The 283396-nt window shown below is 48.3% G+C and overlaps 7 protein-coding genes, 1 long non-coding RNA gene, 1 other non-coding gene and 1 pseudogene across 38 annotated transcripts in view; 7 read left to right on the top strand and 3 right to left on the bottom strand.

Moving 5' to 3' along the window:
* The first annotated feature begins 2219 nt into the window (after positions 1-2219).
* Positions 2220-12935, top strand: NFATC2IP (nuclear factor of activated T cells 2 interacting protein). Its single transcript, XM_060123598.1, has 8 exons — positions 2220-2625; positions 3893-3965; positions 6278-6392; positions 7097-7177; positions 7268-7454; positions 8698-8842; positions 8968-9077; positions 10681-12935. Exons 1-8 carry the CDS (start codon positions 2239-2241, stop codon positions 10837-10839), a joined length of 1257 nt encoding a protein of 418 aa, XP_059979581.1. The 5' UTR covers positions 2220-2238; the 3' UTR covers positions 10840-12935.
* Positions 12936-13422: 487 nt separating this feature from the next.
* On the top strand, positions 13423-13494 carry TRNAK-UUU (transfer RNA lysine (anticodon UUU)). The gene has a single exon. It is a non-coding gene; the product is annotated as a tRNA-Lys (tRNA).
* Positions 13495-18893: 5399 nt separating this feature from the next.
* On the top strand, positions 18894-26819 carry SPNS1 (SPNS lysolipid transporter 1, lysophospholipid). 8 transcript variants are annotated; one of them, XM_060122227.1, is made up of 13 exons: positions 18894-18982; positions 19248-19538; positions 19637-19702; positions 21488-21624; positions 22775-22926; positions 23023-23089; positions 23878-24023; positions 24330-24485; positions 24772-24961; positions 25321-25386; positions 25645-25743; positions 26037-26208; positions 26482-26819. In XM_060122227.1, the coding sequence occupies exons 2-13, from the start codon at positions 19298-19300 to the stop codon at positions 26574-26576; spliced, it is 1587 nt and encodes a 528-aa protein (XP_059978210.1). In that variant the 5' UTR covers positions 18894-18982; positions 19248-19297; the 3' UTR covers positions 26577-26819. The 8 variants fall into 8 exon arrangements, with proteins under 8 accessions (XP_059978210.1, XP_059978208.1, XP_059978211.1 ...); XM_060122225.1 differs by having other exon boundaries at positions 18914-18999; XM_060122226.1 differs by having other exon boundaries at positions 18925-18999; positions 19232-19538.
* Positions 26820-26965: 146 nt separating this feature from the next.
* On the top strand, positions 26966-33179 carry LAT (linker for activation of T cells). 14 transcript variants are annotated; one of them, XM_060122246.1, is made up of 11 exons: positions 26966-27805; positions 27980-28007; positions 28133-28167; positions 28435-28519; positions 28653-28717; positions 28810-28839; positions 28927-28987; positions 29059-29153; positions 30782-30844; positions 31047-31109; positions 31207-33179. In XM_060122246.1, exons 1-11 carry the CDS (start codon positions 27703-27705, stop codon positions 31272-31274), a joined length of 696 nt encoding a protein of 231 aa, XP_059978229.1. In that variant the 5' UTR covers positions 26966-27702; the 3' UTR covers positions 31275-33179. The 14 variants fall into 14 exon arrangements, with proteins under 14 accessions (XP_059978229.1, XP_059978228.1, XP_059978227.1 ...); XM_060122245.1 differs by having other exon boundaries at positions 28441-28519; positions 28810-28987; XM_060122244.1 differs by having other exon boundaries at positions 28810-28987.
* A 28954-nt stretch (positions 33180-62133) lies between these two features.
* Positions 62134-112417, bottom strand: SBK1 (SH3 domain binding kinase 1). Of its 4 annotated transcripts, XM_060122934.1 has the most exons (5): positions 85520-86283; positions 80143-80333; positions 68013-68245; positions 66442-66644; positions 62134-65696 (listed from the first exon to the last, which is right to left on the bottom strand). In XM_060122934.1, the coding sequence occupies exons 3-5, from the start codon at positions 68236-68238 to the stop codon at positions 64863-64865; spliced, it is 1263 nt and encodes a 420-aa protein (XP_059978917.1). In that variant the 5' UTR covers positions 68239-68245; positions 80143-80333; positions 85520-86283; the 3' UTR covers positions 62134-64862. The 4 variants fall into 4 exon arrangements, with proteins under 4 accessions (XP_059978917.1, XP_059978918.1, XP_059978919.1 ...); XM_060122935.1 differs by lacking the exons at positions 80143-80333; positions 85520-86283 and adding an exon at positions 111595-112417; XM_060122936.1 differs by lacking the exon at positions 80143-80333.
* LOC132505060 (uncharacterized) lies at positions 70084-73311 on the top strand. The gene is made up of 4 exons (XR_009535225.1): positions 70084-70307; positions 70415-71271; positions 71399-71563; positions 71701-73311. It is a non-coding gene; the product is annotated as an uncharacterized LOC132505060 (long non-coding RNA).
* LOC132506276 (solute carrier family 35 member E1-like) lies at positions 90066-93763 on the bottom strand (annotated as a pseudogene).
* On the bottom strand, positions 99299-99879 carry LOC132505768 (protein transport protein Sec61 subunit gamma-like). Its single transcript, XM_060123975.1, has 2 exons — positions 99815-99879; positions 99299-99586 (listed from the first exon to the last, which is right to left on the bottom strand). Exons 1-2 carry the CDS (start codon positions 99877-99879, stop codon positions 99445-99447), a joined length of 207 nt encoding a protein of 68 aa, XP_059979958.1. The 3' UTR covers positions 99299-99444.
* A 23934-nt stretch (positions 112418-136351) lies between the features above and the next one.
* Positions 136352-258459, top strand: XPO6 (exportin 6). 7 transcript variants are annotated; one of them, XM_060124310.1, is made up of 24 exons: positions 136352-136980; positions 171321-171411; positions 174412-174524; positions 175322-175519; positions 180546-180705; positions 182675-182752; positions 191555-192008; positions 195290-195416; positions 201201-201310; positions 209953-210061; positions 211504-211596; positions 212989-213058; positions 219544-219703; positions 223042-223134; positions 226768-226912; positions 228561-228707; positions 229612-229801; positions 235343-235498; positions 236458-236572; positions 236748-236919; positions 238328-238489; positions 239779-239877; positions 240033-240263; positions 242798-243489. In XM_060124310.1, the coding sequence occupies exons 1-24, from the start codon at positions 136978-136980 to the stop codon at positions 242897-242899; spliced, it is 3378 nt and encodes a 1125-aa protein (XP_059980293.1). In that variant the 5' UTR covers positions 136352-136977; the 3' UTR covers positions 242900-243489. The 7 variants fall into 7 exon arrangements, with proteins under 7 accessions (XP_059980293.1, XP_059980295.1, XP_059980294.1 ...); XM_060124312.1 differs by lacking the exons at positions 136352-136980; positions 242798-243489 and adding exons at positions 137196-137256; positions 256683-257360; XM_060124311.1 differs by lacking the exons at positions 136352-136980; positions 242798-243489 and adding exons at positions 137197-137256; positions 258166-258459.
* Positions 258460-265284: 6825 nt separating this feature from the next.
* Positions 265285-283396, top strand: part of GSG1L (GSG1 like) — a 213847-nt gene continuing 195735 nt past the window's right edge. The window contains exon 1 of the mRNA XM_060123259.1: positions 265285-265664. Within this exon, the coding sequence (XP_059979242.1) occupies positions 265316-265664 (349 nt within the window). The 5' untranslated portion in view covers positions 265285-265315. The remainder of the gene's footprint in view (positions 265665-283396) is intronic.

Here is a 283396-nt window from a genome sequence, read left to right as displayed (position 1 = left end):
CACATCTGTAAAACAACTTAGGAAGTGTGCATCAAATATTGTTATCTAGGTATCAATACTTCAGAGAGGAGCTAAAGCAGAAGATATGGGGGGGAGGGCCTGTCCCAGGAAGGCCTCATGGGGTCCTGATCGGTTACATCTGTGCTGCGTTGGGGTGCATGTTGTACAGGAGTTGTGGATACAGTAGATGTGTGGAGGATATGTAGCCTCTGAGGTATGCAATGTCGTTGGTGGGTGTGTTGGGGAAATGAAATGAAAAAAACAAAACCTTCTTCCCACCCAGAAAACCTCTACACAGAGGTAGTAGAGACAGAAAACAGTTTTATTATTATTTTTTTGAATATTTGAATTTTATTTATCTTTTATACCGCACGTTCTTATTAGTTATCTATTTTATACATATTAATGTATATGTGTCAATCCCAATCTCCCACTTCATCCCACCGCCACCCCACCCCACCACCACCCTCCACCGCCACTTTCCCCCCTTGGTGTCCATACGTTTGAGAAAACAGTTTTATTATTGAATAAGCATTAAACAGAATGCCAGGCACGTTACAGGCAATCCCCTGAGAGATGGATTGCAAAAGCAGAAAGAAATCCCACCATTTTATATAGCCAAGCAGGTACCACCCATTATCCTGTTTTCAAGATATGTTTTCAAAACCCATATCTTGTTTTCAAGATAAACAATGACTAGGCCTCAAGTAAGAAGACTTGACACTACCTTTAGGCACACATAGATCATCCTAACTTTATCATGGTGATTGGCTTTTATCCAAGGGCAAGACAAACTTATGACATCTTTTTTTTTTTTTTCTAGAGTCTGATTTATCTAGTTTCGTTTCTTTTCTTTTTTAAAAAATTTTTATTGGAGTGTAGTTGCTTTACAGTATTTTTGATGGGAGGTGGTTTTGTATATTGCAGCAGAGCCTCCATGAAGTTAGGCTGTTATTCTCCCGCTGGAGCTGGGAGATGGGGAGATTGGGAGCTATTTCCCCTGATGCTTGCATTTCAAAAAGATGGCTCCAGAACTTATTTACAAAAGAGGAACAGACTCACAGACATAGAAAACAAACTTATGGTTACCAAAGGGGAAAGGGAGTGGGGTGAGGGGTGGAATAAATTAGGAGTTTGGGATTAGCAGATACAAACTACTAAATATAAAATAGATAAACAACAAGGTCCTATTGCATAGCACAGGGAACTATATTCAATATCTTGTAATAAACTATAATGGAAAAGAATCTGAGAAAGAAAATATATAGAAAACTGAATCACTTTGCTGTACACCAGAAACACAACATTGTAAATCAACTAAACTTAAATTAAAAAGAAAATGTCTCCCAGGTCCTGGAGTTCTGAGTTATGAGACTGGCAAGAGGCTTAGTTAGCCATTACAAAGATTTACATACATTTTGAAAAGTTCCAAGAAAGAAATTCTGAAAGAAAAGGGAGAAGGGGGAGAAGTCACGTCCCTTATTTTCAACAGGGAGAATTAAGCCTCTTACTTTTCACTTGTATTTGCCCTTCCAGGTGTTTGTGAGGCGGGTTGTGCTTAGGTGTACGTTGTGGGAGGGTGTTGCAAGAGTGTATGTTGGGTTGACTTTGCCCGTGAAAAGTGTCTGTCGGGACCTCCAGTGTGGGGGAAGGTATGTATGCTGTCGAAGGTTATGCGGAGAGTTGCGCGGTATTGAAGTGTTGGTCCAGGGTCGTATTGTGCGGATTCTGTACGTGAAGGAGGGGTCGTGTGCGAGGGGTCGGCGTCGAGCGGAATTACTCAGCCCACCAAGCGGTTGGGGGAAAGAATAAACGGGATACCCGTGAGGTCTGCGGTTTCTAAAAGCAATTCCCAGCCGGACTCCTTCCACTCTAGCCTGAGGGCTTGCAGACTACAATTCCCAGGATGCCCCGCTCCTCCACCTACCAGGAAAAAGACTCTCTTCAGTGGGCGGGGCTTTGTAGAAGGATGGTCAGGCCAATGGGTGAGCCGGGACGAGTCGAAACCTACGCCGATTGCGCCGAGGCTGATTGGAATCTTTGGCGCCTTGGTTTCAGTGGTGAATGTGTGATGGGCGGGTGCAGCGACCAGTGAAAAGGCGGAGAGGTGGATCCAGAGGGTGTGGGCGGGGAGAGGTGCTGACTAGCAGGCAGTTCACCCAATGAAGGGCGGAAGCCGCTGGAGGGGGCCAGGCGAGTTGGCTAGAGGCGGGCGACTGTGGCAGCCGGGTGTGTGCCATGGCGGAGCCGGTGAGGAAAAAGGGCCGGCGGCCCAGAGGCGGCGGTGTCGGCCGAGGGGCTCGGGGATCCCGGGACGGCCGTGGCCGGCGTCCTGGCGCTCAACGATCGCCAGCCCGGCGCACCCTGGACTCGGTGCTTGTGGACTTGGTCAGCGACAGCGATGAGGATGTCTTGGAGGTCGCAACGGCGCGGGGCGCTGCGGACCCGGCCGAGGTCCCGCTCCCGGAACCCCCCGTGCCGGCCGCGCCCCGGGACGACAGCGACAGTGACAGCGAAGGGGCGGACGCACGGCCGGCTGAAACCCCTCGGGTCTTGGTCAGGCGGCGGCGGCAGTTGCTGCTGGATCCCGAGGAGGCACCGGCGGTTCCAGTGTACTCCGAGAAGGTGCACGCGGGTCCCCGAGAGGGCTAGCGCGGAAGGGCTGGGTTTAGAAATGTTGAGGGTAGGGTTCTAGGATTGGTCTTGGGAGACTAAACGGAAGCAGGGGCTAGGAGCCTTGGGGGCAGGGTTCCTGGGGTTTCTGTAAATTGGGGAGGTGAAGGGGTTTGGAGTGTGCTGGGAGTTTGGGATTCCCAGGAGCTGGAGTGTCGGGGGTATAGAGAGCCTAAGGGTTTGGGATCCCTGATGGTTCAGAGAAGAGTTGAGGCTCCTAGGGCTGGGATTTGGGGCATACTGGGTTTTAAGGTTGGGGCCCATTGCTAAAGATCCAGGAAGATGGGGACTGGGGTCCATGGAAGTTCAGAGAGAACTGGGGGCTCCAGGAGGCTGGAGTCCCCACGTGGTAGGGTGAGCTAGGGGGCTGAGATTCCCAAGGATTCTAAGATAGCAGGATGTCTAGCAGCTTCGTAAAAAAGGGGAACTAACCTTGCATCCTTACAGTGCATTAGGGAAAGGGGTGTCGGAGTCAGAGTACTTATTTTTTTAAATTGAAGTGTAGTTGATTTACAATGTTGTGTTAATTTCTGCTGTATAGCAAAGTGATTCAGTTATACATGTATGTATACACATTCTTTTTTTTTTTTTTTTTTGCGGTGCGCGGGCCTCTCACTGCCGCGACCTCTCCCGTTGCGGAGCACAGGCTCCGGACGCGCAGGCTCAGCGGCCATGGCTCACGGGCCCAGCCGCTCCGCGGCATGTGGGATCTTCCCGGACTGAGGCATGAACCCGTGTCCCCTGCATTGGCAGGCGGACTCTCAACCACTGCGCCACCAGGGAAGCCCTACACATTCTTTTTTATATTCTTTTCCATTGAATATAGTTCCCTGTGCTATCCAGTAGGACCTTGTTGTCCATCCATTCTATATGTAATGGTTTGCATCTACTAACCCCAAACTCCCAGTCCATCCCTCGCCCCTTCCCCTTGGCAACCACAAGTGTGTTCTCTATGTCTGTGAGTCTGTTTCTGCTTTGTAGATATGTTCGTTTGTGTCATATTTTAGATTCCACATATAAGTGATACCGTATGGTAGGGTACTCCAATTTTGGATCCTGGGGAAGCTGAGCTCCTGAGTCCCTGTGGGAGGGCTGTAATGTCTACATCCTTAGGGAGGACTTGGGAGCTGGAGGAGGCCTGGGTGTGAGGGAAGAATCGACCCCAGTTTTCTCTTTAAGTGGAGGGAGGATTTGGGACTGATCTACTTTTTCTTTGCAGGTGAAAAGCAGCCTCCACCTCATCCCAGACCACAAGTCCCTCCTGAAATTCTGCCCCCCAGAGACTGAGGAAGGTAAGGGAGGGCTTCTAGGGAGAGGTGCCCAGCGCTGGCCTCTTTGAGGAGACTTTCTGGAGTTTACATCCCTGCAGTTAGTTGTTTCCTGAGGCCCAGGGGAAGGACATGGGAGAGGTGACTCCTGCATCCTAGCCAGAAAAAGCTCCAATCCTGAAAGGAGCTGGATTGTTAACCAGAAGGCACAGAAAATGCTGTCAAAACACCCTTCCGCCAACTCTAATAGGCATAAGAGTGAGCTAATATACAGATTTCCAGGTGCCAGCCCCAGAGATTCTGATTCTGTAATCCTGGGAACAGGGGAGGGGGAAGTGTTAAGAATCTGTAACATCTTGTTACATCTTCAACAAGTGTCTTGGGAACACTCTGGAGCCAGCAGGGTGTTATTTGAATCTTTTCAGGGCTGCCCAGCCTTTATTCTCCCTCAGTGATGTGATTTTTGCAAACCACTCAAGGGCAGTGAGTAGGAATCAAGTCTAATAGGGAAGCGATCCAGTGGGCAAATGCAGACCTTGGACTAAGACTTTTGCACCATGAGGGAGTATGGCAGGGTGATTAAGAGCTGATTTGGGAACCAGCAGGCCTGGTTTGAATGCCAGTTCTACCCCTTAGTAGCTGTGTGACCTTGGGCGAGTTAATCTCTCAATGCTTCAATTTCCTCATCAGCAAAATGGGGATAAAAAATGGACCTATGTCAAAGGATTCTGGTGAGACTTAATTAAAGAGAATATATAGAAAGCCCCCTCTTGGGCTACATATATGGTTTGCATATATGGTACCTGGAACAGAGAAGTACAAAGGCACCTCTGTCCTTGCCACTCAAAATGTGGACCCAGGAATGTTGGGTATCTTCCAGGCGTTTGTCAGAAACGCAGAATCTCAGGCCTCTGGCAGCTACTAGGACAGGATTTCACAACCTCGGTGCTACTGACATTTGGACTGGATCATTCTTTGTTTGGGGCTGTCCTGTGCCCTGTGGGATGTTTAGCAACATCCTGACCTCTACCCACCAGATCCCAGTATCATACCCCAACCCCTTCCTCCCCTCATTGTGACAACCAAAATTGTCTACAGACATTGCCACATGTCCCCCAGGAGGCAAAATTGCCTCTGAGAACCACTGATCTAGGATTCATTATCACTGTTTTGTATTCAGAGTAATTATCTTATGGTTAATGATGATCGTGTGGCAAGCAAATGGAAAAGAGCTTCTGTAGTTTAGAATATTATACCTGATCTCCTTTTATAAGATATTCAAGTTAAAATGAGTGATTTAAAGAAAGATATTAGGACTTCCCTGGTGGCACAGTGGTTAAGAATCCGCCTGCCAATGCAGGGGACACGGGTTCGAGCCCTGGTCCAGGAAGATCCCACATGCCGCGGAGCAACTAAGCCCGTGCGCCGCAGCTACTGAGCCTGCACTCTAGAGGCTGCGAGCCACAACTGCTGAGCCCACATGCCACAGCTACTGAAGCCTGCGCGCCTAGAGCCTGAGCTCCGCAGCAAGAGAAGCCACCACAATGAGAAGCCCGCGCACGCAACGAAGAGTACCCCCGCTCGCCGCAACTAGAGAAAGCCCACACGCAGCAACGAAGACCCAACGCAGCTAAAAATAAATAAATTAACTTAAGAAAGAAAGAAAGATATTAAATAATACAGAGATATGGCAAAATATGGCAAAGACACACGGATGAAATTTGAGAAACGTAGGCTCAGAAGGCCTATACTTACCTCTTTACCTCATTCCCTCCCTGCCCCACACCCCCTCCTCCACCCCAGAGTCACAGTCTCTCTGTGCCCACCAAACTGAGTATGGGAAGAAAATAAGAGAAATATCAGAAAAAAAACCCATCCTTTGACATTTGATTTAGTGTATGTTTCATAACATATATAATAGTATGTCCCTGTATAGTAAGTAGTATATGTGTATTAAGTAAATACCTATCTTCCGGGTTGTGTGCTCAGTGTTCTTCATTTGTGGGGTGCATGTGATCAAAAGTGAGAAGAGCATGCTTCAGTTGGGGTGAGCCACTTTCCGACTGTCCACACTCACCACTGTCTCATGCCTTAGCACGAAGTTCTGACACTCTCTTGCTCTAATCTGTCAGGCTCCAGTTCATTCTTCTCTCTGAGGTAGGCTTTTCCCTTTTGACTCACACCCCTTGAGCCCTTCCCCAGTGATTGTGTGTGTCTGGGGCTCCCTTAGTCTCCTCCTTTCTCAGAACCTTCTGAAGCCCCTGACTTGTCTCTCCTTGGCCTCCCGCTGCCCTCTCTTGGCTAACCCTTTCCACTTCCTCCTGCTCTGTCCCCAGAGGCAGACATGGCAGATTCCAGCAGTCTCCACGCTGAGGATTCCCCACGTCCCAATTCTCCCTGGAAGAAGAAGCTGAGGAGTAGGGATGGAGAAGAGAAGAAAGAGATGTTACTGTGAGTGAGGCGAGGGCCCTGGGGCCGCTGGAGCAGCAAGGGAGTTGGGGGGGCTAGGCTGAGGCAGGCAGAACCTTGGCTGGCTCCTCAAAGAGTAAGGAGAAGGACGGAAGGAGTCTTGGGGCTCAGGTGAGGAATGAAGCTCTTCTTGGGGCAAAGAAGAGGTGAGCCCCATCAGAGGATGACAGCGGGCCCTCAGGACCCGCCAGGAAGTGGAGATTTCAGCTTTGTGTCTAAGAAAGTAGTGATGCAGGGGTGAAGGGTGTGGCTCTGCACACTGCCCTGTGGTTCAAATCCGGCAGCTGTCTCTTAGCCAGCCTCTCTGTGCTTCAATTTTCTCTTCTGTAAAATGGGGATAATAGTGGTACCTGGGTCAGAATTTTGGGGTAAATTAAGAGTTAACCCTTGGCCGATAGTAAGTGCTTGGTGTCATTTGGATGTTATCAGACATTTACCTGGGAAGTAACTTATCTTAAAAGTTAGGCATTCTCCTCCCTCATATTTGGGTCATATAAATATAAAAATTATGACTCAGGTTTTCCCTGTCCTTACCTCCCCCTGTCTTCCCATAAGATGGATGTCACCGGAAGATGCTCTCTCTTGATTCTCCAGGTACCCCTCTGGTCCCCAGGGGTCCCATGAGGAGAGGTGTGGGGCTGGGGTCTCACCTCTTTCTCCATCCTGTCCCTCTTTTATCTCTACAGGGTTCAGGACACCTCACCTTTGCCTCCACGTCTGCCCCGGACCAACAGCAGGAAGCATGCTCGGGCGCTCCAGAAGTTAAGGTGCCAGGGGCAGGGGGCTCTGGGCGGGGTGGAGAGGGGCAGGGTGGAGGGGCCCACCCTGACTGACCCACAGTTCCTTCTGCACCCCAGAGAGGTGAACAAGCGCCTCCAAGATCTCCGTTCCTGCCTGAGTCCCAAGCAGCCCCAGGGCCAGGACCACCTGAGCCAAGAGGATGAGGTGGTCCTACTGGAGGGGCCCACTCTCCCAGAGAACCCTCGGCTCTTGCCGCTCAAAATCCAGTGCCGGGCTGACCTGATCAGATTGCCCGTCAGAATGGTAAGTGCCTGAAGAGCCTGGGAGAAGGGTCCCAGGAACTGTCTGTGGAGAGACTGTGGTGTCTGGGCAGAAGGGACCGTGGCTTCCTTTGCCCATCCTGCTGTCTGGAGCTGCCCAGCGCTTGTTCAGCCCTGTGCGCCTTTGTGCTCACTCTTCCCCTTGGGAGATTTTTTTCCTCCCTCTCCCCTCTCTTTCTGGCAAACTTCCCACCCGTTTTCAAGGCTCCACTAAAACATCCTAAGCAGCTTTGCTTGGTAGCCCCTCCCCAGGGTGCATCCCTCCCTCTTTCCTTCCCTCGGACCCTGTGCTTCCCTCTTGTGCTTGCTCTTACTGCCTTGGACACCCAGATGTCACTTGGTCATTCCGATCCCCGCTAGCTTCCTGATGAAGGCTACTCTTTTTGTAGGGATGACTCCAATTCCAAAACAAGAATGATAACAGAAGTGACCATTTATCGAGCAGTAACCATGCATCAGGCAAGCAACTAAGCTAGGGCTTGTGAACTGGCAGCCCATGGCCTTATCAACTGTGCTTCTTCTTCTTCTTCTTCTTTTTTTTTTTTTGCCCCTGCTGTGTGGCATGCGAGATCTTAGTTCCCTGACCAGGGATCGAACCCCCTGCATTGGGAACGCAGAATCTTAGCCACTGGACCATTAGGGAAGTCCCATGCTTCTTCTTCTTTTGTGCTGTACGGTGCTTTTATTTATTTATTTTTTTGGCTGCACTTCACGGCATGCAGAACTTCCCCAACCAGGGATCGATCCCGCGCCCCCTGCAGTGGAAGCGTGGAGTCTTAACCACTGGACCCCCAGGGAAGTCCCATGTATGACTCACATGAACATATGAGTTCATCGCCAACCTTTGCAATGGGTGATTTTGTACCAGGGTCCAGATTTCTGGTTTCTCTTAAATAGGAAGATACAGTACCTGGCCCATATTCCTACATGGTACCAATCAGCTGGAACTGCAGAACAGCTGGCCTGTTTAGATGGGGCGTATCTGGTTCTGGTTGGCCGCAATCCCCACCACTCCCTTTTCTCTCCTAACTCATGGCTGCTTCGTGTCTTTGTGTCACTTGCCTGAACCCCTTATTAACATGATTTTATTTTATGCCTTGCCAGGTAAATATGGTGGAACTCACAGATGAGGAATTCAGCAAGTAGTTAAGGCCAGAAACTGGGGGTGGGTGGGGGGAAGCACATCAAGGCAGGAAGGCCTCCTTCACTTCTTGTCCCCCTCCCAGTCGGAGCCCCTCCAGAGCGTGGTGGACCACATGGCCGGCCGTCTTGGGGTGTCCCCAAGCAGGATCCTCTTGCTCTTCGGAGAGACAGAGCTGTCCCCTACCGCCACCCCCAGGACCCTAAAGCTTGGAGTGGCTGACATCATTGGTGAGAGGAAGGCAGGGAGGCTTGAGGAGGCTTTCACCACAGGGAGGGGATATGGGAAGAGGCCCAGAGGGGACCCTGCTTCCAACCCCCGCTTAGGCCTGGCTTCCCGATCCTGCCCCCCACAGACTGCGTGGTGCTAGCAAGTTCTCCGGATGTCACAGAGAAGTCCCACCTGCTCCAGCTGCGGGTGCAGGGGAAGGAGAAGCACCAGCTGCTGGAAGTCTCGCTGCCTCGAGTGAGTGGGGGAGTTGGCTCTCTGTGCCCCTTGCCCCGTGCTCTGTGGTCTCTCGTGTCAGTGGGTGGAGGATGGAGTCACTGCCCTCTGTGGTCTTGGGTCCCCACCCATCCTAGATAGTGGAAAAAGCCCAGTGTTCAGTTTCCCTCCCCCTTCTGCTGGGAGCCTGGCTCTGGTCTCCTAACTCTTGGTTGAAGTCAAAATCACCCTTGGACAGTAACCAATAAAACCCATCGTAATTACAAAAGAAGTGACAGTCCCTGTGCTAAGGATATTTACTTCACATTCAGGATATTATTGAATTTCACAACAATCTTATATGGGAAAGCACTGTTGTTACCCTCATCTAACAAATACGGAAGCCAACCTCTATAGAGGTGGAGTAACTTGGCCATATTAGTTTCTGAGAGCTGCTATAACAAAATACAACAAACTGGGTGGCTTAAAACAATAGAAATGTATTCTTTCACAGTTCTGGAGGCTACAGGTTCGAAATCAAGTTGTCAGCAGGTGGGACGAAGTGAGAGAGTGGCAATGACATATATACACTACCAAATATAAAATAGATAGCTAGTGGGAAGCAGCTGCATAGCATGGGGAGATCAGCTCGGTGCTTTGTGTCCACCTAGAGGGGTGGGATAGGGAGGGTGGGAGGGAGACGCAAGAAGGAGGAGATATGGGGATATATGTTTATGTATAGCTGATTCACTTTGTTATAAAGCAGAAACTAACACACCATTGTAAAGCAATTATACTCCAATAAAGATGTTAAAAAAAAAGATATATTGGACAGAAGAGGGGTATATAGCCATTATTTTATAATAATTTTAAATAGAGTATAATCTATAAAAATATTGAATCATGATGTTGTAAACCGGTAACTAATAAAATATTGTAAATCAACTATAAAAAAAGAAAAGTTGTCAGCAGGGTCATGCTCCCTCAGAGACTTTAGGTAGAATCCTTCCTTGCTTCCTCCTAGCTTCTGGTGGTGGCTGGCAGTCCTTGGCTCACAGCTGCATCACTCCAGTCTCTGCCTCTTTCCTCACATGACGTTCTCCCTGTTTGTCTCTCTGTGTGTCTGTTTTCTCTTATAAGCACACCAGTCCTGTTGCCTTAGTGCCCACTGTAATCGAGTATGGCCTCATCTTATCTTGATAACATCTTCCAAATGAGGTCACATGCACATTTACCAGGGGTTAAGACCACAAGGTATCTTTTTGGGGGGACACAATCAACCCATAGCACTTGGCTAGGGTTATACATCCATTTCAGTGGGAGCGCCTGGCCCCCAGCTTGGGTCAGAAGCCAGAGCTCGGCTGGCTTCCTCCTTGTGATTCATGCCTCCATCGTAGGTGAGGAGACTGGCTTTGGAGAACCTGCCTGACCCACAGCCGACATCCCAGTCCTGGGCTCTGTGGCCCAGCTCCCTAGAGAGGAACCAGCTTGCTGCTGGCCTCTTCGGCCAGTTGCCTTTCCCTCCGTGGGCTCTGACTTGACTTGTCCCCTTGTCCTCCCTGTTGCAAGTCCTCTGTCTGTCCCTACAAGTTCTCCTCAGCCCCTCTTTTCAAATTCTTACATCCAGTTTTTCCTCTCCATCCAGGATTCTCCTCTCAAGACCCTCATGTCCCGCTACGAGGAGGCCATGGGACTCTCGGGCCACAAGCTCTCCTTCTTCTTTGATGGGACAAAGCTTTCAGGCAAGGAGCTGCCGGCTGATCTGGGCATGGAATCCGGGGACCTCATCGAGGTCTGGAGCTGAAACCCCACTCCCTGTTTAGAGGCCCAGCTTGGACTTGGGGAGAGCGGCTGCCCCCTTTTGGCCCCATAAGGGCTAGCTGAAACTGAGGTAGAACTTATCCTCAAGCGGAAGCAAAATCAAGGAGTGATCTTGGACCACCCCCGCCCCGCCCCGTCGACCCTGGTTTCAGGCCGTTAGCTACCTGATTAGTTGTGTGGTGGTCCTTGCTGCCCTGGGAGGACTGTGGCTCCATCCACAGGGTGTGCTGAGTTTTGCAGTCCCCTGGGACATGGAGAAGGTATCCTTACCCTCACCCTTTCCCCTCCACCATCACCCTTTCCTTTATCGAAATGTCTATGAGACTGCTCCTATTGAAAGAGTGAGTTGAAATCAACATGAAATCCCTGGTATGGGATTCCAGGCCTGGCATTTATGCCACGTCCAGGACCAGCAGTGGCCTCAGTGTCACTGGGGGGTGGGGGTGAAGTTTGCTTGAGGCACATACAGGGGTGTGGCTCCTCAGCCTGCAGGAAACTAGAGGATCGAGCTCACACATGTATTAGCTTCAGCAGAGGCAGACGATGGGTTATTCTTTTGAAGAATATAGTAAATTCTCAGGCTTGGGTGTCTTCCTCACCCCGGGACCCTTTCAAGCCACGTTCCTGATGCACACACATTATTTAAGGCATAATTGAGCACCTTGAGCCTTTTGGTTTTGGATCTCAGGATTCCAGTCCACGCAAGGCTTCTCTGGTTTTATGGCTTTTCCCCTTCACTCCATCCTCTCCCGTAAGCGTCCATTTTAATGTGTTGATTACATGTTTTTGAATGTGAATGTATCCTCGAAAAATGCCATGTTGTACGTGTGAATATACTTTTTCCACATGTAGTATCATGCTGTAGATCTTGTGCTGTAGCTTTTTTCACTCAACCTGTGTTGCTTATGCTACATCAGCTTTATTTCTTTGAACTGCTCTGAGGTATTCCATGGTGGGTGTCAACTGCATTTTGTTTACACGTTTGCTAAGTGGTGGACACCTGGGTGCCTCCAACTCCTCAGCATGAACATCTTTTTATGTGTCCCCTTCCATATTTTGTGAAAAGTTCTCTGGCAGAGGTACCCAGGACGGGAATATGGGTCGGACAGGTTAATTTCTCTATTTGTTTTCAGAATGGTCATTGACTCTCCCACTTAAAGCTTCCTATTTCTCCTCATCCTCACCAGCACTTGCTACTGCCCAACTTTCTAATTTTTGCTGGTCTGCTGGGTGTAAAGTGGTGCTGTATTTTAATGTACATTCATCTGATCACCAGTAATTTGGGGAATTTCTTTATATACCTGTCAGCTTTTCTGGTTTCCCTTTGTGTGAATTGCTCATTTTCTCATGGGGGCTTCCTATCTTTTTTTTGTTTGTTTACTCTCAAAAGTTCTTCGTATATTCCTGGGCAGTTGCAAAAAACTCTCAAAACGGCACTTGTGTTTGTATATTGAGGGGTGTCCTTGACTGAACAGAAATTCTTAATTTTAATGTAGATGAATTAACTATTTTGTTGCTTTTTGATTTCTTATTTAAAAGTAGTTAAGATATTTTACATTTTTCTTCTGTTAGTTTATTAGCTTTTCTTTCACATTTAGGCCACTAATATCGGGCTGAAGTCCAGCCAGTACACACTGGTATGTGCTGGCATCTGCTTTGCATGGTCAAATATTTGTTCTCATTGGTTAATGCCAGGCTGTACTGGCTGCTGAAATGTTGAATACTACTTTTAAACTATTTGAAATTCACCTTTGTCTATGAGATCCAAGTTTTAGTTTCACCATATAATGAGCCAGTTTTCTCAGCACCGTCTACTAATAAAGCCATGAATTTTCCACTGATAGGTGGTATAATTTTGGCAAAAACATATCACTCTCTTTAAAGAGTTTTTTGTTGGAATGTGGTATTCCTTTGAACTTACAATGTGGGAAATATAGAAAGAAAATTTTTTAACATTTAAATAATCCGTGATATGGTATAACTCATTTTTTTTCAGATATTTTATGTCCATTAATAAGTCTGAACACATTAAAATTAAAATATGTTCAATCTCAACAGAATAAACGGGAATACATTCAACTTGTGTATATTTGAGGATTTCTGTCTCTGTCCTTCCCGTGACCACGCCCTCCCCATGACCCCTGTGGCAGAGACCATTTGTTGTCCCCTCACACCTATTCTTCCTCCTCCCAGGGTAACAGAACCCCCGGTTTTTAGCAAAGCACAGAGAATTCAGAATGAAGACAGTGCTTGCCAGCCTCCACTGTAGCCAAGTGTGGCCAAATGCCAATTCAGAGGAAGGTGTGCGACTTCCAGGACACGTCCCTAAGCGGGCAGTGTGTGCCCCTCTCTTTGGCTTTCTTCCTGCTGCTCACTGGAAGTGGAGCATCCCTACTGACACAAGGTGACCTTGGGGAAGGAAGCCATGCAGGGCAGGACAAGGAGAGAAGGCGCCCGGGTCTGAGCTTCCATGCAGCGTCTTACCAGCCCTGCACTACTGACCTCTGGGCTTTGGTGAGAAGGGGAACTTCCTGTCTTGTTTAAATCACTGCTATCGGGTGGTAATTCCCTGGTGGTCCAGTGGTTAGGACTTGGCACTTTTACTGCTGGGGCCCGGGTTCAAAACCTAGCCAGGGAACTAAGATCCTGCAAGCTGTGTGGCCAAAAAAAAAAAAAAAAAAAAATCACTGCTATTGGAGGATTTCTGTCACTTGTAACCAAACCCCGTTCTAGGCCCCCAGTATGTTGCTATCACAGGCAATATTGTGGTGACCCCGAGTGGGATTTTTCTCAGGTTTATATCCAGGAATGGAATCACAGATCACTGGATGTGCACCTACCCATTTTCTCTTGAGTACAAGTAACTGGACCTCTTTATAAATCCATTAGCAAGTGCTAGAAGGTTCCAGTTTCCTCTTTTCTTCCCCAGTGCTTAATCTGGGGAAGATACGGGAAAGACTACTCATTGTAAAAGGATTTGCATTTCTTCGATGATGAGACTGATTATTCATCCTTTTGATCAAAGAGATTGATCACTCGTCAGGGAATCTTTCTAAAACTCCCCTGATTAGAAACATTCAAAACTTTAAGGAGGGCTTCCCTGGTGGCACAGTGGTTGACAGTCCACCTGCCGATGCAGGGGACACTGGTTTGTACCCCGGTCTGGGAAGATCCCACAATGCCGCGGAGCGGCTGGGCCCGTGAGCCATGGCCTCTGAGCCTGCGCGTCCGGAGCCTGTGCTCCGCAACGGGAGAGGCCACAGCAGTGAGAGGCCCGCGTACCGCAAAAAAAAAAAAAAAAAAACTTTAAGGAGCCCTGATCTGGTGCCACAGCTTGGCACTTTTCCTAATCTCATTCATCCTCAGAGCAATCCTGGGAGGCAGGTGTTATTATTCCCATTTTACAGAAGAGAAACAAGCTAAGATGAATTAACCTGTCCCAGACCACACAGCCACGGAATGCAGAGCCAGATGGAAAACCAGGTGGGCCTGTTGAAGACTGCTCCCTGCCCGCTCCCCGCCCGCTCCCCAGCCAGCCTCCCTCTCTCACTGCTCTCCACACTGCACTGCTTTCAGACCCTGGTGTTCATTAGGCTGCCTTCTGTGGCAGGACCTTTGCACATGCTTTCTGCTGCTTGGACTGCTCTTCTTTCCCTCCTGGAAAGTCAATGACCACCCCTCCCCCACATCTGAGGTTTTATTCAGGGACTTACTGGGGACTATAGCCTGGGAGACAGCCTCTCAGATAGCTCTGAAAAACTGCTCCAAAGAGGTAGGGGGTGAGACCAGTTTACATGTAAATATTTTGGTCAGGGAGTACAAGCAATCGATATACATTTTGGTAAAAGATTACTGCCGGTCACAAAGAGCAGTTTTCTCAAGTTAATGATTATAGTGCTTTTCTATGTATGGGAAGATGCAAGAAGCTGGGTTCGTTAAAATTCTTCCTGAAATGCATATTAGCTACCTAAAAGCCTGTTTATCCAGAGCACAAGCATCCTGTTCTCCTTAATTTCCTCCGTCTGGAGCAGAGTGCTTCATCCCGTTATCTGCTTAATCTCTGCATCTGAAGCACCGAGTGCGCTGTTGGTCAGCTGCTGCAGCAGGTTAATCTTTGTAGACTTGGATGTTGAGCAAAATGCTCTTTGCTTTTCTTTTGTTTGCAGAGCTCAGGGACCATTTCTTCAGAGAGGCTCTCAAACCTCCCTGACCAGGTCAAATGCCCCTGCTATCAGGTCCTTATAATACCCATATGCCAGACTTTTTTGTGGCACTTGTCATGGATGAACTTTTTTTTCCAAGAAATTCTACACGTACTTATATTTCACAAACCACAATTTCCAAAGCTAATAGAGCAAAAGTTGGGCTCCAGTTGAAACCAAGAGAACTGTACAGACATATTTATTTATCTGAACTTAAAGGAATTTTAATCGAGAAATCCATAAAATTAAAAGGCACCTTGGGCAGGGGGTGGGGTGGGGGGGACTTCCCTGGTGGTCCAGTGGTAAAGAATCCGCCTTTCAATGCAGGGGAACGCTGGTACGATCCCTGGTCAGGGAACTAAGATCCCATATGCCGTGGTGCAACTAGGTCCTCGCACCACAACTATTGAGCTTGCGTGCCTCAACGGGGAGAGCCCACATGCCACAAACTACAGAGCCCATGTGCCCTGGAACCTACGCGCATGGGTGAAAGAGAGAAAACCCGCACGCCACAACTAGAGAGAAGCCCGAGCGCCACAACTAGAGAGAAACCCAGACTGCGTGCCATAACGAAAAGATCCTGCATGCCTCAATAAAGATCCCGTGGACCACAACTAAGACCTGACTCAGCCAAAAAAAAAAAAAAAAAGCCACCTGGGGGAATTCCCTGGTGGTCCAGTGGTTAGGACTCAGCACTTTCACTGCAGGGGGCACAGGTTCGATCCCTGGTGGGGGAACTAAGATCCTGCATGACATGCAGGTGTGGCCATAAATAAATAAATAAATAAATAAATAAATAAATAAATGTCACCTATACTTGGGGAAGGACCAAATATTTTTCCCATTTGCCAAAACCAATTAGCATCAAAATATTTGTCTTTATAACCAGAAAGTTTTATTTTCATTAATGTCCAGAGGTACTGTGTTTGGACTACAGATTTTTAATTTTTTTTTAGCTTAATGGAATTTAATTTACATGCCTCAGCATTCACTCATTTTAAGTCTACAGTTCAATGAGTTTTAGTAAATGTCCACAGTCCTGCAGACGTTTCCTGGTGCCTCTTTGTACCTCCTCCTCCCCCTGGCCCCAGGCAACCACTAATCTGCTTTCTGTCACATTAGTTTTGCCTTTTCTGTATTTTATATGAATGGAATAATACAGTATGCAGTCTTTTGTGTCTGGGGTCTCTCACTTAGCACAGTGTTTATGAGATTTACCCATACTGTATGTATCATTGAGCAGTGTTCCACTGTATGAATATACTATTCACCTGTCGATGGATACATGGGTTTTTTTCAAATTTTTTGGCTATGATGAATAATGCTTCTATGGACATTCACATACAGGCTTTTGTTTGGATATGTTTTCATTTTTTGTTGATAGATACCTAGTAGTGGAGTTGCTGGGTCATATGGGAAGTGTATGTTTAATTTTTTTTTAAATTTATTAAATTTATTTATTTTTGGCTGCGTTGGGTCTTCGTTGCTGTGTGCGGGCTTTCTCTAGTTGTGGCGAGCGGGGGCTACTCTTCGTTGCTGTGCACAGGCTTCTCATTGCAGTGGCTTCTCTTGTTGTGGAGCATGGGCTCTAGGCACACAGGCTTCAGTAGTTGTGGCACGCAGGCTCAGTAGTTGTGGTGCACGGGCTTAGTTGCTCCGCAGCATGTGGGATCTTCCCGGACCAGGGCTCAAACTCATGTTCCCTGCATTGGCAGGCGGATTCTTAATCATTGTGCCACCAGGGAAGCCCTGTATGTTTAATTTTTAAAGAAACTGCCTAATTGTTTCTCAAAGTAGCTGTACTCTTTGCATTCCCACAAACATTCATATCATTTCCAGTACTTTATCAGGGTATTTATTTCTTTATTTAGGCCACGCCTTGCGGCATGCAGGATCTTATTTCCCACCCAGGGATCGAACACATGCCCGCTGCAGTGGAAGTGCAGGGTCTTAACCACCGGACTGCCAGGGAAGTCCCAGTGCGTTTATTTTTTTAAGCTATTCTAGTATAGTTGTATCTTAATGTGTTTTTAATTCTATCTTCCATAATGACCAATGGTGTCAATATACTTGTTGGCCATTCATATATCTTTTTTTTAACATCTTTATTGGAGTATAATTCCTTTACAGTGTCGTGTTAGTTTCTGCTGTATAACAAACTGAATCAGCTATATGCATACGTATATCCCCATATCCCCTCCCTCTTGCATCTTCCTCCCACCCTCCTCATCCCCCCTCTAGGTGGTCGCAAAGCACCGAGCTGATCTCCCTGTGCTATGCGTATATCTTCTTTTGTGAGATGTCTGTTCAAATCTTTTGCCCACTTAAAAAATTGTGTTTTTGTCTTACTGAGTTTTAAGAGTTCTTTATACATCTGGATAGAAGTCGTTTGTCAGATACATGCTTTGCAAATGCTTCCTTCCAATCAGTGGCTTGCCTTTTCATTTCACAGGTGCACCTTTTGCATGCAAAAGCTCCTTCAGATAAGCTCTATGAGGATAGGTAAATCTGCAGTTGCCTGACACTCAGCACAATGTCAGGCATATAGTAGCTGCTCAATAGTACTGAGGAAATTCAGTGACTACAATCTGAAATTCCTCTCCATCTCTTTCCTTTAGACCCTAAAGGGAGACCAGGCTTAAGGTTCTGAAACGTGAAGTACTCCTGGGGCAACGCCAAGCAGGACAGTGACTCAAGAGTTTCTGATAAGGCCTCTTGCGGGGGTCCCAAGAACATGAGACTCTAGAATTTCGGCAGGGGGACTTAAGAGGTCTGGTTGGAAGAGGGGTCTTGAAGCTGCCTTTGCATAGAACTACACTAACTTTACTTAGAGTGTATGTTTATTAGCTGTAGCTTGGCGATTGGGGCGGCGAGGCACTCAGGAACAAAGCTGTTTTGGTGCCAGGGCTCTGTGGTCGAGCCCCGTCCATGGCTAGGAGTCTCCTTAGCCCCTGGCTGTTCCAAGTGAGACCATCAGAGGGCGCAAGTTGGAGGTGAGGAAAAACTGGCTCCAGACGCGGCCGGTGGGGTCTGGGGACACTTTCTTAAACGTCTGCAGGGAAAGCTCAGCTGGATTGGGGAATCCGAAGGGTAGGGACGGGGGCCACTATTCACCATTCATTCATTCATCCAACACTTACTGAGCACGTATGAAGCCCCAACCGCACACCGTGGGGAAGAGAGTAAGAACTGTCTGTTGGGACTTCCCTGATGGCGCAGTGGTTAAGAATCTGCCTGCCAATGCAGGGCACACAGGTTTGATCCCTGGTCTGGGAGGATCCCACATGCCATGGAGCAACTAAGCCCGTGCGCCACAGCTACTGAGCCTGCGTTCTAGAGCCTGCGAGCCACAGCTACTGAGCCAGTGCTCCTGAACAAGAGAAGCCACTGCAATGAGAAGCTCGCGCACCGCAATGAACAGGGGCCCCCGCTCGCTGCAACTAGAGAAAGCCTGCGCGCAGCAACGAAGACCCAACACAGCCAAAAAATACATATAAATAAAATTTTAAAAACACAAATGTCTGTTGGCACGTTTAGAGATATTTACAGTACTACTGTATTTCCAGAATCTTTTAAGATTCCATTATCTCGTTTGATCTCGTTCAGTAAGAAGTCTGCCAAGCAGCGTCGCAGATAAGGAAGGCGAGATTCAGAGTGGGAGAGACTGTAACAGCTCACCCAGACACCTTTAGGTCGGCTGTCAAGGCGGGAACGCAGCCGAGGACCGTGGCGACCTGCCACAGTCACGTGACGCGGGAACGTCGGCAAAACCGCGGGGGCGCGCGCGGCCTCCGTAGTCGCGTCAGGGGCCGGCCCGCAGTGGCGTCCACCGCCCCCGCCCCTGCTCCAGTGTCACATGACCGGCTCTTAGACAACATGGCGGTGGCGGTGGTTCGGCGCTGGGGCTGACCAACCGCGAATGCGGTGGGCTCCTACCCGGGGTGAGGGGTGACCTCAACCGGGAGGGGGCGGGGGATCGGACTCTCCTCGACCCGTTCCTGTCTCTGATCTCACCGGAGTTCCACTCGTCCCTCCGCGCGGTGTGTCTACCGCGGCGGGGACGCATGATAGAGCCCGGGTTCCATCCCCCGTGATCTGTGCTTCGGGGCAAGCTCCTCTCGGTGTCCGAGCGCACTTCCCTCGCCTGGGTTCCCTCCATCCTCCTTTCTCCAGCCTCCTCCCCTCGCAGGTGGGATCGTCGGTGGGACCGTAGCGCGGGCGGGCGCGGCCCCCGGGACCATGTCCGGGTCCGACACCGCGCCCTTCCTCAGCCAGGCGGATGACACGGACGACGGGCCTGCGCCCGGCACCCCGGGGTTGCCTGGGTCCACGGGGAACCCGAAGTCCGAGGATCCCGAAGTCCCAGACCGGGAGGGACTGCAGCGCATCACGGGCTTGTCTTCGGGCCGTTCGGCTCTCATAGTGGCCGTGCTGTGCTACATCAACCTCCTGAACTACATGGACCGCTTCACCGTGGCTGGTACTGACTTCTGGGAGCAAGTTAGAAAGGGGGATGGGAGCGGGGTCCCGAAGGTGGGGCTGCCTCGGCCAGCCCATCCTGAGTCTTCTCCTTCCCAGGCGTCCTTCCGGACATTGAGCAGTTTTTCGACATCGGAGACAGTAGCTCTGGCCTTATCCAGACGGGTGAGTGGAGGCCCCTCCTGGGCACACCGCACCTCTTCTTTCTGTTTCTACCCCAGTTGGGACCACACGCTGGCGTGCCTGGGGCCTTATTTTTGGGAGGTCTGGTGGCTGAGCTAGGGGAGGAGATGGCCATGGCTCTGCCCTGAGGCTGTCCTGTTCGATTAGGACACCACATTTAAAGAGATTTAAAGAGGGAGTCAGTTTTGTATAACAGTTAAGACAGACCTGGGTTTATATACCAGCTTTTCACTTAATGTGATGGTAGGCAAGGCCCTCAACCTCTCTAAGCCTCACTTTCCTTGTATGTGAGCTGGAAATAGTAATAACCCCGGCTCACCTCATAGGGCTGATGTGAGGATTAAATGAGATAATGTCTGTGAAGTGCATAGTACAGTATTGGAAAATGGTAGGCACCCAGTAAATAATGGCAGAAGAGGGTGTCTAGAAGGGGAGGAGGTGAGTTTTACTTGTTCAGAACTTTGGGATTTATGGGAAAGGCAAAGCCAAGGCCAAGTCCTATTGTCCTTCCTTCCCTCCTTCCTTCCCTCCTTCCTTCATTTCTGAGCACCTACCATGTGCCAGGCCCTGGAGGAAGTACTGATAACATCCAAAGAATTTCGCAAGACGTTTTACCCCCATTGTCTTCTAATCCTTTATCAGCCAAGGAGTTATTATTCTTGTTTTATAGAGAAAGTAGGTAGTATCATCTACATTTTTATAAAGAAACTGAGGCTTGGAGAGGAGTTAAGACTTGCCTAGGGTCACACAACAAGTTCGAGGCAGAAGAGGAGTTTGAAACCAGGTCTTGCAGTGTTCTTTGCTCCACTCCAGGCCACCAAGGAACTGGAGTTATTTAAGCCAAAGTTTAATGGAATGAGAATGGGATCATAGGTCCAGGTCTGCAAATCTCTAAAGAGTTGTTGAGTTAGAGAAGAAATAGGTCTGGGACTTCCCTGGCAGTCCAGTGATTAAGACTCTGTGCTCCCAATGCAGGGGGCGGGGGTTCAATCCCTGGTCCTGTAACTAAGATCCCACATGCCCCGTGGCTCAGCAAAAAAAAAAAAGAACAAAAAAAAACCCAGGTCTTTCTCGGCAACTTCTTCACGTTTTCATTCAACACATGTTTGTTGAGCACCTGTTTTGTGCTCGGCAGTGTGTTAAGTGATGGAGACACAGTCATGGCCAATACAGTCCTGTCTTCCTGGAGCCAACATTTTGCTGTGCATGAGGGGGGCAACAGTCCCTGAAAACCTAAACTAATAATGAGATAATTTTCTATAGAAATAACTGTTATGTAAAAGAAGACAGAGTAGCTGTGATAGAGAGAGACTGGATATGTGGTGGTTGGGAAGGTTTCTGAGCTGAGGGTGAAGGAGCCAAGGTTGTGGAGCTCAGGGGAGAGGAGAGACAATTCCAGAGAGGACAGCAGGTGCCCAAAGCCTTAAGGTGGTATTGAACTTGGCAGTTGGGCCATTGGGGTACAGAGAGGGAAAGTGGATAAGCATGAAGTTGGAGGGGTAGGGAGAGGCTAGATCAGATAAGTGCATTGCAGACCAGGGTAGGAGGAAGGCATGAGTCAGCTGGGCCATCCATTCTACGATGGAAGATTTGAAGAGCATTGGAGGTGGAGCTGGACAACTACTACCTCCCCCCACTCCCGCTTGCAGGAAGCTCTGATAGTTTCAGGGTTGGGAGTTATTCCTGCCCCCCTTCACCCTCCCTGAGCTGGTTTGGGGGTGGGCTAGGGGTCCTGGGGCTGGGCTGTGACTCTCTGCTTCCCCCCAGTGTTCATCTCCAGTTACATGGTGTTGGCACCTGTGTTTGGCTACCTGGGTGACAGGTACAATCGGAAGTACCTCATGTGCGGGGGCATTGCCTTCTGGTCCCTGGTGACACTGGGGTCGTCCTTCATCCCCAGAGAGGTGAGGTCCCACACTGGCTCCTGCTTCTGCCCTCCCCCCCGCCCTCTCCTCCCCCCAACCCTGACTCCCCCATCAGTCTTTGCTGCTGCTCTTTGGAGTCATTGCAGACTGGGCCCGGGGAACTTGTGCCGTTCCCTTGGTCCATGCCGTCTTCTGTTCCCTGTTTGCCTGAGTTATCTGCCCACCCCATCCTCTCCCCTTTTCTTCCAGAACCTTCTTCTGTCCATCATCCCCTCCTTCCACTGCACACCTAAACACACACATTTCTCTATCACAGGAAAGACCTTACCAGGACTGCCCTCTGTCCGTCTTCCTCTTCCTAGTCAGACTTCCACAGAGGGGAGCTCCAGTCTGGGTGAAGGAGCAGCTGGGGCGAGGCTCTCATTTTGCCTGCACTTCCTCTCCTCCCACTCCCCGCTTGAGCACTGCTGGCTAACCTGCCCCCGTCCCTCCGTTGCCAAAGTCAGCAGTGCCCTGTCAGTTGCTAGCTGTAGCTCCTACTTCCTAGTCCTGTTCTCGCTGGATCTCCTGGGAGCCTCTGGCTCTGTTGACCTACTTCTTCCTTCCGAAAACTCTCTTCTAACTTCTGTGACCCCCTCTTCTGGTTTCCGTCCTGCCTCCCTGGCTGTTGCTTCTTTGCTCCTTTGAAATCACCTCTGTCTGTTCTCACTTTCTGACCTGGGACTCTGTCTCCTCAGCCCTGGACACTACACACTCTCCTTGGGTGATTGTGCCTTGTTACTAGCTTTGGTGTCTCTGGTAGACAAATAAATCCCCGCCTAAGATCACTATTCACTGTTGGGGTGTCTTGGGTGGTTTGGACAAGATAGAAATAAAGATTTATTTCGTACCTACTGGGTGCAAGGTAACGAACAGACCTTTTGTTGTCCAGTTCTCACAATAGGTATGGGAACAAGTTGTTATTATCCCCCTTTTGCAGATAAGGAAACTGAGGCTCAGAGAGGTTAAGTTGTTTTCTCAGAGTCACAGCTAGTAAGTAGTGGAGCCACGATTCAAGCTCAGTTTGGTTTGATTCTAAAACTCAGGCCTCTCCTGCCATCCCTGCCACCTCTCCAGAGCTGGCTGGTGAGGGAGGCTGGGAGGCTGGCTGCAGAGCGGGGTGCCACCTGCCCCATATCTCGTTCCCCAGCGATTCTGGCTGCTCCTCCTGACCCGGGGCCTGGTGGGGGTCGGGGAGGCCAGTTACTCCACCATCGCGCCCACCCTCATCGCTGACCTCTTCGTGGCAGACCAGCGGAGTCGGATGCTCAGCGTGTTCTACTTTGCCATCCCTGTGGGCAGGTGAGTGGACCTCGGGCCTGGTGGGGAGGCAGAAGGGCCTTGCCTGGAACGGGACTGACCGGCCGTCTCTTCTCCTCCCCCACCCCCTTCCCACAGTGGTCTGGGTTACATTGCAGGCTCCAAAGTGAAGGATGTGGCCGGGGACTGGCACTGGGCTCTGCGGGTGAGTCGTGTCACGGCCTGGGGAAACGTTAGCAGTGCACTCACTGACTGCCCCTTTTGAAGGCAGTGCTCACTCTGCCAAGCCTACAGGCAGCCTAGCTGCCCTCACGGTGAGGCCACGTGCTAGGTAAAACTCGTGATTGCAGGTGATAGAAGCCCATTGTACGACTGTAAACTCCCAAATGGGACTGTATTGGCTCTCATAATGGAAAGTCCCAGGGTGAGCTTCAGGTAAAGCTGGATGCAGGACTCCCGCAGTGTCACAGGAATTTGATCATCCTTTTCTCAGCTCTACTCTCCTCTGTTATCTTCCTTCTCAAGCAAGTGAAAGCTCCACGTGTTTATCTTCCTGTTTAGAAGCTTCAGCGCCCTGGGCCCTTGAGCAGTAGTCCTGGGCGGCGTCCGATTAGATGAACGCGGGTCACATGCTGGCACTGACTCAATCACTGAGGCCTGGGAGGCTTAACCTTACGCTTGGCAAAGTCTGGGTTACAAGCCCCACCCTATTTGAACCACATGGGTTGAGAGAAATGGGGGGAGTGGTTTCCCAAAAGAAAATTAGGGTGCTGTTGCTAAAGAGGGAGCAGTTAGGCTTGCAGAAACAGAAACACTTCCTAGCGGCAGTCACCCCCTCCCCTCAACCACAGGTTCAGCTTCCTTGAGCAGGCACTCGCTGGGTGTTTGAGGTCTTGGGGCCTGAGTTGCTTTTATACACCCTCACTTTCTCTCAGCCCCCAGGGTTGAGTGTCTCCCCGTCTGTGCCTTTCTTGAAGCCCACTCTTTCCCCAGGTGACACCAGGTCTAGGAGTGCTGGCTGTTGTGCTGCTGTTCCTGGTAGTACGGGAGCCACCAAGGGGAGCTGTGGAGCGCCACTCACACTCACCACCCCTGAACCCCACCTCGTGGTGGGAAGATCTGAGGGCTCTGGCAAGAAAGTGAGTTCAGTTCCATCCTAACCCAACATCTGAGGCCCCCAGGGAGGCCCTGAGGTCTAGTTTGAGATTTACATGGGTGTGGTCTTTGTTCTGCTTTCTGTCAGCTGGCCCTACCCTAAGGCCAGGAATTCTGTCGCCACTGCCCCCTTATGGCAACTGCTTGAATTACAGGCCCAGATCCTGGAGGCCAGTACAGCCTCCAGACTCAGTGCCCTGTCTATTAAAATAAGCCAGAGAGGGAGAAGAGAGGTCTCTGACACCGATACCTCAGTGGAGTCTAACTTTCTCCCTCCTAATTGTCTGCAGTCCTAGTTTCATCCTGTCTTCCCTTGGTTTCACTGCTGTGGCCTTTGTCACGGGCTCCCTGGCACTTTGGGCTCCTGCTTTCTTGCTGCGTTCCCGTGTGGTCTTGGGGGAGACCCCCCCCTGCCTTCCTGGAGACTCCTGCTCTTCCTCTGACAGGTACCCAGATGGGGTCTGGTCTGGGTAGCCCTACAGGTGGCAGGGGATGAAGTGGAGAAAGTCTGTGATTCAGACTCAGGCAAGGAGAGTGTGAATCCTGACTCCACAAGCTACTTCCTCTCCCAGAGTCTCAGTTTCCTAGTCTGGGAATAGGTGCCTTCCTCTTGTGAACCATGGGGTGCTGTGCCTGGATAGACCTGGGTTGTGAGGGTGGCCGGGATGGACGATCGTTCTCTCTGGGCCATGGGGGTGAGGCTAGCCCCCTTGCCCCTCTCCTTCCCCCCAGCCTCATCTTTGGGCTCATCACCTGCCTCACTGGGGTCCTGGGTGTGGGCCTGGGCGTGGAGATCAGCCGCCGACTCCGCCGCTCCAACCCCCGGGCTGACCCGCTGGTTTGTGCTGCTGGCCTCCTGGGCTCTTCACCCTTCCTCTTCCTGTCCCTCGCCTGTGCCCGTGGTAGCATCGTGGCCACCTATGTGAGTAGCCAGCAGGTGTCTAAGGGGGTGTTCTGGGTCCAGGTTGGAGGAATGGTGCACTGGGGCAGGACTAGGGTCAGAGCCAACTCTGGAGTGGGAATGCCTGGGTTTGAATCTCAGCTCTGGCCGTTCTTAGCTGTGTGACATTGGGCAAGTGACTTAACCTCTCTGTGCTCAGTTTCATCTTCTGTAAAGTGGGAATAAAAGTAGCAACTGTCTCCTAGGGGTGTTGTGAGGGTTAAATGAGTTAATAGGTGGGCCTGGTACCTAGTGAACCCTCCATGTGTTTGCTCTTCTTGTGATGAGACCAACGCCCCACCCTGTTCCCCCTCCTTCACTGCCTACCTCCCATCCCCCAGATTTTCATTTTTATTGGAGAGACACTGCTGTCCATGAACTGGGCCATTGTGGCTGACATTCTGCTGGTGAGTAGGTGGCCCAGGGTTACCCCAGAGGGTGATGGGAGCAGGGAGTTGGGGCAGGGGACCTCACTTGCCTTGAACTGTGACCTTCACCCCTTCTTCAAAACCCAGCCCTGGACTGACTTCAGAGTCCAACCCCAGGTGGGCCTGTAGCCCGGGCCCGCCCTGCCCTTCACCCCAGCCACACCTCTGAGCTGGGGTTCACCTGACCTCAGCCTAGGCTGAGCCTTGGCCCTGTCTCCTGCCCCTCTTTCCTCCCAGTATGTGGTGATCCCCACACGCCGCTCCACTGCTGAAGCCTTTCAGATCGTGCTGTCCCACCTGTTGGGTGACGCTGGGAGCCCCTACCTGATTGGCTTGGTGAGCACGGTCCCTTGGCTGGGCCTGGGATGGGGCTCGGGGGACCCCACATTCCCAGTACCGGCTGGCGGCCAGTGGCCTGAGCACAGGCCAGATTAGAGGGTCTCACCCTAGTGAGGCATCCGAGTCCCCTGTGCCAGGCACCCTTCACCTCGGAGGCTCAGCTGGGTGGGCACGATTTTGTCTTGTCAGATTTCTACCGGTACGGTCCAGGCCTAAGTCTTCTTCATTCTCCTGGAGTTCAGGGGCTTCCTCTCCGTTCTCCTGACTTTTCTTTCCCTGTCTACCTGCAGATCTCCGACCGCCTCCGCCAGGGCTGGCCCCCCTCCTTCTTGTCTGAGTTCCGGGCCCTGCAGTTCTCACTCATGCTCTGCGCCTTCATGGGGGCGCTGGGCGGCGCGGCCTTCCTGGGCGCTGCCATCTTCATTGAGGGCGACCGCCGGCGGGCCCAGCTGCACGTGCAGGGTCGGTCGGGCCTCCCCACTGTCCGTCCACAGCTCCTTGCCTAACTTCATGATGCTGCCTGCTTGTCCATCCATCCACCCACCCAGCCCCATGTCCCTGGCAGCCCTCAGTCCACAGCCCTCCCCTCCCTCGGCCTCGGGTCTCCCTGTCCCACGAGCTGATGCCCCACTGTGTGGCTCTGCTGCCCCATCCGTTTGCTAGTGCCTGTTTGTCCCCTCCCTGGCCCTGTGTCTGTCTGTCCATCCAGCCCTGGCTCTGATCCCTCTCCGACAGGTCTGTTGCGTGAGGCCGGGCCGGCTGATGACCGCATCGTGGTGCCCCAGAGAGGACGCTCCACCCGGGTCCCCGTGTCCAGTGTGCTCATCTGAGGGGTCGCCGCTTGCTACCTGCACATCTACCACAGCTGGCCCTGGGCCCACCCCAGGAGGTGCCCGGGCCCAAATCCTCGGCTGGCCCATTTTCTAGGAGGGGCCTTGGGCCGTGTTCCAGCTCCTACACACTACACAGGTGGCCAAGAGGGGATTCTGGGGGTCCGGGAGGGGGATCCCCCGCCACTGGAGCAGCCCCAGGGGCTCGGTGCTATTTGTAACTGAATAAAGTTTGTAGCCAGACCCCAAGTGCCTGCTGGAGTCTCTCTGGGTGCTAGTGACCCCTGGATTGCAGGGGACGCCCCCTCTCTAGTCCCAGGTTCCCAGGGGCTGTTGGGTCACTCCTGCGGGCCCTTGGGCAAATCCCTGCCCTTCTGGGCCAGTGAATGAGGGGGCGGAGTGAGCTGGCTCGGTGTGACCGGGAGTCGCTTACGCCCGTGTCTCCCCGAGAGCCCGCCCTTCTTGGCAGGCCGGCCAGGGTGAGGTGGGGTGGGCACGCCCTGGGCCCCTCAGAATTCCTGGTGTCAGGGCCTCCCTCCCTGCCGCCTCCTTGAGCCGCGCTGTGGAGGGCACAGCAGCTGGCTGGCCTGCAAGTATCTTTTCCTCCTCCCACTGGTCTGAGTTGCCCCTTGTCCCGGGGACCAGCAGACCCTTCCTGAGGGCCCAGGCCGGCTCCTGAGGCCGCCTCCTCCCCCTCCCCACTGGCTGGGTGGGGGTGGGAAGGGGGAGGGTGCAGCCAGCTGAGCCCTGATGATTTCCTGCCCTCACCCGGCGCTCACCACAGCTTCCTGCCACAGGCAGGCAGGCACTGAGGAGAGGCAGGCGCAGAGTCCAGGGGCAGGTAGGGCTGGGGCACAGGGTCTGTGTAGGGGTGGCTGGCGCCAGACTCCAGGTCAGGGCCTCACCGCCCTGGGTTCAAGGGTCTTCCAGAGCCTGCGCTGACGCCCGCTGAGGGGAGGAGACCCAGGGAGCCCCCGAGGAGGGCGCAGCTGCCCCCCACCAGGCTCCCAGCCTCGTGCCCGCTCAGCCCCTGTACCCTTTGTGGCCTGGCCCTTGCCCTGCTGCTGCTCTGTCCCCAAGGGGTGTGCGGCGAGCAGCTAGGCCCGGTCCACGCTCTCCCCTGCAGATGGAGGCAGGCAGCCTGGTCCTCTTTGTGCTGGGCCTCCTGCTGCTGCCTCTCTTGGCTGTGCTGCTGATGGCATTGTGTGTGCGTTGCCGAGAGCTGCCAGGTGAGTGGGTACTGGTGGGGTGTCTGGGTGCTCAGACACACCGACAGGGATCCTCACCCCACGCCCCAACTCCTTTGTCCCTCTTTAACTTTCGAGTCGCTGAGAGCCCCGTACTCCATCACCCTCTGCCCTCGTCACCCCCTTTTCCTGCCTCACGGGCCCTCTCTTCCCCAGGCTCATATGACACTGCTGCCTCCGATGGGTGAGTCTGCCCCGTCCGCCCTGGGTGTCTCCCTCAATACCCCGTGCAGGGCTGGGCCCCAGGGGACTGAGATGGGGTCTGGGGCCTCTCCCAGCTGTTTACCCAAACTGTGTCTCTCCTGCTAGTTTGACCCCAAGTAGCATCGTGATCAAACCGCCTCGTGAGTACATGGAGGGTCACCTTCCTTGGACGCGGGGGGAGCATCTCCTGGCGTGGGTGGGAGAGTGTGTGCCTTTGTTCAGTTTCCCCCTGTGGCTGCCCACATGGCCTTGACCTGAGCTGGGGGTGGGGAGGGAGATGGGTGCCCCCCCCACCAGGCCTGTCCAGGGCACAGGGGTGTCGTGGGTTAGTCTGCCCTTCGAGGCCTTGTCCAGGGTAGGGGCGTGAGCTTTGGAGTCATTCCTTCAGCTTGGTCCTGTGTTCTCAGCCACAGCCGCCTCCTGGCCACCAGCCACTTCCTACCCGCCTGTGACCTACCTGCTCCAGAGCCAGCCAGACCTGCTCCGTATCCCGTAAGTGGCCGCTTCCCCTCCAAATCCCCCTTTTTACCCCCTCACCTGCTTGGATTGGGGGCCTCTTTCCCTGTTGCAATCCCTCTTGCCCCAGAGCCCCACCCCAGCCTGCCCTCTGACCTTTGATTCCCAGGAGATCCCCACAGGCCCCCGGAGGCTCCCCCCGCATGCCGTCTTCCCAGCAGGACTCAGATGGTGGTAAGCGTGGAGCCGGGCCCGTGGGGCTGGGGCCAGGCAGAGGACAGGCCCCTGTGAGCTAGCTCAGTCTCCCTCTCCTGCTCTCTCTGCAGCCAACAGTGTGGCCAGCTATGAGAACGAGGGTGCGTCAGGGGCCCCGGCGGCCCTGGTTGGGAGGAGGCTGGGGCCTGTCCTGGGCTCCGCTGACCCTGTGTCGTTACCCACCCCAGAGGCAGTCTGTGAGGATGCGGACGAAGATGAGGATGAGGAAGACTATCCCGAGGGCTACTTGTGAGTGGCCAGGCGGGAGGTGGGAGCTGAGGCCGGGGCTCCTTGCTCACCCGCTCCTTGGCTCCCCTCAGGGTCGTGCTTCCTGACAACGTCCCGGCCACTGGCGCCGCCGTCCCACCAGCTCCTGCGTCCAGCAACCCTGGCCTCCGAGATAGCGCCTTCTCCAGTGAGTCGGCCTTCTGACCACTCCCCGCCCCTCTGTGCTGCGGCCCCTCGGCTCTTCCCTCTCCTCCTGGATGTTTGCTCCCCCTCCATTTTCTCTCTTCTCTCTTTCTAGCACTTCTGTCCTTCAGATAGGGGCACTTCCGGCTCCGATCGTCTGATTTCCTTACCTTTTCTCTTCTCTTCCCTCCTTGTCTTTTGCTTTTATTGTCTGCAAGATTTCCTTGACTTTATTCTTCTTTTGAGTCTATGCTTTCATCTTTCTTGTCCAAAAGCCCTTTCTTCATCTCTGAATGTTCCTTTTTCATAGCCTCCTATCTTGTCTCACAAAGGCAGTATCATCTCGTAAATCTCTAAGGAGAAGTAGGTTATAGGTCGTGTTTTTGGGAGTTTCTTTGGGAAGTTTTCTTCTGCTTTCTGTGTTGTTTCAGTTTCCTTTGGGCTGCCTTTCTCTCTTCGTTTTGGTTCCATCCTGCCTGTTCGAGGCTTTTCTAAGTGTCTTGTGATCTTCAGTGTTCCATTCCTCTCCTTCCTCTCTATACTTGCTCTGGGTCTTGACTTCCACACCCTGGCTTCATGTGCCATCCTGATTCTCAACTCACGGCCTCTCTCTTGAGCCCCAGACCATCTGTCCAAGTGCTTATTTTCATTCATTCATTCACTCATTCAGTCATCCATCATATTTACTGGGTGCCCCTGATATAATCACATCTAATGAGGCAGAGTTGTGATTAAAACAACTAACATTATTGAAGGCCTACTACATGCCCTACTAAGAGTTTTATGTGTATTAACTTATTAATATTAAACGTCACAATTCCCAGGGGCTTTTGAGCCTGTCCCTTCCCCTCCTGCCCCACACTTGTCCCATCTGTACAACGATTTGTTTATTTAACAGAAACTTGGCGGCACTGACGGTATGACAGGCCTTATTTTAATTCACCGTTTTCACAACACCCCTGTGTGGTGGGTACCGTTCCTCACCCTATTTTACAGATGAGAAAACTGAGGCCCAGAGCGGTTAGGTAGCTTGCCTGAGGTTGCACAGTTAGTTAATGCTGGAGCTGGACTTGAACCTGGGCAGTCTGACTCCGAAGCCTGCCTTGTCCACATCCTCAGGGAGAAATAAGTCAACACATGAAAGAATAAGATGTCGTCAATGGCGCTAAGCGCTAGGAAGGGACAAGGACAGGAGAGGGGGGTCAGGGCAGGCCTGGCTGAGGAGGAGGGGCCAACGGGGCTGATGGCGCCTCTGACTCGGCCCAGCCCCGCGTGTTGTTTCCTTCCGCACACGTGTCGCCCAGCCCCACCACCCTGAGCCGCTCCCCGTCCCTGCTCCCTGGCCTGGGGGACACGCTGGGGCCTGCTGTCCCTCCTCCCACAATTCCGTTTCCCCTAATCAATTCTGGTCAAGTCGTCCTACTTCTCTCCATCGCCACCCGCGTGGCAGGTCTGGACCGCCCTCCCTGCCTCCCTCTGGGGCTGACAGTGGGGATGGTCTCTGGGGGTCTGTGTGTAGGAGTCTCGGGCTGGTTATGTCAAAAGTCTTTGGGGGCTGCGGTTGGGAGCCTCTGGGTGTCTGCCTCGGGGGGTCTGGGTAACAGTGCGTGGGCGCCAATGCTTTTCCTGCAGTGGAGTCGGGGGAAGATTACGTGAATGTCCCTGAGAGTGAGGAGAGCGCGGATGCGTCTCTGGGTGAGTGGCTGGGGTCTGCCTTCCCTCCTCACTCTTGCACCCCCCCCACCCCATCCTCACTCTCATTCCGGCCTTGAGGGTGCCCACCGCCCCCTCTCTGGCTTCCTCACCCTCTGCCTGGGTGTCCTCCTCCTCTCTCACCCTCAGTGTGGCCTGCCTCCCTTTCGGTATGGCCGTCCCTCCTTCTGACCTGTCCCCACAGATGGGAGCCGGGAGTACGTGAACGTGTCCCAGGAGCTGCCGCCCGTGGCGAGGACCGAGCCTGGTGTGTGTCGGGGGAGGTAGGGCAGACGCTGGGGGAGCTGCCTTGGAGGAGAGCGGGATGGCCTGTCAGCTGAAGACCAACCCCCCTTCCCTCGCAGCCGGCCGGAGTTCCCAGGAGGTGGAGGGTGAGGAAGCTCCAGATTACGAGAATCTGCAGATCCACTGAAGGCCCGGTGAGAGGCCCGCCCGGCCCGGCCCTGCCCCGGGCCTGCGGGCCCTCCCCGCCCTCTCCTCTCTGAGTCTGGGGCCCCTGTGGCCGCCACCGACCTCCTGACCCTGTACCCCTCCCTCTGTCCCTGGCCCGCTGTGTTTCAGTGGGAGGCCACGTGGGGTCTGGAGCCAGCCTTGCCTGGGAGTGCTGAGCTGAGCAGCCGGCAGCGGCTCTGTGGCCCCCACTCGGCATCCCGCCCCGCCTCCAACCTGACGACAGCCTGAGAACTCTCCCCCTAACTTATTGTCACTCCGGGGTCCCGTCCGTGTGGCCCCAGTACTCTGCACCTTCTGATGCAGCCTGAGAACAAGCCACCCTGGCCCCAGCCCTGCTCTGTAACAGAATAAAGGCTGCTGTGGTCCGTAGTGCTCTTAGCTTTGGGGGGCCCAGTGGGTCGGAGTCAGGGTGAGGGTGGGCTGTGTCTGAGGTCCTGAGTGTGTGTGTGTGTGCGCGCACGTGTGTGTGTGTGTGTGTGTGTGTGTGTGGGTCTCCATCCTTGCAGACCCTCTGTGCTCCCGAGGGTCCTGACCAGGTATGTGTGAGTGACTGGACGAAGCCTGGGACACGTCACCTTCTGAGTGAGGCAGTTCTGAGCCCAGCTGGCACTCCTGGGGCTCAGGTGCATCTCCTCATGAGTTAGTCCTTGGAAGTGGCAGACGACGGCCGAGGTGATGGGAGAACAGGGCATGGGGAAGCGCTGGGTGGGCGTCTAGAGCAAGACCCTTCCCCACCGGCCCCTGGTTTCTCCATCTTTAAAACAAGGGGGTGGACTTGATGACCTCAAAGGGCTTGCTTTTTTAAAAAAAATTAATTAGTTTTTGGCTGCATTGAGTCTTTGTTGCTGCGCACGGGCTTTCTCTAGTTGCAGAGAGCACGGGTTACTCACTGCGGTGGCTTCTCATTGCGGAGCATGGGCTCTAGAGCGCAGGCTCAGTAGTTGTGGCGCACAGGCCCGGTTGCTCCGTGGCATGTGGGATCCTCCCAGACCAGGGCTTGAACTTGTGTCCCCTGCATTGGCAGGCAGATTTTTAACCACAGTGCCACCAGGGAAGTCCCTCAAATGGCTTTCTTAATTCTTACTTTTTGTGGTCCTTAATAAAACAGAACTTTCAAAATTGTCTAAGCAACTGAAAAAGTTAACGGGCAGCACAGTCCTCTTCAGACTTGACTTAGAGATGACTTACCTGGGGGTTTTGCGAAAATGCAGATTCTGATTCAGTCCATCTGGGATGTAGCCTGAGACTCTGCATTCCTAACGAGCTCCCAAGTGGTTCTACTGCTGCTGCTCCAAGACCCCCCACTCTGAGTACGAGGGTCTGGTGGATACCCTGGTCGTTGGGACTGGCCCCCGTGCGGGCGTGTGACAACCTGGCCAGAGTGAGGCCCAGCGCTGGACATGAGCAGGAAGTGTCAGGAAGGAGAAGCTTTTTTTTTTTTTTTGTGGTACGCGGGCCTCTCACTGTTGTGGCCTCTCCCGTTGCGGAGCACAGGCTCCGGACGCGCAGGCTCAGCGGCCATGGCTCACGGGCCCAGCCGCTCCACAGCATGTGGGATCTTCCCGGACCGGGGCATGAACCCGTGTCCCCTGCATCGGCAGGCAGACTCTCAACCACTGCGCCACCAGGGAAGCCCAGGAGAAGCTTTTTGTTCATGGCAGTTGTGAAGCTGGGAGAATGTGGTCCTGGAGCCCCCACCTGGAGAGCATCCCAAGAATGAAGCCAGTATGGAAGAGAGAAGGCCTGGAGGTGGGCAGGGCTGGCTTCCTGGTGGTGTCAGAATGCCTGGATCTAGTCACACCTGAAGCGAGATATCCCCTCAGACTCTGGTTACTTGGGCCAATAAATGACCAGTTTTCTTCAACCAGCTTGATTTGGGGTTTCTGTCACATACAACTAGAGTAGTCCTGAGCGGGATGCAAAGTTGTTGGTGTCCTCTGGCCTCCAAAGGTAATAGCAACAGCTCCTCTATATAGCGCCTGCCACATTTCCGTGCTTATTTCATCATTGTCACGCCCCTGTTGTCAGTTACTGTGCGTATCTCCATTTTGCAGGTGAGGAAACACAGGCTCAGAGAGGAAAAGTGATTTTCAGTGGCAAATCTGGGCTGAGATCTGGGCCTGTTGGCGTCCAGAGTCATTGCTGCCAGCACCCTTGCTCTGGGTGTTGTATTAGGAGCCGCTGCACCAGGCGGGGAGGTTGTGAGAGGCCTGTTGGAGAAGTGGGGGAGGGAGGTCTGGGGAAGTGTTTGGACAAGCTGGACATCAACAGGTGGCATGGTCTTTTTTTTTGGTTTTTTTTGGCCGATGTGTGGCATGTGGGATCTTAGTTCCCCAACCAGGGATCGAACCCACGCCCCCTGCAGTGGAAGCGCGGAGTCCTAACCACTGGACCACCAGGGAAGTCCAAGTCATTTTATTGGGAGGAAATAGAAAAGGGCAGAGGCACCTTTATGCCTGGGCTGAGGGACAGAAACAGTTTACCAACAAGGTCATGTTGGTGCCACCACCCTGAGAATAACCTAGCGACATCAGTCAAGCTGAAGATGGTGTGTCCCTTTGCCTAGCATATCCCTGGGTGTAAACCTGGACAAAGCAGCACGTGGGCTAAGGGGTAGGTCCAGGGGGCTCAGGGCAAACTGTAATGGCTGACAGCGGGACACAGCCGACACCGTCACTGGGAGAGTGGACGGAGGGCCTGCAGTCCAGTGACACCGTGGAGACCCACCAGCAGAGAAAGATCAGTGGACTGGAGCAACATGTCACCTCCGATAAATATCACCAGCAGAAGGTGAAGTGAGAAAAGGAAAGCAAGTGTTTTATTTATATAAACCTAAATACATGAAAAACCTGTACATGTTGTCCAGGGATACACATATATGCAAGGATAGTAAGATAGGCAAAGGACGGAATTCCCAGTCAGTCCAGTGGTTGCGACTCTGTGCTTTCACTGCCATGGGCCATGTGTTCCATCCCTGGTCAGGGAGCTAAGATCCCACAAGCCGTGAATCGCGGCCAAAAAAAAGAAAAAGAAAAGAAAAAAAAAGATAGGCAAAGGAATGAGGAATATCAAACTCTGGAGGGTGGCTACCATGGGCCAGAGGGGGAGGATACCTGGGAAGGAGTTCAGGAAGGGCCTCCGTGTTATGTGTAATGTCTTGTTCGTATTAAGCAGGGTTGGATACAGAGGTGTATGATACGTGTCTCTCAAGTGTTTGCAAATCTGAATGGTTTTGTAATAAGAAGGGAGGCCAAGACCTAAGGGGGCAGTGGATGGAGGCAGAAAAGTAGGGCAGCTTTAGGAGGCAGTAAACAGGAGGCTGAGAGGGGCCGGTCGGTCTGCGCCCAGTAGGTGAGTTGCACACGGCGCTCCAGGCTTTAGGAGCAACGTAGGCAAGGGCCCTGAGGTGGGATCCGTGAGGCGGCTCCCAGAGAGATCCACGGGAGACATGGTGGGCTAGCTGAAGACGTGGCGGTGGCCGTGGAGCGAGGTGGTAGAAGGGGATGTTGGAGGCAGAAGCAAAGGACGTGGTGATGGGTTGGCCGTGGGCCGCAAGGCTTGGGGAAGTCCAAGGTGACTCTGGGTCCTTGCCTTGGTGGGTTGGGGGCGGGGTGTGCCCTGAGGCACGAAGCAGCTTCCCACTGGTGTTTCTTGGATCAGCAAGAGAATGTGGCTTTGCTTCCACCAGTGGATGAGCCAGGAGGGACAGAGAGTCAAGGCAACGAGGTCTACGGGGCTGGGCTGGGGTTCTTAGCATAGTGGGGCGGTCAGTAGGTGGAATCCCTGCAGCTGGGGAGCAGAAACAGATTTTTTCTTGAAGTCCGTTGCTGGAGGAAAGGTAGATTTAGTGATAAGTGAGAGACAATGTTTACTGGAATTGCTGGGGAGAAAATTGGGTGCTTGTAAAGGCCATCGGAAGGTAACAGCCCTATTGATTTGGGGTCTCTCAGAAGCGGTCCTTGAGATAAGGGTCCCAGTGCAAATAGTTTATTTGGGAGGTGGTCCCAAAAACACTGACAGGGGAGTGAGACAGGAAAGAGAAGGCAGCCAACAAAGGATGCATTATAGAGCCAGTTACACATGTGGGCAACTGGGGCACAGCCCTGCCAGGGCAGTCTGGGGGCCTTGTGGAGTGGGTGGGTATGAGCCATCCTGCCTGGGGAGGGAGCTGGGGTATTTGTACAACCTCGCCCATTACTCACCAACTGAGGGTGGCTCCAGGGAAAGGGGGGCTGTTAATTCTCCAGAACTTCTGGCCTGCCACTCACGTGGGCACAGTGGGCACCAGTGGCCCCAGCAAGCCTGGAGCAGAGGAAGGCAGGTGCCGGCAGATGCGTGGGCCAGTGAGCCCTGAAATGGTGAGGAGGGCCACGGACAAGGCATCGACAGTGCCTGTTGCAAGAGCTCGGGCCGTTTGTGGTATTCAGTGCCATTGTTTTCCAGAATGCACTGTGTGGCGCATGAGTCCCGAGAGAAGCTTCTCAAGGAAGCCTTCTGCTTTCAGGAGAGTTTGGGAAAAGTGCATTCTCTAAATCCTCCGGGCAGAGTCAAGTGCACTTTGCTGAGTTCATGGCTCTGAGGGATCCTGTGAGAAACCTTTGTTTCTCTTTGCCTAATCTAGTATTCCCCAAATGTATTTGACTTTAGGACTTTTTTTAAAAAAATAAATTTATTAATTTATTTATTTTTGGCTGCGTTGGGTCTTTGTTGCAGTGCGCGGGCTTCTCATCGCGGTGACTTCTCCCATTGCGGAGCACGGGCTCCAGGCGCACGGGCCTCAGTAGTTGTGGCTCATGGGCTCAGTAGTTGTGGCGCACGGACCTAGCCACTCCGTGGCATGTGGGATCTTCCAGGACCAGGGCTCGAACCCATGTCCCCTGCACTGGCAGGCGGACTCCCAACCACTGCACACCAGGGAAGCCCTGACTTTAGAACTTTAAAAGATGTTATTAGCATTTTGCCGGCCACCTTCTAACATCTATAGAGGACTTCTTTTGTTTTTCCTTGCCAGTATCCACCCCTTCTTCTTCCAATGACGCCACCTGTATTTGAAATGTCTATGTGGCTCAGGTGGGACTTAGGAAGTCTTAGATGTGCATGTGACCCAGGATTGACCAATCATTATATCCCATCCCCCTGGCTACAGTCATTGGTTGATAGAGGGGCACATGACCCGATTTAGGCCAATGAGACACATTCCTGAGACTTTCAGTGGAACTAATAGGAAAGAGAAGCTCTTTGTCCACTATGGTGTCAAGCCCATAAGACGTAGGCCTGGAGCTTTTGCAGACTTCCACGTAGAGGGAGGCTGCCTGAGAATGAAGGCTCCAGAGAGGAAAGCAGAGTCAACAGAAATGGAAATAGGAAAACTGAGTCCTGATAGCTGTATAAGCACCCAGATCCCATGATCCAACATGCCTGAAGACATTGCTCCCTGATGAGTCAATCTCATCAGGCCAATTGGTTAGGTCCATTCGAGCCAGGCTTTCTTCTACTTGCCACAAAAAATTCCTAGTGGATAACCACGGCGCCTATCGTTTCCACCAAATCCCAACCACAATCAGGCCAACCCAGGCTGGTGATGAGCCCCTGGTGACCAATGTGTGAAACTCACCTTTTTCCTCACCCTCCACCTCTTCTAACTGCTCCTCAGAGATACCTGGGTGCACACTTTATGGCTGGTAACCCATCTGTCCTGGACACATGGGTCTGCCCTCCTACCTAATCCCCTCCCAGTGTCCCACTTTCCTCCTCAACACCCACCTGCCCAGGGAAATCTTTCTGGTTTTTCCTTACTTTTGCTTTATTTACTTGGTATTATTAGTCTTGGAGCTGATGAGCAATAATTCTAGAGAGGGGACTGAGTTTGGTGGCAAGAGCACTGGGATACAGGTGAGGAGGCTTAAGTTTCAGTCCCAACTCTGCCACTAGATTTCTGGACTTTGGGAACCTTTGAGGATGTTGAACTTAAGTTTTAAAACCTTCTCATTGTGAGGTCCCTAGCCCCAAAAGCTGTCCCTGGAAGTATAAGAATGGGATCCCTTGTTGCTGAGAAAGTAGTTGGAACTCAGGTATGGCTGGGGCCAGAGGCTTAAATATCACTACCAACTTCTAATTTCTCCACTGATTCCATTTTCACAGCCTCTTCCTTGTGGTCAGGTGATGGTTCTGGCAGCTGCAGCGACCATGTCCTTCCAGTTCCTATCCTCGGGGGTGGGGGGAGCAAAATGTCCCAGCACCGCCAGCAAAAGCCCTAAACTTACTCTAATTGTCTTAGCTTGGGTCACAAGACTCCCCGAACCAATCACTGGCCAGGAGAATGCCATGTGCTGACTGACTTAGGCCTGGGTCATATACTCCACTCTGAGGGAGTGGAAATGGGGAAGGCACCGGAAATGGGGAAGACACCCAGAGAAAATTAGGGGCTATTGCTGGTAGAAGGGAGGATGGCTGTTGGGATACATTTATTCCACATTTATTGTGTGCCGCACTCATGATTTCACGGAGTCTCACAACACTCTGGTCTACAAGGTGTAAGGAACCCCTTTTGTAGAGAAGCGAACAGGCTCAGGGAGGTTAAGTGATTTGCTTAAAGTCACACAGCAAATGCCAGAGTTATTTATGGAAATGCAGCCTACTTTGGAGTGAAGGGAGGGAGACTATGTTAAAAGTTGGTGCAAAAGGAGAAAACAAGGAAGCGGACCCAAGGAGAAATTCCACAAAGAGCCAATTCTGCTTTGCATAGGCATTTTTGCTAAAACTTTTGGGAATAAGGCTCTCTCTCTCTGCTGGGACCCCTCAACAGGGAGGACACATGGGCCTGGAGCTGCCAGGGGCCACCATGTGAAGGGCACCTGTGAGGGGGAAGATAGCACAGAGGTGAGCAGTGCCAGGTAGGGGGAAATGGTTCCTGAGAACATGGGTTGAGGTCCTGGATCCACACATTCCTGAAGCTGGCACCACCCACGAACTGCTCAGTTACATGAGTTAATTAACACCCTTCACTTGGCTCTGCTCCATGGGTTTCTGTCGTTTGCAAATGAAAGGGCCCTGACTCATCTGGACAGGATGCTGTGGGTCTTCGACCTTCAACAAGGCCCACTTTCAGGCAGTGACATAGGCCACGCGAGATGTCACACGGTTCACATGTGTTTGGTCGCTACCGTGACCCTGAGTAAGTTCTTCTCATTATCACCCTTTTACAAATGAGGAAACTGAGGCTCAGAGAGGGCAGGTGGCCAGACCAAGCAGGGTACTGGCTTCCCCTCCCCAAGTGGTCTAAGCAACCCCTGTTCCCAAGTGCCTCCCTCTATCTGTACCCACCAAGTCCCCCCTCAGGCCTCTCTGTCCACCTCTGTCCCCCAGGGGGGCGGGTGGCCAAGGCCATTCAGGGCTCACTCCCCTGCCGGACTTCAAAGGGGCTGCAGGCTCTGGGCTGTGGGCAGCTGGCCCTGAGCCAAGTCCCTCTTCTTGGGGACACACGGGCTACGTGAGCCTGAGGGGTGGACGCTTGGAGCATCTGTGGCCCTGTGGGGGCTGGGAGCCCTCTGAGCTCCGAGAAAGATGGGGACCTGGGGCCCCTCCTGCCTCCACGCTCGGGGTCCCCGTCCCCGTCTGCCTCCTTGTATGCCTCGGCTGGGCCTCTGAGCTCTCTCTCCCTCTCCCACCTGGCTCTCAGGCTCGCCACTTGTCTTTCTGTTTCCGGGTACCCTGCGGCACCCCGCACACCAAGCTCCGACTCCGGGCCCCCTCTCTCCCCATCCCATTTGCCACTTTCACTTTTGCCTCCACCGTATTCTCTTGGCCTCTCCCTTCCCTCGCCCCTCGTCTCTGTGTGTCTCTGGATCACCCGTTCCCTTCCTGACTCTTTGTCTCCCTCTCTGTGGGCCTCAATCTGTTTCACAGTCTCTGTCTTGGAAGCCGTATCTCTCATCTGTCTCTCTGCCCTGTCTCTCTCTGTCTCTGTGGCCCTCTGTCCCTCTGTGATCTCTCTCTTGTTCTCTGTCTCCCTCCTCCTCTCCCTGCCCCACCCTCCCCACATCCTGAGTTGTCTTTGGGGAACCGGAAATTTGGGGGATCAGAGAGATACCAGGAGGCTCAGCTGCTGCCGCCTAAAGATAATTGGTGGGGGGGTGCCTGGGTTGGATGTGGGGGGAGCCCAGAATCCGCTGCATCTTCCTCCCAGCCCTGGTGCACGCAGAGACAGACAGGAATTATGTCACCCCTTTGGGGCTCAGGCCGACCCTCCGTGGACTGGGCCTGATGAGCCCGCCTCCCTCTCGGGGTTCCTGTGAGAATTAAATCAAGTAGCCCAGCCGGAGCGAGAGCCCAGGAAGATGGGGCGAGTGAGGAGCAGCAGGGAGGGGGCAGGGCGGGGTGCCCAAGGGCGAGGCTGGCTGGGGTTGGCAAGGGGCTGAGGGAAGGGAGGCTCCCAGGTGCTCTGAGCCCATCCCTCCCCCTCCCTGCACCTCAGGGCTTCCACCTGTACCACGGTGGGCTTATTTATTTAACACATGTTTGGCAGTCCTGTCTGCTATTCATTGCTTTAATCCTCACAATACCCTGAGGAAGTGGGTTCTGTTATTTATTCTATTTTAGAGATGGGGAAACCGAGGCACAGAGAAGTTGAGTGACCTGCCCAAGGTCACACAGCTGGAACCCTCGATGTGACAGGACTCTGGCTGAATTAGTCTGGTCATTGCCAATGTCTGGGTACATTGTATACGTGCTGGTTTTAAACAGTGGCAGCATTAACTCACCTTAAATCTTGGGGAGAGAAAGTAATTTTCTTCTCAATTCTGATTATGGTTATGGAGAAAGGCTCTTTGGGTGCTATTAACTGTCCTTAGACACTTGCTAATCTCCCTTTGTGCACAGAGAGGAAGCCTCAAGCTCGGTGCCCTGAGCAGGCAGTGGATGGAATTTAACCATTTTGATTTTGCTGGATTTGTTTTTTAGGGTTTCCTTTTATTTAAGGAAAGAAATACAGGATTTCCATTTAGGAATGTGGCATGTAGTTGCCTATTAAATGAATTTGAGGTTTTTTGTTTTGTTTGGTTTGTTTTTGTTTTGGTCTCACCGCATGGCTTGTGGGATCTTAGTTCCCTGGTGAGGGATTGAACCTGGGACCCCTGCCGTGAAAGCCCGTGTCCTAACCACTGGACCACCAGGGAAGTCCCTGAATTTGAGTTTTTAAAGGAAGTCATTTTAAAGAAAAATAATAAGATTGAGTACAGGCAGTTATGGATATGGTAAAAGTCCTGAATGTGGATTCAGAATTGAATGTTAGGAAACCCAGAGCCGGTCGGTGACCGAGAGCCCTTTACTTGCTCTGCCAATGTCCCTCCCAGCCTGGCCGAGCCCGCCATTGCTTCTCCCAGACCTCGTGGCCAGTCAGTAACAGAGGTGAGACCCTAGCAGCCATCGGAGGGGCTGGATGGGTGGTGGTGGAGGCACTGCAGCCTGGGAGACCCTCCAGATCCTGCAGAGCTCCTGGTAGCAAGCAACAGAAACCAGCTGAGACTGTTTGCTTCAAAGAGATTCACCAGAGGGGGAGCCAGGCCCAGAGGATCACGGGAGAGGGCTGAGGCGGGTTTGGAAAACCAGCAGGAAGTGAGGAGAAGGTCTGAGCACAGGTGGCGGTGCTCAGACATTCCCAGCCCTGCCATCAGGCCACTGGCTTGACCCTCAACTGTCCCTCCCAGGCCCCACACCCACGCCCAGGCTACCTGGGTGTTGGGGAGAGGGTTCTCCCTATACGGGAAGCAGGGCCAGGGCCCTCCAGTGTCCCGTCACTCATGGCTCCTCCCATGTAAGGGTCATGGGCTGTGGACTGCCCCCTCTCCCAGGCCTCCCCACCCCTGACCGGGCAGCCAGGCACCCCTCATCGCCAGGCCTAACTCCTGCTCTGCCCTGGCCTTACTTGGAGCTCCTTCTCTGCTCTGGGCCTCAGTCCACTCATCTGCTGAGTGGGGGTGATGGAGCCCAAGCAGATCAGTGGTTTTTAAATTACCCCAAGGAACTAATTCAGAGATTTGGCAGACAGTGGATGTGTTGAGGCAAATAGGAGATTTTGAGGGGCGTCTGTTGACCCAGGCTTTCTCTTGGACAAAATAATTGTTATAATTTATTTTTACCATAAAAGATAATGGTATATCTGAACTCACAAATCAAGTTTATGCTGATTGAAAAAAAATGTTTATGCTGATAAAAGGCTGCTTTTTATCTGTTTCATGTATGTGGGCCTGCTGGCAGAACTTCAACCATTTACCTCCCCCTTGCTCTCTGAGCCAGTCATGCTGACCTTCCTGCCCCGTCCTCCCCAAACAGGCCAGGCTCATTTCTGCCCATGGGTCTTTGCACTTGCCTTTCCATCTGCTTGGAGCCCTTCTCCCATGTCCTCACATGGCCCTCTCCTTTTGTCATTCAGCTCCTCAAGTAATCTTGTCCCGCTCCCAGTCACCCTGGATCCGGTCACCGGTCATCATAACACTGATTTTTATGCATTTGGTGTTTATCGTTTGTCTCTCCTCTAGATCGTGAGCTAGTTCCCCCTTCATCTCTCTCCCTCCAGGGCCTGGCATTGATCTTGGCACAGAGTAAGTGCTCGGTAAGTATTGTTGAATGAATGAATTAAAAGAGAGCTGACGACAAGCATGTGAGCCCCTAAGTGAAAAGTTCCCCGTGGCCCTTGCAGTCCTAACACGTGGTCACACATCCAGCCTGAGGGAAGCACTGTCTAAGAGAAGGGTTGCAATCTGGTGGCCCACTGCAGTGTTTAATTTTTTTTTAATTGTGGTTAAAAAAAAAAACAGGTAGCAGAAAGTTCACCATCTTAACCATTTCTAAGTGTACAGTTGAGTAGTATTAAGTATATTCACCTTGTTGTACAACAGATCTCCTGAACATTTTCACCTTACAAAACTGAAACAACTCCCCATTCCCTTTCCCCCAGCCCCTGACAACCACCAGTCTACTTTTTGTTTCTATGCGTTTGACTTTAGCTACCTCATACAAGTGGAGTCGTACAGTATTTGTCCTTCTGTGACTAGCTTATTTTACTCAGCATTATGTCCTCAAGGTTCATCCATGTTGTAGCATGTGACACGATTTCCTTCATTTTTAAGGCTGAATAATATTCCATTCCATGTATACATAACATTTTGTTTATCCCTTCCTCTGTTGAAATGTCTATCCAAGTCTTTTGTCCATTTCTTAATTCAGTTGTTTGGTTTTTTGTTGTTGAGTTGTAGGATTCTTTATATATTCTAGATATTAACTCCTTATCAGATATATGATTTGCAAATATTTTCTACCATTCTGTAGGTTGTCTTTTCACTCTGCTGATTGTGTCCTTTGAGGCACAGAAACTTTTAAGTTTGATGTAGTCCCTTTTATCTATTTTTGCTTTTGTTGCTGTGCTTTTGGGTGTGATATTCAAGAAATCATTGCCAAATCCAATGTCACGAAGATTTTCCCCTAATGTTTTTTTTCTGGGAGTTTTATAGTGTTAGGTGTTTAATCTATTTTGAATTAATTTTTGTATATGGTGTTAGGTAAGGGTCCAACTTCATTCTTTTGCAAGTGGATATTCAGTTTTACCAACACCATTTGTTGAAAAGACTATCCATTCTTCATTGAATGGTCTTAGCACCCTTGTTGAAAATCATTTGACCATATAAGTGAGGGCTTATTTATGGACTCTGTATTTTATTCCATTGGTCTATCTGTCTGTCTGTCTTTATGTCAGTATCACACTGTTTTGATGACTGTAGCTTTGTAGTAAGCTTTGAAATCAGAAAGTATGAGTCTTCTAAAATTTGTTCTTCTTTATCAAGATTGTTTTGGGGGACTTCCCTGGTGGCACAGTGGTTAAGAATCCTCCTGCCAATGCAGGGGACATGGGTTCGATCCCTGGTCCGGGAAGATCCCACATGCCTCGGAGCAACTAAGCCTGTGTGCCACAACTACTGAAGCCCACATGCCTAGAGCCCATGCTCTGCAACAAGAGAAGCCATTGCAATGAGAAACCCACACACTGCAACGGAGAGTAGCCCCCGCTCGCTGCAACTAGAGAAAGCCTGAATGCAGCAATGAAGACCCAATGCAGCCAAAACTAAATAAAATAAAAATAAATACATTATTTTGGCTATTCAGGGTCCCTTGAGATTCCACATGAATTTTAGGATGGATTTTTTTCTATTTAATTTTTAAAAATTAGTTGCTGTATTAGTTAGATTTGACTGAGACCTGACTATAATAGATCAGGCAAATAATAGTCTAATTCTTTGTGCAAATTAGAGAAAGATACCCTATTCTCCACAGACTTTATTTCCCCCTGTTGGAAAATTGTTTTGATATGCTGATTTTGTTCAAATAAGACATTCCATTATTGTATTCCAGAAAATGGTCACATGCACATATAAATCTGCCATGTCCACCACGTGAATATGTCCTGTGAGGCAAGCAGCCCCCGGTCCAGGGAGGTGTGCCAGCTCCACAGCATCACCAAGGACCCAGCTTCCTTCTACATTTCCTAGTCACCATCTTCAACTCTTACCTCCATCCTCAGAGTCACAAGATGGCTGCCAGTGCTCACATCTGTGTTCCAGCAGGAAAAAGTAGAGCTGGGAGGGGCAAACTGGGTGCCTCTCCCACCAACTCCAAGCCCCCATTCCAGATTTTATGCATCTCCACTCAGGGAGACCACAGCTTCTATTTCACTAGCCAATCCTAACTTCAGGGGAGGCCAGGAAATGCATTTTTTTTTACCTGATCACATCTTCAAATCAGAGTTCTGTAACTAAGGAAGAACCAAGTAACGAGAGGGCCACTATGGGTTCCCCACTGTTGCCAACATGAAGAACACAGGTAATTTCCATATGAAATTCAGTTCCAGCTTCTCCTGAAGACGTGACATGTCTGGCAAGGCTGGCTCTGCATTACCACGTGGCAACCACTGGCCAGAGCTGTGTAGGTCTTGCCCTGTTCTATTTTATTTTCAAAGTTTTAAAATGAAAATGTAATATGTTTTTAAAAATAGGTATTGCATTCCTGTGCTTCAAAATCCCAAAGGTACTAAAGGGTATACAGTGGAAAATTTCACCTCTTACCTCATCCCCTGCCACTAAGTTCCTGACCCGAGGCACGGTGGGTGTTATGTTACCCAGAGATTTTTCTCACACATATAAGCAAATACATGAATGTGCATATTCTCCACCCCTCCTTTTTTACGTAAACGGTATAATTCTACATGATCTTCGTATGTTGTTTTTTTCATGTAACAATGTATTGGAGATTATTCTGTGCATATCCCAAAACTTTGCTCGTTCTTTTTTTTTGTTTTTGCAGATTCGTAGTTTGACATTATATGGATGTACCTTACCTAGTTCTTTAGTGACAGACATTTAGATTGTTTCCAATAATTTACTTTGCACACATCGAGTTGCGGTAACGATTTTATACGTGGGAGTATCTCTGTATAACGAATCCCTAGAAGTCGAGTCATTTGATCAAAATGAACGAGCAAGTGTGATTTTAATAGATATTGCCAAATTCCCCTTCGGGGGAGGAGGGCAATTGACACTCCCACAAGCAATATCCCACAGCGCCTGTCTCCCCACATCCTTGCCAACTCAGTGCTATGTAACTCTTTAATCTCTTGCCAGACTGTCAGTTAAAAATTGACATCTAACTGTAGTTTTAATTTGCATTTCTCTTATTATAAGAAAAGATGAGCATCTTTACATGTGTTTAAGGGTCATCTGTATTCTCTTTTCTGTGACCTGTCTGTGTCCATCACCATTTTTCTGAGTAGTCTTTTTCTTATTATTTCTAGGAACATTTTATATATTAGGAAAAGGAACGCTTCATCTATGACATGAGGAGCAAACATATTTTCCCAGTTTGTCACTTCTCTTTAAAAACAAAAACTTTCTGAAGTACAACATACACGGCAAACTATTAGATCAGAAGCGTGCAGCTTGAGGAATCTTCACAAAGTGGACCCACCTGTGTCCCCTGTTGTTTATCACGTTTATCATCATTTATCCTAGGCTTTGCTGTGAGCAGTTTCATATTTTTACACAGTTGAGTTTATCAATCTCATATTTTATGACTTCTAGGTTCTGTTGCCGTAGTTAGGCCTTTCCCACACTGAGATAAAAACATTTTCCTGACTTTATTTTAGCATTGTTGCTGTTTTATTGTTTCCACTTAAATCTTTAGTGTAATTTATGCTGGTGTAAGGTATGATCTATGGAGAAGTCATTATTTTTATTCTAGGTTGGCTAAACCGTGTCCCAATGCCATTTATGAAACAGTCCGTGTTTTCTGTCTATGGCTTATGTATATAATCATATAATCTGAAATGCTGCCATATCTTGAACTAAATTCCCCGGGACTGTTTCTGGATTTTTGGTCCATTTGATAACATCCGTCTCTTCCTGGGCCATTTCAGTTGTTGATTCCTGATGTGGAGGGTTTTTGAGCACTTCTATGCCATGTGGTTTACACATAAGAGCCTTGAGCCCTCAGAATTACTGTGACCTCAGTGACCTTGAACGAGCGACTTCATCTCTCTGCCGCAGCTTGTTTCTTTTTTGGGGGGGTGCCGAGCTGCACGGCTTGCAGGATCTGAGCTCCCTGACCAAGGATTGAACCTGGGCCCTCGGCAGTGAGAGTGTGGAGTCCTAATCACTGGACCGCCAGGGAATTCCCTCTGCCTCAGTTTCTTCATCTACAAGGTCGGGATGATAATACGACTGACCTCATGGGTTGGTTGGGAGGATTAAATAACTTAATATATTATGTAAAGTGCCTAGAGCAGTCTAGGGCATATAATACTAAGTGTGAACCTTTTTTTTTTTTTTGATGGGGGGCTGTGCCGTGGGCATGTGGGACCTTAGTTCCCTGACCAGGGATCGAACCCGAGCCCCCTGCATTGGAAGCTCGGAGTCTTAACCACTGGACCGCCAGGGAAGTCCCTATTTTTATTATTTAAGGCCATGTTTAATCCTATTGGGGATGAGGAAACTGAGACTTGGAGCCACGAAATGACTTTCCCGGGACCTTGCTGAGTGGCGGCACTCGTTCTAGAAGGGGCCCTGCCCGCTCCTGAGCCCCACACGCAGGGGCCTGGCCGCCTCAAGCAGACAGATTTCTCTGAGTTCCCATGGGTGGATGGGGCCCCCTCTTCCTCCCTCTCCCCCAGCCCCGAGGCTGTGGCTGATCCTCAGAGAGGAAATGTCACACGCGGCCCCAGCTGGGGGGGGTGGGATGAGGCTTCACCCGGGCGGCTGCAGCACCAGCTCCTGTGTGAACAAACCTCGTGGGCTGAGGGGCCTGGAGCCTCCTCAGCAGCTCAGCCCCTCCCTACAGGGCCTGCTAGTCTCTGCGGGGGAACCCAGGTCTCCGTAGAGGCGGGAGTTTTCTCCGGGCAGCCCCAAGTCCTTGAAAGAGACTCCCAGCCCACCACTCACCAGCTGTGTGACCTGGGGCGAGGCCCTGACCTCTCTGAGCCTCAGTGTCCTCATCTATCAAATGGGCAGGTTGTAGGGAGACTCTAAGGGGAGGACGTGTGCAGAGCGGGATGGCATGGAGGGGCTGATCTGTGGCGGCCTGTTAATGTGAGACATCAAACAACGTGTTGTTTTCTACCACCTCCCCCAAAGGCAGCTGGAAATGGAGACAAAGAGCCCAAACTGCCAGTTCAAAAGCCTGTGCCAGGTGTGCCACAGAGGGGACCAGGGAGGGGAGGCCAAGTGGGAGAACAGGGTTTCTCCTGCCAGCAAGAGGGCAAACGTACCCCATCCGGAAAGGGGCTGCGGAGGGGGAGTTTGAGATGCTGAGGAGCCGGTGGAGTTTTTCTTCCCTCCCTCCCCTTAGGGCATCCAGGGGCAAGGATGGGGTGGGAAGAGGGCGGAGGGAAGGGAAGGAACCACAGAAAGAGTCCCTCAAGGAGTGTGGGGTCTTTGAGAGAGAGGGAGACCAACAACGCCTTCCTTGGCTGGGTTTGCTGGGCCAGGTCCCTACAAATCCAGCCCCATGAGCTGCGCTGCCAGGTTTGGCAAATAAAAATATAACATTTGGGCCAGACTTACACTAAAACATTACTTGTTGGTTTTCTGAACTTCGAATTTAACTGGGTGTCCTGTATTTTATCCGACAAGCCTACCCGTGGGTGTGAAACGGATGGGGCAGAGAGGGGAGGGGAGGGCATTTCTGGGGGAAGGGGCCGGGGTATCCCATGGCCTATGCCTAGGGGTGATGCGACCTTGTAGCTGAGGGCTGCTGCCAACCGGGCGGCGAGCAGAGACTCGAGAAGCCTCAGCAACAGTGAACACGGAGAAGACAGCCTTGAAGCTGCAGGGGAAACCACAATGCTCCCACTCATCCTCGCCCCAGGGCAGATGGGAGGGGGTGGGGCAGAAGCACGGCCCCAGCGCAGTCCGACCTGTCCTCTCCCCCGTGTCATCGGGCTCCTAGCCGCCCCTCAGTGGCCCTGTGGCCCGGGGTCCACGGCCCAGCCTAGAGGCAGGCGATGGGGGAAGAACCTCGTGACCACTGTCGTAAAACGGCTGGGACTCACCGTGACTAAAACTCACCAGCGTGGACTGGATTTCCCTGAACCCCTCTCAATTATATCATCAGAGCTGATGGGGTTCGGGGGCTCAGAGTCAAGAAAATTAGGTTCGGAAAACAAGTTTATACTGTTTTCCTCTGCTTCTGGATTCTGTGGTTTTCTCCTGCACGGAGTGCCTGGCATGGAGAGGGACACCCAGCCCCGGATCTGGGACGGAGGCTCAGCTGGGAGCGGGGCCTTGAGGGCGATGGGACAACCAGGGAGTGGCATGAAGGACGAGGTGGCCAGGGAAGTGCTCCCTGTGACCTAGACCTTGAGGTGGCCGGGGCAGGGAGTGGGAGCCGGCCAAGTGTGGACACTTGAAGGGGGTGCAGCCGCTTATTCTATTCCAACAACCCTCATACAGCATGGCCGTGGCCAGCTCTCCTTAAGTGCTATATAAATAGCCATTCGGTTAATCCTCCTAAGAGTCCTTAGAGGTAGGACGACTGTTATCCCCACTTGGCCTGGAGGCACTGAGTTGCAGAAAGGTTAATTTAAGTGACTTGCACGAGGTCAGGCAACCAGGAAGAGGCAGTCCCCCGCCCCCCGCAGGGTGAGCCCTGCCCTCCTGTTCAGCCAGTGCTGGGCCCCAGCCCCCCGCCAGGGAGCTGGACTGTGGTCGTTCATCCAATAAATCAGATATGTGTTGAGATGTCCTTCAGGGTGGGCTCCGTGCTGGGCTCTGGGATTTCTTCTCTTGTAGCGCACTCAGTCCAGTGGGAGAGACAGACACAAACAATTGCAACCCAGTGTCCACAACTCAGAGCCATAAAATGAGCCCATTTAATGAGCATTCACCTTGGGCTGGGCCCTGTCATAAGCACGTTGCCCAGTTTATTTCTTCATCTTTGAACAACCCCTTGAGATATCATTGGCCCCATTTTGTAGATCAGTAAACTAAGGCTTAGAGAGATTCAGTAATTTGCCTAAGGTCACAGCAAGCAAATGCCAAATTTGGGACTCATTAGGGGAAGTTTAGGGTTCCATGGGGGCATATCCCAGAGGGCTTCCCAGAGGAGGTGCACTGCGCTTGAGTTGTACCAGAGAGGGGATTGGTCCAGTGGAGAGAAGGAAGAGGGTGATCCAAACAAAGGAAACCACCTACAAAGGCCTGGAGGCTGAGCAGCCTGGCAACCTGGGGGAGCTGCATGCCATTCTCAGGGGCTCTGGCTGGCTGGTCTGGAAGGACAGGATGAGGCCCAGGCAGGGACCTAGCGGTGTTGGTTCTGATACTGATCATGGAGGGGAGGGCCAGGGGAAGCCAGCAGGGCAAAGAGGAAGGATTGTGTAGTGAGTTTGGGCGTGGACTCGGGCCACAGGCTCCCTGAGTTGGATTCCCTGCTGTGTCTCTGGCTGGCTCTGTGACTTTGGGCAAGTCACTTCCCCTCTCTGAGCCTCAGTTGCCTCATCTATCAAATAGGGACCATAGTACCTCATGGGTTTTTATGAGGATTAAATGTCTTAATTGATGCAAAGGGCTTTGAGCAGGGCCTGGCTGAAGTCAGCACTCCAGAAGTGTCAGCTGTTATTAGCGCTGAGGCTGCGTTTGCCTGATAGGTTCACTGCTTTCAATTAGGTTGAGGGAAGACAGTAGTGGTTATAGGGCCAGGTGCCCGCAGCCACCCTGCCCACATCTCGGGACCCTGCCTCACCAGCCCCACCACCGAGCCTCCACCACACTTGGGGCCAGAACCCACTGTGGGTAGCACTGGCAGCCCTGGCTGGGGACGCATGGGGACGCATAGGCTCCTGGCGCTCGGGGGAGGGGTGGAAACCAAGAGAAGTGGTGACTAAGACAGAACCCGAAATGCACTCACACAGAGAACGCCTCCAGGGGGTGGCTTCTTTCATTCTGGCTCCCTCAGTGACTCATGCGGGGGCCAGTACGAAAGATGTGGGGCACAAGGGGTTGATGCGTGTCCCTCCCAAGAAGCCGGTGGTACAGTGGGCTATGGAGGGCTTGTGGTTTCTCCCAGATTCTGGAGTTTGGGGGTGGGTAGATCCTGTGACTGAGAGGCCTGGAGTCCGAAAGACCTGGGTTTGAATTCCGGCTGTTACTTCGCAGCTGTGTGAACTTGTGCAAGGAACTTCCCCTCTCTGTGCTTCAGTTTCCTCACCTGTAACATCAGGCTAATTAAGTCCACCTTCCAGCACTAAACCCTTCCTATGGAGTCCTGTGGACTCCTCAAAGTCCACCTCAAAGACTAGCAGTGGCTCCCCCTTGCCCACACAACATAGTGCAGTCTTCTGTTAGGGGAGACTTTGGACAAGAGGACAAGGAAGAGGCACGTTGGTGGAATATCTGCAGACACTGCACAGCCTTTATCTTATTTAAACCTCACGCAAATCTATTTACAGCTGAGAAACCCACCCCCAAAAGTGCCCAGGCTGAACCCTGGTAACACAGATGAGTAATTTATAAATGTACCTTAGTTTGGCTCTCGGGCCTTTGGCATTCTCTGTCTTCAAAGTTACATTTATGTTACATTACCTTATTATTTTTTTTTTTTTAATTTTTTTGCGGTATGCGGGCCTCTCACTGTTGTGGCCTCTCCCGTTGCGGAGCACAGGCTCCGGACGCGCAGGCTCAGCGGCCATGGCTCACAGGCCCAGCCGCTCCGCGGCACGTGGGATCCTCCCGGACCGGGGCACGAACCCACATCCCCTGCATCGGCAGGCGGACTCTCAAGCACTGCGCCACCAGGGAAGCCCCATTACCTTTTTTGTACATATAAAATTGTAAAGGCACCAGGCCCTGACAGTTTCAAAGATGAATCGTCAGCTGAAATTGATAAAAAATAAAGGTAATTCCAATGTTACTTAAACTATTCTAGGTCATAGAAAAAGATGGGAAAATCTCCATTTTATTTTTTAAATTTTATTTATTTTTGGCCTTGCTGTGAAGCTTTTGGGGATCTTAGTTCCCTGACCTGCGATGGAACCCGGGCCCCCTACAGTGAAAGCGTGAAGTCCTAACCACTGGACCACCAGGGAATTCCCTCCCTTTTATTTTATGAAGGCAGCATGACCTTAATATGAAAATCTGATAAACATAGTAAACCAGCAAACAAATTAAAACCATAAAAAAAGACATAACACAAGCCTATAAATTGTAGACCAATCTCTCTATGACTTGGATGCAAACATTCTAAATAAAATGCTAAAAAGTAAAATAAAATTGTATGTCGAAAGAATAACATGCCTTGAGCAAATAGAGCTTCATTTCAGGAATCAAGACAGGTTCAATATCAAGTAATTGATCAACGTAATTCTTTACATCACATTAAAGGCTAGTAACAATGTGATCATATCAATTGATGTCGAAAAGTTAGTGGAAAAAATTCAACAGCTTTTTCAAAAAAATTACTAAAAGTAAATTTTAAAAAGGAATAAACTACTGAACTATGATTAAGGTTCTTTGCCGAATACTGACAGCAAACTTCATTGTAAATACTAAGGCTATTTCCCTTGAAATCAAAATAAAACAGTATTTTGGAGGGCCTATCGAACACACCAGGATTTAAAAAATGAAATCCTCACTATTGAAAAAGAAGGGATAAGATAATTTGATACTGTAAGAAATCATTGGTAGAAATAGAAAAAAGAAAAGATTTCATTTGCATTTATATTATCAGTGGATAAATTTAAGAGGGAAAATGCAGGTCTCTATGAAGAAAAAAATGTGCAGAAGGACAAAGATAAAGAGTTAACCTCAGAAAATAGTATGACTTAAAACGTCAGAAAAACATGAATGCCCCCACATGCAGCTCCCAATGCGGAGCTTTGAAAAATTAGATAACAGGGGGACTTCCCTGGTGGCGCGACGGTTAAGAATCTGCCTGCCAACGTGGGGGACGCGGGTTCAATCCCTGGTCCAGGAAGATCCTACATGCTGCAGAGCAACTAAGCCCGTGCACCACAACTACTGAGCCTGCACTCTAGAGCCCACGAGCCACAACTACTGAGCCCACGTGCCACAACTACTGAAGCCCACAAGCCTAGAGCCCGTGCTCCGCAACAAGAGAAGCCACTGCAGTGAGAAACCCGTGCACCGCAACGAAGAGTAGCCCCCGCTCACCGCAACTAGAGAAAGCCCACATGCAGCAACAAAGATCCAACTCAGCCAAAAATAAATAAATAAAAAAATAAATTTATTAAAAAAAAAAAGGAATCCTCCTGCCAACGCAGGCGGAGTCTTATCTATAATCATGACAAAAGTGGAACTTCAAATCAGTCAGAAGAGGGCTTTTTGTTTTTTGGCCATGCGGCCTGTGGGATCCTAGTTTCCCCAACCAGGGATCGAATCTGAGGCCCCTGCAGTGGAAGTGCAGAGCCCTAACCAGTGGACCGCCAGGGAAGTCCCAGAAGATAGCAGTTTATTTAGTAATAGGTGCCTGCACAACTGGCTATCCATTTGGAAGAAAGAAAGAAAACTGGATCGATATTCCATACCACAGAACCAGTTTGCAGGCCAGAAATAGAGACATAGATGTAGAGAACAAACATATGGATGCCAAGGGGGGAAAGTGGAGGGAGGGTGGTGGTGGGATGAACTGGGAGATTGGGATTCACGTATATACACTAATATGTATAAAATAGACAACTAATAAGAACCTGCTGTATAAAAAAATAAATAAAATTCAAAAAAAAATAAAATAGGTAAAAATATTGAAGAAAGAGAGGGTGTTACTTCAAAAAAAAATTCCATACCATAGGCAAAAGTAAATTAGAGATGAATTAAGGGCTTAATAAAAGTCTTAGAAGAAAACTTAGGAAACTAGACTTACAATCGAAGGTTTGGGGGAAATTTTTTAAACCAAGAAAAGAAGCCCAGAGGCCACCAAAAATCTTTTAGATGAGTCTGACTATGGTAAAATTAGAGGGAGAAGTATGGAAAGATACTGTCAGCATAGTTAAAGATGATTTGTCTTTGCAAATATGGCAGATGAACGGTCCAGGCTTGTTCTGCACAGACAGTCCTTACAGATTGGAGCAAAAAGACCAACAGCCCCACTAAAAATGTCAAAAGGTATGAAGAGTCAGTTCACAGAGGAGTAAATCCAAATGGCAAATACATCAATTAAAGATGCTCAGTCTCCTAGTAAGCAGGGAAAGGCAAATTAAAGTGCCAAATGAGCTGGCCGTTCCTACCCAGCAGGTAGGCAAAAATGAAAGAACTGGAGGGGTTTGGGGTTCGTATATCGCTGAGGGAAATGCAAACTGTTAAAAGCTCTTTCAGAAAGCAACTTGGCAATATGTGATAAGAATTTTTGCAAGATTTTTTGCAAGATTTCATGCATGCTTTATTGGGCAACTACAAAAGAACGTGCTCCACCAAAACAAGAGAGGCAATCGAGGAAGAGAAACATAATTTAATACAGAACTAGGAGCTCCAGCATAGAAAAGAGGGAAGGGACTCCTCTGGGATATAATGAGAGACAGACCCCAGGATGACAGGGACTTCCCTGCCGGTCCAGCGGTTAAGACTCCGCGGTCCCAATGCGGGAGGCCCGGGTTCGATTCCTGGTCAGGGAACTAGGTCCTGCATGCTGCAGCTAGAGATCCCGCACGCAGCAACAAAGATCTCGCATGCCGCAACAGGTCCAGAGAGCAGTCAGTTCACGTTGGAGCAGGGCAGGGGGCTCCAGCAGAGATTTTCTTCAAGATTAAATTTGTAAACCACTTAATCCAACTGAACATCTTGAGAAACAATTTAAACAACTAGTGGAGAGTCTGGGGTTGAACTAATAACAACACGTACATAGATTTGTCTAAGCAAATGGAAAAAAAAGAATTACAAACACCGGTAAAACAAAAAGCGCAGAAAGGAAAGGTAATCATAATTTACTTCATGGCTCAGTGCTGAGTAGAGTTTACATGTCTTAGTTATGTTTGCTAAGATTCTTGGATGGACAGAATAATCTCTTTCATCTAATTTAGGAAGTTTTCAGCCATTATCCTTCACATTTTTTTTCTGCCCCAATAAGTTTTTAAAGGATGGTTATTGCAGCAGGGTTCACGGCAGCAAAAACTGGAAAGTGAATGTCCACCCAAGAGGAGATGGTTGAACGAACCGGGGAACATCCACACCATTGAATACCACGGGGCCGGGAGACAGAATGAATTTGATAGATCCCTCCCAGCTTTCTTGGAGGGATTCCATCAAATGCTCTTAAATGGAGAAAGTAAAACAAACAGAGAGACGTGTGGATAATAGGATTCTAGTCTTGTGAAACAAAAGTAAATCCCCTTTCTATGCATATACATGCTTGGATGTGGTCGTATGAGACAGGAAAGGTACAAGAGGTGACACACCGCATTGTTAGCTTTACCTCGGAAGGGATGGAGTGGAGGAGAGACCTGGTGGGAGATAAGCCCAGAGAAAAGCAAAGACTGCCCGTGATAAGCAGTGCCTATGTGTTAGGACCCCGCCTACATACATCTCTATGCTTACACGCGTCTAGCCTCGTAAAGGAATACCTGAAGAGTGGTCACCAAGTGAGATGGTAGTTATTTCAGGGCGGTGGGATTCTAGGTGATTTCACTTTCTTTCTCATATTTTATATATTATTTTAATTCGTTACAGTGTATATGGATCATTATAATCAGAGAAGTTAAGTGAAAATGAAAAGAAGAGCTGAGAGGTCCTGAAACCCTGGGGGGAAGGAGCAGTTTTCCTTGACCTTGGCCCTCCAGAGCCAGGGTCTGTCTGTATTTGGGAGAGGTCCAGGGTGCACTACGTGTCTTTGCAGTTTAGTGTTTCTACCGGCACCGAGGGCCAGCCGTGTTCTCAGGGACTCTGGGAGCCGAGGCATCACAGGCTGGCACTTGTCACCCCAGGACTGCAGGCTCACATGGGTTTTTTTTTTAACAGATCCTGGTGCCAGGAATCTGATTTAATTGGTCTGGGTGGTGCCTCAGTATCTGTTATTATTTATTTATTTATTTGGCTGCGTGGCATGTGGGATCTTAGTTCCCCGAACGGGCATCGAACCTGCACCCCCTGCATTGGAAGCGTGGAGTTTTAACCGCTGGACCTCCAGGGAAGTCCCTGTGTTATTATTATTATCTGTAAGTGATTATGAGATTTTGTTTCACACAGCTTTGGGGAACCAGAGCATTTAGGTTTATTCAGAATGATCAACACATGAGGTGGCTTCCGGTTTATAATCTGATAATTACGCTTTCCTGGTGCAGACATTGGTGCTGGCCGTGAACCATTTTCTATGTCATCCATTTTGCCAAGCCTCAAAAGGAAAATATCTTTTTTAAAGCTATAAATTGAAAAAAAATCAGATCATGTCACACCCTGCTTAAAACCTTCCAGGGCTTCCTCACGCACTCAGGATAGAATCCAAGGTCCTTAAACGACCCAGAAGGGCTGATAAGAGCAGGCTCCACTCAATTAGGCGGCAGCCATACCTTCTCCCCAGCTTTTTATTTTTTAAAGGTTCAAACACAGAGGAGTTGAAAGGATGGTATAATGATTACATCATCTGATTCAATAATTAATAATAATTAATTGCTTGGGCCATGTGTGTGTACTTTGCTAAAATGTTTGAAAGTTAGTTGTAGACATCATGACACTTAACCCCTAAAGACTTCAGCATGAATCTGCTAAAAATAGGGATATCTTCCTCCATAGCCTCAAGCTCTCATCATACCCAAGAAAATTAACAGTAATTCTCTAATATCTTCTATTTTTAAAAATAAGTTTATTTATTTATTTATTTGGTTGGTTTTGGCTGCGTTGGGTCTTTGTTGCTGCGTGCAGGCTTTCTCTAGTTGCGGCGAGCGGGGGCTACTCTTCGTTGCGGTGCGCGGGCTTCTCATCGTGGTGGCTTCTCTTGTTGCGGAGCACGGGCTCTAGGCGTGTGGGCTTCGGTAGTTGTGGCTCACGGGCTTAGTTGCTCTGCGGCATGTGGGATCTTCCCGGACCAGGGATTGAACCTGCGTCCCTTTCATTGGCAGGTGGATTCTCAACCACTGCACCACCAGGGAAGCCCAGCAGCATGCGGGATCTTTTTTCTTTTTTAAATTTATTTAATTAATTTATTTTTGGCTGCGTTGGGTCTTCGTTGCAGTGCTCAGGCTTTCTCTAGTTGCGGTGAGTGGGGGCTACTCTTAATTGTGGTGTGCAGGCTTCTCATTGCGGTGGCTTCTTTTGTTGCAGGGCATGGGCTCTAGGCCCACGGGCTTCAGTAGTTGTGGTTCGTGGGCTCTAGAGCGCAGGCTCAGTAGTTGTGGCACATGGGCTTAGCTGCTCCGCGGCATGTGGGATATTCCCGGACCAGGGCTTGAACCCGTGTCCCCTGCATTGGCAGGCGGATTCTTAACCACTGCATCATCAGGGAAGCCCCACGGGGTCTTTTAGTTGTGGCTTGCCAACTCTTAGTTGAGGCATGTGGGATCTAGTTCCCTGGCCAGAGATTGAACCCTAGCCTCTTGCAATGGGAGCATGGAGTCTCAGCCACTGGACCACAAGGGAAGTTCCCCGTTTACTTTTTTTTTTTAACAGAACTCTATTTTATTATTTATTTTTATTTATTTTATTTTTATTTTTATTTTTTTTTGCAGTACACGGGCCTCTCACTGTTGTGGCCTGTCCCGTTGTGGAGCACAGGCTCTGGACGCGCAGGCTCAGCGGCCATGGCTTACAGGCCCAGCTGCTCCGCAGCATGTGGGATCTTCCCGGACCGGGGCACGAACCCGTGTCCCCTGCATCGGCAGGCGGACTCTCAACCACTGCGCCACCAGGGAAGCCCCCTCGTTTACTTTTTTTTTTCTTTTTTTTTTTTTTCGTTTACTTTTTGAAGAGACCAGTTGTCATGTAGAATACCCTACATCTGGATTTCCCAGATTCTTTCCTCATGGTATCACTTACCTTGTTCCTCTATCCTTAAATATTTTTTAAAAATCCTGACATTAGTGATGCTAGTGAACAGCCAGGTTCAGAGCTGCTCTGACACACTTCTGGCCTCAGCCAGCAGAGCTCTGAGACCCCTTGAAGTCCAGGATCCTCATGGAGCTCCGTGGCTGCATCCTCAGGTCAGGACCACAACAGACACCATGGATGAGCTGTTAAGAAAGAAACTCCTCTTTCCCCATTGCAAACCAGCACTGCACCTCCCAGGTCACTGAATGGAAGTTACTTCAGATTGTTTTTCCAGGGGTGGGAGGGGAAGCAGATGATGGCAGAAAAAGTTGGGGCATCTTCTGAGCCTGGGAGGAGTTGAGGGACCTGGGGACCCTAGTTAGAGAATGGCTGCAGGACCTCAGGTCTGCAGTTGAGGGAGAGGGCATCTCTGAATCCTTCCAGGACAGCAGGACCAAGATACAGACGATGGCCCTCACATTCCAGGAACCTACGCCTATCCTCAGTTCTCTGGTATCTCATAAGACTCAGGAGTTTTGCATGAATTATGCATTTTATTTTATTTTTAATATTTATTTTGGCTGCACTGGGTCTTAGTTGCAGCATGTGGGATCTTCATTGCAGCATGTGGGATCTTTAGTTGTGGCATGTGGACTTCTTAGTTGTCGCATGCACGTGGGATCTAGTTCACCAACCAGGGATTGAACCCGGGCCTCCTGCATTGGGAGTGCAGATTCTTACCCACTGGACCACCAGGGAAGTCCCAAATTATGCATTTTATAATTCAGTTGCCAGGGGGACTTGAGAGAGGGGAGGGCTTCCCTGGTGGCGCAATGGTTGGGAGTCCGCCTGCCGATGCAGGGGATGCGGGTTCATGCCCCGGTCTGGGAGGGTCCCACATGCCGCGGAGCGGCTGGGCCCGTGAGCCATGGCCGCTGGGCCTGCGCGTCCAGAGCCTGTGCTCCGCAACGGGAGAGACCACAACAGTGAGAGGCCCACGTACCGCAAAAAAAAAAAAAAGAAAGAACATGGAAGGGAAAACTTGGGGTGCTGTCACCCAAAGAGAGGGGAGTGGGTGCAGAACAGGAAATAGCAGATGTCCACTATGTCTTATGTTATTCTTAGCATGCTGTGGTCCTTATCACAGCTGTAATTAACTATAACCCCCAATCCTCCACCTTCTGCAGTCACCCTCCATTTTTCTTTAACATCAAAATAAAATGACACGAGCCCTTCACCACATGTTAAGGGTAATCAGGTACCTCCATGATCTCTCTGAGGATTCCCAAGTTGGGGCTCACTGTCTCTCAAGTCAGGCCATGCTCAGCCTACTCCTTTTTTTTCCTTAGCTTTATTGAGGTATAATTGACAAATAAAAATTATATATATTGGGAATTCCCTGGCAGTCCAGTGGTTAGGACTCTGCACTCTCCCTGCAGAGGGCTTGGGTTCAATCCCTGGTCGGGAAACTAAAATACCACAAGCTGCATGGCACAGGGTGGCCAAAAAAAATTGTATATATTCAGGGTGTATAACTTGATGTTTTGATATATGTGTGTGTATATTGTGAAATGATCACCACCATAATTAGCTAATTAATATATCCATCACATCACATAGTTAGAATTTTATGTGGTGAGAACACAAGATATACTTCCTTGGAAATTTTCAAGTATACAATACAGTAGGTTAATTATACAGCTTACTTCTTGGCTCTCCCCATGAGCTCTCGGCCTCTGAAGCCACCATCCACTTTCTGCCCTTCTTTGGCTCCAAATGGAAACCCCTGAATTCCTCCATTGTCCCAAAGCTCCATTAACCCAAGGGTAGGTGATGAATATTCTCCTCCCCTCAACTGCCAGTAAATACCTCAAATTTGCTTTTCTTACACCCACATTTCCACCCCCAGACTAGTCACTAGATGGCTGGGTAGGGCTTTACAGTTTTGAGACAGAGATGCTGTGAGGGGACTCTCTCCCTTAGTGATGCAAGTTGAGTAGGCATCCATTGCCCTGCATGAAGGGTATAATGGGAGGTTTGAGGTTGCCCCTTCCAATATTCCTTGTCTTGGCATACTTAGCTGTCACTGGCGAGGAGTTGGGAAATTTTGCATGGGGTTCAAGGAGCACCTTGGGGCAAAAGGAATCAAGGATACAATTTCTTCTCTTCTGAAGCTCAGTGTTATAGGAAACTTTTTGAGCGACTAAGTCTAGTCTGAAGACTGTGGACAGGAAAGGACACTAAGTGCTCTGGAGCAGGAACTCTCCATGATTAAGGGGAGGTGGCCCAGGCTAAACAGAAGGATCTAAGGGGTTCCAGGGGTCGGTTGGGTTCTGAAACTCGTGTGTGTGTGTGTGTGTGTGTGTGTGTGTGTGTGTGTGTGTGTGTAAACCTTTCTTGTCAAGCCCCTTTGTTCTGGCAGGATGATGGCTTTAGCACCCTGGAGGATGCATGAGTTCAGCCGTGATGCTGAGAGGCAGACAGAAGCAACAGCGCAGAAAACCAAGGCCCCCTAGTGGTAAGTCCTGGCATTCTCTGACACGTTGGGAGTTACAAAGGGGATATTTGTACATTCATAGATTTCCTCTCCGTCCCTTAACAATCCATTGAAATGTTCTGTTAAATAAAGTGATTATTGCCCCCAGGTATCCGCCCTTATGATTGCAGACAAGTGGCAGATATTTTGAAGTGACCGGGTTTTGATCAAATTCTTGGGTAGGAGTCCTTCCCCCTCTGATCTAGTCTGGGTGGATTTTGTTTTTTCTCATATTTTTTCCTCCCTCTCTCTCTCTCTTTTTTTTTTTTTTTGCGGTACGCGGGCCTCTCACTGCTGTGGCCTCTACCATTGCGGAGCACAGGCTCCGGACGCGCGGGCTCAGCGGCCATGGCTCACGGGCCCAGCCGCTCCGTGGCATGTGGGATCTTCCCGGACCAGGGCACGAACCCGCGTCCACTGCATCGGCAGGCGGACTCTCAACAACTGCGCCACCAGGGAAGCCCTTTTTGACAAATTCTTGAGTGTCATGTGCCAGGCCCTGTACTAGGATTGAGGTGGGGATGGGGAGGAGAGTAGCAGTTTGCCAAATACTGACTCTTCTCTTATGGAACTTACGTTCTAATGGGGAGAGATGGAGAACAAACAAATACTTGGTATTGCGAGCGGTGGTGAGTGAAGCAGGGCGAGGGTCATTTGCTGCAGGGAGTCGTCTCTGACCATTGAGATTTTTTTTTTTCACACACACACACTGTATTTTATTTTTACAAGAGATAAATAAACTGACACCAAGCATTGTAAATGGATGACCACAACAAAAGCAACAATGATTGCAATTACCGAACACGAAACACACTCACACTGTGTCATAATATTGACACTCAGTCCAGTAATCCTCCACTGTAACAGCTCCTTTACTTTGCAGTGAAAATTGATTTGTATATGTTTTCCCTCTGAGTCCTTGTCGGATTTTTTTTTTATTCAAACAGAAAGTCACAAAAATTATAATCATCCTCATCAGTTCGCTAAGTCCCATGTAATTAATTTTTTTTTCATCTTGATCTTTTGTTAGCACTTCTATGAATTCATCAGTTTTCCATTAGAGTTCTGAAAATGCTTATTCATTCAGTTCAGCAGTGTAGTCAGTTACCAGAAACCTGTACTTGTCGGAGTCTTTTCCATGAATTCCTTGAAGATGAAACCCTTTTACAGGAACATTTCTGCAAAAGCATCAGAGTACACCCAGAGCTGTCTGTAAATGACAAAAGACTTAAAAATGACCACGGTTAAAGATTTGATGAAAGTTCATAATGATGCAATTGACAAGGAAATTTAGTTATTTCTGAGATATGCATTTTAAAGTCATACCTAGAATTATGACTTATAACATTATACCAGAACATATAAGATTTTTAGAAATTTCATGTAATGTCTGAAACATTTATATTAACATATTTCCATACAAATAACCTAAAGAAAATTTAGTATTAGTTGTTTTTGTTTGTTTTTTTTATACTGCAGGTTCTTATTAGTCATCAATTTTATACACATCAGTGTATACGTGTCAATCCCAATCGCCCAATTCAGCACACCACCATTCTCCCCTGCCCCCCCCCCCCCCCCCCCCCCCCCCCCCCGGCGACCACTGACATTTGAGCAGGGACCTGAAGGAGGGGAGGGAGGGGCCTCCAGGGAGATTTGGGAGCGTTCCCAAGGCAAGGGTACAGTCCCTGAGGGGAGCGTGCGCTTGGCTGTCCTAGAGGCCAACATGGCTTGAAGACAGCACAGGGGTGGAGTAGGGGATGGGGCTGGGACCTTGGAGACCACTGTAAGGACTTCAGCTTTGATTTGGGGTGAAATAGGGAGCTTTCGTAATGTTTCCAACAGAGTGACAGGTGTTGTCTATGGGAGGACTCACTTTGGTTGCTGTTCTGAAAAAAGCCTGAAGAGGCTCAGGAGAGAAAGCTGGGAGACCATTGAGGGGCAACAGGCAGAGGAGGGCTGCCGGCTTCCGGTGGGAGCAATGCCGGCGGTGAGTGAGCTCAGGTTCTGGGTGGACCTGTGTCTGAAGGCAGAGCCAACAGAATTGTTCTGTTGACACAAGTAGGTAATTAATAAATATTTGCCGAATGAATGCTGAATCATGAAACTCTCCACAGCCGGCCCCAGCTGCCCTGCTTTAGAAGGGCCATTTGCCTGCTGCCTCTGAGTCCACTGCCAATCAGCTTCTTCACACCCTCTGTGCCCGATGCCCAGACAACTCTGCCGAGTCCTCTGGTCTCCGTCTTCAGGGAGCTCCTGCCGCCTCCAAACTTGAACAGCTTTTCAGTTATGTAATTTCCCAGCACCCAGCCTTCCATGTGGGTAATGTCTGCTCCATCATTAGATCGCTGGCTGCCTGAGGACAGGGGCCCCATCTGTCCTGTTTACTGGCGCATCCCCAGGCTCCGCTAGGAAGACAGGCGCACAGAATGCACTCCGTAAACATTTGCTGAGCAGCGGCTGGATGAATCGCCTACTCTGTTCCTCTGGGCTTTCTGTTTCTATTTCCTGCCCAGTCTGAAGGGCTCCACGCCAAAGCTGGACTCCAGTCCAGGGACAAGTCCCTGCCTCTTCCCCCAGAACGTGGGTCCTTGTTCCCTCCACACTCAGTCCCTGGGCTGGGCCTACTTTAGGTCACATGAGAGGTCGCAGGAGCCCTGGAGTAGCTGCCCTTGGACTCTGCAGACCCCACCTTAACCCATCTGTCAAGTTTTCAGTTTCCAGAGTAATTCTGTGTGCCTCCCTCTCTACCCCATATCTGAGACAAGACAGCCACCCAGTGGTAATTTTTCTAAACTTTTGTTTATTTTATAGCAATTGTCATGATTAGAGAAGTAAATAACACATTTAAAAACCTTCTCAGGGCCAAAGGATGCCAGAGTATTTACAAACATATGGTGGGGGACGGTGGCAACATAAGGGTCTGGGGCTCTGGGGATGGGATTCCACCCAGGCCCTGAGCCAGGCTTGGATGCCGACGCCAGCCATCGTGACTGTCCTGCCGGCCACAGAGTGGGCTCGGGGAGCAGTGGCAGCCTTAGGGCTCTGCTCAGCTGGCCTGGTGGGAGACCCTCTAGCTAACCTGTGGCCCTGCCTCCCCTGCAGGGGCTCCCCACACCCCACAGGCCAGCTCAGAGGGGCCTCTGGGAAGCACCGAAGGACAGGGGGCAGTGTGGGGGGCACAGGGCTGGGACAGAGGGCAGGGATGACCCGGCCTGCCCAGGGGAGGACAGAGATGCAGACACACACGCACACACACATACACCTTCACAGAAGAATCGCGAGGGTTTTTTTTTTGTTTGTTTTTTGTTCTTTTTTGTCTTCTAAGTCTTCATGTTTATGATGTTATTTTTTGCTGTTTATTTTTTCTTCGACAGTGACATAAACTGAGGTAAACATCTGTGACCAACACCTCTCCTAAGGGGCACAGGGTCCCAGCCCAACCAGCAGAGGTGGTGGCGGCAGCGGCAGCAAGGCCCCAACAGGGAGGGCGCAGACCCGGTTCCAGTCCTGCTTCCTTGTTGGCCGCTGCTGCCCCTTCTCTGTGCCTCCGGAAACAGGGGCTGGGCTACAGAACTATGATCCCTTCCCCACTCTAACATCCTAGATACTACGAGGGAGAGACTCTCAGACAGGATCTTAACAGAGAGAGAGAGAGAGAGAGAGAGAGAGAGAGAGAGAGTGAGAGGGCGCACGCAAGGGGCATCTACTTGGAATCTCGCTTCCTTGTTATTGCAGGAGAGACAGGATGTCAAGAGGCCTAAGGCAAAAGGAGAAGTTGCGGCTGGGAGAGGTGCCCAGATGGGCTCCAGGTGGGCCGGGGGCAGTGATGGGGGGGCCTTCTCTGAGACTTGGCCCTTGGTGGGAGGAGGGGTTTGCTACTTACCTGGCATGTGGAGGGCCCCAATGCCCGCTGGGGAGGTGGGTCTCAAGAGGGGTGGGCACACCAAGGAGGGGTGGGGGCCAGGCCCTGGGGCAACCGCACAGTTTGTAAACTGGACCCAGGCAGGGCAGGGGGACCTATAGCCCTTTTGCGCGGTGTGAATGAGGGTGAATGGAGAGGTGGGGACTTCAGGCCAGAGGGGCCCCTCTGGTCAGCCTGGCCTGTCAGGGAGCCCCCTCAAATGGCCGAGAACCCCAGGAGGAACCCTGGAAGGTGTGGCCCGGGACAGTGGATGGGGCACTGCCAGGCAGAGGGAGCAGCCTCACCCATGTTGAGGTTATTGCGGGGTCCCAGGCCTCCACGGAGGGGGCGGGGTCGTGGAGTCGTGCTGGGTGAGGTTGGGTCCCTCTGGTCTGTTTTGCTGCCTAGGGTCCTGAACCAACCTGCAGGTGCCTCCTTGCTGGGTTCCCTGAGGGGTGTGCTGAACCGCAGGCCTGGAAGCCCTCTGGCAGCTGCCCGCTGAGAATCCTGGGGTGGAGTTACTGAGGCGTCTGGATGCAGCCACTGAACACACGAGGCTACACGCACACATGTGCACTCCACATGCACTCACACTGCACACACACCTATTCACACACTCACCCCCTCCCACTTCCAGGGCCTCCCATTCTCACACCCACACCCCAGTACCAGAAACTTGGGAGACGTGGGGATGGGGTCAGCCCCGGGCTGACCCCAGCAGAAACCCAGGAGAGATTCCCGGCACAGATCACCTGGCCGCCTGCCAAAAGCCCAGGCCCCTGAGTCTGGGCTGGGGCAGCGAGGACTGAGAAGGATCTGAGGTTTCCCGGGCCCGGGGAAGGTGCGGTGGGCAGGCGGTCCCGGCCCTGCACTCACTCCCTTGGCCTAGGGATGTAGGGGTCCCGGAGCCCTTCAGTTGTCCTGAAATCCCTGTGGGGGAGGGGAGGGCCGCCAGAGCTCCACCTCTCTGGCTGTGTGGTCTCGGCTGGCTGCCCTCCTTTTGGGCTCAGTGTCCTCATCTGGGGACTGGGTGGTGGGGAGTCGGGCCCAGTGTCTGCACATACACACTTCTGCAGCCTCCAGACATTTGCTACATTTTGCAGGGGGCCTGGTCCCTCCCCTCCAGCCTCCCAGGAAAGGGGCAGGTGGCCGCTGAGCGACGCCCCCGCCCTCAGCTCATCTCCCTCCTCCCAGCCAGTGCCCAGGGGCCCTAAGGCCCTTCTCTGCCCCAGCACTTCAGCCCCTTTTCGTGCCCAGGGTGGGGGTGGGGGGCGGGGAGGCCGGGAGGGCAGGACCGGGGGCGGGCCTGCAGGATCTGCCAGGGAGTGCAAAGGGCCGGGAGCAACTAGTCAGGGTTCCAGGGTTCAGGGAGGTGTGGGAAGTCTGCCGGCAAGCTCCCTTGCTCCTGGTGTCAGGGGGCCTCTGAATCCTCGGGCCTGGGGGGCTTGGCTCCTTTTGGTGGCGATCTCACCAGCCCGCCGCGGGCCGGGCGTCTACCACTCTCCCTTCTGCCGCCGCGGGGGGCTGGCCGGTTCGGCCCAGGGCGTCTTCCCGCGCCCCGGCCTGGCTGCTGCACGGCGCCCCGGGCCCGAGGGCGGCGGGGGCGGCTCAGACGCAGATCTCGATGGCCGTGGCCAGCACCACCTGCCCTTTGCTCTTGTCTGGGCGGCCGTCGGTCCTGCCGGGGGGCCCCGGGGGAGCCAGACCGGGCTCGGGCACGGGGACCGGCACGGGGACGGGCGCGGGCCCGGGTCCGGGCCCAACGGCGGGGGCCGCGGGCCGGGAGCCGCTGCCGCTCTCGGTCAGCACCGTCCGCTTGAGCGGCCCGGGCGCCTCGAGGCGCAGCGGCCCCGCGGCCGGCGGGCGGTCCCCGGCGGGCTTGCGCGCGCGGTGCGAGGGCCGGCGCCGCAGCTCGGACGTGAGCTCGTGCTTGAGGAAGCGGAAGACCTCCTTGGCCGGCCCGCGGCGCTCGGGCTCCAGGGCCAGGAGCCGCTGGAACATGCGCAGCGCCGGCTCGGTGAAGCGGCGCCACTGCGACGGCAGCCCCGGCAGGCGGCCCCGCTGCCAGCGCACAAACTCCTCGAAGAAGGCGTCGGCGCCCGAGGCCGCCTCCCACGGGAAGTTGCCGGTGAGCACGCAGAAGATGAGCACGCCGAAGGCCCACACGTCCACACCCGTGTCCACCGCGAAGCCGTCGGCGCGGCCCGCCTGGCACACCTCGGGCGCCGTGTACGGGATGGTGCCGCTGACCCGCTTCACGCGGCAGCCCACGCGGCGCGTCATGCCGAAGTCGGCCAGCTTCACGCGGCGGCACTCGCGGTCGAACAGCAGCACGTTCTCGGGCTTGATGTCGCGGTGCACCAGCTGCCGGCCGTGCATGAAGTCCAGCGCCAGGCCCAGCTGCTGCACACAGCGCTTCACCGTGTCCTCGGGGAGCCCCACCTGCGGCCGGCCAGACGGGAGAGCCGATCAGGGGCGCCGGGCGGCCCCAACCCAGTCCTCTCCTTCCCGTCCCCACCACCGCTCGCCTGAACTCCCTCCGGGTCCCTTTCCTGGGCAGATCCGGTGCCAGCCACCCTCCCTCATCCCAGGCTCCCTCCCTGGCCCCGTGGTTTCCACCTTCCTCACCTTCCCCGCATTTCCTGCAACAACTGTCCAGAGCGCCTACACTGCGCCAGGTGCTTTGCTAAGCGACCTATCCCGCACGACTCAACTCTGCAGCACATGATACATGCCGGTTTCCCTTACACCGAGGCCTTGTCACTTACCCAGTGAGCGGCAGAGCAGTTTCACCCTGGCCGACTGCAAAACCAGGTGCCTGGAGTCCCCCCGGGCACTCTCCCCACTCCAGGGCACCTCCTCTGGTGGCCCTGCCACCTCCCCTCTTGGGTCCCCACCTGTTGCTATGCAACTGCGGAGGAGGGGGCTGCTGGACTTCATCCCATCACCCTGGCTGCTCCTCATCTCACTGCATCATCTGGCTGACTGTGGAGTGTCTGTTTCCCCCTCTAGGACCAGAGCAGGACCTCGTCTTGTTTGCTGTGTATCCCCAGCCCTCCAAACAGTGACTGACATACAGTAGGCGCCTAATAAACGATTAAGTCGGGAGGCGCCTGACTCCTCCTCGACTCTCATACTCCGGGGACCCAGAAGACAGTCTCCCCTTCCTCAGCCACCACCCACGTACCTGAGGAGGAATGATGTCAAACAGGTCCCCGGCAGGTGCATACTCCTGAGCAAAGACGTAGCAGTCCTCGGTCTCAAACACTACATCGAAGACCTTGATAATGAAGGGGCTGGAGGAGAGGCTGTTGGTGATGCTCACCTCCCGCAGGAAGTTCTTCAGCTTAGTTTTGCTCTTGTTCACAAACTTCAGTGCCATCTTTGTGCCTGGCCAGGTGACAGTGACAGTGGTGAAGACCCCTCTCCCTGTACCCCTGCACCTCACACACCCGTGCCTGTCTGCACAGCCTGCCCCAGCCACAGTGCACAATGATGGCCCCAGCAGGTGTGACTCTCCTCATCTCACAGGTAGGAGACTGAGGCCCAGAGAGGGGAAGGAACTTGTCAAAGGCCATGCAACAAGTCAGGGGTCAGCCTGGGTCCTCCATGCCCAGCCTGAAGCCCTTGATGAGCAGGGCCTGTTGCTTCCTCCACCCTCTCATTTTCTTCCTGGCATACTGTGTACCTATTTATCTGTCTGTCTCGCCCACCTAGAAGGCTGCTCCGTGAGCACAGGAACCTTTGTCTTGTTTGCTGCTGTATCTCCAGTGCCGACAACAGTCTGATGCATAGTAGGTACTCAACAGATGTTTCTTAAATGGATGAATAAATAAGAAGGCACTAGACACGGAGAGATGAGGACCTGCACACGTGTGTGTCCACAGAGCACTTACACATCACAGGTCTGCCTTCTGCACTTCATGTGCACAGCTCACTCTTCACTAGGACCCTATCAGCTGGGCATTAATGCTACCCTATTTTACAAAGGAGGAAACCTAGGCACAGAGAGGTTAAGTCACTTGCCCAAGGTCACACAGCAAGCAAGTAGCAAAGCTCAGGTGACCCCATGTCCAGTACTCCTCCTGTTGTCCCTGTCTCCTCTGTGTGCAGCTGTGGGCGCTCATGCAGCCCCTGTCCCTGACTGGCTGTGTGGGCACTGCTGTGAGCCTACACTGTGGGGAAGGCATCAAGTTCAGGGGGTAAGCAAGAAGGCCCTGGAGCTGATTACTGGGGTCTCATTCTAGCTCACACCCTCTGTAGCTGCACGACCTTGGCTGAGTGATTGAATCTCTCTGGGTCTCAGAGTCCTCAGTGACCTGAGAAATGGAGACGGCCACACTGACCTCACAAGGCCCTCTCCCACCCGTTGTAAGCATGGTGCCCTGTTCCCGAGGACCCCCTCAGCTCGGTCCACCTCCCAGGGGGCTGCTATCACCGATATGCTGGTGATTCCCCAGACACCACCGCCGGCCCTGACCTCTCCCCTGACTCCAGATGTCCCCAGGCGCATCCCCTTGGCTGTCCCAAAGGCACTCTGGATGGCCCCAAAGCAGCCCACCCTCCAGTCTGGGCACTCTGCCCAGAGATTGCTCCCTTGTCCCATCTGCCTGGTCCCCTCCTCCCTGGGCCACTTCAGGCCACATTCTCTCCACGTGGACCACTGACTCTGCCTCCTGCTGGCCTCCTGGCCCCTACGGAGAGCCCCAGCCAAGTCCCCACTCCTGTCTTAGAGCTGGCCACCCTGCAGACACTCACCTGTGCCTTTGTAGGCTACCAGGTCAACCTTCCCATAGGTGCCCTTGCCCAGCTCCCGGACGAGTTCGTAGTGCTTGGTGACATCGCTTGCGGCCAGCGTGCGGAGGGTCAGCGCTTGCATGTCTTCAGTGAGGAGGGGCACGCCTGCACCCAGCCCAGGGGCGGTCCCTGGCCCACAGCAGGGCAGGGAGTGGGGCGGCTCGGGCTCTGGGCAGCCCACGCTCATCTTCTCCCTGGTGTGTGGCATGGAGTGTGACATCAAGCCAGGGTCTACTCCTCCCTCCCCAGGGCCCAGGATCCCTAGGGCTGGGTCCGAAGCCAGGCCGAAGATGACCACGAGGGGGCAACAGGCATCTTTGCTGCGTCACCTTTCCCCCAAAGCTTCAGGGCCAGGCCTGAGCCAGCACTCCCCAGAGCCACAGCCACTGCCTCCCAGCCCCTACTTGGGTACCGCTGGCCTGTCTCGTGCTATCATCCAGACACTGTGTCAGGCAAGGCACACGCTTTTATGTCACACAAAGACACGCCACATACTGAGTTCACATGAGTGCTCCAGTGCACAAGTACTGATCAGCACCTGCTGCTCGCCAGGTGCTGTTTGGAGCCCTGGGGACAGAGCACTGAACACATAGACCAGACTCCCACCCTCACAGGACTTACGTCCTAGGGGGGAAATGGACAAAACACAGTGAACCCATGAATGATATATTATGATAAAAGGTGACATGCGCCATAGAGAAAATAAGGCAGAGGGAGGGGCAGACGAGGTCTGAGGGCAGGGGTCTCAGAAGAAAGTCTGGCAGGGCGCTGCAGGTGTGGCCACACCCCCATCACAGAGGACAACACACAGCCTGGCTCAGGTACACACTGCCACAGCTGTAGCCCCAGGGCCCCACCCAGGCTCCCCAGACACAAGGACAGAATGCCTGTCCTGCAAAGATCCGCCCTCCCTCGTCCCTACCCTCCAAATTCACCGACCGACCCCTTCAATGTTCACACGAGCTGGGTGGGGAGGCCTTCCTGGATACACCTACCCCGTCGGGGGTACTGAGTTTGCCTCCCGATGGTGCCGGGGAGGGGGGCAGAGAGCTGCAGTGGGGAGAGTTCAGGGCTGGGTGACAGTGAATGCCCATCTGGAGTCTGCATTCCTCGTCTGTCTAACGGGGGAGGCTTAGACCAGGGCGCTGAGGCCCCGGGAGCAGGTGTCCGCGTGTCCGCGTCTGCGTGCGCGCCAGCAGGGGAGGCCAGCGCTGAATCCGCTCTAGGCTGGACCCTCGGGAGCTGCCTCCTGCTGCAGCTCCTCTGCCCTCACTGCCTTCTCCCTCCAATCCCAGGTGGACCACCCATTGCTCTCAGCAGCCGTAGCCCACCCCTCAGCCGCCACCCTTGCAGAACAACCCCGCGGCTCTGAGGGAAGGCACAGACTTGGAGCCAGACTGCCGAGTTTGAAGCCTGGCTCTATGACTCGCTATTTGGATGCCCTCGTGCAAGCGACTTCACTTCTTTGTGCCTCGTTTCCCCGCCTTAGCAAAAGGATAATAGTATCTTTTCCCTAAGGGTCAAAGGACACGAAATGCCTGGTGCACAGTAAGCACTCCCAGTGTCAGGTGTGGACGCGTTCTCACTCGGATGACCTCCATGCTCGCCTGCTGAGCACGCCTGGAGGCTGGGGGCAGGGGCGAGCCTGGCATCTTCACCCTGGCCCGGCCGCTCCCCTCCCAGGCCCAAACCCTTTTCTCCTCCTCTGCCTCCCCTTCCCCCTCGGCACGACCCAGCCTCCCACTTCACGCGGAGAGGAGGAGCACGAGGAGGGAACCTCCTGCCTCCCACCCAGCCCCAAACGGAGCTCCATCTGCACGTCCTCCCGGCTGGCTGGCGGGGCAGGGAGCCGTCCCCGCCCCCTCTGCTCTGGCTCCCGCCCCCTTCCGCTTCCTCAGGATCCTGCTCCCCCGTGCGGGCCCCTCCCCTCCATTCATGAGCCCGCCAAAGTCCCACACGATGCCCTCAGCGTCTCCAGCGCATTTCAGAGACCTGAAGATGGAGGGATGGCGCCAGGCCCGCTGACACCCAGCCCTGCCTGGCACCGTCGTCAAGCCTCTGCAGTCCCTGCTCCGGGCTGGACAGCACTGGGGCCCTCCTGCTGCAGGGGTAGAGTGGGGTGACATCTCCCCACAAGGCTTCCTCTGGTTGCAGGGCTGGAAGGGGTCAGCTCTCTCTTCTTATCAAATGTCCACCCGCTAGCTGAGGGGAAAGGACGCCGAGTGAGAACGACCTGCTCTTAAGTAGCCGGGAGAGGTAAGGCTGTTCCTGTGAAGTGTGGGGCTACCCCACCCCACCCCACCCCGAGGGGTGCTGATGAGCGCACACCCTCTTCATCTGGAACTCTTCCCCCTGCCCACCAGGAAGAGTTCCCGGCGCTGGGCTGCTATGCTGACCTACTTCTCCTGATGTGTGTGGACTCCCCAAGGACTGCTGAGGCGGGCGGGCCGCGCGTGTGTGGGCACATGTGTGCACACGTGTGGCAGTGCGCCCACTTCGGGCTTCGGCCCCTGTCAGATCAGCTTGGGCCGTTTTCCACATCTCCTGGGAGCTGCACTGGCAGCCGCAAGTTGCTAGAAGCCCTTCTTCCCTCCCCACCTCCCTCCCCCAGGGACTGTCGGGTGCTTGGCTTATCTCTGCTGCTTTGGCCTCAGAGTTGCCCTGGGCAGGCACCGGGCTTGGTGGGGGGCACACCTGCTCCCTCACCCCAGGCTCAGCCCATGCTCTGACCACTGCCCAGCTCTGCCTCTCTACAGCTTGAACACGCCTCTCCAGTGCCCTCCGCCATTCCTGCTGCCTGCCTTCGCTGCCCCCTGCCCCACACCCCACCTCCTTATCTCATTATCCTCAGGTGCCACTCCTCCAGGAAGGCTTCCGTGCTGCCCCAGGTGCCAATTTCTGTCTCTGAGGGGCCCCAGGGTTCAGACAGGGTCTGTATGTCTCTCTCTCAGGGCCTCTGTTGAATATGGTGGTCTCAGCTGTGTGTCCCTCTCTGTCCCCATCAACAGGCCAAGAGCGCCCTGGGGGCTGGTACTACATCAAATTCAACTCTTCCTTGTCCCTTCCCTTGGTTCCTAGGGTCCAGGTTGGGGGATCCTGTATATTGCTCCCCCTCACTCCTTCAACCTCCCTCTCCCCTCAGGCCTGTTCTCTGCAAGGTGTCAGTAGGAGACAAGGAATTAACCCGCACCCTGTCCCTGCGGCTGTGTCATCCCCCCAGGTACACACTGCCTCCGTCCCAGTTACTACACACGTGACTTAAGAGGCACAGTGGGGAACGATGGAAATGGCACGGGCCTTGGGGCTCAGCAGGCTTGGCCTTGATCCTAACGTGCGCCACTTTTTAGCTGGGTGACCTTGAGTAAGTCACATCACCTCTCCGGGCCTCAGCTTCCACATCCATAAGATGAAGAAAATAGTAACAGTAATAGCAGCGGCTAACACTTAAATGTACTCACTACGTCGGGCCCTGTTTGGAGGATGAACTCATCTCACTTTCACAACTCCATGAGGTAGGTATTATTATTATCCCCATTTTAGGGGTGAAGAGAACGAGGCACAGAGACTGAATAACTTGCCCAAGGTCATCTAGCTACTGCTGGCATTGGCTCCAAAGCTGGTGCTTTTAACCACTATTTTTTCCCCCAAGTCAGAATGTGTGAACATCGCATCCATATCCCTCAGTATCTGAGTGGGGAAATGGAGACCCAGAGAGGACAGAGCCTCAGCCAGGGATGCGCATGCCGTCACGGAGCTCCTGCAGAAAGCCGACTGGGTGCCAGGCACCGGTCCAGGTGTGCCACGTGTATGAACTCAATCCTCACAACAGTCCCCGAGGCAGGTGGACCAGCTCCTTTTTCAGGTGGGGACTTGAGCCCAGAGAGTGAAGTGAGACACATCAGCCTCACTGGTGGTTGAAGGCATAGACGGCTGGCATCAGGGGGAACTTGACCTAAAAGTATTTTACCTTCGTCTCTCTCACTGCCTCCACCTGGAGAAGCAGCCGAGGACCTGACGGCCGTGAACTTCCTAGCACCAGGCAGCAGAGGTCCTGGCCAACCTCCATTCACCCGGTGTAGCTGGTGCTGCATCCGTGCACACTCGAGCTGGCTGTGCTGCCCCAGGGGACCCCACGTGACCTGCACTCAAGTGTGTGCCCTCACTGGCCCCGAGGGAGGCCCTTGATTCCCCATCTGGGGTGCGGAAGGCAGGAGGGCGTCACCCCGTCTTCATGGCAGTGGTTGTGGCCCTGACCACAAAGGCTCTGGCCCCATGGGCTGGGTCTTCCGCCACAAGCTTGGAGGGCCACGGTAGTGGGGGGAGAGTTTCCCAAGCAAGAAGCAAGACCGAACCATCTACCACTTCCTGTTGGCAGGTGGCTCAAGCTGGGTGCCACTTTCATGAAAACAACACCCAAAGCGTAACCCAACTCAGGCCTACTTTGGGACCCCCTTCCCCAGCACAGGCACACACGCACACACACACACACACGCAGTGCCAGTCTGGCAAAATTTCACTCACTGAGTCCTCGTAAGTACCCTGAGAAGGGGGCAAGATGCCTCCCATTTTAAAAATCAGCTTAATTGAGGTATAACTTGCATATCACAAAACTCCCCCGTAGCAAGTGTATAATTCAATGATTTCAGTAAATGCACAGAGCTGTGCAACCATTGCCGTGATCAAGTGATGCTTTCTACTTTGTGGATAAAGAGCAGAGGCCCAAGAAACCTCTGACTTACTATGGTTATGGCAAAGATGACTTCTGCCCTAAGTCATGCAAACCATGACTTACTATGGTTATGGCAAAGATAGCCAACTGCCCACCAAAGCTTTGTGTTCTCTCTTCTGTAATACAGAGCTGTTTTGGAGGGTGGCTGTCAGCAGGGAACTGCATTTCTCCTCTCCCCTGCTTCCAGGTGTGGTCACCTGGGGTGGCCACCTGAGACTGGTTTTCCCCAGTGGCATGGGAACAGAAGTGAGGTGTCACTTCTAGGCTGGAGCTTTTAAGAGTGGCTAAAGTTTCTTCCTCTTCTTCTGTGGCTTGATGCAGAGGACTCCAGGGCTCTAGAAGATGGTGGTGGAGCTACAGGATAGGAGGAGCCTGGGTCCCCCGGGTGTGCGAGGCCTCCTGCCGATGAGGACTACCTGCTCTGTATTTTGTGAGCCAGAAGTAGACTTGTTAGGCTGCTGAGATATATGGGGCTTATTTGTTACAGCAGCTAATACTGCCCTAATTCAAGAGTTATGTAGCAAGTAAACAAAAGAGCTAAGATTTGAACCTCAGTGTTTTTCGACTGCCTGGAATGTGGCCAGACAAGGTAACCTGGATGGTGGTAACACTGGCAACCAAGAATCCCGTTATAGGAGTAGGTGGAGGGTGATCAGCCTGTGAAGGGAAGGGAGACTGCTCTTCCCCTGTCTTGTGGGAGGATAATAATACTGGCAAATATTTACTGTTTACCATATACCAGGTGGTACGCTAACAGTGGATTAAATCGTTTAATCGCAAGATGTCTCAGAGGCAGGTGCTACTATTATTACCCCCACTTTACAGAAGGGGATACTGAGGCACAGATGGGCTGAGTAACTTGCCCAAGAGCTAATAACTAGCAGAGTGGGATTTGAACTCCGGCTATCAGGCTTTAGATCCCATGCTCTTATATGCTGTGTCCTGCGAGGCTCCTACAGGCAGACCCAGGCAGACAGCAACTCAAAAATGAGACAGTTCTCACAGTCTCACAGTCTCACACAGGGAGGAAGTGCGTTCTCTGCCGCTGGGAGCAGAGAAGCAGATACTGGAAGCCCATCTGTTGGGGGAAATCAATGCGGGGTGAGGCTGGACCGAGTCAGCCAGGCCTTTCTTACTCTCACTCTGGGAGTCTAAGGTTCTCTGTCCCCATGCCGGGGTCCCCTCTCTCAGGTCGCTGGACCCATGCTATGCCCTTAGCACAGGCAAACCCCAAGGGTATCCTCAACAAAGCCCTGGCCTGGAAGATGCCACTGAATAGTAATTGTGCCTGGGTGGGTCCCCTCTCTGGGTGACTCTATTATTAAAAATCCCTGTGAAAAAGCAGCCACGAGGTGGAATTTCAGGTACCGAGGGGGGACACGGAGCCCCTCTGGCTTCTCTCACCTGCTTCACTTTGCTTCTGTCAAGGGAGGGGCTGGAGCTTCATCCCCTCAGCCTGCGTGGCTGAGCCAGCTCCCCACACCCCGCATTCTCCGCGTGCCCGCCTCCCCGTTTCTCCCCTCTAGCCCTCCCCACCTGCAGGGTCAAATAAATTGTCTCAAGACCGGATTTGACCTGATCCTTGCCTTGTTCTGCATTTTCAGTGGTTCCCTGTATCAGCCTGTGGTGTTTTCTTTGCCCAGCATCACTTTCCCTTTCCCCAGGGAACGGTCCCTCTCTCAGTCCGGTGGTTCAGTAGGGCTGTCCCCACTCTGGCTTTAAGCGCAGGTCTGACCCAGGGCCGGCCAACCAGGGGATCCATCCCATCCGCCAGGTCACCGTTGACTGGTTCAGAGATGAACACGTGACCAAAGGTGACCCACTGAGATCTCGCCTTAGGACTTTTGCTGAACTTATCAGGAAAGAGATACGTTCTGACCCCTGGGCTGCAAAGCTGGAGGACACGGGCCTGGAGCTGCTGGGGGCTGGCTGAGCCACCATGAGGGGAGCACCTGGCCGAGAATGAAGCAACAGAGACAGGCAGAGCAGAAAGATGGAAAGACGTCTGATGGTCCAGAGCACCTGCCTCCAGACATGCTGAAAGCCAGTTACATTCCTGAATGTTTGTTTCATGAATCAATGCATTTCCTTTTTGGCTTAAGCCAGTTTGAGTTGAGTTTGTGTAGCTTACAGCCTAAGGCCTCCAGACAAGCATATCTATTTGAGCCCAGGCACTGTGCTGGGTGCTAGCACAGGGTGAGTAGGTTAGATAGAGGGTATGAGATAGAGGGTATGAGCCTACAAATCAAGGAGGCAAATGAAGGACTCAGATAATCATGAGGCCAGGTAGGCCATGATCAGTGCTCCAACATTTCCAAGAAGGGTCCTGGCAGTGGGGATCAGGGCACCTTCCCGGAGGAGGTGACACCTTAATGGGCCTTGGAGGGGATTAACAATCTAGCAAGAAACCCAAGAGCTCCTTGAAAGCAAGCCCCATGCCTTAACCATCTCGCTATTCCTAGCACTTAGCCAGCGTGTGACAAATGCCCGGTGAGTAATTCTTTACGTGTTTGGGAAGCTGTAACTGTTTATATCTTGGCTTTCCTGAATGTGACCCTGCAGGCACATAGCTATTTTCCCAGGGGCCTGCGTGAGAGATCATTAGCTCCATTTTACAAGTGCAGAGACTGATGGCCAGAAGAGACAGTGATTTGCTCAAAATCACATATAAAGTTAGTGGCAGGGCTGGGCTAGAAGCCAGGGCATCTGCAGGGCAAGGTGCGGTCTCGCTCTAACAGCCCCAGCCCCAAGCACAGCAGAGATGGGAGTGGCTGTGAGTGACACTGGCCACTGTGAACAGAGAGGCTGGAGTGCTGTGATGAGAATAATGAAGATAATGGAGAAGAAATTTACAGTAAGAGCTAACACTTAAGGAACCCCTGTCCTGTGCCAAGTCCCTCAGGTAAATTAACTCGTCAAATCCTCACAACATCCTGTGACATGCGGACTGCTATTCGCTCCAATTTACAGACAAGGAAACTGAGGCACAGAGCAGTCATGTCACTTGATCAAGACCGTCCATCAAGTGGTAGAGCCAGGATTCAAATCCAGGCATTATCACTGCCGTGTCCAAAAGCTTAACCACTGTGCTTTACTATCTCTAAAATGATACAGTTAAAATGATCATTTATTTTCTCAGTTGCCAATTCTTTACATTGCTGCTGCCATTCAATCTTCACAGCAACCCCATTTTACACATAAGGATGCTGAGGCTCTCGGGGGTTAAGCAATTTGCCCAAGGTCGCTCAGCTGGTAAGAGGCAGAGCCAGGAGTTGAACCCTGAATGACTCCTGCTCTATCTCCCTTTTCCTACTCTTGGTCTCTGGTTTGCAGCCAAGGCCTCCCTCCAGCCCCATGTCTTCAGCACCACAGGTGTGGACAGCACCCGGGCCAGCCCTGCACAAAGTGCAAGGCTAGGGGAGGCCGGAGGAGGCTGGGCAGAAGGATGGAGGAACGGCTGACAAACCAAACCCAGGCCCCCGGGGCTGAAAAGGTATGTGTGGATATATGTGCTGCCGTTTATCTAACCAACTGATAGATGTTGGGTGTGCTCAACCTTTTGCTGCCGCAAACAATGAGTAGCCTTGTACATCAGTCATGTTGTAGTGTGCAGGTGTGTCTGTATGATCAATTCTAGAAATGGGTTGCCAGGTTAAAGGATGAGTGCATTTGGAATTTCTGCAGAGAGCTCGATGTCCCCCAGAGGGCTGTTGCACTGGCCCTCCCCCAGCCATGCAGGGGGAGGGCTGCTTCTTGGTGGAACACAGCAGCTGCTGCCTGCTCCCTCACCCTCTCTGGGCCTCCATATCACTTTGTTTAGTACGTTACTCTGAAGTGGGGGAAAACAGGAATAAGTTCCTCATTTGCTTGCATGTGCATAAAGTAACTCTGGAATCAACCAGACACTAATGAACCCTCAGCACTCACTCCCACTGGCCTGAGTCGTCAGCAGCGACCTTCTAACTGCTCCCCCCCGCCCCCCCAACCCCAATCTCTTCTTGACACAGCAGCCAGGGAGCCCATCAAACCCCAATCAGATCACATTACCCCCCAGGTCAACACGCTCCACTGGCTCCCATCTCATTCCAAAGTCCTTACAACGGCCCTCAATTTACCCCTCTGACCCGCCTCCTCCCTCCCTCTGCTCCAGACACACTGGTCTCCCTGCTGTTCCCTGAACACGCCAGCTCCCCGCCTGGTGGCTGTTCCCTCTGCCCCCAGACATCCACATGGCTCATTTCCTCCAAGTTCTGCTCAAACAGCACCTTCTCAACTAGGGCTATCCTACTGCACTCCCTTTTCCTGCCTTTATTTTTTTTCCCCAGTAGAGTGTATCACTGTCTAATGTAATGTCTACTGTGAATGTCTCTTTTCCCACTAGAACTTAAGCATTGGGAGGGCAGGGACTTTGTTGGGCTGGTCTTGTTCACTGCTGTACCCCCAGCAGCTAGCACAGTTCCTGGCACATAGTAGGCACTTAACAAATATTTGGTGAATGAATGAATAATGAATGAATGAACAAATGAATGTCTGAAGAGAGAAGTGGGAACTGAGCAAATAGGGGCAGGGCGGGAATTAAACTTTTCACTAGGTACAATCCTGTTGGGTCTGGAGGGTGTAAGGAATCAGGCATGGCTGGGGGTCCAGACAATGCCAAGGGAGAGTGTGAGGAGAGGTCGTGCCCACCCGCCCAGGCTCAGCACCCCAGGGTGGTGTCCCCTGAGAGGGTCCTGGGGAGGAGTGGTCCAGCTTGATTGCCCTGAACTTCCACATGGAGCTGGCCTGTGCTCAGGAAGGTGGGGGCAGCTGGGAGCCCCCTTGACACCCACCCCTGATGGGAGCCCTCCCCCTACATCCCCAAGGCCAGTGCCCAGTCTGGTTCAATGCCACTTAACACCTTCTCGGAAGGGTATCCCTGACCCTCATGTTTTTTACCCCAGGGCAGAAATCAGTTCACGTGTGGGCTCTCCTATTTTCTGCCAGGGAGTGGGGGGTCCAGAGCTGGGCCCTGTCACCTCAGAAAGAGGCCTGTGAGTTGCTTGGGTAAGCTCTGGCCTCTGCTGCTGGTCCCCAGGGAGCCCTGTCCAGCTCCCCCGCCCATAGTTTTCCAATCTGTGAAATGAGCCATTTCATATCCCTTCATGGGTCACCGAAGTCTCAGTACGCTTTCCCCTGAAAAATGTCCCCAGCCACCACATTCACACTTCTACATACAACACCAGGGGGTCAGGGCCCCAGGGAGCCCATAAGAAAGTCCAGGTAAGTCCTCTCCCTCCCCTCGGTCCTTTGACACAAATACAGACTCTGCCAAACATTCTATTCAGGGTCAAAAGGAGGAGGAGAATATTCTCAAATCTTTTCGTCTTCCCTCATGGTGCAAATTCTGGCTACATCCCCTCTCGCTGTGTGGCCTAAGCTGTGGGGTCATACACCTGCCTAAGCCTCAGTTTGCCCATCAGTAAAATGGGGTGAGAATGCCTGTTTAACATAATGGGTTTCTGTAAGAATTAAAGGGGCACTTCCTACAGTGCTTGGCACAGAGCAGATGCTCAGGAAGAATCTGCTGGGAAGAGGGGCCTGAGACCTTGGTTCCGTCCTGGACCCTGACAACTCTGCGCCGTCTTGAGTGAGGCTGTACGCTCACTGAGTCTTGGTTTTCTATGCTGGACATGGGGGCCGTTTTGGCTTTGCTAAATCTTACCCCCAGAACCTGCTTGAGCCAGGAAGGACCTTGGAGATCACGTGGGCCAGCCCCGACATTTCCCAGGTGGGAGACTGAGAGGGGGAGCTGAGACTTTCCCAAGATCAAGCAGCAGAAGCTGGAAACAACATTCTTCCCACTGCCCTGCCCACCAGGGGCAGCCTGGGGTTCCCTGTGCTGCCGGGCTCCGCTTCTGGCTCCAGCCTCTGTCTCAGCCTCCCCTCCCAGCTGGTGCAGTCTGCCCCTTCCCCAGGGCACATCCTTGGTGGTTATTAATAGCTGATGCTGCCGCCTGCCTGCAGCTGGTGCCCAGAGTTGGGACAGACCCTCCAGCCAGGCCCTGTGGGGAGGTGGGAGCCCTGGGCCTCCTCGTTCCCAGCCTACCTGTGGCAGCCCCTGTGGGTGTGGGAGGAGGCATGAGCCTTGTTGCTGGGTGACGTGGGCAGCCCGGCACTCAGGGGCCTCACCTGGGTGTCCACCAGTGGACAGGGGCTGGCCAGTGGGGAGATGGCTGGGTGAGCAGAGGCTCCCTGAAGAGATGAGCCCTTCCTTAGCTAAGGCCTTCACCTGTCCCCTGTTCCCTGAGCCCCTACTGAGGGATGGAAGTGGGGATGTAGCCTAGCTTAGGAGCCTGGAGCCCAGATTCAGCCACCCCTGGGTGGAACCAGGTCACCAGCATGCAATTTTGGGTAAGTCACTTACTTTCTCTGTGCCTCCATTTCCTCATCAGTAAAATAGGGTTAATAATACCTTAAATAGGTTGAAGTATTATTAATAATAGCTGACATTTATGAGCCACCTGAAGTGTAAGTATTTTATACAGATTGACTCATTCAAACCTCATAACCATCTTAGGAGAAGCTGCCATCGCTATTCCCATTATATCCCTCACAGCTCAGGAACCCGAGACTCAGAGAAGGGACGATTAAGTAACGTGTCCAGTGGCACACAGCTAAGGCGTGGCTTAGGGAGATCTGCCTGGCTCCAGAACATTCAGTAAGTATTTGCCAAGCACCTACTGTGTGTTTGGGTCTGGAATACATTCACGAACCAGACAAACAGCCCTGTCCTCAAGGACCTTATATTCTAATTTGGAGACAATGATAAAGGTAAGTAAGAGACGTCAGTCAGACAGTGAGAAGTCCTAAAGGGAAAAACAAAGCAGGGAGAGGTGAGGAAACGCCGGAGGTGGGGAATAGGATTGTAGATGGTGGGGTGAGGGGGGTCAGGAAAGGCCCCTGAGAAGGCTACAAGCACGTGGAGACTAGATCTTGTAGGAGAAGAGCCCTGCTGGCAGAGGCAAGGGGGGGATGGCAAGGGCTGTGCTTGGTGCGCTCATGGAACAGTGAGGAGGCCGGCATGGCTGTGGAGTAGCAGGTAAGGTGCAAGGGGCCAGAGCGGAGTGTAGAGGTAAGGGATGGGGGGCAGTGGGCAGGGCCCTGGAGGCCATGGCGAGGACCTGCCTTTCACTTGGAGATGCATGCCAGACTCCGGACCTGGGCAAAGCCTTCCTGAAGCCAGCCCATGCGCCAGGCCCTGAGAGGCCAAGAGACAGCAGGAACCCGACTCCGCTGCACTCGGAGACCCCCAGTCCAGCCCCCAGCAGCATCCCACCACTGTCCTTGGAGGGGCTGAGTGAGGAAGGAATAGGGGAGCCTTACAGACTTCCTTCGAAGATTCCTCTGTGCTGCAGCTCTCGGCTGTCGTGGCCCCAGGTGAGAAGAGGTGTGCGGGCAGTATGTCCAGGAACGCAGCCAGGGCCCAGGTTAGGTTCTGCCGGGTCCTTCTGGCTGGCCGTGGCCTGTGGACTATGTGTGAATGATGGAAGAGTGGGCAGAATCTTCTCCGAATCCTAGATATGGAAGCTTGAGTAAAGACCTTCACTCCGAGCCTCCATTTTTTTTTAAAACTGTACAAGTGGGACTAGCATTTCTGCTCAGGGCTTCAGGGGACTGATGGTAACAGCAAACCTTAAAGGGTACTGGGTGCCACTCACAGCACTCTACAAACCTCCATCACTTAATCCACTATGAGCCTACAAGGCAAGTACTAGTATCGTCCCCTTTTTTGTAGGTGAGGGACCTGAGGCACAGAGGCTAGGCACCTGGCCCAAGATCACACAACGAGTTTAGAGGCTGTGCTTTTGGCCACTAACCCATGTTAACTGTTGGCCCCACTCCCTCCCAGACACACTTGGGGTCAGGGCTGGCAGGTACCCAAGCCCTCGGGATGGGATGATCTCCCTGCAGGACTGTGGGCTCCAGTTCGAGAGTAGGAAGCCTTCCTGCTATGTTGGGGGGCCCAACAGACCAGAAGCTACCCTGGGGCAGGGATTTGTGCAGCTTCAACAGGGCCTGACCAGGAGGAGGACGAGGCAGCTCTGTCCTGTCCAGTCCCCACCCCTGCCCCTCAGGGCCATCCCAACACCCAGAGGCAGGTGGAACATTCTCTGCCTCTCCCAGGACTGGCTAAAGCCACAGGGAAGGAGAGCAGGTGCAGTGGGGAGTCACAGTGGCTGGACCCACTCATTTGCATACCCCGCTGCGGGTGGCAGAAGTATTAAGCAAACACTTAAGGAGCAGGCAGAGCTAAAAGTGCTTTATCATTTAATCCTCCCCACAACTCTAGGAAGGAGCTAGTATTGATATTATTCCCATTCTACATGCGAAGAAACTGAGGCATGGAGGACACTGCCTCATCCAAGGTCACGTAGCTAGTGAGTGGTCAAGGCAGTCTGATGCCAGTTTCACCAAAACCTTTGGGGGTTCACAGAGCTGGGCTCAAATCCCCACTCTGGGTTAAGGAGGTGCTGCTCTCGGTGCTAAATGAGAAAGGATGTCCAGTGGCCGGTGTGGGGCACTTGACACTGAAGAATGCTTCCCTCCAACCCTGATATTACATGGTTCCCTGAATGGGGGCTTAGCGGGGAGTCTGGACTTGTCCCCTCTCCAGACTGTGGCCAAGCTATACGGTGGGTGGAGGGGAGGATGGGGAGAGGGTGGACAGGAGAGGAGAGGGGGCTCTAACGGGCCCCACCAGGCCTAACGCCACAGCTTCCTGAGACCTAGAAGGGGGACCAAGGGAATAGGGGAGGGAGGGGGCAGTCTGGAGAAGACTAGGTCTGTTGGAGATGCTGGTCCTGGCTCTGGCCAGAGGCCCATCTGCCTGGAGGAGGAAGCCTGGGGACAGAAGCCTGGCAGGCACCTCACCTAGAAAGCAGCTCTGGGCAGGAAGAGGACCTCGACTACAGCTGCCATATGTATGTCCCACCCCTCAGGCATGACTCTCACCCTACCCCACCCGTAGCAGGGGCAGGTAGGTCCTTAAGCACCACACAGAACTGCCTCTCAAATACCTGCTTCGCCTTTCCTGGGGACCAAAAGCCCTCTGGCTCCCCCAGAACAGCTATAGGAAGACCAAGAAGACATTACCACCAAGGGTTACTTACCCACTTGCCAATGTGCCCTTTCCAATAGGAGCCAATAGTTTCTGAGCACTTTTCACATGACAGACCCTGTCCTAGGCCCTTTTCATGCTTTAGCTCACTTAATCCCCCTGTTGACCCTGAGGTAGGTATTATCCTTGTTTTCCACATAAGTAAAATGAAGCTCAGAGAGGTTAAGTGACTTGCCTGAGATCACACAGCAGCTAAATGGAATTCAGACCCAGAAGTCCAGAGCCTGTGCTCTCAACTATAGTGCTCTGCTGTCTCCTTTGGCCTTGGGCTGCTGTAGACCTTCATCCAGGAAGATGGCACACTCCCTTCCAGGGCCATGCCCAGGGGCTGGGGCCCAGTGCTGACTCCTGACCCCTGGCTCAGCTACTTAGTGTCACCCACTGGTTTCCTTAATGTTTAGGGTATGTCAATATTTTTGCATGACTTCTGCATCTAGGCCCGCACGTCTCCTGCCCGACCAAAACTACAGCAGTTTGGATTCAGTCCTAGAAAGTTAGAACAAGGAGGAAGATTATGGCTGAGAGAACCTCTAGTCCAATTCCTCCCTGACACATGGGTAAACTGAGGCCCAGAGGGCAGACCTCCCCAAGAGTCCTCAGTAGGACCTGGGTCTAGAACCTTGGACTTTTGCTCCTGGGTAAGTAGGACAATTAAAACAGGTTTTTGCTGGCTGAATCCTTCTAATCTAGAGGAGGGGGCACAAGATGGGGCCCAGAGTGGAAAGTGGGACCAGGCTGGAGATGCTTCTGGCTGGAGGAATCCAGGCTCACTGCACCACTTAGCCCTAAAAGCTTCGGAGGGACACTGCTCTGTACAGGTTCTAACTTGGCCATGGGGGAGGCAGGAAAGACACATGTGTGCAAACACACACAGACAAAGGTCACCCTCTGAGCAAACATTTTCTGGCCTCTACCCTAGGCCTGCAAGACCAGATGCCTATAAGAGGGGCCAGCAGGTCATGGAAATGAGTGAACAGGCCAGGTGGGGCCTGGGTCAAGCTGCAGGGCGATAGCCAATCTAAAGAAGGTTGTCATTCTTTGGTTCTCGCCTGGGCTTATCACAGCATCTGATTTTCCAAGAGGATCCAAAAATCAATATTTGTGTGTGAAACTGTATGTTTGTTTAGCATTGGCAACAAATACAAACATGAGAAAAGCACTGTTTGGATCAACAAGGTGTGTCTAGCAGTTGTGTTTTACAACATGTGCTACACAATATGCTGGGCTCTGGGTTAGACAAAGCCGATGCAGCAGGGAGGGCGCAGACCTGGTCCCGCCTCCTGGAGATCGGAGATCGGAGTCCGGATGTGGAGACACACTCTCACAGCACATATAGACACGGGCCACCGTCTCCCAGCCACCAACCATCCATCAGTCTAACTCTACTCTCCACCCTGTACCAGCTCAGGTCAGATCAAAAGGGGAGGTGGAGAGCTGCCCTTGAGCCATCCTATATGGGGCTTTCCAGGTCAGGGGAACAGCACATGGTAGAGGGAAGGACAGACAGGAGGCAGAAGTAGAGGCTGGAGAGTGAGGAGCGGGAACTGGCACTCAGGAGGTGGTTTCGGGCCACACTGCAAAGGGCTTTGATGCCGCTTTATTCCAGACTCAACGGGGAGCCTCTGCAGGTTAGCGAGGAGGGAAGATCTTACTTCCTTGTCCCCCTCTGGTCTCTTGATGGTTTTCCCTAGTCACAGTGACTCAAGTCTCCACTCTTTAGCCTCTCACTCCACTCCCTCACTGGTGGGTCATCTGACAAGGCCCTGGGCTCTTGGGAACCCCCCGGGGGAAATGAACTCCTTTAGAGATGGAGAGGACACACCTGGATGCTTCTGCCGCCCAAGGGCGATCCACATCCACCCCACCGGCTGCAGAGTGAGTGGCCCACTGCCGTTATCTCTGGGAGATGCCACATGCTTGCCCAAGGTCACCCAGTCTTCAGGGCAGTTGGCTCCCCCCACAGCCTGGGCTGAGGGGCACTGTCTCAACTGTCCTTGAATTTGAAGGTGGGGCTGCCAGGGCTCTGGCCTGGAGCTCCCCAACCTCTTCTCCGGCTGACCACATCCTACCCCTTAGGTCCATGCCAGCAGCAGGTGGGGGTGGGGGCACTTGGTACTGGGAAGCGGGGAGAGGAGTAAGCTGCTGCCCAGGCTCAGCGCCCCCAAGTCTGCAGCACTATGTGGGCCCCAGGGTAGAGTGTGGGACCAGGCTGGGGATGCAGATCCTGCTGAGGATCAGATGCTTCAGGAGTGGGGTCAGAACCGGTCAGCTGGGCCTGACCAGACCCACCCCAACTGATCCAACCAAGCACAGCCTGGGCAAATTGAGAACAGCCCAGACATCTGATGAACAGGAAAGATCAGGAAAGAGGATGAAGTGGGAAAAAGGACCTTGACTCCAGGGCCTGGTACATCACAGACACTAGCTAAAGGTTTGTTGAATGAATAAGTGAACAAAGGAACTCCTGGTGGGGCTACCTGTACTCAGAGTCCTACCTCCTTCAGCATCACTGCTCGCCCGCAGAGGGCTCAGAGAGAGGAGGCTGGTGGAAACGCCAGCAGCCCAGAGTGTGTTCCCTCGGCATGGTCCAGTCCCTTCTTACGATCTCTGATCCAGAATTCCAGGATAAAACATCCCCTGGGCCTCTCATCTTCCCATGAGCTGCAAGGCCTGGGGTTCAGGACCTCACTGAAGGCCAGGCTGGGGTACTGCTTTGTACACCACCTATAAAGCTACAGTGAGAACCTAGAATGGTTCCTTGGTTGTCCAGGATACACTGACCCCACCTGAGGTTTGGCCCTGGGTGTTTTGGAGGTCAGGAGCAGAAGGGAGGGCCTTGGGTTTGCTGCCCCTGGGGTACATGGGGACAGAAAGGTGCCCTGACCTGAAATGGCTTCTTCTTCCAGACTTCCTCCCTTCCGCAGAAACCAGAGCCTCACTTTGGAAAGGGCTTGTCCCTTCCTGTCCTGAAGGGAGCACGAAGCATGGCCTGGGTAAAGATACCCCTTCCCAGCCTGGGTTGGGGGCAGTGGAATCACAGAGAAAAGAAGGGAATCCCACCCATTCTCTCAAACACACCCCTTCCCTGTCTCTCGCAGACAAAGACACACACACAAAGCCCCATCCATCACCCTAGGGCCACACACTGCAGGCCCCCTCACCTGTGGACACCCCAAATCTTCTCTTCCCAGGGGGGGACTTCACTTGAGAACTCAGCCTGGCCTTTGGGGGAGGGGTATATACACTCCAAGGACCAAGGATCCAACAGCTCCAGGCTCACAATTTTGGGGGGTGGACTCCTCACCCTCTTCCCCCTTCTCTGTGGCGCAAGGGTCTCTGCCACCACTCCCCCGCAGGGCCGGGAAGCTGTGCCCAAACCCCGGGGCCGGGGTGTGGGGTGGGGGAAGGGAGAGGAGGAGGGGGCGGCTCCTCCAAGCGAGACACAAAGAGACGTCCTTCAGCCTCGGCTCCATGGCGACGCTGGGGAGGGGGCGGTGCGCACCCAATACTTCCTTCCCCACCTGCAGGGCTAGGGACCTCGGCGGCCACTCACCTGCTGCCCCTCACCTGGGCCCGGCTTACCTGGGCTGGGGCCGCGGGGACGCCGCGGCAGGGGGCCTGGGCGCCGTCTCGGTTTTCGTCGTCAGCCCGGCCCGGGGGGCTCAGGGCGCCACAACCATGGGCTGGGATGAGAAGGGCGCCGCGAGGGGCTCAGTCGCCCCAGTCCTGGAGCTTCGAGGGGGGGGTCCCAGAGGCCTCTTGCTGGTGAGGGATAGCTCTTGCTGTCCTCGGGTCCCTAGATTTGGGGTTTCTGTGAGCCGGAATCGGGGAGGGGGGGAGGTCTAATACCCCTGATCTAGGGGCGTTCTGAGCTGGGTCTTCGTGTCTTGAGGTGTGGAGTTGTAATGGCCAGGATCTTGAGAAGGGGTCCCCACAATCCCGGACAGGGGGGTCACTGCGTTCTAGGTCTTGTGGGGGCCCAGACTGAAGAGGGGGTGTCTTCGCGGAACCGCAGGGAGGTCGCTGTCTTCTGAATACGGAGGTAGTCTCCGCCTTCCCCGGCTGGGGAACAGCTCTGTGTTGGATCTGGAGGGGCCACCCGCTTTCCTAAGGGTCTCTGGGTCCTGGATGTGCTGGGGGAATCCCCACGCTCCCCGGCTGCGGGGGCTTGCAGAGTCCCGGCCACCGCAGGAGCTGGGAGGAAGCCCCTCAGCCGCTGGGGGGCTCCGTCGCCGCCGCTACGAGCAGCCCGGCCCGGCGGTCCCGGACCCCGGCCTGGTCCGGGCTCTGGCTGCGGCTCCTGCTCGCGCTCCGCCTGGTGCTCGGGCCCCGGCCCCGGCGCCCGCCCGGGCTGCGCTCCATCGCGGCATCGCGGCTCCGCCCTCCGGCCTGCGCGCACCTGCCCGCCTGGCCCGCGGCTCCGCCCTCTGGCTCGCGCGCCGCCGCCCGCCCCTTTGTCCGCCCCGCTTGGCGCGCGCCCTCGCGCACGCGCACTAACTCCGGCGCGCTCTCGCCCTCCCGCCGCGCCCTCCAGCCGCGCGCCGCTGGGCGCAGATTCTCCCCTCACGGCGAGAGTAGCGCGCGGCGCCCCCACCCCGCCTTCCGGCCGCGCTGGGTCCTAGCGCCCGAGGGCTGCTTCTTTCTCCTCCCATCCCCGTCTTTTCTAGGTCAGAGCCCACAAGGGGGCGAGAACGAGGTTAGAGAGGAGTCGGGGGAGTGTGAGAGGGTCACCTGGTCCAGCCTCCTGGCTCCTGCGGGACCAGACTGCCCCAGACTGTCCCAGTCTGTTCTTGTGGGGCGGAGCCTGTCTTTTTCAAGGAGGGAAACATCTAAACCCTGCAATCCGCTGTAAATTCATCCATCCATCCATTCATCCATCCATCCAACCGTCCATCCGAGCAGAACGTCAGAGAACTAACTCAGGAAAGTCTACTTAGGAAAGAGGTTGGAAACTGGGGCCTTGAAGGTCATGTCCAGCCCAGGTTGCGTTTTTGACCCCGGTTGTAAACAGGTAGTGGCTAGTCATGGGATGCAGCTGGGATTCACAGTGCTCACCAGATACAAGGGAAGAAAGGGGATTCCAGGCAGCATCATGTGCGAAGGCACTACCCAGGTATGAAGGATATTGTCTGTTTGGTAACTGGAAATTGTGACCTGGAGGGAAGTGGGGTGGATGAGGATGGAGATGAGATGGGGGCAGCTCAGCCTCCCAGGCCCTATTTTCCTCTTTCTCAGCCTCACCCACACTGTTTCCCTGAAGAGAAAGCCCCTAACACCCCCTGCACCTTCCCTATTTGTCCACCCAGCACACTCTTCCCAACCACTGCCCGCCCCCCGCCGCCCCCCGACTGTTTCTAGAAGTTTTAGAGACAGGGATTGCAAACTCAAGTACTTATAGGTAATATAGTGACTGGGGTCAGGTGTAACGTGATAGGGAATGGTGGAGATGAAGCAAGCGAGCATCATGGGCCCTGGGTGGACAGATGATTTTTCAAGCAGGAAATCCATATTCTAACGTACAATTGTCCAACTTTTAAATGTTTGAAACTAATTCCCCAAATTCAAAAATACCGAATGGGCCAAATGAAACATTCTTTGGGGCCAAATCTGGCCCATGGGCCATCGGTTTGCAACCTCTGCTGGGGAGAATATTGCCTTACTTCCTAACTTGTCTCCCTCCAGCCTCTATCAAAACTTTAAAAAAAAAAAGAATCCAAGTCTATGTGATCATCAGCTCCGCAAAGTACAAAGTAGATTGGGTTGCTCCCCTACATAAAATTGTCAATAACTCCCTGTTACCACCAGGGTAAAATTCTAACCTTATCCGGGCATTCCAAGCCCTTAGCCTTTGGGGCCTCCTACCTTTCCCCTGCTGAGGCCCCCTATTCTCCATTCAGCCTTGACCTCAGCCGGTATTCCTAGAACATCTGCTCTCTTGTACCTCTGTGCCTTTATACATTTTGTTTTCTCTGCCTCGAACATCTTTCCCCTCTTCTTTGTACTCCAAACAGCTTTCCTCCAAGATACCTCCTGTATGTCTGTCTACCTTTCCTCTCTGCTCCCTGTCCTGGCAATGTTCCCGAGTTTCAAATTTCATTCGGTGTTCTGATCCTCTCCAAGTAAGGCCTTATTGTCCCAAACAAATGAATGGAGGGGTTTGAGTTATTGGGCAGGTAGTAGAGGGAGACTAGAGAAAGAAGGAAGGGAATATCTTCCTTCGTCTAACACATGAGTCCCAGAACATTAGCATTTAGAGAGTAGTTCCTCTTTTTACAGGTGGGGAAACTGAGGTCTAGAGAGGAGCAGAGGTAGAATCAGGCCTTGAAATTCTCCCAGCTATGGTTATCAAGGGTAGTGCTGTTCAAGGCCACTTTCCGAAGAAGCCTTCCCTGATTCTTCAACTGGGGATTTGGTTCCCACCCCTGTGATTAGTAAAGCTTTGCCAAAATGCATTGTGGGTAATCAACACCCCCGCTCCAGCTCTGCAGGGAGGGAAGTCTTGGTCCCCAAAGGGGGCACACTCTTACCAGGGGACACAGCAAAGGTCCTATTAAAATTTAAGCTATGGCTGCTTGCCAGGGTACTCTGGACTCCGTGTGTTCTGGGACCAGCAGGCAAGAAGAGGAGTCACTGTCCTGGCAGAAGTAACTGACCCTCATTAGTTATTAGAAGTTACTAGAAGTACCCTGATCAGTTACTAGAACAAGGCAGGGCTGCTTTTACAAAGTGGGAGCAGGGAGAAATACATGTGGAACCCAGTGATCCATTGAAGTGATCCATTGGTTATGATAACTAAGAGTTTAGACCCCTCAGGACTGAAGGGTTGGGTCACACCATCCGGTGACCCATCAAGACCTGCCAATGTAACAGTTGAGGGTGTGGATAATTGAGAATGGATGGTGGAAGGGGAATGGGATGAGTACCAGTTATGTCCCTGAGATCAAGTGCAGCAGAAGGGAGGGGAGCTGTAGTTGGTTCCACTGATCTCCCTCTTCAAATTTTCCCCTTAGAAAGAGAGGCTCATGACATCCACAGAAGAGCCATGTGGCACAAGGGGTGGGATGTGGCAGCCCTGAGAATGCACCACCCAGATCTCTGACTGCAGGGATGGTGGCTCTGAGGGCAGCAGCTGTGGAGTCTGCAGGGTTCACAGAGAAGGCTCCTTTGCTTCCCTCCAGCCCATCCCAGCCAAAGACTGAGCGCAGCAGAGACTCTAAAGCGCCCAGTTCCTGGGAGATACAGGGCTTCTCTGATGGGCAACTTGAGATCAAGGACTCTCCATTGGATTTGTCAGAACTTTCTTAACATTGCACTGCAATCTAAGACTCTTCCTATCCCACCTTCCTTCCTTTCTTTCCCTTTTCCAAATATTGGATCTATTTCAGTCTGACAGTTCTCCCAGCCTCCTCTGGCTCCTTCCCTATGTTCCTGCCCAAGCATTTTCCCCAATAAATCTCTTGCATATCTGACCCCATCTTGGCCCACTTCCTGGAGGACTGAACCAATACAATGTATGCGAAGAGAGGAACTAAAGCAGCTGTGTGTAATGCTGCAGCCCTTTTTCCTTGACACCCAGAGATAGTCCACTCTGGCCAGCTCAAATTTTGCACCCACAGCAAATGCTGCCTTTGCAAGAGAGGGTTTTGATGGGTGTCACTTGGATAGCAGGACACAAACGTAAAACTTAACTGTCACCTCCATAGCGACACAGGAGGAACACTGGAAAACAGAGACCTCCACTGAGATTTCCTCTGCCCACACCCCTCTCCAATGCTGACATGTCCTCATGGTCTTGGACAGTCAGTTGCTGCTCCCTGCACAGGGAAGCATGTGAGACCTGGAACCACAGGACTTTTGATGATTTTGCATTTTTCCCTTGGCTGCATTTTCTATTCATTGATGTGTCAGAAATTTCTGTTACTGTTGGGGGAAACAGGGAAGGAATTGAGAGTCCCTGTCCTCTAGAATCTACATAATGTTTCAAACTATATGGGTTTGGGTACCTCTACCAGCTGTACTGGAAGGGCTCTATTGAGACCTTGTCTTGGCCGTGTTGATCATCTCCATCAATGAACAATGATGGCCTTTGGGGGTTTTCCCCAGTGTACTCTATGTTCTATGATGGTCCTTATTGCATCTGGCCCCAGTCATGACTGGGAGAAGACGTTCCTGGCTTGTTGGTCTGCATTATGATGGTCTCGTACAGGAATAATTTCCTCCCCCGGAGGGCCACCATCATGCCCAGGACATTGCTGCTGGCGACTGGCTCATGCAGCATGATCAGGGGCCCTGGTGGCATTGGTGACTGAGTAGCTCAGAGAGCTGATCAGGCTTAGGATGCTGGAGACAATGCCATCTGGGGCAAAGGTACAGAAACTGCCCACAGCCAGGAGCGGGAGCATTCAGGGCCGCTGGGAGACACAGGTCAAGCTATAGATGGTAAGGAAGACCAAGAATCTACCTAAACCCACGATGGACCAGAAAGCAGACAGTGGGGCAGCCCCAGCTGTATGGCAGCTGGGGGCCATGGATCTTTGAATCTCTCAACACCTTTTTAGAGAAAATATTCTGAAGTGAGAAACACAGTGTTCTAGCAAGAGTCCTGATGGGCTCTCCACCTCCCGGGTCGAAATACAACTCTGTGTCCACGGCCAGCAGGATGCCACTGATGATGGGAAGTACAGAGTGATGGTAGTGCAGAGAGGAAAGAACCCTCTTCTTTGTGACACCTCAGAGCTGCTGAGTTGTACTTGGAGCTGCTTTGAAGGGAATTCTGTCCCTTTGCAGCTGAAAGCGTGCCAACTGATTTGAGAAGACTAACTGTGGTTGCCCTTGGGGATGGAGTCCAGGAAATGGGACTGGGGCGGGGACAGATCACGGGAATTCACCTTTACCTGTCATGTTTTATTATTTTTTTATTGAAAACATCTGACACAAATATGATAAAATGTTAACATTGATTCTAGTTGTGGATATGCACAGGGTTACAATTTTCTCTATTTTTTTAAACTTTTTTTTCAAAATAATTAAAAATTAGTGGGAGCGTTTTTAAATGGGATCTTGAAAAAAGAGAGGAAAAAATAATTTTTTCACTGTGTGACTCTGTTTTCTAAAGCCAGGTCTAAGAACTATCTGAAATGATCTCATCTCTCGCTCTCTGAGGAGCACGGGAATGAGTAGTACATTTGGCTCCCTGGCCCCCTGCCACCTGTACCTACTGCTCATGGCGGATCTGAACACCTGTGTTCCTTAGGGATGGATGTGGCTGTTTCTCTGGGACATAGTGGAGTGAGGATCTGATAGGTCTTTGCCCCTCCCCCACCATGCTTACTGCAGGGGACCTGGGAGCATCTTCAGAACAGAGGCTACTCAGAGCCTTGTCAGTCTCTGTTCCTTCCTCAGGGATGGGTCACCAAAGCCAGCCCAGGAATGTAATAGACATTTGAAAGGAAGAAAGTGCTGTTTTGTACACATCCCTGGAGGGCTGGCTTTAATGATGTCCTAGTTTGGGTTTCCCAGAAACAGACCCTGAGAGAGGGATTCGATATCCTGTGGGGTTTTTTTGGCAGGTGATCCCAGGTAGGGGGGTAGAGGAAAGAGACAGGAAGGCCGTGACAAATCACCACTGCAGGCAACTGGAGGTGAACACACTGGGGCACTCTCAGAGACAGTATAGAACATGCACGGCCATACACTGAACATGTATGATATCCCGGCTCCTGTCGGTCGCTGGTGAGAGCTGCTGGGCAGGGGCGCAGGCCCCTGTGGATGTAGGCAGAGCAGGCTGGAACAGGGAAGGCCCTCAGGAAGAGGGGCCAGGATACTGGCAAATAGAAGTTGGGAAGGGGCCCAGGGAGATCCGGGCGGGAAACGGACAGTGTCTGCCACAAATAACCAGCCCTTCGAACAGGGCCCTGGGGGTGGCTTGATGCCCATCTATTCCAAGTAGAGTGGAATTCTGTTACACAGCATCATCTGTCCCCCATTTTTAGCAACAGAACCCCAGTTTTCCTTTGGGCACTCACATTCCTTGACATACCCTTCCCTACTCATTAGGGCTTCTGAAAGTGGGGCTCACCTGTTCAGCTCTAGGGGTGGGCTTGTGACCCAGCTCCCGCCAATCAGCATATACCAGTCCCCTGGCCACACTGATTGTTTCTGAGACATGTCTGTGCCCCATGCCAGGCTGATACAATAGAACTCTCTTTCCATTGCCCCGGAAGAGGGTGGGATATAAGCCTGGAATTGCTCCCACGAGGGAGAACCTCCCAGAGGAAGAAGCTGACCTAGCAGAGAGCAGAGCCAAGAGATGGAGAGCATCAGAATCCCAGTGTCATCATTTGAGCCCCTGGATCTAGCCATACCTGAAGACCCTGGACTTTTCAGTCGTGTAACCCAAAAATCCCTTTTGTGGTTACATCAGTTTGAATTGGGTCTCTGTCACTTACAACCCCAAGCTCTTTGCACTATGTGTAAATGGGGGTTTCTAAAGTGTTTAAGAATGCAGGAGTAAATGAAAGGTTCTCCCCTCTGTCCCCCATAATCACTATTTCCTCCGCATCCCAGGTTGTCTGAAGAGATTCTCAGAGGGAGCTCAGTGTGTCCAGGGGCGGGAGTTTGGAAGCCTTGGAGCCCAGCTCCTGCCACCTTAGGCTGGTTGTTCTTGGGGCCACGTGAAGAGCTGGGGGGATCATAGCTGAGCAGCCAGGGTGGATGCCTGGGCTGCCACGTGGGGCCCCTTTCCCTCTAAGCATCAGGAACCTCTGTGTTCCTGGCCAAGGCACGCAGGCGTGCATTCACACATTCACATTTATTCACTGGCACCTGCTGTGTAAGGGCACCAGGATAAAAGCGTGGGCTAAACAGACAATCCTTGCCTTCAGGAGCCTCCAGTCTAGTGGGGGAGACCCTATACCAATCATACCAGTAAACGTCAAATCGTGAGCTAAGTAGTTCCAGGCCCCATCTCACTCCTTCCTGCTCCTTGCTGATCGGCCATCTCTCCCCCGGAGCCCGCTCAGCAGCTCAGACACAACTTTTCTCCTTCCCGCATTTGGGATCTTGTACTCCTCAGCCTGGAAGCCCCACCTCCTGTCTAACGTGCATCCTGCCTGCTGCTAGTGCAGCCCACTTTCTTTACTTTGGTCCCGGGGGAGGTGAAGGCCGTTGAACACCTTTTCAGGTCACCTCGCTTCTCAGGTATGAGGCTCTAGACATTTATGAGGCAACTAGGATGTGCCAGGTGCTTCCACAAGGCTAGACCTTCCCCCAGATGGGGAAACTAGGGCACAGAGCATGGGGGTCCTGCACGAGCAAGGCCAGCCTCTCCCACCCGTTGGAGTAGGAACAGGACGCTCTGTCCTGTGCCCTTCTTGCTACTTGTCCCTTTAACCTCTCCCAGGTCAAGGGTCCCTCCCAGTTGGCAGCCTCTGGTTGCAGTTCCCAGGCCCACTCTACTGCTGGCCTGGGTGGGGGTGGGGGTTGTCTCCCCGACACCTACGGGCAGCACCCTCCCCTCCCCTCCTCCAGCCCCTCCTCCGCAGGGAGCCTTTGCCCACACCACCCGCTTATTTGACGAACACAGATTGGCGCCAGAGTTTAAGCATTTGACACAGGTGAACTCGTTTAAATTTCACAACAACGTTACGGTGTGGGCGTGCTCTCATTTTGTACCTGAGACATGGAGGTGAGAAGCTGCAGAGATGGACACACTGGCTGGGCCTGAACCCAGGCAGGCTCCGGAGACCAGGCCCCGAACTGCTCCGGTGCCACATCCAGCCCAACAACCTCGCCTCCTCTCACCTGCTCCCGCTGTCTCAGTTCCATCCCTCTCCCAACCCACCTCCCTCTCTCGGTTTCCACTCCTTTGCCCATGAGCTTCTGCCCGGGAGGGGCTCTGCGCTGGGACCCCGGACTGGAGGGAGGGACACAGGGTGGAGGCCTGGGCGCTGGAGGGACCGAGCGCCACCCCCATCCGTTCGCAGCCCGGTGGAGGCCTGGCTGAACCAGGGGCCTGGAGGACGTGGGCAGGGTGCAGTCGGAGGGGGCCAGGTGGAACCGGGCCTGCAAGCCCTAATTAAGTTAGTTAATTAGGTGGGGAGGAGAAGCCTGTGGGAGTTAGTGAGCTCAGCTAATTAAGTGGATCCTGGAGAACGGCTCAAATCCTAGTGGCTGCGGAGGAGAGATGGAGGCTTAGGCAGGACGGAGGGGGGGGGATAAAGTGCCTGGCACCTCCCCACCGTCACCAGGTCTGCAGCCACCGTGGGGCTCTGAGGCCACTATTGAGACCATCGGGGTCAGCAGCCACCCCCAGGGTCTGGCCTGAAGTTACCATCAGGGTGCAGTGCCCTCACCAAGGCCGCATATGCTCTGGGATGCTTGGGTTGAGGTCACCATGGAGACCTGACTGCCTGTCACCCACCACTCAGGGCTTAAAGCTATATCACCCTTTGAACTTTTGGGGGATGGAGGCAGAAAATGAGCCCTGACCCAGGGACCCTGCAAAGCAGCCACGACAGTCCCTGTGACGGGCTGGGAACCGTGACCACCACCCTCGCATCCCCCCAGGTTTAAGTTGGCAAAGCACTCGCTGTCGTTGCCAGAGGGAAACCTGCAGGGCTCTCAGTCCCAGCTCACAGATGTGGCAACTGCGGCCAGGAGGGAGGGGTGTGCCCTGGCGCATCCTCAGCCCACCGCTCACAGAGCGGATGCGAGGCAGGTGGTGGGTGGCAGGGGAATGTTCTCTTCCAAGCCGGTCCCCTGGGAGGCCAGCAGCTGGCTCAGGAGCCTGGGGGCTTTCCCCTGCTGGGCTCTGTTTCCCTCTAATCATGGGGTCTTGAGGAACAACAACAGCACCCGTGGCTGGAGCAGGTACCACGTGTGAGGTGTGTGTCCTTGACACCAGGGCCAGCTACAGAATGTGGGGCTTCTTGTTCAGAAAGCAGAAGAGAAGCTCTTCCTTCCTACCCAAGCCTCTCTCTCCGCCTGCCATTAATGTCATGCTGCCTTGGGCACAGGGATACTCCTGGGGCCAGTGCAGGCCCTCATGGGTGCCTGGGGCCACCTTGATGCACACCTGACACGGAACCCTCCTGCACCCAGGCCGCTGCCAGACGAAGGATAGCAGCCTTGACTGGCTGGGGGCAAGGAGTGGGTGGCCAAGACACACCCAGGGGATGTGGGAAGGGAGGTGGGATTCACAGTGCATGCGCCGTTGTTAATCAGACTTCATTACACTTCAAAGATGAAATGATTAAGAATTGCAAGATGCTGGGAAGTCCCTGGCAGTCCAGTGGTTAGGACGCTGTGTTTTCACTGCTGAGGGCGAGGGTTTGATCCCTGGTTGAGGAACTAAGATCCCACAAGCCACGCAGTGCAGCCAATAAATGAAAAGAAATGCAAGATGCCAACCACAGAGCACTACAGCCCAAGTGTGGGGCCCTGAATGCTGCACACTGACTGAGTCCTCACAGACACTCTGCTTACTTGGTACCGTTACTGCCCTCACTTCATATATTTGTTCATGCATTCATTCACTTGCAAAATATCGGGTTGGCCAAAAAGTTTGTTTGGGTTCTTCCCTAAGATGTTATGAAAACCCGAACGACATTTTTGGCCAACCCAATATTATTGCATGCCTCCTTCATGCCAAGCACCATTTGCAATGAACAAAACCTAGAACAATCCCTGCCGTTGTCCATTGTAGTGAGGGGAGAAGACAAAAAACAGGGTACACGAGTAAACGATTATGCTTCAAGGGATTAGTGGGAGGGAAGAAGTAAAGCAGGGAGGGGACAGGGCATACAGGAAGGTCCTCACAGAGACGGTTACATTTGAGCAGAAACTTGAAGGAGGTGAAGGAGGGAGGGAGCCATGCAGATGTGGAGGCAGGCGGGCAGGTACAGTGGGCCGGGCAGAGGAAACAGCCAGTGCAAAGGCCCTGAGGCCAGAGTGTGTGCTTGGGATGCTCAGGAACAACGAGGAGGCTGATGGAGCAAGGGAGGAGACGAGAGGCGACGGGGAAAGTTTGTTCAGGACAACTGTAAGCCTTTGCCTTTGACTCTGGGCGGGGTGGGAGTCCTTGGAGGGTTTTGAGCAGAGGAGGCAGGAGGTGGGTTGTAGGTTTTAACAGGCTCCCTTTGGCTGCTGTGGGGAAGACAGACTGTGGGGGAATGGAAGTGAGGAGGCTCCTGTACCCAGCCAGGCAAGAGAAGATAGCAACAGACCAGGCAGTAGGAACAGAGGTGGTGAGAAGCGGCAGGATCTGCTGGCCGATTGGCCAATGGGACGGGCTGTGTGTGTGTGTGTGTGTGTGTGTGTGTGTAGAGTGCCCTTGGCCCCTGGACCATGAAATTCCACGAACACCTGAGGACACTAAGCAGCTCTCTGCCCCCCAAGATTCCTTGCCCCTGAGGGTCTGCTCTCATTTCCGGGGCCCCCACCCCTCTACCTCTGCATTTCTGCCTGCCTTGGGCCAGTGGCTACAACAATGACACGTTACATGAACCCTCTTAGGCACAGTTCCCCCTTCTTGGGGTCGCAGACTAAGATGCTCATGGGAGCCAGGGAGGGACTGTGAATGGGGTGCACGGCCTGGGTGGGGACCGTGGTGAGCCGGAGAGCCCTGGCCCACCTGAGTGGCGGCCCCCCCTCCCCTGTGGCCCCACTGCTGTCATGTGGGAACGTGAACTCAGGTTTGCAGAGCTTCCAATTATTCAGGAGAAGTTGGAAATCTGCATCCTAAGGTGTAATGCCCTGATTTTTAAAATATTGGCAAATCATTTTAAAAATGTCAGGCAGGCTATACCCCTCTGTGGGACCAAGGATAGGACAGAGGGACTGCTCCTGTGGGCCTTTTACCCACTGCAACCTCCACACCGGGGGTCTTGGCAAACCTGGAAATGCAGACATCCCCTGGGGTGTGGCCTCACAGGTCAGCTCTTGGTTGGTTTGGGCAGGAGCCAGTAAGGAGCGGGGGCAGTGACGAGAATGGCTGGGATGGAGCACCCATGCTGAGCCCTTGGGCACCAGGCATCCCATGGGTCCAGGGATGATGTGGTTGCCAGGCAAGGGCAGCTGCTGCTTCCCTGGGCACCTGGAGGAGCAGGGGAAGGTCTGGGGTAAGAAGGAGAGACCGTGGCCAGGAAGGAGCCACAGGGTGAGGTTTGCTGCAAAACAAAAGAATCAGCAAGACTGAGCAGGAAAGGGAGGAGCCCAGGCATGTCCCTGGCCTGGAGGCCACCCCCAACCCAGCCTCTGCTTCCTCCCACTTCGTTTCTCACCCTGGATCTGGGCTGGGCAGGGCTGAGGGGCTGCAGGAGAAGCAGAGAGATACAGAGGCGGGGGCAAACCTTCCTCCACTGTCAGGTCGTGTTAGCCGTTCCCCAGTGTGGCTCAGCGCTTCACCCGCGTGACCTCATTCATCCTTTGAACCATCTCAGCTTAGAACTAACGCTGTGCCCACTGTACCGCGGACGAAACTGGGTCACAGAGTGGTCGCGTAACTGGCCAAGATCACAGAGCCTGGAAGTAGTGGGACCTGGAGTGAAACCCAGGGGTACGTGGCTGCAGAATCTGAACGTTGAACACAGAAACTGCCCGAAAAAGAGGCCGAAGCCTCACCACTGGAACCTGCTGGGCCGTCCCGCAATGTGCGGGCGCGGCGCTCCCTCTAGCGGCCAGTCTGCAACAGTGCAGGACAGAAGACGGGCTAACGGGGCGCTGGCCTTGCTCGGTCCGATCTCTCGGTCTAAGTCTCACACACATGCACGCGCGCGCACACACATATTTACTATCTGGTTCTCCAGGAGAAGACCACGACATCTCCATCTCCTCATCTACAACCCAGGACATGCGGCCCCTACCCAACTGCCCCTTTCCCTGGTCAGGCTCCCCTTGCAATGCAAGCCCCAAGGAACTTTCTGGTTGCTCCTCTGTGTCTCTTTCTTTCTGTCAGAGCCTGGGTCTCCTTGACCACACCCGTGGTTCTCAAACTCTTCTGCACATTATAATCTACTGGGGGACTTTCAAAAGTCCTGATGTGCAGGCCACACCACCATCATTAGAGGGGAGGACAGAGGAGATGTCAGGCAGTCTGCAGCACGCGCCTCCATTCTCTGGCCTTTTCTGTCACCTTAACCCTCTCTGCTCCCTTCAGCCTCTGAGGCTCACACCCAAGCCTTGTAGTTATCCCAACCCCACCCACTCTGAGATCTGTTTTGATCATCTCCCTCTGTTTCCCCCTTCCATCGTCTTCATCTGGTACCCAGAAACAACAGCTCTTTGATCTCATCGAGGCCACCAGCCCACTGTCCCCATCACTTTCTCACTGCCCATCAGTCTCCTTCTGCCACGACTGTCCACGGTGCCCTGTTTGGGCTCCGCACACCCTCACCATGGCCGCTCCCTGGAAACCACTCCCCACTGCTGGGCCCAACTTTCCTGTTGAAGTACCTGCCTGGAAAAATGCCAGCTATCACCTGCTCTCTGCCTGCAACTGCATAAGCTAGCACTGGTCTGAGGGTCCCACACCTGGCTGGGAGTTTCCCTGCATGGTCTCAAAGGGGCACTCACTGCTGCCGCCCTACAGCCCAAGTATGCCTGTCAGTTGCTTTTCCCCACTCTCTCTGAGCAGTGATTCTCAAACTTTAATTTGCTTGTGCATCTCCTAGGGATCTTGGTGAGGCCTGAGATTCTGCACATCTAACCAGCCCCCAGGGGGTACTGTTGCTGCTGGTCCATGCACCCCACTCTGAATGGCAAGGTCTTCCCACCTTCTCCTCGCTCCTCAAACCGTGGCTGCCACTTCATTGAGAAAACAGATGGACCAGATGCAGTTGCATTGGCTCCCACCATCAAAGCACAAACCCACCAAGCTCCGAGCTCCTCACTTCTTCCAAAGGCTTCAGTGGGGGGTGGTCCTTCTCCTTCTGAGGCCAACCCCTCCCTTGGGCCCTGGATTCTTCAGGACATCCCCCCCTCCCTTCCCCCTCCTCCTTTCTCCAGGATTGTCCCCCCAGCTCGCGGGCTCTGGTGTCTCCTCCACCACACATCTCCATCCATTTCCTTTCTTGCTGTTGTTAATAAGTTTATTTATTTTATTTATTTATGTTTGGCTGTGTTGGGTCTTCGCTGCTGTGTGCGGGCTTTCTCTAGTTGCAGCCAGCAGGGACTACTCTGCGTTGCAATGCGCGGACTTCTCATTGCGGTGGCCTCTCTTGTTGTGGAGCACGGGCTCTAGGCGCACGGGCTCAGTAGTTGTGGCGCACGGGCTTAGTTGCTTCATGGCATGTGGGATCTTCCCGGCACAGGGATCGAACCCATGTCCCTGCATTGGCAGGCGGATTTTTTTTTTAAATTATTTTAATTTACAAATAGAAAACATCTTGGAAGAAAAAAAATGAAAGAAAAACACAAAACATATAGGGAAATTTTCACTCCATGAGCGTCTCAAATCCTCATTTGTTCACCAATCCCCAAGATGGAAAAACACTTTTCTAAAAAGGTACTCAGCCACCAACAATGATGTTATTAATAGGAATATGGATCAATTTCACAAAAAAGCCAATGAATCCCATTATAGCAAATCCTATTGCTGTTGCCATGGCGATCTTCTGGGATTCTTTTCTATCAGGTTTGGTGCATCTTTTTTTTTTTTTTCTTTTCTTTTTTGCGGTACGTGGGCCTCTCACTGCTGTGGCCTCTCCCGTTGCGGAGCACAGGCTCTGGACGCGCAGGCTCAGAGGTCATGGCTCACGGGCCTAGCCGCTCCGCGGCATGTGGGATCCTCCCGGACCGGGGCACAAACCCGTGTCCCCTGCATCGGCAGGCGGACTCCCAACCACTGCGCCACCAGGGAAGCCCTTGGTGCATCTTTTAACCAGCCGAATCGAGGCCTTCACAAACTGCCGACTTGGCTCAACGAACTGCATTACCTGATCCATGATGTCCGCCTTTCGCTCGCAAGCCAAAGACTGGCAGGCGGATTCTTTTGTTTGTTTGTTTTTGCGATACGCGGGCCTCTCACCGCTGTGGCCTCTCCCGTCGCAGAGCACAGGCTCCGGACGCGCAGGCTCAGCGGCCATGGCTCACGGGCCCAGCTGCTCCACGGCATGTGGGATCTTCCTGGACCGGGGCACGAACCCGTGTCCCCTGCATCGGCAGGCGGACTCTCAACCACTGCGCCACCAGGGAAGCCCCTCACTGTTGTTTTAGTTTGCTGTTTCCGGATGACATATGATGTGGAACATCTTCTATATGCTTATCTGCCATCTGCAGATCATCTTTGGTGAAGTGGCTGTTCAGATCTTTTGCCCATTCTTTAATTGGGTTGTTCATTTTCTTATTGTTGAGTTTCACCAGTTCTTTGTATACTTTGGATAACAGTCTTTTATCAGTTAAACATTTCTATATCAGATCAGATGTCTTTTGCAAATGTTTTTCTCCCATTCTATGGCTTATCTTCTCATTCTCTTAACAGTGTGTTAGAGCAGAAGTTTAAAATTTTTAATTTCCCTTTTCTGCACAAAAGTTGTTTTTCTTGGATTTAATAACTTTTTTTGGGGGGGTAGGGCCTATTTTTCTGTTTATGTCTAATTCAACCCACACTCTCTCTTTGTTGTGTAAATCTTTCAAAAGTTTAAGTATATTGGGCATCCTATCAGTTTCATCTCCTTGAAGAAACCTTTTCTAGAACCTTCTGACTTTTCCAATGTGAACTGCCTGCCCTCCAGGCCTGCTCCTCAGAGAAGCTGCCCTGGGATCTCCCTTCACCAACATCTGGCAGATGCCCTTCAACTCTCTCTTGTGTTGGCTCCCTTGTTTCCTGCATCCCAGGTTTACTCTTTCTTGGTTTACTTCCTTGTTTTAGGAACACATCCTCCAGTAGCTTTCTTAAGAAAGGGTGAATGGGAGGTAAATTTTTGAGCCTTAGTAAATCTGAAAATATCTTTTTTGTACTTTATTAATGGTTTGGCTAAGTATCAAATTCTAGACCGAATATAATTCTTTTATACTTTTGAAAATACCTTCCTTGTCTTCTGGTTTCCAGGATTGCTGTTGAGAAATCTGATGCCATTATGATTCTTGATCCTTAGTAGAATATGGTAGAATGTTCTTCTTGTCTCTGCGTTCTGAAATTTAATAGTGACTGGCTGTGGTGTGGGTCGAACTTTATCCATTTTTTGGACACTCAGTGGGCCCTCTTTTTTTTTTTTATAAATTTGTTTATTTATTTATTTATTTTTGGCTGCGTTGGGTCTTTGTTGCTGTGCACAGGCTTTCTCTAGTTGCAGCGAGCGGGGGCTACTCTTCGTTGTGGTGCGCGGGCTTCTCATTGTGGTGGCTTCTCTTGTTGCGGAGCACGGGCTCTAGGTGCATGGGCTTCAGTAGTTGTGGCTCGCAGGCTCTAGAGTACAGGCTCAGTAGTTGTGACACATGGGTTTTTTTTGCTCTGCTGCATGTGGGATCTTCCCAGACCAGGGCTCGAACCCGTGTCCCCTGCATTGGCAGGCGGATTCTTAACCACTGCACCACCAGGGAAGTCCTCAGTGAGCCCTTCTGATCTGAAAACTCAGGTCCTTCCATTCTGAGAAATATTTCATCGACTTATTTCCTCTTCTCTGTTTTCTCTCTTCTCTTTCTGGAACTCCTTTGTTAAGGTGTCAGATTCTTGCACTGGTCCTCTTTCTTACTCTTTCTTTCCTATTTTCCATGTGTGGCAGCCATGCAGGTGCCCCACTGGGTTCTCCCTTCAAGAAAGAACTTGTTACTCAGCTGTGAAGAGTGCAGTTGGTTGACAGCCTCCAACTACAGTGCCTTTGAGACCTACCACAGCCTTTGAGTCAAGACCAAGGTCTTCTTGGGCAGCCCAGCCAATGACTGAGCACAGCAGGGACACCAGGACCTGGCCCTTTCTGCCCAGCGTGGGGCTCCTCCAATGGACAGTCTTTGCTCTGCAGCCCCCACTGGGTTGGTCAAGACTTTGATCTACACCAAAGTCAGGCTCTCTCTTCCCAGATTTATTTCCTTTCCTCCTTCATTTCACAGATGTCCGATCTACGTCACAGTCTGAAGACTCTTCCTGCCCAATCCTGATTCCTCCTCCTTTATTTTTCACAGGCATTAGCCCCCCAGGACTTCTTACACTGCTAACTCAGCTCACCATCTGTTTACTGGAGGATCCAAACAGATACGTATCATTACCTTTCTGCTTTACTTTTTGGAAAATTTCCTCAACTTTATCTTTTAACTCCGGGGGTCAGGAAACTTTTCCTATAAAGGGCTCAATGGTAAATATTTGAGGCTTTATGGGCCTTAGGGTCTCTGTAACAACTACTTGACTCCACCAATATGAAAGCAGCCATAGGCAGTACATAAACAAATGGTGTAGCTGTGTTCAAATAAAACTTTATTTAAAAAACAGGTGACAGGAGACTTTCCTGGTGGTCCAGTGGTTAAGAATCTGCCTTCCAATGCAGGGGACATGGGTTCGATCCTTGGTCGGGGAACTAAGATCCCATATGCTGAGGGGCAGCTAAGCCCACGGGCCACAACTACTGAGCTTGCGTGCTCTGGAGCCCGTGCACCACAACTAGAGAGAAGTGCACAGGCTGCAATGAAGCGAAGAGCCCATACGCTGCAACAAAACATCCTGCGGGCTGCAACTAAGACCTGACACAGCCAAAAATAAATAAATAAATACATTTTTTTTTTTTTAAAGCAGGTGACAGGCTGGATTTGGCACGAAGGCTGTAGTTTGCTGACCCCTAACTTTATTAAATAAATTTTCCATTTCTGTATGATTTTTTTTTTAATTGAAGTATAGTTGATTTACAATGTTGTGTTAATTTCTGCTGTATAGCAAAATGATTCAGCATATATATACACACACACACACATTCTTTTTCATATTCTTTTCCATTATGGTTTATCACAGGATATTGAACATAGTTCCCTGTGTTATATAGTAGGACCTGTTTTTTATCCATTCTATATATACTAGTTTGCATCTGCTAACTCCAAACTCCCACTGCTATGATATTCTTAATTTTTAAGAACTTTTTTGTTTTGTTTTGTTCATCCTCAGAGGTTTTTTCCCTTTCAAAATAGCATCTAGTTTTTGTTTCATAGTTGCAATATATTTTCCTAAATCTCTGAATATAGTAATTATAGTTTCGCTTTTAAGTTTTCTTTTCCCTGCATATTCTGTTTCCTCTAAATTCTGTTTTTCTGTTTGTTTTTGCTCTGACTCTCATATTAGAGGTTTTTCGCAAATGTTGATGGTCCCTGGTTATCTGCTCATATTTAAGAGAGTTAAAGAGCTGATAGAATAGTAGTTGCCTCTGTGTGTGTTGGGTATTGACTGGGGCACGATGAAAGCCTGAATGTTACCTCACATGGTAATATCTTGCTTGAGGTGTGGGTTACACAGGTGTATACATTTGTCAAAACTCATTAAGCTGGCCACTTAAGACTTTTGCATTTCACAGTAATTATGCCTTGATTAAAGAATATAAAAATACAACTTATGCAAGCAAGCTGCTGAGTAGCTCTATGCTATGGGTAGGGGGTTTGGCTGACTCAGGGGGTCAATATAGAGAATTCGCATTGGGTTGTTTCATTGGGAAATCCCTGATGCCAACCTTTTTAGGTATCCTTTTCTTGGAGAGTCTGACACTGGTGGTCCAGTGGTTAAGAATCTGCCTTCCAGGGCTTCCCTGGCGGCACAGTGGTTGGGGGTCCGCCTGCCGATGCAGGGGACGCGGGTTCGTGCCCCCGTCCGGGAGGGTTCCGCATGCCGCGGAGCGGCTGGGCCCGTGGGCTGTGGCTGCTGGGCCTGTGCGTCCGGAGCCTGTGCTCCGCGGCGGGAGGGGCCGCGGCAGTGAGAGGCCCGTGTACCGCAAAAGAAAAAAAAGAATCTGCCTTCTAATGCAGGGGACACGGGTTCGATCCTTGGTCGGGGAACTAAGATCCCACATGATGCAAGGCAACTAAACCCACACGGACTCAGTAGTAGACAGAACTAATCTGAACAGAAAAAAAAATCTGGAGGAAACAGAAACTATGCACGGAGAGAAGAAAACTAAAACAGGAAACAAGAGAAGAGCAAGAAAAAGATACCAATCGTTAATATATTCAGAGATTGAAGGGAATAAATCTGCAGTGTCCTGCCTGGAGAGTTTAGGCTGGACTTCACTATTCTGGGAGCTGAGATGGGGAAGGAGGCCCCAGGTGATGGGGGCGGGGCAGAGCTCCCCACATTCAGGATGCAATACTCAAATAATCCCGCCAGTAGGGTGTAGAACTCTCCCCTCATCCTCACGGTGCCCTGTCCTCTGGTTCAGAGACTCTTGTGTTTTATCCTCTCTGGAGAATAAGCCTTCGGTCTTTGTCAGGGTCGGGGAGAGGCAGCTGCCCAGTGGTGCTGAGCAGAGAAAGAAATCTGAGAATTAAAGCCCTTCTTAGACCAATCCTCCTGTGTTTGGCCCCGGCTTTACGCTCACTTCCAGGCGGTACTTAGTCCATTAACACCAGGGCCTTTTGGGGTTTTGTGGGGGAACCGTGGTGCCCCTTGGCTTTCTCACCCCCAATTTAGGGTTCACTTGAGATGCAATGTCATCAGACTGCTACATCATTTACTATGTTCTTCTGCTTTCCAGATTCCAAAACTGTGTTGCTATTGTCTCCTTTTTCAATGTATTAGTTCTTGCTGATTCACGCTGTGGCAGGCAGAATAATGGACCACCTAATCCCACAACATGTCTGTGTCCTAATCTCCGGAACCTGGGAGTATGTTACCTTACGTGGCAGAAAGGGACTTTGCAGGTGTGATTAAGGTTAAGGACCCTGAGATGGGGAGATGAGCTTGGATTGCTCAGATGAGCCCAAGCTAATCGCATGCAGCATTAAAAGCAGAGAACCTTTCCCAGCTGTGGTCCAAGAAAGACGTGATGAGAGAAGCAGGGCCCGAGAGACGCTCCCTTGCCGGAGGGAGGGGGCCAACTGGAAAACGGCACCTTGGAAAAGACAAGGGAATGGATTCTCCCCTAGAGCTTCCAGAAAGTTCTTCCAGAAAGAGCTTCCAAGAGCAGCCCTGTCAACATCTTGATTTTAGCCCAGGGAGACCTGTGTTGGACTTTTGACATATAGTGAGTAAGATGATAAATTTGGTTTTAAACAACTAAGTTTGTGGTAGTTTGTTATGGCAGCAACAAAACAGCAATAAATATACCTTAAAAACCCACTCACATGTGGAGAAAAGGGAACCCTCCTACACTGTTGGTGGGAATGTAAATTGGTGCAGCCGCTATGGAGAACAGTATGGAGGTTCCTTAAAAAACTAAAAGAGTTACCATATGACGCTGCAATCTCACTCCTGGGCATATATCCAGAGAAAACTCGAATTCAAAAAGATACATGCACCCTAATGTTTACTGTAGCACTATTTACAATAGCCAAGACGTGGAAGCTACCTAAATGTCCACTGACAGATGAATGAATAAAGCAGATGTGGTATATATGCACCCCTATGTTCATAGCAGCACTATTCACAATAGCCAAAACAGAGAAACAACCTAAATGTCCATCAACAGATGAATGGATAAAGATGTGGTACATAGATACAGTGGAATACTACTCAGCCATAAAAAAGAAAAAATAATGCCATTTGCAGCAACATGGATGCAACTAGAGATTATCATACTAAATGAAGTAAGTCAGAAAGAGAAAGACAAATACCATATGATATCACTTATATGTGGAATCTAAAATAAGGCACAAATGAACCTATCTACAAAACGATTACATTTAGAATGGATAAACAACAAGGTCCTACTGTATAGCAAAGGGAACTATATCCAACCTCCTGGGATAAACCATAATGGAAAACAATATTAATAGAAGAATGTATGTATGTGTAAAGTTGAGTCACCTTGCTGTACAGCAGGGGCTGGCACAGCGTTGTAAATCAACTCTACCTCAATAAAAATAATAATAAAAAGATGTGATCTATATAATACAGTGTATATATACAATTTTATACACACACACACACATATACACAATGGAATATTACTCAGCCATAAAAAGGATGAAATAATGCCATTTGCAGCTACATGGATGGACCTAGAGATTATCACACTAAGTGAAGTAAGCCAGACAAAGACAAATATCAGATGATATCACTTACATGTGGAATCTAAAATACGGTACAAATGAACTTATTTGCAAAACAGAAACAGACAGACATAGAAGACAAACTTATGGTTACCAAAGGGGAAAGTGGGGGAGGGATAAATTTGGAGTTTGGGATTAACCGATACAAACTACTATATATAAAAGAGACAAACAACGAAGTCCTGGAACGTCCCTGCGGGTCCAGTGGTTAAGATTCTGTGCTTTGGGCTTCCCTGGTGGCGCAGTGGTTGAGAATCCGCCTGCTAATGCAGGGGACACGGGTTCGAGCCCTGGTCCGGGAAGATCCCACATGCCGCGGAGCAACTAGGCACGTGAGCCACAACTACTGAGCCTGCGCGTCTGGAGCCTGTGCTCCACAACGAGAGAGCCCGCGACAGTGAGAGGCCCGCGCACCGCGATGAAGAGTGGCCCCCGCTTGCCACAACTAGAGAAAGCCCTCGCACAGAAACGAAGATGCAACACAGCAAAAATTAATTAGTTAATTAATAAACTCCTACCCACAACATCTTAAAAAAAAAAAAAAATTCTGTGCTTCCACTGCAGGGGGTGCGGGTTAGATCCCTGGTCGGGGAACGGTGTGGCCAAAAAACACCAGTAAAAAACAAAACCAAAACAACAACAACAACAAGGTCCTGCTGTACAGCACAGGGAACTATCAATATATTCAATATCTTGTAATAAACCATAAAGGAAAAGAAAGAAAACCCCACTCACTTCTTTTTCATGGGGTTTCAGGACACAGAGAAATTGGATGTGTGTATTCGATCCACCGTCTTTAACCGGAAGTTTCTGCTCACACCTGCTCCTGTCTCCACCCCTCCATGAAATGTTCTTAGCCGGGTCACTTTCAGCTTCTGTGCTGCTGAATCTATCCTCCTTTTCCTTGGCCGTTTGGCATTTCTGAAGCCAGTTGTCCACCTCTCTCTCCTCCTTGAGACACTCATCTCTTGGTTTCCATGACTACTCATGCTCCTGGTTTCCCTCCTACTTTACTTCTCTTCCGCCCTTGTTAGCGTCTCCTCCACGTGACCCCAAAATTGTGGAGTTCCTCAGGGCTAAATCCTGGGGCCTCTCCTCTCCTCTCTCTCCTTGTGACCTCATGGTTTTCTTTTTTTTTTTAATTAATTAATTAAATTTTGGCTGCGTTGGGTCTTCGTTGCTGTGTGCGGGCTTTCTTTAGTTGCGGTGCACGGGCTTCTCATTGCAGTGGCTTCTCTTGTTGCGGAGCACGAGCTCTAGGCGTATGGGTTTCAGTAGTTGTGGCACGCGGGCTCTAGAGCGCAGGTTCAGTAGTTGTGGCGCAAGGGCTTAGTAGCTCCGCGGCATGTGGGATCTTCCCAGACCAGGGCTCGAACCCGTGTCCCCTGCATTGACAGGCAGATTCTTAACCACTGTGCCACCAGGGAAGTCCCAACCTCATGGCTTTCAATGCCATCTTCACACTGAAGTCTCTGATATCCTCTCGCCCGCCCAAAAACTACAGCTTTGAGCTCCGGACTCTTAGTATCAAGTCCTCACTTGACATCTTCACTTGGGCATCTCATGTGCCTCTAGGTTGAAAACATCCATGGCCAAATTCTTGAGTTTCCCACCACGTCTCTTCCCTCTCTTGAACCTTCCCATCATCTCCACACTTATCCAACCCAGAAACCTCAGATTCATCCTTGCTTCCCTTCTTCCTTTAACCCATCAGCAAATTCTGTCTCCCAAATACATCTAGAAGGCACCTATTTCCCCCGTCTCCAAGGGCCACCATGGTCCAGGCCAACGCCATGGCCCCCCTCCATCACCACCGTGACCTCCACCCCGGTTTCCTGTGTCTACTCTGGCCTGGCTGCCATGGATTCTCTCCAGAGCAGCCCAAGTGATCACTTAAGATGTCAATCAAACTATATAGCTTCCCCCACTTAAAAGCCTCCAAAGCTTTCCCAGTCTTACCCAGAATGAAATCCATCCTCCTCACCATGGCCCACAAGGCCTACGTGATCTAGCCATTCCTGTCTGTCCCCATTGCCCATGTCACTCTCCCCGTCGCCCGTGTCACTCTCCCCATCGCCCTTGGCACTCTCCCCGTCACCCTTGTCACTCTCCCCGTCGCCCGTATCACTCTTCCCATCACTCACCCTCCTCTAGCCACAATGACCTGACATTTTCTCACAGTCTCCAAACTCTAACCTGCCTCTGGGCCTTTGCACTCTCTGTTCTCCATGCCTGAAATGCTCCTCCTCCAACTCTGCTCAGCTCCTTCTCATTCTTGAGGTCTTAGAGGAATTGTCCCTACTTCCCCTCCCCCTTATGTCAAGTGGGTGTCTCCCCCAACCATCCCTCTGGTCATTTCCTTAACAGTGGGTTTTGAACACGGAAGATCATATTAGTTTGTTTGTGGACTTGTATTTTGTTTGACTCCCCCTTTGATAAAAGCCCCGTGAGAGCAGGACTGGTGTTTTCACTGTCCAGTCCACTGAGGGGGCTCAGTGAAATCTGCAGAATGAATGAATGCATTCTGCACGAACATGCTGGGTACCTCTTGTGTGCCAGGCGCTTTCACGTATACCAAATATATCATTTTCACAGCAGGACTACGTTTCCCAGTTTCTCTTGCAACTAGCTGCTTTGGCCATGGAGTGTGGGCAGAAGTGAAGTAGGCCACTTGCAGCTTTGGCTCGGAAAACCCTTCCACGTGATCTCCACCCTCTTTCTTTTTCATCTGCCAGTGGAAGCAGAGGATCCGGCGATGGATTCTGAGGCCCTGGGTGATGACAGTATCACAAGGTGGGAGGAGCCTGGGTCCCCGAAAGACTGAGTAGAGCAGTGTCCCCCACACCCCAGCCCCCTCTGGACTTGGCGTGAACAGCACAGTCTCTACCATGTGAAGCGCGTGTGGTTCCGGGGCTTGTTCATTAAGGCCGCGAGCCTCACCTTAATCACACGTCAAGCATCAAGTGGAGGTGGCTGATGGGTGATGCTTTTGTTGACAAATTTTCACCAAATGCAGATGAGTTCTCAGTATGGTCATTTCTTGCATCAGCCCACGGAGGGCACTGCGTTCACACCTCAATGACAGCACATTGCTGCTGCATGCAATTGTTCCAGTGTATCCTTGCTGGGCTTCTCCAGGGAAGTGCCTGGTTTGTGTTCATCTCTGTGGCCTCAGCATCTAGTCCCCAGGAGGCCTCGGGGAACATTTGCTGAATCCACACATGAGTGAACTGGTTGCCTGCATCCCTCCTTGCTTCTCTGTCCCTAAAAGCGCCCCAGCAATGCTTTAATTTTACAGAAGCCCAAAGAGAGGAAATGACTTCCCCAGAGTCACAGAGAAGCAGGATGCCTCAGAATTAGCACGCCCTGGGGCTACTAAATGTGGAAGCTATTGGGAGTGAAACCTGGCACCTTCCAGGGGCTGGAGAAAGTCTGAGAGTAGTGGGGGAGGGGAACAGGCTCCTCTATACCCACAAGGTGACCCTATCAGACCTCACTACCCACTGCCCCTCCTCCAGTAGGAAAGAAACACTCCAGAGCCTTCCCCCCCCCCTCCCCGCTAGCACTGCCGGCCCCTGCAGCCTGGGTGTCCACCATCACTCAGTATTTTTAGCTTTACCACCTGGCACCTGTGGTCACTGTCTCTGCCCAGTCTGGCGGTGTCCCCTCTCCAGATCTTAAAGGGACAGTGCCCACCAGCTCAGTGATTCTGATGTCCCATCTCCCCACATCATATTCATTCATTCATTCATTCATTCGTCCATTCGTCCAATCATTCAACAAGCATTTTGAGCTCTTACTGTGAAAATAGTGAGGCTCTCAGGAATCCATTGCTTTGGATTTCGAGAAACACTTCCACACCTGTGGCCTCGTTGAGTCGCCTAACTTGGCCCCGTTTTGCTTCAAGCCCTCCCCACTGCTCGCTCCATCACCTATAGATCAAGTCCTTGGCTCAGCAGTCAAGGCCCTTGGTGATCTGGCCCCCGCAGACCCTGTCAGCCCCATCTCCACCATGCCCACACAATTCCTTTCTCATATCACCAAGTCTTTGCTCTCGCCGTACCCCTTGCCTGGGATGTCCTTTCCTTAACTTCACTCACCACCTGGCAGAGGACAGACCCGCAGGGGCTCCTAGGGTTCCTGCGGGCAGAGGTGGTCAGTCCCTCCGCCTCACTCCCTGCGTGCAGGGCACCCACGCCCATCAAGGCGTCCATCGCTCTGCCAAACTGATCGGTTTGCTTTCGGGTCTCTCCTAGCAGGCTGGACCCCATGAGGGCTGGGGCCCTGGCGCACTGTGAGTTCTCAGTCGCTGCTGAATGATGAACTGACAACCATGCAAGGAGCAGCCCACCATTTCCCAGATGAGGAGACAGAGACCCGCGGAAGGGAAATGACCGACCCAGTGAGATTCAGGGAGGAACCTGTCCCAGGCTGCAGGAGCCCATACCCCGCCTTCCTACTAGGGGCCCGGAGGGCACACCTGGGCTGGCCCTGAGCCTGCCCTTCTCGCCACCCAGGGCAGTGCTGACTCAGGCAGTGATGGAGGCGTGGGCAGGCTGGGCTGGAGAGAGGTGACCCCTGTCTCCCCTACAGATGTTCCATCTATTCCCAGAGCTTGCGGTCACAGCTTGTGAAATGCACTTGGCTGGAGCCTGGGTTTTCCTGAAGGTGGGGGTAGGGAGAGCTGGCAAAAGAGACAATGATCTCTAGGGCATGAACCCCCCGACCCAGTCCCAGTGCACACCCCCTCCCCCAAATAAGTACGTAGAACTCACACTCACTGCCACAGACACACTACACATACTCACAATCCCACATACTCACACCCAGATACCCAATCACATACACACACAAACCTTCATTCCCCTTCATTCCCTCCCTTTCTTTTATACACAAACTCACATACACGCATGCATATGCACACACAGACATTTCCACTTTTTAATTCAAGGAAAACCTAACACTATTAGGTGTCAGTGTAGGGAGGAAAGGTGGCTTTCAGCTTGGGTTGGGGCAGGGGCTTCTTGGAGGGCTTCCTGGAGGAGGAGGTATTGCAGCCGGGCCTGGAAGGAGGGGAGCCAGGGAAAGGGAAGTCTGGGCAGGGTTTCACTGGGGGTGAATACAGGAGAGCAGAGCGAGATGAGGTGGGTGGGGCTTGCCTGATCTCGCAGGCCTTGAATGCCCAGCTGAGTGTTGACTTCATCGTGTGGGAGCTGGGAGCCATGGAGGGCTCTGAGCAGGGAGGACATGACCACAATGGGAAAGGACAGGAGGGTCACTGTGGGGGCAGGATGGGAGAGACAGGGAGGAGGCTGTGGGGATACCCAGGTGGGAGATCTGAGAGTCTGACACAGGGAGGTGGTGGTGGCTGGTAAGCAGTGGACAGACGAGGAACTCGGAAGCAGGACTTCCAGGCCCCCAGGGGCCCCATCTGAGCCCTGTGCCCTCACCCTGCCCACCCGCTGCCCACCGCAGGCACTGACCTCTGCAGCGGGACTTCCTCCAGCAGTTCCTCCTCCTCCTCCCTGTGGAAACAGACGAAGCAGAAGGCTGGCACATCCTCTGTTCCACAGCCCAGGGGCCAGGCCGGAGGCAGCTCCAGGACGGGGCAGGGGCGGCTGGTGGCGGCCTCGGCAGCATCGTCCCTTGCCTGGGCAGGGGTCCCCGAGCCAGCGTGCTCCAGGGTCAGTAGCCTGTTGGCTTCAGGACCCCGCGCCTGCACCTGCCCACCTGCCACCTGTGCCTTTTCACTCAGGTTACCCGTCGCCTCGGTGGGTGGGAGAGCCTGGGGCTCTGTCTGGTGGGATCTGCTGTCCTGACCCACAGACCTTCCAGCCACTGGGTTGGGCCCTGGGAAGCAGCTTCCAGCCGCCTGGACTCAGAGGCAGCTGGCTGGTGGACAAAGGTCCAGCAGGGCCCCTTGCCGCCCCTGGTGGCGCCCGAGGCCCCTCAGCTGCCCAGTCTGCTGCAGCCTGTCAGAGGCAGGACCAGGAGGACAGGTTTGCAGATGTCCTGTCCATCTGTTCATCTGTCTGTCCGGCCGTCTGCTCCCCGCCGTCCAGCCAGCACGGCAGTGGCAGTGGTTTCCCTAAGAAAGTTTGCTCTCCCCAGCTGGGGTGGGTGGCACGGCACGGGTGGCCTCCGGGAAGGACAGCCGGGACCTGAAGCTGGAAGGTGGGCAAGGACCAGGCGAGGCTGGCGCAGTGCCCTCGCTATCCCCGAGAAAAGTTCTGGGCCCTGGAGTCCAGGCTCCGGCGCTGGCTCCCACTGGAGCTCCCTCTGCCCCGGCTCTTCCGACTCCAGTGGCTGCTCTGCTCCGCAGACCAGCTTGGCTGTGGGTATTAATAGCTACACATTCACGCTGAGAAGCCGGGAGGTTAACTCCTTCCCTGCCGGAGCTGGGAGGCCGGTAGGCGGGTGGCCGCAGGGAGCAGAGGGAAGGCAGCGCCTGAGTTCCGCCCCCGCCTGAGCCTGGTCTGCCTCCCACGGGACCCTCAGATGCCACCTCTTGCCCAAGAATGACTGTGCAGCGCTCGGCATCTGGATCTTGGTCAGAGTGCCCGGGGCCACCTGAACCCACCACGCGCTTCTCCAGGGAGCCGGGTGAGACTGGGGTCTCAGGGCATCGTCCCTGTCATGAGCAGGGCACTGAGTTGCAGGGAGCATCCCCAGGACTCCTTCACTTACACATCCACTCCTGGATCCCCTCTGCATTCCCTTAACAAACAATCACCGTCACCAAGGCTGGGTCCAGTTCTGTCACTGGCTTCCTGTGGGACCCCCCCTGCCCCGCCACAATGAACCACACGCAGCCCCTGTGGGACCCAGAAATGGACCACATGCATGGTGTATTCTATTGAAGAGTGGGGAGAGGGTGGGAGTGGGGGAATCCCAGTAGAATTTGTTTGCTTGAAAAATGTTTGGGAATTCCGTGGCAGTCCAGTGGTTAGGACTCCACGCTTTCACTGCCGAGGCCCGGGTTCAATCCCTGGCCCGGGAACTAAGATCCCGCAAGCCGAGAGGTACAGCCCAAAAAAACTGAAAAATGTTTATTGAGCACCAGCTACGTGCCAGGCACTGTGCTGGACACTGGACTCACAGCAACGGAGAGGGCAGACACTTCCTGAGTTGGTGGGCTTGCCTGTCACAGCTGGAGGCTGTTGGGGCTGAAGCTTGTATAACTGGTGGCAGTGTGTGAATTAGGGGCAGCCCCTCCCCCCCACACACCCCCGCCCCTCTCCCCAGCACCAGCTTGTAGTGCATGGCAGGCTGGGTTGCAGCCCCACTCACCTCCTCTGCAACTTACAACATGCACAGCCATTCATAGTGGCTTTGGAAGCACCAGTAAACAAAGGAAAAATAAATTCATCTTGTGAAAAGTGTTATGAAAAAATAAGACGTGGAGCTGGAGGGAGGCTGATGGGAGGTGGTTTGACAGGGTGCTCAGGGAAGACCTCACAAGGAGGGGGCACCCGAGCTGTGACCGGCAGGAGGAGGACCCAGATGGAATAGCTGGAGGATATCTGGAGGCAGAACAGGTCCAAGAAGAGGCACCAGCAGGTGCAAAGCCTGAGAGGCAAGAACTAGCTGGCATGTTTAAGGAACAGAGTGAGGAGCAGAGAAGGTCTCGAAGCTGAGTTTTAGAGTGAGTAGATGTTTCCCAGGGGCTCTAGAGGTGGGCCATCACCAGCAGAGAGCAGTGTACCTGCAAAGGCTCAGACGCATGGAAAGATGCTGGGTGCCCTGCAGGACAGGAAGAAGATGCAGGTAACACGGGTCAGAGATGTAGGAGGTATTCACTCCAGCGCTGCCCCTCCCGGGGCTCTGAGGAGGAAGAATGGGTGGGAGGAGGATGGAAGTGGGGACCTGGGTCAGCTGAGGGGCTGAGGAAGTACGCGGGAGGTGGAGCGGCTTGGAAGGAAACATCAGTTCAGTGAACTGAATTCCACCGGCTGGAAGGACAGATCTGGGCCTCCTTGGCCAAGAAAAGGTGGGGGTGGGGACACAGCCCGCCACACACAGTTGTTTAGGCTGCACACACTGCACAGGGCAGCCCGGTGGGTGGTGAGTGGGGGCTGACATGCAGCCCTACCTCTGCTCTGCAGTCTTGCACCTTTAAAACTCTGACCGCATGCAGGGGTTGGGGAGCACCTTTTTCTAATTGGTCCACTCAAAAGAGTTCCTTGTTCTTATTGGTCAGCCTGAAGAGTGCCTTTTTAAAAATTAGTCCACTTAGAGGGGGGGTCGCTTTTGAATTGATCTGTTCAGAGGGCATGCTTTCATCTAATTGGTTCACCCAGAGGGGTGCCATTTTCCAGTGATCAATCCAAAGCGGGGGACTTTTTTCTGATTTGCATAAAGGTGCCCCATAGGCGGGACAGGGGGGGCATGACTAGGGGCCCCAGGTTCAAGTATGGTCGCTGCTTACAGACCTGTTGTGTGCTTTGGGCCAGTCACCGTCCCTCTCTGGAACCATAGATCTATAGACTTAGCCAGAGGAATGAGCCCAGAAAGGGGCAGACTCCCTGGAGGTCACACAGTGACACAGGGCAGGGCCAGGCATTCTTGATTCTCGTCTCAGTGCTCTGTCTTCCTAGGCTGCTTCCCTGGGAGACTTGATGTTTCTTTAAGGAGAGGACAAGAAATGAGAGGGGATAGGAGGACTAGTAGAGATTCATGGAGGAGGGGGAGGGGAGGGGAGGGCAGGCCAGGTTAGGACTCCCTGGGGTGGGAGTCATAAGGGGTCAGGTGCCCTAGGCCTCCAGGCGCCCCTTCCCCTCCCCTGGGCCCCCTGGGTTTGTCATTTGTGGATGTTAATTATTCATGACGCTGGTGCTTTGCCTGGTTTTAATGCACTCTGATGGTGTTCTCTAGCTAATGGGGAAAATCAATAGGTTTTAATTCTCAGTGGCTGTGAAGCTCGCTCTGTCTACTGTTTGGGTGGCTGGGTCTGCTCTTGGGCTGTGGGTGGGGGTGGAGGATCACACCCAGTTCGCAGGAGCCTGAGACTCTGCCTTTCCTTCTCTCGGCCCCACCCGCTTCTGACCCCCGCCTGGGGAGGGAAGATTAGAGTCACCAGGCGGCTCCAAGCATCTCGGGAGAGTCTGAGCACTACACCTCGGCCATTTGACCCCCCTCCAAGAGGGATGGCCCCCGCACCAGACTTATGGGCCAGAAACACGTCAGCAGGGGCAGCCCCACCAGCTCTGGGGGGCTGGAGTCAGGCCTGCAGCCCTTGGCACTCAGGGTCAGCCCCAGCCATCCTGGGCTCAGGCTCGGCTCACAGACCTGTCTCAGGCGTCGGGGGAATCTCACATTCCTGAAGAGACTTAAATGTAAGCTTCTGATACGATTTCTACGTGCAGTTATACATTCAGGCATGACAATTTCTCTGATGGGATTGAGAACCGAGAACATTTATGGGACATTAAGAACTTGTCCCATCTCAGACCATATCCTCCCCTGACCCCTCCATGGGGTATCCCTGAGTCACTGTCCTTTATGAATCCTGTCATTACCTCGTGAACGGAACAACTATCTTGCACTGTACTTGCATGTATGTTAATTAGGCAAGTATAAACATTTAAGATACACCCTGGCGTTCATAATGCTGTTTTTAGCACTTCTTAATGTTTCCAGAGCACAGTGAGCCTCTAAAAACGGAAGAGGCCTGAGATGTGTTGACCTTGGAGAGGCCCACCCACCTCCTTACCTGAGAGCCTAGGCCTTTCCTGGTGGACCCTGGACCCAGGCCTTTGCTGGGTGGAAACACTCAGGCCATCCGCAGGGGCTGTCTGCCGGGTTCCTAGCCTAGCACCCTGGCCTTCGTGAACCAGGAACCGGGATGTGAACAGTGACTGCCAGGCCTTACCTGTCCTGTCCACCCAGGCCCCAGCGAACACTCCCCCATGCCCCTTATTTTCCATTTTGGACTCAGGTGTGCAGAAGGCGAGGTTAATCTTTCCCTTCAGTTCATGGCACATTGTCATTCTCGGTCCACACAGGACCCTTTTTTTCCTTTTGATTCATTTCTCATTCCCTCTCACCTCCGTGGATGGTTGACAGGCAAAATCTCCTGAGGTTTACTCCAAATATCTACCTCGGGGGATGGTGGGGAGAATTACGTGAACCAGGGCACGTGAAATGCCAGGTACACAGTAACTGGACGGGCTCTCTCGCCCAGGGGCCTCGAAGCTTGGACAAAGCACCTTCCCCTTTGGCACACCTGAGCATGGCTGGGGCTTTTCGAAGTCCTTCATTGGAGACCTGAATGACAGAATCTAAATTGCTCATAATCCGAGGGGGAAGCGAATACAGACACAAATAGCTCCCATTTCAAGTTCAAATTCAATAGTCACCGGGTGCACACTCTAGGCCAGGCCCCCCATGCTGGGCAGTGCACGTGGGGGCCCAGACAGGTCCAGAGAGGAAACACTCCCACCACCTGCCCAGTAGGGGATGGGTGAGAGATGGCTGTCTCTCTCTATCACTCTCTATTAATTAGGGTGTAGCTAAACTGCTGTAACAAAGAGGCCTTCAATTACAGTGGCTCAAGCAAACCTTCTGACAAATTAAGAGCATATGCCAGGGACTTCCCTGGTGGTCCAGTGGCTAAGACTCCATGCTCCCAATGCAGGGGGTCCGGGTTCGATCCCTGGTCAGGGAACTAGATCCCACTTGCCACAACTAAGAGTTCGCATGCTGCAAGTAAGACCCAGTGCAGCCAGATAAATAAATAAATATTTTAAAACAAATAATAAGGAAATGCAGAATCTTGGAACCCACCTCAGACCTGCTGAATAAGAACCTGTATTTTAACAAAATCCCAGGTGATTCACGTGCTCCTTGAAGTTTGAGAAACCCTGACTTAGAAAGAGAATGAAAAAAAAAAGAAGAAAAGAAAGAGAATGGCAAACAGAAGGAACAGCTGGAAGAGTTGAATTCATTGCCTTTAGGAAGAGACCTGGAGTACAAGAGAGGTGGAGTAGGGGACTGCTAATGTTTGATATAAGCTCTGTAGGTTTTTTCTTTTTTTAATTTATTTTTAAAATTTTTGGCTGCATTGGGTCTTCGTTGCTGCATGCAGGCTTTCTCCAATTGTGGCGAGCGGGGGCTACTCTTCATTGCAGTGCATGGGCTTCTCATTGCAGTGACTTCTCTTGTTGTGGACCACAGGCTCTAGGCACGCAGGCTTCAGTAGTTGTGGTGCACGGGCTCAGTAGTTGTGGCTTGCGGGCTCTAGAGCGCAGGCTCAGTAGTTGTGGTACACGGGCTTAGCTGCTCTGCGGCATGTGCGATCTTCCCTGCCCAGGGCTCAAACCTGTGTCCCCTGTTTTGGCAGGTGGATTCTTAACCACCGTGCCACCAGGGAAGTCCCTAAGCCCTGTAGTTTTATTTGAGTTTTAAACCATGTGGAAGATTTACGTTGCTGAAAAAAATAAATCATGTGCATGATTTAAAATCCCCAAAGGGGGGCTTCCCTGGTGGTGCAGTGGTTAAGAGCCCACCTGCTGATGCAGGGAACACGGGTTCGAGCCTTGGTCCAGGAGGATCCCACATGCCACGGAGCAGCTGGTCCCGTGTGCCACAGCTGCTGAGCCTGCGCTCTAGAGCCTGCGAGCCACAACTACTGTGCCCACGTGCCACAACTACTGAAGCCCACACGCTAGAGCCCATGCTCTGCAACAAGAGAAGCCACCGTAGTGAGAAGCCCGCACACTGGAACGAAGAGTAGCCCCCGCTCACTGCAACTAGAGAAAGCCCACACGCAGCAATGAAGACCCAACACAGCCATAAATAAATAAATAAATTTTAAAATAAAATAAAATCCCCAAAATACTAAATGGAATGCAAAGTCTTTCTCCCGCTAGAGACCTTCACCTTGCCAACAGTTTCTAGAGTATCCACTCAGAACATTTCTCTGCACATCCAAGCTATTTGTGTCTGATTATCCTGTTTATGTTTTTTTTTTTTTTTTTTACAGATAAGAGCCCATGCTATGCACTGTTCTGCATCTTGCTATTTTCACTCAACAATAACTTGGAGGTCACTCCAGATAAGCACGTATAGATCTGCTTAATTTGTTTATAGGTTGCTTTTATAGGCTATAACACGATGCCTAGTATTGTAATTTATTTAACTGTGTTTGTAGCCTTCTGTTACAGACAGTGTTGGAATATAAGCATTTTGTAACTGCAATGCAGTGTGGAGTTAAGGGCACATGCCCTGGACATAGAATGCCTGGGATTGGAGACCCAGGGCTGCTGCTAAGTCTGGTTATTTCATCTTTATATGCCTCCGTTTCTGTAGCTGTGAAATGGGGATAAAAATAGTACTTACTGGGAATCCCCTGGAGGACCAGTGGTTAGGACTCCGAGCTTTCACTGCCAAGGACCCGGGTTGTATCCCTGGTCGGGGAACAAAGATCCCACAAGCTGCACAGCATAGCCAAAAAATAAAAATACTACTTACTTCTGAAGGTGGTTGGGAGGGATCTGGTCCACAGATATTTATTGAGCACTTACTATGTACACTGTTCTAGACACAAAAGATTCAGTAATGAACAAAACAGATAAAAACCCCTGCCTTTGTGGAGCTTATATTCTAGTGGTGGAGGACAGATACTAAACAAGATCAATTAAGAAAATATATGACGACATGCTCTAGGGAAGTGGAGCAAGGAAGAGGGATGGAGAGGGAGGTTTGCAATTTTAGATAAGGTGGTCGCAGATGGCCTCACTGGTAAAGTGACACCTGAGTGATACAGCTGAAGGAGGTGAGTGGTGATTAATGTTAATACTTGGGAGAAAACCACTCTAGACAAAGGATCACGGATGGGGAGCTCACTGCCTTCCAAGACGGCTACAAGCAATAGGAAGGGCCCCTGTGCCTTCCACCCACCAGCCTTACGTCTACCCTTGGGGACCCATGTGAAGGAAGTAGAATCCCGCCCCTCCCTTCCATCAGATGCCAGCTAGAGAGCGGCTGCCTCGTGACCCTGTGTTGTGATGGAGCTGCCCGAAGAACTACGGTGGCACCAGCCACAGCTGAAGAAGCCTGGTGGCCTCAGAGAGGCAACTGGGTTCCCAGCCCAGCAGGGTCAGTCCCTGGTACTGGGGGACTCCGCCTTCAGGTCTGCATCCCCCTTCCGGAGTGGTATGTGGTGGGAAGGAGGAACCAGAGGGTGGGACGCAGGGAATGCTGTCTTTGGGTCAATATACCTGGGTGGGCTCAGCTTTGCAAAGAGAAGTTTCGTGGGCTGGGTGACCTGTGTGCAGATCTCAGCAAGGCGGGTCTTGGACCTGGGAGACCAGCCCCCTTGGACCTTGATGATCTCTCCTTCTGAACCCAAGTAAGGTCAGTTCCAGAGTTTCTCCGTAGACATCTTTGGGAAGGCAATCTGATTGGAAGAGGAAGAGGAGCTTGTTTTGAGGCAGCAGTGGAGAGCCAGGGTGCTGTTGAATTTAGAATGCTTATTTGGGATGACTTTGTGGGGGGAACTGATGAAGTGGTGGGAGGGCTTGAGCGGCTCAGTCACCCCTAAGCATCACCATTGCCCCAGGGCCAATGTCCGTCCTCAGTCCTCCATCCTCGAAGTCTACCTCTAGCGTCCCCTATGGACAGAGACGACCGTAGAGCTCTGACCCAGCAGAGAGGTGGTTTGCATAGCCCCGGCCCCTGCATTACGAGGCCAAGTATAGAAGGAGTAGGTTTGCGCCTAATACCTGGCACCGGGGCATTTCAGATTAGTGAGAAAAAGATGGGCTACTTGATAGTCTTTGAAAAATATATATCTGGATACTCACTCACTAGATACCTCACTCGTTAAAGCATAGGAAACAACAGATGGATCAGAGATTTCAAAGTTAAAAATAAAACTATAAAAGAATTAGAAGGAAATATGAATAAATTTTAAAAATAGGGCTTCCCTGATGGCGCAGTGGTTGAGAGTCCGCCTGCCGATGCAGGGGACGCGGGTTCGTGCCCCGGTCCGGGAGGATCCCACATGCCGCGGAGCGGCTGGGCCCATGGGCCGTGGCTGCTGAGCCTGCACGTCTGGAGGCTGTGCTCCACAGCAGGAGAGGCCACGGTGGTGAGAGCCCCGCGTACCTCAAAACAAACAAGCAAACAAAAACCATACATAAAAATAATCTCAAAAAAAAAAAAATCTCAATGAGAAACTGTTCTCCTGGTGAGAAATCAAGTTCAGAAATTATAAATCTGACTATAAAAAATTTAAAAGTTTCTACACGGCAAAAACTACTACAAACCAAATAAACACAAATGGCCAACTATTTGTACACGGGCCTCTCACTGTTGTGGCCTCTCCCGTTGCGGAGCACAGCTCCGGACGCGCAGGCTCAGTGGTCATGGCTCACGGGCCCAGCCGCTCCGCGGCATGTGGGATCTTCCCAGACCGGGGCACAAACCTGTGTCCCCTGCATCGGCAGGCGGACTCTCAAACACTGTGCCACCAGGGAAGCCCGGTCAACTATTTTTAAAGTGTGTAGTACAAATGATAGATAAGAGCTAGTGTCCTTAATACAAAATTAGCTCTTTCAAATCAGAAAGAAAAGGACCATGAACCCAATAGGACAAATAGCAGAGACTGTGAACTGGCAGTTCCAAAACAAAGAAATAGAAACAGCCAATAAGTATATGGGGAAGATATTCAACTCCTCTCATCCCTGAAGGGTCTTTGCATTTCCTGTTCATTTGTTTGGAACACTCCTCCCCCAGGTAGCAACATCACTTGCCACAGGTTCCTTCAGGTCTGTGTCACTCAAGTGTCACTGTATAGTCTAAGGGCTATAAATGACCAGGGGCCTGAATTTCACAATATCTAAGGTGGGAAGGCCCCTGGAAGGTCATCTGTGTGAGATAAGGCCAGCAGGGACCAGGCCATGCCAGCAGGTTAAGGGTTTTGAGTTGATCCTAAGAGTAAACAGAGGCTAATCAGGAGGAAAAGACATGATCAAACTTGTGACTTGAAAAGTCCCCTCTGGCTGCTGAGGGCAGGGTCGGGGTGGGGAACCCATGCGGGAGATGGTGCAGTGGTCCAGGCTAAAAGTGACAGTGGCCTGGAGCAGACTGGAGGAAGTGGGAATGGAAGAAGCGGATGAACTAGAAAGATATGTAGAGGGTAAATCTCAGGCCTTGGTGAGGTTGTAGGAAGAGGGGGACTTCTAGGCTCCTGGCTCACATATCTAGACCGACAGTTTTGTCAGTCAATGAAATAAGGAACAATGAAAGAGAATTGGTACGGAGCATTGTGAGGGCAAGCTTAGCCTGATGGGTCCCACGGGCGTAGGAAACATCCGGGTGGAATTGAGGAGTAGCAAGTTAGACATGCAGAACTGAACCTCCAGGGTCGGTTTGGGCAGATGGTGATTAAACTCAAGGGAGTAAGTGACAACAAGGAGGGTTAGTGTGGAGTGAGAGGAAGAGGGGGGCTAGGACCCCGCCTTGAGGAACCCCCAAATTTAATTGCCACATAGACGGAGATGAGCCAGGAAAGGGGATGAAGAAAGGAAACCTGGGTCAGAGAAGTAGCTTTTTAAGAGGGAGGGAGGGTGAGCAGTGCTGAACGCTGCCGAGGGGCCAAGAGAGATGAAGACTTAGAAAAAGCCAGCTGGATGTAACGTTTATGGCAGAGGCAGCCTGGATGCCGGCTTTCTCAGCCTGGGCACTGTGGACATTTGGGCTGGATAATTCTGTGTTGTGGGCTGTCCTGTGCTTTGGAGGATTGTTTAGCAGCAGCCCAGGCCTTTACCCACTAGATGCTCGTAGCACCCCACTCCCCAGCTGTGGTAACCAAAATTGTTTCCAGATGTTGCCTAATGTCCCCTGGAAGGCAGAGTTGACCCTGGTTGAGAACCCCTGCCTCGGCAGCGTGTTTTGAGTAGGCATGCAAACGGCGGCAGTGACATTAGGTAGTTGTTTCTAGAAGATTGCTCGTAGAGAAGAGAAATAGTGCCGGAGAGGGCAACTTGGAAAATGTATAAATAACGATGAAGTGGCAAACTTTTGAATTTTCTTTTATTTTTTTAAATTAATTTTTATTGGAGTATAGTTGATTTACAATGCTGCATTAGTTTCTGTTATACATATACATATATCCACTCTTTTAGATTCTTTTCTCATGTAGGTCATTACAGAATATTGAGTAGAGTTCCCAGTTCTATACAGTAGGTTCTTATTAATTATCTATTTTATATATATTAGTGTGAAAACTTTTGAATTTTCTTTGCCACTTTTTTGTTTTTTTAAAGAAGATGTTGTGGGTAGGAGTTTATTAATGAATTAATTTATTTTTGCTGTGTTGCGTCTTGATTTCTGTGCGAGGGCTTTCTCTAGTTGTGGGAAGCGGGGGCCACTCTTCATCGCGGTGTGTGGGCCTCTCACTATCGCGGCCTCTCTCGTTGTGGAGCACAGGCTCCAGACGTGCAGGCTCAGTAGTTGTGGCTCACGGGCCTAGTTGCTCCGCGGCATGTGGGATCTTCCCGGACAAGGGCTCGAACCCGTGTCCCCTGCATTAGCAGGCGGATTCTCAACCACTGCGCCACCAGGGAAGCCCTCTTTGTCACTCTTTGATAGGTGAGAAATAGCCTCTCAGTATGGTTTCACCGTATATTTCTCTTATTGTGAGTGAACTTGGCATCTTTTCAAAGGTCTAGGGGACATTTTTCTTTAGAGACTATCTTTTTCATGTTTTTACCCATTTTTCCTATTGGTTCATTGGTCTTTTTCTTGTTGACTTTAAGAATTCTACATATTAGGCAAAAGAGTCCTTCATTTGTGATATGAGCTGCAAATATATTTCCCTAGCTTGTCATTTTTCTTTTCTTTTTAAATAAATTTTATTTATTTATGTATATATGTATGTATGTATGTATTGGCTGCGTCGGGTCTTCCTTGCTGTGCGCAGGCTTTCTCTAGTTGCAGCGAGTGGAAGCTACTCTTCGTTGTGGTGTGCAGGCTTCTCATTGCGGTGGCTTCTTTTGTTGCGGAGCACGTGCTCTAGGCACGCAGCCTTCAGTAGTTGTGGCGCGCGGGCTCAGTAGTTGTGGCTCGTGGGCTCTAGAGCACAGGCTCAGTAGTTGTGATGCAGTGGCTTTGTTGCTCCACAGCATATGGAATCTTCCCGGACCAGGGCTCGAACCCTTGTCTCTTGCATTGGCAAGCGGATTCTTAACCACTGCACCATCAGGGAAGCCCTGTCATTTTTCTTTTGACTCTTGTGAGGCAAAAGAGACATAGGCCCTTGTGTATATTTCTGATGCGTTGTGCAAATTTGTACAATTCTTGTGAATGGCAATTTGCCATTATCTATCAAAATTACAAATGCCTTGGGTGGGGAAGGGAAGGATTGGGAGTTTGGGATTAGCAGATTATTATATATAGGATGGATAAAAACAAGGACCTATTGTATAGCACAAGGAACTATATTCAATATCCTGTGGTAAACCGTAATGGAAAAGAATATGAAAGAGAATATATATATATGTATAACCAAATCACTTAGATGTACAGCAGAAATTAACACAACATTGTAAATCAACTATGGTTCAATACAATTTTTAAAAATTACAAATGCCTTTATCCTTTGACTCAGCAGTCTCACCTCCAGGAATTTATGCTATAGAGCAACTTGACATGGATGAAAATGTGTGTGTGTGTGTGTGTGTGTGTGTGTGTATGTATGTTGGTTATTGTTTCTGTTGACTTTTTTTCTTACAAGACTGGAAATAGCCCAAGAAGCCATCAATAGGGGACTAATTTGCTACATAAGAATTTTTGATAAGAAATAGAAAGAATTATCAAGATTTTAGAAACTAGAGCAGAGAAAGAATAAGATTATATGAAATTTGAAAAGGTAAATAGTGTCATAGTTTTAAGCAATTTAAAGATTGTTGGATTGAAATTATTAGTCATTCATTCAAGTAATAAACATTTAATGACTACTTGCTATAAATGAAAAAAAGACTGATTCACTGCCATAAAAAAATGAAAGCTTCTATGTGCTGTAGTGGAAAAATCACTAGGACAATGTTAAGCCCAAAAAAAGCAAGAAAAGGAAGAGTATATTTAGAATGCCATCTTTTGTGTAAGACATGGGGGAAATGGGAAATATGAAAATATATTTTATTTACATAAAAAAAACCACTGAGGGGGAAAAAGTAAAAAATGGTTATCACAAAAGGTTGGGACATAGGGAGGATGGGGAACAGAAAAGACAAATATAACTTTATTTTTATTCTTAGTTTTTTTATTAAACCGGTAAATTATTTACTCTTTAAAAAGTGAATGGGGGACTTCCCTGGTGGTCCAGTGGTTAAGAATCCACCTTCCAATGCAGGGGACGCGGGTTCGATCCCTGGTCGGGGAAATAAGATCCCACATGCTGCAGGGCAAGTAAGCCTGCGCGCGCTGCAACTAAGACCCAGTGCAGCCAAATAAATAAATAAATGAATATCTAAAACAAAAAATGAATGGGATGGATTCCAGTTGAGAGAAAGTGGTTGAAAATATAGAAGAGAGAGGTTCGCAAGAGGGTAGGAGTGTTGGAATTCAAGGCCCGGGTGTAAGTGTCGGGATTTGCCTCAGTTTTGCCATCTGTAAAATGAGCTAACCATGAAAAGCACTTAGCACTGACTTATCAAATGTAACTCTCACTTCTTCTCTGAGGCCCTGAGTAGGCTGGGTGCAGATGCCAGCTTCGGGAAAAGACCTTGTCCATAACTCCTCTAAGTGCATACTGGGAGGATAGTCAATGGTCAGTGGAGGGCCTGAGGCAGTCCCGACCCTCACTGCATGCGAGGGAGGGAGACCGCAAGTGAGGCTGAGGGGCAGGGAGGCTGCAGGCTGGCAGCCATCACTTCACAAGTCCACCCACACCCTTCTCCAGCTCCACAAGCCCACAGCGGGGACAGATTGGCCCTAAATTTAGCTGAAAAGCAGCCCCAGAGTGAGCTTGAGAAGCAAAATGCACAGCAGCAGCCATCAGCATGTTAAACCCCTTGCTTCACAACAGAAGAAACTGAGGCTCAGAAAGGTCTGGGGGGCTAATTGTCCAGAGCTGCACAGCAAGGTGGGCCTGGCCCCTGCTAGCAAGTACCTGTTCTGTAGTGTTGTCCCCCTCCCCCAACGCATATGTTCAAGTCCTAACCCCAGTCCCTTAGAATGTTACTGTGCCCGAGGCACAGTGATGCTAAATAAATTGAAAGGTCAGAGTTTGGAGCAGAGAAAGGTTTATTGCAGGGCCATGCAAGGAGAATGGGTGGCTCGGCCTCCAAAACCCGAATTTCCTGAAGGCTTTCAGCAAAGCATTTTTGAAAGCAAGGAAGGGGAGTGGTTAGTTGTTGCAAACTTCTTGGTGTCGGAATCCTTTGTTCTTGCAGCTGTCCACATAGGTCAGGTCACAATGTTCCTGTAAACCTCCAATGAGTCAAATGTTATTCTCTGTTCAGCAACTTTCTATCTCTATATAAATGGAAAAGTGTTATACTCTTAAAGGTCAGAGCCTTGAGAATGGGCTACCCTGTATATTTCAGGATATAGGCAACATTCTTAATTGGAAGCAAAGGCAATAAAACACAAAGGTTAAAGTAAAAGAAAGATCTAATACAGAGTCAGATTTGTTCTTCCCTATTACAACTGAATTTGGAGATGGTGTCTTTAAAGAGGTAATTAAGGTAAAATGAGGTCATTAGAGTGGGCACTAATCCAATGACTGGTGTCCTTATAAGAAGAGGAGATTAGGACACAGGGACACCCAGAGGGAAGACCACGTAAAAACAGGGAGAAGGCAGCCATTTATAAGCCAATGAGAGAAGCCTATCGACAACTTTGGATTTCTAGCCTCCAGAACTGTAAGAAAATACATTTTGTTGTTTAAGCAACCCAGCCTATGGCACTTTGTTATGGCAGCCCGAGCAGACTAATATAGATCATTTCCCATTCATGTCAAATAAGTCTGGAGGTGGGCAGTCCAAGATGGTATGGCCATGTCACAGAGACTCAGGCTCCACTTTCTCTCCCACCTTTTATTTTCAAGGTCACCTCTTGGACCAAGATGGCTGCCGGAGTTGCCTTATTACAGGCAGCATCAAGGAAGAAGGGACAAAGAGTGGGTCCCTCCTTTTTAAGGCAACTTCCTGCAAGTCCCATGGAGCAGTTTTGCTAACATCTTATTGGCTATGGCTTAGTCACATGATCAAACCTTGCTGCAAGGGAGTCTGGGAAATGTGCCCAGCTAAAAGCAAGGGTTTATTCCTAAGGAGCAAGGGGAGAATGGATGCTGGGGGAGGCAACCACAGACCGTGGCCTCAGTCCAGGTACTCAAGGGTACGTGAAGAACTCTCTTTGCGTTTTCCGCAACTTAGCATAATTTCTATCGCAAGCTAGGATGGCACTGCCACCTCACTGTGTGAATGTGTCTAATTCCTGGGTGGCTTTTGAAATGCCCAGCTATGGTGGGCGATGTCTGTCCTAAAGTCCTCTATCCATGCAGGTGTGCCCAAAACATCAGCCCTCAGCCGTCTGCCACTGACCTTTAGCTTGTACAGCCCCCCTCGTTTCTGTCTCTGCAGCTCCTTTGGCCTCTTCTGGACCATCCTCAAGGCTCAGGGATCGTTCTGCTGTTCCCATACCCGCATTCTTTCCATCTGCCCTTGGGCTTCTCAAACCTCTTTCTGGGATATTGTTCCTTTCCCCACAAGAAGTTGAGTTCAGGGCCTCACCCTCAGAGACTTCCCAAACTCTCTTTTTTCATTACCTCTCCTCTGCCTCTCTCTTTTGTCCCATACCTCAGGGGAATATTTCTGATCTGAAGTTGGCAAGCCTCTATGTTTCTCCAGTTACGACTTAAGCTATTGGGACACAAAAGCCAGACTCATGGCTTTTTACCCACTCACATTCCTCTCTTGAGGTGACAAGCCCAGGTTTTGGCTTGACAGCAGGAAAGAAAAAAGAAAATATCAGGAAATTTTAAAAAACATAGGTTAATATCCCCAAAATATTGTCCTGCCATATTTTCAAGAAACTTCCCTGTGGTTGACACTATCTGGCATTCCTTACCTCCTTCCCTCTTGCTGTTGCCACTGTACAGCCTGGAAAAGCTAAAGATTTTCTTTCCCAGCCTCTCTTGCAGCTTAGGGAAGCTGTATTTCTCAGTTCTGGTCAATAAGATGAGAGCAGAAGACTGCTCAAGGTTTACGGGAAAGCTTTTATTTTATCCAAAAAAAGAGGCCAGGTGTGGCTGCCACCATCTCTTTCCCTCTGCTTCCTACTTAGAATGTGAACACAATGCCTGGAGCTGCAGCAGCCATCTTGCCACCATGAAGGCAAAGCTAAGAGAATCAGAGATGCCACCGACCCGTTGAGAAGCTGAGTTTACACAGCATCACTTATTTACTATTAAGCAAGAAAAATAAGTCCTCATTTTTATGTCTGTTTCTTGCTGCTGAAACCATTCCTAATGTATATACTATAACTTTATTTAAGTTAGCACAAATGGGTTTCTCTTTATTGTCATGACTGGTGCCCACACAGTGACAGTGTCTTGGATTCTGGGCCATGTGGATGCAAGAGTATTCCTAACTATCCTTCATCATGCTCAGCCCAGACCCAGCCAGCAGTTCTGTCCTGGTGGTCCCCATGCCAGGCTCTATGTTTCAAAGTGAGTCACATAGGTAAGTAAATTCTGCTGAGGGGTACTGAGTGGAAAACCTTGGTTCTTCAAGCAGGCTGAAGGGTGGAGATAGTCCACCAACTATTGTCAACCTCAGGACCCACCGCACTTCCTTGGCCCCCTTTTTGGGCAGCAGAGGCCATCATTCACTGGGTGTTTGAGGAAAATCCAGACTTGTCTACTAGAAGGCTTCTACAGGTGTGTCATGATACGTTGGGCAGGTTCGTGACTGCTCCAGAAGAAGGTGCCAGGCTGAGGTCTTCCTTTATGCAAGGGGAAATCCCTTTGCTAGTCCCTTCCTTCTGCATCCTTCTTCAACCGAAGTCATCAAGGCCTGAAAATAGAGGGTTGACAGAGTACAGATATGGTTGGTGTTTGGAGAATGTGTACTATCCAGAACTTCAAATCTGACTCCATCCAGCTCAAAAGTGATGGCCCAAGCCAAGCCAACCTAGAATAAGCCCTAGGACTCTTCCCAGAGCAATCCAAGAAGAAAACCTTTCTTTCCTTTAGAATCATTCCTGAGAGGGTGATAGTATGGAGGAACCAGGGTCCACCACTAGGGGAGAGCCTGTCCAAGAGCAAAGCAAAACCACAGAGATAGAGACCAAGGACATGGTAGGAGCTCCTGGATCAGGCTATGCCTGAAGACCACCTACACAGAAACTTTTAAGAATATATGTGGGGCTTCCCTGGTGGTGCAGTGGTTAAGAATCCGCCTGCCAATGCAGGGGACATGGGTTCGAGCCCTGGTCCGGGAAGATCCCACATGCCCCGGAGCAACTGAACCCGTGCACCACAACCACTGAGCCTGTGCTCTAGAGCCCGCGAGCCACAACTACTGAGCCCGTGTGCCACAACTACTGAAGCCCGTGCCTAGAGCCCGTGCTCCGCAATAAGAGAAGCCCACACACCGCAACAAAGAGTAGTCCCTGCTCGCCGCAACTAGAGAAAGCCCGTGTGCAAAAACGAAGACCCAAAATGCAGCCAATAAATAAATAAATTAAAAGAAAAAAGAATTATAAAAGGATATATGTGAATCAGAATATATCACTGTTTTCTTAAAGCCAGTTTGAATTGCTTTCTTTCATACAAAGTAAAAATGTCTTGAGAATTTCAGCTCATGAAGAACAGTGTGGCCTCTAGGCAGCGACTTAAGGCCCACATTGCCTGTTGTCAGATCCATTGCAATGCACTGATGACCAGAGCCTGATTCCAAAGTTCCCCTGGGAGAATCTGGGTGCATATAGCTTGTCTTGATGTTTCAGCTTTGCCTTGTCCCTGAGGATTTCCCAGACCATTGGTTCCAGCCCAAAGTGCATCTCTCTGCTCTCCACATTTGTCTGTGCAGTGCATTTGGCACTAAATTATGTGCCATCTCATCTGTTGTCCTTAGCTGGTCTTTAAATCTTGGCAAACTTGGGCTGCTTTTCAACTTCCTCTTTTTATGTGAACTCCTCCAGGCCAGGGGCTGGTTCTTATTGATTTCATTTTTCTACACAGCTTAGGGCTCTGCACACAGATGGAACTTTTGGGTGGCAGCATGGGACAATGGAAGATACCCTGGCTTTGAATCCTAGCTCTGCCACTTACTATCTGGGTGACCTTCAGCAAGTTACTTAACTGTTCTGAGCCTCATCAGGGCTATCGTGAACACTAAACAGTATAAAATGTCGTTCGTTTGTTTCTTCATTCAATAAATACCTTTTATAGAATTTATTTATTTATTTATTTTTGGCTGCGTTGGGTCTTCGTTGCTGCACACAGGCTTTCTCTAGTTGCAGTGAGCGGGGGCTACTCTTCGTTGTGGTGTGCGGCTTCTCATTGCAGTGCCTCCTCTTGCCGCAGAGCACGGGCTCTAGGTGTGCGGGCTCAGTAGTTGTGGCTCCCTGGCTCTAGAGCGCAGCCTCAGTAGTTGTGGTGCACGGGTTCAGTTGCTCCGCGGCATGTGGGAATCTTCCCAGACCAGGGCTCGAACCCGTGTCCCCTGCATTGGCAGGCGGATTCTTAACCACTGCATCATCAGGGAAATCCCAATAAATACTTATTGCGTGACACTCTGTGTCAGGTATGGGGCTAGAAGCTAAAAATACAATGGCGAGTATATCAGTCAAGATATAATTTGGTTGGTAGTAAGCAATGGTGGCAAACGCTGTTTCTTTGTTCATTCTGGCACACAGCTGGACTACATTTCTTAGTTTCTCTTGCATTTGGGTGGGGCCATATGGCTAAGTTCTGGCCAAAGGATTTTGGGGCGGAAGTGATATATGACACTCCCAGGCCTTTCTCCTAAAGCAACTCCAGTGGAATCCTCCACACTCTCTCTTTTTCTTTTTGCCAGCAGATGCAGAGGATCCGATGAAGGACTCGAAGGTCCTAAAGGTGGGTTGAGTCCCAAGATGGAAAAGGTGTGGGACCCCAAATGACTGTGTGGAGCGAAGCTCTCCTGCCAAGGCACTGTGACTGTGACATGAACAAGAAATAACCTTCTACTGTGATAAGCTACTGAGAATTTAGATTGTTTGTTACAGCAGCATAACCTACCCTGACATCACCTGTGGCCAACTTAAGCAAAAGTGAATTTCTTGGAAGGAAATGGACTGCTCATGGAGTCAACAGGAGGCTTGGAGATGATGGGCAGTTCCAGAGGTCAGGAAGGGGAAATAGTCACACGGAGCAGGCACTGCATCTGGAATCACAGTCTAATCATTTCGATCTCTTTGTCTCAGTATTCAAATTCCTAGGAGGAGGGCTCCATCTGACCTAGTTTTGGCTGTATGCTAAACTAACTTTCTTGGTCACCTAGGATTAAGGGCTCACTGAATAATTTCCTTCCTTCATTACACTGAGGCTTTCTTATTCAATGTCAATCCTCTCACGTCCAACAAGTGTTGACTACGTGAGTAATGGGGTTCACACATTCCCCTTTGCACGAGGAGAGAAAATCTTTGATTTCAAGCCCTGCTAATTGTATTTGTTACTGAGCAAGGGCTCATGTACCCACGACAGACAAAGCCAAATTCTGACAGTGGGTGTTTGCAGCAAAGTAAGGGTTTATTTGCAGGGTACCAAGCAAGGAGAAGGGGCAGCTCATGTTCAAAAGACCTGAATTCCCCAATGGATTTCAGGCAAGGGTTTTAAAAGACAGCGTTAGTGGAGAGGGTCATAGGATGCTTGATCAGCTTGTGGACCTTCTTCTGATTGGTTGGTGGCGAGGTAACAGGGTGATGTTTCAGGAATCTCAACCTTCTGGTTCCAATCAGCCTGGGGTCTGCTTCGAAGCAGCATGAAGTCACCATCCTCCACCTGGGTGGGGGTCTTAGTTTCTGCAGAACAACTTAAAGGTATGCATCAGATTGTTATCTATTTCCCTTTAGGAGGAACTAGAGTCCTGTGGCTCTTGCCCTAATCATCAATTGTCTGAACCTGCTCTTTGCAACTCAGGGAAGCCCTTGGAGACTAAAGCCTTTTTTTCTACAAGCAAGAAATGGGGGACACAGAGGGACTTTTGTACCTGGGAAGGCCCCGCAGGGTCCTGCTCGGTTTTAATCCCCCCTTTTCGTTGATATTCCTCAACCCTGAGGGGAACAGGCGGCAGACCCTGCTGGTCTGGTGTGGGTCTGGAAGGGGTTCTGTCCCATGTAGTCACTCATTTCATGGTACCACAATTTCAACATGGTGCCTCAGGGTTTACTATGGCAGGGGAGAGCAGAATGGAAGGGAATTGCCCAGGCAAGGAAATGCTCTGGCCCAGAAGTGACATGGGTCACTTCCACTCAGTTGGCATCATCCTACCCAACTGCAAGGAATAGGGACATGTAATCCTCCCCTGTACTTGGAAGAGAACAGGGGGAGATATTGCTGGACACTAGGGGTCTGTCCCCCATGATGCTGTGCCCATGGATGATTCCTGTTGGATATTTCTGGTGGATGTTACAACTAGTTAAGTCTTCAGACAATATTTCTCCGATATCATATTAATGACTGTTTATTAACTGCCCTTTATGCCACAGGAGGAGGACACTTGGTAGGAGACATGTGAGTTTGGTCTTTGGGATGAGTAGGATTTTGAAAGGAAGGAAAAGGGATTAGGAAAATGTCATTCTAAAAGGTTGAACAACCTAAGCATAGGCTCCGAGACATGAAAGAGGCTGCTGTTTTCCAGGAGCCATGAGGATTCTAGCTAGGTGAGAGAGAGGAGATTGAAAGGAGGACTGGAACTAGGATGGAGATAGTAATTAATAACTAAAATGATTGAAAATCTTTTAATATGCCAAACATTGTTCTAAATACTGCATGGTGCTCTGCTGGGTCTCTTCCATTTCCCCTTCTCTACCTAACCCTGGGCCCAGGAGGTTGGCCTCTATGAACTGTATCACCAGCCTCCCTTGGTCTCTGGCTTCTAGTTGGATTTATGCAAAGGGGAGCCGCAGCAGGAGAGAGAGCGAGGGAAGAGAGTGAGGTCAGTGTATTTATTCCACTGGCTTCCTCCCTGCAGGATCACCTTGGCTGGATGCTTCCTTCAGCTGCTCTCACATGATTCTCCCTTGCCAGATTCTGGCAACCATTCCTCCTCTAGCCCCTCTAGGCCTAGGGGTACCAGTAGTCCTGCTGTTACTAGACCCGGGGTATTGCATTATCCTTTGTAGGGTTTCCCTACAAAAACCCCTTTTGAAACACCCCTTTGTCAATTCTTCAAATCTGAATTAGAGTTTCTTGATAGAACCTGACTGACACAGGTACCTACCTGGCCAGTTAGGTACTGGTGTTTTTCCCATTTGATGGATGAGGAAACTGAGGTACAGAGAGTTTAAGTGACTTGTTCAAGGCCACACAGCTAGTAAGAGGCAGAGTAAAGACTCAACCCAGAGACTCTGGTTACAGAGTTTCAAAGACTGTCAAAGGCCTTGAATGACAGGTTAAAGAGAGTGTGTTCCCATCACCTATAGAGGGTGCCAGACACTCACCCTTTTTTCCCTTCTTTCATTAAGTCCATATTGAGTGCTACCGCTAACACCTATGTCTTTTGAAAAACTAATATGTTTCTTCATCTGCAAAATGGGAGAATTCTCCAGGTTCTAACAGCCTGGCAGAATTGTGGTGGGGCTCAGAGAGATCTTGGCCATTGAAAGAGCTATTGTGGAGCTTGGGATGGAGCATGTGACCAAGGTCCAGCCAATCAGAGCATCATATTCCCCCTGGTTGCAGTGATTGGTTCAGGAGCGATCCAATGAAAGCCAATGGGATTATATTCCTGGAACATTTGTAGGAGAGGTATACTCTCTTCTCTACCAGGCTTCAACCTGGGAGAAGATAAAGCCTGAGTATGTAGGGCCCACCATGTGGACCGCCAGAACCAAGGAAGCAGAACCAAGAAATGGAGAAAAACTGAGTTCTATGACATCACTTCAGATCCAGAATCCAGCCATGTCTAAAATCCAAGCGACCATTTGGATCTCTCCCTGAGACAATATAGTCCCTTTTTTCCATATGATAGTTAGAATTCCAACTCTAGAGTCCCAACTTTGTCACTTGCAGGGAAAGAGTCTTGGCACAGTACAAGACAGCTTGGAGTGGGAAGAGGAGTTGGGGACACTGCAGCAGTCAGGTGAACTTCTATTTATCCAGCAAGACCCAACTAAAACGTTACAATTTCTGTTTAGCCTCCCAACTACTCCCCCTGCCATAGCTAGAAGGCTTGTACACACCTCTGTTATAGCACCTGTCACACTATACTGTAATTTTGGGTGGCTGTTTCCACCATGAGGCAGTGAACAATTTGCCTGAATCTTATTCATTTTGGAACTCTTAGGTTTTGCAAAAGGTCTGGCAGAAAGTTAATACTAACTCATTGAATGTTGAACAAATAACTGAATGAATGAGACCAAGGCAGTAGCAATAGGAATGGTCAGGAGGAGATGGATGGGGGCCATCCCTGCAGTGCCAACAAAAAGTAATAGCAGTCTTAAATCTTTTTTTGGAATAGACAGGCCTGAGATTAATATTAATAACAGAATGTTATTTAGTTGACTTGGACAAAATCCCTGGAGTAAAATTAATAATAGCTGTGATTTATTGCATGCCTTATGTGCTAGACATTTTGTGTACATTAAATTTAATCTTCACTCTAGCCTGGCAAAGGAGGTATGATGGACGTGTGGTGACTCCAACAAGTCCACTTTATTCTGGGGAATTGAAATCAGCCCAAGGGGAGGATTCTTTAAGTCAATTATAGCAATTCCATCTTCCTCCACATGGCTAGTTCAGGGATGGGCAGGCCTGGGTCAATTAGGACCGGTAGGATAAAGCTTACTGCCATGAGATAGGACATGAGAAAAGGTGCTCTCTCTTGCTGGATGTGAACAGGGAATTTTGTGGCCCTGGCTGGCCCTGGCAGCCATCTTGAGGACAAGGCTGATACATGGAGGATTGCAGAGCCGAGAAAATCCTAGAGGAATGGATCCAGGGCTCCCATCACTCCCAGCCTGAAGCTGACTTATTTCTGGTTTTCCAGTCATGGGAGTTATGCGAGCCAAAGGCATACCTCTTATTGAGGGTGGGTTGACTTTCTGTTATTTAATCCAATCACACGGTGAGAAAATTAAGACTTGCTCAATGTATCTCAGCTAGCAGTAAGCGCGGGGTTTCCCGCTTCAAATCTGTCTCATCCTAAAGCCTTTGCTCATCTCACTAAACTGAGCCAAGAAAGGCCAAGTCACTTGGCATGGATCCTGATTCATCTGTTTATCGTCTTTAAAAAATATACATATATTTATTTGGCTGCACCCGTTCTTAGTTGTGGCACTCTCCGGAGTCTTAACCACTGGGCCACCAGGGAAGTCCCTGTTTATCTTCTGAGATGGCTTCTCTTGTACATGCAGTTTATGCTGCCTAGGAGATTCTATGTCCCCTCTCTTTGCCTAGCAAACTACAACATGTCATCCAGGCCACAGCTAAATAAAAGTCACTTCCTGACTGCCTCTCCATCCCAACCCCCAAGATTAGCTTATATCCCTTGGCTATTAACTCTCAAGTGGTTTGTATTTTACTTTAATGCTCTTATTACAATTGTAAGTGATGACTTATTATTTTTTTAATTAATTTATTTATTGTATTTATTTATTTTTGGCTGTGTTGGGTCCTTGTTGCTGCGCGCGGGCTTTCTCTAGTTGCGGCGAGCAGGGTCTACTCTTCGTTGCGGTGCCTGGCTTCTCATTGCGGTGGCTCTCTTGTTGCGGAGCATGCGCTCTAGGCACGTGGGCTTCCGTAGTTGTGGCTTGCGGGCTGTAGAGTGCATGCTCAGTAGTTGTGGCGCAGGGGCTTCTTTGCTCCGCGGCATGTGGGAAATTCCCGGACGGGGGCTTGAACCCTTGTCCCCTGCATTGGCAGGCGGATTCTTAACCATTGCACCACCAGGGAAGCCCGACTTATTTTGTAATACTTTTAAAATAATTTGTTTCTCTATTCCATAAGGGCCCACGTGTGTCTGTTTTGCTCAGCACTGAATCCTTGGAACAGTGGTTGTCACTTAGTGGGCAACAATATTTGATGAAAGAGTAAACGAAAGTGGTTGCTTTCTGTAGCCATGAGTTATATCAGCAGTTCTCCAAGGGTGATCCTGCAGCACAAGCATCACCTGGGAACTTGTTAGAAGTGTAAATCATGAGCTTCTACTGATTAGAAGCTCTAGGAGTGGGGAACGGCAATCAGTGTTTTAACAGTCCCTCCAGGTGATTCTGGTTCATGCTGGAGTTTGAAAGCCACTATACAGATTTGCTATCCAGCCTATGCACGCTAGCAGCACCTCTGCTGCCCGGGATTGTTTCTTGCTTCTATTTCTTAAACTCAGCACTTTCACAAGTAAGGTGGTTGGAGGAAAGGAACAGGAACCCAACCCATCTTTGCCCTCTGAGATCCTCTGCAGTTGCTGTTCCTTCGACTTTGATCACACTTCCCGCTACTGACTTTATCCTTCAGGCCTCAGTTTACATTTCCATCCCTCCCTTCCATTTTCTATCTCGGGACCCTGCGTGTTTGTGGCGTTCATTTCACTCACAGCACTCCTCGTTTCTTACAATTAATTTATTCACTTGCTCTCTACTTGCTGCTTATCTGCCTCCTTGAGGGCAGAGACTACAGTAGTCTTGTTTACTACACTAGTCCTAGCACCCACAGCGGCGCCAGGTCCACGGCAGGGCTAAAATGTGTGGGCTGAATGGATGTAAGTTCCACAAGGGCAGAGGCTGTGTGCCGCCGACTTCTAGCCGGGTACTGGGCACGCAGAAGGCGCTCCATGAAGATATGGGGAATGAATGAGCGCAGGAAACGAAAGAGAAATCGACACTTTACCAAGGTGGCAGGTCGGGTACCCTTTACCAACATGGCCGCCGGCCCGCGTGGACTGGCGGAGGGCGCCGGGCGCGGGGCGGGGCCGAATGGGGGCGGTGCCAGAGGGAGCCGTCAGGTGCGGCCCCGCCCCGCACCCCCCCGGCCTCCGCCCGCTCGATTCCGGATTGGTCCGGTTCCAGCGCCGCAGCCCGGCGGCCGCGCCGTGGGGCCGCGCCGGGCACTCGCCACTTCCGGCGCGTTGGGGCTGTTGGTTGAGGGCGGCCGCGCGGCGCGAGCGGGCAGCTCTGGAGCGGGCTTGCGCAGGGATGCTCCGGGGGGCGGCGGCGGCGGCCGTGTGGGCTGAGGCGGCAAGGATAGCTCGGGCCCTCGGGCCTTTCCCCTGAGCCGGCCGCTCGGGCTGCGCCGCCGAGGCCCATTCAGCGTCCGCCCCTTCAGCCTCGGGGTCGGGCCCACCGCCACTTCTGAACGCGGGGGCCGGGGAGCCCCTGCCTGGGCCCGGAGCCTCCCACTGGGGGTCGGGCCCGGGCGGGGGGCCCCGAGCCGCTGCTCTCCTCGCCGGCCTCCGAGCCCCATTTCCTGCTTTTTCAGTTTCCTTGCGGAGGGGCGGGTGGGTCTGGATGAATTGTTCCGGGGGTCCCCGATGAGGCGGGCCAGGGGGCCGCGCTCTTTGTAGAGGGTCCCCGCGGGGCCCGGGTGGGGAGGCGGTTGTCTTTGCATGGGTGGGGGACTTCCCGAGCCTGCCGGGACCATGACCTGAACTGTGCGAGCGGGACGTGTCCGAAGCCCGAGAGCTAGCTCACCTGAGCCGCCCTCTCCCCCAGCCAGCATGGTAAGTGGGGTCGGAGCCCCTTCTCTCCCGGGTGCCGGGTCTGAGCGGTGGGAGCGGGCCCGGGACTGCTGAGCCATCGCTTCTCCCCGGGGCGGGGAGAGGCGCGTGCCGAGCCCGACAGTGACACATGCGTGCAGGGTTTGCAGCCGGGCTCTGAGCTCCCCTCCCCCCTCCCCCTCGGGATCGCTCAGAACTGGGAGGGACCTGGACGCCGAGCGGACACAACCCTTGCATCTGGTGTTTGCCTCTCTTACATTGTAGCAGCTCATCATGATGGTAGCTATCATTTATTTATTGAGTGCTTACTATGTGCCAGGCGCTGTGCTAAAGTGATTGACATGTGTTATTTAATTAGCATACCAGCCCTGTGTTCTGAAGTGGGGACACTGAGGCACAGAGCAGCTAATTACCCAGCTCAAGGTCACTCTTAAGTAACAGTGGCAAGATTTGAACCCAGGCAGTCTTGATTTCAGAGCTCCTATTTGATAGAACACACTTCACAGAGCTGGAGGGGGTCTTGCTGTAGGTTTATATACGGGGCAGCTGAGAGGGTTTGTGGTTTTCAGAGGTCACTTACCTAGATCATAGGAACTAGGAATCAAAGTCAGGAATTGGCCTATTCTTTTGACACCCGTTCTGCCTTTCTTTCTGCTACATGCTCTGGCCTTTTCCCTGGTAGTGCCTGGAGAACTCTTCATCTTTCTAGATCTAGTTCAGAAGCCACTTCTGAAGATAACATTCCACATTTTCCAGACCCAAAGGCACTGTCAGTACTTCCTTAGGTTTGTGCGGTCACATCTGTTTTTAAGCATTTGTCTTACTGTTATTGTCTATTGCAGTAGACTCAGTACTCTCAAAGATGAAATTGTCTGAACTTTTATCTGCCCCAGCTTTTGGAACATAGTAAGCCCACTGGGGTGGTTGCCTGGCCTGTGTTTGACCACTTCCAGTTACAGAAGTGTTCTTAAGGTTGCCCATTTTGCGTCTTCCACACTAGTGGTCTAGTAGAGAAGGGGATGCAGGGGGGGATTACATCTGTAATATAACTGTTCAGGCCAGTGGGGTTTTCAGAAGTTTCAAGGGGCCTGTGGGTTATGTGTTAGGTTCTGGGTGGAGAAAGAAGACCTAAGGCATAGCCCTTGCCTTCGTGGGGCTTACAACCAGTCAGATAAAATGCACCATTAATGCCAAGCAGCACTGTATAATAGATACTGTATGTAGGATAGTGGCAGATCAGTTAAGCTCTCTGAGTCCCAGTTTCCTCAGCTATAAAATGTGGAGACAGGGATTTTCTAATGAATAATCTAAAGGTATGAGGTATAATATTTAGTGAACGATGAAAGTAGTATTCAGTAATCCTTCATTGATTCTTTCAATGAATTTTTTTTAATAGTGGTAAAATATATGTAACATAATATTTACCATTTTAACCATTTTTAAGTGTATAGTTCAGTGGCATTAAGTACATTCACATTGTGTGCGTGCATCCCCAGAACTGTTTTCATCTTGTAAAACTGAAACTGTACCCATTAAACAGTAACTTTCATTCCCTTCCCTGTCCCCTAGTGACCACTATTCTACTTTCTGTCTCTATGAATTTAACTACTCTAGGTCCCTCATATAAATGGAATTGTACAGTTTTTGTCTTTTTGTGACTGGCTTATTTCACTTAGCATAATGTCTGCGAGGTTCATCCGTGTTGTAGCATCTGTCAGGATTTCCTTCCTTTTTAAGACTGAATAATATTCCATTGTGTGTGTAGACCACATTTTGTTTATCCGATCATCTGTTGATGGACACTTGGATTACTTCCACCTTTTGGCTGTTGTGAGTAATGCTACTGTGAACATGGATGTACAAATCTTTTAATGAATTTTAAGTAGCCACTATATTCGAGGCTCTAGCGAATGTCAGCTAAACAAGATAGACACGTACCTCCCCTCGGGTAGCTGACAACATTGCTTTAGAACCTTTGGACAGAATTTTATTGTTTATTGATTTAAGCTGGCCAAGCACTCTTGTATTCAGGTTCCATTTTAATTGGCAGTCAGGAGAGTGTTATGTAAATGACCACCTTTGAGCAATTAATTGTAAAGTAGTAGTAGTTGATTTCATGATTACCATTTACAATTTTTTCTGAGGTAAGTTTTGAGTCAAGTTTTCTATAACCTACCCCTCACTTATTTTAGCATACAGTGGGTGACCACAGCGGATTAAGGTGAATACGACTGTCAAATTACATCCTTTTTGCAGTACTGACACCAGGGGTTCATCTCCTATAGGTGTCCCAGGTTCAGGGGTGTGGATGGGGCAGGCCTTGTCCCTGGTTGCAAGGAAGCCATTGCCTGATTTGTGTCTTCCCAGAGGAGGGTCTTTTGCCTGGGATCACAGTTCTTTATTCCAGGAACTTTTTTCCATTTCTTACTGACTTAACATTTTTACATTAAAAAGCGTTTAAAGAGTTGGCAAGTAAGTATGGGCCTTTGTAATACCTTCTTTTTAAAACTTCAACTCTCTATTAAGATGAAAATGGTGTAATATGATAGAACTACCATTTATTAAGTATCTATACTAAGCTAGCTGTTTTTCATTTCTTTGGTTTTTCTTTCAGTCACTCAGTATCAGTTAAGCACACCAACACTGGTAGGTTGGTTACCTTATTGCCGTTACTAACCAGAGGAGGAGATGAACAGACCTGGTGTAGGATACCTGTTTAACAAGTGGTGGAGCTGGCATTTGGGTCCAAGGTGCTCTTCTCCAGAGCCTGTGCTCCTTGAGGTACAGGTGCTTCCTCATGTGGAAGTTGGTTGGGAATGTTATCCAACTATATTTTATTTGGTTCTGAGACAGTGATGAGGGCTGGGGAGCATGGGAATTTACTTTAAACTGTCCCTCTAGGAGGAGGGATTTTGACCTGCAAATTTAGAGCTAGTTAAAAAAAATTTGTAGTTGCAGTACAGAATTCCTAGAACAGTTAAACTCTAACTACATTGGATTAAATCATCATTTTGGGTTGAATTCCCATGAGTTCTCAAGTGATGTAACATCTTAGAGGTTCCCACTACTTCTCTGAAAAGTTGTTACTTAATATCAAATGAGCTTTGCTTATTGTGGAAATTTTGTGCAAAATTGAACCCTTACTTAAATTAGCATTTTTTTTCTTTTTTAGTTGCTTAGAAGATTGCTTTGGTTACAAAGTCTTCTCATTTTTGAACTCTGTATTTTTGTTATGTTTGGCTGTGCCGCGAGGCATGTGGGCTCTTAGTTCCCCACCAGGGATCAAACCTGTGCCCCCTGCAGTGGAGGTGCTGAGTCTTAACCACTGGACCAGCAGGGAAGTCTGCCTTCTCATTTTTCTTTTTAATTGTTTTATTTTTGGCTGTGTTGGGTCTTCGTTGCTGCGCGTGGGCTTTCTCTAGTTGCGGCGAGCAGGGGCAGCTCTTCTTTGCAGTGTGCGGGCTTCTCATTGCCGTGGCTTCTCTTGTTGGGGAGCACGGTCTCTAGGTGCATGGGCCTCAGTAGTTGTGGCGCATGGGCTTAGTTGCTCCGCGATATGTTGGGATCTTCCTGGACCAGGGCTCAGACCCGTGTCCCCTGCATTGGCAGGCGAATTCTTAACCATGGAGCCACCAGGGAAGCCCTACCTTCTTATTTTTGACTGTCATGTTCCATGAATGGTCCCTGTAATGGAGGGAAAATCAGACCTTAAATTTGGCCACTCAGTTGGTGTGTCTTCTGTTAGTTCAGCAACTGTGTTGGATTGTGCACTGGGGCGGGAGGCGTGAAGAAGCTGTGGCGGTGGAGGGAGATGGCAGGGAAAGGTTCAGCGGTTCTCAGAGGGGCTCTGTGGCAGTCACGGCATTAGAGGTTGTCTGGGAGACAAGTAAATATCCAGAAATGACTTGAACAGCTTGTGAAAAAATTAGTAGATGACATGGTTCAAATGATAAAATTACCTGCTAAGCAGACCCCAAAAGCACTATTAATGTGGTACAGAGAAGTAATTCTGTATGGTAGGCCAGAGCTTTTGAGTATCTCAGTTTATTCATTTGTTTATTGACTTCCCTCATCAAGCTTAAAATCCCAGGTACTGTGGATACAATATGTTAAGGAGTCTGCATTTATAGGGCTTAGCATATGCCAGGCTAATGAGTTTCCGTATGTTAACTCATTTACTCTTTCAAACAATTCCAGGAGGCAGAGGCTATTGTTATTTTCCATTTTCTTTTCTTTTCTTTTTTCTTTATCTTTGGCTGCATTGGGTCATCATAGCTGCACTCAATCTTTCTCTAGTTGCGGCGAGCGGGGCCTACTCTTCCTTGCTGTGCACGGGCTTCTCATTGCGGTGGCTTCTCTTGTTGCAGAGCACGGGCTCTAGGTGCGCGGGCTTCAGTAGTTGTGGCACTCGGGCTCTAGAGCGCAGGCTCCGTAGTTGTGGTGCACAGGCTTAGTTGCTCCGCGGCATGTGGGATCTTCCCGGACCAGGGCTCAGACCCGTGTCCCCTGCATTGGCAGGCGGATTCTTAACCACTGCGCCACCAGGGAAGTTCTTATTTCCCATTTTATAGATGAGAACATTCAAGGCCCGGAATGGTTAGGCAGCTTCTCAAGCTCACACTACAACCAAGTGGCAGAACTGGCATTCAGAGCCAGGCAGTCTGGCTCAAGAGTCAGTGCTCTCAACTGTTACACTTTCACCCCAGGAGGGATAGTATTGTCCCTGCCCTCTAGAGGTCAGTTTAATGAGGAAATGGGACATATATTCTGGTAATTATGAGAGGCTGTGTTAAGGGTGACCATAGTAGAAGAATGCATTGATACAAAGGTGGCATTCCTGAGGACAGGGAACAGGGAAGATTTCCCAGGAGGAATATTTGAGTCTTGAAGGGTTAGGAAGAGTTTGACAGCTGGACACGGGGGTGGGGTGGGGGGGTGGGGGGGGAGAGCCTTCTAATTGAAAGTTTGCAGATAGTTACAAAGATTAGATAGTATCAATAAAGATAATAGAAAGTAATAGGTGTCAGGGGTGGAAGTGAAAGAAGGAATTAACATTTGTTGAGTACTTAGGACTTTGTAGGGCTTTATGTGCATTTATACGCACAGTACACAAACATGCTATTTTTTCTCATCGTGAATACCTTTATTCCTACTTTCCTGGCCAGCTGCTGCCCCATTTCCTTGTTCCTCTGTGCAGCAGAACTCCAGGAAGGAGTGGTCTTTGATTCCTCACCTTCCATTCTCTCCCAAGCTCACTTGTCAAGGTCCCACCCCGCTGCTGTTGAACGCAGGGGTTAGTTCTCATCTTAGTCAATCTGTCCGTAGCATTGGACATGTTGAACACTCCCCCTTCTGTTAAAGTCTTTCTTCACCTGGCCTCCAGGACACTAAAATGTGCTTTTGGTTTTCCGCCATCTTACTGGATATTTCTTCCTCATCGCACTGATCTTTGAACAGCTGGAGTGCTCTAGGCCTCAGACCTAGTTAGCTCCCAGGCCAGACCTCCCTCCTGAGCCGCAGTTCTCATGTATCCAGATGCCTACTTGACATGCAAGCTTGTTTGTCAGGCATGTCAAATGTAACCTGTCTAAAACCCAACTCCCGACTTTCCCCTTAATTCTTTTCTACCCACAGTCTTCTCTTTCTCAGTTGGGGGCAGCTCCATCCTTCTAGTTGCTTGTGGCAGAAACTTGGAGTCATCCTTGACCTTTCTTTCTCTCATATCCCACATCTAGTCCGTATCAGGAAGGCTGATTGTTTTCTACCTTCGAAATGTAGCCAGGATTTTATCACTTCTGTTCCCTCCACTGCTGTCTCTCTAGTTTAGGCCTTCATCATCTCTTGCCTGAATTACTGCAGTTGCCTCCTAACTGTTCTAGCTTCTGACCTTGTCCCATGATAGATTGTTTTAACACAGTAGCCTCAGTGATCCTTTGAAAAGTCTAAGGCAGATCATGTCTTTGTTTTGTTCCCATGGCTCCTCATCTCACTTAGAGCGAAGGCCACAGTGGCCCACGTGTGCCTCCGTGGCCTACTGTGCCCTCCATATTCTGGCCCATGGTTACACTCTGAACCCATCTCCTGCTACTCTCCCCTTGGCTCACTCTGTTCAGCTACTCTGGCCTCCTTGCTGTCCTTCAGATGCTCCAGGTGTGTGCCTGCCTCCAGGCTTTGGCCTGGCTGTTGCCATTGCTTGGACTGCACTTTCCTCTAGATGTCTATATGACTAGCGTGACCTCCTTGAGGCCTTCTCAAGAGGCATCTTCCCGGTGAGGCCAGTCCTTACCACCCTATTTAAAATTGTAACCCCATCTCAGAACTCCCAGTCCTTCACATTCTGCTTTACTTTTTGTAGCATTTACACTTTTAAACATTTTATGTGGTTAATGTTATTTATGAAATCTATTTTTTGTTATCTTTTTGTGCTAAAATATTAACTCCCTAAAGCTTTGCTGTGTTCACTGATGTATCCCGAGAGTCTAGAACAATTGCTGGCATAGTAGACAGTTACATTGTAGTTAGGAATGCTGTGGAGGTCTTGGGTGTTCAAGACCTTTAGAGAAAGGGAGTACATAGAACTTGCACAGAGTGGGTATTTCAGAAGAGAAGGGTGTAACTAAATGTGTAGTGTTATGAAAGGATCTATAATAGACTGGTTTGGCAATGGTGGAGATTTTTGTGAAGAAGTGGTTGGGGAGAAAGCTTATAAAAGCAGTCAAGGGCTGGGTTATGAAGGGCCTCCAGTACTACCCAAGGGAGTTTGGCTTTGTTTTTTGGCTGATTTTTCCTTAAAGGAACATTAATCCATCTACTGTGTGTAGGTTAGATTGGTGTGGGAAAACAGATAGGACACCATGCCTGTGTGGATGTGATAAAGGCCTGTTCTTGGATTTGGAGTTAGGAGTGGAGAGGAAGACTTGACCAAGAGAGTCATCACTTAAAACTGACTGATTCCAGATTCAAGGGATGAAGAAAAGGGAGGAGCTCAAGCTGATTTTGGAAGCCTCTGAACTGGTGATTGGGAATAGTAGGAAATTTTAATTAATTGGTGGTTGGATTTGGAAGGAATGGAAGAGATGACAGGTAAAGAACCTGACGGAGATGACAGGAGACAGTCCATGTGCCGATAAAATAAGGGATTTGGCTCTGTAGGTAGGGAGGCAGATGCTGCTGTGTTGAGATGAAGGTATTTGGCATTGCGCAGGACAAGGATCTTGACAACTTTTAGGTAGTTGGATTGTTGACATATGTGTCCAAGTCAAGGGAGATGTGACTGCACCAGCTGGGGTGAAGAGGGAGGGAATTCCTGAATGTGTAGCTGTTACTTTCTGCTTCTTTTTCATCCTCCCTTTTCCTCTCCACCACTGGTTTGTTGTGCAACCCACTGCAGACTGATTGTTTGTCTTCACTACTTTTCAAGATCACCAATGACCACTGTGTGCTGACTCCAGTATATACAGTCATCCGTTGGTATCCACGGGGGCTTGGTTCCAGGAGCCCCTGCATGTACCAAAATCTATGGATGCTCAAGTTCCTTACATAAGTTGGCGTAGTACAATGAATGCATAAATAGCCTCTTTTCAGTTCTTATGCCATCTTTTGGCTGTTGGCAAACACTGGTCCCTTTTTCTCCCCCCCCGAAACACTTTTTCTTGGTTCCCTTGGCTTCCATGATATAACTCTTGGTTCAGTCTCCCTTGATCTTCTTTCTTATGGCTTCAGCTATGGCCTGTGTACCAATGAGAACTCAACCACCCTCTCCAGCCTTGGATATCCACCGGAGTGTCCTGTAGACATCAAATTAAACATGACTAAACCAAATCCGTCATCTTCCCCTTAGGTTAGCGCCTCCTCCCCCATGCCCTAGTTCTCTTAATGATCTGATTCACTGGACACTCCAGTGATAAACCTGAGTCATATTTAACGTCCTTTTTGCCATCAGTCCTCCACTTGTAGGCCTGTTGATGCTGCAGCTAACTCATTTGTGTCCTGACCTCGGGCTTTCCCTCCATTCCCTCCATTTTGGTCAGGCCATTGTCATCTCTTGCTTTCATGGGTGGTGTCTTGACAGCTTCCAGGTTCTTCCTCCACCAGTCCATCTTCTTTCTGTATTCCTGCCAGAGCTACCACATGGAACTCAGATGTGGTCATGTCGCTTGACCCCAAATTATTTTGAGCAGAAGGTCCCCAGTGTTGCCAGAGACCAAGTTTTTATCACGGCAGAGTAGTGGAAAGCACATGGGTCCTGGATTTTCATAATTTCTCTTTTACTCCTCTCAGTTAGGAGAAGATGATTTATTAAATGCTTAAAGTGATTCATTCGATATATCATTTCAAAACTTCTCAAATTATATCTTGTTCTCTAGCCACAGCAAGCCACTTGTCATTCCCAGAACACCGAGTACGCTTTCGTACGTCTCTGCCTTTGTTCAGTGCTGTTCCCTCTGCTTGAATGTCCTTTTCTTCTTTTTGAGACCTTACCTACCTCTTTGAGGCTTTCCAGCCACTAGTTTAACATTTCTCATCTTTGATTATAGTTAGGTGTTCTTTTTTTTTTGCTTTTATTATTTTGATTTATTTGTTTTTATTATATAAGAATTACAAGGCTACATTCTTGTAGTAAGTGTCAAATAACTCAGAAGTTTGAAGAGCAAAATGTGAACCTCCTCCATCCTTTCCTTGGCTTCCTCTCCTTTCCTCCCCCTCCAAGCCTGGGAGTGGAGAGGATTAGTTCTTTCTCTTTATGAGCCCATATCAGAATGAATCTCAGTCTTCTTTACATTTCCAGTGCCCCGTAAGCATTCAACAGATATTTAGGTAATTGAAAGGGTCAGGTGTGATGGGAATTCCCTGGTGGTCCAGTGGTTGGGACGCTGCGTTTGCTGCCAAGGACCTGGGTTCGATCCCTGTTTGGGGAACTAAGATCCCACAAGCTGTGTGATGCGCCCCGCCCCCCGCCTCCCCCCAAAAAAAGAGGTGTGAAAACAAATCCAAGAAGGTCAAGGTAGGCCCTTGAGGTTAGTAAATGATAGTAGCAGCATTTAGAGAGTATAGTAAGCTTGAAATAGAGTATGAATATAGTAAAACCCTGTTTTTCCAAAAGCCATGCAGCCAGCAAGCTCAGATAGCAGCATTTTTACCCTGGGCAGGTGGAGGTGGGGAGCAGGTAAGCAAGAGGAATTGTTAGAACAAATGCTGTGCAGATGGTACACTTCCTGTGAGGCTCCAAAAACTGATTGCTTCTGGGAGGACTGCTGGGGAACAAGTGGGAGTAGGGGTGGGGTGAGGTGAGAGCTGTGGATGTACCTGAGGAAACCCACAAGGCAGAGAGAAGTGAGGGAGGTGAAAGAGGCTAATGGGAAGGGAAGGAAGCTGGGGCTCAGAGGGAGAAAAAAGGTCTGTGAGTGTTTCAACACTCTGTGTTAGCCGTTGTTTAGGGGCCCTCATGTATACTACAGACAGTACCTCATTTCATCTTACAGCCACCCTGCAAGGTAGGTATTACTGTCTGTTCCTATTTTACAGTTGAGGAAGATGAGGACCCCGAGGCCCAGGGAGGGTAATATAAGTAGCTTGTTTAAAGTTACATAGCAAGTTGATGGAGATGGGATGCTGACCCAAGATTCTAAACGCACAGCCCAAGTTTTTTCTGTAGCACTAGATTTCTTTTTAAGCCTATGCACATTTACATAGGTATATTTACTTCAGATGTAACCCAAGTGAGTATATTGTCCCAGGAAAAACAGTACATCTAGCCAGCTAGCCTTAAAACTTGCATAATTTACCTTTCATAACAGAAAGTGCAAGATGGTAAAAGTTTGCTGATGACAAACGTTACTTGAAATGTAGCCCAACTGGGTATATTGTCCCAGGAAAAACAGTACATTTAGTCATCTAACCTTAAAAGCTGCATAATTTACACCTGGTAATGGAAAGGGCAAGATGGTAGAAGTTCACTGATAACAAACGAGAAAATAGATATTTCTGCATATGCTCTAATGTGATAGAATAGAAAAAATGTGACTCGAGGACAAAGTGGTAGCTGGACCACGTTACAGGACAACAGAGAGGAAGGTTGCTTGGCTTCTTTATGTATTTCAGTTCAGTTAAGCCCATTAGGCTTAGCATACACAGTAGTTAATTTACATCAGAGCAGTCTGCTGCTGTTTTATATGAAGGTTATAATGAAAAATATCTCTGATCTCAGACTCCTTGAAAAGGTAAAGGTATTTTATGAGTTAAATGCAGTTGTGGGGGAAGTCATTAGTTTTTAAATTGGCTAATAATCAGACCTGGGATAGATCAGGGTTTTTTTTAGATTAACAGTTGGATAATTTGTATAAAAATTATGTATGCTCATTAAAAATCAAGCAGTATCAAAAGGTATCAATACAAAGAACATGGCAAAAAAAAATCCCCTAAATCTTCCTACCCTGAACTATGATTAACAATCCATATGTCTTTGTTTCTATCTATTTGTCTATAAGATAAGGAGGTTAGATATCTAAAATAAGTACTTTTATTAAAAAAGTGGTGATGCTGATTTTTTGGATCATGCTAGTTTTAAAATAAAAATCAATTTACTATTTTTTGTATTAAAAAAAACTTTCTGAAATATTTATATACTTACAGGAAGTTGCAAAATGAGTGCAAGGATTCCTTTTGTACTCTTCACCCAGATTCCCCCAATGGTGGCACCTTACATAGCTGTGTGCAATATCAAAACCAGGAAATTGACATTAGTACATGGCATTTGTTGACTAGACTACAGACCTTATTCAGTTTTCACCATTTTTTGACCTGCATTCATGTGTGTGTGTGGCTCTATGCAGTTTATTCCATGTATTGATTCATGTAACTTCCACCACAGTCAAGGTACAGAGCTGTCCCATCACCGCTGAAGATCTAACTCATGCCTGAGTATATTTTTCCTAATACTCTTTGTATTTGTAGCCCTCCTCCCTCTCTCCTAGCAACCACTAATCTGTTCTCCATCTCTACAGTTTTGTCATTTTGAGAGTGGTGTAAATGTAATCTGCAGGCCGTAACCTTTAGACATTGATTTTTTTCACTGAGCACAGTGCTCTTGAGGTCTCTCCGTCTACTTGAATTTATTTATTTTATTTTATTATTTATTTATTTTAAACATTTATTTATTTTATTTATTTTTGGCAGCGTTGGGTCTTTGTTGCTGTGCACGGGCTTTCTCTAGTTGCGGTGAGCGGGGGCTACTCTTTGTTGAGGTGCGCGGGCTTCTCATTGAGGTGGCTTCTCTTGTTGCGGAGCATGGGCTCTAGGTGCGCGGGCTTCAATAGTTGCAGCATGTGGGCTCAGTAGTTGTGGCTTGTGGGCTCTAGAGCACAGGCTCAGTAGTTGTGACGCACGGGCTTAGTTGCTCTGCCGCATGTGGGATCTTCCTGGACCAGGGATCAAACCCTTGTCCCCTGGATTGGCAGGCGGATTCTCAACCACTTTGCCATTTAACATTGATTAGTTGATACATATGTGTGTGTGTGTGTGTGTGTGTGTGTGTGTGTGTGTGTGTGTGTGTGTGTACTTTTTTTCCAATAGAGTTCATGGTTGCTCTGTTCCCTGAATTATTTGTTTTGAAAATGTCTGTCGTCCTTATCCATAAATGGTAACTTGGCTGGGTATAATACTAATGGGTCATACATTCTTTTCCTTAGAATTCTGTGGATATTTCTCCATTGTTTTCTTCCATTGAAGGTTGTTGTGTGGAAAAGCCTGGTTAGCCTAATTCATTCTCCCTTTACCTCAGTGAGAGAGAACTTGCCTTTTTTGCATGACTGCTAGGAGAACTGTGTATCGCTGAAGTTCAGTAACTCAATTAGGATATCTTTAAGTGTGGATCATTCTTTTATCATTTTGCCCTAGAACATGGTATGCCTGCCTTAATGTTTTTACCTGGTTCCCTAATGTTGGATATTTTAGATATCTAGTGTGTGCTGCATCAGTGCTACAATAAACACATCAAATTTCTCTTTGTCCATTTTGTGAGATTGTAGGATAAGTTTCTAGAAGTGGAATTGTGGGGCAAAAAGTACATTTAAAAATTCTGGTATTTAGTGCTTTTTCTACAAAAAGATTGTATCAGTTTATATTCTCACTAGTGGGATAGTTCCTGTTTCCCCACCTTCTGGCTGACACCAGTAAAACTTTTTAATGTGAAAGATGAAAATGGCACTTCAGGAATAACATGTGCAGTCCTTTAGTTATGAGTGAAGTGGAACATCTTTTGATGTTTTATTTCCATGTGTATTTTTTCCTATGTCACTTGACCATTCCTGACCTCTATACATTTTTCTGTTGGGTCAGCCAACATTTTTTTTTTTTTAAATGTAATTTGGCTGAATAGTTTTAGAATGTTGATAAAATTAGGTTTCGAATACCTTGCACATTTGGTTGATTAATCTCATGCCACTAATTTTAGTCCGGTTAAGAACACTATCATTTCTTGTGTACCAGTATTGTGGACTTGAATAAAAAGATTGTCTTGGTGAGGGGGCTGTAATCTGATAGTTTTCTGAACCTTCAGACCTTTTGTCTGATGATCCATGTAATTAAGTTGTCTGTTCCTTCCCACTTGGTTTCATATGTATTTGTCATAACATGATGTAAGAACAGGTTTAATCATAGGAAAGAACTTCTATTGCCAGAAAGTTGCAGTGCTTACCCTGGTGAATGAAGTGATTTTTCTGGTAATCATTTGTTGCTGGTCCTGTTAATTGGGTGCATGAATTTAGAATGTTAAAAGGTATATGAAGTTAACTGATTCACTTTGTTATAAAGCAGAAACTAACACACCATTGTAAAGCAATTATACTCCAATAAAGATGTTTAAAAAAAAAAGATATATGAAGTAACTTCATAGGAGAGTTTACCGATCATGCTTAGGGTTTCTCTGATTTTCTACTGAAATTCCTCTAATGGCAGAGACAGCCTACACCTGCTTAAGAGAAGGCCCTTGTCCTGGGGCTTTAGGTCATAGCAGCTCTCTGTAAACCTGAAGTTTCTTGATAATCTTGAATTGTATGTTAAACCTGTGTTGTTTAAAAGTCAATATATATTTTTTCTTTCTTCCTCTCTCCCTCTCTTCTTTTGTTCCTCTCTTCCCTCCCTCCCCAATCTTTACAAGCAAATTAACGATCCAGGCACATCCATTATCTTGAGGAGCACTGTGTAGCCATCATCACATTTTACTGTGGGGGTGACTGGTCCACGTCTCCTGAGCTCTGTGGACAGACATACTTTTATGAGGAGCGTTGAAAAATATCCTGGTGTATCTGTAAAGGAGACTTCTTAGGAAGAGAAAAAACTTTAAGGCTTTTGAAAAGACCTCAAAAGAAATATAAGGAAACATTTTGAGAAAATACCCCTTTACACCTCAAGAGGGAACAGATTGAAAGAGAGCTTTGAGTAGACTGCTTTTATTGGCATACTCAGTAGATAGACCCTTGGTACGTAACACTTGTGTTTTTGATTGTCAGTAACCTTCAAAGCCTTTGATAAATCATTTGTTATTTAAAAAAAGTATGACTTGCAATGCCTTCAGGTGTCTGGAGCAACTCACTTGGCTGGCACATGAGTGGGCCCGGCTGATCTCCTAGCTCAGTACAGCCTGGGGGTTCTTTACTGTTCAGGGTTATGACAATCTTCATTACTTTATGAAAGATAATCCTGCAAAGAAATTCAACTAATAGAACTGGTGATGCAAATGAAATGATCTGAGGAAGTTAAAGTTCTTAGTTAGCAAAAAGGAGTTATGGACAAATTAGAGAACAATGTTAAAAACTTGGTGCCTTGGATCCACCATACTCTAGGTGTGGAAGGAAAGTAAAACAATTCCTCATACTAGGTGAATGCTGGGCCATTGCAAACGTTGCTGATTATTTAGAGAAAGTTGAAAAGACACTTAATTTGTGGTGTTATTCTATTCACTGGAATGTGTGTAATTTGTAATTCTTTACTGAAAGGGAAAGTCAGGAGCTGGAGGAAACATTGTTGGTGAATTTGGGGGCTCACTTGCAACAGAGTTGCAAGATAACTGGAAGCTGGCCTACAGCTATTGAATGTAAGCATGGAAAAGGGTGACTAGAAGTTACAGAAGTTTGTAACTTCTGGAAGAGATGTGCATGTCAGCAAATGATTACAATGTTGGGGAATAAGTACAGAAAAATAACTTTGTAAGAGGTATAACTGTACTTAAAGAAAAAAAAAAAAGCCTGGCCACACTGGGGATGGGAGGGTTGTATCAGGGAAGGCTTCCCAAAGGAGATGGCAAATGAGTTGGGTTTCAAAGCAGAAGTAGGAAGTCCCTAGGCATAGAATTTGGGACATGAGGTGGTGGGGAAGCAGAAGGGCCATTTTGGACAGATGGAGCCACAGGTATACACAGAAGAGTAAAAAAAACGCAGCGTGTTTAGGTCAGGTCGTGAAGATGAAAGCTTTGAAATGTTGAAGAATAAGGAGTTCTAATAGGCAGTGCAGGTGACGTCTGTGAAGGCAGCTACTCCTGGAAAGGTTTTTATTTAATTATTGAGGGAAGGAGCCATGTGCTTTATTATTGCCTAGGAAATTATTCCTCTATATTCTGCATTCTCTTTTTAGAGAAAGACAAATTTAATTTTTATTTTAAAAACTTTTATGGCCACATTGCGTGGCATGTGGGATCTTGGAAACCAGGGGTTAAACGTGTGTCCCCTGCGGTGGAAGCGTGGAGTCTTAACCACTGGACCACCAGGGAAGTCCCTAATTTTTATTTTTTATTGAAGTATAGTTGATTTATAATGTTGTGTTAGCTTCAAGTGTATAGCAAAGTGATTCAGATATATATATATATATAATATATGTGTATATATATAGAATATATGTGTATACATTATATATTCTTTTCAGATTCTTTTCCATTATAGGTTTTAACGAGATATTGAATATAGTTCCCTGTGCTCTACAGTAGGTCCTTCTTGTTTATCTATTTTATTTTTTTAAACTATTTATTTATTTATTTGGCTGTCGGGTCTTTGTTGCGGCATGTGGGATCTTCATTGCCGCGTGCGGGATCTTTAGTTGTGGTATGCAAGCTCTTAGTTGTGACATGAGGGATCTAGTTCCCCAACCAGGGATGGAACCTGGGCCCCCTGCATTGGGAGTGTGGAGTCCTATCCACTGCACCACCAGGGAAGTCCCTATTTATTCAATTTAAACATCTTATTTTGAGTTATTTTAGACTTGCAGAAGAGTTGCAAAAATAGTACAGGGAGTTCCTGTATACTCTTCTCCCATAGGGATTTATTAAAGACAAAAACAAAAACAAAACCACAGTAGCCAAGTCTTCCAGTAATTTAGCTCAGTTTCTGCACCTTCTTCCTTCTAGTACTGCTTGGCTGTTAAAGTAGGTACTGATGTGATCACAAGGTCTTCTCTGCCATTTTTTGATTTTTGCTTATTTTTCCTGATTGTAAAAAGTGTTTTGAACTCTGTAGACTATTTGATAGTATAAAATAGACAAGAAATTACCCCCATCTGATTCAACCTCTAATAACGTTTTTGTTTCCTTCCAGTCTTTTTTTCTATTTACTTTTTAAATATGGTTGAGATCACATTGTAAATGTACTTTTTTCTTCTGCCTTTTCCACTTAACATAGTATAAGTAGTTTTCCAAATCATTAAATACTTCATAAATATTTACAGTGGCTCTATAATATCACATTGCATGGATTCTTTGGCAGTTAGATTGTTCCATTTTTTGCCATTGTAAATAATATGTGATTAATGTTTTTGCAAAAAGCTTTTTCTGTATTTCAGAAAATTGCCTTAGGCTAGATTCCCAGAAGGGCCCAAGGGGGTATGAAGATTTTTTTTTTTTAATAAATCTTTTATTTTAAAATAGTTTTAGATTTAGTATAAACATTTTTAAGGTATGTTGTAAGCTATTTTCCAGAAAGGTTACACCAGTTTATTCTTCCACTAGCTATGGATAAATACTCATCAGCATTGGGTAGTCTTAAGAAAATTGTTGCAAAATTAGTAGATTAAAAAAATGGCTTTTCATTATTCCTTAATATCTTTTTTTGTAGGAAAAGTTTTTACCAAGTTAGATTTTATTTTTGTTTGTTTATAGGCGACATCCCTTATGCTTACTTTAGTTACTATTTAAGTATCCTTTACGCTTACTGTAATATATTAGAAATGGTGCCTTTAACTTTTTTTTTCCATAGTCTTAAGTTGATTTTTATTGTTTCTTCAAATACACATAACAGAAAGTTGACCACTTTAAAGTGTACAATTTAGTGACATTAAAGTACATTCACCCTGTTATGCAACTACTCCCACTCTTCAGTTCTAGAGTGATTCATCACTCCAGAGGAAACCCAGTACCCAGGAGCAGTCACTCCCCATTTCTGCCTCTTTCTAGCACCTGACAGCCACAAATCTGCTTTCTGTCTCCATAGGTATGCTTATTCTGGATGTTTCATATAAATGGAATCATATAATACATGGCATCTCAATATCCTTTAAAGCAGAAAAAAAGATGAATTAGATTAAATAAAATTTGAATTGAGTCTATGTATTAATATTAAAGTTTGAAAATTAACAGTCCATCTATGGCAATAGTCTTTTTTTTCTTTTAAAGATTTTTTTTTGGATGTGGACCATTTTTAAAGTCTTTATTGAATTTGTTACAATATTGCTTCTATTTTATGTTTTTTGGTTTTTTTTTTTTTTTTTTTGGCTGCGAGGCATGTGGGTTCTTAGCTCCCCGACCAGGGATCGAACCCGAACCTTGCATCGGAAGGCGAAGTCTTAACCACTGGACCTCCAGGGAAGTCCCCGCAACAGTCTTGAATTCAGCATATTTAGTTGGTCAAGATGTCCCATTCCTAGTTTATGGTTGTTGTTGGTGAACAGAGGGCTACAGGCCTCGGGGGAGGAGGGAACCTGAAATAGGGACAAAGATAGGAAGAATATGGGCTTGGAGAGTGAAAGCCAGTGAAGTGACAGCACATTCCATGGCTGGGACTATATAGGAAACTCGTCTAGAAGTTAACCTCTACAGCAGCATGATTTGGAGAACTTTAGGTAAGGTGCTTCCCTCTGTGTCATCAAAAAATAACAACAATAGCAACAAAATAGCCAGCCTAAAAATGAATGAATACATTTGTGACAGTATCTAATGTATAATACCTCAGGAAATGTACAAATTTTTGCTTAGGAGTAAGAGTGGTGTTGGGGACAACGAGGACAGCCAGAGAGGGTCCGGGGTGTCTTTTTCGTGTTTGACATCTTCATTGGAAGTCCTTGGTAGTGGGGGAAGTTTTGTGTGTTTGTGTGGTTTTTCATTTTTCAGGTAGTTTTTCCAAAGGCCTCAGAGTTTGATCAGGCACCCACTGAAATGGAATGCTTGGTGTAGATGGAGGATTTTATTTATGGAACAAAGTATAGCTTCCATGGTAAATTCTGTGGGCAAGTCAATGTCTTGTTTTCATTAGTCAGTGTGTTATTTCCCCAGAGCTGGATACCCATGAGAGTGGGGTGGGGTCATTGTGAATCAGCAAAGCCAGTGATCAGAACTTGGATTAGAGATACCTCAGTCTCCAAGTAGGCAGTGACCTAACTCATTTTATTTCAACATTGCTTATGATTAAGCAGTTAAGGACGGATTTTTGCAGCAAGTATTCAAGTAAGGAATGCATTCAGTGTTTAGCAATTTTAATACATTCCTAGGTATCTGAAAAATAGTATAACCTCATGTTTAAGAGCATGGGTTTGGGGCCTGGGTTTGAATCCTGGCTCTGCCACTTAACCAAGTATGTGACCTGGGACAAGTTACTTCATCTCTCTGGGCCTCATTTCCCTCATCTGTGCAATGGGATTGTTACGAGGGTTAAAGGAGTTGATGTCAGGTCCTTAGGACAGTGCCTGGTATGTACTGAGTGCTAAGTAAATGTTAGTTTTTTAAGTTATCACCATTGAGTAACTATAGCTTCACTTAGTATAAGAGAAAGAGTTAAAATAATTCCTGTAACAAGTGTTTATTAAGTGCCTGCTGTGTGCTAGTTAGACCCTGGGAACAGAGATGACTAGGAAGTAGTCTCTGCCTATGCACTCCAGGCTACTGGAGAGACCCACACATTAGCAGGAAATTTCTTTTTTCTCTAGTTGTTTTCTCTGTTTTCTTTTTTAAACAAGTGAACATTGTACAAAATTTAAATGATACAGTAGAGTGTACAGAGAAAAGTCAGCCTCTTTCCCTTCTCCTGTCCCCAGAACCCCATTTTCTTCTCTAGAGGCAACCATCGTTACCAGTTTAAAGAAAAGCGTGTGTATTTTCATATTCCCTACTCTGTGTCTACTAATGGGTAGCATACTGTACATACTGGTACACTGTTTCGTGCCTTTTAAAAAATTTTAATGTATTGGATGTAGTTCCACATAGCTATGTGTATGGAGCGTTCTCACTATTGCATAGTATTCCATGATAGGGATGTACCTTATTTAACCAGTCTTGCTTTGATGGAAAATTAGGTTGTTCCCAATCTTTCGTTTTACAAACAGTGTTGACTTGAAGGTCCTTGCACACATAAACTTTTGGAGGAAAAAAAAAATTGCTGTAAGTATATTCGCTGGGTGAAGTTGTCTATGCATTTAAAATTTGTAGATAACTGCTAAATCGTCTTCCATTGTGGTGGCACTGGTTTATGATCTCGCCAGTGTTGTATGAAAAGTGAAGGAGGTCATTTCAGTTCACCGTGTTCAGTGTAATGTTAGGAAGCCCACAAAGAATGGCCGGCCCTGCCGGGGGAACTTCAGTAGGCTTCACAGAGGTGGTGCCATTTTCAAGGAGTCTTAATGCATAGGTAGGAGTTTTCTGGGTAGAGAAGTGCATCCTAGGTAGCAGGAATGGCATCTGTGAAGACATGGAGCTGTTATGTGGAGAAGCTGGGTCTGGCTGGGGCACAGGGTGGTTGAGGAAACTGGAAGAGGGAGCATGGGGATGGTGACGTCCAAGGGGCAGGTCAGGGCCAGGTGATGGGGTGACTTGATCACCCCTGATGGTCAGGTGGCAAAGCCCCTGGGTGGTGGTGAGAGGCTTGCAGTTGAAAGATACTTGAGGGAGAATTTGCAAACCAGTCTTTTATAAACCATTTATTACCTGAAGAAAACTTGCCAGACTTGGTAGAACCTGAATCGAAGCTGGAAGGGCTTTTTTTTTTTTTTTTTTTTTTTTTGGAAGGGCTTTAATTCTGAGGAATTTTGATGTGGTACTTTCTTGGAGATATCCCAAATGCTGGATAGGCATTTGTGTTCTCCTCCTTCAGCCCCATTAATTAAGCAGTCTCTGATGGAGTCTATTTTATGTATTGGGATTCTATGTAATATGTTTTTCTTAAAAAAAAGACCAGACAGCTTTTCCTGCTGGAATCATGAATCTAATTCCAACCCATGTTGTCCCGAACACAAATAGAAGCCTGGAAGACAATGGTGCTGTTCTTTTATTCTTTGTGTGCGGCACTGGTAGGTTGATCACTATAAAAATGAAAGTGAAGACGGTGGCATTCTTGGAATTTTTTTGAGCATTTAGTTGACTTATGTGGGATTTTTGTTTATTTGGTTTCTTCCTTTTTTTAAAGCTTACTGACTCATCAGTGAAATATATAGTGAAAGAGTTCTGCTCATTTATGGTTAAAGGTGCCAAGGGGTTTTTGTGTTATGTCATTTACTTCTCACAGCTACCTGGTGGGGAGCTGTTGTAACTCCACTTCGCAGGTGAAGAACTGAGGCTCAGAGACGTTAAGTACTTTGTGGCAGGTCATGCACAGAGTTAAGTGGTAAAGTTAGAGGTCAGATACAGACCTGAGGCTGACTCCAGAGTCCACACCCCTCACAGTTACGCTGTGACGATTCATTTTAAGGCATTCCCAGGATAGGGAGTACCCAGCCAGCTGTATGGTGGAAGGGCACGTTCAGGTGGAATGGTGTGGAATTTCTAGTCCTTGGCTTTGGGCTGTTGCCCAGAGTGAAGGAGCAGAGCTGGGAGGTGGGAATCAAAAGCAGCACTTTATCTTTACCTCTGTTTCCACTCCTTTCCCCCATGTCCTAGCAGGGTCTGTTGGGAACTGTAGGAAGGGTGGTTACATGCTCCAGTCTCAAGCTAATTATGCTTGTTGTGTGGGGTTTGGAGGCTGATAGAAGGCTGCTTCTTGAGTCATCCCTTCATTATCCAGGGATGTGAGCAAGGCCAGGATTCCTGGCAGGATCAGACAGTTGGACAGGAGCTAAGTATCCATTTCCTTTCTCCTGTGCACCTCCCACCTCCACTTCACCCACTCCTAAAAAAACATCCCCAGAACTGCCATTGTTTTGTCTTCTAACCCAGTGAATCTTCAGTGGAGTGGAGGAAGAGAATCATGAATAGCTTCAATATTACGATAGCTTTCCATATTGTAAAAGTTACAGCTTTTTAAAAATCACAGTTGTGATTACCAAGCATACTATTGAAAGTAAAACTTAAGAAAATTGCATCGACTAATAGTGCTGTGCAGAACCCAATACCCAGGATAGTCCCTGGTGGAGAGAGTTGCTCTCACCAGAGCATGTGGTGTCTTCTTTCTTGGTGACTAGTAGTCATCTATGGTGATGGGAGGAGCATTTAGAACTCCCCAGTCAGGAAGAGTCACTTCCTACTGAACGCAGATCTCTGCTTGTGTAGCAGCATCACTTCCTGCAGAATGTACCACCGTCAAAGGTCCTTCAGCAGCTGCTCTCGTGGGCATCATTGTTTACGTTGTGTGGGATACATAAGCACCCTTTGGCAGTCGGCAGTGATACTTGGAGAGCCTTAGGGTAATGTGACTGATCATAAATTAAGAATTACAGCATGAAGGTGGTGCTGGGTGTATTGAGAGGGACAAGCTGATGACAACTTAGGAGACTTTGCCTTTATAAAAGCAAATCCAAACATGAGGGTGGGCTAAGAGAAACCTGTAGTGAGAGAGGAGCTACTGTATTAGCCAACATTTACATAGTGCTTTATAATCAACATGCAGTACACACACCTGATTGCATTTAGTACCAAGGATGCTCCAAGAGCTGGCAGGATTTGCCCAAATTTATGCAGGCTGTATTCTGGAGCTGGGGCCGGCTCTCACTTGGTATTTTCTCTGCCTGCCAGGCTGTGGCTGAGGACCTCTCAGTGGTAGCATTGGTTCCCATGCAGCCTGTTAGTTCTGTCATTGCTCATGTAAAAAGCACCTTCTCTGTGTCCCCTCATTCCTGCTTTGGTGCACATTCAGGGGATTGTCGTCTGTACCCCAAGTGGGAGCAGTACTGGAGCACAGTCTTCTGGGCCCTGTCTCCCTCTTCGCATTTCTTTCTTCCCACAAGAGTGATTGATCTCTTGATGGTTGCACTGGGGGGAGCCCAGCACCAAGGCCCGTATCTACGAGGTGCAAGGTCACTCACTGCATCAGAACACTGCCCAGCTTTGTGCCTGTGCCCTCTCACTTGCTTCCTCTCAGGAGAAGCTTGTCTTCCTCTGTGTCCCGCCTTCCCCTCGTGGCTAGGCATGGGCGGGCCAGGGCAGTTTAGAACGAGAAAGGGGTTGCAGCTTTACCCATACTGAGGAGGACATTAGACTTTGACCTGTACTTGATCTCTTGAGACTGTATATCAATGGATAGAACCAGGGAGGGTGAGAGAAGGGAAATGATTATGCTCCCCCAGATTCCAACAGTCTGTAATATAGCCTGGAGATTTTTGCCAAAATTACAAACATGTTATTTTAACTTATTTAAAAGGCCATTCTGGGAATAATTCAGGAGGAAGGTGTGGTATGGGTTTACAAGAGACTTGCTGTTCAATGGTGCAGGTGGTAACAGCAGTGAAATGAAATTATTTACATTTGAGCTGTAGTGTTAATTGTGATTCAGATTTGCAGTATTTTTATTTATTTATTTATTTATTTTTGGCTGTGTTGGGTCTTTGTTGCTGCACGCGGGCTTTCTTTAGTTGCAGCGAGTGGGGGCTACTCTTCCTTGAGGTGCGCGGGCTTCTCATTGCGGTGGCTTCTCTTGCTGCAGAGCACGGGTTCTAGGAGCATGGGCTTCAGTAGTTGCAGCACGCTGGCTCAGTAATTGTGGGCCGCAGGCTCTAGAGCGCAGGCTCAGTAGTTGTGGCACACAGGCTAAGTTGCTCCGCGGCATGTGGGATCTTCCCAGACCAGGGCTTGAACCCTTGTCCCCTGCATTGACAGGCAGATTCTTTACCACTGCACCACCAGGGAAGCCCTGCAGTGTGTTTTTATGGTGGTCCATCAACCTTGCACCCATTCATTTCCTGATTTCATCAAATGCAGGGTAATGCCAGCTCATTCATCGTTCCCACAGCCCTTGGAGCAGAACTTCTCTGGGCTTCTTTAAGGGGTAGAGGAGCCGTCGCTGGGAAAGGACTCTGGTGGCCCTGCCCAGTGACTTGACCAATAGCTGGCTGACTTTGGGCAAGATACTCTGAGCTTCATTTTCCTCATCTGTAAAATGAGGTTGGACTTGCTGTTCTCTGGGGTTTGTTTATTTCTCTCTTAAGATTCTGTGGTCCTCTTTTAGGAATTCTTGGTAGCATGCCTTGTGTTAAATGTGCTCACTAAGTATCTTTTGAGTTTAATTGACTAGGCATGCTGGTATAAACATTCATCCTCCTGGGATATGTACCTGGGAAAGAGAAGCAGATGGGATTGTGAAGAGAGCCTGTTCTTGGCTGTATTACACATTTATTTTAGGCAGTTTCTTGCAGAATAACTATTTTTATCATTTGCTTCTTTGGCTGTCTAATTAAAGCCTTCGGACTAGAATATAAATAAGTAAGTGTATAAGCTATATGTATTTTAGCTCTTAGTGGGATGTGGTTCTTGTCCAACCAGCAGATGCAAAATTTTTAATGTCTAGGCTATGTATTATCCTTTTTCAGAAACAGTGTGAGATAATAAATCTGGCATCTGAGAGAGTAACATAATCCTTTCCTTCTTATTGTACTCTTTTGTCACTTTTTCTTTCCTCTTTGACCAGCTAGCTTGGAGCAGTGAGGAGCAAGGTGGAGGGTACCAATCCAACAGATGAGATTTTTAAAAACTTTTTAGTTGGAAAAATTCCAATTGGACAGAAATCTTGCAAAGAAGGAGTAGTACCAAGAACACTCTTATACTTTTAGCCCAAACTCACCTATTGTTAACATTTTGCCATGATTGCTTTTATTATTTGCACTTCCTCTCTATGTATATTTATGCACATACATACATATACACACACACGATATTTTCTGAATCGTTTGAGAGTAAGTTGCCTATATCATGGTCCATTGCCCCTAGATAGTATATTTCCTAATAGGGATATTCTCTTACATAACCATAGTGCAGTTGTCAACTTTAATTAATTTAACATTGATTCAGTACTTTTATCTGATCTACCATCTGTATTCCAGTTTTGTCAGTTGGCCCAGTATGTCCTTTATAGCATTTTTTCCCTCCAATACAGGATCTAGTCTAGAATCAGGAATGACAGTTATTTGTCATGACTCTGTAGTTTTCTTTAGATTTGCTGGAAAATTTTGAAACCAGTGCACCTGTCCATTCGTAGCTAATTGGTGCCTCTTGTTATTATAGCTTGTCTAGTAGTGGGTGGATTGGTTTTTCCCAGCATAAAACACACTGTCCTCTGTGTACAAGATGTTTCCTCTAATTGGTCCCCATAGGGACAGAATATACTGCTTTGGCTTTCTCACTACCATAGTGGGACCCATTGGGCTTTCTGGCCCAGATGACTGGCAGTCATCCTGCTCCTGACTCCTGGTCCTCAGCAGTAAACAGATCCTTTTGTTCATGGAAGGGACGGAGAATCTGACTGGGCACTTTCTGCAAACCCAAGAAATACTGGGGGTGGGAGGGGCGGGAATGTCTTGTAGTTGATCACCTTTATAGTAGTTTTAGACTAAAGCAGATAGGTGCCTTTTAATGATTAGAGTTATGTTTAGATACAGCCACAGTATATGTTTTAATCAAATATTAAGTATCTGCATGATGATATCATTCAAAGTTACGTCTGTAGTTACTCTCAAAGGGCAAATATTGTTCAGATTTAAGCTGTAGGTGAGACAACCAGGAGCCTTTCGAGGCACACGTATAACTTTAGTAGTTAGTTCCAGTCATGTGTTCGTAGAGTTGTGGTAAGTGCATCTGCCCCGGCCTTGCTTTCCTGGAACATGGTGTGGCTCTCCATGTCTTTCCTTCAGTAGAAAATATATATATATATTTTTTGTGGTACGCGGGCCTCTCGCTGTTGTGGCCTCTCCCGTTGCAGAGCACAGGCTCCGGACGCACAGGCTCAGCGGCCATGGCTCACGGGCCCAGCCCCTTCGCGGCATGTGGGATCTTCCCGGACCGGGACATGAACCCATGTCCCCTGCATCGGCAGGCAGACTCTCAACCACTGCGCCACCAGGGAAGCCCAGTAGAAAATATTTTTTTTCCTTGCAACTTTTGTATATAACTTTTATATTTTTTAATTTTAAATTAAAAAAAATTATTTTATTTATTTTTAGTTTTGGCTGTGTTGTGTCTTTGTTGCTGCACGCGGGCTTTCTCTAACTGAGGCAAGCAGGGGCTACTCTTTGTTGCGGTGTGCGGGCTTCTCATTGCGGTGGCTTCTCTTGTTGGGGAGCATGGGCTGTAGGAGTGCAGACTTCAGTAGTTGCAGCACGCTGGCTCAGTAGTGGTGGCTCTCAGGCTCTAGAGCGCAGGCTCAGTAGTTGCGGTGCACGGGCTTAGTTGCTCTGCGGCACGTGGGATCTTCCCGGACCAGGGCTTGAACCCGTGTCCTCTGCATTGGCAGGCGGATTCTTTTTTTTTTTAACATCTTTATTGGAGTATAATTGCTTTACAATGGTGTGTTAGTTTCTGCTGTATAACAAGGTGAATCAGCTATACATATACATATATCCCCATATCTCCTCCCTCTTGCGTCTCCTTCCCACCCTCCCTATCCCACCCCTCTAGGTGGACACAAAGCACCGAGCTGATCTCCCTGTGCTATGCGGTTGCTTCCCACAACTATCTGTTTTACATTTGGTAGTGTATATATATCCATGCCACTCTCTTACTTCGTCCCAGCTTAACCTTCCTGGCAGCCGGATTCTTAACCACTGCGCCACCAGGGAAGCCCAGTATATAACTTTTAGAGTTAATTACTTCACTATATATCTGTACCCTTTGTCTCCCCTCTGTCTTTGGTGGAAGCATTCAACACCCCCAGGGTGACTGCACTTCTGAGTGTCAGACTTTGAAGATTCAACTGGTTTTACCAATTTGCTTTCAGAGAAATAAAGTGAGAGTTCTACTTCATCATGGTGTGTTTAGTTTGTTTTTTAAAAGGACAGTATCTGCAGGTTGAGACACAAAGAGCAGTGATGGGAAAGGTGGGAAGAAGACTTGTTCTGCGTATTCTTCTCCTGCCTGGGGCTTCCTTGGTGCGCTTCTTAGCATTTTGAGCTGACTGCAGGAGGGGATGGATAGATGTCACATTGATTCCCATTGTGTGTTATTTTAAGCTTAGTATTTCATCTCTACTTATATGCAGGCCTAAAGGCCAAAGAGATTTTTTTCCCTTGTCTGTTTTCTTTGCAGTGGTGAAGGGTATAGGGAAGAATGAGAGTGTTCTTTTGAGAGTTTAGGCATCCATGGTAATCCTGTTAGCTCCCAGAGTTTATATGAGATTGAATTTCTTTGCTAATGGCGTCTGTTGTAACACACCAGGTATGTTTTGCATACTTTTTATTTTTAACCTTGGTCAGCAGTTAGTATAGAATCACTTTTCTCAGAAACGTTCTTTATGTATAAGTAAATAGAGTAGTAAAACTGTTCTAGATATGCCACAGGAGTATTTGACTTGGAACTCTGCTATGCTCGCCGTCATTTTTTTAGGTTTACTATCAAGGAAGCATGAACCTGAATACAGAAGGCTCATGTGATTCACCTCCTTGAAGGATAGACAAAATGTGGCTCCTGGCAAAAAGCTTGATAAAAACCTTCTTTAAAAAAATAGTCATTTTGGGCTTCCCAGGTGGCACAGTGGTTGAGAGTCCGCCTGCCGATGCAGGGGACACGGGTTCGTGCCCCAGTCCGGGAGGATCCCACATGCTGCGGAGAGGCTGGGCCCATGAGCCATGGCCGCTGGGCCTGCGTGTCCGGAGCCTGTGCTCCACAACAAGAGAGGCCACAGCAGTGAGAGACCCGCGTACCACACACACACAAAAAAGTCATTTTTTCCCCAGTATCTATTTTATAAAAAGCTTATGTGTTAGAGAGGGGTGTTATAGAGGCAATTAGGTAAAACATTACAGATTTAATCAGGATTTGAGAAAACTGTCATCTAGGTGTCTTAACAAACAAAGCACCATATTACCCATCATCAGTCTCAGTGTTTTTAAGATAAATTATTAGCAGTCTCCTGGTTTTCAAAACGTATTCATTGAGTGCTTGTGAGCAAAGGTCATTATGATCAGAGCTCTTGTGTGTGTGTGGCACGCGGGCCTCTCACTGTTGTGGCCTCTCCCATTGCGAAGCACAGGTTCCGGACGCGCAGGCTCAGCAGCCATGGCTCACGGGCTCAGCCGCTCCGTGGCATGTGGGATCCTCCCAGACTGGGGCACGAACCCGCGTCCCCTGCATCGGCAGGCGGACTCTCAACCACTGCGCCACCAGGGAAGCCCTGATCAGAGCTCTTAAAGGGGGAAATTTAAACAGAGTCATATGTATCTTGAATTCGGAGGGAATTACCATTATTCCTGAGAAAATAAAACTGATACTAACAGTCTACTTGTTCCTTTTACTCTCCTGAATTTGGTCTGTAAAATATTTGAGTACCAGTCCATACTGGACGTTACAGGAAGTACAAACATATTAGGCAGAATCTCTTTCCAGACAGTTTATGTTCTGGTTAGAGAGGCCTAATATCTATGAATTATTAATAGTTACAGATACGACTTTCAACTCTTACTTTATTCCTGGCATTAGGTTTACTACATGCCTTACATAGATTATTTTATGTAATCCTCAGAACAACCCCGTGTGTTAGTTTCTCTTATCCCCAGTTTTGCACAAGAGGAGAAAGAGTAATAGGTTACATAACTAGGCCAAGGTGCATTCTGATTCGAACCCAAGGAACCTGACACCAGAGCCTGTGCTCTTTCATTATGCCATTCCAAAATGAGCAGAGAACAGTGCCATGGGCAAAATTCTGTGATACCGATTACAAGAAAAGACAAAAGATGAAAACAAGGAAGGGATCTGCACTGTAAACTTCGTAAGAAATTTCATGAAGGTTGAACTGTGAATTGCAGACCCAGGAGCAAATGCAGGATGGGAATAGACATTTGTTCTGAGACCATGAGTATTCAGAGTGGAGTGATGGCTTCCTGTGGTGAGTAATGGTGAATCAGGCATGCTTTCCTTCTTTCTTCTTAGTAAACTCTGCATTCTTCAAATCCCAATGTATATTATCATCTCTGTGAAGCTTTCTTGTCTCCCTCAGACAGAGTTAGTTCTGTTTAGGCTCCTAAAGCCATTTATATATATGTCATTACTATAGGATGTAGACCATCACATTCTACGTTTTTATTCATAGGTTCTACCCTTCTTCCCCGCCCCCCCCCCATGCCATCTCCAGTTCTTTGAAGTCAAGGACAGTCTTACTCATCCTGGTATCTCAAGGACCTAATGCAGTATCAGTTACTTAGTGAATATTGAGTTTATTTGTTGAGTGGATAGCTGAGTGTCTCAGTTGGCCCAGATTCAAAGCCTCTTTAAAGCTAGGTTTAGAATAATTGGGGCAGAAAATGGATATTTAGGAGTATTTATCTGGTAGTGAAGTACAGATTGGATTGGAATTGGGAAAGCTGACATCAGGACGACTAGGTAAAAGAAGTTACAGCAATCTAGGCAGGGGGTGATTAGGGCCTGGTAGAAGTGGTATTGAGGGAAAAGTCAAAGAAGATTTCAAATTATGTGGCCCTTGCCCTTCTTGCCAATTTTTCTTATAATTTATTAGGTGATTGTGAGTCTTGGTTGACTTAGTAGTTCCTTAATAAATGAGTCAGTCGTACAGCATAGTCTCTGAACTGCTGGACCATGAGCAGTGCAATAAAAATGCAGATAAAGTCAAGGCAGGCATAGTTGAAAGCTCCACTTGGCAGATTTTAACTCTTTTTGGAACACAAAAGAGTTTTTAGATATATACATAGGTCTCCGAGAGTGTATGTATTCTGAGCCACTTTGAATTCATCATCCTAAGGATTTTAATTTGCTGTTGAGGTGAGCCCAGGGGAAGCATAGACTTATGGGATTATAATACTTTCTGTTGTCACCCTTGCAGCTTTGAAGACAAATCGGTGATGATTCCTAGGAATCCAGGAGCCTCATGCTCAGACTTCACCTGTAGGCCTCCCAACTGCTCTTAATAATTGTGCTAATAGAGGAAAAACACAATTTCTAAAATCAGAGTCTGCAAATACCAACCTGAATGTTAAAAATAAGTATAACATTAAGTTTCAAAAATTGTGTATATGTACTTACAGAAAAGTGCACAGTCATCCTGGTGTAACTTTCAGATCAAGAAAACATAATATTACTAGCATCCCAGAATCCCTCCTCTGCAGAGGTTAATAACCACTATTCTGATTATAACACCATGGATTTGTTTTGCTTGTTTTTAAAAATTAATATAAGACGCATTATGAAGGATGTGTTTTGGCCTCTTTAATTCAACATTGTGAAATTCATCCATGTTGTTGTATGAAGCAATATTCATTCATTCTTTTTGTTTTTAAAATTTATTTATTTTTGGCTGTGTTGGGTCTTCGTTGCTGCGTGCGGGGTTTCTCTAGTTGGTGGCGAGCGGGGTCTGCTCTTTGTTGTGGTGCTCAGGCTTCTCACTGCTGTGGCTTCTCTTGTTGCAGAGCGTGGGCTCTAGGCGCATGGGCTTCAGTAATCACGGCACGTGGGCTCAGTGGTTGTGGCGCACGGCCTTAGTTGCTTCGCAGCATGTGGGATCGTCCCGGACCAGGACTCGAACCCGTGTCCCCTACATTGGCAGGCGGATTCTTAACCACTGCGCTACTTACGGAAGTACCTGTTCATTCATTCTTGTTGTCTTATAATATCTTCCTGATGAATAAGCTACAACTTATTTGTCCATTCCAATGGTGGTGTACATTTGGGTTCTTTAGACTTTTTGGATATTATGGATAATGGTGCTGTGAATATCTGTGTACGTTTTGTGGGGTATCCAAATTTCTGTTGGATATATTGTCAAGGAGTAGAATTACAGGATCATAAAGTATGCATATGTTCATTTTCCAAAATGGTTATAACAGTTTATAGACCCACCAGCAGCAGTGTGTGCATGTCCCAGTTGCTCAGCATACTCACCAATACTTGTTACTGTCTTTTAAATTTTAGCCATTCTGGAAAAAAAAAAAAAATTTAGCCATTCTGGTAGATTTGTAGCACTGTCTTGTTTTTAATTTACATTTCTGTGATGACTGATGAGGTTGAGCACTTGTTTTATGTATCGGCTTTTTGGATATCCTCTTTAATAACTATTTGCCTGTTGAAAAAATTGAGTCATTTATCTTTTCCTTATTGATCTGTAGAAGTTATTTTATACTCTGATAGGAGTTCTCTGTTATCCATATTGGTGATATCTTTTCCCATTTCATGGCTTTCTTTTACACTCTCTTCATTGTGCCATCTGATGAATATTCCGATTTATCAATCTTTTCCTTTATGTTTAGTGTTTCCAAGAATTTTTTCCCTACCCCGGGGTCATGAGGATGATCTGTATTATCTTGTAGAAGTTTTATTGTTTTACTGCTTGCATTTTATGTCTGTCACGTAACAAATTTTTTTTGTGTGTGAATGTGCCTCGCTTGGTTTTAAGCTAACCTTGTCTTTTAGTTCTGCAAGATCTGGGTCTTAAATCCCAAGTCCAAGATGGGAAGCAGTCAGGTGTCTCTGAATCCTGAATGTTGTTCATCAGTTAATCAGAGGATTGCTTGAATAGCCTTTGGGAATTGAATTGAAACCTCTCTTCGTACCACACCATGACAGTTTTTTTTTAAAATGTCTTTGTCCTTTTATAACTTGAAAGTGCAGTCTGTATGGAATATTCCCATGTATTGATACTTACTTGCCACTAATTTTTTTTATAAATTTATTTATAAATTTATTTTTTATTTTTGGTCTTCTTTGCTGTGCGTGGGCTTTCCCTAGCTGCGGCGAGTGGGGGCTACTCTTTGTTGGGGTGCATGGGCTTCTCATTGCAGTGGCTTCTCTTGTTGTGGAGCATGGGCTCTAGGCACGCGGGCTTCAGTAGGCCACTAATTTCTTAACCCGCTGCCGTCTGGATTCTGGCTTCACCACCTGCTTAAAACAGCTAGCAAAGGGTCCAGTGGCCTTCTTGCCAAATGGGGCTAATTCTCCAATATCCTTCAACCATTTGCAGGTCTTGAACATATCCTTTATGTCTTTTATTTTTATTTTATTTTTTTGTGGTACGCGGGCCTCTCACTGCCGTGGCCTCTCCCGTTGCAGAGCACAGGCTCCGGACGCGCAGGCTCAGCGGCCATAGCTCACGGGCCCAGCCGCTCCGTGGCATGTGGGATCTTCCCTGACCGGGGCACGAACCCGTGTCCCCTGTCCCCTGCATCGGCAGGCGGACTCTCAACCACTGCTCCACCAGGGAAGCCCTCCTTTATGTCTTTATAGCTCTGTTCTGATTGTATGATCCTGGAAAAGTCTCACCCTTTTCTTCTCCTCAAGATAGTTTTGTTTTGAAATCCAGTTAGAAAAAAGCGCCACTGGATAATGTTTGGGACAAAGCCCTTAAGCCTGAAGGCATGAATCTCCAGTTTCAAAGTAGGCCTGACCACTTTTGTTGTTTTGCTTTGGTCTGTTTTCATTTGGTATCTGAGACCAAATAAAAATGATAACAGCCATAACTGTGAATTAGATAACCTCGTGGAGTTTACATATCAGTTTTACATGGAGCATTTCATTTGATCCTCCTAACACCCCATGGGGTAGGTATTCCTGTTGCAGTTATCGAAATGATTGAAAATGCAAACAGCATGTTATTTTTTCTTGCTGAGAAACACCTGGTGTGCCACTGGATTATTAGGTTTTAGAGTTTCCTTTTTCGTATAACCATCATTTACAAAATCAGGTGAGACTATCATCCTGTGATTTTTGTGGATACTTTTGTCTTTCCACTTTCTTTGGGAATGTTAGCTAGGGTTAGAGCTGGGAGCGGTGAGGTTGATGGGACCGGGAATGGAGATAGGGTTGGATTCTCTGGGGAGTCAGAGACTTGCTTTCAGCAGGCTTTGATGTATGGCCTGTAATTGTCAAGTTCACAAACTTCTGCCTCAAGAACCCATATGAAATAAACCTTGACAGTTGATTGCTTGAATGTGATAAGCTCAGGTTTTTTCCAGGATCTACTCTAAAATGATTCATTGCAAGAATAAGTTGTGGAGAGACTTACTTCCCTGGCGGTCCAGTGATTAAGACTCCACGCTTCCACTGCAGGGGACCCCGGTTCAATCCCTGGTCAGGGAACTATGTATCCCACATGCTGCGCGTCACGGCCAAAAAAAAAAAAAGAATAAGTTATGTAGCAGGTGTGACTTGAAGATGTATCTTTAGTGTTCAGGAACCTATTTTAGCTCCAGAAAAACTATAGATTTATTTTGACTAAATAGCTGATTTTGGTTCAAGAAATATGTCTTGATTTATGTTTATTTCTTTGCCAATAAGTTACTTTAACATAGGAGATTTTCCTTTGATTCTTTTAAATCTTCCCTCAAACATTTTTAAAAATTGTTTTTTCAAATGAAATGGTACACCAAGTTGATTAATGAAGCAGACCGAAGCAATTTTTATTTATACAAATTCATTTTGAAATATGAATTTATAACACTTAGAAAATCTGTCACTGAGAACAGTGAGGCTGTTTTGATCAACACAAAAACTTGAAACAGGTTAAAGAGGATTGCAGTCCTATTTTTGTTCCACATTCCGGTTATTTCTGCATTAAAAAGCGTAACTTGCAATCCAAGGGTATTTTTTAGTTGAACTGATATATTGGTTTGAAAAAAGAGCAGAGGGCTAATATTTATCATAAAATTCAGACCAGAAAGTCCCTCATGACTTCCCTGGTGGTGCAGTGGTTAAGAATCCGCCCGTCAATGCAGGGGACATGGGTTCGAGCCCTGGTCCGAGAAGATCCCACATGCCGCAGAGTAACTAAGCCCGTGCACCACAACTACTGAGCCTGCGCTCCAGAGCCCGTGAGCCACAACTACTGAGCCCACATGCCACAACTACTGGAGCCCATGCACCACGTGCCACAACTACTGAAGCCCGTGCTCCACAACAAGAGAAGCCACTGCAATGAGAAGGCCGCGCATTGCAACGAAGAGTAGCCCCGCTCACCTCAACTAGAGAAAGCCCACGCGCAGCAACAAAGCCCCAATGCAGCCAAGATAAATAAATAAATTAATTTAAAAAAAAAAAGAGTAGACCCCGCTCACCGCAACTAGAGAAAGCCCTCGCACAGCAATGAAGACCCAACGCAGCCAAAAATAAATAAATAAAAGTAAATAAATTAAAAAAAAAGTCCCTCAAACTCACAAGTGCTAGAACTATTAAACAATAATTCATCACTCAACATGTCAGAGTTCAGCTGTCATTGCACAGCTGTCACCATGACTGCAGCATGGGAGCGACAGCCGTGCCTGGCACTGCTTGAACGTGGCCCCCCGTGTGCTGTCTAGTGTGCTAACATGTGCTGGTTGATGTAGGTGGGCTGGTGCAAGCCTGATTCAGCCTCTGTAATTAGTGCCAGTCCTAAGAAGTGCTCGTTGATCCACAGAAATGGCCCAAGTTCCTCAGTGTCCTCAAAAGCCCATTACCAAGTGGAGGCCCCTGGTAATATTACAGCTTGATACGTGATACATTTGAGTGTGGGCTTATTTTATTTATTTATTTTAAATTTATTTTAAAAATAAAATTTATTTTCGGCTGCATTGGGTCTTTGTTGCAGCGCACGGGCTCTAGGCGTGTGGGCTTCAGTAGTTATGGCACATGGGCTCTAGAGCGCAGGCTCAGAGGTGTGGTGCACGGGCTTAGTTGCTCCACGGCATGTGAGATCTGCCTGGACCAGGGATTGAACCCGTGTCCCCTGCATTGGCAGGAGGATTCTTAACCACTGTACCACCAGCGAAGTCCCTGTGGGCTTGTTTCAAAATGCAGTTTTAATAGTCAGCTCTCACTCTAGGGGCAGTGGAGAGGATATAGGGAAGGTGGGTGGGAAGAAGGAAATTAGGAGATGATTAAGAAATCAAAACTGCTGTTGGCTTCTGATCATCTCTAGGTAATTATTGCCAGTGAGGATTCGAGAGGGGCCTGCGAATGCTCACCTTGTTGCAGACTGGTTATGTGAAGGAGTGTTGACTCAAGTTCATTGCTGCACCTGATGTCCCCTCCTTCAGTGAGAGAAGAGGAAGTGGGTTTGGGGCTCCGTATGGAAAAGGGAGAGGATGAGCCTTAGGGGCTTAGGGTCCCTCTCCTCTTATTCTCCGCCTGAGTGGTTCTGCTGAGAGTCTGGCTCTCTGTGGGCCTGAGCGTGGGAGGTACTGTCTCATTTTGAGTCCTTGCTCTGCTTGGCTCTTAGCTGCACCTTAATCTCTGTTGGCTGCTCATGTGAGATTGAGAGTTGAGTGGATGTTTGGCTCCTGAAGTCCCTTCAGAAAGCCCCAGGAATCCATGCAGCAGTTTGACTACAGTTGCTCTGAATTAGAATATGGCTAACTATTCAGACATGGAGCAGATAACGTTGACGGATAGTCTATAGGGCACCCTAACCTTTCTGAATCTCTTCATTCTGCCTATTCAGTCAGGGCCAGGGGCTGTTAATTTGCTTTCAGTATGTTTCAAGAATTAAATTTTAAATTATTTGCTCTCTTTTCCTTAGCATAAATAATTGAAAATCGATTAGCACGGTAGCATGAATTTATAGAGTATACTAAAACTTTGGGTTTTGAGTCAGCTGGGAAATTCCTTGCAGTTTTTCTGCTTATATCATGTATTTGAAGAATGTTGAACCAAGATGTTTTGAGGAAGTAAATTACTATGGCTGTTGAATGTGACCTGGAAGGAACTGAGGAACAGTAGAACTGAAAATACAGCTACTGATTTTTTTTTCAAATTTCTTTGTTAGGCATCTGAAGAAGCCTCTCTCAGGGCACTGGAAAGTCTGATGACAGAGTTTTTCCACGACTGTACAACCAATGAAAGAAAACGTGAGATAGGTAAGTGAAATGTTGAGTAGTAAAGAGTCGTTTATAACGAAAAGGCCCCAATGGGGAGGAAGGAGTTGGTAGCCTTGATGTTGGCAGCCTGGTCAAGCCTGCATGTTTCCCCTTGAATTCTGGCTCCTTTTGCTCCAGTCCTGCTGGTTGGTGGCTGGTGAGGTCTACAAACCTAGCTGCAAGGGCTGTAGTCGGTAGAGCCCACTATAATCCACAGTGATGGATTTTCTTTCCTTTGGCCATGTGTGGAAACCCCTACCCCTGCTTTGCTCTTAATTGTAGCAATGTTAAACTTTTATAAGATGTCTGTGACTTAATTTAAAGAAAAAACTCGTGAAAGCATTAAAACAAACATGTTTTTGGTGTGTAGAGGTCTATCCTGAACCTCATCTAGTGCCCAGAGATCCTTTAACGGGTGTATCCTTTGGGGCCTTCTTGCTTTTTCCTTATTGCCACTGTTATCGCTCTCATTCTGCAAGTTTTGTTGAATAAAGGCTTCAAACAACAGAGAGATGTAGGTGTAATTTCAGGTCTTCTGGGAACCTTGGCACCTTCTAGAACCTCTTTTTGAATTTTATACTCACTGACATGCACAATATTCATTAAAGCATACTGTAAACTAGAAGGTTTATTTAAGTTGTGAGATCTCTGCTTCAGGGACATGCTGCACTGAAGTCCTAGAGTAATCTTTTTCTCTCTCTGAGTCCTCACTTAAGCCCTGAACTTGACGATGAAAAATGTTTTTCTTGATCCAGACCTTGAGGCTTTCCCCTGTGTGTCTGGCTGCTCTGTACTGACCTTCATTGCTTTCACTTCCTTGGAGGCTTTTTTCTGTGTCTCCGGGTCTCTGCAGAGCCATTTCTCTGTCGCACGTGGCTTCTCTAAGTCATGTTAGCCAGCTCAGTGTTATGGCTGACTTCTGCCCTTGGGCCAAAGCTTGATTAGCGTTTGGATTTTCAGGTGGCTAGTAGACCTTTGGCTGCAGCCCATTTTCCCTTGCATCCTTTGAGTATCACATTAGCTCCCGGTGGATGTAGCTTCTTATCTCTTAATTTTAAATGTGGTGGTCTCTTGTGGGCCTGCCCTGTATATGCCTTCTTTTCTGAGGGACTGTGCTGTAGGGAACCAGAGAGTTTATAAACAGGGGATACTGATGGAAGCTGAGCCCAGTAGATGATCAGGCATCTGGCTTAGAAGATCCCCTCTGCTTGCTTCCCTAGGTTCTCTCTTATTACTCAGTTGGGCTGACCCACCTCTTGCCCCCAGAGTGAGCCTCTTGTTACTTTTATGCTACCAAAGTACCTCATAGTAAAAGTATCAGTGGTGATTTTTATCAAAGGAGGTGAAGGATCTTTCCCTTATATCTAATTTCTCCATAGTCCTGTTTTAAGCTTATAATTGATATGCTTTTTGTTTTTCTCTTTAAGTCTTGGATTGCAAAGCTAATGTTGTTCACCTCAGTGTTCATGAATTAAAAGTGGAAGCTTTTTAACATATTTTTATTCTAATCTGATTTTTTAAATAGTTTTAAATAACCAGATGCTACAAAAGTCTAATTTAAATGCCGACTAAGGAGAATCCGGGGGTTTGGCAGTAGGCGTGTCTTAGTTCTTTTTGTACCTAGTCTCCATAGCTTTATTTGAGTGTGTGGGCTGGAACCACTTCTTGCTTCTTTTTTGATGTCTTAGGATAAACTAAAGTCTTTCCTAGCTAGGTGGGAGAAAGGAGGGAGACCTTTTATTATAGGGGCTCCACCCATCCTCCACCAAAAGTGCTCTAGAGATAGAGCTGTTAGCAGGGAGCCTCAAGAGACAGTCTGGTCATTTTTAAAAGTGGAGAAGGCTGAAGCATCAAAGAGGAGCAGTGATTTGCTTGGGATCAGACTCAGTGAATTAGTGGCAAAGTCTAGAACAGAGTCCAGCGTTCCTCATTTCCAGCCAGAGATCACTCTCTGGTTGGACTTCACCTCTGGGAGTCATAGAAACTTTTGCTTAATCATAAGAACACACCATCAGCTTCCTTTATGGGATTTATAATGAGACTGCCTTGGTGCACTTAGCCTGAATTGTAGGGCACTGGCAGAGCAGTGACTTTAGGGTTAGAACGGGCTGCAGTGCTTGCTGCTTTTCCAAGGGCTTCCTAGAATCTCTCAGGGTTGTTGCCTTTGTATTTTTACCCACTCTGTGTTATATTTTATGACCAGCGCAGCAGGTCAAGGTGACTAAGGGGCAGCATGTCCAGAAACACGGTGATAGACTCTTAATGCTTGCTGTTTGTCCAGCAGCCTCAGGAGGAAGAAAACCACTTCTAACTGATTTGAGGTGCCCAGGGTGGTTCCTGGCAACTCCCATGACTGCCGCTCTTGTTTGCCGACTCCTGGGTGATATTTTAAAATAAAACCAACTCAGATGAAGGGAGTTAGCCATCTTGAATTCTCTTGCATTTTTTCCAATCCTGCATTTATAAGATTAGTCTTAATTTTTTCTTTTCCTGCTTTTCTGGCCATCATTGTGTGTGTGTGTGTGTGTGTGTGTGTGTGTGTGTGTGTGTGTGTGTGTGTGTGTGTAAGTGTGTAAGAACAGTGTTGAGTGAGTGGTGAGGAGATAACATATAGCTGTACCCCAGAGGAAGTAAGTTACCGGTTGGCCATCATTTGTAAGGTAAAAATGATACTCTTCTATCTGTCTGTCTACACATTAGATTAAGAATTTCAGCAGTGGAAGTTTCTCTACCTAAAATAGTGCCCATAAAAAAAAAAGGTGTCCGTAGCTAGGTTATTGTTATTTGGGTGTCAGCGTTCATGGTCACCTCAGAGTCAGAAAAATATTGTATGCTTTGTCCTTTCTATGTTGAAGAATCAGCTGGATTTTGTAGTTGGTTTTGATGTCATTACATTATGTAGAAGAGGTGTGTGTAAAAAAAAAAATAGTAAAACAGCCAGCCTTGTATTAATTTTGTGTATTTTCATAGCCTTCTCTTGTTGCTATTTAACTTTTCCAGAGGAACTTCTTAATAACTTTGCTCAGCAAATAGGAGCCTGGAGATTCTGCCTGTATTTTCTCTCCAGCACTAGGAATGACTATGTAATGATGTACAGTTTAACGGTTTTTGAGGTAAGTTGTCAGATACTTTTATACTATTCTGAAGAGTATTTCTTAGTCACGTTGCCTTGTTATTGGCACTAGACTTTAGTTTTGATGTGTACATGGCTGGGAAATAGTGGTAACCCATCTCAGGGGCTTCTTCCCCATATACTGCCTTTGTCAAGATGTCAGGTTTTCCAGGGCACCTTTCCATCTTCAGCACCAAAAGGTAAGATAGGTGAGGTCGGGAGGTCGTTTGTGGTAACATGTAACTTTTCCTTCCATGTTATCATTTAAAGAGAAAGATGATTAAAGAAAAACAGTTGGGAGGAGGGATGATACCCATTAAAAATCTTCATTTATTTCAACTCTCTTCCAATCATTGCCTTCCTGTGCACACTTTTTTTCAAAAAACCTAATTATAATCATATTGCTCATTTCATTTTGCATTCTGTTTTTTCCCCCCACTTAACCTTTATATTATATTCCTATAAGTGGTTGTACCATTATTCACCAAGCCATTCTCTTATTCTTACATTAAAGTTGTTTCTGTCATTATTCTTTGGTGGAGACAATGGTGTTATAGAAAGTTTTTGCACCTACACCTTTTTGTTTCTGTTAAATTATGTAGCTGTTAAATTATGTTCCTAGGAATGGGATTATTGTATCATAAAATTTGAATATTTTATTATTCTCATTGCCAAATTGCTCCAAACCTTTGTTTAAAAGCAGAGTTTCTTGTTTGAGGGAGATAGCTACTGTTGGATGAAAACCAGTTTGTTTTGTGTATAGATTGTTAACTTACAAGATGTATACTTGTTTTTCAGAATCTGATCAATAAAATGTGGCTTGGGGTCCCATCTCAGGATAAGATGGAAATCCGTAGCTGCCTGCCCAAACTCCTCTTGGCTCACCACAAAACCTTACCTTACTTCATCCGGAACAAGCTCTGCAAAGTGATTGTTGACATTGGCCGTCAAGATTGGCCCATGTTCTACCATGACTTTTTTACTAACATTTTACAGGTAAGGAGATAACCTATGGAAACTTTATCTTGTAAGTAATTTGTTTGAAGAAGTAATTATTTTCTTGTCTTGAAGAGGATTTTTAAGATGAGCATTTTGGAACTGCAGTGGTGAGGTCATTGTGGGGTGGATTATCTCATTCACTTAACCTTGTGTTCCTGAGACGTGTTGTACCTTGGTGCAGTGGAGAAGGTGGGGAATGGGAACCCCAATCACTTTGTTAACTTCTTGTGAAATTTTGTCCAGCAAGTATTTGAAAGCCTGTTAGGTACCGTGCCAGGTGTTGGGTGCCAGGATGAGGCCTTTGATAGTTATAGTTTAGTGGGGAGAAAGCGATGGAAATAATAATTACCCAACAATATGTTAATGACTGTAGCGAAGTATTGTGCCAAGTGCAGTGAGGACACGACATTTAGACTCAAGGAGCTGAGGTGTTTTCAGTGTTGCTGGTGATGAGATGTGAGGTGGTGGCTTGAGTGGTAGAGTGAGAGGCTAGGCTGATGGACAGGGCCAGAGCAGGGAGGGCTTTGCGTTTGCAGGGGGCATCAGTGTTTAATTCATAGTCCTCACTCGAGAACTAATGAAAAGTTTGGAGAAGGGAGACAACGTGGCCACATGTTTATGTTGGAGTGACGACTTCGGCAGCAGTTTGGAGTCTGGATTGCAGAGGGGTGAGGCCGGAGCGAAGGAGGCCTGGAAGGCTGCTGCTGGAGAAGTCTGAGTGAGCCCAGGGGCCTGAGCCAAGCCGGGGCTTACCTGCTGGACAGCAGCGAGGCACGGAGGCGGCTTTGGGCAGGGACTAGGCTGTAGGGAGGAGGGAAGGAGGAAGCTAGAATGCCTTCCAAGTTCCTGGCTCAGATGGCAGATTTTATAGGCCATCTGAGGAAATGGGGTTGGGTAGAAGATGGTGAATTCAGTTTGGCAGAAAATGCATTTAAGATTTGCGTGTTCCTTCTGTGCACATCTGGTGAGACATTAGGAAATGTGGATCTGGGGTTCAGGATTTGGAAGTCATCAGGGAATGGGGGGACCTAAAAGCCAAGAGGGCGATGCTTTTGTTCATTTGATTCCTGTGATAAAGTTGGAAATGTTTATATTATCGAGGCAGTCTGGGTATGTAGGAAATGGGTATTATGTACAGATTATAGAAATAAAATTCTTTGAAAATTGGTTATAGTCTTAGTGACGGCAGAATCTTCCAGAATAATACCCTTTTCTAATGTTCTGCTTGCTCTCCCTGCAAACCGTTTGAATGATGCAGCAATTTAAAAAATTCAGCATCCATATTGCTTCTTTTGGATCACCTCTCAAGGTGGCACAGAAGTTCTTCCTTCAATATTATTTTGTTTTGTATGGTGATTCATTTATCTAGAGATTTATTGAATTGTTATTGTAAAGGAGATTCATGCATTTATTCCATAAACTATTTGTTGAATACCAGCCATGTACTAATAACTAGGTACGTTGGGGATATAGTAATGAACAAATAGCTGCCTTCATGGAGCTTATAATACCAAGGGGGAGGCATCAGTAAACAATAAGCAAATAAATTCTTTCAGGTAGGTATAAGTATTGTGAGAAAACTAAATCTAGGGTGAGGAGGAGTGACTATCAGAGGTGTTATTTAGATGGGACGATCATGGAAGCCTTTTCTGAGAAGCAGACTCTTGAGCAGAAACTGAGTGGAAGTGATGGAGTGAGCCATGTGGGCTTCCAGGGGAACAGTGTTGTAGGCAGAGGGAATAACAGTGGAAAGAACCCGAGGAATGGCAAGGAGGTGGGGAGCCTGCAGTGGTGGGTTAGGAGGCCAGAGGCTTTGCTGGCTCTCTCTGACACGCTTCCTTTCACTCCAAGTTGAAAAGCAGTTGTGGTAAGTCTCCATGGCTCTCTGAGAGGGAGCGAGGAAGTCCATGGAGATGGAAAGAACCAGGAAGGTGGGGGGGTCTGAGTGGATTCCATCCTGGGTTGGTCAGTGGTGTGTCTTGTGTGAAGCAGCAGTGGAATGTGAGCCAGACAGAGAGCTGAGTCTTGTCGGCAACAGTGAGGAGAAGCCATGTTTTCGCCCAGCTGGGATCATTTCCTTCGATGAAAAGCAGACATTTCTTGTCTGCCCATCAAGTATGATTAATGATGATAAATGAGAATTTGGAAGAGCATTTTTAGGTGAGGTGCTCATGGAGATTTCAAAAGGGTAGCTGTCTTCCTCTCTTGCCCACCACCTCCCGCTTTCCACCCTTCAGAAATGACTCCTTTCACCCCATGCAGCCTTCATGACTTTGAAACACCCCGTAGTGGAAGGGGCACTGGACTGGGAGGCAGTGGGTTTGGGGTCTGTGTCCATTTTTGTCACAGATCACCTTGATTTTAGTAACTCCTATGTGAGCCTCCATTTCCTTCTGTGTACAACGAGAGGATTGGACTAAGTGATCTTTAAAATTCTTTCCAGTTGTATTATTCCCTGCTTCTTATTCATGCATGAGAACCAGTCAGTGGCATGAAAGCCATGTCAAGAATGATTGGTGCTAAATTGCTGACATTTCTGATAATGATAATAAAATCTTTTCTTTAGGCATTGGTAAACAAGACCAAACTGGTTCTGGAATCAACTTCACAATTATATGATCTGTTGATTAAACCATCTGAAAGGTTTTTTTTGGCTTAGTTCCATTATGGCCTGCGGTCTGGGGTGCATAGCCTTTTTTTTTTTAATTCTGTAACATTTGGCCTGGGGCATCTGTGCAGTTTATGCCATAATTATGATGACTGTCATACCAGGCAAAGAGGAGTTGATTTGGGGCCCCAGAAAGACACCTACAATTCTGTGTGTTGGTATAGCCTTTCTAGGCCACTGGAGAAGGAATCGTTGAAGTGAGAACTGACCCCTGTTCTCCCCACCTCCCCCAGCCGCCTGCACTAGCACATACATCACACCTTTCTAGAGTCTATTCTTCAGAGTCCTGGAATCTGCTGAGCTGGACTTCTGGTCACATTGTGCCTGGGGCCAGATACTTAAGGGGCAAGCATCGAAAAGAAGCATAGAAAGAATTTTGATGTTTCTTCTCTGATTGGCTGGTATGATAAAAATTTCTGAAGCTAACACTAAGCACCTGAAATTGATTTGCAACCTGAAGGTGCTTATTCTGTATTAAAATAAATTGCAGAGATTACCTATGTCATGAGCTTTAATTATGTATGTGAAGATGGTGAAAGGAAACACTCTTTTAATAAAAAGCTTTCTGGAAACAAAGCTAGTGAGAAGGAAAATTACACATTTTATCAGGCTGTTCTTTCAAGTAAAGAATAATTTTCAGCCAGCTTCTTGTCTGACTCTTCCCTTCTCCCAAATGATGAGAGAAAGGAGGACCTTTAAGATACATTTTCCATACTCTAGGGATTTTTTATTTCTGGAGAGCACAGAAGCATTTCATATGTACAGGAAAGTATTGCCCAGTGGACTATTTGGTAATGAGTCATTCCCAGCTGAGAGAGTAAGAATGAGGTCTTGGGGGAAAATAGAGACAAAAGGGGTGGAAGAGAAAGAAGGAAATGAAAGGGGAGAAGTAATAGAAATCTTTTAAAATACAGATTGATAATCCAAAGGTGTCTGAGTGAAAAGGGATGCTTATAAAGTTCTATTCACGTTATCATGTAAAGAAAAATTGTTAGAGGAGGGATTTCCTGTTTCTCCCCTACTACATTATCTGAATTTTAAGTCGATGTTAGAAATAGCCCGAACTTGTAGCAAATGAAGAGAAAACTTGTGGAGGATGTACTTGAAGTGTTAGCTGATTTAATAGAGAGCATTTTCAACACACTATTGCTTGCTGCTGAGGGCAGTTGAATTTCTCTTTAAGTTCTCAATATTGAGTCCTGCTCTTCGGGGATGTGCTTTTCCTTGGTCTGCAATGGGAAGAGTTGTTTTCAAGGACAGGAAAGTGCCCTGTGTTTTTTGAAGTGGAGAATATCCTTTCTATCTGGGTGTAGTTCCTGACCTCCTCTTCCCTAAGGCTTATATTTTATAGATTGAGTAAATAAAAAACTTATTTTTATCAGGGAATGAACTACATTTAAAGTTAACTATGATTAAAGAAAATGGTCAAGTTTTTCAATTTGTTTGCTCTTTCATAGATTGTAGCATATAACCCAGTAGGATTTTAATGGTACCTTGATTACTTTTACCGTTTCTGGAAACTAAAAAATAAATGCTTTGAATATTGTGAAATTGATAAGAAAGGTATAAGTAGTGTTATGCTGTTGAAAGTGTACCTTTTTTTGTCTCTTGTTTAAGGAAACTTTCCTATGGCATAGTGGATATTGCAGGTGATAGAAAAAGTACCTTAATTTGCTACGTAGGTATTTGCAAAGTCCTAACCGTATCAGTATCATAGTTTAATGACGTGTATGTGTGTTTCTGCTCTGCCACATGTTTAATCTTGAACTCTTATGAAGCATTCAAAGCTTGGAACTGTAAACTTGATTTAACACCTGAATGTTGGAAAGATATCACAAATTGGTTTACACATACCTTAATCACTAATATAGTAACCTGGGCAGAGTAACCAAGGCTCTGTTGGGAGTATGGACATGTATAAAAATTGTCATGTTAGGTGTAAAAGAGCATTGCTTTCTTGTTGTTTTTAAGTTCATGGTGTTATTTAGAATTCTGTCTTTAAAATAAGATGAGAATATATTTTGAATGGTTAAAAAGGTACATAAGTGTACTCAGTCATTTCTCTAAAGGTTTGATTTATGTAGCCTGTTCATGTAAGATTAAACACACAGAGGTGCAGTTGACATTCTGTATCCACAGGATTTGAACCCTCCTGTATGAGGGCTGACCACACGACACCATTGAATATAAGGGACTTGAGCATCCTTGGATTTTGGTATCCACGGGGGTCCTGGGAACCCCCCCCCCCCACGGATACCGAGGGACGACTGTACTTCATAGGTTCACCATTTGTCAGTCTTCTTTGTACCTTAATTAGCCAGGCACTCTGCTCAGAAACTTACTTTTTCCTGGCAGTTGATCCAGTCCCCTGTGACAACTCCCCTCGGGCTGATCATGTTGAAGACAACTTCAGAAGAGCTGGCTTGTCCCCGTGAGGACCTCAGCGTGGCTCGGAAGGAGGAGTTGCGAAAGCTGCTGCTGGAACAGGTGCAGACAGTGCTTGGGCTACTGACAGGTGAGCAGCTGGGTGGCACCAGAAGGCAGAGGCCTGCCTGCAGATGCCCGGAGTGCAGGCCCTGGCACTCAGAATTTTTGAGCAGTTGCCTTAGCTGTTACTGAGACCGAACGTAATAACACAAAGAATGTGGTGCCGTATTCCCAGCACCTAGCCCAGTATCTAGCACACGGCAGGGTCTCAAAAAATGCTTGTAATTTATTTTCCGTTTAAAGTCTTTGATTATTTGGTCCTCACTATAGCCATGATTAATGTGGTATAGACAGGGTCACAGGAATGTGATGGAAATGCTGATTACTGCATTCTGAGTAAGGTGGGTGGCAGGCACTTTATTTAAGATGATTTGAATTTAAATCAGGAGAAGTTGGAGGAGGAGGAGGAAGATGTGAACATTTCGAATTCTGAGTAAGGAAGTGAGACCAGGTGTGGAGTCAGCACCCTGTGCGCCAGGTTGTAGTTGTATATAGCGTTTGCTTCGTCATCTGGTCTGTTGTGTTAGAGCCTCGTGACTATGAGTGAAGAGTAAGAATAAACAGAAAGCAAACTACAGAATGAGACAGGAAGGTAGGAAGAGAACGGAGCCCCTGTGTCTCGAGGGAGACAGGGCGAGGGCCGTGCCCGCTGTGCTGTCAGTGGAGCTGCTGGTTCTGGGCGGTGTCGGGCCACAAGGCTGAGCCGCGCGCTGGAGGGAATGTTGTAGGGACCAGAAGGGTTTCTGTCTCCAGCTCTTCTACTCAGGCTGCTTCTTGGATATCTAGGGACTTTTTTTTTTTTTTTTTCCTGCATGTGTTACAAAAGCAGTCGTCATGAGGTGGGCACTTAAAATTGGTTATAAGAGTGTTTTGATTAAAAGTAAACTTGTCATTTACCACCCCCCCATCCTCCCCCAAATCCCTAGGGGAAACCCAAACCTCAGAGCATTTATTCATTCAAAGCATATTCATTGACATCCACAACTAGATGTTAAATTTCTGGAGTTAGGGACCATGTCTGATATCTCTGTGTCCTACTTTTGCAGACACTAAAATTTTTTGAATTGAGATATAATTCACATATCATAAAATCTACCATTTTAAAGTGTAGCAGCTCAGTGGTTTTTAATATAGTCACAAGGTTGTGCTACTATCACATTGTCTAATTCCAGAACATTTTCATCACCCCAACCTCTGGCAACCATTAGTGTATTATCTGTCTCTGGTTTTTCCTATTTGGACTTTTCATAAAAATAGAATCATAGAATATGTGACCTTTTGTGTCTAGCTTCTTTTACTTAACATGATATTTTCAGTTTTCCATGTTATAATATTAAATATTTTGAGAACAAAATATTTTTAAAAGCTTTTATGATCATCTTATATACCAGGTTCTGTAAGGAGATATAAAGAGGAATAAAACATAATCCCTGCCCTCTAGTAAGGTATACTCTAGTACGGGAGAAAGACAATGTGTTAAGAGTTATGATAGAGGTATGTTTTATGTGCAGGCAAAACTGAGCAGGGAAAACTTCCTGGAGGAGGTGACAGCTGAGTGGAATTCTGAGAGACAGACAGGTAGCAGTTAGTTAGTCTGGTGAAAGGTCAAGTTGGATTGGAAGGGGGAGAGCAGTTCAGAGGTTAAGAAGGAGAACACATGAGAAAGGAACAGCTAGTAAATAGTGCAGTGTGATGAAGCCTGCGTGTGGGGTGGGGGTGAGGCCGGACAGGGAGAGCAGAGGCCAGATGCTGAGATTGTGCGGATGGTACTGTTGACTGGTGAGGAGCATGAGAATATTAGTGGCAGGTTTATGGGGGAAGATAAATTGAGTTTGGAATATCCAAGTGGTGGTGTCCAGAAAAAGCAGTTAGACATAGAGACAGTTATTTAAATACTGATTCTTGATCAAATATATCAATACATTGTTTTTCTAAATCTGATTTTTATATGTTAGATTTTATTTTTCTCTTAAACTCAGTTTCTCCTTTCTTGGTAGGTATCTTGGAGACTGTCTGGGACAAACACAGCGTGACTGCTGCCACCCCACCACCGTCCCCAACCTCAGGAGAAAGTGGTATGGTCTGCACCACACATTGTGTTCCTCTTTTTAAATTCAGTTGGGGGTCGCAGCAGGGTAGCAATTGCTTATCTATGCCAGACACAGATGCACATTCTTCCTTAATCTATTTTTGGCCTCTCTGCCCTTGTCTTCTGAGTAGCTGACTTTCTTAGTTCCTTGTAAGTACATGTACTTTCTAATATAATATTTCAAACAACATAGCTTGTTTCTTCCTTGCCCATCAGGAAGGTGGCACCTTCAGCTTATGACTGCTGTCCCTCCTGGCTTATTTTTCCCTTTTTCTCATATTTCATGGCTGTATTGCTCATGCTGAGGTTGGTATGAGCCTGTGGGCGTGATGGGTCTGCTTTGCAGTCATGCAGGGGTCAGGTCATAGGTGGGTGGCATCCCGAAGGAGGGGACGTGGGCATGTGGAGTGCTTCTTCCTCATGGGCTCAGGGAAAAGTCATCTTGGCCTGGACAGATTGGGAACCAGTGTGCAGTAATCAGCATTGACCTTACAAAAGTTCGGATTTATTTGATCAAGTGTGGGCATATTTACAGTGGCCATTAAATAGTTTACTGGTGGCTAGTTATTGTCCATAGTTATATTAATATCTGTTTCAAAAGTCAGAGTGCAGTTCACCTAAAAATGGCTACTTTCAAGGATGGATGGAAAGAGGAAATTGTGTCTGAGCAGGAACTTTTCACTTCTAAATGGCTTCTGTTTACGTTAAATGGTCACAAATTCTTTTCAAGTAGAGTACATCCTGTGAAATGACACATACTACTTCCTCTACTGTAAAGGTTGATGTGGCTAATGAGAAGTGTTTCCTCATCTTTCTCCTTTACCTCAAGGAAATAGGCTGTTGAAATCAGACATCTCTGACCCCTAGCTGTTTCATGTAGCCTGTTGTTAATATGTGGAAGTTGAAATTCTTGCAGAGTTGCTGTAGAATTGAAAATACATCATGAAGTTTTGAGGACTGCTTACAGTTTATTAATTTATTTCAATTCTATTTATTATACTTGGATTAAAAACTGTTAGAGAGTCATTTGTCATACTTCTTAGGTTAAAAACTATTACAGAGTTCTAGAGTATATTAAAAGCCTACAGGAAATTGAACTTTATTTGTATTTGGTGGCAAACCTTCATTTTCAAAGTGGATATTTGAGGTGACTTAGCAGATTTATATTTTGCAATATTTGAATGATTAAAGAAAAAATTGCAAAGATGCAGAGATTTGATTTTTGAGTATACACCTTGGAATCTCTTGCAGTTTGGCTGATCTTAAAATTTGTCATCTCAGGAATTCCCTGGTGGTCCAATGGTTAGGACTCCGTGCTCTCACTGCGGAGGGCCCGGGTTCAATCCCTGGTGGGGGAACTAGAATCCCACAAGCCGTGTGGTGTGGCCAAAAAAAAAAAAAATTTGTCATCTCATTTCAATAGTAGTTTGCAAAAATTGGTTCTTTTGATAGTTGAATACTATCTTGGTATCCAGGTTAAGTGAGCAGCAGCAGTTTACTTTAGTAAAACTTGTTTTTCTGACATCGTTTTCCAGTACCAAAAGTTGTGAGTTTTAGTTGGCTTCTTTCAGGTACATGTTCTGAGCTAACTCAGTTGATACTTTGATAGACTTATATCCTGGAGGCCAGGTTGGAGAATATTAGATAATACAAATCAAAAATAAATGCTTGACTCTTTCATGTTTTGCCTAGGTTTTGTTTATGAGGTTGGGGGAAATAAAATAAGAACTCAGTTGACATTCCATACAAACAAAACCTAAAAATATGATGAGTGCTTTTTGAGAGTTGCCTCTTAGACACTATTAAAATTTTTCAAGTCTTGAATTTTAGTGTTTGAGAAAAAGCAGAATAAATTGAAACTGGTGGGGGGGTGGACTAGGGAGTTAAATAAGCTTTTAAGTTGGTACACTTCCTCTTTTAAAAAAAATTGCATGTTCACTTGTTAACTCTCTTCATGAGAGTTGTGAGTGAAGTCATCAGATCTTGCTTCACTATATGGGCAAAAATGCTAATGATTTAATCAACATTTATTTTGATGCTTTTGCTCAACTGCCTTTGTGCCCTTAAGACACCAAGTTAAGTGGTAAAATGTCTAGAAAATTCTTTAGCTCTCTTGACTGTGAGTTCAGTTTTATGGAGGAAATTCTGAGAAACCATGGGGCCCAGTGAATAAACTCAGATAATTCCTAGACATACCCCATCAGCAGTCCCTGCCAGACTCCCACTGCCCTGCCCAGCTACCCATCAGACTTGGCCCCGTGGGCTTTTGGTCTCTTTTCTCATATGTTTTCTTGTAATGTCATTATCTGTCTGATCACTTTCAAAGAATAAAACCCAGGGACTAGTCCCTCTGACAACTGCTCTAACAGTCTGGTTATAGAAAAAATTTTGACAGGTGTGTGTAGTTCATTTCTCAGAATAGTTCCCCAAATTATTGCCTCATCTCTTAAACTCACCTCACTAGACCAGAATCCTGTGAAATTGATGATGGTTTTCTCTCTTATTTACAAAAAGGAAGCTGGGGTTCATGGCGGGTAACTTGCCAGAGGTCACATCACCAGTGAGGGGTGGGACAGTGACGTGAACCCATCATTCCCAGTCGAGGTGCACTGTCTTTCTTCTAAGTTTGCTGTCTCGGTCACTCTCACCATTTCTGCCTGCCTCCTCCTTCCCCTGGTTGAGTCCTGGCTCGCTGCTTACTTGGTTTACCTTCTCTGACCTTGGATGTCCTCTCTGTAGAAGAGCAGCTCTGCTCTGAGGAGTGAGTGAGGGGAGGTGTGGATGTACCGTCTGTATGCTGTGGTGCGGCTTCCTTCTTTGCTCGTGCAGCCTCAGCCCTCTTCCTTAGTTACTCTCCTCTTGTCCTTGCTTCTTTTTGCTTGGAAAATGGGAAAAAATGTGAACAAAACGAAATTACATAAATACTGTAGTTCTGAGCTAGCTTTGGTCTGTAATAAAAATTAAGGGGCCATATCGGTCTTGCACACATGGTATTTAGTTTTAAATATAGATGTGTATATATACTGGCGATGGAAAGTTTTTTAGGGTGAAGATGTCTTAGCCCTAATTGATTGCGACCAGTTTACACCTTCTGGTTTTTCCCAAACTCTTTATAAGATGCACATGCTCGTGTACTTGCAGATCTTTTCACCTGTAGAAAAACGGGACTTTGGATCACAACTCTTTTGATCTTGTTTCCTCCTCCCAAGGGTTCCTTAAAAAGAGTTTCTCCCCATTTTACTGGACTGAGGCTACAGTTAGGTCGGAGGTTCTTAGTTGGGGTGATTTAGCCCTGCAGGGGATATTTGGCAATGTGGAGAAACTTTTTGGTTAACATAACTGAAGAAAGAGTACTACTGGCGTCTGGTGAGTGGAGGCCAAGGATGCTGCTAAATATCCTTCAGTGCACAGAACAGTAAAGAATTATCCAGCCCCAAATATGAATAGTGCTGAGGTTGAGAAACTCTTAGTGAATGTAGAACTGAATAGAACACATGTGGAATTTCAATAAGTAAGAAAAGAAGAAAGCTGAGGGGATCTTTGTATGAAAGCCCATTACAAGTGTTCCAACCATGTCTGGGTTACTTCCAAGTCAGTAAATGCCCCAGAGTAGCCTACGTACTACTTGGGGCGTGGGTGTCTGTTGCCGCCAGGGCCTGGCCCAATTCAGGGACGATGAAGTTGGTCACAGGTTTTTTAAAATCGAGGAGCCCTCTTACAAGTCCTCTTTATAATCAAGAGCTTGTTAAAGCTGTCTCAGCATAGCTTTGGAAATGCTGCAGCATGAAGCAGGGTCTCTGTTCTGTGGCGATGCCTTCACTTGGATTAAAATATAATTTTGGGGCTTCCCTGGTGGCGCGGTGGTTGAGAGTCCGCCTGCCAATGCAGGGGACACAGATTTGTGCCCTGGTCTGGGAAGATCCCACGTGCTGTGGAGCGGCTGGGCCCGTGAGCCATGGCCGCTGAGCCTGCGCGTCCGGAGCCTGCGCTCCGCAACGGGAGAGGCCACAACAGTGAGAGGCCCGCGTACCGCCAAAAAAGAAAAAAAATATATAATTTTGGAAAAATTCTTCTATGATTTACTAAAATTCCCTGAAACATTTAAAGTTGAGTAAAATAATTTTTATCGAGAAACAACATTAAAAGATACTTGTTTTGAGGGGAAAAAATAGTCAGAGATCATCCTATCCACATAAACAGGTTTTTACCTTTGCATACTCCCGTTCAGTCTTTGTCCTTGTATCTTTCTATAGTTTCTGTCATGGTGTACACATGCTATTTTACATGTGGCTTTGGATCTTACATATTTTTCTATTTTTGAATATTAGCTTTCTGACTGATCATTTTTCTTGGCTGCACCATCTTTCCTGACCTGGCTTCTGGGAAGGAGCATAGGCTTTGGGGCTAGACCTGGGTTTTAGTTTCAGCTCTGCCTCTGACTAGCTGAGGAACATGGGGGAAATGCCTCATCTATCTGTGTTTGAGTTATTCTAACTGTCTGTAAGTGCAGATAATCATAATACCTACTTTAGAGCTGGGAGCATTAAATGAGAATATGTAAACTGCTTGGTGCAGCACCAAGCAAATAATAATAGCACATGAAATGGTAGCTGTTCTTTTTTTTTTTTTTTTTAACATTTATTTATTTATGGCTGTGTTGAGTCTTCGCTGCGTGCAGGCTTTCTCTAGTTGTGGCGAGTGGGGGCTACTCTTTGTTGCGGTGCGCGGGCTTCTCATTGCAGTGGCTTCTCTTGTTGCGGAGCACGGGCTCTGGGCACCTGGGCTTCAGTAGTTGTGGCTCTCAGGTAGAGCGCAGGCTGAGTCGTTGTGGCGCACAGGCTTAGTTGCTCCACGGCATGTGGGATCTTACCAGACCAGGGCTCGAACCCCTGTCCCCTGCATTGGCAGGCGGATTCTTAACCACTGCGCCACCAGGGAAGTCCTAGTAGCTGTTCTTAACATCAGTGTTATCATTGATGTGTTGCTCTCCCCACACCCCACCTTAGAATCCCATTCTGGAAAAATTCTTCTGAGCTGAAGAATAGGGCCAACTTTTTTGTTTTGTTTTTGTTTTGAAAACCAGAATTTATTTCTATTTAAGAATGTTCAAGAGACTTTAAAAAGGCCCAAGGGCCCAACAGTGTCCGGGTTTAGTGTAAGATCATACTGAGGTGGTGTCTGTTGGTTCCTCCATTGCTAAAGCCTCAATTTGATCCTGGTTGATAAATGCCCTGATAATTCTAATAGTTGGGTAATGGTGATTTCCTCTAACTGGCATCTTTCATAAATGGCCGTCAGTCCATGAACGATGAAAAAAGCAATACCAGAAACAACCATTGATAGAAAGTTATATGACTCAAGTGGAAAGCCACCACAGCAATTCCAAAAATCAAAATTATTAATCCAGTAATAAACAAACTGAAACGTTTGCAGATTCTGCTTGAACATCCTTCTTGCATTATTCTTTGAAACCAGGTCTTCTGATTACCAGCTTGAGTAGCTGAGATCATGATGAGTCTCATCTGGTATCAAGTGCAGCTCTTTCAGAATAGAAACCAGCAAACACCTTTCAAGATAGATGCCAGAGGACAGCTTTTTAATCTAGTTTTAACAATGGAAATTAAACTCTTATTAATAAATCACAAAATCCTCATTTTAATGGCTGAGGAGATTGAGGCTGAGAAACATTAACTACTCTGTTCATATTAATCCAACATTAGTATAAGGCAGCAGTTCTCAATAGGTCTGGGGACCCCTGGAGGTCCCCCCAAACCCTTTCAGGGTCCCAAAGGTCAACGATGTGGTCATAAAAATACTAAGACGTTGTTTGTCATTTTTATTCTCACTCTTATGAGCATACCGAGTAAAAAAAGCTCATTCAGATTCCACATTGCAGTTAACCTTTAAGAAATTAGTACTCATCAGATTTTAGTATTAGAATAGCTGCCGTTATCTGAAAAGGCCACTTCCTTCTCTTTCAGTTGTATATCTGTGTGAAGCTGGGTTCTCGTCATATACTTCAGTAAAACAACATTGTACAACAGATTGGGTACAGAACCAGATGAGAGAATCTAGCTATCTTCTTTCAAGCCACACAATAAAGAGATTTCCAAAAATGTAGACACAGTGCTATTCTTCTCACTAATTTTTTGGAGGGCAAAATATAATTTTTTCATTTAAAAATGTTATTTATGCTAACATGTAATGGGGCTTATCATTATTAAATGAATTAAATATTTGAAAAATTCTTAGTTTTAATTTCTAATATGACAGATATCAATAGAAATTACATAAACAGAAAGAAGCTTTTTGCTGTCCTCAGTGATTTTTAAGAGTGTAAAGGGGTTTTAAGACTAAAACATTTGAGAACTGCTGCTATAAGGTAAAAAACAAAATGTAAAAATTTACCCAATATTCCACCATACAGAAATAACATCATTCCAGACCTCTCTCTCTACATAAATGCAGTTAAAGGTAGATTAAACTGAATAAAAGGACCAAATGGTATCGTATCATATATTTTTTTTTGGTATCATATATTTTTGCTAAAGACTATTCAGTTTTAGTTTTACTTGAATTTAACAGGAAGTATTAAATGGAAGGAATTGCTGACCTTGAGATGCTTTTTCCACAAGGAATATTAGTTTGTAAAAGATATCTCCAAGGATAAGAAAAAAAGATTATGAAAACCAATTTCTTACTACATATTTTAATTTTAGACCATATATTTTGAGACTTCGTGCTTGTGAAAGATGAGAAAGTTAGTTAGCACACCCTTCTATAATTCCTCCATTTGTTTAGTCTTGATTCTGTATTTAATTCAGTGCTTGCATTAGTCCCTTTGCCACAGCTTCACCATTCTGTAATTCTTCTTTTTTATTTATCTCTTTATTTGCATGGTTTCATCGTTCAGTTGCTCCCTAAGAATTTGTGGGCAATATATTATTTGAATTTTTGCATGTTTTAAAAAAATGTCACCTTCCTTTATACTCAAAGGGGACCTTTGGGTTAAGTCATTCTTTGCCCCAGAACTTGTAGATACTGCACCACTGTTTTTTGGCTTTGACTGTTACTGTGAAGTCTGAATTCGAGGTTTTCTCCTTTGTATATGTGCCATTTCTGCCTACATTCCCTTATTACTGAAGTTTTTGTATTGATTACTCCTTATTTTTTTTCTTGGGGCTGAATAAGCCCTTTCATTTTGTATAGTGACACCTTTATTTCAGGAAAGGCTTCTTCTTGTTATAGTTATGAATGTTTTTCTTCTTTTGTCTTCTCTAAAATCATTTTATAGCCACCCCCACCCCCAATTTCATTTTGTGTGATTTCCTTTAGTGTTTAGTGCTTCTCAAAAATTAAGCAAGCGTAAGAATCACCTGGAGAGCTGGTACAAGCACAGCTTCCTGCCCCTGCCCGCCAGGTTCTACTTCAGTGGGTGTGGGTGTTGCCTGATCATTTGTATTTCCGACAAACTTCCAGGTTATGTTGGTGATGCAGGTCCACAGACCTCACCTTGACTAGCCCAGTAGTTTCAAATTTTTGGTCTTTGGACCTGTTTACTCTTTTTTTTTTTAATTGAGGTATAATTGACATATAACACTGTTAGTGTTAGTTGCAGGTGTACAAAATAGTGATTTATGTATATTTGCAAAATGATCACCACAGTAAATGTAGATCCATTACCACACATAGTTACAAATTTTTTTCTTGTGAGAATTTATTTTACACTATTAGCAACTTTCAAATATACAATACAGTATTGTAAACTATAGTCACCATATTGTACATTACATCCCCAGGACTTATTTGTCTTACAGCTGGAAGTTTGTACCTTTTTACCACCTTCACCTGTTTCGCCCACCCTGGACCCCTTTACTCTTTTTTTTTTTTAATTAATTATTATTATTATTTTTTGGCTGTATTGGGTCTTTGTTGCTGCACACAGGCTTTCTCTCTAGTTGTGGTGAGTGGGGGCTCCTCTTTGTTGCGGTATGCGGGCTTCTCACTGCGGTGGCTTCTCTTGTTGCGGAGCACAGGCTCTAGGCGCCCGGGCTTCAGTAGTTGTGGCATGCGGGCTCAGTAGTTGTGGCTCGCTGACTGTAGAGCGCAGGCTCAGTAGTTGTGGCACACGGGCTTAGTTGCTCTGCGGCATGTGGGATCTTCCTGGACCAGGGCTTGAACCCGTGTCTCCTCCATTGGCAGGTGGATTCTTAACCACTGTGCCACCAGGGAATTCCCTGGACCCCTTTACTCTTAAGAATTATTGAGGTCCTTAAAGAGCTTTGTGGGTTTTATCTCTTGGTATTCAAACTGAGAAAATTCGGAAATATTTATTAATTCTTTTAAAAGTAACTGTGATGAACTCAGTGCATATTAACAAATAATATATCTTAATGAAAAATAAGTTTTCCAAAGCAAACAAAAACATTTACTGAGAAGAGCGGCATTACATTTTTGTAAATCTCTTTAATATGTAGCTTAATGATAGATAGCGTTTGCTTTTTCTCTGTTGCTTGTAACTTGGCATGTAACCTCTGGAAAGCTCCGTTGTACACTTGTGAGATAATAAAAGTGAAAAAGGAAAATAACATTCTTTTAAAAATAGTTTTGAATTTGTGAACCCCGAAAAGCGTTCTGGGGGCTCTCAGGGGTCCCTGGACCAAACTTTGAGAACTTCTGCTTTATGCTAATGCTTGGTTTTTTGTTTTTGTTTTTTTTAAGGAGAATTACTTAAATTGGTTTATAAGAGATTTGATGGTGTGTATCTTAAAAGTCTTTTGTGTTTCAGGCGACTTACTGAGTAACCTGTTGCAGAGTCCTAGTTCAGCCAAACTGTTGAATCAGCCAATCCCCATCCTTGATGTGGAGAGTGAGTATATCTGTTCCCTGGCCTTGGAGTGCCTGGCCCATCTCTTCAGTTGGATTCCTCTGTCTGCCAGCATCACCCCATCCCTCCTTACCACCATCTTCCACTTTGCACGCTTTGGCTGTGACATCCGGGCCAGAAAGATGGCATCAGTTAACGGCAGCAGCCAGAACTGTGTGTTGGGTCAGGAGCGCGGCCGTCTTGGGGTCCTGGCCATGTCCTGCATCAATGAACTCATGTCCAAGAACTGTGTGCCTATGGAGTTCGAGGAGTACTTACTGCGTATGTTCCAGCAGACTTTCTACCTCCTGCAGAAAATCACCAAGGATAACAATGCCCACACGGTGAAGAGCAGGCTAGAAGAACTCGATGAGAGGTAATGAAAACAGGTGTGGCATCGGCTGTGCCCTGAGAATGGGCCTTGACTGTTTATCACGTTGCGCTGCATAGTGCCTGTAATCCTCTTTGGTTTCAGAATCTGGGGCTCCTGGTGAGGAACGGAGAGGTAGGTGTGTACCAGTAAGTCCAAGCTTAGCTGGAAGGGCTAGGGTGGTTAAGGGAAGCGAGTCGAGTTGGAAAAGTTGTGAATTGTGTGAATTGTGTAGGTTGGTTGTCTTCTTTGCCCGTCCACCTCCTGTCCTCCCTTCCACCCTTGTCCGCCCTCTCCTCACTCTTTGCCTGCAGGTCTGAGGTGGTGCAGGAACTGGGACCGCTGCTCATGCGTAGCCAAGCACAGGAGAGGAGGCCCGTGGAGGTACAGGAGTTACACTTGCCCTTCCTTGCTTGGTGTTGCTTGTTGGTTCTTCCTGTTTGACTTTTCTCAAGTGAACGTCGTGCAGTGTATAGGAATGTTGTCACTATTGTGAGTTTTACACCGATGACAAGAAAGGAGAGTTGTTAATGGGGCACACACCTGAGTTTCTTGGTTACTGTCCTCTTGAATGGCGCCTAAAATCACTTAGCCTCGCTTTATTAAGGACTCTTAGCAGATGGCTCCACAGTATGCTGAGGCATGGTCTCATTTATATTTCCCTTACAGATGATGTCATTTATGTATCTTACAGCTTTCATTAATATGATGCTACTGCTGTGTAAAAACAAAAGGGAAAATTGGAAGCTTATATTAAGAACATTATGTTGACTGTTCAGAGACTTTCAAACAGATAAATTGTATTGAATTAGTAAATATTTATAGATTGCCTGGCAGCAAAAGTTGTTAGTATTTTCATCAATTTTCCTTGGCTTGTTTTTGTTGTTAAGCTATACAGAGTTAAGCCATTTCTTTTTCTTTAGAGTAAGCAGCAGGATATAAAGTCAGGTGCCTAAAGTTAAGACAGTTATAGTGCTTTCTAAATTTAGCAATTTTAATAAGTTATTCTAAAGTTGAAAAAATTGATACATGAGATTATTTTGGTTTGGTTCATTGTAAACAAGCTTTGTGTGAAATTTTCTTTGTATAATCACAAAAGAACTCATAATCTGATATGGTAATATGTTGGTTTTATTTTTCATTATTTGGTAATAGCTTCCTATTTGAATTCAAAAACATCAGCATTCAGACACACAGCTTATATGTTTATATCCTTTCTAGCTTTGGTTAAGAAAGGCTGTACTTTCATATGTTTAAAAAAATCACAACAGTAACCCAACTGCTTGTACCAACCATCAGATATCAGTTGTTCTGACTTTTGCTTGTGGTGTAATGTTTGTTATGGCTTACATTTGGGTGGTATAAAAATGTCATCATGGATGATCTGTGTTCTGATTTTGTTACGTGTAACTTTTGTGCTCTTGGTTTTATATTTTAATCCTATGCTTCCTATTGCCCTGTGAAAGCTGAGAGGTGCCTGGAAGCAGAAAGGTGACATGAACAACACTGTGTGCTTGCTTCCTGGCTCTTGGGTCCCTTACCACTAATTCTAAACAGCTAAGTCCATTCTCAGTTGTTTAGGAGCTGCTTAACCAGGTTTCTTCCTCTCTTCTTCTCTACTGCCTTTTTTTCTAACTTTCTACTGCTCATTAGCACCTGTACCAGAAGGTGGGCAAGGGAAAGAAAATGAGGTGAAATAAAATTGGAGTTTTAGCTACTGAACAGTCTTGCTTGTATTCTTTAAAAAAATTGGGTTGGAGATTCAAATAAAATTGAGATTGTGTGGTATTTGACCCATGACTTCTCCTTATTCTTTAATGGGTGGTAGGGAATTGAGTGCATCTTCCTAAAGAGCAGCAAACTGGTTGATGTCTTTGAATAACCACATAAAAATGTGTAATAGGCTGAGCGAGGAATGAGGAGTTCCTGCTCTTGAGTATTAGTGATTGAAGGCCTCAGAGAAGTTTTTTTGTACTTTCCTATCTCTAAAAACAGTTGATTAGTGCCTTACTGTTTTTCAAGTATTTGACCCCATGATCCTTATCAAACAAATTATTATTATTTTTTTAAGCTGCAAATAAGCTTACCTGTGTGTGGCGGCCACACAGATTGGCCACCCTCAGGGTGCTAGGTCCCAGGAACAATATGGGACGTTTTATTTATGGGCCAGTTTTGCTCTTCTGAGGAGTAGTCTTCTTCCCCTTTATTATCTCATACATCTTTGCTTTTAAAAAAAAAACAAAACACAGCTTTTTGCAGTTAGGAGTTTCAGAATTGCTTTTAACCATCATTCAATATTTGGCTAAGGCCCAGTGTATCTTTTATCTTTTTTAATCTGTCTCTGAAATGTGGTTTATGGAGGTATGCCCATCTCATTTTCTAATCACCTTTTGGTATTTAGGAGCTTAAAATGACAGTTTCTGAAATGTGAGAGTGATGATGTGCTGTGTATTCAATAACAAAAATATCTTATCCTTGCAGCTGTGACCCACACTCTTCTGTGAAATGATATTTGAATACAAATGAATTGGGAATTCACTGTGATGTGAAAAGAAAGAGCACTGGATTGGGAGTAGATGGTAGTCCCATTCTTCTGTGAGCTGGCTGAGTGACCTTGGGCCAGTCACTTTATCTCTCTGGGCTTCATCTCTAAAATGATGCATCAGTAAATTGTCCTTGAGTCTTGTCCAGCTCTAACAGTCCTCCTCCCTTAGATTTGAAATCACTTTTAGAATGGATTGGGACATGCTATGTTTAATTAGCACCAGGAGCCAGAGGGTGGGGAAAAAAAATGAACATTAGGTTGCAAGACTGAATATGTCTTACCTGGATGCCATCCCTTTCCTATAGCCTTGTTTTGTTTTTGGGTTTTTAGCACATTCGTTTTAATATTTTGGCCTCCTAGCAAAGAAAACCAGCCCTCCAGACTTGCCACATTGAAATGACAGAGCATCTGCCCATGGACCTTTTGAGTACTATTTCCTTTCACTTTAATTGGGTCATAACACTGAGTTAGAAAATATGAGGATGCTAGCTTATAAGATGCCTTACCTAGATAGTGTCTGAGGATTAAAGTTGCTTTTCTGCTATGTTTCAGGTGGTAATGGAATGAAGGGTTGCCTGACCTGTAGGTAATTGTTGCAGGCCTTTATATTTTTAACTGAAAATATATTTGTTATAAATCTGTATAGTTTTGTACTGAAAGAAATTTGGATTGAATTTGAGTTCTCTTCTAGGGAGGTGGCCGAGTTTCTCATTGTCACCTTTTGTCTTCTTGTCTTCTTTAGCTACATTGAGAAGTTTACTGACTTTCTGCGGCTCTTTGTGAGTGTTCACCTAAGAAGGATCGAGTCCTACTCCCAGTTCCCCGTGGTGGAGTTTTTGACACTTTTGTTCAAGTACACATTTCATCAGGTAAAGCACTGGAACTGCCCATGTCTATCTCTTGCCACTCAAAATGTCTACTTTGTTATTTTCAGGAGAAAGAACTTCTTTATTTTATTTGTCAAACATTTATATAGTGCTTACTATATGAAGATTAACACATTTATCCTTCATAACAACCCTATGAGGTAGGTATTATTATCATCCCCATTTTACAGATAAAGAAACTGAGGCACAAAGATAACTTGCTGAGGGTCATACAGTAAGCGGTGGAGCCAGATAGAGTCTGCTCTTAATCACTGTTATGTTGAAGAAGCAAAATATAGAAAAAGTCTGAAGTTAGGGCCTTTAGTTCTAGTCTGTAACTGTCACTAAGACTACCCACAAGGACATTGTAAATAGTGAAGTTCTCAAGAGTTCAGTTTTGGTGGATCCAGTTGTTTCCCCCATTCAGCAAACGTTTTTTGAGCTTCTGTTGTGTTCCAGGAGTGAGGCCTATAACCCTTGTAAACAAAGTCCTTGCGTTCACTGAATTTACATTCTGATGACTCAATATTTTTTGTTTCTATATATATTTTAGCAGCTTTATTGAGATAACACTTACTGTGCAATTCACCCATTGTAATTGTACAATTCAGTGATGTTCGGTAGATTTATAGACTTGTGCAGCCATCATCAGAGTCCAGTTTTAAACATTTCTGTCATGCCCTATCACTTGTGCCCATTTGTGTGTCTTTTTTTTTTTTTTTTTTTGCAGTACACAGGCCTCTCGCTGTTGTGGCCTCTCCCGTTGCGGAGCACAGGCTCCGGACACACAGGCTCAGTGGCCGTGGCTCACGGGCCCAGGCGCTCCGCGGCATGTGGGATCTTCCCGGACCGGGGCACGAACCCGTGTCCCCTGCATCGGCAGGTGGACTCTCAACCACTGCGCCACCAGGGAAGCCCCTGTGTGTCTTTTTAAAATAAGCTTTTTGGGGAGCTCCCTGGTGGCCTAGTAGTTAGGATTCGGGGCTTTCACTGGTGTGGTCCGGGCTCAATCCCTGGTCGAGGAACTGAGATCCTGCAAGCATTGCAGTGCAGCCCCTCCCACTCCCCCCAAAAAGCTTTTTGTTGAACTATCACACACATATGGAAAAGCACATAAATCATACATGTGTAGCTTCGTGAGTTTTCCCAAAACGAACAAGACATGTGACCACCAAAGTCAAGAAGTAGAACATTACCAGCACCCCCAGAAATCCCCTCATGTCCTTCATCACTCCCCTCCACATCCTCCCCAGAAGTAATCCCAGACCTGACTTTAATATCCCAGATGAGTTGTGCCTGTTTTAGAACTTCTCTAAATGGAAGCATACAATGTAGATTTGTTTTGTCTGACTTTTTTCATTCAACATTATGTTTGTGAGCTTCATCTGTGTTGTGTGTGGCAGTAGTTTGTTCTCATTGTTTTATAGGAAGTCATTAGAAAAGCCACTCCACTGCTGATTTGGGGCACTTCCAGTTTTTGGTGGTCATGAATTATGTTGCAGTGAATATTCTTGTGCCTGCCTTTTGATGTACATACGTAGCTCTTTCTGTGTATGTTGGTATATTACCAGGAATGAAACTGCTGGGTCAGTGAGGGCATCTGATTTTACAAGCAGTCTTTTTTGGTTGTTTCAATCACTGATGTTGTAACTTAATGAGGCTAGAGGAGAGGTAAGGGTGGAGGCTGGGAGGGGTGTGTGTATGTAAAAGGGGATTTGGAAGGGTGCGGATGGAGGAGGAGGATCAAAGGTTAAAGAAGTGACACGATGTCTGATAGAGGGGCCGGTGAGTGCAGAGCAAGAAGGAAGCACGCTGATCTCACTAGGCCTAAGAAGGGATAGAAGAGGTGATGAGATATAGGAGGGTGAGGATGTAGGAGAGAAGCATCAGAAGTGGGAGAGATTTGAGATGGATCTGGAGAAATCTTAAAGGGGACCAGGAAAAAAGGAAGGATTTGATAGATACCTTTGAATAAGTGCAGCAGAAATGAACGAGAGATAAGGAGCCAGTGCTGGGGGCAGAAGGAAGGGTTTGTTTGGGAAACGGAATGAACCGTCTTCCGATTTTGCTCCCTGTGTAAAATGGGACCTTTTTAGTATACGTGGTGTAGAAGAAAGCTAAAAAGTGCTTTGAAGTATGCGTGTCTGATGCTTCCTTCTTTGGATGTGGACCCAAAAGTTCTGTGTTTGAGCTCTGGTTATTTCTGTTAGGTCTCTGTCCTTGGATAAGTCTTTTAAATTTACTAGGGAGATAGACTGCAGTGGGCATCTTTCGGGTCTTTCCATATTCATCTTCTATGATTCTTTCACTAGAATCCTACGGGTTCATTTTCCATTGAACCGAGAGTGGTGGTTTTATATATTTATATATGTTTTAATTACATACTGGGAGAAGAGATAGATTGGTCATGAGGCAAACAGCAAGCTTCTGTCTTCCTCCCTCACCAGTGGGTCACTGTCACCTGAGCTCCCTGTGTTCTGCTGACCTCCTGTGTGAGGACTTGCATTTCTGGGTGCAGACTCTGGGCTGTGTGGGTTGGTGGCCTCGAGGTGCAGGCAGAAGCCGATTCTGAGCACTGGCCAGAGGGGCAGAAACCTGGAAGGGGTTCCGGGGGAAGCTGCCCTTTGCTGGAGAGGCAGGGAGGGAGGGAGAAAGCTGGCAGGGCACACTCTAGGCCCAGGAGCTGGTAGTAAAAGATTTCTTTAGGATAAGGTTTAAGAATAAGAAATTAAATTGCTGTCAAGAGAGAGCTTTAAGTTCTCATCTATTTATTAACAGCATGTTCTTCCTTTATCATAGCTAAGTTCTCTGTAAAGTGGGAAAATGTGTCTTTTCTCTTGTTTAGAGGGTTATTCTCAGTGTACTTTGCCTTTTGTTCCTACAATTCATGGAAATATTAGTCCTGGTCAACGATTTTTTTTAAATTTATTTATTTAATCTTTGGGTCTGTTGGGTCTTCGTTGCTGCGCGTGGGCTTTCTCTAGTTGCGGTGAATGGGGGCTACTCTTCATTGCAGTGCACAGGCTTCTCATTGCAGTGGCTTTTCTTGTTGAGGACCACGGGCTCCAGGCACGTGGGCTTCGGTAGTTGTGGCTCGCGGGCTCTAGAGCACAGGCTCGGTAGTTGTGGCGCACGGGCTTAGTTGCTCCGCGGCATGTGGGATCTTCCCGGACCAGGGCTCGAACCCGTGTCCCCTGCATTGGTAGGCGGATCCTTAACCACTGCGCCATAAGGGAAGTCCCTGGTCAGCATATTTTTAAAGAATAGTAATAAGATGAAGATGGTGGTAGTATCTTCCTGTAACCATTTCCTCTCTTCTGTTTATTTTCCTGCATTTTTTGTTTCACCTAAGTGTCCTGCTACAGTCCCTCCAGCCACTAGTGCTCACCAGGTGTTTGCCTCCACCACTGCTGAGCCCCTGAGGTGTCTGTATAAACATATGGTTTCTGTCTTCCTGCTCCTTCTCTTGCTGTATCATTACCAATTCCTTCTTGGTCTTGCAGTTTCCATTTTGCCCCTTCTTCTTAAAACATGCCTGAGATAGTATGGCATAGGGGGAAGGGTCTGGACTGGGGGAGTCTTACGATCCACAGTCTAGTTCTGTTTTTGTTCTTTATCTTGTCACCTTGGGCAGATGACTTGACTTCTGGTTTCTTGGGAGGAAGAAAGACATCTCTCCGCTTTCCAGGACTGTTGTGAAGATCAAATAGACCTATGCAAATCAAAACAAACCACTTGGAGAGAAGAGTAGTATCATTAGTTTTTTAAAGGAACTTGCCAGGATCTTTAGTGACTAACCAGCCCTGGAATCTGAAAAGTAAAAAATCTGAGTATGGGTACATTTTAAAAATGGGTCCATGAGGGCTCTGCAAAGTTGTATGACTCCAAAAGTGCAGTCAGCGTATTGCCTTTATGACCTTAGCAGTCTGTGCCCAGAGCAATTGTCAAAGGCCAGACTGTGGTCAGTGCATAAGGCCTCACAGTGGGGCCTGTAGAGATGGATGTGAATGGTAGTGTTTCAGGTCCTACAGAGGGTGTATTTGCCCAACTTTTTTTCCAGCCTTGAGCCACACAGTAAATCCTCAATTCAAGTGCATGAGAAAGACATGTATAATTGTAAACTACTTTGACATAGCCATAACACTTGGATTTATATGGTGGCTTTTCTCAAAAGCACCTCCACGTGCATCGATCTCTTATATTTTTTGGTGAGGGATCTGGTAGGTATTTATTTTCAAAGCAAGGAAGGGCGGCTGGGTGACCTCCTTACTGGAAGCACAGCAAGCCAAAGCCAGGACAAGACTACATCTCCTGGCTGCAAGTCAGATGCCTGTCCACAAGCTACCCATATTATTTCCACACGGCTTATTGTTTTTTCTGCTTATTCTTCTGGTTCATTTTGTGTTCTGAGGATGGCCCTGCCAGTGGTCCTGATTGAGCTGTAGCATAGCAGTCCAGTTCCAGAGCTGCCCTGTGGCTTGTGAGTGGGGTCTGCCACATTTTTTTTTTTTTTTTCTCTGTACGCGGGCCTCTCACTGCTGTGGCCTCTCCCATTGCGGAGTACAGACTCCGGACGCGCAGGCCCAGCGGCCATGGCTCACGGGCCCAGCCGCTCCGCGGCATGTGGGATCTTCCCGGACCGGGGCACGAACTCGTGTCCCCTGCATTGGCAGGCGGACTCTCAACCACTGCGCCACCAGGGAAGCCCCATGCCACAGTTTTTAAGTTTACAGTTTTTCAGTCTCAGACTCAGCCTGGGTACACCACCACCGTCATTGGTAGTTACCTCTTGGACAGATTCCATACATGCCCTTGTAAACTTCTGGATTTCTTTGGCCCAGAGATGGAAGGAAACTGACTCAAGAAGATGATGGTATTATTTCTTTCCATATCTGATCCTGCCATCAAATATGTGGTTCAATGAAGTAATCACAAGTAAAGCCAAAGAGTTCTTGTAGGTAGCAAGAATTTGAGTGGATATATAAGGGATTGGGGGGCCACAGATGAAACTGAATATGTGTGAGAAGGACTAGATGTTGGAGAATATAGTGCTTGGATTTTGCATGAAATAGAATCTCAAGGCTCTTGAGAAAGTTGATCAGTGCAGTGGTCCAGGCACTAGGACCCTACAAAGACTTGCTCTTTTCTCCTTACTTTGTCCTTATCGACATCTGGTAAGAGGTTGCTATTAGCCTGTTTGACGCATCTACTTTGCAGATGAGCTAAAGCCTGTAGGTCAGTCTTAACGAGCTCTTTTTCAATCTGTTATGTAGGAAGACTGCAGATGTTACTTTCCTAATGTTCAAATGTGTAAACTTGTCACTTTGGAGCCACTGAAACTTAGTTTTGGTTTTGTAATAGTATGTAGTGGAAAGAGCATTGGCTGGGGTTAAATGGACCTGTTCCTACCCCTGACCTTGAACATATCTCTGGATCTCAGTTTCTTTTTCTCTAAAACAGATTTGAATTGGATGATCTGTAAGAGCTGTCCGCATCACAGTCTCAGACTTTAAAACAGGTGTTCGCTTGGCTTATTTTGTAAATTGGTTTGCCCTGCATAGTACAGTATCTCCTTAATGATGTGTTCCATGGTACCCTTGTCTTGTTAGGTTCAACAGGGCCCAATCGTGAAGACCGAATAAAAGACACCAATTGTGGTTACCAAGAAGCCGAGGGAACCTAGGCTTATGGTTGTAGCATTCTGGTGTATGTAAACACTGGTGGGTGTGTTTCTAAGGAGTAGTTGCATTAAGTAATTTCATTGTCTGGATTTCTTTTGCACCATAGCCTACTCATGAAGGTTACTTCTCTTGTTTGGATATCTGGACGCTCTTTTTGGACTATCTGACAAGTAAAATTAAAAGCCGTCTGGGAGACAAGGAAGCAGTTCTCAACAGGTAAACCGCAGAAACATTTATAAGCAGAAATAAACATTTTTGTCAGTTTTTCTTGTGGCCTAAAGAGGCAACTATGCAGTCAGACCTCTTTAGTGAAACTGAGTCATGTAAGCTGTTTAGGTAGTAAAGCCATTGAGCATTTTCTTCTTTCTTCCCCTTAAATATCTCATTTTTTAAAAATACATTTTTCTGGTTAAAAAAGTAATATGTATTGTTAATTTTTTAGGTATGATAATGTTTTTGTGGTCCCCATCCTCCCCCGTGGCCCTTATTTTCGAGATACAACCTGAAGTATTTATTGGATAAAATGATATGATGTATGGGATTTGCTTTAAAATAATTCCCTGGGGGGCTTCCCTGGTGGCGCAGTGGTTGAGAGTCCGCCTGCTGATGCAGGGGAGACGGGTTCGTGCCCCGGTCCGGGAAGATCCCACATGCTGCGGAGCAGCTGGGCCCGTGAGCCATGGCCGCTGAGCCTGCACGTCTGGAGCCTGTGCTCCGCAACGGCAGAGGCCACAACAGTAAGAGGCCCGCGTACCGCAAAAAAAAAAAAAAAAAAAAAAATTCCCTGGGGATAGAGGGGGAAGTGGGTTGGCCATGTGTTGATAATTGGTGTTGAACTTAATTGATAGGAACTTGGGGTTCATTATAGCCTCACTCCTTTTGTATGTGCTTGAAAATTTCCCAAATAAAGTAATAAATACTTGTCAGGAAAAAAATATTTATTTTAAAAACTAGCAAAGATAGAAAAATATAAAGAAAAGTTATCTATAATCCTGCAGTCCAGAGATAGTCATTTTTGTACTTCTAATTTTATTTTAAAAAACAGAAAATGGGGAAAAGTTTTTTTCCCCACGTTTCTCAAGCCCATTTTTTCTTGTTTGCAGGCAGAAAGCATGGTTCCTGTACACTGTGGTCGTTACATATCTAATTATTTGAAGCTGATATATCTAGAATGCTCAGCACATTACAGATGCTCAGTAAATAGTATTAGTGGTTGATGGTGGAGATAGTGAACGCCCCTCCCCCAGAAATGTGCCAAATGGAGGTGGTGAGGAGACCCCCCAACTGGGGAGAGTTGGACTGAGCCTCTAAAACCCTTTCCATTGCTGAGGTTTTATGTGTTTTTAAAATTCGAAACAGTATTTGCATTCCAAGTTTAGCATTTGCACTTTCATTCCCAAAACTATTTTTGTGATTGCAAAATAGCTTCCAGCTTGTTATGGTGTCAGGTCACATGTGGTTATGGGTAGTTTATTTGTGTGTCAGAAACCTTCTTACACAACAGTGGATCCTGTTTTTGGTGAATTTGCCAACTGTGAGTAATTGTGTTGTTGAATGAGATTGTTCAAAGAAAAGACACTTCCGCCAAATTCTCTTTCTTGTATGCTGAGCAGTTGCATCCTTTGGTTCTGGGACTGTGCCTGATTTTGCTATATTTAAGTGGTAGATATTCTTTCACATATCTCAGGCTTGTTGGAAGAATAAACTGAGGACATACATGATTAATATGAAAATGCTTTTTAAAGCACAGTACAAATGTGCTTTAGGTGTGGAGAATATGGTTCCATTGAGAAAATATATACTTGTGCAGACTGTTGCACCAATAGAAGGAGCAGTGGTGCAGTTTAAATTTCTTTTCTGCTTCATGGCAGCAGTGTTACTTTTGGTCAAGTTATATGGTAATCACATTTCCTCTTGCAAAATGAGCATACTAATACTGATACCTCTTTTGCAGAATGGCTAGGATTCAAGGAAATTGTATATAAAATACCTGGCACACTATCGATCCCGTATTAGGCACTCAATAAATGGACATAGTAATGACTACACAGTAATAATAAGTAATAGAAGATGTTGCTGTTACTTGACTGAGGTGGTGACTGTGGAGTTAAATGACAGGGTCCCTGGATAGCAAAGACTTTCAGCCCACTTGCAGATATTGTCTTTCCTGCCTAGGCATCTGTCATCTGTTGTCACAGTTGTCAGTGGTTCTTGCTGACCACTTTAAACACTAGGGGTGGGATGATTTGGGAAATTGGGATTGACATATATACACTATTGATACTGTGTATAAAATAGACAACTAATGAGAACCTACTGTGTAGCACAAGGAACTCTACTCAGTGCTCTGTGGTGACCTAAATGAGAAGGAAATCCTTAAAAGAGGGGATATATGTATATGTATATACATTCATGTATATGTATACATATATACACTTTGCTGTACAGTATAAACTAATACAATATTGTAAAGCAACTGTACTCCAATTTTAAAAAAAAGCACTAGGGATTTTCCTCATTGATCATTTGATTATTATCCTAAATAAGGCTTTCTAATTTTTCATGACTTTTTTTTTTTCAACATACATGTATAACACTTTTATGCCTTTAAAAAACAAAAAAACCCCAAACCTTCAAAGCTTATCTGTGGTTTATGCTGTTAAATGGTAACCATCTTCTGGGGAACTGCTTGTCAGTCAGACACCCTCTAGTGGTCTAAGGTAGTAGACTACAAAGAAGGGTGTAGTCTGCTGAGGTGTGCAAAGAAAATAGTTGAACTTTAACTTAACATGTTTTTCCTTTCACCTCTTATGCTTACACAAGTGTGCACTGAAAAAAATTTATTCTTAAAATTTATTTATTAAAATTATTTATTTTTAAAATAAATTTATTTATTTATTTTTGGCTGCGTTGGGTCTTTGTTGCTGCGTGCGGGCTTTCTCTAGTTGCGGCGAGCTGGGGCTCCTCTTTGTTGCGGTGCGTGGGCTTCTCATTGCGGTGGCTTCTCTTTGTTGCGGAGCATGGGCTCTAGGCATGTGGGCTTCAGTAGTTGCAGCACGTGGGCTCAGTAGTTGTGGCTCACGGGCTCTAGAGTACAGGCTCAGTAGTTGTGGCGCATGGGCTCAGTTGCTCCACGGCATGTGGGATCTTCCCGGCCCAGGGCTCCAACCCGTGTCCCCTGCATTGGCAGGCGGATTCTTAACCACTGCGCCACCAGGGAAGCCCTGAAAAAATTTTAAATGAAAGTTAAACCACTGCTCTAGGTTATATTAGAGATCCCAATATATTAGAGATACACTGTTTTGCAGAAGCAACTGATAAAGAGCACTGGCTACAGATAATTACCACATTCATTTTAATGAAGAGCATGTAAATGCAATCAAATGTTTTTCAACTGAGAAAATGTATCTGAAAGAAGTTGGGGGGCTTTTGTGGCTTGAGCCAGAATTTCAGAAGCAACTGATCTTGCAGGAAGTAGTCAAGAATGTTTTCTTGGTATCTTAAATGTAAAACGTAGGTGTGGTTAAGTCACAGAGACAGCATTCAGTTCCTGTCCCTTGTGGTTTAAAGGTTTTGCATCATTCATCACAACAAAGTGATAGGCATTGTAGGCTATGAATTTAGAAGCGCAAATGTACATGGATTTATTTTTGGTCCTAGGAGCTTGGAAATTGGAGCTCTGCATGTTCCTTGTTCAGTGAGGATCGTCAAGAGTTTCTTGGTCAGAACTGGTGGGGACTTAGAGAACTTGAGTCCCAGTGTTAATGGAATAAATGTTCTGTAACATACCCAGCTGAACAAAATTGCTAATGGGGTTTACTGTTCAGGTTTGCCATTTTGAATCTGTGGTGTGGGAAGACCTAAATTTCAGTCTCCTTTTCTCCTCTTTGTACCTTGGGAATGGTTGTTCCTACTTTACAAGTTGTTGAGCAAATTAAATGAACCAGTGTGTGTAAAGTACCTTGGCTGACCGTAGGTGTTCAGTAAATAAGTATTGGTTCTCGTCCCTTTTCTCTCTCTCTCACTCCCTTCTCTCTATGCTTGTCAATGTGAAGGGAGACACCTGTGTAGAAACTTATTTTTACAGGAAGATGAGGAAACCTGAAGTGAGTTAAGCAACCTGAAGCTATTGAGTCATGTCCTGTGAACCCCTTTGTCATGAAAGTACTGGCAAGTGCTGGCCATAGACCTGCCAGGGATTCTGGGTGACTTTCAGTTGGACTATAAACAAATGTGGGTAAGCGTGAGAAAAATTGCTGCCCTTTTTTTCTGAGTGGGTTTTTCTGCTAAATAGAGAGGAAGTGCCATTGTGACACATGGCATTTTGATACAGTTAATAGAAGGTATTAACTAGGGTTGTACCTGGGCTTCAGTAGCTATCTAGCTCTTGCTACGAGAAATTCATGCTGTTGACTGCCCCAGAGAGCAAGGGAATGGAATCTTAGTTATTTCATTGAGTTGGAAAAGCTATCCAGGACTATGCTTCAGTGCTTCATAGTTATCTGACTTGTAGTTTTGTTTATTTAGTCCCTGCGTGTTTATTCATTTGTTTGTTCTCTTGTTCTTTCATTCATCATATGTTTACAGACACCTACTATGTAGTCACCTTAATGTGTATAATTTTATTTAACTCTCAGAAGAAGTTGAGGTGCTTTTGGAATCACATTTGTGGCTTGAGCTACCCAGGTCTATAGGTGTATTTACATTGTATATTTAACCATGTAATGCTATAGGTTTCTCTCTGAGCACTGCTTTAACTTTATCAAATTTTTATATGTTTTATTTTCCTTTCCATTCAATTTAAAATATTTTGTAATTTCTCTTGGGTTCCTCTTTGTTTAATTTCCAAATATTTGGGGATTTTCCATATGTCTTCTCATTATTGTTTTCTAGCTGATTATGATCTGCAAACACATTTTGGGTGATTTCAGTTCTTTTCAATTTGTTAAGGTTTGTTTTATGATCTAGTCTTCTTGGTGATTGTTCATTGTGCACTTGAAAAGAGTGTGCATTCTGCTGTTGTTGGGTGGAGTGTTCTAGATATGTCAGTTAGGTCAGGTTGGTTGGTGTTCTATATGTTGTCTTTATCCGGTTTGTTCTATCAGTTACTGAGAGAGAGGTGAATTCTCCCAGGTATAATTGTGGATTTGTCTATATCTCCTTTCAGTTCTATCAGTTTTTGCTTCATTTATTTTGAGACTCTGTTGTTTCACACAAGTTTAGTTTTCCTTTTCAATGTATCTATTGAGTGTTTGACTATATCTCTTTATGTGAGTTTTCTAAGTGGTTGCTCTGTATATTAAAATACATATACGGGCTTCCCTGGTGGCACAGTGGTTGAGAGTCCGCCTGCCGATGCAGGGGACACGGGTTCGTGCCCTGGTCTGGGAAGATCCCACATGCCGTGGAGTGGCTGGGCCTGTGAGCCATGGCTGCTGAGCCTGCATGTCCGGAGCCTGTGCTCCGCAATGGGAGAGGCCACAACAGTGAAAGGCCTGCGTACCGCAAAAAAAAAAAAAAAAAAAAAATATATATATATATATATTTAATTTTTCAAGTTAACATACTACCACTTCAAGTGTGATATAGGAACCTCATCACTATATAGACCTTTTTGCCCTCCCTTCTTTGTATTGAGGTTGCCATATATTTTACATCTGTGTACATTGAAAACCCCATCAGACAGTGTTCTGTTTTGGCTTTCATCCAACATTCATATTTTAAAGATCTTAAGAGAAACAATAAACAATCTGTTGTATTTACCAAGAGATTTGTCAGTTCTCTTGCTTTGCCTTCATTCTTGAAGTTCCAGGTTTCTTTTTCATTATCCTTTATCTTCTATTTTAATCAGCTCGGGGTGCCATAACAAAATACCACTGACTGGGTGGCTTAAACAACAGAAATTAATTTTCTCATACTTCTGGAGACTGGAAGTCATGGATCAGGGTGCTGGCAGATTTGGTTTCTGGTGAGGGCTCTCCCTGGCTTGCAGACGCTGCCTTCCCTCTGTGACCTCACATGGCCTCTCTTCTGTGCATGAACAGGGAGTGGGGCGAGTGAGCACACTCGCTCCTACTTCCTCATGTCTCCTCCTCTTCATATAAGTGGATTAAGGCCCGCCCCACCCTTATGATCTCACTTAACTTTTATTAACTTTTATAGGCCTTGTCTCCAGTACAGGGCTTCAGTGTATGAATTTATTTATTTATTTATTTATTTATTTAAATAAATTGGGTCTTCGTTGGGTCTTCGCAGCATTGGGTCTTCGTTGCTGCACACAGGCTTTCTCTAGTTGCGGCGAGCGGGGGCTACTCTTCGTTGCAGTGTGCGGGCTTCTCATTGCGGTGGCTTCTCTTGTGGAGCATGGGCTCTAGGTGCGCAGGCTTCAGTAGTTGCAGCACACAGGCTCAGTAGTTGTGGCACACGGACTTTTAGTTGCTCCAGGGCATGTGGGATCTTTCTGGACCAGCAACTGAACCCATGTCCTCTGCATTGGCAGGCGGATTCTTAACTGCTGCGCCACCAGGGAAGTCCCTCAACATAGGAATTTTGAGTGGACACAGTTCAGTCCAAAACACCTTCCAGCTGATAGAACCTCATGGAGGATGGTTATAATAGCTGCTTTAAAAATCTTCGATAATTCAACATGTGTCATCTGTGATAATCTAGATTTTCTTTCCCTTGACAAATGTTCAGTGTCTCCTTTTTTCTGGTATGTCAGTTAATATTTTGTTGTTTGTTTGTTTGTTTTTTTTAGGCCGCACCGTGCGGCATGCAGGATCTTAGTTCCCCGACCAGGGATTGAATCCGTGCCCCCTGCACTGGGAGCTTGAAGTCTTAACCACTGGACTGCCAGGGAAGTCCCTGTCAGTTAATATTTGGATCCCTTTACCTGTTGTTCTACCAGCCTTAGGCATGGCTTCCATCTCCACAGTCACCTTATAGTCAAAGATGGATGCTGAATCTAGACATCACACCTATGATTTAGGCAGCAGGAATAAGAGGGAGAGGTTAGACAAAAGAAGCTTTCCCAGAGGTCCCACCAGATGACTTCTTTCCATGTCCTTGACCACTGAGACAACACAGATGATAACCGTGGGAAGCAGCTCCACACTAGGGCTAGCGGTACAAAGGAAAGAGGTGTTGGTGTCATTAAAATGTCAAATATCAGAGGGACGGCCCCCATGCTGCTAGAGCTCAGATCTATGAGGAGAGGGTATCACCCAACTGCCACAGGAGCTCAGAGGAGAGGCCCCAGGGAGCTGGGACTTAATCCTTTGAGGAGAAGATGTAACCTGGCTGCTGCTAGCACCTCTGAGAGTTCGTGATGGGGCTGGTTTGGGGAATGTGGACGCTGGAACCAATTATTACTGCCAGGTGACCATTGTTGGGGTGACACTGGCCAGGACAGCAAGCCCACAGGAAGAATGGGGTCCCTTTGCCCCTCCTTCTGCCTTCCAGTTTTCCTCCAGTGCCCCTGTTGACAGAGCCTAACAGGCAGAGGAGAAATGTGCGTTGTGTAGTCTGAGTCCCAGCATCACAAAACGTGGAGAGTGGACTGGCACTGAGAGCTGAATAACCAGCGTGGCTGGTTTGCCTTGTGAGTAAGACGAGGTCTGAACTTCTTGTAGAAACATTTCAGGACAGGCAAGCATTCAGGCTACTTGATTTGTTCTTGAAAATTAGTGGTTTGTTGGCCCTTATGGTAGCAATTGTCACATAGAACTATGGTGTCTTCTGAGTTAGGTTCTTATCACATGTGGGAAATATCCAAGCCTAGGGCTCCACATGTTTCTTTGAGAAATTATTCTTAGACATAGATCAAAGGGTCATTGTTCCCTTAGGCTTTTTCCATCTCTCCTTTTAGGTTTTAAGTGTTCTTACAAATTGACTAGAATTGAGGTTTTCTGGAGTGGGTGGAGCAGGCTCCAAGCCTGTTGGTGGTTTATGTGTAGAGAGAAGAACATGACATGTTGAGTTAGGGAGCTCTGGGTTCAAACCAGCTAGCTTTGTGACCTTGGGCAGTTTATTTAGCTTCTGTTAATTGTAGTTTCCTCATCAGAAAAGTACCGATAATACCACCTACCTGTCACAGTTGTTAAAAGGACTGAATCATTGAATTAATAGATATTTATATATAGTACTTACAATTCTCAGGGCAACCACTGAGAAAAAAACTTTAAAAATATTTGGTAAAAGAAATGGCAAGGGAATTAAAATAGCACACTAGAAAATATCTATTTAACACAAAAGGAGGCAGTACTGGAGGAATTGAGGAAGAAAAGATATAGAGAAAACAAATGGCAGAATGGCAGAAGTAAGTCCTTTATTGGTAATTACATTAAATGTAAAGGATTAACTTCTCCAGTTAAAAAGCAAAGATTGGCAAAATGGATTAAAAAACATGATCCAACTACATGTTGTTCAAGACACTCACTTGAATTTTAGACACAAATAGGTTTAAAGTAAAAAGATAGAAAAAGATATTCCATGCAAACAATAACCAAAAGAGAGCAAGGGTAGCTATACTAATATCAGACAAAACAGACTTTAAGACAAAAATTGCTACCTGAGGCAGAGAAGGACATTATATAATGATAAAAGTTTCAATCCATCAAGAAGTTTCAATCCAGTATGTTCTGTGCCTGGAACATAGTTAAATAAATAAACAAACACCCCTGCTACTGTTCCACTCTCAGATAGCACTTGCAAAACCATAAACTAAGTTTAGTTTAGATGCTTCTTGTGTATGGTGATCCAACACAGACACCATTCCCTTCACAGTACAGGAGGCTTTTTTGAAATCCTAGGCTAAAAGCCTCCTTTCATCTGATGTTGAATTTCTCCCTGCCACGTAGGTACGAAGACGCCCTAGTCCTCTTGCTCACGGAGGTGTTGAATCGAATCCAGTTCAGATACAACCAGGCCCAGTTGGAGGAGTTGGATGATGAGACACTGGATGACGATGTAAGCAGCACATCCTAATTGACCTTATTCATTGTCATGCTGTGGTATGAATCGAAATGGAGCCTTGGAACCCGTGGCCTTTTGCTCTGGAGATTATTTTTAAGCCAGAGTGGTCTTATGGTTTGAGTTATGCATTTGAAATTTGTATCCGACTGGTCTCTTTGGGTTCATTAACTGTAAAAAAAAGTTTTACAGGCATTTACCTCTATGGACTAGAGAGGAAGTAGAGAAAACCATATGTACAGTGAAAAGTGGTTTAGTAAGAACTCTGCATCTACCTCCTGTTTCCCTTGCCTTGCACCCACACTCTGGGCAACAAATAAAAGCTAGCTGGTTGCTGGTGGAAATAGTTAAAGAGATACTTAAATGATAAGGCTAGAATGAAAGGATGTCTCTTTTGACTATATATATTTTGTAAACTGATATCTCTTAAAATCAATCTTGAATTTAATAATGCTGGTGTGCCCAACGTTTGTAAGGAAAATGTCTTTAAGGACACAGCTCCAGTGTTCCTTTTTCTTAAGCACCATGCATTTAAAAAATTTCAGGTCACTGGTATGACTCTCAAAATAACAGCCACTGTGGTGTGGTCAAGACCTTGAGGGAAGCCATATTTGGGTTCAGAATAGCCTGGTACTTGGAATCAGATGGCCTGGATTTGAATCTCTGCAACTCTGGGTAGGATGGGGGTAGAGGTCTGGTCGCTGAATTTCTCTAAGCTTTAATTTCCTCATCTCCCAAAAGTGGAAGGATATATCTGAACTGACCTGTGTTGACAGTTACATGTGAGGGTAGCACATGTGGATGTACTGACCACGTGCCTGGTCGATAGTAGAGGCTTGGTGAATTTTAGCTTCACTTCCCGTTACCTGTTTGATATAGGCCAGTGCATCTCATATTTTAGCCTGGATAAGAATCACTGGGACGGCTTGTTAAATAGACTTTGATTCAGGAGGTCTGGGGTGGGGGCACAGAGTTTGCATTTCTGACAAACCACCAGGAGATGCTGATGCTGCCTGTCTGAGGACCATACTTTGCCTGGCACTGGTGTGGTTGGTTATACTTATGTGTGCTTAGTAACGGGCTGTCTCAGAAAGTAATGAACCAATTCCTATAGCTGGGATGACATAAAGGGGACTTGAGCATTTCACAGGTGGCTTTTTAAAAATATCTTATTCCTATGACAATAGGGAGAAAAGTAGGTCATTCTATGTGGATCATTTGCTTTTTGAGGAAATAGCTTCTTGTGAAATTAATTCATTGGATTAAAAAATTTTTTTAGCTTAGCCTTTTTAAAATACCAAATAACCTGGTTCCATCATTTGCTATTTCTTCACATATTTATGTCTGAGAGTGGACTTGAGGTTGAGGACAGGTTGGCAGGGAAGATGACGAGACTCTGCCTGTCTGGGAGAGCTGATCCTTCTGTGTTTGCCCCGCAGCAGCAGACAGAGTGGCAGCGGTACTTACGCCAGAGCTTGGAGGTAGTGGCCAAAGTGATGGAGCTCCTTCCCACACACGCCTTCTCAACACTGGTAACTCACCACTTGGAGGGGAACGAAGAGCCTAATTATTTCCCTGCATATAGCACGAGTAGTAAGGCTTTTTTGCTCACCAGTATTATAAAGTGTATATATTTTAAACAATAATAATTACCATAACTGACCCTCAAATTTAAAAATGTTAACATTTCCCCCAGATATTTTAAAATCAACATTTGGAAGCTCTGTTTTTCTTTCCTAAACTCTTGGGTGTAATATGAATTTTACTAATGCTTTCATCAGTAGCTCAGAAGTGGCTAAGCCAAGTGGAAGATATATTTATAAAAATTACATCGTTGAAAAGTTAGCCTTTGTAAAACTCACTCTTGACAAATTATTTACTGGGTACTCTCTGCCTGTGTTTATGTGCTAGAATCCTTAGTCATAAGGACTGATTTCATTTACTAAGTGGTGTTTGTTATTTGAGGAGATTTCATTAAGTCCATCTCTCCTCTAGAGGCAAGATAATTCATTAGGGTCAGCTTTGCATTGCACAGCCCAGCTATGTCTTGTATTCTCTTATGGAGAGTGCCATTTTATTTTGCCGTCTGCCTTTCTTTGGGACCTGTCATATTAACGTCTTAATTTTATCTTAATGGTGAGTTAGCAGCTTTAGAAAGAAAAGGTAGAGCTCTGGTTATGAAAGTCCTGTCTGCTAAATGAGTAAGGCAAACTGACTCCAAATAATTTGGCTGTCTTTTCACTCTGCCATGCACTTTAATAAGGCATATGTGCTATTTCTTTCAAAGGCAGGGTTTTCCTTGGACTTGAACAGAGGTGGGCCCTGTCTCAGAGCTCTAGAAGGTGTAGATCATTTGGGGGCTTGATGTCCTCTTTTAAGAACATAATAGTCATAATAATCATACCCAGCATCCAGTGCTTTGTTTAGAAAAAGAATCAAACTGGGGCCTCCCTGGTGGCACAGTGGTTGGGAGTCCGCCTGCTGATGCAGGGGACGTGGGTTCGTGCCCCGGTCCGGGAAGATCCCACATGCCGTGGAGCGGCTGGGCCCGTGGGCCATGGCCGCTGGGCCTGCGTGTCCGGAGCCTGTGCTCCGCGGCGGGAGAGGCCACAACAGTGAGGGGCCCACATACCGCAAAAAATAAAAAAAATAAAAAATAGAAAAAGTATCAAACTGGTGTGTTATTTTCTTTCTTATTCCAAATATTAACTGGTGGTTTCAATTGTAGAAATTGCCGGGGGTGGGAGGTGCTGAAGGGTGCCACCTCTTCTTGGCTGCATATAAAGCTTCCCAGAGAAAAGGTTTTTATCCTGTTCCTCCCCACCATAGGTACTTCTTTCATTGTTGAAATGCTGTTACAATTTGCATTTATGCTGTGTTTTTTTTGTTTTTTAGTTTTTAAATCTTTGTTTCTTTGTTTTCAGTTTCCAGTTCTTCAGGACAATTTAGAAGTTTATCTGGGGTTACAGCAGTTTATAGTTACTTCAGCATCAGGTAAACTGGCTTTTATTTTCTAATTTAATGTTCAGAAAAAATTGGACTGATATTTAATTACTGCCTTCTGTGTTGTCAGAACATGCTTTCTCCACTGCCCCCTCCCTACTGCTCCCTCTCTCTCCATTTCTAAACAGGGAAAATAAAAAAACACACACACACAAAATCATGATTAAAAAGGAGCTTTGGGGGAGGTAAGAGATGAGGCTGTGACCGCATATTCCAAAGAGGCATCTCAGTGAGAGAAAGGAAGCTGGTTTGGAGCAAAGAGGTAGGACTTTTGAAAAACCCTAGTGATTAGAATATTTCTCTGTGTCCTTTAAGCCAGCTAGTACACTAGAAAAAAATGGTCTTGGACTTACCGGCGACGGGTTCGTTCTTCTCTGGCTTTTAGAATCAGGAGGACATGGGAGCAACTCTGCAGCAGGTGGACTGGTAGAGCTCACCCTAGGGGATGGTTAGCTCTCCTGTGTCAATAGCCCTGACTGTAGCCAGTTGGAAAGATTTTGGCCTGCTGTTGGCAGGTTTCACCAGCTTGGGGTTTAGGGTTAGCATTTTTTGGTTATTTTGTTAATAATAATGATAAAATAATACCTTCTATTTGTAGAACACACATTGCATGCCAGGCACCATGTTATTTGCTTATGTTATTTAATTCTCTCAACTGGCCTGTGAGGTGTAAGTACTAATAATAGTTCTCCTGTTTTACAGAAGAGGAAATTAATGTTCAGAGATGTTAGGTCACGTGGCTTGTTGGTGCTAGTACCAAGTTGAATTAACCAAAATCTGACATTCATTCTGCCAGCTGAGAAAACACACACACACACACACACACACACACACACACACACACACACACACACACACACACACACACACACACACACACACACACACACACACACACACACACACACACACACACACACACACACACACACACACACACACACACACACACACACACACGTCATTTCACACTGCTCTTCCTCCCAGTTTTCCTTCCAGGAGTTATGCCTGGCCCTGGCCGGGCTCCGCTCTCTTGTGTAACTCTCGTTTCAGCCTGGCACAGAGCTGTCCAGGGTGTAGCCCACTGCCTGGATGAGCTTGTTATTTGTGGCAGAGCCTCCCCAAGAGGCTCCTTCTGAGGCTGCCCTTCTTGGTGGCCTGTGACGGCTTGTTTCCATGACTATATTAGCTTCTAACTAATCCACTGGGCCCCAGGAGGTTGATGGGACTTGGCATGCCCCAGCTTTAGGCCCTGATTGTGTAGATAGGGTAAGAACAGCTTATGCAGAACTTTAAAAAGACCACTTTTCAAAGCAAATGCGCCTGTAAAATTCTGTCAGCATTTATGGACATTTGACTGTGTACAAATGCTGCAGATGTTTCCAGAAACCATTCTTGGGAAAAATCGTACTATGGTGATCTCTCCCTCAGGGCCACTATTCAAACTAGAATATACTCAGGACCCTAAAGACATTTTTGATCTTAAAAAAAAAAAAAGTTGAGCTTGTATTCCTTTCCCCCAAAATTGACCTTAAGTCAGTGTTAGTAGCTGACTTTTTTTTACATTACATTGAGTCGGTCTTCAGGTGAAAATCTGCAGTGATTCTTAAGTCCTTTTTCTGTGACATAATTGATAACTTAGAGCTTCTTATCTGAGAAGGATAATCTGAATGATTTTTCCCTAAATGAAATATCCTATCCCTGCTCTCATTGCCGCCCATTTACTGGCAATTTCACAGTGCCCTTGGCTCTTCCAGGTCATTTCTAAACCTCATCCCTAGCACTGATCCTTGGTGCATATACCCCAGTGGCAGAACCTTTCAGGCCAGAGAAATCCTTATTTCCTGTTTTAAAATGAGCTCTCTTATCCATGACAAAACAAAAGCCAAGTTTCCAATGCAAAGGCTATTAAAAAATGGAAACTCTGAGTACGTTTTGTTCCTTGGTTCCCATGGTCATTTACCCCTCATATAACCTCCATGCTATATTAGTCAGGCTTACTGCCTCTTACCAGAAACTACGTCTCTTTCCCCTGATGGGTTATGGCCCATTCCTTTCATTTGCATTGACCTTCTCCTGGCCTGAATTCCGGAGCCTGTGAGATGGGAGTCTTACTCTTTACTCTGCTTCTGCTGATCCTCCTGCTTCCACTTCCTCAGTAAAGTCCAAGGCAAAACACGCTGTCCCTGTGGTAGGTACATCAGTCACTGTGCCTCCTCCCTTACCCCTGGGAATCATCCTTTGCCCTCGCTGTTTGTCCCTTTTGTGGTCTGAGAAATCCTCAAAGCCCTGTTGTGCCCCTAGTGCTGCATTTGTGTCCTTATGTGGCCCTCAGGTATCCATTTTGTAGGTGATTGGCTTCTGCCACCCCTCACTGAGATCTTCCCTCATTGGGGCAATATTTCTGCTCTAAGCAGCCCTGTTAATTTTTCTGTTTAGCTGTGCAAACTTCCCTGCCTAAGAGATTGCTCCAGCTACAGTATATAGATTTTTGGACTTAAATTCTTCTGCTTAGGTTCGTTTATGACTTGTTTGTTCTCTCAGAGTGGAATACCTTAAATGCTAATTTTTATACCTTTATCTCCCAGCCTCCCCCCCCCAAAAAAAAGAAAAGAAAAGAAAGAAAGACCGAATTATATTTAACATTAAGATGTTTCTTTCCAGGGCAGTGATTGCCAGTGAGCTGTTCTTTGGATGTGGCTTAGGTACATCTAGACAGCTGCAGGGTGACTTGCTTTCTGTAAGATAGGACTTCAGTGTGGCCATGATATTTTCTATCTCTGAAAGCTGTACCTAGCAGTGTTCTCCCCTGCAGGCTCCACTTTGCGGATGTTCTATGCTGTTGACTGGAGGAGGGAGGGAACGAAGCCTTAGCCAAATAGAAGAAAATGTGGGTTGATCTGAACAGCTTTTCACAGCGGGAACTCTAGCCCGCCCCTCAGGTTGAGGTGTGGTACCCTGCATGATTTTTTGGTGGTGGTGGTAGTATGTGGTTTCCAGGCTGGGGGGCAGGGGCTGGAGACTGATTTAGGGTACTTACTGCCTGTATGTTTGTCTGCCTTGCAGATGGAGCAGGGAAGAGCCAACTGCCATTTTGATTAATGTGAACCTTGAATGGCACATATGTTTTAAGTTGAATTATATGGAATTGCAGTTTTGTTAGGTCAGAAACGGTCAAATATCAGCAATCTCATATGGTTCAAACTAATAGTCTAAGACACACATAGCATTTGCGAGCTGTTTTTCATTTTAGGTACTGCTTTTTGTCAGACAAATTAGGGTAGGTTTAGAGGGGAGTGATCAGGATGGCAAGGATTCTCGAGGGAGGGTGACACAGAGAATGGAAGGGGCCCTGGGGTGTATTTCAGCCAAGAGGAGACTGGCAAGAGTGTGACCCCTCTCTCCATATCTCCCCAAGACTGTCATGTGTCAGCAGGCTTAGGCTTGTTTTCCTCCCCGCAAAGGGCGGGACCAGGGGTAATAAGGAGCAATTATAGGGAGACCCCTGTGTTTTTGACCAAGCTGTCCAAAGATGGAAGACTCCCTCAAGAGGCATTGGGCTCTCTAGTATTCAGTTGAGGTGTCCAGGAAGAGGCTGGAGGGGCAAGGCTGGGGGAAGGCCATGCTTCAGATGTATGCGTGGATGCAGGGGCCAAAGGGGAAGAGGGTCAGGCCTGGTCACCATGGCTTTTAAGCTGTCTCATGACCATCTACTAGGGAAACATGATTTAGGGTGGTGTTTTGGTTTGGTTTTTAAAAGAGAAACACAGAATGTTTTCCTTCATGCTTAAAATATTTAAGAACCTAGTTCTTAGGTTGTACCTAAGGGTACCTAGTTCTTGGTATTTAGTACAGTGAATAAGTTGAAACCGACTTGTCAGGGTAGAGCTCGGTGGGAGATGGGGTGGAAGATGAGGACAGGTACGTGCAGGGAGCGTGAGGGGCCACTGATGCGGATTTGAAACCTGTCCACGTTGCTCTCTGAAAGAAGAGCTGGCCTCATCTCTTTTGAAGCCTGTACCACCACCCCATCCAGTTCCAGGGTGTGTTTTTCTTAAGGGTTTATTTCCCACAGAGCCCTAAGCCTTGGTTGTCTGCATACAGGTGGAACAACAGGTTTTTGTTTACTCTGGGCTTCAGTTACATAGCAGTAACCCTGAACATCCTTGACATTCAGAAGGTGTGTAACTGTGGCACTCCTGTTAACTGGGAGAGGAGAGGAGAGAGGCATTTTTCCCTCTCATGTGACCAAGCACGACCAGAACCACTTCTTGGTTCTGTGTATTCTGTGGGCTCCTCTGGCTGGAGGTGTGGGACGCTCACCCTCCTGCTCCGACCAGGGGAGCTGGCCCACCCTCCTTAGACTCCCACCCAGCGGCCTTGGCAGGGCTGCCTGAGGCTGAGAAGCCCACTCCGTGTTTCTGCCCCGAGGCTCTGCTCTCCACGGGGAGTGTTGCAAGCGGACAGGTGATCGGGCAGGTCAGGGCCGGCTTTGTCACTGGCTCTCTCCTTGAGTTGCCCCTTCCTTTTGTTCTTCTGCTCCTTGGGGTGTGACCCACTGTAACAACACCCTGGTCACAGCGTCCCCTTTTCCAGGCTCTTGTCCTTCCTTCGGGGCTGTCACAGGCTCTCTTCCAGCCTCAGCACTTGGAAGTCAGTGTAGGAGCTGAGGCATTGAACTTGCTGCTTCACCCCCAGTCTCTTAGGTGTCATCCTTCCTTTTTCTTCTCCACCAGTGTAGCTTATCCATATTCACGTTTACATAGTAAAGTGAATGCTCCCAAGGGCAGTATGAGAAAATTCAGGCCCCCAGGACTCTCTCTCCTGCTCTAGTTAGCTCTCTGTTGTGTGTGTCAAATTCAGTCGTACATCTGTGGTCACTCATTCTGTACCAGGTGCCGTGCTGGCTGCTGGGCAGAGCCCCTCACCACGAAGGAGTTCACAGTCAGTGAGGAGACAGACTTATAAATCAGTAGTTTATCTCCTTACGTGCACGGAGTGCCCTGGGGGGGTGTAGGAGGGGAAGTGAGTTCCCTCTGTTGGGGGAGTGGGGAGGGAAGGCTTTCCAGGACAGGCGATACTTAGGTGAGCCTGCAGGCTATATGAGGGCCGTGAGGTGTGCGTGACCAGAGAGTGACGTGGGGACTCCAGGCAGAGACCCCAGCTTGTGCAGAGGTGCAGAGACGAGGCACCAAGGGGTCATCAGTGGGTCCAGGTGATAGAGTGGGATCGGAGGAGGAGGTGAAGTCACAGAGACCTCAGCTGAAGCTGGGGAGGTTGGGATTTTCCCTTTTGGCCAGAGGGAGCCCCAGAAGGGTTTGGCACCTTGCCTGCTGGGAGCTTTGTGCTTAGATCTGGGTTCTAGGAAGATGCTGTGGAGCGCCATGGAGGGGGGAGGTTCCTGCCTCCAGCAGAGTAAAATCCTGAAGTGGCAGTGGCAGGAGAAGGTTTGAAAAGTATTTAGGGAGTGGATGGATTGCAGGTGCCCTGTGGCAGTGATCTTACTGTTACTGCCCCTCCCTCCCTCCTCCTGGATGCAGGAGGAGGACTTGGTCAGACGGAGAGCGCTTTCTCTGGCTTGGCAATAATTAATATATTTTGTAGACCTGTGTGGGGAGAGGGGTCCAAAGGGCAAGGATGTGGCTGCATTGAGGATGCTGTTGTCCTTCATCTTTGTTTCCTCCTTGCTCAACTTGAAGAAATGTTGAAGGAAAGTTTCAGGCCTTAGAAAATCACTAGCTCTTTGTTATTCATTATTAATTACACTGAATAATGTTTTATAGTTTATAGGGTTTTTACACATTCTAATTCAGCCCTTACTATAGTGAATTAGATAGTAGCGCTTGCTTCCATTTTAAAGATGAAGAAACTGAGACTTAGAGAGCTCTCTGAGGCACAGAGCTTGCACGTGGCAGGGAACCTGTGTCTTCTGAATCCCAAGTCCTATGCCTTTGGTCCATACGGTGCTACCTGCGAACCTGGGGGGGAGTGCTGAGTGCACCCTGTTCTTTGAACCCTGTCAGCCCATGGAGACTCCATTCTGCACCAGGGCCATTTGCAGAAAGCCCGCAGAGTCGCATAGACTTAGCTTAGGAGTCTAGCTCTGCCCTGGAAATACGACCCATGTTAGGCAAGTTACTGGGCCCCCCTGGGTGTCTTTTCTTGTCTGTGAAATTGGCGGTGTCATTCCTCACAGGGTCCAGAGGAATCCAGTCATGGATCAGATCGGTCCATGTGAGCACGGCCCGGGCTATCTGTTGTCTCTGTTTCTCCCTCTGGCCTTGGGGTGCATGTGGGTCTGGCTGTAGGTGGAGCCTGCCCAGTTTCCCTGCTTGGTACTGGGAAGCAGCCTGTGGGTTGCTATGTTTCAAAAATTGGTTTTGCTGAATGTAGCTTGCCTGGATGAGCAGATATCTGTAGTGGTAATTAAAGCATGTTCTTCCTGTTGAAAAACCATCTGAAGTGTTATGTTCCAGGACACAGGTTGAACATCACAGCAGAGAACGACTGCCGGCGGCTGCACTGTTCCCTGCGAGACCTGAGCTCCCTCCTGCAGGCTGTGGGCCGCCTAGCTGAGTACTTCATCGGGGACGTGTTCGTCGTGCGCTTCAGCGACGCCCTCACGGTGGTGGAGAGGTGGGTGGGCAGTTACAGCATGGAGCTCAGCTTACCTGCTTGTGTGAGGAACAGCTGTTGCCAGGCAGCTCTGCTCTGGCACCAGGTGAATTGAGGCTCTGCCACATACAGGGGAGTGTGGAGCAGTCACTGACCCTCTCTGAACTTCAGGTCCCTCATCTGTAAAATGGAGTGGACGTAGTATCCTGTAGGTTTATTGTGAGAATTACATGAGGTAAGGCACTGAGCACAGGGCCTAGTATGTAGCAAACAGTAAATATAAGCTGTTATTTCATAGACGATCTTATATTTAAAGATAGGAGTAACCTCAGAAGAAACCAGGTGAGGTCATAAAGCGACATGAAGAAAGCCATATTAATAAAAGGACAAACACGTAGGCAGTAGGCACTATCTGAGTAGGCAGCCAGAGGCCAGAGGTGGGACCTTTTCTGGTCCTTTTAGAATGGGACTGGTTTTTCCAGTCCTCTTAGGGTCCTGAGGATTTGAAGCTGGACAGCCTCCAAGCCTGCCCTGAGGAGTGGATCCCAGCCTTCCCACCACCAAGCTCCTTTTACTACTTCTTCCTCGAGGGTCCCCCACAGGGTTTACGGCTGCATTTGTTGAAGACCATTTCCTACTACCTAGTCTGCCCCCTCCCTTCTCATGAACTCATACATTTAAAAAGTCATATGCTTAAAATAAAAGTGACAGGAGGTTTTCAGATCATTTCAAGGTAACCAGTGAGTTGATTCGATCAAAACTGGGTGGTGGGCTTCCCTGGTGGCGCAGTGGTTGAGAGTCCACCTGCCGATGCAGGGGACACGGGTTCGTGCCCCGGTCCGGGAAGATCCCACATGCCGCGGAGCGACTGGGCCCGTGAGCCATGGCCGCTGAGCCTGCGCGTCCGGAGCCTGTGCTCCACAGCGGGAGAGGCCACAGCAGTGAGAGGCCCGCGTACCACAAAAAAAAAAAACAAAAAAACAAAAAAAACAAACTGGGTGGATGTGGGTCCAGCCAAAAGTTGAGAGACACCTGGTGCTTTCATTTACCCAGTAGCTGTATCGTTGGTAACACATGAGGGGTAGCTGGGGCTCAAGCCTAATTACTTGCATGCCAGATTTTTCTTTAACTGTTACTCTTAGCTTAAAAGCAGCGATAACTAAGAATTTTAAATAAATCTTGAAAAACCAGATTAATAATAATAAAAGCAGCATACAGTAGTAGGAAATTTTCAAAAGTAATTTTGTACATTTTCTTTCATTCTATACTTTGAGGGACAGGTATTGTCATTTTATCTGAGTAAATTCTGGCCCAGAGAGGGTGAGTGCCTTACCTCAGGTCACACAGTTCATGAGTGGGAGCACAGGTACTTTAACCAGTTTCCTGAGTCCAAATACTGTGCTCTTTCCAAACCACAGAGCTTCTACTTCAAGTTCTTTTTCCTCTTTTTCCTGCACTAGGCCTGTTTCCGCTGATGGTTAGTAGGAATAGAACATGTCCTTCTGCCTGAAATCTATATTTAATTTAAACTTAAGCAATATATTATATCCATCAGTCATTTCAACTTCATAGTGAAATGACTGTTCAGAGATCCTGGATTGCTATTTTGTAGGTCCTTAATATATACATCTTTCTGCACTGCTTAGGTTTTCAGGCTCAGTACGTAAAGATACTTTGCTGTTTTGTCTTCATTTAGAATAAAGTGTGAGAGAAGCCTCCTTGTTATGGCTATGTGATCTTAATAGCCACTGTGATTAGCAATGTTTTCACTTACAGGTTACATAAAAAAAACCTAATATTAAGATTGCTAAACTTAGAAATATTAAAAGATGTTCATTTTTAGTGTAGAACAACGTTAAAGAATGCCGTTGAATGAGGAAACAGAATGTAAAGTCACATGCGGTATGATTTCATTTATATGAGGTGCTTAGAGTAGTCACAACCATAGCGACAGAAAATAGAAGGCTGGTTGCCGGGGTGGGGGGGGTATGGAGAGTTATTTAATGGGTGCTGAGGTGCAGTTTTACAAGATGAAAGCGTAATGGAGATGGATGGTGGGGGTGGTAGCACGTTGTGAATATATTTAATACCACTGAACTGTACACTTATTGTATGAATGTGAAAAATGTGGGGCAGCTTAAAGAATTAAATACTGGCTGCGCATTGGCGTCTTACTTATTGATGGTGAATGATTTGATGCCTAGTTATTGCCACCACCACACCCCGCTTCCTAGGACTTCAGATTGAGAACCCTTGGCTCTTTTACCCTTATTTCCTTGACTGACTGGAAATTCGTCTTTCTGACTGCTCCCCAACCCTGAATAACTTGTGGCTCAAGCTTGTGGTTTTGTAACAAAGTCCTGCTTTCTCCCCACCATCAGAGAGGAGCATTTTTCAGAGTATGGTCTACATGCATCAGAGTCCCCTGGGTGCTTTTCAAAGATGCACATTTCCAGACCCCCCTCAATGCTACAGAGTCAGTCTGTGGGGTAGCACCAGCGAACTGCATTTGTAATTAGTTCCCCAGTTGATTCTTATGCTCAGTGAAGTTTGAGACCCTCCTCACTGTTGGATTGGGGGAGAGAAACATACACCATCTTCCCTGGCGTCCCCCTCAGACCTGCTCCCAGGTTTCCTTACAGAGCAAGCACAGAGAGAACCTAGCCAGGTCTCTAGTTTTTTTGGTTGGTTTGTTTATGTTTACTCAGAAAGGAATGTCTGTCTCTAGTGAAAGATGCATTTCCCATTTCCCACTAGAGCTGGCTGTTAGTTATTGTATTCAGTGTTCGTTTGTACTGATACATAGGGAGCCCTTGGGCAACCAGTGGGCTCAGTAACTTGCTTCTCAAAGAATTGTGCTTGAAGTTAAAAATACCTTAATCTATTTTAGAAACTTTTGTGGCCTCCCTACCCCCACCCCATTTCAACTCTTCAGAAAGTTAAAAAATTGTGTAGGAAATACCCATAGATTCTACAGTGAACATTTTGCTGTATTTTCTTTATCATATACCTATCCGCCTGAAACATTCACTTTTTTTCTAATTTTTGTTATTGTGGTAAAATACACATAGCATAAAAATTTCCATCCTAATCATTTTTATTGTATATATTGTTACATTACATTATGTTCTCTGTGTTGTGTTATATTGTTTTCAATGTAAGTAATGCTTTAGTTGGTATCTTAGTATATAAATCTTTATGCACATCTCAGATTATGTCTTTGGGATAAAATTGAAGACCTGGTCTGGATTCTTTTTGATTGAAAAAAAGTCTGTCCTCGAGACCTTGGTACCTAGTCCATTTTGTCTATTTTAGTCCATAAACTGAATGTTTTTTCTTATATTCTTCTTTGCCAACAGGCTGGTCAAAGTCACTTTGTATGGATCTCAGATAAAATTGTACAACATTGAGACTGCCGTGCCATCAGTATTGAAGCCTGATCTCATTGATGTGTAAGTATAGTTAGATGTTCGTGTATTCTCAGAAAGGCTTTGTTGTCTGGCCCCAAATGACTTTACAGATAAAAAGGGACTGTAGTGGCTGCCATGAAAAGATGAAAAACTCCCACCTCCAAACCTAGAAAGAGAGAGATTGTTTGATGATATCTCGGGGCCGGGGTGGTTGGAGTGAATGGAATTCATCAGGCAGATGAGAGCTGGCAGCAGAAGGTATATGGAGTAGGCATTTCAGGAGGAAAGAACAGCACAAGCCAAGCCACAGAAGTGTTCCAGTCACACAGTTAGGGATGTGGTGAGCAGTTGGTGTGGCGGGAGGCGGGGCTGGATAGGCATGTTAGGGCTGAGTGTTTCACCTTGAATGCCATGACTCTTACCCTGTAGACCAGTGACTGAAACTGCAGGGTACAGGAGAATTGCTTGGGAAACATACTCCCTCAGAGATTCTGATTGTAGCAGGATGGCATAAGCCTCGGGTATTTACATACTAAACAAGAACCTCAAGTGATTTTAAAAGCGGGGCATCCAGGGACCACACTTTGAGAAACTTTACAGACGGTGAAAAGCCATTAGGAAAGTGACATATGGGAGGGATAGAGGAATGGGGACTGGAGATGGGGCCATATCCTAGAGATTACACTGCCCAGAAGGCTTGCTCTAGACTAGAGCAGGAGTTGGCAAGCTATGGCCTGTGCCAAATCCAGCCCACTGCCAGCTTATGTAAATAGTTATATTGGAACACAGCCATGCCCATTCATTTACGTATTATCTATGAGCTGCTTTTGCTCTACAGTGGCAGAGTTGAATAGTTCTGAACAAGAGTGGATGACCTATAAAACCTGAAATATTTATACTCTGGTTTTTGCAGAAAAAGTCTCTGACCCCTGTTCTAGAGCATTCTTGAGCTTCAAATTAGATAAATAATAGAAAGAGTCTTATTTACTGTGGTTGTTTAAAAAAAAATTTTTTTTTAAATATTGCTTTCCTTTTTGAGAATTTAGAGAAAGCTTCTCCCAAGAAAAGTGCTAATTTGCTCATAAACACGCCTTGAACACAATTTCAGGAAGTTTTAGAGCTCCTCCCTTCAGCCTTTAAGGAGCTCTGTAAGTTTGATAGATTGATTGAAATTCTTAGGAACCCGCCCCCTCCCACCCCAAGACGCACTTTGATGTCTTCCTCCTTACTTTTGGTACTTACTTTTTGATCAATGGATTCTAAAGATAAAATACAAAATAACTGCTTTGTCACTATGAATATCAAATTCCCAATATTTTCTTACTTAAAGATACTTAGTACCTTTTCTTACCTAACTTATTTTGAAAAAGTTCAAATCTATAGAAAAGGGGAAAATAGAATGAACACCCATATACTATACTCTCAAGCTAGATTCATCAATGATAAATATTTTGCCACATTTGCTGTTTTTTTTTTTAAATAAAATTTATTTATTTATTTATTTATTTATGGCTGCATTGGGTCTTCATTGCTGCATGCAGGCTTTCTCTAGTTGTGGCGAGCTACTCCTCGTTGCACTGCCGGGCTTCTCATTGTGGTGGCTTCTCTTGTTGTGGAGCACGATCTCTAGATGCATCGGCTCAGTAGCTGTGGCACGTGGGCTCAGTAGTTGTGGCTCGCGGGCTCTAGAGCACAGGCTCAGTAGCTGTGGCGCACAGGCTTAGTTGTTCTGCGGCACGTGGGATCTTCCCGGACCAGGGTTCGAACCCGTGTCCCCTGCATTGGCAGGCGGATTCTTAACCACTGCGCCATCAGGGAAGCCCTGCTGTTTTTTTTTTCTTGTGCTTCTCTCTGTGTACACAAGTGCACACACATACATTTTTTGTGTGTGAACTGTTTGAAAATAAATTGCAGACAACACATCACTTCACATGTATATCCTTCAGCATGTATCTCCTAGGAACATTCTCCTATGTAACCATAATACCATTATCAACACTCAAAAACTTTCATAGATACAGTAATGTCAGTAAGTATGTCTCCTAAAATTTTTAAGTGTATATGTATATATATTCCCTATGCAAATTTCCCTAATTGTCCCAAGAATGTTCTTTTTACATATATATCTATAGACATACATTTTTTGGATCTGAGTTCTAACTAATGAATCACACATTATGTGTGTCTCCTGTAGCCTAGACCAGTTCCCCAAATTGTGCATGTTTGGGAGGGGTGGGGTGGAGAGAGAGACTGACTTTCTGGAGATCCAGATCCTACTGATTTTTGTTTTTTTTTTTTTTTAAGAAAATCTTAATCTGGATTTGTGTAGTTGTTTTTCTCTGTATTCGATTGAGGTTAAACATTTTAGCAAGAATACTGCATAGGAGATGACATGTCCTTCTTGCATCATATCTAGAGGTACTTGAGGTCAGTTTGCCCTGGGATTGTTGATACTGAGTTTGATTTTTTAAATAGTGTCTGCCTATAACCTAGCTACATCCACTGAAAGGTCCTAGAAGCAGTGACACTCCAGTAGCAATGCTACCTCTAGTACTCAGGCTCTTGGTTTCTAAAATACATTCTCCATCAAAAGGAACCAGAGTTCCTTGGAGAAATGCTCCAAGTCTGGGGCAGGTTGACCCTGGAGAATCTTGTTGAGTCAGTAAGGAAGGTTAGGAACATATGAAAAGGATGTGGGGGCTAGCATGAAAGGGTTTTTCCTGGTCAGACTTGACATTGTGATCATCAAGAAAGAATGAGGATGATAATGAGTTACAACATATTGAATATAAAGCATCCATATGATTTAAAAGAAAGAAAAAGATCAGGGAGGGAAAGCTGTTTTTTACAGAAGAATACAGCTAATGAACAGAAAAAGAAAGAAAAACCACTAGTTTGCAACCACCAGTGTAAGAATGATTTAGGCAGGGTTCCTCAATGGGTGTTTGTTGGGGAATGGTATATTTATTTAGAGTCTTAAAGTATCACCCCAAGATTACTTACTAATTTTTTCAGAAAAGGGAGAAATAACCCATTTAGGTTTATTAGAAGATCTGGTGTTTTGTAAGCTCTGAGACAACTGCCTCACTTGTAAAAAGATTGATTATTATCTGATGAATTGTGAGCTTTTATGATGTATATTTTGTTGTGTGTATGTGCAGTACAAAATTGGCAGAAACCAAACATAGTCTTTGCTTCTTCAAGCCTCTAGCCAAATACCATGTATGGTATGATGGAAGCTTAAACTTGAGAGACTCATATCAATGCTTATTTATAAAGCTGTAATTCCTGGTAGTTTTCTACATCCTGATTTGTAGCTATGGATATAAAATTTTTACTAGTTCCCAAGTCAAATCATTATCACTTAAGTTCTTTGATTCTGTTTTTATTATTTACCATTCTCTCGGCTGAGCTCACATGTGTCACAGAAAGATTGAATGAGATCTGGTAGACATTTACTAACTGCCTTCTCTGTTCCAGGCAGTGGTGGCAATATTTAGACGATGGGTTTTAACTTTTAGGTACTACGTGAGCAAGTCAATGGTTTCCACACTTCCACGCATGTCCTAGAATAGTAAATGTGATGGATGAAATTCTTCCCTCCTGTGGAAAAAAGTTTAGTGATAATGTATTTTGACCATAACCTTTAAAATCGCGTCTTCTCTCCTTTCGCAGGCACGCTCAGTCCCTGGCTGCTCTGCAGGCTTACTCTCACTGGCTAGCACAGTACTGCAGTGAGGCTCATCGGCAGAATACGCAGCAGTTTGTTACGCTCATTTCCACCACCATGGATGCAGTCACACCCCTGATCAGCACCAAGGTCTTGAAACAGCAAAGGCTGCACCTTTTCTCTAACTCCACGTCTGTCCTTCTGTTCATATACCCGTTTATTATAACATTAAAATACCACAAAGCATTAGACCCAATTCTTACCGCTGTGATAGAACTATGTGTTATTTCATGTTCCTTTTTAGTTGTAGTCCATATAAATTCAAATATAACTATTTTTTTGGTTCTCTAAGTCCCACATGAATACATGCTCATTGTCAAAAAGTAAAATACAGTTCAAATATACAGACTAAAAAATTATTGTACTCTTTAATCCCTACCTTCAAAGCATTTTCCTTTCCAAAGGAAGCACTGTCAACAGTTTGTTGTATATCTTTCAGACTTTTTCCTGTTTTCACATACTGCATACGTAAAAGTTTGTAGATAGTTGGAGAGATATCTTCAGATATCTTCTTTTGCTTAACAGTATGCCTCAGAGACGTGTCAAGCAAGTTCAGTTTTTCAAATTGACCAATGCTGTTCTGTAGTGGGGATGTATAATGATTTTTCTGTTGATGGAAATTAGATCCTTGTGTGTACATCCTTGCAGGGTAGATTCCTAGAAGTGTAATTGCTGGGTCGAAGGTTATATCCATGTAAAATTTGATAGATTCTAAGTCGTCCTCCAAGAAGACCACCAATTTATATTTCTAAAGCATATACTTTTTTTCTTTTCTTTTTTTTTTTGGGGGGGGTGGGGTAGTTTTAATCATACGTGGCATCCTGTACCACTATTAGCAGAACAATGTATTGTTTTCTGTAAATTTTTGTTGTGTTTGTAATTGTAAATGAGTTATGATACCCTGTGAGGGGTTGTTTCAAAACTTACCTACCCATTGCTGGTATTTTACGTTGCCTCCGCTTGATAAAAAGTCACTCTGTAATGAATAACTCTGAAATGTGTGTACTCATGAATGTAGCTTTGTCCTTTTAGGTAGTTTTCTTAGAATAAGTGGGATTATAGGGTTAAAAGTTAGGGATATTTTGTGGTTCTAGGAAGTTATGTAATTTTTTTTCCTAGATTATTCTACGTGCCACTGACTCTTTGGTGTGTTGTTTTCACCACAGTCTTACTAGCATTAGGTCCTGTTTTCAAAGAGTCTTCTCTTTTGCTAATTTGAAAGGGATAGAATGGTATGTGAACCAAGGTTTTGATTGGCATGTTGAGGTGAAGGAAGTAGGCGAGCCTGGTGCGATTGATGGAGTGCAGAAAGCGGGGGGGCGCGTGGAGAGATCTTGGCTTGATTGGAGCAAGAAGAGCGAGATGAACAATCCCCAGCTGTTTGAATGATATGCCAAGGAGTTTGCCATGTGATTTAAGAGCTGACGGGAGCCACTGTAGATTCTTGAGCTGAGAAGTGACTGAGCTCAAAGATGCCGGTGACTGAGAATGGGAGGAACTGGGGGGGCGGCGTGGGGGGGTGGTCCTGGCTTGAGGGCAGGAGCTATGGATATGGCAAGGAAGAGGATGCCTTGTTGCTGGGCGTCATTATAGGAAAAGTTCAGAGCCAGAGCCTAGGTGGTATACTCTCGCATCCAAGAACCATATTTAGCTCGTGGCTGCCTCACTAAGTTCTTCTAATAACCAGTCTCACAGGAGATGTCGTGAGCTGACATATCATGTCCTCTTCCCTCTCCAGGTCCAAGACAAATTGCTGCTATCTGCGTGCCATTTACTGGTCTCACTGGCCACCACCGTGCGGCCCGTCTTTCTGATCAGCATCCCCGCAGTACAGAAAGTATTCAACAGAATCACCGATGCCTCTGCCCAGCGGCTGGTTGATAAGGTGAGGCCTCAGGGCTACCCTGGGGTCCCCAGAGCCGTGTGGCTCAGGCTCAGGGAAGCTGAGGAAGAAGAGTCTAGCCTTTCTTTTTGCACTTAGAGCTTACAGGCTGTGCCAACATCGATGGATTTCTTATATGCGTGGCACCGATGCAGCCTCAGTGCTCTCTGGCATGACCTTCCTAACACAGTCAGTGTGCTGATTCACACATACAGTGTTCCTCCCAAGAGGCATGGAGATGGTGCTGCTTTGAGAGCCGGCAGTTTGGCTGGTGTTGGGAGAGTCCTCTTTGCATTCTTTCTGGTTTAAAACAGTCTGCTTTTGTTGTTAAATGTTTGTTTTCTTAGGGTTGAGACACTCCAGACAAGTATATTCTCCTAAAATCCTCCAGGAGGCTCAGGCTAGAAGTTTAAAAACAACAAAACGGGGGTGGGGTCATAGGGGAGTCAAAGCAGTTAGTTAAAAGCACCTGGGATGTGAGTGTATTGCTTCTGACTTGACGCCAAGGGCACATTGACTGTAAGAGACTCTTACCAGCACTGTTCTGAGTAGCTTCTCAGAGGGTGTCAGAAGCCGGCAGCTGAGGGACAGGTTGGATTCAGTGTCTGTGATTTCTCCCTCTGTAATGCTTCAAGTACTGACTTAGAGGGGAAGTGTCGGCACTAAGAGTGATTGTTGAGGCTGGCCCTGAGATGTGCTAGACCCAGATTTGGTGTTTTTGCCTCAGTTTCTCTTTTCTCCGTGGATTATCTGAGTTGGACCAAAGTCCCAGGCCCAGGTTTTAAGAAAGGAGCCTGAGGCCTGAGCTCACTGTGTGCGGTAGGTACTGAAGGTTGTGTCAGGCACAGCCCCTCTGCTGCCCACATTGCTCGTAAACTTCTGATGGACGCCTTGGGGTCTCTTCCAGGCTCAGGTGTTGGTGTGCCGAGCCCTCTCTAATATCCTGCTGCTTCCATGGCCAAACCTCCCAGAGAATGAGCAGCAGTGGCCTGTGCGCTCCATCAACCATGCCAGCCTCATCTCCGCACTCTCCCGGGATTATCACAACCTGAAGCCCAATGCTGTCGCCCCGCAGAGGAAGATGCCCCTGGATGACAGTAAGTGGCCCCTAGGCAGGGACAGCCTGGGGAGATAGGTAGGGCAGGCATCATTCTTCCTTTGTGGCAGATGGGATTTGCATCTGGGGCTCATGGGTGAATTCATCTGTCCACAGTCACACAGCTGCTAAGCAGCAGAGTCGGACTCGGGGGTAGAATCCTGCTCACCTGTGGAATTCAGTGAGCACATCAGATGAACCTATTTCCTGAATGCAGGTTGCCCCCGTCTCTTATTTAAAATGTCCAAAATAAGGAAAACATCTATTTAAAGGCATTATTTGATGATGCCTTCCGTGGGTAAACATCCTACAGTGATTCTTGATCCATTTCAGATACTTGCATAAGCAGTCAAAGCAGTTCACTTCTACGCACTGGGAAACATGAAACTATCTTTTGAAACCGTTTCTAACCTTTCTCCAAATATATTTAAGAGGCTTTGAAAGAGCTTGGTATCTTCAAGTTTGATTGTTTATATTAAAGGAGGAGGGAAAAAAAGAATCAAGAGAACTCAATAGTTCAAGTAGAAGGCATCAGCTTTCTCTGAAAAATCTTCCTGAAATAACAAATATTAAAGAAATATTTTGAAAATACAGTCTATTTTCACAGAAAGAAAATAATAGAACATTGCTGATGTCAACAAAAATGCTTTGTGAAATGTTAGTCATATGTACTCAACATTCTTTAAAAAAAGCATTACTTTTATAATTAGAAATATTAACATATACTAATTGTACAAAAATACTAGAATGGTATACAGATGGAAAAAGAAACTCTTAAATCTCACCATTTTTAGTATTTTAGAAAGTAACCTTTTTAACCGTCTTATTGTTGTCAACTTTAATAATAATATACCGTAATAGCCAATTATTTTACCAGCAAAAGTGAGTTTATTCAGGAATAGCCAGAGGAATTGCAGTTCTCAGGATATGAGGACTACGGCAGACCACAGGCAAATCCAAAGAACTAGGAAGGGGCACTTGCTTTTATAGGGTAGAAGGGGGAGTTGCTAGGGGCTGTAATAACCAGAGTCCATTGGAGGAACCTGGGAATCCAAAGTATAAAGACTTCTCACTGGTTAGGCTGCTACAGTCTGTGATTGGCTGGACTGTCTTCAGGTGGGAGAATAATTTTCTTCTTCCTGCGGGATAAGTAGGCAACACCTTCCTATTTGTAGTAACTGACAATAATACGTGGTGGGGCATGATAGCTCCCCCTGCAGACCTGTCCTGACTCCTGGTCTAGCTAAGGTTTAATTCCTCATTGTCTTCCCTTTTCTACTTGTAAGAATATTTTATAGTTATATAGCTGCATAAGAATGGCTGGCTTAGTGAGGGCATCCTGTGTGCCAGGCTCTTGCCTTGGCGATCTTACATCCTCATCAAATCTCTGGCTGTGCCAACATCAACCTTCAAAGTCTGGTATTTGTCTGATTCTCGTTCTAAGTGTTTTACATTGAGTAATTCATCTAATTCTAGTATCAGCTTTATGAGTTAGGTACTGTTAATTATCCTGATTTTATCCATGAGGAAACCAAGGTATGTGAAGATCAAGTAACCTGCCTAGGGGTTCCATACAGCTATTGTGGAATCATGTTTTATAAAGCTTAATGGTCTTTTCTCACTTTATCTTGCATGTACTTATATCAGCATAAGCTAGGTTATGCTATGTGGTACCAAACAACCCCCAAAGCTTAGGGGCTTAAATGCAGGGAAAACATCTATTTTCTTGCTTTTACTATATGTCCAGCTTGCGTCAGGGGTTTGGGGAGGTTGTTCTTGTTCAAGTCACTCGGGGACCCAGGCTGATGATGGCTCGGTTGTAGTCTTTGCTTATGTTGGGAAAGGAACATGGCAAATTGTGCAGTGGTTCTTAAAGCTCTTGCCTAGAAGTGATGCTTGTCATTTCCACTCCCATTTCATTGGACAGTGAATGGTTATATGGCCAGGGCTTAACTTCAGAGGAAGTGGGAAGTGTGATTGCCACCATGTGAGGAAATATTTGCTGAATAGCATAATGATTTCCACAGTAAATGTAATGAAAAACATAGTTAACATTTGTTGAGTGTGTACTCTGTCCCAGGCACTGGGCTGGGAACTTTATATACGTTATTTCATCTAGCTTTCCCTATAGCCCTTTGAGCTATGTCTTATCATCCTCATTCTACAAGTGGTGAAATGAAGGCTGGAAAGTTTTTCCTATCCTAACTTTATACTTTGAAAACTTTCCAAACCTACAGAACAGTTAAAAGATTAAGTAAACGAGGGACTTCCTTGGTGGTGCAGTGGTTAAGAATCCTCCTGCCAACGCAGGGGACAGGGGTTCGAGCCCTGGTCCGGGAAGATCCCACATGCTGCAGAGCAACTAAGCCCGTGCGCCACAACTACTGAGCCTGTGCTCTAGACCCCGCGAGCCACAACTACTGAGCTTGCGTGCTGCAACTACTGAAGCCCACGTGCCTAGAGCCTGTGCTCCTCAACAAGAGAAGCCACCACAATGAGGAGCTCACGCATTGTAACAAAGAGTAGCTCCCGCTTGCCGCAACTTAGAGAAAAAGCCCACGTACAGCAACGAAGACCCAAAGCAGCCAAGAAAATACATGGTAGTAAAACAGAGTTAAACCCCCATTCCAACTAAAACAACATTGTAAATCAACTATATTTCAATAAAAAAATTTTTAAAAAAGAAAGATTAAGTAAATGAGAAACTGGTATCTTTCACCAGGATTCACCAATTGTTAATATTTTGCCACATTTGTGTTCTCCCCAACCTCACACACACTTTTTCTTTTTAACTGAGCCATTTGAAGGAAGTTGGTGACATCAACACTTTATCCCTGAGTACTTAACCTTTATCTTTGAGAACAAGATATTCTCTTATATAACCAGAACACCATTAACACAGCCAGCCAAGCTGTGGAACATGGTTACAGTAATGTTGTTTAATAACATAGACCACATTTAAATTTTCCCTAGTTGTTATCAAACTGTCCTTTTTTGCTTTTTAAAAAAGGATACCTTCCAAGGATCATGAGTTACATTTGATTGTCACATCTCTTTAGTTTCTTAATAAAGAAAAATATTCCTAGTTTTTGTTTGTCACGACATTGACATTTTTAAAGCGTCCGGACCTGTTTTCTTGTAGAAAGTCCCATAATCTTATTCTGTCTGGTTGTTTCCAGTAGTTTTTGGCAGGAATACCACCCAGGTAGTGACGTGTACTTCCACTGCATTGCTTCTGTTTATCCCATTATTGGCAATGCTCAGTGTGATCACCAGGTTCAGGGTGTCTGCCAATCTCTCCACAATAAAGGTATCCCGTACCCCCTATCCCCCACCCCAGGCCTGGCAGGTGTACGTTGCTCTGGATCACAGGGAAAGTGGTGGCGTCAGGAGTGTGATTTAGGTCTGACTGGCTCCAGATCCGTTGCTCTTCACCACATTGCCCCTTTCTTCTTCTTCTTCTTCTTTTTTAAATTAATTAATTAGTTTATTTATTTATTTTTGGCTTTGTTGGGTCTTGGTTGCTGAGCGCAGGCTTTCTTTAGTTGTGGCGAGCGGAGGCTACTCTTCATTGTGGTGCGCAGGTCTCATTGCAGTGGCTTCTCTTGTTTTGGAACACGGGCTCTAGGTGCGTGGGCTTCAGTAGTTGTGGCTTGCGGGCTCAGTGGTTGTGGCTTGCGGGCTGTAGTGTGCAGGCTCAGTAGTTGTGGCGCATGGGCTTAGTTGCTCCGTGGCATGTGGGATCTTCCCGGACCAGGGATCGAACCCCTGTCCCCTGCATTGGCGGGTGGATTCTTATCCACTGCACCACCAAGGAAGCGCCCCCCGACCTTTTAAAAAATTATTATTAATTAGCCTTTCTTCTTGAAAGCAGTGTTTTTAATGGTTTTATAACATCCTATCCTGTGGAAGTACCAATTTACATATTTCCGATTTTTGCATATTTAATCCATTTTCCTATTATTACATATTTAATTGTGCTTTTAGTTTTCCACTTGCACATTTTTGTGAATAAATCTTGGTTCTTGTTTAAATACGCTCACATCAGAGGTCAGATTTTGGTCTCTTGACTCTGTTTGCCTTTCCTGTGCCTTGTGTGTTCTTGGGGAAGTGTCTGCCAGGTGCAGTTTTCTGGCTTAGTGAGCGTCCGTGTGCTGGTAGTGTTGTGAGTGAATGGCTTCTTCAGGAGCTCAGTGTCTAGCATCCCTGTAACTAGCCTTGAGTGGACCAGGCCTGTTGTGAGCCATTGTCTTTTTTCATGCCCCGTCCTATGAGTGAGGTGGTGTCATCTCTCCACGTTTTCAGATGAGGAAACCGAGATTCAGAATAAGCAGGGTCAGGAGTCAAACCCGGTCCCAAGCACCTCTAAAGCCTGGATTCTTTCTGCTGTCCCCTTCCCTGGAAGCTGCTGCAGCCCTCACAGAGGCTGGTGGGCTCTGGGGGTCAGCGCCACCCAGAGAGCCCTAGCAGGTGGAGGCTGGCTCTCAGCCCAGCTCCAGTTCCTCCTCTGGAGCTCCGCCAGGGTCGAGTCTGTCAAGCTCAGGCTGAGCCCTGTGGGGCTTCTTGAGGCAGCCGGTGGGAAGAGAAACCTCACAGGTGCTGGGGAATGGTGACAACTTCCTGTGCTGGATCTCCTGATATGTCAGGTGCTTTACGAGAATCATTCTGAACCTTGTCTCTAATCCTCACAGCAACCCTGCAAAGGTGGGAGCTATTGGCCAACCCTGGTGTACCGATGAGGATCCTGCCCCCATGTGTAGCTGTGTTGACCACATGCAATTCACATCCAGGCCCCTCTGACCCAGGCCCTTGCTCTGTCCTCTGAGATCCTGCCTGTTTGCCAGCCACTGCCTCTGTTTCCCCTGTGTGCTGTATGGAGTCATCAGTGAGCTCTTACATCAGGGGATTGTTAGAAGTATTTATTGTCAGTAACATATAATACAATATATATTACAATATAATATAATGCAACATAATAACAATAATTATATGTATTTTTTCAGGCCCTCAGGCCCAATAGACCAAGGATTGATCAGGCAGTTTATTCCTTAACACAGCAGCAGTAGATGTGCATGGCCGGTGCTTGTGTGGATTACCGGGCTGGAGCCATGTCTGCAGTTCAAGGAGGGTGTTTGATCTGCATGTGTCCATTCTTGCCTGTGGTGATTACCTTGTGACACTTAACATTCTCACTGGTCTATTCACCATCTTACAGTCTTGATTAAGTGCAAGGCACCTAACCTGAGGGACCTTTCATCTTCTCTGTGGACATGTTTCAGGTGGATAGAGGCAGAATAGAGGCAAAAAACTGAGCAGGCTGGCTGGCAGGCAACTGGAGTTCTGACAGTAAAAAGGGAACAAAAAAGGAAGAAAAGGATGTAGAAAGAGAGATACAAAGAGAGAGTGATAACTCAGTCAAGAGAGACTTCTGTGTGATTGTCCTCTGAATAACTTTGCAGGTTTCTTCCCCTTCCCTGTGTTCCCTCTTACCCTGCTTTATCCTCAGACAAGTCATAACAGGCAACTTAATCTTGGTTTGCAGCCAAAGTGATTATCCACCAGACACTTAGTGTCTTAGAAGATATCGTGGAGAATATCTCTGGGGAATCCACCAAGTCCCGACAGATCTGCTACCAGTCCCTGCAGGAATCCGTTCAGGTCTCCCTGGCCCTCTTCCCAGCTTTTATCCATCAGTCAGGTAGGAGCTGGCCGCAGGCCTCACTGCTGGGTGGTGCTGACAAGGACCAGAGTAACTGCTTAGCTCTGCAGGGCAGGCCAAGTCAGTCGGTGGGGTCGGCCTAGATGGTGAAGGCGGAGGGCGGTGATGTCGTGTGTCGCTGAGTCGCTTGGGAACATGAATGGATTGGAGTAAGAGGGGCATTGCAGCGGGACAGAGAACTTTTCTGATAGCTCCACTTATTTACTTACATGGCAAGGTGGATTTTGCTGGGATGCTTCACCTCCACACACTGTCACTGTCACTCAGAGAGGCTCTCTCTGGGTCTCTGGATGTACTCGCCTGGCTCTCATGACCACTTACAGTGGTCTTGTCAGTCTTATGAGAGAAATATCCAGGGCTTCTCAGTCAGCAGATGTTCACCGATTGCCCCTTAGTGTGTGCAGTTCAAGCCAGAACGTACTGTACGAGATGATTGTTTAGATCTGGAAGTGGAGCCACACTAAATGTAACCAGTATTTTCTGCAGTTAATCTATTTAATAGCCCAGGGCCATGCAATCTGAGTACACCCTTACTGTCCACTTTCAGCCACTTGACCCTGGACCCAACTGCAGATTACCAGTCATAGAGAAGTGGCTGAAGCCCTCAGGGGCTGACCCAGTTCAGTAGTTGCATCAGCGAGTACAGAATAACCCACCTGCAGTGAGAATTCTGCATGGCGCTGGGTGCTGGGCAGTGAGGGCGGCTTCGAGATGACCTTCTTTTCCTATCGTGAGCCATCAGGCAGAGTTCTCTGTACCAGAGATGTTTTCTCAGCACATCCATAATCATTTCCCACTTTCCGTCATTGGCTGTGATGGTGTTGGGGAAATTAAAGAGAAAGGGTAGTGCAGATTGCAGAAGGAAGTGCATCAAGCCAAGGGCGTCTGTTTATCCCTGTGTACGTGCCTCTGATCATTTGCTTTGTCCCTTTATTTAGATGTGACTGATGAGATGCTGAGTTTCTTCCTCACTCTGTTTCGAGGCCTTAGAGTACAGATGGGCGTGCCTTTCACTGAGCAGATCATACAGACTTTCCTCAATATGTTTACCAGGTAACCACAGACCCGCTGTGTCCAAGGTTTTCAGACTCCACGTGAGAAGTGGTGCGACCTGGCTACAAAGTGTGGGACTTTTTGCTCCTTTCCTTCACTTGCCACAAGTGTTGGTTTTCATACTGCTCCCCAGAGAAACATTTTCTTGGCTACTGTGTGCTTTCTCTGTCTGCAGAGAACAGTTGGCCGAGAGCATCCTCCACGAAGGCAGTACTGGCTGCCGGGTAGTTGAGAAGTTCCTGAAGATCCTGCAGGTGGTGGTCCAGGAGCCTGGCCAGGTGTTCAAGCCCTTCCTCCCCAGCATCATCTCCCTGTGCATGGAGCAGGTGTATCCCATCATCGCCGAGGTATGAGGGGCTGGGGTGGTCCACTGTGCTGCCTCCTGCCTGAGATGGGGGACGGAATGAAATATTGAGGAAAATGTGTTGTGCTTTAAAGCTAATTTGTTAGTTATTTTATTTTTCTTATAAAATAATTTTTTTTCTGAGAAAGAATGCCATTAGCTTGATATGGTTTTTTTTATATTGGTTGAGTTAATTAGAGCTAATCTGGTGTAAGCATAACAGGTTAATTGTCACAAGGTTGGTTGGTAAGTAAGATCAGTGTCCCATGGCAAACAATTTAGAACTTTAGGTGAATATATGGTTTTCTCCAGCAAACATAACAAATGTTGTAGTAATAACAGTTCATAACACTTTCCTATTAAGAAATTTCATGATCTCAAGGGTACAAAACAAGTTCTTAGAACCATTCAAAGCTTTCATCATTAGAAAGCTCTTTGTCCTTCTTAGAAAACAGCCACTCAGCATGACAAAATTCAGAATAATTATATATTTAACTTAAGTTTTCTGTAATAGTTACGTAAATAAGGGCTAACCTTGCTAACTGCCCAGACTAAGGCTTAAGTAAGTCCAGTTGCTTTGCATCATTAAACACACCTGCGCCCTCTGAGGATTCCTGCCATGGAAGTTGGTGCCCCCTGGTCTTAATTTAACTTTAATCAAAGCTGAATTAAATAGATCTGGGCCTTATAATTTTTAATTCTGCTGAGACCTGTGGAATAATGTGACCTGTCATGCTCTTCAGTGACTTGGAGATTTTTGGATAAATGTGAAAATTATTGCTGAGCCTGCCTCCCTCACCCTCTCCTCTTGCCAGTGAGAAAGGAGACAGGCTGGGAGAGCAATTAGCGCCACACAGTGCCTCCCCCGAGGTGCTGCTTCCACCTGGAGGCCCTCTAATGCTGCTGTCGGTGGTTTCTAAGTGCTCTTTAAACTCCTTTTCTATAGAGGGCAGAACCTCTTTTAAGCCTTCTTGTTTGTCTTTATCCTCAGAGGTTGCATAAGGCCAACAGGTTAGCTGGGACAGCTTTTTTTTTATACTGGCAAAGGAACAGCACCACCAAGAAGATGTGACAGATCAGATCAGCTCCTTGCTCAGCAGGAAATCCATATTCCTAATTGTTTTCCATTTAGTAGCCTTTTTTTCTTAGCTTAAAAAGCTGAGTGCTTCCATCAGAAAAAGGGTCCCTTGGCACCGACCCAGGCATTCTGTGTCTCAACTGCGGCCATGTCTCTGCCGAAGAACTCCTCGTTTGAACTGCTGGCCCACAGGGGGCTTGACAGGACGAGAGTGAGGGTGGAAAGCCAACACGCTGCTGGCTGTTAGGAGGCATCTCTCAGGCCTCTTTGCTGCTCTGGGCCCAGGCTGTGAGTGGCTCCCTGAAGGTTTGAGGGTCTGTGTGTGTCTCCACAGCGCCCCTCCCCTGATGTGAAGGCTGAGCTGTTTGAGCTCCTTTTCCGGACGCTCCATCACAACTGGAGGTACTTCTTCAAGTCCACCGTCCTGGCCAGTGTCCAGAGGGGCATTGCTGAGGAGCAGATGGAGAATGAGCCTCAGTTCAGTGCCATCATGCAGGTAATGTGGCAGAGCTGGTGAGGCTGCCTTGTGATCCAGGAACAGACGGGCATCATTCTGGACACCAACTGGGTCCACTGGCCGACTGTCCCTTGCTTTGCTTCTGTGGCATATGGTCCCACTGCCTCTAATGTGGCCACTGCAGCAGGCGCCACACAGTGGCACTTTGAAGCCTCGTGGTCTTGGGTCTGAAGCTCAGCTCTACCTCTTAGTACCTATGAAGTTAGTCAACTTGGAGCCTCAGTCTCTCCATCTGTAAAGTAGGGATAATAGTGCCTATTTCGTGGGTTTGTTGTGGGGTTAAATGAGAGTGTACACAGCGTTCCTGGCACCCAGGATGCTGGATACATCTCAGTTCCCTCTGCCTTATAGCAGAGTTGCCCCACGTGTGAGGAGGCTGCCCACGTCAGGACCACCGGGGGCCCTCCTTACCTGCAGCAGTGTGTTAGTTGATCTGCATTTTTGAGAGATAATTCTGGCTTGTACCGTGTTGGGAGAAGCACTGCCCTGTGATTGTCTCCCTTTCTGATCAAGTGCAACTGTTAAACCCTAGAGAGTGAGCTCTGGGGGCTGAGCACACACCAGTGTGGCTATAAGACCCCCTTCTCATAGTTTAGGAGCCCAGGGACGGAATGACGAGGCCATCACCGGCTTATTCTGGGGAGTGTCCTGCCCACCACTGGGTTTGCATTTCATTGGCCTCCCCCACTCCTCCTCAGTCACTTTCTGTGGGAGCAGGGCTCTTTCTGTTTGGGGTGGGGGGTGGTGAACTGGAAACTTCCGCAGCCCAGAAACTGCAAAGCAGTTTAAAAATTTGCTATTGCTTAACCCCAAGGCAGAGGCAGCCAGGTGTGAAGGAGCCTTCAAGGATTTGTGGTTTATAAGATCTGGGATGCCAAGGAGAGGGTGGTTTATGGGCGAGTGGTTGGCTTGAGGCGGGGAGGGCAGCCTCTGGTATCTGCTAAGATGGCTGAGGTGCTTGCCTAGAGGTGTTAGCTGCTTCCTTCAAAGACAGATCCTGTGAAGGTGTGGAGGTTTATTACAAAAGGTGCAAGATGAGACCAAATAAGTGAGGCCCAGTGGGGAGAACTTGGGAGCTCAGACTACACAGGAGCGTTCCAAAGATCTGACCAGACAGGCCAGGAGAATGAGGCGGTAGGTGCCCCGCCCTGCGTCAGCATGGGGAACCGCCGCCAAGTGTCAGTTCTTTGGGTGTAGGGAGGTGCCCTAGAAGGGCTGGGTCTGAGGGTGCTGAAAGGCTGCTTATAAATGGTGGTCTTATTTCCTAGGCTTTTGGACAGTCCTTTCTCCAGCCTGACATCCACCTATTTAAACAAAATCTCTTTTACTTGGAGACTCTCAACACGAAGCAGAAGCTGTACCACAAGGTAAGTGCCCCAGCTCTCAGATGAAGGTTTCTTCCTCAGAGGTGTCATGGGCCCAGGCTGAGGCCACCCTCCTCGGGTCAGTGGCTGCGGAGCACAACAGGAAGTAGGCAGGGAGCCCGCCCAGCCTTCGCTCACCCTGCTCTTTCTGTCTGCAGAAGATCTTCCGGACCACCATGCTCTTTCAGTTTGTGAACGTGCTGCTCCAGGTCCTGGTTCACAAGTCCCACGACCTCCTGCAGGAGGAGATTGGCATCGCCATTTACAACATGGCCTCTGTGGACTTCGATGGCTTTTTCGCGGCCTTCCTCCCAGAGTTCCTGACCAGCTGTGATGGTGTGGATGCCAACCAGAAAAATGTGCTGGGGCGGAATTTCAAGATGGATCGGGTGAGGAGAGAGAGGCCAGGCTAAAGGGAGGGCAGGCGTGGGCTCTCAAGCCTGGCACGTGTTCCGAGAGGAGGGGGCAGGCTGCCTCGCGTGTGCTTTGTGCCCCCGGCGGCTCCACTGTAGCTCGTGCGGCTCCTGGATGACTCGGTGCCGTGGCTGGATTGAGGGGCACACGCTGTCCCCCAGTGGTGGCCTCTGCAGCACGTATATTCTTTGTCTCAGCTACTGGGCCCAGTTCTGGCCCCAGCCGTCCGCCTGATTTGTCTCAGCTTCTTTGCACCCTGTCGAGCTCACCTCTGACTGGGGCCCAGCTCTTGTTTCCTCTGGGTTGTGAGCCAGTACGGCCAGGACTTGCAGACAGGCCATGAAGACTGATGCTTGGGAGCCCAGGCATCAGGGTTTAGCGGTGGGGCCCTGGGCTCTTCCAGATGCCAGGCTCAGTGGGGCTGACCTGCTGCCAGGCCCTGGGAGGAGCCTCACAGCGCTCATGCTCTTGCCTCCCGCTGCCCACCCAGAGACGGTCAGGTGGGCTGTTCCGCCTGGGCAGCCCCTTGAGTGGGAACTGGGGTGGTGAGGTCTGTGGATGCACGTGAAGCCATCGTTGCTAGTGTGTCCGGGTCCCGTGGTGCCCAGCCTCTCCTGTCCTGAGGCCTCGTTGCTGGGCCCTCATCTGTCCTCCTCCTTCCAGTTTCAGCTGCTGTAAGTCTTGGCTGTTCGCCCGCCAAGAGGCTCTTCCTGGAACTTTTCCTATCGAATAAGTAATTTTCGTCTTTCAGCCACTCACACCTTCTCTTTCTCCCACATCCTCTTGGTGGTGTTGACCCGACCACCGTGCGAGAACAGCCCATCCACATTCCACTTCAGCGTCCAGGGTTGCGTGTTGCTCTTGCTGGAGCAAACTCTTCGTCTTCCTTGCTTGTCTCGTCTGTGATACGTGTCAGGGTCGTTCTTTCTTAGACTCGGCTCCTGTTTTCTCTTGTCTTGGAAACTTTCTCTCCCTGGCGTTGATCTTGTTTTCTCCTGAGCTTTGTTAAGTTCACTTCAGCCAGTTGGGTATTTTGTCATCCTTATCCTGGAGGCCAAATCCTAATATTTAATGATCAGCTTCTAATGATGTCATTCTCAGTCAACTTCTTGATTTAAAGCAGTGGTTTTCAAAGCTATTGATAGGTATGCATCAGAGCACCTGGGGTGCGTATTAAAAATGCAGAAATATACTGCCATGTTCCATTCAAGACATTCAAATTTGGCATTTGGGCACCACTGATTTTAAAAATATCCCTTGGTTTGTTTTCTTGAGGATGAAATAAGTAAAGGAATCAGCGCCTTCATTCATTCATTCATCCATCCACTGTGTGTTTGAAGCTGGCTTCTTCTCCAGCCCTGTGCCAGGTGTCCAGGAGCTCGTGCCTCCCTGCCTTTAAGGAGTCCTGCTGGGAAGATGGGCAACAGCGCCCTCTGCGGACCAGACTGAGCCAAGCACCGTATTTGCCTCGGCTTTTTTATAGCCTTCCAGCAGCCTTCTGAAGTGTAGGTCCTGTTGTTTAACCCCACTTCACAGAGGAACCCAGGCTCAGAAGGGGCAGCAGTTGGTTGGCAATTACAGAACTTGGGATTGGTGGAGCCAGGAAGCGGGATCTGGAGCTGGGGCTTCTGGCTCCAGAGCCTGCCCTCACTGTCCACAGGCAGGGTGAGCCAAGGGCCTCAGAGAGCTTGGAGCAGAGGCCCCGACCTAGCCCACTGGAGCCAGGAAATAGGACGTATCCGAGTGGCCTTTTTGGAAGAGGCAGGCTTTGAGCTAAAGTTTGAAGAGGAGGAGAGGTTAGCCAGGTGGCCTAGGGGGTGTGGACAGGCACCGTTGATGTTACTTTGCCCGTGGACCTGCAATCCAGCCTTCAGTAATCCCAATCCAGAGATGAAGAAGCAGACCTCGGGTGGTCCTGTAGTGGTCCGTGGTTGAATTTGGGCCTCCTGCTGTGAGGGGCCTTCTCTGTTTGTATTCTGCGGCCTGGCAGGCTCGGTGTCATGAGACATACGGGCCACTGTGACTCTTGATTGGCAGGGCCTGCCTGGAGCCCTGGGTGGAGAAGGGTTCTGCAGATGTGGCTCAGCCGGCCGTGGTGGAGGGGAGCCGTATCCGTGCTCGGGAGCGACTCCAGTCTGGATCCCCTCCCTTCCTGACTGTGTAACCTGGGGCAGATTTCTTAATCTATCTGCGCTTCGCTTTCTTCATCCTTCAAATGACGGTACTAACAACCTGCACCGCAGGCTGGCAGTGAGGATTGAACAACTTCTGTCTCTGAATTGCTTGGGACAGGGCCTGGCACGTGGTGGGCACTAGGGCGGTATCAGCTGTTGTTCTTTTTCTCCCACCGTGCCTTTGCTGACACGTGGGGCAAGAGTGAGTGAAGTTTCGCGTTTTGTCAAATGTTCTCAGAGCTCCGGACGCCCTGTGGGACAGGAGTGGCTGGTGGGGTGGGGGTGATTTTGGGTGTTGGGTTGGGCTGGGCTGCAGCTGTGCCCCTGCCTTCCAGGACCTGCCCTCGTTCACCCAGAGTGTGCACAGGCTGGTCAACGACCTGCGTTACTACAGACTCTGCAATGACAGCCTGCCCCCTGGCACCGTGAAGCTCTAGGTGTGGCCTGCTCACCGCCCAAGGGACGTGGACTCCTGCCGCCGCCACCTGCACCACCTCCGCCTGCTGCCACGGGTGTCTCCCGGGCGGGCCTCGGCCACTCCTCGGCTTCTCACACCCGGAACGGCGTCGCCTGCCCTCACCCCCCTCCACGCTCCTCTCCTGCCACCCACCCAGCAGAACTGGCTCCGGGGTGTCCAGGGGTTTGGAGCAGGCAGGGATCATGCGGCCAGGTACCGGGGAGGCAACAGGAAACCCTGTGGGGTGGTCCGTGCAGATCATGCGTGTATCAGTCACGAGGCAGAAATGCCAAGGACAGCTGTGACAGTGCCACCTTCTCACCATTCCACCTCCCCCCCCCCCCGGCCCAGCCGGCTAAGGAGAGGCTGATGCTGGAACTACTTTGGCACTTCTGTCAGGCCTCTCCCTCCCTCCCCCTCAATGCCTTGAAGTCTCTGCTGTTTGTCAGAGATTTGCAGACCCGTGGGGTTTTTTTTTTGTTGTTCTTGTTTTCTCATCATTCCATTGTGATACTAAGAAACTAAGAAGCTTAATGAAAAAATAAAATGCTTATGTTGTTGTTATATAAACGCTGGTTAGGGAGCTTCTTTTCCACTCAAAACTTCCTCAAGGGCCAGCATCCAGGTGAAGGGGAGCGTCCTGGCAGGGTGCCGGGCAGCAAGGGGTGAGGCCTGTGTCGGTGCCCTGGGGGAGCCCCTCCGAGGAGGACTAACTTACATCCCGTCCTCTTCTCGACAACATCTTTATAACAGTGAGAAGACGCAGGGTCCCTGTTTCTCAAGTTCAGGGATGGTGGGGGACTTGGTCTGACATCTACCCTAGTGGTGGAGGTGGGCCTGGAGTCCAGGTGGTGTCCACACCCCTGCTTCTCAAAATGTGGGCTCCCACTGCTCCCCCTCCCAGAGAGTGGACCCCTCAACAGACCCCAGAGAGTGGACCCCTCAACAGAAGTCTTGCCTGAGGACAACAGGGAGGTGAAGGTCTCTTAATGGATTGTCTGAGAATGGGGGTTGGGGAGGGGAGGGAGGGTGTAGCTGTGTGAGGGGCGAGGAGTGGGTGGGACTCAGGGCTTGCTGGTGTGTCAGAGATGTGAGGCCTTGACCAGCTGTTCACGTGCAGAAATGGCACTTGTCCGTGAAGTTTCTAGGGTAACGGATCGGCAGCTCCTCCTGCTCTAGGTGTGACAGGGACTGGACAGACAGGACTGGGGTTGCTTCTAATGAGGAACACCACGCCTGACAGGAAGAGGTTTGCTCACCTGAAAGTGAGGGTAGGGGTGTTATGCGAAGGCTCATTGACAGAACTGGGGAGGGAGTTGGGGGCTGATGGCTTCTACTTCTGAGGCCTTTCTTTATAAGAATAACTTTGGTGGGAGTGGGGACGTGGGCTGGATTTGAGCTACGCGCACACGTGCACATAGCCCCTTGCTCCGCGTCAGTCACAGCCTCCCAGCTGCAGCTAGCCTCAGTTCAGAGTTCATAGAGGAGGGAATTGAAACTTCAGTCGCCCTTTAACAGAAGGGAATTAGCATCCAGTTATTCCTGGGCTATAAACACCACCTCACCTGCCTGCTAGACAAGGCCGGGAGCACTGCCTGTGCCCGAGATGATGAAAGGGCTTTTTGAATGCCTAATGACCAAGGGGGTGAGGGAATGGGTTTGGTCGCCTGTGAGCCCCACCCTTGGATGGAACACAAGGCAGGACTTGGGATGGTAGAGGAAAGGCCTTGAGGAGTAAGGTGGGCTGGGATGGAGGATTTCTATTCTAAGACTGATGGGCGCGGCCCCAGCTGCATGGATTGTAGTGAGCTCCCAGTCCTTGGAGGTGGACAAGAAGAGGCTGGATGACCTGCAGGAAGGGTTCCTCCCCTGGGAGGGAGGTCAGACAGGTCTTGATCCGATTTCTCTTGACTGCAGCGCCCCACATAGGGCCTGGTACAGAGCAGGCCTTAGGACGCCTGGGTGGAATTGGATAAGTTCTCAGGCCCTTGGCAAATCCAGAAACTGTCTTTGTGATCTGAGGAAGGGGATGGGGAAAGGATAGAGATGGACAAGAGGGAGGCTTTAGGTCAGATAATGGCTGGGGGTTTTCAATGAGGTGGGCTGCTTTCCCTGCCACCTTTGGGTGCAAGGAGTTTGTCTCGGCTCCATTTGATGCCCATGTCCTGCTTTTCCTCTGGTTTATGTCATTTACATCTGCCAAAGGCACAGCCGCTGGCTTTGGGAAGGGTTCTGATGAAATTTTCTGGTTTTCACAATTTATGGCATTTTCTTCCATTGCCTACCATTGGCCTCACACAACGGAGGGTTGACATTTTTTAACAGCCTTTTTTCCCCCTCCAACTACAAAATGTTGTAGAAGAATATGTAAAAAATGCAGGAAAAAAAAAATAGGGTCATCTAATCCCAGTGCCCAGAGAAAACCAGTGTTAGTATTTTGGTGAATTTTCTTTCAACATTTCCCTATTTGTCTGCAAACATGTATGATTTTCCTTTTCCTTTTTTTTTAAATAGAGGTCCTGTTTTTGTAGTCTCCTTTTGATTTATTTAACATGACCATTTTCTCATGTTGTTAAATATTCTACTAAAACATGGTTTTTAATGGTGGATGGTATTGTAATAGGGAAGAACAAATCTGACTCCATGTTAGATCTGTTTCTTTTACTTTAATCTTTGTGTTCTGTTGCCTTTGCTTACAGTTAAGAATGTTGCCCATAGCCTGAAATATACAGGACAGCCTATTCTCAAGGCTATACCTTTTTTTTTTTTTTGCGGTCCACGGGCCTCTCACTGTTGTGGCCCCTCCCACTGCGGAGCACAGGCTCCGGAAGCGCAGGCTCAGTGGCCATGGCTCACTGGCCCAGCCGCTCCGCAGCATGTGGGATCTTCCCGGACCGGAGCACGAACCCGTGTCCCCTGCATCAGCAGGTGGACTCTCAACCACTGCGCCACCAGGGAAGCCCCCCTTTTTTTTTTTAATTGGCGTATAGTTGCTTTACAATCAGCTATATGTATAGATACATATATCCCCTCTTTTTTGGACTTCCTTCTCATTTCGGTCACCACAGAGCATTGAGTAGAGCTCCCTGTGCTACACAGAAGGTTCTCGTTAGTTACCTATTTTATACGTAGTATCAACAGGTGTATATATGTCAATCCCAATGTCCCAAGGGCTATACCTGTTAAAGAGTATTACACTTTTCTGCTCATACAGAGATAAAATGTTGCAGAACAGAGAATAATACTTGACTTGTTGGAGGTTTACAGGAACATGGTGACCTGACCTATGGGGACAAAGGATTCCTGCACCAAGAAGTTTGTAACAACCAGCCACATCCCTCCCTCACCTTTTAAAATGCTTTGCTGCAAGCTTTCAGGTAGTTTGGGGTTTTGGGGGGCGTGAGCCACCCATCTCCTTGCGTGGCCCTGCAATAAACCTTTCTCTGCTCCAAACTCTGATGTTTCCGTTTGGCCTCACTGGGTGTCAGGCACACACACTTGCAGTTGTTGGCAGTATTCTATCATATGGCTATACCATGATTTGTTTATAGTTTTTCTTATTACAAATGCTGCTGCAGTGAACGTCCTCGTACATAAATCTTGGTACTTGTGTGATTATTTCCATAGGTTCAGTTCCTACATGTGAAACTGCTGGGTCAAATATTTTTGAGGCTTGTGATATCACTGGGGCCTGATTTCTATTCAGAAGAAGGATGAAAGTTACAGACTTCAGAGTTGCAAAATGTCTGAGCTGTAAGGCTCCACTGAGACCATTTGACCAAATCAGCCCCTAATTTTGTGGATCTTGGGGACCCTGAGCCCCAGGGCCTCCTGGCTGGTTAGTGGCAGCCTAACCAGGCCTCCTGCCCACTTCTGAGCAATGTTAGTGTCCCCAAGTGACACCTCTGCCAGGCAGCTGGAACCAGGGAGAGGGACCTTGACAGGAGCCATGGTTGGTGGTGGCTCGTCAATTTTACAGACTTACCAAATGCCTCCATAAGCCAGGTGCTTGGGCTGCGAGGGAAGGATTTGGAGATTAATAAGACACAGCCTGTGTCTGCAAGGAACTCACAGACCAGTGAGGAGAAAGGCAAACAGATTGTTGCAGAATCTAAGTACTTAGGACTGTGATCAAGGTTGGGAGTCCAGAAGATGGACAGAGGGTTGTAGAACTAGGGGGTCAGGGGAGGGCTGAGGATCAGGGGAGACTTCATTACAGGTGACGATCATCTGAGCAGGTCTCGCCTCTGGGCGAGTGGGCAGAGGAAGGCTGAAGACACCTTGTGACGGCATCTTAAGGCTGGCAACCAGGCTGGCGCTGACCGGAGACATTTGAAGATTGCCATGAAACTTTGGTGGACAGATGGGTAGGATGACTATATAATTTTTTTTTCCCCAAACCCGGATGTCTTGAGTGAAAAGAGACATTATCACAGTAACTCTGGGGCGACAGGTGTAAACTGGGACTTCTGTTCTCCCTAGTCCTGGAAGAGAAGGTGTCCGGCCCTGGGAGGCTTGTAGTGTCTGGAAGACAGACGATCCCCGGCGTCCTTCCTTTCAGCTTCAGGTGCGGCTGCCTGGCTCATCAGGAGGGATCGACTCTGAGCTGGTCCCCAGCACTGAGAGAAACATGACGAGCAACATCGTGTTCTGCACAGCCAGCATTTTGGTGGTTGCAGTTTGACCAATTTGGTTCATCCCCACACCAGCTCCAGGGGAAAGCTGGGGTCTTCCCTGACCCTCTGGACCTGAGCTGGCTGCCCTCCTCCAGGTCCTCCACTCAGAAGCTCTCCTGCACGCTCCTTGACAGCGAGGCTTCCTTGCTAACCATACGGCGCCTCTGTCCCCCGCCGGGATGAGACCTCCTTGAAGGCAGGGGAGCATCTGTGTCCCCAGCGCTCAGTGTAGGGCCTGGAGCAGGTGCCCCCAAAACACTGAGTGCGTGAGGATTTTCCAGATGTATCTAAATGGGTTTTTCCTCAAAGGAGGAAGCTGGAGTCACACTGAGGTCTCTCCTGGCGCTAATTTTTAACACAATGAAGCCGCGTCCTTGGTGTCTTCTCAGAACGCCTGGCCTTACTTTCAGGCTCCTTAGGGAAAAGCACTTGAGAGAACGGCTCTTCAGTGAAGGATTTCTTCAGCTCAGGGACTCCCTTTTCCGCTCTTCCCCGTCTGCATCATTTGGAAACATCTTTTAAAAGCCATGTTAATTGATTGGCTCGGGCCCTAGGTGGGGTGGTGGGTTTCACCACAGACATGGGTTATGCGGCCTCCTGGGTCTAAGCAGAGAGCCCTGTGTAGTGCCCGCAGTGGGGGGCAAGGAGGGTGAAAGGTTAATTATTTAAACACATCCAGCAGCTCCAGTTTTCCTTCTCTTTATTGTGCAAACAATACATGTTCCTTTCAGAGAAACAACATAGAAGTTTCTTAAGTCATTATAAGGACTCAGTGGGTGGCCTTCCAGACCTTTCCTTGTGTGTATGTACATGCACACACCTCTTCCAGGGTGTACAACATGATGTTTGTTATGTGTGTGGCAGGGTTTTGCCCCCTTAGGCCTCTGTGCAGATACACACCTTTTGGTGGGTCACAGACCCCTAGAGACCCCAGCTGTCTGGCTGTTTCTGCCTAAGCCGTGACGGGGACCAGTGAGGTAGAAGTGGCCTCTGGAACATTGTAGGAGGTAATCTGGGCCCTCAGCTCTTGGACCCACATTGGTGTCTGGAGTTAGCTTGGGGCCTGAGGCTAGAGACTCGTCCAGAGGGGCGGCTCCTTCCGGAAAAACCAAGACAGATACTGTCCAATCTCGGAGCCCTTGAGGAAGACTTATCCTCACTTTGCCGAGGTGGGGCCTGAGGTCCAGAGGCTGCAACCAGCCCATGCCCTGCCTCTCTCTACCCAAGTCCTGAGCTCCCCTGGAGTCGCTGCGACCTTGCTTCCAGCCTCTGAAGGCCACTGGAGTAGAAGTGTTTCGGACTCCAGAGAAGGATGTGCACAGCATCTCCAGCTTCCCCCTGCTGAGCCTACCTGGGGAGGGGCTGGGAGCCCCGAGGACACTCTGGGGGCTGTTATTACCTTACTGATCTGTACTGTGGCATTTCCAAAAATGGTTCCCGCCTCCTCCGCTGCAGGACCAGACAGACCACCACTGCCTTCCAGACGCTGCCCAGGGCTTGCTTTCTGCAGGCACCCACCCCAGCCCTTAGGATCCGCTGCTTTCAGAGCAAACGCTAACAGATAAGGAGACTGAGACGCAGAGAGGGGAAGTGAATTTCCCAAGGCCACACGGCAAGTCATGGGCAAAGCTGGGGTCCAGTTTTAGGTCTGTGTGGTTCCAGAGCCTGCGTTCTTTCTGCTCTGCCCGTGCTCACGGAGGAGCCAGCCTCCGCTCAGCCTCACTGGGGAAACGGCATGCTGAGGGGCCTTGGAAGCTTCTGTGCTCCTGTCAGCCATTCCTAAGCTCGTTTCCTCCCGCCTCCCTCCCTCCCTCCCTCCCCTCCTCTCTTTCTTTCTGTCTCCCTTCCTTCCTTCCTTCCTTTCTCTTTCTTCCCCTTTTTCTTTCTCTCCTTTCTCTTTCTTTTTTCTTTCTCTCTTTCTTTCTCTCTGTTTTTAAATATTTATTTGGCTGCATCAGGTCTTGGTTGTGGCACGTGGGACCTTCGTTGTGGCCTGTGGGATCCTTAGTTGCAGCATGTGGGTTCTAGTTCCCTGATCAGGGATCAAACCCGGGCCCCCTGCATTGGGAGCGTGGAGTCTTAGCCATTGGACCACCAGAGACGTCCCCTAAGCTCATATTCTGCTGAGCGAGGAGACAGGACATTTGTCACTGTCACCCTTGAACTTGAAGGACATTGAGGCCCAGAGGAGTTATGTGGCTTGCCTGAGGTCACACAGCTTGTAAGTGGCAGGGCGGGAAACCAGGTCTACGGGATTCCAAATTCTGTTCCCTGCCAGAGGTGCTGTGGCTGCTGTGCCTGGAGTCGGATTTGTTCTTCCTGAGAGGAAGTGCTTGTGGATGGAACTGCTGGAGGAGTCCCAGAGCCAGAGCCTGAGCTGGCTGTGGGGACAGTGGGAAGCTGAGAGCCAGGAGTCAGGGTCCCTGGGGGCCCAGATTCACTGGGTCTGCCGGGTCCCATCCCTTTCTGGTTTTAGAGCCTGGGCATGTGAGGAGAGGACTGCTTCCTGACGCACAGTATGCTCCACACAGTTGCTTCTGCTTCCTCTGGCGGCTTTGAGAGCTATTTGCAGAATCCAGTTTGTATAGATGACCCAGGTGGAGTGCACTTCTGGGAGACCCTGGGCACTCCGGTCCGTCCCTGAGCACAAGGCTCCTTGGGGTTTCTCTGTGTACAGGGGCTGTGGAGCCAAACAAAGGCCAGCTGTGTAGGTTTCCCTTAATAGAACGCTGCGTGTCTGACCCACGCTCAGCTCAAAGGTGTGTATCGCTTATGCACCACTCACCTGTTCAGTCTGCCGGTCCATCACCAGACATTCACTGAGGGTTTATACTGTGACCAGTACTGGGTCGAGGACTAGGCCTGACGCGTGGATAACCATGGGTCCTGCCCTCAAGAAAGTGGTCCATGTCCTTCATATCATCATAATTACGAGAGAGAGAGAGAGAGAGAGAGAGAGAGAGAATATGTGTGTGTGTGTGTGTGTGTGTGTGTGTGTACAGTGCGCATGTGTGAGGTGACGGACAGAATATACTCTGTGCTCTGACCTGACTCAGATGTACACAAAACGTACCTGTTTCTAGAAATCATCTCATTTTACACTGCAAAACTGGTGGCCGGAAAAATGTATTTTTTAAAAATTTTCCCATTAAACAGAAATCATTCTCTCCAGATTTAAAACAGGCTCTTCTGGATAAAATATTCCATTAAAGTTCAAACTTCAGACAAGTTTTGTGAGAATTTCAAAAGGCACCTCTTCCTCCAAATAGGGGCACTTCTGCACCAGGAGAGTGGAGTGTAAGCAAGATTTCACCCCACACTTGCTCCCTTAGCCAGGCCTTCTTGGATGGTGAACAACCTGCACAGCTGTCCATGGCAGACTTGTCAAACTCCCCACTGAAAGTGTCTTGTCTAAAGAGGTCTCCCTTCCCCCTCATCCCTCTTCTTTCCAAGATTGCTTTTGGGGGGAGGCAGACGTCTTTATGGGGTTGGGGGAGGGACATCCAGGTCTTGTTTTGGACTTTGTATCCTCAGACTAAAAGGCCACTATTAGATGATCATGGTCCCCTCAGGACTGAATATCCGAAACCGACTGAATCCTGTGTCTGAAGCTAAGTGTGTCTGCGTGCCAGACCCTTACCTGTGACAGCTGACCTTTACCATCCCCACCAGGACACAGCAGGTTGTCACCGGCGCCTGAAGTCTCCACCTTCCCGTTAGCAGAGTAGAAAATCAGAGTGAGTGGGCTTGAGGACTCGATGCTGTTTGGTGCCCCAGCAGTTAAGTGGGTGGTGGAGCAGCTCCTGCCTTTCCAACCCTCCAGGCCGGGCGTGGCCTGTTGCCCTGGGGCAGGCCTCAGGCCCCTGTTCTTGAGCCTCAGCTTTCCTCCCCTACCCTGGGGACCGGGCTCGGGTGGCTCGGCCGCCTCCCTCCAGTCCCCCCGGGCCCTGCGGGTTAGGGCTTCCCCTCCCACCTTCAACCACCCCCTGGGGTGGTTGTTGCTCAGCCTCCTCTCCATCTGCTTCACCTCCCTGTAGTTCACCTACAGCTCTCATCAACACCTGACCTGTTAGGGTCTTTTTTTGGGGGGGGGGTAAGTGGTTATCATTAATCTCCCTTCAAAAGAATGGAAGATTTTAGAAGGCAATATACCACTTGTAGTGGTTGAATGATGACCCCTTCCAGCCAAAGATATGCCCACGTCCCAGAACCTGTAAATGCGACCTTATTTTTTATTTTTTGTGGTACGCGGGCCTCTCACCATTGTAGCCTCTCCCGTTGCGGAGCACAGGCTCCGGACGCGCAGGCTCAGCGGCCATAGCTCACGGGCCCAGCCGCTCCACGGCATGTGGGATCTTCCCGGACCGGGGCACGAACCCGTGTCCCCTGCATCGGCAGGCGGACTGTCAACCACTGCACCACCAGGGAAGCCCAATGCGACCTTATTTTTAAAAAGGGTCTTTGCAGATATACTTAAGGATCTAGAGATGAGACCACCCTGGATTATCCAGTGGGCCCTAAATCCAATGATGAGTGTCTCCAAAAGATGTACCCAGAGGGGAAGGTGGGATGCAGAGATTGGAGGGATGCGGCCACAAGGAATGTCGGGAGCCACCAGAAACTGGAAGAGGCAAGGAAGGATCCTCTCCTGGAGCCCCCGGAGGGAGCATGGCCCTGCCGACACCTTGAGTTCAGAGAGAATACGTTTCTGTTGTTTTAAGTCGCTCAATTTGTGGTACTTTGTTATGCAGCACCAGGCAGCGGAAATAGTTCTGTAGCGCCAATACCCAGAACAGGGCCTGGAATGTAGCAGAGCAGCGGGCAGCAGGCTTTCTCTGGAAAGGGCCAGAGAGCAAACATTTGAAGCTCTGTGGGCTGTGGGCCGTACGTCTCTGTTGCGACAACCCCACACTGCCCTGGAGCCCGCAGGCAGCCACAGATAACACGGAAATGAAAGGGCATGGCTACTTTCCAATCCAACATTATTTGCGGACACTGAAATTTGAATTTCATATAATTTTCATGTGTCACAAAATATGATTCTTATGTTGATTTTGTTTCGACCATTAAAAAATGTAAAAACTGTTCTTAGCTTGTGGGCAGAATGCAGCAGGTGGAGGGCTGGATTTGGCCCATGCGCCTTGGTCTGCTGCTTCCTGTAACAGAGGCTCGACGGGGATTTGTTGAAAGATTGAAACATCAGAGACGGCAGCTGGATGCTCCAGTCAAGTAGCCCAGAGACCGAGATGAAACCATTTGCAGACTAAGCGCCTGGAGGAGTAAAACAGACTTGGATTCTGGGGCCCTGCAAACTGCTGAAAGCAGAGGCCTCACCCCAGGATCTTCAGCCACAGGGAGGAACAAGGACGTTTGAAGGCTGATCCGGTCACTCAGATGCCTGGCTAGGGAGGTGGTTTCCAAGTCCCCTGGTGGCTGGAGCGATGGAGGATGCAGAAGGAGGCAATGACGGCTCCCTACAAAGATCAGATGTTGAGCTGTTGGTTTAGTGACAGTGGATCCTGGGATAACGATCTGGTAGAGCTCTGAGGACAGTGGAACTAAAATTCTAACCCAGTGGTGGCAAACTCCAGTGCCTGCTGGGATTAGGTCAGGGATAGGAATGAGCAAAGTAGATCTGATGTAAGACAATAGGGAGTGGTGGGGACTGTGGCAAAGTGGAGAGACTGTATCCTATCTAAAACAGTTACTCAGTTCCAGCCAGTTCTGCCAGCTGGGAATGCAGGCCCAGTGCTGGCAGACTTTTAGATTGTCCCTAAGAAGCTGGAGAATCCAATTATTTGTATTCTATCTCCTGATTTAAAATCTTGGCTCACATTAAAAAAAAAAAAAAAAGTCATACCAGGAGTTTTCCATAGGTTAAGTGGACACTGTCGTACCCATCTTACGTTCAGAGGGGCTAAGTTGCTTGACCAGCAACACATATCTACGAGATGGCCAATCTGGACGTGGGTGACATCATAGTCTTCCAAGTGGGGGCTTTGTGTGGCCCCATTCCCTGAGCAGAGTGGTCCAGGGGGCCCAGAGGGTCTCTCCAGCTAGGAGGTCTGGGTCCCTGAGGCCTTCAGTCAGAGGGGGCAGGAGGGGGGTGTTCAGTTTCCGGAAATGACGTAGCCACACTTGACCCTCCTTCTTGGTTGAGGGAGAAGTGGCTGGGAACACACTCCCGTGTCTGATGGAAGCAGCTGTCACGCGTGTCTGTGAAGGAGGCAGTTTTCTGTGAAGAAACCTTGGGAAATTGGATGTGGCTGCTGTGCCTGCATTCTTAGGGGCCTGGGAAAGCACTTTGCATGCAGTTAGCAGATGAGACAGCCCCTTCTGCCACCCCAACCCGCCTCTTCACCCTGTCATTTCACAATTCCTCCAGGACCGGCGATGGCGATAGTGGAGAAGGATTTGCTTTTAATGGGTCTGCCCAGAGTTGCCTTGTTTTCTTGACGTTGACAAGCTAGGTCCCTTAATAAAAGTTTCATGACTCAATTTAGTGAGGGAGACATGTAATCCCAGCCCCTACCGTCTTGATCTCAAAGATTATCCCTGGGCGTAGGTCCCAGGAACATTCCTGTGTTTGACACGAGCACTGTCTCTAGGGGCATTGCCTGCTGAGTTGCCAGGGCACCCGTGGGCAGAAAGATCCGCCCACTGCCCGGGAAGGCCTCTCTGCCATTGCTTCCCTCTGCCCTCTCGTGGTGGTCATTGGCCATTTTGGCCATCCAGAATCTGTTCTCTTGTATCTGCCCTAATCACCTGTGGGGATTGTTTGCAGACCCACCAGCCCTTTGCAATACTCCCTCTCCCTTTAGATCTGGGCAGAAATGCTTAGACCAATAGAATGCCTGGAAGTGACTCCATGTGTGTGCCTAGGGCAGAGCTTAGGAGGCCTTGTGGCTTCCACCTGTGCCTTCTAAGACCTCCAAGACACACGCAAAACAGGAGCCCCGTCTAGCTGACTGGAGGGGGGGGGCTCACGTGATGAACTAAGGCACCCCACCGAGCATAGTACCAACTTCCAGGTGTACAGGTGAGCTCCTCGTCGATCCTAGGGCCTAGTCGAGCCATCAGAAGACTGCAGCCCACGAATGGTACCAGGAGAGAGAAGGATAGTTGCCTAGATTCCAACCCACAGGATCATGAGAAACAGTAATTGTTGCTAAGTTTTGCACGTTGTTAACAGCAATAGATAATTGTTGTAGCCACCTCTCTCTGTCTCCTCCATGATGTTTGGGCAGGGACTGGCCCCAGACGCAGCTCCAGGGGTGGGTCCTGACTGTCTTAAGCCAGTCGGAGGATCCCATTCTCTCTGTCTACAGTGAGACGTCAAGAGCCATCTGCTGGGGCTTCTGGGAAAGAGAAGCTTCCCCATCATCTAAGAAAGAGCTGGCATGGTGTGAGAATGTGAGGTCAGGAATCCAGGCAGGTTGGACTTGGCAAGGGAGGTCTGTTGGTCTTGGCTGGCTTGGTCACGTATCTGGGAATCAGGAGGGGCTGTCAGTCAAGGTCCCCCTCCTGGGGCCAGCTGCCTAGCCCAGGTGTGTTCTGATCACAGCGACGACAGAAGTGCAAGTGGGAACTTGCAAGATCTCATGAGGCCTAGACTGAGGACCAGGCCACCAACATCTTGACCTCATGCTCTCGGCAAAGCCGTGTCCAAAGTCAAGAGGCAGGGAAGCAGGCCCCGCCCACTGTGGAAGGACAGTGTAAAATGGCAAAGGGTACAGATACAGGATGGATAAAGAATGGGGGCCAAGGATGGGCTCTACCTCATTTATTCATCTCAACAGCATAAATCCACCCCCTGTGTGCCCACCCTTGGCTCACAAACCCCAGCCAAGTCCCTTCCTGGGGCAGCCTCCCCTCAGGGGTGCTGGTCAGGCGGTAGATTTTCTCTTCATGATAAACTTACCCCAATGAGGGAGCTCTCTCCCTTGCACTGGGTTGAACCCAGGGTTTGGTTTTCCTCACTCCTGGGGAGACACGAATGGAATACGTCCCATTCTTCCTACTTTTGTTTCTCCATGCTTCACTGCCTTCACCTATTTTAACAAAACCCTCTTCTAACTCGGTAGAATTCTTTTCTGCTCAAAAACTCTACACAATGTTACATGTCAAATTGATTCCATTAGGAAAACCAAAAAACAAACAAATAAACAAAACCCCCTCCCAGCACACAGAACAGAGTTGACCACTCAGAGTTGCCAGGTGGAACTTCCAGAAGTGATGGCCGCCAGGTCAAGGTATCCTGGGCCACAGGAACGGGAGTCACATACCTGGGGTTGAACTCTAGCTCTGCCATTGACCTTGGGCAGGTCAACTCCTCTTTCAGCCTCAGTTTTCTCATCTATAAAATGGGGATACAAGGGCCCCTGACTCATAGGGCTATTGCAAGGAAAAAACGAGGTCATGCGTATAAAGGTCTGGGTACACCATATGGCACTTAGTAGATGTTCAATAAATCGTCTTTCTCTTTGCTTTACTTGGGAGACTAAACCAGTAAAAGGAGTGTCAGGCAGTTGTGTATGTGTGTGTTGTGTGTGTGTGTGAGCATCTCTACTGTTTAACAGATTGTGTGGTAAAGGTAAGAGGCTCCAGAACATGTGTCTTGATCAGAAACCCGAGGAAGATAAGGCAGTGCGAGCACAGGCAAGATTCACCCTTTTTCCGTGAGTTCTGTGTCCTTCGCCTCCCATCAGAGTGTGGGTGTCCCTTGCGGCTGTGCCGAAACCACGGGCCTGGACTCAAATCCGCTAGAAGCTTATGGTGTCTCCTGGGTGGTGGGGGAAGCTCTGGTTCCCAAGTCTGAGGGTCCCCATGTTCTCACACCGGCCCCATCCACAGTCTCCCCTTTGCCAGTATCATCTGTCAGTCACAACAACGATGTCCTAAACGTGCTGTCCAGTTGGCTTCTCATGGTTTTGCCACGTCCGTGCCATAGTTTCTCCATCTGTCAAAAAGGTCTAGAATCGGACCTGCCTCACAGGGCTGTTCGTGGATATAGTAAGTTAATCCGTCTGAGCCCGCTTACAACGTGCCTGACACAGAGTCCCTATGATTTATATTATTACTACTAAGAACAAGAACTTTGCATAGAAGACTCTTCAGTGATACTTTGTTATGAGATGCGGAGGGACCTTGAGTGTGACTTCAAACAGCTGCTGAGTCTGGAGATGAGGCTCATGTATTTAAAGACAAGCGCCCACATTCGCTGACCTCTTCTGGGGTGACACGTGACTGTCCACTATTTGCCCCCCTGAAAACAAAGCACCTAATCTGCTCCTCTAGGAGGAAGGTAACTTTTAAACAATGGGAGAGAATGTAACTGCTTTTTTACACCTTTGGAAAGAGCATTTTGAAAGCAGATGTTTGGAAATGTTTCCATTGTTATAAGCTTGTATTGCCAAAAAGCAAGGAAAGTATGTTTCCCTTAGAAACTCTCCAAGCCTGCACACTTCAAGAACTTGAAAACGGAAGATTCCAACCAATTTCAAAAAGCTTCCAAAAAGAAAACTTTCAGGGGGTTTTGAATCCATTTGTTAAAAATACATGAATACTAATCTTCCAATTTGTTTGCCGGACTTAGTGATGGATATCTAGAAAGATGAATGTAGGTTAGCCAGATTTCACCAAAAACGGTTCCCTATTTTGAGAATGGGACTAAAATATGAATATTGGTGTTTAGAAAGCACAGTCCAGGGCTTCCCTGGTGGCGCAGTGGTTGAGAGTCCGCCTGCCGATACAGGGGACACGGGTTCATGCCCCGGTCTGGGAAGATCCCACATAACGTGGAGCGGCTGGGCCCGTGAGCCATGGCCGCTGAGCCTGTGCTCCGCAATGGGAGAGGCTGCAACAGTGAGAGGCCCGCGTAACGCAAAAAAAAAAAAAAAAAAAGAAAGAAAACACAGCCCATGAGGTGCTTCTTTCATCTGGATTTAGAAATATTTGTATAAATCCAAATGAAAGCGCTCTTTTCAGCTCTAACAGCCAAATCAAGTATGGAAGTAACTCTACACAGAACCAGACTCCTGAATCACGACAGCACAGTGTTAACCCATGTTTTTCAAAAAATTGAAGAAAGGGTATGCAGTTGCATTGCTAGCTGTAAAAATATGTTATAAAGAATGTATAAAGGAAGGCCAAAAGGTCTATTACACTGTTAGTAAATAAAATAAAAACATTTAAAAGTCGTGTTTATTTAATCTTTATGTCCTCCTTTAAATTCTTTTAGTTTTTATATATGCTTTATACTGCTGGTAATATATTTGTAATTTATAAACTTTTATGCCCACTTGGAGACCTCTGCTCTCAATCACCTAATCGAGTCCCAGGTGTCCCTCAGGTCGCTGTGGAGGCAATTTTAGCTTCTTGGTGGAGGGTGGATGGGGAGAGAGGGGGCTTTCTTCGGTGTCCAGGGAAGCAGAGCCTGCTGCCCCATTCTCAGCCTCTAGGGGGCAGAAGAGGGAAGCAAAAAACAGCTTGGGGGAAAAACGGACTCAGAAAGACAGCCCGAGAAGGGCCGGTTTCAGGAGACACCTTAGAATGTCTGTTTTCTCCCCAGCTTTCCTCAGTGTCCCCTTCAAGACTGGAGTAAAACAAACCAGCTACAGCCCCTGAGGACTGAGAAAAATCCCACTGAGTGCTGGAAACAAGGAGGGGAGTCAGTGGGCTATGGGGCTTCCACCTGGACACCTGATTCACCTGAAGACGACAGCCAGCCAGGCCCTGGACTCCGGCCTCTGCCCTGCTACTTCTTGAGCCTCAGTTTCTCCAGCTGAGATTAAGAATTCCATAAGGGTTCAGTTACATCCCTTTGGCCAAAGTGCCTGACGTGCCCTCGGTCCTAAATAAATGTTCCCACACTCTTTCTCGTGATGCATTCATGCTCCATCCCCCTGAGATCTTCCCTGGCCTGTCATCCAGAGGACATCACTGCTGATGGCGGGGACCAGTGTGAGGCCCTCCTGTCCTCCTCCAATTCTCTCCAGGACTGGCTCACTTCCGTTCTGCCCCGGATGTCAGAGCTGAGGTGGATTTGTTGGTCACCCTATGGCTGTGGTTTCTGAGCACTTTTTTTTTTTTTTTTTTTTTTGCGTTACGCGGGCCTCTCACTGTTGCAGCCTCTCCCGTTGCGGAGCACAGGCTCCGGACGCGCAGGCTCAGCGGCCATGGCTCACGGGCCCAGCCGCTCCGCGGCATGTGGGATCTTCCCGGACCGGGGCACGAACCCGCGTCCCCTGCATCGGCAGGCGGACTCTCAACCACTGCGCCACCAGGGAAGCCCTCTGAGCACATTTTTGAGTAGACGTCCTGCGGTGCATGTGTGCCCTAGCCTGTTTGTTCTCTGTGAATACGGCCAGATAACAAGCCCAGGCTTCCGTCTCATCACCAGAGCAGGTGCGGACCACAGCATGAGCCTCCTGACACACCTCCAGGACTCCTTACCTCCCAGCCACCCACCCTGCCGGCCCCCTGGGCAACCTTTCAGAAACACAGCCCTGGGTGTGTCATGCTCTAGGTTCCACAGTCGTCACTGGATCCTCATCACTGATGGGGTAAGACCTTAGCTCCTGGGTTGATGTTCAAGGCCGTGGGATAGGAGCTCTCCCCAACCCCCTGCACTCCAAGCGTCTTCTCCCTCCATGCCTCAGTTTCCTCATCTGTCAAATGGAGGCAACTAGCCTTGTGAGGGTTGAGAGTGACAGGGGATGGAAGTCTCCTCCTGTGAGGACGCTCAGCACGTGTTGATGCCCCTCCCGCTCCCCATTTACAGATGAGAAAGCTGAGGCTCTGAGAGGTAGGGGTGGCCCAGATGTGGCAGAGCCAGGATTAAAATTCAGACCTTCCACCCTCGATCCGGGACATCTGCTAACACATCCCAGCTCAACCGTCCCTCCTCAGTGAGGCCTCTGGTTGCTGTCGCTTGCATCCTGTTTTACCATATGCAATTATTGGATGTATGAGCGGTTTCCTTGCTCATTGCTGTCTCCTCTTCTAGAACATAGCCCCATGAAGGTATGGACCTGGTTGGTCTTGTTCGTTGAAAGCTTAGCACAGAGCCAGGGCCTGTTACATTCTTCTCGAATAGTTGTTGGAAGAGTTAAGACAGTTTCAAAGAAAACTCCAGTTGATCACTTGCTAATGAAGTGGGTTCCTTCCTCCTCCGGAGACCCCACACTCTGGGACTTCTTTGATTGCACAGAGCTCCAGGGTCCCTTCCTCCCCTGGGAACACTGGCCCCAAGCAGCAGGCAGCCTCATAAACACACCAGCGTCGCGAGGCCGGCTTTCACTGAAGCCCTGGAGAGGCATCTGAACCAGGGAGTAAAGTGTGTATTAGGCTTAGATACCTTGGGAGTCAATGTTTAAAAAACCTCACCAGTAATTGGAAATTGGCTAATCCTTTGCTATAATTAGGAGGGCCTGGAGGCCGGAGATGCTCCGGTTTCCCAAGCTTTATTTTGAAGGCTTAGAAAACAGGAAGTGACTGGGCTTCCCTGATGGTGCAGTGGTTAAGAATCCGCCTGCCAATGCAGGGGACACGGGTTCGAGCCCTGGTCTGGGAAGATCCCACATGCTGCAGACCAACTAAGCCCATGCGCCACAACTACTGAGCCTGTGCTCTAGAGCCCGTGAGCCACAACTACTGAGCCCACGTGCCACAACTACTGAAGCCCACGTGCCTAGAGCCTATGCTCCGCAACAAGAGAAGCCACCACAATGAGAAGCCCGTGCACTGCAACGAAGAGTAGCCCCCGCTCACCACAACTAGAGAAAGCCCGCACGCAGCAACGAAGACCCAACACAGCCAAAAATAAAAACAAATAAATAAATTAAAAAAAAAAAAGAAAAAGAAAACAGGAAGTGACTTAGGAGGTCCAGAAGCTGGTGAGAGTGTTTGCAGCAGTCCACTCCAAGTAGAAAGTGAGATGCATTTGGGTCGTGTCCCTTCAAAGCATATTCATGGTTCCTAAAAAGTATGAATTTCATTATTAACAGCAACAGTTTTTCTGGTAAATTTTTTTGAATATAAAAGAGGGCACAGTTCTCAACTGTATGGCTCAATGAGTTTTCATGAAGTGCACACACCTATGTGACCAGCCCCCAGAAGCCCCACCCCCAGGGGCCCCTTTCAGTCACTCTGCCACCTCGAGACTAACCATCACCCTGACTTCTAGCACCACAGACGTGCCAAATGGTGTTATCAAAAATGTTTGGGGCCTTGATTCCAGGTTCTCAAATTTGAATGCCCCCAGGGGCTCCCCACAGGTGTCCCTAACGATGGAAGGGCCCAGTGGGACTGTGGTCCCTTGTGATCCGCTTTACGGGGAACTTTGGCAATAGTTGCCAGGCAAAAATGCAGGCCCGGTGTCGGCAGGTAACTTGATCTTGCCAGAGAAGCTGAAAGTCTAGATTTTTATGTGAAATCATGATTATTGAATGTTGGCAACTCATGAAAATTTAGCACCCTGTGGAGGCCAATTCCAACCAGGCCAAACAAAACATGCTCATGGGCCAGACTTGGCCTGCAGGCTGCCGGTGGAGGTGACCTTGAGGGACTCCCCAGGCCCGTGGGGGAGATGAGCGTGAACACAGACATCACAGCACAGGAGGGGTGATGAAGGGCCAGACGGAGAAGGACAGAGCCAAGGAAGGCTCTGCCGTGCGTGGAGCGATGTGTGACCAGCAGTTTGAAGGACGCACAGGATCAGCACAGCGAGGGCATCCAGGCAGAGGGAGGGGGAGGGAGGGAGGTGGGCGAGGCCTGCGGGACTGTCCCAGCCATGGTTATCAGGAAGCGCAAAGTGGCTTGGTGTGTCGGCGGCATGGGAGGGGCTGAGATGTGGGCAGGGCCAGCCATACAGGACCTGGAAAGGCAAACTGGGGCATCTAGACTTTGTCCTGGGGCCGGCAGAGGGCAGTACTTGAGCAGGTTAAACAGAAGCATTGGGGGCATTCCCTGGTGGTCCAGTGGTTAGGACTCGGTGCTTTCACTGCCATGGCCGGGGTTCAATCCCTGGTCGGGGGTCTTGGGAGACAGGAGGCCTTGGCCTTTGACAGTGTCTGAAGAGGAGGGGACAGGGGCTTGGGCCCACATTTCTGGCCTCCTAAACAAGCTCCCTCCCCACCTCAGCCCCACCCCAGGCAAAGACTCTCCTTGACCAAACCTTAGTCGGGCTCCTCTGAGCCCTTTTCTCAACTAGGCCCTGACCTTAGGCTCTGTCCTTGGCCGGCTTACTCCAGTTTTAGCAAGAATCCTACTGGTTCAGCTTAGCAAGAATCCCTCATCCTTGAAACCCAATCAAGTTCCTCATTCCCCACTCCAGACAGCTTACCCTGCTGGGCCGCCTTCAGCAGGAATCCTGTCAAGTCGCTTTAGCCAGAATCCCCCCAGCCCTGAGGTTTCCTCCGCCCACCAACCGCCCCCCCTGCTCCTTGGCGATAAATTCCCTCTTGTCCCTGTGTTCAGAGTTCAGCCCAATCTCTCTCCTGTGGCAAAACTCCTTTTGCAGTGGTCCCTGAATAAAGGCTGCCTTACCGTCTTAACAAGTGTCATGGATAATTTTTTTTTAACACCTGTCCACACCCAAGGCAACTGTAACATTATTTGAGGATAAAAATACGTATCCTATCCAAGGGGCTTGTTCATGAGTTTGGATTCGGTTCCGGAAGGGTGTGTAGACACATGCAGTGGCGCCCTCTGGTGGCACAATCTCCACCCCCTCGTCCTTATCCTCACTTCGAGTACAAGGTCCAGGGCAACATCAGTCAGAACTTTGGAGCTTCCCCGCGCCCCACCCCCACCTGCTCGGGCTCAGCACAGGGAAGCTCTGTCCTTGCAGGAGCTCCTGCCAAACACCTCAAAGGCGTCTTACACATCCCACCTCAGATCCTGCTGGATCTGCTTTTGAAAATTGACACAGATGCAGAACCTCGTTGCAACCACCCTGGTCTGAGCCGCTGGCATTACTTGCACGGATTCACTCACTAGCTCCCAGCTGGTCTCTGTTTCCCCCTTCTTAATTCAGCATCTAGAGTGGTCCTGTTATACTCCAAGTCAGATATGTCTCTCCTCTATTCAGAACCTCCCCAGGCTCCCACCCAACTCAGAGTAAATGCTGGAGTCCTTGTAACTGACTCCACACACGATGACCTGTCCCCTCCCCCCATCACCTCTCTACTCTCCCTGCTCACTCATCTCCAGCCACACCGCTTTCTCAGTTATCCCCTACCTCAGGGCCTTTGCACTGGCTGCTCCCTCTTCCTGGAACCTCCTTTCCTGGGATATCTCCATGGCCTGCTCCCACCCTCCTTCAAGCCTTTGCTCCAATGTCAACTTCCCAGTGAGATCTCCTTGAAGCCCTGATTTAAAATCACAATCTGCTACCCTCACTTCTGTCCTCCTCCCTGCTTTATTGTTCTCCTTGGCTCTTAACACCTGCCGACTCTACAACGTACTTATTAATGCTGTTCATGCTCTTTTCTCTCTGGTGCTGAACATCCAATGGGCACTCAGAAAGTGGAAGACTGTCTTAGATGGAAATTTCAAACCCCTCTGTGCTTCCTCTGGGTACTTCTTAAGAGAGTGTGGTCCCTGAGACATATGTCACTTGGGCTGTCCCGGCTTTGAATGCCCAGGACAGGGTTCCCAGCCTGTAGGTCCCTGAGTGCTACACACATGCACATGAACCACTGTCTCAAGCCAACATCCGAGGGACTGGTTTTCAAATGTGTACAGATACTCCTCCGATGAATATTGCTCGGCCGTTTAAGTGTCACTGAATTCTTTTCAGCTGTTTGGCCATGAAGTATTTTCTCTCTCAACCAATACCCTCAATACTGAATGGAGGTCCTCCTCAAAAGAGCTGGGAACGCCTTGCCTAGGGCCAGAAAAGGGATCTAATGAACAAGTCTGGAGACCCTTGGCCATCCTTCATATGGGTTCCTGCCAGGAACGTTGCCTACAATTATTCTCACCTACCCCCAGGCAAAGTAGCACCAGCTGCCAGGGAGCACAGGCTCACCCACTAGAGTAAGGCAATTCATAATCCGTTAACCTTGAATTCTGCAGGCCCTGCCACTCCACGAGCAGGGGGCTGTTGGAGCAGTTCTCAGCTTGGGCAGAATTCAGATGAGCTCTTGTAATCAACATGCAATTAACTGTTGCACATCCTGGGCATCCGGGCACCCTGTGCTTTGCAGTGTGACGGGGCTTCAGGGGTCATAGTTATTTTAGAGCAGAGGTGGGGATGGAGCGTTCATAGTTGGGCAATCCCACCTTGCACAAGAGATCCTGAAAAGGTCTGTGTGAATTTAGTCCTCTGATCTTGGTTCAGATGTTAATAATAAGAATAATGATGGCCAGCGTTTATTGAGCACCTACTATGTGCCAGGTGCTTTTTGCAGGTGTGATCTCATTCCGACAGCCCAATATTCCTCCTCCCTTTTATAGATATGGAACTGAGACTCAGAAAGGTTTAGTACAATAACTTGTTCAAAGCCCACAGCTGGTCAAGCCCCAGGGTCGCCTGACCCCAAAGTCAGTATTCTTGACCTTTCTGTTCCCACCCCCCACCTTGGAGATTCTGGGTTGGCAGCCTCTGTAGGGCACCCCTGCCTGATAACTGCAACAACTTTGTGTCTGGTGTGGTACCTCCTTGGGTCACACTGCTAAGGATCTCAGGTGGGTGGGGATGCCTGCATGGGGAAGTCCCATTCGTCATATCCAACACTTGGCATCCTGTGTGGCACACTTCTTTGCCACCCTTCGTGCCGTACCATGCCATGATAAGGAGCCCGGGTGACTGCAGCTTCATCCTGCCAGGGGAGCCTGTCCTGTTGGTTCACACAGCCCAAATCTCCCTGGGAGACCCCGAGGGGAAGCACAAGCCCTTTAGACTCTACAACCCCGCATTTCTGGTGAGGTACCCCTCCTGACAGGTCCTGCAACTCCAGGATCAGTAATGAGGCATCCTTTTCAGTGGGCCCTGCTGCTTCTTGGGTGTGGGAAGCCCAAAAAACTCAACTCTGCAGCTCAGACTCTTTGGGGCTCCTTCTTGGGGCTCCCTACCGGGCCTCCGGGAAGCGTGCTGCGGATCCATGTTCCTCGTGGAGAGCCCCAGCAGGCTCTGCCCTTCTCTCCAGAGGGCGGGACTTCTCTGGTTCCTGTGTGAGATGACCCCTCCTGGCTGGTTTTGTTGCCTCACGTCCCCGGTGAGAAGCCTCTTTCTCCGAGAGCGCCTTCTCTGGCACTCTCTTTGCTTCTCAGACTCTCCACTCGGGTGCGGGTCTCTTTAGGGGGCGCCCTTCTCTGCCGGGCCCCCGCCAGCGCCCGGCGTGGGGCGCCCCCTCTCCCAGTGAGGGCGGGAACCAGAACAGTGTCGCCGGCCGCCTGCAGGTGTCTCCCCACGGAGGGGCGCGCGTCCCTGCGCCGTGGCCGCTGCCAGGCGCCAGCGGCTCCTCGCCGAGGTGCACTCGCGCTCCGGGCTCCGGGCGCGCAGGAGCCGCTCCGCCACCGCCCGCCCCCCGCGCCCCCCGTGCGCCGCGCCCCCACCCCGGGGGCGGGGGCATGGGCCAGCGCCGCGTCCGCCGCCGCCCATCGCAGGCGCCCGAGCCCCGGGGCGCGGCGGGCAGCGGCCGCTGACGCGGGGCGCCGGCTGCCAACTTCGCGCGCGGAGCTCCCCGGCGGCGCAGTCCCGGCGGCGCGGCGGCATGAAGACGAACCGCCGCGGCCGAGCGCTCCTGGCCGTGGCCCTGAACCTGCTGGCGCTGCTCTTCGCCACCACCGCCTTCCTCACCACTCACTGGTGCCAGGGCACGCAGCGGGTGCCCAAGCCGGTCTGCGGCCAGGGCGGGAGCGCCAACTGCCCCAACTCGGGCGCCAACGCCACGGCCAACGGCACCGCCGCCCCCGCCGCCGCTGCTGCCGCCGCCGCCGCCGCGGGGAACGGCCCCCCTGGCGTCGAGCTCTACAGCTGGGAGACAGGCGACGACCGATTCCTCTTCAGGAATTTCCACACCGGCATCTGGTACTCGTGCGAGGAGGAGCTCGGCGGGCTCGGTGAGTGAGCGGCGGCGCCCCGGGGCTCCGCTCCCGGCTCCCCCGGGCTGCGCGGCCCCGGCGCCCCAGACCCAAACCCGCGCTCCCTCCTCGCGCCCGGGCCGGGGGCCCGCGCCACCGCCAGGACGCCGTGCCCCGCGCTCCGCAGGCTCGGCCGAACGTTCGGGGGCGGGGAGCGCGGTGGGCAGGTCCGGGGGTGTCGAATGATGGCGTTCGGGACGCTCCGCCGTTTCAAGGTTCGGGCAGAGCTCGTGCTCCTTCCGAGCACCGGGCGCCTGTGGGGACGTCGCCGCGCCTTGGAGAGGCGCGTCTCCCGGCACCCACCCCGTTCCTTTCCGAGCCAGAACTCATCTCCACGCTCGCCCCTTCCCCCTCTTCCTTTCGCGGGGCACTGGCTACTCCCATCCATCCCTTCCCGCCTGGGGTGGCGGTGGTGTTGGCGCAGGGACTGTTGCTGTCAGCCGCCCCTTCCACCGCAGATCCACAGAGCCAGAAGCCGAGGGGCTCGTTCTTCCACCCCCATCCCCAGCCCGCTAAACCGCTCCCGGACCGGGTTTGGGCAGCACGGGAGTGAGGAGTGGGGGCAGTCTGCTGGGTTCCCGGCAGGGAGCCCTTCGCGTCCCGGCCCCTGCCCGGGAGAATATGCGGCGGGAAAGCGGGACAGCTCGGCGAGGCTCGGATCAGAATTGGGGCGCGGGGTGGGGGGGACTCTTCAGAAGGCAGATCAAACTGTTCCCTCAGCCTCGCACCCTTTCCTGGACCTGCCGCCGGAGGCAGCCAGGGCCGGAGTAGGTGTCCCCGAGGCAGGCATTGAGGCTAGGGCAGGGCTCAGGGGAAAGCTGCCTGGCGGTGGTTGTACCACATGCTGGGGACGCTGGTCCACACCACCCGGTACCTCCCAGACGATGTTGCTCCGAGGCCAAGTCTGGGGACCCTCTTGAGCGGAATTGACCTCTTTGCCCAAGGTTAAAACTCCCCGTGCCTGCCTAGCTCTTCGATGTCAGCGTGGGCTATGTGTGTAGTCTCATGTAGACAGGAGTGGGCCACACCGCTAGTTTGCCCTGAATACGGCGTTGGCCTGACTGGTTTAAAGGACAGAGGGAGGAAGATGTGAAATGAACCCGGGGAGGCTGCTGCCTCTGCCTGGAATGCCCTTCCCCACATCTTCCTGGGCTGGCTCCTCCTGAGCTCCAACGAGACTTCCTGACCCGCCTTCCCAGGCTGGGTCCCTTGGATAGAAGACCTCCCTATCCCCCTTTGGAGGCAGGGTCTCCCCATCTTCGTAGCTCATCACCATTTTTATCTCCCCCATCACACTTGGCACACCTGAAGTTTTCTGTGGGCATGCCTTTGGTCACCAGCTTCTTGGCCTCCTTACCCATTAGGATGTCACTCCATGAGGGCAGGGCCCCAGACGTCTTGTTCATTGCCATGCCCAGTTTCTGGGTACCGTCTAGTGCATAGAAGGTCTTCAATACCTATTTGCAGGATAAATGTTGGATGAGGCTTCGGGCCCATGAGCCAGAGGCTTCCCGGGGTGCTGCCTGCTCTGTCTTGCCTGTAGGGGTGCCCCACTGAACTTTCCTGGGACCACCTGCTTCATGCCGGCTGTTTGCCAAAGACACTCCGAATAGGGTCCCACCCCTGACCAGTTTCACCCCATCAGACTCACTTCTGGTGTGCACTCAGGACTTGAATTTTTACTCTGGGATGTAATAATAATAATAATTTAATGATTTAATAATAATTAACCTTAAAGGACATCTTGGCTAAAATTCCCTGCTTTCCGCTCAGCCCAATCCTCTCCCATGGAGGCCTCGGAATGCCTCGTCCTGGGAAATATCTTCACCCTTTGGGGTGGGGTCCCCCCACCTCACCTCCGCCTCTCACCAAGTTTCTCCTTCGTGTAAAAACGCAGACTCCCTGCCCTTTCCTTTATGTACACACTTAAATCCAATGCTGTATCCTGCAGCGGAGTTGTCCTGTCTCTGCCCCATGGAGTGCCTGGGCCCTCACTGGCCAGCTGAGCCTCTCAATTGTTTGAGGTCTCTCCTAGCTTCTTCCTGGAGGTCACGCCCCCCAAGTCTTGCAGTTATTTCCCTGTAGCTTGTCCGTGTAGCTCCTCCAGGGCTTGATACAGGATGTTTAAAGCTAAGCATTGAAAAAATTGTTAATTAAAAACAATGCTAGCTCACGTTTATTGAGCCCTTCACGTGCACCAGACATTGTTAAAACGTCTCGCCGGCCGGATCTCGTTGAATCCTTGCCAACGCCCTTGTGGCAGACACTTCTATGGTGCCCATTTTTCAGATGAGGAATTTGAAGCTAAGAGAGGTTTTCGTCTGGTCTCACAGCTGATGAGGGGGCCTGAATTGTCTTCATGGGGCACAAAGGAATCAAAATGAAGTGATCAGGGAAGAGAACGGTACAGTTGGGGGTCAGAGAAAGGCGTGATCTGGGGGGGCTCAGCATAAGACCCTCACCCCCAGTCCTTGGTTAGTAAAAACATTGATGGTTAGTTTGTTGGGTAAATGAACCAAACCCACAGTTTTCTCTTTCCTCTTGATCACTGTTGGCTAGAGATCGCCCCTCCCAGAAAATCACAATTTTCCTCCCTGGGAGCTTGGAAAATAGTTATCAGCCTGTCAGTGCTGGTGAGAAATTTGGGAGGTCTGAGCCAAGCTTTGGATGGTTTCCCCCACTGATCCTACAGTGCCCAAATCCTGCCCCTCCACGGTCACGGTACTGAAAGGGTGTCAGGAGGTACCTGGCCTCAAACTTTTGTTGCTATGACAACCTTTCTTCTGGGTTCTGCGACCATTTTAAAATTTATTTTCTACTTGAAGAGAAAAAAAAAAACAACACCCCAACAGCCCTCCCCCCCAAACAAAATCCTGTCCTCCCCGCCAGAACATCAAGGACCAACTTCCTTCCCTCATGCCCATGAAACTACAGGGAAGGCTTTCTCCCTTTCTCTGCATTTTATGTTCACTCCAATGAAAACACCAACCACGAACTACTAACCTCTCCGTGAGAAGCAGCTGCTCAATGTTCCTTCCTCTCAAACGCCTGTTTGGTAATTTCTTTCTGTGCTCAGAAAAACCTCTCCCCGTTCTGCGCAGCCACGGGGAAATCTAATAAACCCTTTTCCCACACGAAAAAATCTAGCGGCGTTCACAAAGAAAACTGCAGCCTGTCCTAAACAGACACAATCTCCCCAGACCCGGCACAAAGGAAGCTTTTCTCCTTCCTCCAAGAAGGAGCATCAGCCTCCTTCAACAAACAGAAAGAGAAGTGTGGCCTCGACGCAGAATTACCCCAAGCCCTTCACGCAGACTGGATCTCTCTTCTGGATTAGACGCTCGGAAGGCTCGGGTGGGTGCAGACGCAGGCACTGGGGTTGGAGGGGCAGCAGAGAAAGGCCTGGAGGGGTCACGAGTGAAGGTCTGGAGGCGGGCAGGTGGGGCTGGCGGGCAGGTGGCTGTGCTGACGGGGAGCACAGGTGATGCTGGACTTCAGTCTCAGGGAGTGTGTGTTGGAACCTCAGGAAGTGGGTGGCTCCGGAGGACTGATGGGGTGGCAGGGTCTAGGAGCGTGGCTGGAGGGAAGTGGGATAGGGGCGGCCAGAGAGAAGGGAGAGGAGGAGCTGGACGTTTGGTGTCCCGACTCTAGACCCACTCTCTCCCCTGTCATGGGTGGGACAGTGCCCACTCTCTCTTGTGAAGGATGGATGCCACGCGCTGCCTCTTTTTAGCAGTGTGGTTTGGGTGAGGGCCTCAGTTTGCTGCCCTGGGGAATGGGGTTAGGGAGATCAGAGCAACTAGCAGCTGCTCATGGTGCAAGGATTCAGTGAAAGAGTGCAGGGAAGTGCCGGGCACCTGTTGGGTGTGTGAGTGCCCCTGGTCACCTCTGGGCTGCCACCTGTCCGAGCCGCCCACGTCTCTCCTGTGGACTTGGGCAGCAGCCTTCCCGCTTCTACCATCGCCCCCACCCCTGCCAGTCCCCTGGCCACCCTGCATCTGAGTAATCATCAGATCCTGTCTCTCCTTTGCACAGCCCCCCTCTGACAGCTGCCCTCCCCACTTAGAGTCAAAGCCACATCCTCCCCAAAGCTTGAGGCCCTGTGTGAAGGTGGCCCTCAGCCCCTCCCTGGCTACATGGCCTCTCTGCCTCTCTGGAGTCCTCTCCTTCTCCCACCTGGTCACTGGCTTCTGCCACACTGGCTCCTGACACCAGGCACACTCCACCTCAGTGCCTTTGCACTGCCTTTCCCTCTGCCTGGAATGCTCTTCCCCCAGTTGGCCACAAGACGGTTTCTGGAAACTTCTTGAAGTCAGCTCTTTCCCAGCACCCCATTCAATATTGAACTCCGCACGCTTTTGCTGCTTGATTTTTCTGCTAGCATTTGCCACCGTTGACTTTTCCTCAGTGTTCCTCGTTTGTTTTGTAAGTGGTCCACCAGCTCCGTGAAGGTGGAGGTTGAGTTTGTGTTGTTTCACGGCTGGTTCTCCAGTGCTCAGGACACTGGCAGCAGGAGGTGTTCAGTCAACATTTGTGGGATAGATGTTGGTTGCTATGTCTGTTGTTCTTTGTGTCCGGTTCTCTGCCAGGCTCTAAGTGTCTTCTTATGCTGCAGGGAAGCAGGGGGCCTGGCCGGGGACCCCTCCCCTTCCGCTGAGGCTTCTGTTACATCTACCCCTCCTTACACACACACACACACACACACACACACACACACACACACGCACACACGCACACACACACGCATGAGTGTGGGGCGGGCCCATAAGCCCTCAGGAGAAGACCCCTGCCACCCCCCTGCCTTTCTTGCTTCCCCTTCATTTCTACAGACAACCCCAGCTCTTCTGTCTGTCCCTTATATCATGCTGCTACATTTTCACAAGTATGAGGACGCATGTGATGTCCCCAACCTGGGGACTTGCGGCGCTTGGGAATACGTTGGTGTAATATTAGACAGGCCAGGAGCAGCTGATACATGAAGAGTTGGACTTTGAAGGGCATGGCTTGAGCCCCCAAAAGTGTTACTTCCTTTTGTTCCCATAACAGCCCTATGAGGTAGGTGCCATGGTTACACCCGATGAGGAAACCGAGGCACAGAGAGGTGAAGTGACTTGTTCAAGGTCACACAGCTTCCAAGTGGCAGAGTTGTGATATGCAGAAGGCTCCAGAGCCTGGCTCTTGCCTGCGGTGCTGTGCTGCACCCCGTCCCCCCAACCCAGTTCACGCAGCCTCCCCAGGCACCTCTAAGAGGCCTCACTGAGAAGGACGCTGCACCAGGTGTCATGAACCCTGGGTTCAAGTCCAGCCTCCAGTGCCAACTTGCTGAGTGACTTTAAACAAGTCACACTCCCTCTCTCTGTGGCCTTTTCTTTCCTTATGTGTAAAATGAGGGTTTGGTTTTGTTTTTTGTCTGGTTGATGGAGGCGGCAGAGCACCCCAGGACCACAGGCCTTGTGGTCAGACAGTTCAGGCTCCAGCCACCATGCCACCACTCACCTGCTGTGTGACCTCTGGCAGGGGCTTGCCCTCTCTGGGCCTCAGTTTCCTTGGCTGGGACAAGAGGACGATGATATCTGCCTCATGATAGTGTCCTTGGAGTTAAAGCAAGATAACGTGGATGCTTGGCTGGTACACAGCAATCACTCAATAATGGAGCTTTCGGTGACCTGACCTCGTGTCGGAGGCTGCAGACCCATGGCCATCGGGTCAGATCCAAACTGTCCATCTGTTTGTTTGGCCCTGCAGGGTCTTCAGCATCCTTGAATAAGTTGCCAGTGTTTGAAAATTGAGACACTTCACAGAAACACCTGGATTTATGGCTTTTCTCAAAAACCTGGCAGATCCATCAGCGCTGGGCCCAGGTTCCTGTGGGAGTGGCATCTGCCCCTTCTGGGAGTCCATCGCCCGCCCCTCCTCACTATTGGGGTAACTTTGCCACCTTCCCGGCGCTCAGGACCCAAGCCTCGGGGTCCTCCTTGGTGCCTCTTGCTCTCACATCCCACGTCTCAGCCATAGGTGAATCCTGTCAGCTCTTCAGTCAGAATCCAGCCCCTGCCTGATCACGTTCCACCAGCTCTGCCCTGGCCGGGCCCCTGGTGCCTCTCCGCTGGACTAGGGCAGTAGCCCCTCCCTGGGCTCCCTGCTCCTGCCCTTGGCCCCCCACCATCTCCTCTCCACCCAGCAGCCAGAGGAATCCTGTTAAATCCGAGTTAGGTCACTTCCCTCCACTGCTCAGGGCCCTCCTGTGCATCTCATCTCGCTCAGGTACAGCCAAACATCCTCCAAAGCCTGTGGGCCCTTTGAAATCTGCCCCTATTGCCTCTCTGACCATCTCTCCCCGCAACTGCTCTGCTCCAGCCATACCAGCCTCCTTGCTGGTCCTTGAACAGGCCAAGACCTCAGGGCCTTTGCACTTGCTGTTCCTTCTGTGTGGGAACTCTTCTCCCAGCTGTCTGCCAGGCTCCCTCCCTTCTCAGGCAGGTCTCTGCTCAAAGGTTCTCTTCTCAGTGAGACCTTCCCAGACCACACGATGTATATCAGTGACCTCACCACCCCCAAGCACTTCTCCCTCCTTCCTTATTCCCCCATCACTCTCATTATCGTCTTACCCACTACATATCACACTCATTTATCTTCTTCCTTTCATTAAAAAAAATTTTAAAGATTTTTATTGGAGTATAGTTGATTTACAATGTTGTGCTAGTTTCTGCTCTACAGCAAAGTGAATCAGTTATACATATATCCACTCTTTTTTAGATTCTTTTCCCATATAGGTCATTACACAGTATTGAGTACAGTTCCTGTGCTAAACTGTAGGTCCTTATTAGTTATCTATTTTATATAGAGTAGTGTGTATATGTCAATCCCAATCTCTCAATTTATCCCTGCCCCCCTTTCCCCCTTGGTAACCATAAGTTTGTTTTCTATATCTGTGACTCTATTTCTGGTTTTCACTTGTCTTCTTTATGATGTCTCTGCCCTGCACGGATGCTAGCTCCATGGTGGCAGGACTTGGTCCATTTCACGTAATGCCATATCCCAGAAACTAGACGAGCTGGCTTTGAGTAAGGGTTTGGTGAATACGTGTTGAAAGCATTTGGATTCTAGGACCTTCTCAGGACTTGTGTGTGCAGTGAGAGGCCCCAAGCTCTGTGCCCATCATTCCCATGGACTTGTCAGATATTCCTTCTTCCCTCTTCCCTCCCCTGTTCTGCTCCCAAGAAGAGGTATTTAGTGGGCTGCTGTGAAGGGCTGAGGGGGTTCACTATGGTCATCCTCCCTGTTTAAATCCTGGGGTACCAGACTCAGAACCATCTTGCAGGGATGCCGTGACCTTGGGCCTCTGTGCTGCCTGTGGGACCATCCGCGGTGGTTAAACTCTTCTGGTCCCAAGTGATAGAAGCAGACTCAGGCCCACTTAAGGATAAAGGGGAGGTTTTTTTTTTTTTTTTTTTTTTGTGGTACGTGGGCCTCTCACTGTTGTGGCCTCTCTCCCGTTGTGGAGCACAGGCTCCGGACGCACAGGCTCAGCGGCCATGGCTCACGGGCCCAGCCGCTTCGCGGCATGTGGGATCTTCCCAGACCGGGGCACGAACCCATGTCCCCTGCATCGACAGGCGGACTCTCAACCACTGCGCCACCAGGGAAGCCTGGGGAGTTTTTAAGAAGGATGATGCTGCTGCCTACAGAATCCAGGCAAAGACCTCGGAGGTCAGAGCCGGGACCTTCTGGGCTCCTGGAGGCCAGAGTTGACGAGTCCTCCCTCAGGTCTAGAGCCACCGACTAAAATCCTACAGGGGCCAGATTGGAAACCAAAGAGAGTAAACATACAGGGAGTGCAGGGGACTGTGGGGAACCGGGAGCGTCTGCCTGGCCTAAAGCGGCAGCTACTGTTCAGCTCCAGGTGACCATTATCATTGGGGGAGGGGAGACCATGTGGTACCAAGTTGTCCATTTTGTCAACACTCCAGGTTTTTATACCAAACCTCTTTTTTTAAGTAAGAATTGATACCTGCCACTTTTATTTGTTTTATTCTTTCTCTGTTAGGAAAACATTAACAGGAGATGGATATTTATTAATAAAATAATACATTTGTAGATGAATGGTTATTATAAGAGCAATTGAAATATTATAGTTTTATTAAATCATGGAAATAGATGAACAGAAACTTATTTATATTAAAAATTGTAGATGTTACATTTTTAAAAGTTTAGCTAAGTTGTTGAGGTATATTAGCTTGCTTTTATTTAAAATTTTTGAAAAATTGAAAATATTTCAAGTGTAATTTCTCAAGTTTTGTTTTGACATATATACCAAACTTCTTGATGGTTGAAATTTGGCAATGAATTCAATTAAAAATAAGAAGCCCGCTCTGCAGGCCCAAAACCAACACTTATGAGGGATGAGCAGACCCTGTCCTGCCAGTTTGCAACTTCTAAGCCAGAGCTCTGTTGTTCATGTGATTGGAGTCCCAGCTCCTTGTTTCCATGGTTACTGGTTCATGGTCTTGAGAGACAGTCTGATTGGACAGTGTGGTGCTGGTGGCCATGATGGCTGGTCCAGTCTGCTCTGTTCTGGGAGTGGAGATGTAGGATTACACAGCTCCATCCTGTGGATAGAGGGAAGGGGAAGCCAGGGGAATAGGTAGGGGCTTGGGCAGACATCCCCAAAGGAGTCAACCCTGTTAGGCAGGACACCAGGACTCCCTGAAAGTGAGGGTAACTCACCTGAAATGGGCTTAAGAAAACAAACAATTTATGGTTGCTCTTTTTAAAAAACTTTTCTTAATTTTTTAATACAGCAGTTTCTTATTAGTCATCAATTTTATACACATCAGTGTATACATGTCAATTCCAATCGCCCAATTCATCACACCACCATCCCCACCCCCCCCGCGACTTTCCCCCCTTGGTGTCCATACGTTTGTTCTCTACATCTGTGTCTCAACTTCTGCTCTGCAAACCTGTTCATCTGTACCATTTTTCTAGGTTCCACATACATGCGTTAATATACGATATTTGTTTTTCTCTTTCTGACTTACTTCACTCTGTATGATGGTCTCTAGATCCATCCACGTCTCAACAAATGACCCAATTTCGTTCCTTTTTATAGCTGAGTAATATTCCATTATGTACCACATCTTCTTTATCCATTCGTCTGTCGATGGGCATTTAGGTTGCTTCCATGACATGGCTATTGTAAACAGTGCTGCAATGAATATTGGGTGCATGTGTCTTTTTGATTTATGGTTTTCTTTGGGTATATGCCCAGTAGTGGGATTGTTGGGTCATATGGTAATTCTGTTTTTAGATTTTTAAGGAACCTCCATACTGTTCTCCATAATGGCTGTATCGATTTACATTCCCCCCAACAGTGCAAGAGGGTTCCCTTTTCTCCACACCCTCTCCAGCATTTGTTGTTTGTAGATTTTCTGATGATGCCCATTCTAACTGGTGCGAGGTGATACCTCACTGTAGTTTTGATTTGCATTTCTCTAATAATTAGTGATGTTGAGCAGCTTTTCATGTGCTTCTTGGCCATCTGTATATCTTCTTTGGAGAAATGTCTATTTAGGTCTTTTGCCCACTTTTGGATTGGGTTGTTTGTTTCTTTAATATTGAGCTGCATGAGCTGTTTATATATTTTGGAGATTAATCCTTTGTCCGTTGATTCATTTGCAAATATTTTCTCCCATTCTGAGCGTTGTCCTTTCGTCTTGTTTATGGTTTCCTTTGCTGTGCAAAAGCTTTGAAGTTTCATTAGGTCCCATTTGTTTACTTTTGGTTTTATTTCCATTACTCTAGGAGGTGGGTCAAAAAAGATCTTGCTGTGATTTATGTCAAAGAGTGTTCTTCCTATGTTTTCTTCTAAAAGTTTTATAGTGTCCGGTCTTACATTTAGGTCTCGAACCCATTTTGAGTTTATTTTTGTGTTTGGTGTTAGGGAGTGTTCTAATTCATTCTTTTACACGTAGCTGTCCAGTTTACCCAGCACCACTTATTGAAGAGACTGTCTTTTCTCCATTGTATATCCTTGCCTCCTTTGTCGTAGATTAGTTGACCACAGGTGCGTGGGTTTATCTCTGGGCTTTCTATCTTGTTCCATTGATCTATGTTTCTGTTTTTGTGCCAGTACCATATTGTCTTGATTACTGTAGCTTTGTAGTATAGTCTGAAGTCAGGGAGTCTGATTCCTTCAGCTCCGTTTTTTTCCCTCAAGACTGCTTTGGCTATTTGGGGTCTTTTGTGTCTCCATACAAATTTTAAAACGTTTCGTTCTAGTTCCGTAAGAAATGCCATTGGTAATTTGATAGGAATTGCATTGAATCTGTAGATTGCTTTGGGTAGTATAGTCATTTTCACAATATTGATTCTTCCAATCCAAGAACATGGTATATCTCTCCATCTGTTGGTATCATCTTTAATTTCTTTCATCAGTGTCTTATAGTTTTCTGCATACAGGTCTTTTGTCTCCCTAGGTAGGTTTATTCCTAGGTATTTTATTCTTTTTGTTGCAATGGTAAATGGCAGTGTTTCCTTAATTTCTTTTTCAGACTTTTCATCATTAGTGTATAGGAATGCAAGAGATTTCTGTGCATTAACTTTGTATCCTGCAACTTTACCAAATTCATTGATTAGCTCTAATAGTTTTCTGGTGGCATTTTTAGGATTCTCTATGTATAGTATCATATCATCTGCAAACAGTGACGGTTTTACTTCTTCTTTTCCGATTTGTATTCCTTTTATTTCTTTTTCTTCTCTGATTGCCGTGGCTAGGACTTCCAAAACTATGTTGAGTAATAGTGGTGAGAGTGGACATCCTTGTTTTGTTCCTAATCTTAGAGGAAATGCTTTCAGTTTTTCACCATTGAGAATGATGTTTGCTGTGGGTTTGTCATATATGGCCTTTATTATGTTGAGGTAGGTTCCCTCTGTGTCCCCTTTCTGGAGAGTCTTTATCATAAATGGGTGTTGAATTTTGTCAAAAGCTTTTTCTGCATCTATTGAGATGATCATATGGTTTTTATTCTTCAGTTTGTTAACATGGTGTATCACATTGATTGAATTGCGCATATTGAAGAATCCTTGCATCCCTGGACTAAATCCCACTTGATCATGGTGTATGATCCTTTTAATGTGCTGTTGGATTCTGTTTGCTAGTATTTTGTTGAGGATTTTTGCATCTATATTCATCAGTGATATTGGTCTATACTTTTCTTTTTTTTTGTAGTATCTTTTTCTGGTTTTGGTATCAGGGTGATGGTGGCCTCATAGAATGAGTTTGGGAGTGTTCCTTCCTCCGCAATTTTTTGGAAGAGTTTGAGAAGGATGGATGTTAGCTCTTCTCTAAATGTTTGATAGAATTCACCTGTGAAGCCATCTGGTCCTGGACTTTTGTTTGTTGGAAGATTTTTAATCACAGTTTCAATTTCATTACTTGTGATTGGTCTGTTCATATTTTCTGTTTCTTCCTGGTTCAGTCTTGGAAGGTTATACCTTTCTAAGGATTTGTCCATTTTATTGGCATAGAGTTTCTTGTAGTAGTGTCTTAGGATGCTTTGTATTTCTGCAGTGTCTGTTGTAACTTCTCCTTTTTCATTTGTAATTTTATTGATTTGAGTCCTCTCCCTCTTTTTCTTGATGAGTCTGGCTAATGGTTTATCAATTTTGTTTATCTTCTCAAAGAACCAGCTTTTAGTTTTATTGATCTTTGCTATTGTTTTCTTTGTTTCTGTTTCATTTATTTCTGCTCTGATCTTTATGATTTCTTTCCTTCTTCTAACTTTGGGTTTTGTTTGTTCTTCTTTCTCTAGTTCCTTTAGGTGTAAGGTTAGATTGTTTATTTGAGATTTTTCTTGTTTCTTGAGGTAGGCTTGTATAGCTGTAAACTTCCCTCTTAGAACTGCTTTTGCTGCATCCCATAGATTTTTTTTTTTTTTTGTGGTACGCGGGCCTCTCACTGTTGTGGCCTATCCCGTTGCGGAGCACAGCTCTGGACGCGCAGGCTCAGCGGCCATGGCTCACGGGCGCAGCCGCTCCACGGCATGTGGGATCTTCCCGGACCAGGGTACGAACCCGCGTCCCCTGCATCAGCAGGCGGACTCTCAACCACTGCGCCACCAGGGAAGCCCATCCCATAGGTTTTGGATCGTCATGTTTTCATTGTCATTTGTGTGTAGGTATTTTTTGATTTCCTCTTTGATTTCTTCAGTGATCTCTTGGTTGTTTAGTAATGTATTGTTTAGCCTCCATGTGTTTGTGTTTTTTACGTTTTTTCCACGTAATTGATTTCTAATCTCATAGCGTTGTCAGAAAAGATGCTTGATATGATTTCAATTTTCTTAAATTTACTGAGTCTTGATTTGTGACCCAAGATGTGAATTATCCTGGAGAATGTTCTGTGGGCACTTGAGAAGAAAGTGTAATCTGCTGTTTTTGGATGGAATGTCCTATAAATATCAATTAAATCTATCTGGTCTATTGTGTCATTTAAAGCTTCTGTTTCCTTACTTATTTTCATTTTGGATGATCTGTCCATTGGTGTAAGTGAGGTGTTAAAGTCCCTCACTATTATTGTGTCACTGTCTGTTTCCTCTTTTAGAGCTGTTAGCAGTTGTCTTATGTATGGAGGTGCTCCTATGTTCGGTGCATATATATTTATAATTGTTATATCTTCTTCTTGGATTGATCCCTTGATCATTATGTAGTGTCCTTCCTTGTCTCTTGTAACATTCTTTTTTTTTTTTTAAAATATTTATTTATTTTGGCGGAGCTGGGTCATAGTTGCGGCACATGGGATCTTTGCTGGGTCATGTGGGCTTATAGTTGTGGCATGTGGGCTTCTTAGTTGCGATATACGGACTTTTTTAAAAAAATAATTAATTAATTAATTTATTTTTGGCTGTGTTGGGTCTTCGTTTCTGTGTGAGGGCTTTCTCTAGTTGCAGCGAGCAGGGGCCACTCTTCATCACGGTGCGCGGACCTCTCACTGTCGCGGCCTCTCTTGTTGCAGAGTACAAGCTCCAGACGCGCAGGCTCAGTAGTTGTGGCTCACAGGCCTAGTTGCTCTGTGGCATGTGGGATCTTCCCAGACCAGGGCTCGAACCCGTGTCCCCTGCATTGGCAGGCAGATTTTCAACCACTGCGCCACCAGGGAAGCCCACTTGTAACATTCTTTATTTTAAAGTCTATTTTATCTGATATGAGTATTGCTACTCCAGCTTTCCTCTTTTTTTTTTTCTTTTTTTTGCGTTACGCAGGCCTCTCACCGTTGTGGCCTCTCCCATTGCGGAGCACAGGCTCTGGACGTGCAGACTCAGCGGCCATGGCTCATGGGCCTAGCCGCTCTGCAGCATGTGGGATTTTCCCGGACCGGGGCACGAACCTGTGTCCCCTGCATCGGCAGGCGGACTTGCAACCACTGCGCCACCAGGGAAGCCCCCAGCTTTCTTTTGATTTCCATTGGCATGGAATATCTTTTTCCATCCCCTCACTTTCAGTCTGTATGTGTCCCTAGGTCTGAAGTGGGTCTCTTTAGACAGCATATAGATGGGTCTTGTTTTTGTTTCCATTCAGCAAGCCTGTGTCTTTTGGTTGGAGCATTTAATCCATTCACGTTTAAGGTAATTATCGATATGTATGTTCCTGTGACCATTTTCTTAATCGTTTTGGGTTTGTTTTTGTAGGTCCTTTTCTTCTCTTGTGTTTCCCACTTAGAGAAGTTCCTTTAGCATTTGTTGTAGAGCTGGTTTGGTGGTGCTGAATTCTCTTAGCTTTTGCTTGTCTGTAAAGCTTTTGATTTCTCCATCGAATCTGAATGAGATCCTTGCTGGGTATAGTAATCTTGGTTGTAGGTTCTTCCCTTTCATCACTTTAAGTATATCTGGCTTGTAGAGTTTCTGCTGAGAAATCAGCTGTTAACCTTATGGGAGTTCCCTTGTATGTTATTTGTCATTTTTCCCTTGCTGCTTTCAATAGTTTTTCTTTGTCTTTAATTTTTGCCAGTTTGATTACTATGTGTCTCGGCGTGTTTCTCCTTGGGTTTATCCTGTATGGGACTCGCTGCGCTTCCTGGACTTGGGTGGCTATTTCCTTTCCCATGTTAGGGAAGTTTTCGACTGTAATCTCTTCAAATATTTTCTCAGGTCCTTTCTCTCTCTCTTCTCCTTTGGGGACTCCTATAATGCGAATGTTGTTACGTTTAATGTTGTCCCAGAGGTCTCTTAGGCTGTCTTCATTTCTTTTCATTCTTTTTTCTTTATTCTGTTCTGCAGCAGTGAATTCCACCATTCTGTCTTCCGGGTCACTTATCTGTTCTTCTGCCTCAGTTATTCTGCTATTGATTCCTTCTCGTGTAGTTTTCACTTCAGTTATTGTATTGTTCATCTCTGTTTGTTTGTTCTTTTAATTCTTCCAGGTCTTTGTTAAACATTTCTTGCATCTTCTCGATATTTGCCTCCATTCTTTTTCCGAGGTCCTGGATCATCTTCACTATCATTATTCTCAATTCATTTTCTGGAAGTTTGCCCATCTCCACTTCATTTAATTGTTTTTCTGGGGTTTTATCTTGTTCCTTCATCTGGTACATAGCCCTCTGCCTTTTCATCTTGTCTATGTTTCTGTGAATGTGGTTTTTGTTTCACAGGCTGCAGGATTGTATTTTTTCTTGCTTCTGCTGTCTGCCCTCTGGTGGATGAGGCTATCTAAGAGGCTTGTGCAGGTTTCCTGATGGGAGGGACTGGTGGTGGGTAGAGCTGGGTGTTGTTCTGTTGGGCAGAGCTCAGTAAAACTTTAATCCGCTTGACTGCTGATGGGTGGGGCTGGGTTCTCTCCCTGTTGGTTGTTTGGCCTGAGGCGACCCAGCACTGGAGCCTACCCGGCTCTTTGATGGGGCTAATGACAGACTCTGGGAGGGCTCTCGCCCAGGCGTACTTCCCAGAACTTCTGCTGCCAGTGTCCTTGTCCCCACGGTGAACCACAGCCACGCCCCTCCTCTGCAGGAGACCCTTCAACACTAGCAGGTAGGTCTGGTTCAGTCTCCCTCGGGGTCACTGCTCCTTCCCCTGGGTCCCGATGCGCACACTACTTTGTGTGTGTCCTCCAAGAGTGGAGTCTCTGTTTCCCCCAGTCCTGTCGAACTCCTGCAATCAAACCCCATGAGCCTTCAAAGTCTGATTCTCTAGGAATTCCTCCTCCCATTGCCGGACTCCCAGGTTGGGAAGCCTGACGTGGGGCTCAGAAACTTCACTCCAGTGGGTGGACTTCTGTGATATAAGTGCTCTCCAGTCTGTGAGTCACCCACCCAGCGGTTATGGGATTTGATTTTACTGTGATTGTGCCCCTCCTACCGTCTCATTGTGGCTTCTCCTTTGTCTTTGGATGTGGGGTATCTTTTTTGGTGAGTTCCAGTGTCTTCCTGTCGATGATTGTCCAGCAGCTAGTTCTGGTGTTCTCACGAGAGGGAGTGCGAGCGCGCCCTCCTACTCCGCCATCTTGGTTCCTCTCCTATGGTCGCTCTTGATAGAAGGTCGCCTAAGAAGAGTCTGGGGTTGTGTCACGGCTGGATCACAGTGTTATTGGGAATTTCTCTTTCCAGCCCTTGGCCCTGCTTCCTTCTGGATTAGCTTCATGCTCAAGTGCGCTCTCCCACTGCGGTCAGCCCCCAAAGCTTTGAGCTCACCTCCTGTCCTTCCAGTAACTTCAGGGCAAAAAGAGATCCTCCTCCCCAAAGTTCCAAACAAAAGTCCCAGAACTGGTTCTCATTGGACCAGCTTGGACTGAATGGATGGGTGTGGCCAGAGGGGTAGATGGTGTTGATGAGGACGGGTCCCCCTAAGCCATGAGGCCTGAGAGTGGAAGAGGGGAATGTCAGTTGGCCCTTGGCTCAGCAATGCTGTGTAACAGCAACACTTCAGGGGCAGACAGTTGTAAGCATTTACTTAGCTCAAGAGTCTGTGGGTCCACATTCAGGTTGGGCCTAAAGGTTAGGTAACTCACACGTGTGCTGGTCGCTGGCTGTTGGCTGGAGTGAAGGAGGCAGCTGGGCCACGTGCCTCTTGTCCTTCAACAGGCTGGCCTGGGCATGTTCTCAGATGGTGTCAGAAATGTAGAAGCCAGAGCCGGCCAAATCGTGCAGGTGCTTTTCAAGCCTTTGCTTACGTTACATTTACTTACATCCCATTGGCCAAAGCAAATCACGCGGCTGAGCCCGGAGTCACTGTCGGGGGCACCACAGAGTTATAATGGCCAAGGGCATGGATACAGGAGGGGTGAAGAATCGGGACCATTAAAGCAATCACCGTATCGTAGGTGGTTCGTCAAAATCGGGGACTCGTCCCAGTAAGAGGGGAAATAGGTGCTGGTCAGATAAGAATAACAGATGCCCCCTACTTACACAACAAGGATACATCTGGGAGCTGAAGGAGTTTGTGGCCATGCCCTCCATCCCTGGCCTAATTCCTTTTTAGCCAAGACACTGCAGCTGTTCTTGAGTCAGAGGTTCTTAATTGTGTGGGGCTCTGGGGCTCTGTGATGCTGGGATGAAACCAGGGGCCTCTATCCAGAGAAATGCGTCCCCCTAAACACACAATTTGGACTACAGTTTCCCGAGGCCCACACTGGAGACCACACCAGGTTGAGAACCTCTGATTCATCTGGTGTTTCCCAAAGTTGGCTGTGCCCCAGAGTCACCTAGAGAACTTGTTAAAATACCGATTCCCAGGGTCTGGCCCTTGGACTTACTGCCAGATGGGTCTGGGGTGAGGTCCAGGGATCTGTATTTCCCAGGGGTTTCCAGAACACAGCAGGCATGGGCACCAGTGTTCCCATCCAGGCCTCTCATTCTGCATCTGGGAGGGAGGCAGCAAGCAGGGCTAGCGCAGAGCGTGGCGCAGAGCATGACTGCCAGCCCTCCTCAGCCTCCTGCTCCCTGCTGTGCCTTGCTGCTTCCCTCCACTTCCAGCCGCATCGAGCTTATTTCCCACCACCGGGCGTTTGCTGTTCCCTTCCTCTAAATATGAAGAACTTGTCTCAGCTGTCACGTCCGCAGACCCTCCCCAAGCCCCAGCCCTCACTGCGGTGTCCTCCCAAGGTTTCTTTTCTCCACAGCACTTACCACTCACTGAAATGACATTTTTTTTTTATTTCTGTGCACATTTATGATTTGTACCTCTCATCCTAAAGTGAGCAGCTCAGAGCAGACCAGAGACCATGTTCAACTTCTCACCGTGGTGTCCCAGAACCAGAATGCAGCGGTCCTTAGGAAGTGGCAGAATCCCTTTGGGTGGGAGAGCTGATACCCAGGGTCTCAATGTCCCAGGATGTGGGTCTTCCATGGGATGTGCACGTTATCTTGGACATGCTTACAGCAAAATTAAACATTGAGGGCTGCCAGGAGGGCCAGGTTGTGTGTGTGTGTGTGTGTGTGTGGCCAGTGGGGAGTGCCCCACGGCCCCCCAGGCCTGTTCCAGAGGATGGAGCCCGGGGCTCCAGGACTTTGCAGGTGCTGGTCAGGGGTGAGGAGAGGCCCTCAGCACACTTGGAGTGGAAGCCTGGGCAGGCTCGCAGGACTCTGAGGAAGATGTGGTCTGGATGGGGACAGAGGTTTAGAGCAGAGCAAGCAGGAGCTTTTCCTCTTCTGAGTTTTCAGAGGAAACGTGGTTCTCAGTTTCCCCATCTGACAAGTGGGGTGATAGTCCTGAGCTCTTGGACCA

The sequence above is a fragment of the Lagenorhynchus albirostris genome, chromosome 15, assembly GCF_949774975.1.
Source record: "Lagenorhynchus albirostris chromosome 15, mLagAlb1.1, whole genome shotgun sequence".
Lineage (NCBI taxonomy): Eukaryota > Metazoa > Chordata > Mammalia > Artiodactyla > Delphinidae > Lagenorhynchus > Lagenorhynchus albirostris.
Note: the sequence above shows the minus strand (reverse complement) of the source record. Positions and strands in the feature narration are given on the sequence as shown.

Excerpts from the sequence above, each read along its gene's own strand:
- NFATC2IP (XM_060123598.1), top strand. The coding sequence starts at position 2,239 with ATGGCGGAGCCGGTGAGGAAAAAGGGCCGGCGGCCCAGAGGCGGCGGT. Across the intron at positions 2,626-3,892 it reads TTCCAGTGTACTCCGAGAAG|GTGAAAAGCAGCCTCCACCT; the intron begins GTGCACGCGGGT and ends TTTTCTTTGCAG. Across the intron at positions 6,393-7,096 it reads GAGAAGAAAGAGATGTTACT|GGTTCAGGACACCTCACCTT; the intron begins GTGAGTGAGGCG and ends TTATCTCTACAG.
- SPNS1 (XM_060122225.1), top strand. The coding sequence starts at position 18,978 with ATGCGGTGGGCTCCTACCCGGG. Across the intron at positions 22,927-23,022 it reads TTTGCCATCCCTGTGGGCAG|TGGTCTGGGTTACATTGCAG; the intron begins GTGAGTGGACCT and ends CCCTTCCCACAG. Across the intron at positions 25,387-25,644 it reads TTGTGGCTGACATTCTGCTG|TATGTGGTGATCCCCACACG; the intron begins GTGAGTAGGTGG and ends CTTTCCTCCCAG.
- LAT (XM_060122235.1), top strand. The coding sequence starts at position 27,703 with ATGGAGGCAGGCAGCCTGGTCCTCTTTGTGCTGGGCCTCCTGCTGCTG. Across the intron at positions 28,520-28,652 it reads CCAGACCTGCTCCGTATCCC|GAGATCCCCACAGGCCCCCG; the intron begins GTAAGTGGCCGC and ends TTTGATTCCCAG. Across the intron at positions 30,845-31,046 it reads GAGCGCGGATGCGTCTCTGG|ATGGGAGCCGGGAGTACGTG; the intron begins GTGAGTGGCTGG and ends CTGTCCCCACAG.
- SBK1 (XM_060122933.1), bottom strand. The coding sequence starts at position 68,271 with ATGTCACACTCCATGCCACACACCAGGGAGAAGATGAGCGTGGGCTGC. Across the intron at positions 66,645-68,012 it reads GGTAGCCTACAAAGGCACAG|GCACAAAGATGGCACTGAAG; the intron begins GTGAGTGTCTGC and ends TCACCTGGCCAG. Across the intron at positions 65,697-66,441 it reads TTGACATCATTCCTCCTCAG|GTGGGGCTCCCCGAGGACAC; the intron begins GTACGTGGGTGG and ends GGCCGGCCGCAG.
- LOC132505768 (XM_060123975.1), bottom strand. The coding sequence starts at position 99,879 with ATGGATCAGGTAATGCAGTTCGTTGAGCCAAGTCGGCAGTTTGTGAAG. Across the intron at positions 99,587-99,814 it reads AAGGCCTCGATTCGGCTGGT|AAAAAGATGCACCAAACCTG; the intron begins TAAAAGATGCAC and ends AAGAAAAAAAAA.
- XPO6 (XM_060124308.1), top strand. Across the intron at positions 236,573-236,747 it reads TTCCTCAATATGTTTACCAG|AGAACAGTTGGCCGAGAGCA; the intron begins GTAACCACAGAC and ends CTCTGTCTGCAG. Across the intron at positions 240,264-242,797 it reads GGAATTTCAAGATGGATCGG|GACCTGCCCTCGTTCACCCA; the intron begins GTGAGGAGAGAG and ends CCTGCCTTCCAG.